Genomic DNA, 254,446 nt, shown 5'->3' on the forward strand with positions numbered 1-254,446 from the left:
CTGCCTACCCTGCCTGGGAGAGCCCCATCTCTGCGCCGGTGCTTCTCATCAGTAGGTCAGATTGGGAAGAGAAGGGGATTTTCCTGGGTTCAAATCCTAGCTCTGCAACTCACCGGTTGCATGACCTTGAACAAGACACTAGGGCTCTCCTACCTGCCCCTTATCTGTATCTCTTTTGTGTCCCTCCCCTATCTGTAAAATGTGGGTAAGGGCAGTTCTGACTCCTAGAGTGGTTGGGAGGATCAGAATGAATGCAAATAGCGCTTATTCACTCGCGCCACTCCTTCGCTCTCAACTCCTAACTGGAGTTATTAACTGTGAAAGGAGGATAATTGTTTACTGTGCGGGGCCTGCAAAGCAGGAACAAGCACGTAAGTGTCGGATGCTGGTCCCTTCTTCCCAATCTGGGTCACCAAGCCTGGGAGGAGACGAGAGGGGAGCCTCGGATGGGAGAGGGAAGAGCCGGAAGCAGCTGGCTCTTTGCGGGCCCTACTGCAGCCAGCGAGGATGGGGACGGGGCTGGAATTTCCTCCGGGGCTCGGTTTGCAGGGGAGACACCAGGCTGCGAAGTGCAGAGCCCAGGCTGACAGTGCATTGGATTAGGAAATGCGTAGTTTTGGCTCCTACCACGATGGGGCCCTGCTCCAGGCACTGACATCTTTTAGCACCAAGTGGGGCGGGTGCAGAGGGTCCTGCCATTGAGATATACAGGAAGGGTTCACTGAAGCTGGTTGCCGCAGGACCCCTGCTCCTGTGTGCCCATGGGGAAGGTTATCAGCCAGGCACATGTCTAGCCAGGCAACGTGGGTGACATTCTGCCCTTCCTGCCTTATTCGGGACCCACAGTTCCCTCACTCTATAGATGGGGAAACTGAGGTTCAGAAAGGTAAAGATCAGTAAGTGGCAGAGCTGAGAGCACAGGACCAGGACTCCCGGCCTCGGCTCCTGGCCTCCCCTTGGCGCTGGCCAGGCGGCTGGACCTCCACCAGCAGAGGGCAGCAGGGCCCACAGAGCGCTGGGAGGCCTGCCCCATTGCTCCGGGACACCATTCCCTCCAGCCGCCACCCCCTGCACCCCGCCCACCCCACCAACCTTGTAATGAAATACTGGGGTTCAGTGTGGCCAAGTAACTTGACCCCAGCCAGTCTGGTCACGCCCAGAAGAGAGTCATGCCGGCCCTGCCTGAGCCAGCTGCGGTTCTAAGGTCAGAGAGACGGGGCTGGAATCCCGGCCCTGCGCTTACCCGCTCTGCTCTCGGGATTACAGTCAAGTGCTCAGGCAGGCTGGACCGAGATCAAAGGAGATGTCATGCCCAGGGCAAAGCACTTCCCACAGCACACGTGAGAACCACGCAGGCCAGGCTAGCTAGATTTTTGTCTTTGCTACCTTACGGGAGGCACACGGGGACAGAGGGCCACCTCTCTTGCTCTCTTCAGAACTTGCAGCACGGTTCAGGGAGATGATCAAGGTACTTATGATTTCCTGCGCGTGGTGGCACGCGCCTATAGTCCCAGCTATTCCGGAGGTTGAAACAGGAGGATTGTTTGAGCCCAGGAGTTTGAGGTTGCTGTGAACTAGGCTGATGCCATGGCACTCTACCCAGGGCGACTGAGTGAGGTTCTGTCTCAAAAACATAAAAAAGAGCACTTAAGAGTGACCAGGACAATCCTGGAGGGCTGGCAGGAGCAGGGGAGGAGCTGCCGGACCTCCCTGCCGGAGAATCAGACGCCGCAGAGCCCCAGCCCGTGTGGGGCGCTGGCAGAGTTCCGCTGAGCTGTGGACACTCTGCTCCCCCTTCTGCCTCCAGCTGTGGCAAAGGGCTGTTGCCTCCACAGAGTCAAGAGGTGACAGCTCTCCGGACTCCCATCTGGCCCCGCCCCACCACTTCAGACCCTCCCCCCCCACTCTTTTCACCTCCCTACCCCAACTCCTCTCCCGGAATAAAAAAAGAAATGTCTTGATAAGGAATTCTTTGCACTATTGTCACTGGTCCTATCCCCTCGGTCCCTCTCCCTGCAAGCCCCACTCTCCTGACCTACATCCCATCCGCCCCTCCAGGCCCACAGCTCTGGAGGTCGAGGACAGTGATGCCCCAGGACCACCCCGCCCATGTCTCAGGAGGTCACAGCAGAAACCTGGAGCCCCCACTGCCCCAGAGTCCACCTCTCAGCGCACAGTCTCATGGCTTCTCTTTGCCCGGCTCCTTTTCCCCTCTCCCTCCTGCGTTCCCGCTTCCCCATCTCCTCCCAAATGAGCTCCAGTATTCCCCCTTTATCCACCATTTCAGTTACCCACAGTCAACCGGAGCCCAAAAATATTAGATGGAAAATTCCAGAGACAAACAGTTTGTAGGTTTTCAATTCTACACCATTCTGAGTAGTGTGACGAGACCTCTCACCACCCTCTCTGTCCTGCCTGACAGAGGAGAGTCGTTCCTTTGTCCAGTGTCTCCATGCAATAGACGCTGCGTCCTCAGTGACTCACAGCCAGCCTGGTGATCAGATGGGCTGTGGCACTGCTACAATCGCAGAGCTTGTAGCCAAGCTGGCAATTTGTGCCATAAAGTGCTTCCCTTAAATGGAAAGGTGAAAGTTCTCAACTTATAAGAAAGGCAGGGCCGGGCGCGGTGGCTCACGCCTGTAATCCTAGCACTCTGGGAGGCCAAGGCGGGTGGATTGCTAGAGGTCAGGAGTTGGAGACCAGCCTGAGCAAGAGCAAGACCTCGTCTCTCCCATAAATACAAAGAAATTAATTGGCCAACTAATATATATAGAAAAAATTAGCCAGGCATGGTGGCACATGCCTGTAGTCCCAGCTACACGGGAGGCTGAGGCAGTAGGATTGCTTGAGCCCAGGAGTTTGAGGTTGCTGTGAGCTAGGCTGACGCCACAGCACTCACTCTAGCCTGGGCAACAAAGTGAGACTCTGTCTCAAAAAAAAAAAAAAAAAAAAGAAAGAAAGAAAGGCGGGGTGTGGTGGCTCACTCAGTGCTTTAGGGCTTTGGGGCCAGCTTTGGGGGGCTAAGGCAGGAAGATCACTTGGGATCAAGGGCAGCAGAGTAAGACACTCGCCCCCCCCCATAAAATAAATTAGTTGGCTTTGCGGGGAGAGCCTGTAGTCCCAGCTACTTGGGAGGCTGAGGCGTGAGGATCACTCCAGCCCAGGAGTTCAAGGCTGCAGTGAGCTATGATGACGCCACTGCACGCCAGCCTGGGTGACAGAGCGGGACCTGTCTCAAATAAATAAATACATGAATGAAAAAGGAAAAAATAAAAGAAGATACCAGTAGGGAAGGAAGAGAGGGAGGGAAAAAGGGAGAAAAAGAGGAGCAAATGAACAATTTTGGAAATAACTTGATACATTTTTTTTTGAGACAGAGTCTTGCTTTGTTGCCCAGGCTAGAGTGAGTGCCGTGGCGTCAGCCTAGCTCACAGCAACCTCAAACTCCTGGGCTCAAGCAATCCTGCTGCCTCAGCCTTCCGAGTAGCTGGGACTACAGTCGTGCACCACCAGGCCTGGCTAATATTTTCTATATATATTAGTTGGCCAATTAATTTCTTTCTATTTATAGGAGAGATGCAGTCTCACTCTTGCTCCTGCTGGTCTCGAACTCCTGACCTCGAGCAATCCGCCTGCCTCGGCCTCCCAGAGTGCTAGGATTACAGGTGTGAGCCACCATGCCCAGCCAATAACTTGATTTTTATATTACAAGTCAATCAAAACACATTAATTTCCCTCTGTGCTCATCCTCCCCAAAACCCATAATCCCCTAATTGTGAGGAAAACTTCAGACAAATCCAACCGAGGGACTTTCTACAAACGGTCTGATCTGTTCTTCTCAGAACTGTTGAGGTCCTCAAAATCAAGGGAAGTCAGAGATACTGCCACAGCTCAGAGGAGCCTGAGGGGACATGGTGACTAAATGCCATCAATGTGTCTTGGATGAAATCCAGGTACAGAAAAGGACTTAGGTAAAAACTAAAGAAATCAGGATACATACAGTATGTTCTTTAATTAACAATAAAGTGTCAGCCAGGTGCGGTGACTCATGCCTGTAATCCCAGCACTCTAGGAGGCTGTAGGAGGCCGAGGAGGGAGGATCGCTCAAGGTCAGGAGTTTGAAACCAGCCTGAGCAAGAGTGAGACCTGTCTCTACTATAAATAGAAAGAAATTAATTGGCCAACTAAAAATATATATAGAAAAAATTAGCCAGGCATGGTGGCCCATGCCTGTAGTCACAGCTACTCAGGAGGCTGAGGCAGGAAGATGGCTTGAGCCCAGGAGTTTGAGGTTGCTGTGAGCTAGGCTGACGCCACGGCACTCTAGCCTGGGCAACACAGTGAGACTCTGTCTCAAATAAATAAATATTAAAAAAAAACCCAACCAATAAAGTGTCAATATTGGTTCCTTACTTGTTACAAATGTACCATATTAATATGAGTTGGGTTTTTTTTGGGGTTTTTTTTTTGGCCAGGCTAGAGTGCCCTGGCATCAGCCTAGCTCACAGTAACCTCAAATTCTTGGGCTCAAGCAATCCTCCTGCCTCAGCCTCCTGAGTAGCTGGGACTACAGGCATGCGCCACCAGGCCCAGCTAATTTTTTAATATATATGTATTTTTTAGTTGGCCAATTAATTTCTTTCTATTTTTAGTAGAGACAGGGTCTCGCTCTTGCTCAGGCTGGTTTTGAACTCCTGACCTTGAGCGATCCTCCCACCTGGGCCTCCCAGAGTGCTACAATTACAGGTGTGAACCACCACACCCGGCTAAAAGGTTATTTTTTAAAAAATTATGGCCAGGGGTGGTGGCTCACGCCTGTAATCCTAGCACTCTGGGAGGCTGAGGCAGGAGGATCGCCCGAGGTCAGGAGTTCAAAACCAGCCTGAGCAAGAGCGAGATCCTGTCTCTACTAAAAATAGAAAGAAATTAATTGGCCAACTAAAAATATGTAGAAAAAATTAGCTGGGCATGGTGGTGCAAGCCTGTAGTCCCAGCTACTCGGGAGGCTGAGACAGGAGGATCACTTGAGCCCAGAAGTTGGAGGTTGCTGTGAGCTAGGCTGATGCCAAGGCACTCTAGCCCGGGGAAACAGAGTGAGACTCTGTGTCAAATGAAAAAAAAAAAAATTAATCTAAGTAGTCACCAGAAATCTTCATAGTAGTAGTCAGGTGAAATCTTTTTTTTTTTTTTTTTTTTTTTTTTTTTTTTTTTTTTTGAGACAGAGTCTCGCTTTGTTGCCAGGGCTAGAGTGAGTGCCGTGGCGTCAGCCTAGCTCACAGCAACCTCAAACTCCTGGGCTCGAGTGATCCTTCTGCCTCAGCGGTAGCTGGGACTACAGGCATGCGCCACCATGCCCGGCTAATTTTATATATATATATCAGTTGGCCAATTAATTTCTTTCTATTTATAGTAGAGACGGGGTCTCGCTCAGGCTGGTTTTGAACTCCTGACCTTGAGCAATCCGCCCGCCTCGGCCTCCCAAGAGCTAGGATTACAGGCGTGAGCCACAGCGCCCGGCCAGTCAGGTGAAATCTTTAGAGTTGGTTGGACTTCCTAGGACTTTGTTTAGCCTTGTTTTTATGTTGTTTGTCTGGGCGGGCATAGATCCCCTAAAGGCCCTAATCTGTCAGAGCCTGAGCTGCAGCCTTGAGCACCTATTCCAGTCTGGCGCCCCCCCCCCCCCCCCCCCCCCCCCCCCCCCGCCGTGGCTGGGTGGGCCGCCTGCGGGCCTCAATGCCCTACCTCATCTCATCTACCCTAGCAGGTCCCACAGCCTCAATGGCAAGCCCTCTCTGCCTCTCAGTGCGCAGCGGTGTTCAGTAAACGCACGTGCCCTGATCTGTCCCCAATTCAGGCGAGACAGACAGGATGGGTACACAACCTGCTTGCGGAATTCTGGTGGACGCCAGCAGCAGCCCTGGTGAACCAGGGAGACCTCCTGAGGTTTAAACAAACGAATGGACAATAGAAACGTAAACAGCGCCTGAGGGATTTGCTCACTCATTTTCCTTCCTGGTTCCTGTTCTCCCCAATCCCCTTGCCTATCCCTTGGGATCTCTGGGCTGTGGGTAGAGCAGCTCCTAGGGCCCTCTCCAAGCTCACTGTCCCCTCTTCCCACCTCCAAATGGCTTTGTCAGCAGGAGAGATTACTGCAGGTATTAAAAGCCTGCCAGGGCGGGGCAGAGATGTCAGGGCCGGTGTAGTGGAGGCCCCTGGCAGCTGCCGGGGCGCGTGGCTCAGCTGTCCGCAGGCCAGCGGGGCCCTGCCCCTCCTCACGTTTCTGGCCAAAATTCTCTCCGTCCAGCTCACAGGACGCTGGTCTGTGGTCACCTGTGCATGCGGCTGGGCTCTGGGATGCCAGGGTCATGTGGGAGATCAGGGAAGGACTTCGGGCTGAGCCAGGTTGCGGGACGCTGGAGAATTTTTGCAGCTGGGCTGAGGGTGGAGCAGGGTGAGACTGGGGCGGGGTGGGCTGGACAGACCCGCAGACCCATCTAGATGGCGAATGCTCGAGCACACACTCGGGGCCCAGACCAGTCAGGGTCCAAAACCAAGGCCCCTCACGTGAGAAACAAGGGACGAGTGTGCATCTAGCCTGCCACTTGAACTGGGGCAGACACTGTCCTCTGTAGGGAGAGGGAAGTGCCCACACTGCAGGAGGGTCCTGCAGGTCCAGGGAGAATGGCGACAGTCCCCCCTCAAGAGCAACGAGGGAGATCGGTGGGTCTCACACAGGCAGTGCAGCCTTCCTGCCGCAGGGCCGCCCTCTGCCCCTTGCCCCTTGGCTGCAACCCCTGCAAACCCTGGCCCTTCCGGGTGTGATCTCCGAGGAGGTTAAAGAAAAGGTAACTCATTCCTGGCTGGCACTGTCTCTCAGAAGCGATCAGAACAAACTTGTCCCCTGCCCACCTCAGAACAAAGCTTGAGTGCTGCAGCCCAAAGTCATCCTGGAGCAGCTCCCGGGGAGAAGGGTGCTCTTCAGCCTGCACGGCTCCTCAGCACCCAGAGAGCCACAGCATCCTCACCCCAGACTCGGCCAAAGCCGGGAGGGCTCAGGACGGAGAGAAAAGACCACGATTTCCTCACTCTGCAAACCTAGTGCTCGTGACACCTGACACATGGTGACTTCCACCTTGGGCTCCTCAGCCATCTCACGTGGACGCGTCTCACCCCCAGCCAGCGGCTCTCCTGTCCCCCTCCTCTGCCCAGGGAGACTTCCTCCTCCCCGGTGCCCTGTGCTCTATCCGTGCCAGGCTGTCCCGAGTCCACCTTCCCGTGGGAGACCTTCAGCAGCCATCGGAGCCCCAACTCCTTTAGCAGATGTCACTTGCCATGTATGTTAACAGAGCAGGAACACGACCTCACATTTTTAAATAGCCCTCTGGGGAGGTGGCGAGTCCAGGCCTGGGAACCATGCTACTGGCACTGAAGCGCGCTAGAGCCTTAGGAACCTCCTAGTGTTTTTCCCCCAGCCTCTGAAGTGCGAGAATAATCACGCCTTCTTCACAGGAAGTCGAGGAAGTCAAGCCACAGGCTGGGCCCTTAATAAAAGGCATTAGTTTAGGCCAGCTCAGTGGCTCATGCCTATAATCCTAGCACTCTGGGAGGCCGAGGCAGGAGGATCCCTTGAGCTGCCGTGAGCTATGAATGCACTTCTGCACTCTAGCCTGGGCCACAGAGTGAGACTCTGTCTCAAGAAAAAAAAAGCCGCTGGTTTAAAGGGCACCTCTGGCTGTGGCTAGGGACCAGGTTGGCAGGGTGCAGGGAGGTAGAGAGGTACTACCTGCCAGGCCCTCTCATCACGTGCCTCCTTCCTTCTTTTTTTTTTGAGACAGAGTCTCACTGTGTTGCCCAGGCTAGAGTGAGTGCTGTGGCGTCAGCCTAGCTCACAGCAACCTCAAACTCCTGGGCTCAAGCAATCCTCCTGCCTCAGCCTCCCGAGTAGCTGGGACTACAGGCATGTGCCGTCATTCCCAGCTAATTTTTTGTATATATATTTTTAGTTGGTCAATTAATTTCTTTCTATTTTTAGTAGAGACAGGGTCTCGGTCAGGGTGGTTTGGAACTCCTGACCTCAAGCAATCCACCCGCCTCGGCCTCCCAGAGTGCTAGGATTACAGGCGTGAGCCACCATGCTCAGCCCCCTCCTTCCTTCTTGACTGTCCCTCAGATGCCTCTGGCTGCCTCCTGTCAGTCTGGCTCCTCCCGAGTGGGACGGTGGCACAGGAGGTTTTCTTTCCATCTGCCTTCCTATGCCACATCTGCAGGTTCAAACTCAAAAGTCATCATCCCTGGGAAGCCTTAGCGAAGGATGTCTCCCGGTCTGACATTCTCTCTGGACCGGCCATTCCTTCCCAGTGTCTGCCATGCCCTGTCCTAGTTCTCTCAGAAAACCTGTAGAACTCTCCGCTGCATTCTGTAGCCCTGGACGTGGTCCTCTGCCATGGGCCCTTGGCAGTCCCTATCTGTGTCTCTGCCCAGGGACTGCTCAGGCCATTGACTCTGCACACACAGAGGACAGTGACTGTGACAGGGAGCCGACAGGCTCTGGAAGCAGTCTGCAACCAGTGACAGACGGCAGCTGGCGGACAAAGGAAGACTTCGAGGCCTGTTGTACACTGTCTCCCAAGGTGTCCAGCCACACTGGGCTCCAGTGGCCTGCTGCAGTAGCTCTCGTGGCCACGTGCCCGCCGTGGGCTCTCTTTCCTTCCTTGTCTTACTTTCCCAGTCCTCTGTCAGTGTTTCCTGGAACCATTTCCCAAGTAAACTATTTGCACTTGAATCCTTGTCTGGGATTTGTTTCTGAGTGAATTCAAAGTCAGACATACTCACTTGCCTACGTAAGACCAGGGTCTACTGTGATTGTCTTTCTGCCCCCAGTACCTGGCATGCAATGCCTGGCACATGTGTAGACGGATGAACAAAGCTGCAGTGGTTCTGCAACAGTCTACAAAGTGCACATCTGCATAGCAGTCTGACAGCACTCTCACGCTTTAATTAACAGCAATGAACTCTTCGAGTTAGGCAGAGATCTTGGTTGCAAGCAATAGAAACTGACTCCAAAGAAGAGAAGAATTTAAGGGAAGCCATGTGCCTGTATGTGTGTATGTGCGCGCGTGTGTGTGTGTGTGTGTGTGTGTATGTGGGGGGTTGGAGGTGGCTCCCAGAATGGACTGGAGGACCAGGTTTGGGAGAGGCAGGGAGCCAGGGAGCTCTGTGGCCCCACTGCTAAGTGGCTTAGTGAGAAGAGGCTGCCGGCCAGTAGGAATGACCTCCATCTCCCCCACTTCCTAACGTCGTCTGCTCGGCTTCGGCATCCTGAAAGAGGAGGTGCGCGGGGCCACACCTCAGTCACACCAGCTGCACTAGGTGAGCAGAGGAGGAGCTGGCCCTTTCAGCTTCCACAGAGGGAAGATGGCTCTACTCCCTTCACCACCACCCCCCGGGGGCCTCTCCGGGGGAGACCAGGAACCTGCAGGAGCAACCCAGTTGGATGGGGTTGGAATGGGACCACCAAGCAATGCAAATATTTACCAGCCTCTCTTTATTCCTTTTCTTCCAATCGCGGGGTAAAGCTTAGACTCTCTGGGGTGCCACCACCTTCCTCGCCCCACACCCTCTGCCAAACACTGTTCTTTCTCTGACCCACGTGGACTCCTCACTCTTCCATCACTGGTCACTGTCACTCTAGTCTCTGCCCATCAGCACCTCCTCCCCGTAGGCGCCTGGCTTCCGGCAACTGCTGCCAGGTGCCCAGCGCTGGTGCAGACCCGCCTCGAGCATACTGCCCTTTCTAGAGCTTTCGTGGCTGTCAGTGACCAACCTATTCCCATCCTGGGCTCTAAACTTGTCACCAGCCCCTTCTCCACAGGCTCTCCTCTTCCTTCCTCTTCTTCCTCCAATTCCACCCCTACTGGCTGGAACCTTCCTAGCAGTGACTCAGTTTCCCCTTCCTCCCATAATTTTGCCCCCTTTCGAGTCTTTGCTCAGTTGCAAACACTTTATGTGCCTGCACTTCCTGCCACTGGCTACTATGCAGCGGCCACTCTCGAGTTTCCCTCCACAAGCATTTAGTGAGTGAGGAAACGACCATTTCCAAGGCTTGATTCCAAACACGGTGGCGGAAAGCAGCACACGGCCAGGCCCCGTCTGCAGGAAGCTCACTCCTCTGGACAGGGAACCAGACACACTCCCTGCAGACTCTGAAACACAAGCAAGAGTGCGGTAAATGCTACACTGGGTGGTGGGTCTGCAGGGCTGTGGGACTTCACAGGGGCAGCAGGGAAGGCCTGCCGTTTGGAGGCAGAGGCAGCAACGAGGAAGAGAGAGCATGGCCCAAGCCAGCTCGAAGGGGAGGATAGTGTGGGAGACCTCATTCCTCACTGGCAATTCCAGGGCATCAACAGTGACGTTGCTGGCTAGGTCGTGGGGGCGGGTTGGGGCCACAGTAGCATGGGAGTCGAGCCCACAGAGAAGATATCTGAAGTTGTGAGAACAGACAAGGACCTCAAGGGAGAGAAGAGCTGAGGGTCGAAGACTAGGCTTTGCAGAAAGGCAAGGGCAGCGTTGGGAGAAAGGGCAGATGCTGAGCCTGTTTATCTGTCATCGTGGGCCACCGAGGCCAGTTTTGGACTCTAAGCCCTCCTTCCTGTGTTAGGCACCTGTGGGCAATGCCTGGACCTGCCTGGTTCTCACTGACCTCTAGCATGATTACTGGTCACAGCTGACTTCCTGTGACCCCTCAGGCTGTTCCCCAAATCTACCCTCTTCTCCCTCCACTTCTGTGGGGTGCAATTCTATGCACAGAAAGTAGTAAGTTAAGAAGACTAGTAGGCTGGCTAGTCTTGGTGGCTAGCCACCTGTACAGGTGGCTCCGCCTGTAATCCTAGCACTCTGGGAGGCCGAGGTGGGAGGATTGCTCGAGGTCAGGAGTTCGAGATCAGCCTGAGCAAGAGCGAGACTCCGTCTCTACTATAAATAGAGAGAAATTAATTGGCCAACTACTATATATAGAAAAAATCAGCCGGGCATGGTGGCGCATGCCTGTAGTCCCAGCTACTCGGGAGGCTGAGCCAGTGGGATTGCTTGAGCCCAGGAGTTTGAGGTTGCTGTGAGCTAGGCTGACGCCATGGCACTCACTCTAGCCTGGGCAACAAAACGAGACTTTCTCAAAAAAAAAAAAAAAGCAAGACCCTGTCTTAAAAAAACAAAAACAAAAACAAAACAAAAAACACCAAAAAAATGAAAACCAAAACAAAATCCCAAAGCCAGAGATTGATTTTCTCACAATTCAGGAGGCCAGGAAGTCTAAGATCAAGGTGTTGGCGTGCAGTGAGGGCCTACTTGCTGTGTCCTCACATGGCAGAAGAAAGCAAGCTCGCTCCTCTTCTATAGTAACGTCAATCAGTTCATGAGCCCTCTGCCACTGGCTCCACCCCCTCTGTTTTCCTGGAGATTAAGTTTCTTTCTTTCTTTTTTTTTTTTTTTGAGACAGAGTCTCACTCTGTTGCCCAGGCTAGAGTGAGTGCCGTGGCGTCAGCCTAGCTCACAGCAACCTCAAACTCCTGGGCTCAAGCGATCCTCCTGCCTCAGCCTTCCCAGTAGCTGGGACTACAGGCATGCGCCACTATGTCCGGCTGATTTTTTCTATATATATTAGTTGGCCAATTAATTTCTTTCTATTTATAGTAGAGACGGGTCTCGCTCTTGGTCAGGCTGGTTTTGAACTCCTGACCTTGAGCAATCTGCCCACCTTGGCCTCCCAGAGTGCTAGGATTACAGGCGTGAGCCACCGCGCCCGGCCGAGATTAAGTTTCTAATACATGAATTTGGGGGGACACATTCAGACCATAGCAATTCCCAAGAATATTCCAGAGGTTTTCAAGGGTGTAAACTCCCTTAACATCCTGTGCCCACATCCTCAAAACGATCTCCTTGCACACGGCCCTGGCAACCTCTCCTCGGCTCAGAGGAAGACCTGTCCTCTCTCAGCCGAAGTTGACCCTCAGGGGCTTTGGCGGCTCCCGCAGGGAGCACCTCCTGCTCTAGCCCCACCCCTTATTCCAGTTTCTAGTTTCACTCCCCCTCTGGCTACTAACACCTTCTTGCAGGCCACACACAAACTATTTACTTTCCCATTACAATCCCACCCTGTCTTCCCTCTGTTCTTCTTTTCATAGCCAGGTTCCTTAAAAGAAGTGTCTACACTTGTCATCTTTTCTTCCTATTCATTCTCGGCTCACTGCATGCCGACACCCCTACCGCTCACCCCAACTTCCCCGACATTGCTGTTAAAGCCGCCAGTGATGTCATAATGGTTCCTTCCGGGTGGTCCTCCCACTCTGCCACCCCTTGACCCCTCTCTCCGAGACACTCTCCTCTACGCTGCTCTCATTGTGTCTCTCCTGCCGCTCTGGTCTTTCCTTCTCCGCTGCTTTCACAGGCTCCTCTCTCTCCGCTGGTCAGTACTTGGCACATCCATCCATTCTTCAAGCAGCTGTGGGGCACCGACAGTGGCTGGCCACATTCTCCTCTCCGCGGCCTGGGCCCTGGGACCCGGGCCTCCTCCTGCGCATGGTCCTCTTGAGACCTGGATCTGGCGTTGGCGGTTCCCGGACCGTCAGACCCAGCGCAGACTGCTCTCCTCCTTTCCGGTCCTCGCAAGGCCAGCAGCAGGGGTCTCAGAGTCCCTCAGACTCCGCATGTCAAATGTGGCCTTGTCCTCTTGGCCTGCCCACTGCCTCTGCTGTAGTTTCCCTTTGAGAGAATAGCAGAGCAGATGAGTCAGGACAGAAATGCAGTCAGCCGTGACCCCACCCCTTCCTCCCTGCGTACCTTTCTCTCCTCCCTCCTCTCCTTTCCAAACCCCTTTACCGCCTGAAGCCATGCCCTTAACTCTCTCATGCAGATGAACGGAGCACCTTAACTTTCTCCCCAGCATCCTGCTATCACATCAGAGTTCTCTCTGACACATGAAGCTGGCCTTGTCATTGCCCAGCTTCTGTGCTCACCACGGGTTGCTACTGCCTTGAGAGTACACTCAGCTTGCTGTAAGTCTTGTGTGACCTGGCCACTCTGACTTCATCTCACATTACTCTTTACCTTAGCCATGGTGCTCCAGCGACTCTGGCCTGCTGCTTTTTTTTTTTTTTTTTTTTTTTAAGAGACAGGATCTCACTCTGTCGCCCAGACTGGGGTGTGGTGGCACGACCATGGTTCACTGTAACCTCCAACTCCTGGGCTCAACCTCCTGAATAAGGACTACAGGAGCACAAGACCATGTTCGGATAATTTTTAAATTTTTTTGTAGAGATGGGATCTTCCTATGTTGCCCAGGCTGGTCTTGAACTCCAGGGTTCAAGTAATTCTCCTGCTTTCGCCTTCCAAAGTGCTGGGATTACAGTCCTGAGCCACTGTGCCTGGCTGCCTGCTGCTTTTAGAGTACACTAATGCCTGTTCCCACTGAGGGTCTTTGTTCTAGCTATTTCCTCTACCTGGAATGTTCCCTTTTGTCAAGCACTTTCAACTCCAATGCCACCTCCTCAATGGAGCTGCCTCTATTTTCTTCATAGAATTCATCTAGTAAGAGCTGGATGAGGTAGCTCATGCCTGTAATCCCAGCTGCTCAGAAGGCTGAAAAGGGAGGATCACTTAAGCCCAGGAGTTGGAGACCAACCTGGGCAATAGAATGCGACCCCATCCCTAAACAAATGACAAAAGTTGGCTGGGGCTGGTGGTATGCGCCTGTAGTCCCAGCTACTCGGGAGGCTGAGGCAGAGGATCACTTGAGCCAGGAGTTAAAGGCTGCAGTGAGCTATGATTGTGCCACTGCACTCCAGCCTGGGTGACAGAGTGAGACCTCATCTCTCAAAAAAAAAAATATTATCTAATCATTTGCTAAGATTTACCCAAGTACATACTGTAAGCTCAGTTCTATTTTATGAACTTGCTTGCTATATTCCAGAAGCTGTTCTAGCACTGGGAATATTAACTCATTGAGTTCCCTTAACAGCCACCTATGAGAAAGGATTCTTATCCCCATTTTATGAGGAAACCCTGATGGCATCACGGCTTGAGCAAGGTGACAAGTTCATTGTGTGGTGCAGCCGACTGGGAACACAGTGCATCTCCAGGGCTTCTGCTGGACCATTACACGGCGGTGCTCAGAGCAGGGATCTACTGTGGTCCCCGTGCTCCCAGCGCCCAGAGCAGCACCTGCTGCATAGCAGACGCTCCGTAAGTGTGTGCTCCCCGGGTGACCAAATGCCCATCCCCAACAAAAGAGAAAGCCCCATCCACTTGCTGAATATGGCAGGAGAGGTCCTCTAGGGTAGGATCCCTCCTCTCCTTTGCAGGCTTAGCTCTAGTCTGCCGGCGCCATCCACCACGCTGCATCAGAGCACACCAGAGGTGGGAAATGCCTTCCCACACTGTCTTCTTGGTAACCAGTAACTTTTTTTTTTTTTTTTTTGAGACAGTCTCACTTTGTTGCCCAGGCTAGAGGGAATGCCGTGGCGTCAGCCTAGCTCACAGTAACCTCAAACTCCTGGGCTCAAGCGATCCTCCTGCCTTAGCCTCCCAAAGTGCTAGAATAAAAGGCATGAGCCACTGTGCCTGGCCTTTTTGTTTTGTTTTGTTTTGTTTTTTTGAGACAGAGTCTCACTTTGTTGCCCAGGCTAGAGTGAGTGCCGTGGCGTCAGCCTAGCTCACAGCAACCTCAAACTCCTGGGCTCAAGCCATCCTCCTGTCTCAGCCTCCCGAGTAGCTGGGACTACAGGCATGCGCCACCATGCCCAGCTAATTTTTTCTATATGTATTAGTTGGCCAATTAATTTATTTCTATTTATAGTAGAGACAGGGTCTCACTCTTGCTCAGGCTGGTTTCGAACTCCTGACCTTGGGCAATCCACCCACCTCGGCCTCCCAGAGTGCTAGGATTGCAGGCGTGAGCCACTGAGCCCGTCCGGTAACCAGTAACTTTTAAGTTAGCTCAAGCACTGCCTCCTCCAAGAAGCCTTCCCTGACTGGACACCCCTCCCGCTACCAGCAGATGCAGGTGGGCCCCTCCCACCTTTGTGCCCTCACAGTGTCCCAAGTAGACTGTGTATATGTCCTGTACAGATCCATAGTGGTACTGAGTCCTGGTGTACACCTGATGTGCACAAATGGCTTATTATTAGACCCTCTCACTTTTTCAAAGGGTCTCAGTTTGGAGGCTGATTTTGTTGTTCCCCTGACTTATCCCCTGACAATGTGGCCTCATGTCACTCATGTTGTAGCCCCAGTGCCTCACACAGGCAGATGCTCCTTCTTGGAAAGGAATGAATAAATGAACATGTGATCTGATGGTGAGAAAATGCCATTGATCAGAGGTGTAGCAGAAAGTGCACTAGACCAGCTATCAGAAGACATGGTTTATGGTTCCAATTTCGTTACTAAACTAGCTACATGACCTTGGCCAAGCTGCTTAACATCTTTGGGCCTCAGATTGCCATTTTTTAAAATGAACAGGTTGGAGTAAATGACCTCTGACCTCCATGCCAGTTCTAAGATTCTGTGATTCAGAGTTAATATCCCCTTAATAGATGAGGACCCAGCAGACACTATATGGGAGAAGTTAGTGCAGCACCACGTACACACACTGGGAAGTCCTGGGAGATCACGCGTATTGCTACAGCTCCTGGAGCTGTGCAGGAACCATCTTCATTTTTCCCTTCTCCAGCTCTGTTACACTGTTTCTGTCTCTTTGGTTAATATGCTCAGTGGCTGGTCTTCTTCTGGATTCTCTCCAACTAAACTGCAAGCTCCTTGAGGGCAAAGCCCAAGTCGTATGTTTTAAATCTTGAGGACCCAGCAGGTAGTTAGAAATTGGCATATATTTTGTGGCTGATGATGATGGTCACACAGAGATCCAATGAAATGTGAGACAGTGGGTGGCACATTTAATCAGAAATAAACCAGGGAATGAACGGAAAGCGGTGAAAATTAAGGGCATTGTTCTGCTGTCGATAGCATCCAAATTATATCTCTGTGTTTTAAGGAGTAACTTAAGTGCATATAGAAAGAAATATGGTTCCTTCAAGAGGAATTAACATGGATTCAGAAAAAGGAAGCCACTGCAGATTCTATATTTATCTTCCAGCAAGTAAGAATTGTGAATTCCATTTGCCCATTTTGAATTTGTTGACAATGAAAATGCATAAGATATAGACTATATTACATGAGTAGTAAATATTAAAATAAAATAGATAATGCTAAGAAATATAGAAAATACCAACATTTACGCAAAGCATAAAGATTCACCCATGGAAGCATATGCATTAAAAACACAGGTGAATCTTGCAATTAGTTCCAGTAACAAAGGATTAAAGTGTAGATGCAAGGTCCTCCACGTTCCTTATACCAATCAAATTACACAGAAATAGAGAGTTAACTAAGGATATACAGCTCACCAAGAAGATAATTAGATCAACGGTAGAAGCAGATCTAGTAATTACGACCAAATCAAAACATGAACTCTAAGTTGTGGCAAATCAAGTATAATTGCAAAACATATAACATAGAAATCTCACCTTAAACTCAGTCAATTATTTTCTTGCAAGTCCCCCAGAGAGTGCAAAAATAGATTTAGCCAGAAAGAAAATGAAGACTAAATACATTTCAGAGTTTAAATACTTAGCAAGCATTTTGGAGAAAAAAAAGATAGTTATTTTAAAGTTATACCATTCATAATATAATGAATGATATCAATATAATTAAAGAGAAATTTTGAAAGATAATTAGAGATATGTAGTGTATAATATCACATCAAAAGCTGTGCTCTGGGCCAGGCGCGGTGGCTCACGCCTTTAATCCTAACACTCTGGGAGGCCGAGGCAGGCGGATTGCTCGAGGTCAGGAGTTCAAAACCAGCCTGAGCAAGAGCGAGACTCCGTCTCTACTATAAATAGAAATAAATTGGCCAATTAATATATATACAAAAAATTAGCCGAGCATGGTGGCGCATGCCTGTAGTCCCAGCTACTTGGGAGGCTGAGGCAGCAGGATTGCTTGAGCCCAGGAGTTTGAGGTTGCTGTGAGCTAGGCTGATGCCATGACATCCTGGGCCAGGCACATTGGCTCATGCCTGTAATCCTAGCACTCTAGGAGGCCAAGGAGGGAAGATCGCTTGAGCTAAGGAGTTCGAGACCGGCCTGAGCAAGAGTGAGACCCCATCTACACTAAAAATAGAAAAAAATTAGCCAAACAACTAAAAATAGAAAAAATTAGCCCAGCATGGTGGTGTGTGCCTGTAGTCCCAGCTACCAGGGAGGCTGAGGCAGGAGGACCACTTGAGCCCAGGAGTTTGAGGTTGCTGTGAGCTAGGCTGATGCTGTCTCTCCCAGGCAAGACAGTGAGACTCTGTCTCCAAAAAAACAAACAAACAAACAAACAAAAACGACATCCTGAATTGGAGACAGCAGACAGTGGAGAGAGATAAGTGGAGCAGAAAGACTAGATCACAAAAGAAGCTAGAATAAAAAGACAGTGAAGAACGTGGCCTAAGATTCGCACACTCACCTCCTGGCTTGGTTTGCAGTGGTAGGGGTGTTAGCTTCCATCACCTCTATTCCAGCTACCGTGACAGCTGTAGGAACAGTTCCCCTGGAATAATTGCTACTGCATCAACCCTCTCCTCTAGAATATACATACCTCTCCTACTCTACCAAAACCAAAACTTCTCTGCAACGAGTCAAAGCTCTCCAGCCTTCACACTCCTCCCTCCCTCAAAAGTGTCACCACTCTACTTTATTCACTGATTCAATAAACATAAATGAATGAGTGCCACTGTTGAATGAATGCCTGGCACCGTTCTACACATCAGGGATGCAGCAGTGAACAAAACTTCCTGTCCCACAGGGCTTACATCCAAGTGGAATTCTACATCCAGTTCTTATTGTCTACATCATTTTCCAACAATTCACTGTAATGACTGTTCTCTAAGTATGTTACATCTTCACAGTGTCTTCTCTATGATGTGAAATCTTCAATGGTAATAATCAAATCTTCTAATTTTTCAAATCTTCTTTCTCCATCCAAATACTTTTTTTTTTTTTTTTGAGACTGAGTCTCGTTTTGTTGCCCAGGCTAGAGTGAGTGCCGTGGTGTCAGCCTCGCTCACAGCAACTTCAATCTCCTGGGCTCAAACAATCCTGCTGCCTCAGTCTCCCGAGTAGCTGGGATTACCGGCATGCGCCACCATGCCCGGCTAATTTCCATCCACGTACTTAATTTAGCATTGAGCAAAAGGTACTCAGTAAGTACCCAAATTCTTCCTTTAGAAAAAAAGAAATCAGAGAATGTATTGTGCACTTAAAAATTTGTTTAAAGAGTAGATCTCATGTCAAGTATTCTTATTACAATAAATTTAAAAATAGAACCAGCAATCCTTTTAAATATGTCATCTTCCAACTTCCAAAGGATGTTTGTGCCCATTAGTCCATTGGAATCCACAACAATCCTAGCAGGAAACAGGGCAGGAATCATTCTCTCTGTTTTATTAGAGAGAGAACTAAGCTTTGGACAGATTAAGGCAGGGGTTCTCAAACTTTTAAAACAGGGGGCTAGTTCACTGTCCCTCAGACCGTTGGAGGGCTGGACTATAGTTTTAAAAAAACTGTGAAAAAATTCCTATGCACACTGCACATATCTTATTTTGAAGTAAAAAAACAAATGGCTCTCTGGGAGGCCGAGGCGGGCGGATTGCTCAAGGTCAGGAGTTCAAAACCAGCCTGAGCAAGAGTGAGACTCCGTCTCTACTATAAATAGAAATAAATTAATTGGCCAACTAATATATATAGAAAAACTTAGCCGGGCATGGTGGCGCATGCCTGTAGTCCCAGCTACTCGGGAGGCTGAGGCAGGAGGATCGCTTGAGCCCAGGAGTTTGAGGTTGCTGTGAGCTAGGCTGATGCCATGGCACTCACTCTAGCCTGGGCAATAAAGCAAGACTCTGTCTCAAAAAACAAAACAAACAAAAAAAACGGGCAAAAACACCTGCATGTGGCCCGCGGGCTATAGTTTGAGGATGCCTGGGTTAAGGAGTCTGGGTTAATAACACACAGCTGGCAAGTACCCTGCGCAAAGCAGCTGAAGGAATACCAGCTTTAGTAGGAGCTAACAAAAGGCAGTGAATGCCCTGGAGAAGATGAACAAAGATCAGATCCACTGGGAGGGGCTGGGAACAGGTCTAAGTGCTTAGGCAATTGGTGCTTCGGGACGAGGCTAGAGGACTTCACAACCATCAACAGCAACCTGAGCTGTGAGCAAGCACAAGATTGCAGACAGATTCCGAAACCCTAGAAACTGTCCCCTAGCAAGCACAGGTGTAACTGAGGGGTGGGGCATGGGGCTCTGCATCTTACAGCCCCATTCCCAGGCAGGGCAGAGTCCTACCCTTTTAGAAGTGAGAAGTGAGAATTGAGGGTGGCCTTGCCCCAAAGTGAAGCTAAGGCTGCTAAGGAGGGGTGGATCCCAGATGCTCCTGCAGCTGCCCCAACAGCCAAAATCAACCTGTGGCTCAGGAGAGATGGGAAAAGATGGCAGCAAGGAAGCATTGGGCCAGGAAAGGCTGTATCACATGGTCCCAAGGAAAGAGGCAACCACACTCCATGCAGTCGACAAGAATCTCATGTGATGTCCATGTTCAATGATAAAAGAATCTACAGGGCATTTATGGCTTTCTTTCTTTTTTCTTTTGAGACAGGGTCTTGCTCTGTCACCCAGGCTAGAGTGCAGTGGTGTCATCATAGCTCCCTGAAGCCTCAGACTCCTGGGCTCAAGCTATCCTCTTGCCTTAGCCTCCCAAAGTGCTAGAATTAAAGGGATGAGACACTGTGCCTGGCCTTGTTTTTTTCTTAATCAGATCAATTTATATTCTACTTCCAGACTTAAAAAGAAAACTTTCTATTACTTGAAGCTCATAATTACCCCACCCAACACTCAGTTTTTATTTCACCTAGGGTTGAAGCAGTATGTAATATTAATTTTGGAAGTTCCTTTGAGGGATACAAATGGGGCCTGGTCCTTGTCTTCAAGGAACTTATAGTCAAGGAGGCAGGGAGGGCTAGAGAGAGATGTTCTGGAAATGATTAAGTAACAAAACTAGAGAGCCTGTGATTAAGTGCACCAAATAGATGGTAAAGGGAAGTGGGCAGGCAGTTCAGTCAGATGATAACGGCCCAGGAGAGAGAAAATGAACACGGGAGGTAGGCAGAGCAAAGGAGAGAAGGATGGAAAGAAAGAGACCTCAGGAGGCAGATGATGAGAGAGAGGCGGCTGGGGGCAGGAAAGAGAGAAAAATGGACGGCAGAGACACCAGGGGCTGAGGACGTGAGGGAGACCAGGAGCTAGGAAAGGACAGAGAAGCTATGAATAAGTCAGTACTTAGCTTTATGTAAACGATTGCGAACCATGTGAAAGCTCTTTAATTTACTTAAACATGGAAGCATCTTTACTCAAAACTTTCCTTAAAACTAGAAGTCAGAAACATAGAAAATGTTCATAAATAGAGGCTATTATGTGCCAGACACTGAGCTTTAAGACATTATTCATTGCATCCTGAGAGTTTGATATTTTTCCCACTTTTAGACGAAAAAGTGAGGCTTTCATTAAGATCGAATGGCTAGTAGCCAGCAAAATAGCCCTTCAGTCCGGGATGCTGAAGCTTTTTAATCACTGGTTATGCTACCTCCTAGGGGGGTCTTCAAGACCAACTTCTCTATTTTGGCTTAGATCTACACTGTGTGGGACATCCTTACTTCCTCCTTAACATTTAAGGAGAAATTGGAAATAGTTTAACTTAGTTAACCAGATCACAGAGTTCTCTTCTCATGCCTTAAAGTCTCCTAAAAGAAGTGGGTGATCTGGATTTTGACTCACCATTTGTTGGGTCTTAGCTTTGCTCAGGAAGGCAGAGATTTGTTGATATCTTATTAAGGCATAGCTTATTTCAGGCAGGGACCCTCTTCTCAACAATTCTAGAAGGAATTTTTCTTTCCTTCTTCCCACATACCACTCTCCCCTTATCCCTGCAGCTGTAGTTGAAGTCATATAGTTCATAATTCTATTGGCCTTCTTGGGGAATCTCCCAAGTTCTATTCTCCTTGGACATGGCTCTTTCAGGGCAATGCAGTGAGCCTCACAGATCTGCCCTTGCCAATCAGAGCTACTCACAGTGATTGTGGGGGAATCACTAGCCATCTGCCTATTTCTTATCTCACCCTGCACATCTGCTTTGGAATATTAACAAAGCCTGCCTGGGGAGAAACCATTGTGTATATCTGTTTAAATGCCCCCTTCCTCCAAAGCAGACTAGTTAACAAATGGTTTTCAACTGGAAAAGAGCTGGCTGCAATCTGACAAACTTTGGTCTATTTGCAGTTCTGTTCAAAATGGGTACTACTATTATTGTTCTGGGGTTTTCTGGGTTTTTTTTTATTGTCCTAGGTTTTCCTCCCAGCATGCTAACCTGAGTTAAACTTGGAGGTAACTGTTTGCCAAAGGTGAGCATCTCAGTGCCTTGAGGGTTAATTACTTAAGGGGCTCTGGACCTTAAGAAAAATAGGGAGACCAAATTGAGTTACTGCTAGAGACCTCTCTCTCTCCTTGCCCCCAAGTATTCCTTGGGCTATAGGAACGAGTGGGAAGGAAATAAAGCTGTTTATTTTGCAAGCAGCAATGAGGCCAACCACTTACTTAATCTGACAGTGGCAAAAGTCTTTCTCTCCTTAGAAACAAAACAAGCTGCTAACTTTTTCTATACCTAGACAGAGAAAGATGCTTACGGGACCATATCTGGTTGCACCGATGTGAAAGACTGGTGCTTTTTAAATATATTTTATTATAGTCTGAAATATTTCAAAAAGCTTTAGATCTGATAGTTTTGGTGATTATCCTCTTTGTATCGGTGCTCCGTAAATTTAAGAAGTCTGAACAAAATTGTTATCAGAATAAACAATATTTTCCAGTGACCAGAATGCAATAGGATGATACCATACTGACAAACCTTTTCTGTTGTTTGACGTGTTTCAGTGGCAATTGCTGAGTGCTGTACCCTCTGTAGGAGCAATTATGCAAACTGTTTAACCTTTCTATACTTCAGTTGTCGGTCTTTAAAATGAATATAACTTTACCTGGCACTTCAGCTTGTCTCCTAAGGATGCTGTGAAACAAAGCAGAGAATGTCTGTAAAAACTCCCTAAGTTTGCATGTAGAAAAACCTTGTGTGGTAATAAATATCTTGCGTTTGTTTACGTAGCGCCTTTACCCTAGAGTTCAAACCTTGACGGAAATAGAAGGTATCATTATTTCAATTATCTTTCGCTAACGTCTTCCTAAAAGAGTTGAAAGCTGCTTATGCAGGTTACGTGATTCACTCCATGCCCTTCCTCTCTTCTTCATTCCCGCCTCCCAGGAATCAAGAGTTTGAAGAGTGGGAAACCAAGGCAGGCAGGGAGAAAAAGATTTGTCCGACACCATTCAGCAAGAGCGCAGTGAAGCCTATAGTGCCAACCCTGAGGTGTAACGCCCAAGCCACGGTCCTTTATGGGATTTATAATTTAAACGGGCCCCAAAGCAAGAGATTGGCTGGGGAAATGCCCGGATCGCGGTTGGGCTGCTCTCATGGCATTGCTCGGATACCTCTGGCCGGGCTCCGTCGACGTCCGGAGCCTGCCCGCTCGTCGGGCAGCTGTCGAGCCGCGGGAGCCCGTCCGTGGGCAGGGCAGGCGCAGCTCGGGCGGCCGCTGCCCCGTCGCTGACCCTCGCGCGAAGCTGCGCGCACCGAGAGGAGACATCTTCCCGGCCGGGCCTCCTGCGCCCGCCGCGGCCCAGGGCGGCGGGGTCGGTCCAGGGCCGGGGGCGCCCCGACTCGCGGGGGGCGGGGTCACATCCCACCCGGGCCGCCGGGGGCACCGGCGCTGCGGAAACCTGAGCGTGGCCGAGGAGCGGGGGCTTCCTGGGCCACCTCCCCGGGCGCCTCCGGCCCGCGGTGGGTGCGCCGGCCGCCGCCGCCCCCGGGCCGTCGCAGAGACCACTCCTGCGCCTGGTACCTGTGGACGCCCTTGTCAAGCGCCTGGAGCTCCCCGGGGGGAGCCGAGCCCAGGACAGACATGCTACTCTCGGTTCCTGCCCCTTCGGAGCAGCGAGGAGTGGGTGAGGCGGGGCCAGGCCGCTGCACCGAGGGGCCCCCCGAGCCGAGGGCGGATGGGCCCCGCGGTGGGGGCGCCGGGGCCTGCCCAGGGATGGCGGGCAGGTTGGCCTCGGCCCACTGGCCGGCGCGCGAGGGGAGGGCAGTTGGCGGGAATGCGACCCTTCCCCACGCCCTCTCCCCCTGGGCAGGCCTGAGCAGGGCGCCCAGGTCCGGCGGGCCCTGCCCAGCAGCCTGACCCCGGGAGACCCCGCTCTGAGGCGGGCAACGGCTGCCCTGGCCCAGGCCTCCCGGCCTTCAGGTTGTGTGACTGTGACGGGCCGCCTGGGACAGAGGGCGGTTGAAGGGGAAGGGGGCGCTTCTCCCCACTGCCGTGGGAGGGGGACTGTGCTTTGTGGGGGGTCGGGGGTCACCCCCCTCCCAGGAGAGGTGGGGGAGGGCGGCCGGCGCAGCTGGCCGCGAGGGGCGGGGTCACAGGCGAAGTGTGTCTGTGTGTGTATGCGTGTGTGTGAGCGAGGGTGTGCTGGGGGGAGGGCGCGCGCGGAGGAGGATCGGCGCCCTGCGCGCAGGCGCGAGGAGCCGGCCGGGCCCAAGCCCTGGAATAAGGCCGACGGGGAGCGGGGGCGGTAGGCCGGCGGGAGGGCGGGCAGGCTGACGCGCGGTGGGGAGGGGAGCCGCGTCGGCGTCTCGGGGCGCGGGCGATTCGAGGCCGACGCATCCGCGCGTGCGCGCGCTGGCGGTGTGTGCGCGTTAGAGGGGAGTGACGCGTGCGCGTTCACGTGCGCCCAGGAGAGCGGTAAGAAGCGAAGGCTGATTTGAAGGGGGGTGGGGAGTGGAGAGGCGAGCTGGAGGAGGGGGTGGGGAGGCGGCGCCTGCGCAGTGCGCCGCGGAGGAGCTGTGTGTATGTGAGAGTCTGACGGGTTCAAAATGGCGGCGGCTGCTTCAGCGGCTCCTCCTGTGTGAGGGAAACAACACCCCTCCCCGGCAGCGGCGGCGGCGGCGGCTGCGGCTCGCAGAGCACCTTCCCAGCGGCTGGGCCTGTCGCTGCTCTGTCTATCCTGGGCAGGGGGCGCTCCGGCAGGAGGGGCAACGCCAGGGGGCCCATCTCCCGGAATCCCTCCTCTGCGACTGGGGAGTAGCCGGGGGGCTCGTCCCGCAGAGCGGAGCCCGGGCTAAGGGGGAGACGCTAGGGGAGCCCGGGCCCCCATCCCGGCGCGCCGCGCCGCTCCCGCCCTCTCCGCCCCCCGGGGCCGGGGCCCGCGTTCCGGGGGGCCGGGGCGGTGCGGGGAGCATCGGGCCCGCCGGTCTCAGCTGATCGGCCGCCGCTCCCGAAGGCGGCCAGCGGCTGCTCGGCGAGGGCACGCGAGGAGGGCGCTCCCCGCGGCCCGGGCTGGCCCGGGGCTCGGGCTCGGGCTGGGGCTGCTGACCGCTGGCTCGGGGGAGGCGGGGGCGCCCTGGGCTCGGCGCCGAGGGTCGTGCTCCCCTCGCCTGACGCCTCCGACTCCCAGTCTCCAAAGCCAGAAGAGGAGGTTTGATTCAGCAACTGTTTCCTCTCTTTTCCGGGTCGCTCTGACCCTCTGTGGATGGGTTGGTCCACGGAAAAACCGAAGACGACGTTTGGGATTTAATTTTTCCTCTCAGCTTTTGGAATCTTTTACTTCTCACTTGGACAAGAACTCAAGAGCAAAATCTCCGGTGAGATTCCCCCTCCCCCCCTCATTTGGAAGTTTGGTTCACTGTGTTATCTAAAGACTTAATGTAAAGTTTCTATTTCTTGTTCCGATGGGGGAACCATTGAAACACCTTTCCCTGGGGGAGCCTGGCGAGATGCGCCGTTTTTCCTCTTCGGCCCTGGCTGCTCCAAGCCCGGGCTGTCCTCGTCCAGGGGGTGCAAACGCGGTTTCCCTCCCGACTTCGGGCCAGAGCTTCCTCCTGGAGGGCTCTGCCACGAACTGCTCTCACAAACTATGTCATCGGGTCCTCTGGTTCCCTCGTAGCAGTTTTGAAAGGATGCTGTTAACGTGGCTGTGATGTAGTTACAAAAAGGGGAGAATATCTGCGTTCCCAATGGAAGCCATTATCTATGAGAATATTTAGAAAAAACCTTTTCTTGGTGTTATGGATTGACCGCCGCGCCAACCGGTCTTTATTTAATTATGGAAAAGACGTATTTTACTTATATCCATAGATCGAATCGTTTATTTTATCACTTTATACGAAAAAAATCAGATGGAATTTTTGTCCCTGATTTGCAACTCTCAAATTTGTTTCAGAATTGTGCACATCTTGTGATGGGGTAGAGGGTAGGTTGGGAAATGAAAAGATCTGGGGAGTCTAGGAAAGGCGGCGATTGTGTTCGGCCTTAATGGAAGGATATGGGAAATTGTTTTGGAGTCTTTTCTTTAAATATTAATTTCTTGCCCTCTTTTTCTATAGGTAGTTTGCCTTTCTTTCCCTTAGTTTCTAATTACCGTTGAGAGAGAACTAATTTGGTTAGGATCTGGATTAGTACAGTGCCGCTTCACCTGGTCAGCTCTCTAGAGATAAAAGTCATAAAAGTCCTGGACGGTTTTTTTTTCTAATGCTGCCATGAAGGGGAGCCTTGGTAATTGTAATCCAGTGGAGAGAAACAAGTGGTGTGGTCCATCCACAAGGAACTGAAACCAACATCTCGTTTTGCTTAGGCCGCGGATAGTTGTGATGTGGTGATTAATGTTGAACATGACATGGATCCACTTGCCCAAGAGCAGAAGGGTCCCAAACTCATGAAGAGGAACCTGATTTCTCAAAGAGCTTTTATCACATATCTTAAATGCTTTTTTCTGTGAACAGAAAGTGTAAGTTTGAGAATGAGTTCTCATTTCTGCTTGTATCATTATTTAGTGTTGCAATCTGGTTCCTAAGGAGGAAGAGGAAGGCAGCCCTGGAGTGGTTTCTTTACAGTAATTTCAACAGAAGAGAGAGAGATGGAACCCGAAGAAGAAAGGATTCGTTACAGCCAGAGATTGGTTAGTATATTCTTTCTGTCTCTCTTCCCTCCCCCTACCCGAATTTTGAAGTAAAATAACTATTTTGTTTCCATTTGTGAACATACTGTGATTAAAACTTTTCAGGTGACTTCTGTGCACTAAAGGAGGTTTTTTGGGGGGGGAGGTATGTTAATATCTCATTTGGTTTATGGCCAAGCAGTTAGAGCCTTAATATTCATCCTGTTTGGAAATGGAGTTGTATGTAGCCTTTAGCTTTTATAGAAACAATTGTAAATCAAAGGATTTTGTAGATTATAATGTGACAAGGATTTTTAATTTTACAATACTGACATTGTAATCTACTTGATTAAATTAGATTAGAAAATAAATTTTCGGGGCAAAACTGAGGAAGGATAGTTTTACATAATTTTTTAAGATTATGTTCTGCCAGAATTTGTGACTTTGAGCTGGGAGTAGAACTATGAATTATTTTCTTCTGTTTTACAAATTAACACTTTGGTAGATTTGGAGGGTTGTTAGGGGGATTGATTGAGGAAAGGTAGGTAGAATACTGAATGCTGATAAAGTTCTGTATTTTGTATTTTGGGAGGAATGTATGAGATTTTGTTGAAAGAAATTTTAGTCATGATATGAAGGAATTAGCTTGTGTGTGCATATGAATACTTGCTCCCTTAAGCCTACTTTCCTATCAGGTTTTCCTTATTGGAGTTTAAGAATTTGATTTTTGTTTTCTTTAGTGCAAGAGAACTTTATTAATATTCTTACCATATATTAATTTCAAAAATTTGAATTTTTGTTTGTAGAATGGGGTATGAGGAAAGTCACAGAATTGTATGTAGTATGTGAAATTTGCTGAACTGAAAGACTTAAAAAGATTACTAAAGGAATTTATGGTGGTTTTATTTGGCTCTGTGTTTTAGACTGAGTGTGGAGGAAAAAAGAATGGTTCTTTAATCCATTTTTTGATGATCCCTATTCTTTTTCTTTTTGAGAAAAGACTCTTTTTTTTTTTTTTTTTTTTTTTAATGTGATTGCTGAAAAGGTTTGGTATATATTGGCAGGTGTATCCATCAGGCGTGTATTCTGGTGAGCCTTATTTCAGAGATTTGCCTTTTCCCAATTCATGTGTTGAGATAATAATTCTTTATGTCTAACTTTTAGAAATTAAGTGTACCGGTGGAATTTTGTATGTTTAAGATTTATTTTTGTTTTGACATTTCTTGAATCAAACTTTTGTTTGGGAACAGAAAAGGAGAGGACGCTGCAGAATTCCCTCCCCAGGTAGTTACTGCTATATGGAATTCATTTTTATCATGTCATGCTGTTAGGTAGATCTTGCAGTCCACTCTTTAAAGGAAGAGCCTTTAAGCTAGCAAAACTTTTGACATTTTTTAACAACGTAGAGGTATAATGGTTAGATCCAGGGACTCTGACTTTTGTACTGGTAAGATTTTTCTTTTTTTTTTTTAATTGTAAGGTGATTACTACCTGTTGCACACATTAACCATTTCCTTATCTAGGATATTTTTTCTTTTTGTTAATGTGCTAATGTAGCAGCATTGTGTAAGAGGTTACATCATATATTTTGGGGGATTTTTCTTTCTTTTTTTTTTGAGTCAGAGTCTTACTCTGTTGCCTGGACTAGAGTGCCGTGGCGTAAACCTAGCTCACAGCAACCTCAAACTCCTGGGCTCAAGCAATCCTGCCTCAGCTTCCCGAGTAGCTGGGACTACAGGCATGCGCCACCATGCCAGGCTAATTTTTTCTATACATTTTTAGTTGGCCAATTAATTTCTTTCTATTTATAGTAGAGATGGGGTCTCGCTCTTGCTCAGGCTGGTTTTGAACTCCTGACCTTGGGTGATCCACCTGGCTCGGCCTCCCAGAGTACTAGGATTACAGGCCTGAGCCACCGCGCCCGGCCTGGGGGATCTTTCTCACTTAGAATTTTGAGTAATAATTTTGAAGTTTATGGTGATGGTTGTCTGTTTTCCTTTCTAAGATTACATGACAAAATTAATCTCGAGACATAATTATATCTCAGTCACTTCTGTAACGTAACTTTTGATTTGAAAGCATGTTGGTAGATTATTTGAGTGGCAGTCTGCTTATCAAACTTTTACTGTCTCTGTCTTTGTGATGAGTGCTCATATTACAGAATCCTTATTAATTAAGTTAGGTCTTATTAGAGTAGTTTTAAGACTAACATAATGGCAGAGTGAGGAATTCCCATGGAAAGAAAATACTGAGAAGCATTTTTCCATTTTTCCTTGTCCTTAAAGTGTTATGTTCATTTTTATAGTATTTAACTAGTGTATGTATATGTGTGTATACATACATATGTGTACACAGACATACACACATATATATTTTAGCACTGTCTGTCTTTAAAGTATAGAACTTTTGTTTTGCAGTAATTGGCCATGAATCATAAAAGTTTGAAAGAGAGACAAAATGACAGGTTTATTAATTTGGCTTAATGTGACAATTTTGTGTGGTCCCATACAATATATATTTGTCGAATTGAATCAGTACGTTGCGTTATAGTGTTATTGACTGTTACATTCATGCTGTATTGGGGATAAAACCTATATGACCATCCCTTTGTGACATACCTTCAAAATAGCCTCTTGGGAGAAAAACCATAGTACCAGTATTAAAAGTCTGAGTCTAAAGTTATCTTGAGACCAGAATGAGTTTTTTGTATTTTGGACCCTTTACCTATCTTTAAAAAAAGTTGTATTCTTAGTAATAAGGACTTCATGACTTTTGTAATGTAGCTATTTTACACACACAGCTGAATTTGGTAAAGCACATTTTGATACATTTATGTCTTTTTGACAAGTCATTTTTTAAAAATCAGAAATATCTAGTTTAAAAAAATTCTTTTGTGAAACTTTTTTACCCATGTGGAAAAGAAATGTACCTTTGAAGATGGTATGTATGTGTAGATTTGGGGCATAAGCTCTACTTTCTGGATCTAGAATATTTAGTTTGAAGTGTTGGAGTTGAACAGCTAGAAAATGACAAGGGTGAGTAAACAATGTTTGGCTTTTCTTAGGCAAGACTTAAATTCTTTTTTTAATGAAAATATTAGTATTTTCATGTATAGATTTCTAGAACAAAGCCAGATCTCCAAGGCCAGTTTATTTATTTATATATTTTTTGAGACAGAGTCTCACTTTGTTGCCCAGGCTAGGGTGAGTGCCTTGGCTTCAGTCTAGCTCACAGCAACCTCAAACTCCTGGGCTCAAGCAATCCTGCTGCCTCAGCCTCCCAAGTAGCTGGGACTACAGGCATGTGCCACCATGCCCGGCTAATTTTTTCTATATATATATTAGTAGCCCCATTAATTTCTTTCTATTTATAGTAGAGACCGGGTCTCGCTCTTGCTCAGGCTGGTTTTGAACTCCTGACCTCGAGCAATCTGTCTGCCTTGGCCTCCCAGCGCCCGGCCTCCAAGGCCAGTTTATATACCTGAGGAGGTACTCAAGTGGGAAGGATAGAAGCTTCCTTTTGGTGATGGGGTGGGTATGTGGTTGTCTTGAGGTAAAGATGATTTCTGTATTTCTAATGAATTTAGATGTAGGGCCTTATTGAAAAACATTGGCAGATACTAAGGACAGAAATTTTTTTCTACATTTGGTTTCAAGAGCCAAAATGTTGCAGTAGTTTTAGGTTTTTATCACTATCCATATATATTTAAGTATTCATTTATTGGGAATGCTCAGCATAATATCTTACAGGTTTTTTTTTGTTTGTTTTTTTTTAAGAGACAAGCTCTTGCTCTATCACCCAGGCTGGAGTGTTATGATAATAGCTCACTGCAGCCTCCAACTCCTGGGCTCAAGCAATCTTCCTGCCTCAGCCTCCTGAGTAGCTGGGACTACACACGTGTGCTATCATGCCTGGCTAATTTTTCTATTTTTTGTATAGATGGGATATGGCTCTTGCTCAGGCTGGTCTCAAACTCCTGGCCTCAAGAGATCCTTCCACCGTGACACCTCCCAAAGTGCTATGATTACAGGCCACTAGACCTAGCTTAAGATTTCTACACTGTGTAGTGTGATGACTTTCAGTTTTGATTTGGAACTTTTTCCATATTGATTGGAAAAGATTACCTTTGTTACATATTTCAATATACTGGATTATAGTGTCTTCCTCCAAGCTGTATAGTATATTGCATATATAGTAGTTACCTTTAGTATGGGAAAAATTCACTAGCCCCTGCTACAAGCAATTGCAGAAACAAGTGAACCCTCAGATCAATGTAAAAGAGAGTGAAGACAATACACTTCAGAGTAAAAGGGGTTATATAACCTAAATATTTTTTTCTCTCAAATCTACCTAAGCCTGGTGGTGGTAACTGAAGGAGGAGATGTTGATTTACTTGCGAATTTCATTTGCTTGTCAATCTTGATAATGAGATTAAGAGATTTTCTAAAGGATATGATTATACTATCCTTCAATCCTGTTAATATGCCTTACATATAATTCTCTTTGAAACAGCTAAATCATTTGTCTTTTGCAAGGAACTAGAGGTACTGAAACCCTGGTAATATTCTCACCTTTTGGTTATCCTTGAAATTATCTCCCCAAATTCAGCAGCAATTACTAGATTATCCCTTTTATAAACATGTCCACTTGGAATGACTGCACTCGAAAGTCTGTCTGATCAGGAATGGACTAGAAAAAGTAGAATACTTATTTTAAACTTTTTTTTTAGCATGAAAGTATTATTGTTAACAACTAGAAAAAATTATAGGTGGTTTAAATTAACTTGTTGAATTAGTTTATTTATAATTATTTTGTGAGATTTAGCCTTCAGTCTGTGTTGATAGAGGAGTACACTATTCTGATTGTTGCAGCCTCCTTCCTAATGATGTAGGAAAAACTTATTCATTTTTGGGTGATTCAGAATGCATATAATGAGGATTTTTTTATTTTTATATTATTATTTTTTATTTTTTTTACTAATTTTTTATTCTTACATATCAGTCTTCCACAGTAAGCTGTATTTTGGGCACCTAGAATGAGGACTGTATTTAAGCCCTGTCACTTTCTTTTGTTTTATTTTGCTGAGTACTAATCACTGTTGTAGTTTGTGTGTAGCTCTCCACTAGAATGTAAGCTCCTTGAGAGTTTGGACTTTGTTGTATACTAGATGCTTCAAACAGCGCCTGACACATAGCAGGTGCTCAATAAGTATTTGTTGATATGGTTGAAAGCCCTGATACATACTTTTCTTTGCTGCCAGTTTTCTTGAATGCTAGGAATAGGCCACTAAAGTGGAAGAGAGTTTGGTATACAGGAATGAGCAAGACAATCTGGATATTGGCTCTTGCAGTGTAGATAAGAACCAGAAGGTCTAAGCTATAACAAATAACTTAGCACATATTACACATGAACACATTTATGGTATTTGGACCATTAGAACAAACAAGACAATGTCTAGTTGACTTTAAAAGTTTGGTCTGAATTTTATGTTATGTATTATAATATTATGTTATAACATATATAACAATATTATGTTATCAGATCTTGGCCATTAATTTAAGGTGATATATGTACAGTATAGCATTCAGAGGGACATACATTCTTTATGTCCTTTTATATTTTTCTTCTTGAGAGATGGCCATTCTTAATCAGGTTTCATTAATATTGTGTTTATCTCATTTTTGGAATAATGCTTTATTTTTGCATTGTTAAAATTCAATAAACATTTATTATGTGCCAGATACTAGGCTAGGTTTTTTCATACATATATTACCTTATTTAATCTTCAAAACAAGGTAGGTGGTGTAGTTTTAAACCTTAAGGTTTTTATTATAGAAATGGAGGGAGGCTCAGGGAGAGGTTATGACTTGCCCCAGGTCACAGAATTGGTTAAGGATGGAACCAGACCTTGAACTCAGGTGGCCTGATTCCAAACCCCATGTTTCTTCTCTCACACCATCCTCTCTCTCTTGTGTATTTCAAACAGAAAGTAAAAGGATACCCACTATTACTATAGTAAGTTGTAGACTGGGTACCTTCTCTTTTTTTGAGGCTACTTTAAAACTTACTTCCCTAACAGCTGTCTGCCTAACATCCTAAATGAGATAGTTACAAATATTTGATAGTTACTGTCTGATCACATTTTTAAAAAATTGGCACACTTTTTGTGATTGAATTTATTGTATTTGATCTATTAAAACAGTAGTATTATGCAGTTTATGTGTATATCAAGCCTTTTATTTATGCATGTCACTCATATCCTTGTTTTCTGTTTTAAATTTTAGGTTCTTGGGGGTTTTCTCTGTGAGTACTTGGTAAAAACTTAAACCCTAAAGATAAAAGGCAGCAAATAGTGACCAAACGAATTGTTTTGGCAAATACAGTGGTGAAGGCCTCCTTCAGGTAGGTAGAGAGGAGGAGGGAAGAGGGTGGCCTTTCAGTTGGTATAGACAGCATAAGCTTTATACTACTATAAGGCCTATTTTGTAGATATCTGATAGATTAGTAGGGCTAAAGTGGTTTGTTTTGGGAGGCACTATTGATAATGTTGTGAAGAAATTTTAAACAACTTTGAAAGCTAGGTATGGACAATAGAGAGCCATTAGAGGTTGTAGCTTGGTCTTTCCCATTCCCATTCCTTTTCCCTTTCCCTTTCCATTTCCATTTCCCTTCTTCTTCTTCTTCTTCTTTTTTTTTTTTTTTTTAAAGAAATGAGGGTCTTACTATGTTGCCTAGACTGTACTGGAACTCCTGGGTGAAGTGATCTCTTGCCTCAGTGTCCTGAGTAGCACGTGGGTTTTTGTTTGTTTGTTTGTTTGTTTGTTTGTTTTAATAGAACAGTGATTTGGTCAAAATGGTATTTTAGGAGTAATATTTCTGTCATTTTAGGTCAGGAGAATATCTAGAAGAGTATGGAAAATAGGTTACCTTTTGAGATGATGGGTACCCTGAACTCAAGGCAATGGTCCTTAAAGTATGGTTCCTTCATCAGTAGCATCAACATTATCTGGGTATCTGGAAACATGCCCCACCCCAAACTTACTGAATCAGAAACTCTGGGGTCATGGCCCAGCAATCTGTGTTTTAACAAATCAGGTGATTCTGATGCAGGAGAAAGTTTGAGAACCACAGCTCTGGAGTGCAGGTAGTAGAAATGCAAAGGAAGGAGATAGAAGCAAGACACATTGGCAGTGAAAAACTGACAGAACGTGGTGACTATGGGATAGCAGCATGTTATGATAGTAAACAGTGCTTTGTTAGTGCTTTTTTTTGTTTTTTGTTTTTTTTTTGAGACAGAGTCTCACTTTGTTGCCCAGGCTAGAGTGAGTGCCGTGGCGTCAGCCTAGCTCACAGCAACCTCAAACTCCTGGCTCAAGCAATCCTCCTGCCTCAGCCTCCCAAGTAGCTGGGACTACAGGCATTCGCCACCATGCCCGGCTAATTTTTTTTGTATATATTAGTTGGCCAATTAATTTCTTTCTATTTATAGTAGAGACGGGGTCTCGCTCTTGCTCAGGCTGGTTTCGAACTCCTGACCTCGAGCAATCCGCCCGCCTCGGCCTCCCAGAGAGCTAGGATTACAGGCGTGAGCCACCGGGCCCGGCCTTTGTTAGTGCTTTATTCTAGTATTGACTCTACTACTAACTGTAGTTCTTTGTTTTTGCTTTTATTTACTTATTTATTTATTTTTGAGACAGAGTCTCGCTTTGTTGCCCAGGCTAGGGTGAGTGCCATGGCGTCAGCCTAGCTCACAGCAACCTCAAACTCCTGGCCTCAAGTGATCCCACTGCCTCAGCCTCCTGAGTAGCTGGGACTACAGGCATGCGCCACCATACCCGGCTCATTTTTTCTATATATATTAGGTGGCCAATTAATTTGTTTTTATTTATAGTAGAGACGGGGTCTCACTCTTGCTCAGGCTGGTTTTGAACTCCTGACCTCAAGCAGTCCGCCCGCCTCAGCCTCCCAGAGTGCTAGGATCACAGGCGTGAGCCACGGCGCCCAGCCTGCTTTTATTTTTTTGAGACGAGGTCTCACTCTGTCTCCTGGGCTGGAGTGTGGTGGCCTCATCATAGCTCACTGCAACCTTAAACTCCTAGGCTCAGGTGATCCTCCTGCTTCAGCTTCCGGAGTAGCTGGGACTATAGGCGCATGTCACCACACCTGGCTAATTTTTCTATTTTTTGTAGAGATGGGGCCTCACTATTGCCCAGGCTGGTCTTGAACTCCTGGCTTCAGCTTATCCTCCCACCTTGACCTCCCACAATGCTAAGATTATAGGTGTGAACCACTGTGCATGGCCCACAGATTTTCTTATTATTTCTTTTAACATATTCTAAGATCGCTTTATTTTAGTAACCTAAGTAAGCATTCACTGTCTTGAGATCAATAATTAAGTTATAGCAAAAGATTTCCTTTTGATGTTCTCTTTGAAGGATAGGGAAATGAGATAAAAGCTGTGGTGCTAATGTGAGCAAATATTGAAATAATCTGAATTGCCCTGTAGCTGAATACCCCATGATCGTTCCTGAGAAATTACTTCATGAGCTGCTTGTGGCCCTCAGCCTTAATCTATCTCTTTATATTCCTGGATCATAGAGGTTAGGAACTTTTTATGTGTCAGGGCAGTAATCTGGCTAACCAATTCTTGTTTCTGACAGTGACTTCAAGAAAATGTATATTTATAAATGTAGTGATCATTTTACAGTACTTTTAGAGTTTCCAAAGTACTTCTCTGTCTCTTGTGTCCTTTTATCATCTTAGTCTTTTGATCATCACAGTTCTTAGGATTGCCAGAAATTGTGGATGATGCTATCATGTTGCACAATCCCAAAAATACCATTTATATATCTTAATCTATGTGAAAGATGCCCTTGGAGTTCTGAAGTACACAGCCTGCGTCACTGTACAAGGTGGACCTTTTTGGGGGGGAATAAGGTAACAAAAAGTTACATTGTATATTTGAAACGGGGGAAAAGCCCAATTAGATGGATAATAGCACTTTTTTTTTTTTTTTTAAAGGAGACAACATCTTGCTCTCAAGGCTGATTCTTGAATGTCTGGGTGCACATGATCCTCCTGCTTCAGCCTCCCAAAATGCTAGGATTACAGGCATGAGTCACTGTGCCTGGCCATTAGTATACATTAATTAAATGTATACTGTGTGCTTGGTACTGGCACCTTCCATATGTTACTAATTCTCAACAACTCTTGAGATAGGTTCTGTGATTCCTATTTTACAGGTTTGCAAATAGATGCATCGTGCAGTTAAGTAACTTGTCCCAGGTTATCCGCCTAAGAAGAGACAGAGTCAGGATTCAAAGTAGACAGACTGGTTCCAGAATGTACTAAGCTATATTGTTTGTTGCCTCTTTGCCTTTTTGGAGCACAGTTTGTAAATGTTTTGCTGATGAATTTAGCCCGTTTTCCAAGTTGTCTTTTCTTATTCAGGAGATTCACTTAAACAAATGTTTGTTAAGTGCTTACATTGTGCTAAGTATTTTACTTGGGTCTTATGTTTTTTTAGAACTTCCATATACAGTGGTTTTAGATAATATAGAGGGCTGTGAAGAAATTATGAAGATGATGAGATACTTGAAGGTTGGGGATCACTCCTTGAGATTGGTGATAAGTGAAAGGCTTCTTGAGAATATGGCATTTTGTACTGAGACCTGAGTGGTGAATAGTCAGTTCTTGTGACATTCAAAGGCTCAGAGGACCAGATCTGGGTCAAGAGAATTCTAGGTGGAGGGACCAGTTAATGCAAAACCCTAAGGTCGGAATGAGACAGTATTACTGAGCATTTAACCACGTGTCAGATACCATGCAAGGCTTTTGGGATATAGTAATGAATAAGGTAGGCATAGTCCTTCTGTCATAGAGCTTCCAGTCTGGTGGGAAAGTCAGGCATTAAACAAATGCTAGTAATGTTAATTTTAGTTACACAATGGGCTGCAAAATTAAATACAGGATGCAGTGAGAGTGTATAATAGGGTGACCTAATCTAGACTTCATTAGTGAGTAGAGATATCAGAAACACTTTTCCTGAGAAAGGCTTTAAAGCTGAGACCTGAAGGGTGAGTAGGAGGTAACTAGGCAAAGAGGAGGAGTGATTAGTGTATGTAAAACCCCCAAGGTTGGAAAGAATTTGATGTTCTTGAGAAACCTACCATACCAACCAACCAAAATACAAAAAAGGCCAGTGTAACTGGACAGACACAAGAGATGTCACTACATTTATGAATATATATTCTTTTTGTGGTGTCACTGTCAGAAATAAGAATTGGTTGAGTGGAAGAGTGACACAGTAGTTAGGGCTCAGGTCAAATAGGGTGTTATCCTGAAGACATTGGGAAGGCAGAAGCTCAGCAGAGGAGTAATATGTTTGGAGTAATATCAGTGGCTGTGGTGTAGAGAAAGGGTCAGGGCCGGGTGCGGTGGCTCATGCCTGTAATCCTAGCACTTTGAGAGGCCAAAGTGGGAGGATCGCTTGAGGCCAGGAGTTCATGATCAACCTGAGCAACATAGTGAGACCTTATCTACAAAAAAAAAGTTTAAAAAGGCTTGAGTGTACTGAGGACAGAAATTTCCATTGGATTTGGTGACACAGAGGTTATTGGTGCTCTAAAATGGGTTTTTCAGTGGCATTTGGGGCAGAAGACAATCTTCAAAATAAATGTGAGATTAAACAGGGACACTGAGTACAGAGATGTTTAAAGAAGTTTGGCTGTGAAGGGAGAAAAGGAGCAAGTTGTAGCTAAAGGTTAACAGTGTAGGTTCCAGAGAAGTCTCTCTTTGTGTTTGTTTTGTTTTATGATGGGAGAGACCACTTCATTTTTGGTAAGGGCATTATCAAGTATACTTCTCTCTGTTATCACCCATATTCAATCTGTGGCTAAGAGCTGATGAATTTTTTTTAATAGTTTTTTTTTTTTTTTTGAGACAGAGTCTCGCTTTGTTGCCCAGGCTAGAGTGAGTGCCATGGCGTCAGCCTAGCTCATAGCAACCTCAAACTCTTGGCTCAAGCAATCCTCCTGCCTCAGCCTCCCGAGTAGCTGGGACTACAGGCATTCGCCACCATGCCCGGCTAATTTTTTGTATATATATTAGTTGGCCAATTAATTTCTTTCTATTTTATAGTAGAGACGGGGTCTCGCTCTTGCTCAGGCTGGTTTCGAACTCCTGACCTCGAGCAATCCGCCCGCCTCGGCCTCCCAGAGAGCTAGGATTACAGGCGTGAGCCACCACGCCCGGCCTGTTTTTTTTTTTTTTTTGAGACAGAGTCTTGCTTTGTTGCTCAGGCTAGAGTGAGTGCTGTGGCACCAGCCTAGCTCACAGCAACCTCAAACTCCTGGGCTCAAGCAATCCTACTGCTTCAGCCTCCCGAGTAGCTGGGACTACAGGCATGTGCCACCATGCCTGGCTAATTTTTTCTATATATATTAGTTGGCTAATTAATTTCTTTCTATTTATAGTAGAGACGGGGTCTCGCTCTTGCTCAGACTGGTTTTGAACTCCTGACCTCGAGTAATCCGCCCACCTCCCAGAGTGCTAGGATTACAGGCATGAGCCATCGCTCTGGGCCCTTTTTTTTTTTTTTTTTTTAATAGTTTTTGAGACAGGGTCTCACTCTGTTGCGTAGGCTGGTGCAGTGGCGTCCTCATAGCTCAAACTCCTGGGTTCAGGTGATCATCCTGCCCTAGCATTTCAAATAGCTGAGACTACATCATGCCAGCTAACTTTTAAATTTTTTTGGAGACAGAGTTTTTCTATGTTCCTCAGGCTGGTCTCAAACTCCTGGTTGATACTCAAGTAATCCTCCCACCTCATCCCAAAGTGCTAGGATTATAGGTGTGAGCCACTGGACCAGGCTCTGATGGAGTTCTGATATCCTTGTAGTTCCCACAGCCACTCCTACTTCTGACCCTTAGTCTGGACTTTTGTAGTATCCTGCAAAATCCTAGATTTTCAACTTTTTTTTCTATTGTTTCTTATTTCATGCTTCCAAGGGTCTGATTATGTTGTTACCCTCTTCTGTAACTTTCCCACTCTTTAAAGTCACTGGTGATGTGGGATGCATACTGGACTTCAATTCATGAGACCTGTTTTTGAATTTCAGCATGTAAACTCTAATGTTGGGCAAGTTACTTAAACTTGATGAATTTTGCTTTTTCATCTGTGGAATAGCGAAAATAAAATTCAACTTTTGGAAATAGTTCATAAGTGCTTGGTTAACTTTAAAGGTTTGGCCGTTGTGGGTACCAACTGCTTAGTCTGGTATCAGGCCCTAATTGACTGCTACAGTCTTATTTTCTATTCTTGGCCTCTGTGTGTTCCAACAAAACCAAACTACCTGTTTGTTTTTTCCATATACATGTGATATCCTGTTTTCCAGTCCCTACCCTAGTTCCCATCCTGTAAAACTCATTTGCAATATTGTGTATTAAAGGAAACCTCTTTTCCTGAATCCTCATAATTTTTTCTTCCTGCCTGTCATGATATCTAACTGGATACAAGATGGAAAGTTTATGTCTAGAGAGTATGCTTCTTGAGGGCAGGGCATGGCTCTTCCATAGTGGATACATAGCACAGTAGATCATAGAGACTGATATTACTGATTGGTTAGCTTAATGCATGGTATCATGAAGACAAGTTAGAATATAATGAAATTAATTTATTCTTTGGTTAAGTGCTGATGGTAACACTATAATTATCAGAAGTGGGATGGTCAGAACAAAGAGAGGGGTGCCAGGAAACAAGAATTTGCCATACCTAATTGCCCTACTTGTTCTGGTTATTAGAGAAAGGAGGAACAGACTGTTTATGTCCCTTCAGACCATTCTGTTAATCTTTGTCTTATACTGTGCTCACCAGGCTACTTTCATAATTAATGTGGTTCCCCTGGTTCTGTGATTTTGTGAAATGGGTTGCCTGTATAACTGGCGTTGAGTATTCATAGTCAGTGCAAGGCACTGTGAAGAAGTTGACTGACAGTCCTTTTGTCTTGCTGAGCTGAGCACTGGTCTACCACAATCCCTCCTTTGAATTTTAAAGGAGACAAAAATGTCCAATTAACAGTAAACATAGTAATACAAACACTCTTCCTATGTGTGAAGGTTCTCCTGTTTCTGTAAAGGGCATTTGAACATGGTATGTGGAATAGTGAGGTATCATTCTTTATACCTTAGCTCAGACCCTTTTCTCAGGGAAGCACTCTGCCCAGGTCAGATTTTCCTATTATAAGTTCTCATAGTATAGGACATCTCTTATGCATAGCACTTACCAAAATTGCCATTTTATATGTCCTCGGATTATTATTTGATTGTTTCCTTATTAGGATATAAGCATTATAAAATACTGCTACTATGTCTTTTCTCACCATTTTATTTCCATACTTGGTATAGTGCCTGATCCATGGTTGGTGCTTAATGATTTTTTTTTTTTTTTTTTTGAGGCAGAGTCTCAGTCTGTCACCTGGGCTAGAGTGCCTTGATGTCAGCTAGCTCACCGTAACCTTAAACTACTGGGCTCAAGCGATTCTCCTGCCTCAGCCTCCTGAGTAGCCGAGATTACAGGCGCATGCCACCTTGTGCTTATTTTTCCATTTTTAGTAGAGACGGGGTCTCGCTTTTGCTCAGGCTGGTCTGGAACTCGTGAGCTCAAGCTCAAGCAGTCCTCCTGCCTTGGCCTCCCAGAGTGCTAGGATTACAGGTATGAGCCATCACACCTGGCCTTTAATGAATTTTTTTCTGTGAATGTGCATATCTAAAATGCTCTTTTTCCCATCCCATTCTTTCTTCTCGGTAAACCCCTAATTACCCTACAACGCCCCCAGATGTTAACCTTCTCTTGAATTCTCCTCAGTTATATTCCCAAGGCACTTTGTCTGTATTTTTGATGTGGGACGAGTCACTTTGTGTTGTAATTACAGTCATGGGTCACTTAACAACAAGGATATGTTCTGAGAAATGTGTTGTTAGGTGATTTTATCTTTGTGCAAACATCATAAGGTGTACTTACATAAACCTAAGTGGTAAGTGATATAGCCTGCTACATAGCTAGCCTATGTGGTGTAGCTTATTGCTCCTATGTTAGAAACCTGTACAGCATGTTACTGTACTGAAATACTATAGGCAATTGTAATACAATGGTAAATATTTGTATATCTATACATATCTAAATGTAGAAAAGACACAGTAAAAATATGGGTTTTTTTTTTTGTTTGTTTGTTTGTTTTGAGATAAGGTCTTGCTCTGTCACTCTGGGTAGAAGGCAATGATGTCATCATAGCTCACTGCAACCTCAAACTCCTGGACTCAAGTGATCCTCCTGCCTCACTCTTCTAAGTAACTGGGACTATAGGCATGTGCCACCATACCTTGCTAATTTTTTTCTAGTTTTGGTAGAGATGGATTCTCTTGCTCAGGCTGGCCTCAGACTCCTAGACTCAAACAGTCCTCCCGCTTCTGCCTCCCAGAGTGCTAGGATTACAGACATGAGCCACTGTGCCCTGCCAATATTATAATCTTATAGGAGCACTGTCGTATATGCAGTCGGTTGTTGACTCAAACTTTGTTAAGCAGCATGTGACTGCATTTGAGCATGAGTCTCTTTTTATATAGCTAGAGTAGACTTCTTTAAGGCACGGACCATGTCTTTTGATACTCAAAAAGTGTCTATTGAGTTGAACAAAAATGCGATTTGCACTTCCTTAAAAATATATAGAATATATATAACATAATTCCTGGATTCCAACAATGGAAAGAAACTTACATTGCTAATCAGTAAGCCTGGGTTAGTTGTCTAATTTCATTCACCTACAAGGTCCTTCCCAGTTCTAATCATTTAAAACAATTGTTTACAAAGTGTGGTCCCTAGAACACATTATCTGGGAACAAGTTAGAAATAGAATTTTTGGGTCATACTTCAAACTTACTGATTCAGAAATTCTGGGGATTGGGCACTCAGCAACTTGTGTTTCGACTAAGCCCTCCAGGTGATTCTGATAGATGGTAAAGTTTGAGAACCACAGGAATTATTTTAGCAGTTTGTCTGTTTTTCTGTTGAAAAAAAAGCTACCTTAATTTCAAACTTCATAGCTTAAACTTATTTAAAAAAATTTTCTTCATATGTGTTTCCTACCAGTTGAATTTGCTGACAGTTTTCTAAACTACTAATGATAGCTACATAGGCACAGTATCTTTGAATCAGAGGCAGTAAATTCTGAAGTGTCTGAAGACTGCTTAATGCTGCGTGAACAAAGCAAAATTATGTGTGTCTGTTTAGATTTATGTATCTAGCACACATAACATGCTTTTTCTCTCTATAAATGGAGACTTCTCCATGATGAGTGCTTAAGGGAAACTAAGGTAAAATACATGCCTTTGTTAGGCAGATTTGAAAGAGTGAAATGGAAAAATAAAAAGTAGAGGTTGCTTCTTTTTCCTCCAGCAGGTGTACATACTTATTTACCTCCTATACCCAGGAGCTTTCTAAGCAATAGATACTTGCCTCCACCTCGTTTACAGGTTGTATCTGTGGACTGAAAAGTGCTGATTACTACTGGTATTTACTTACTTCCTGTAGAGGGAGTTGCACACTTCACTGATGGAAACCATCATAATAGTCAACATATGTCAAATGTGAATTTTGTGCTTGGCACACTATGCTAAGTGCTTTATATATGGCCCACTTCCACCATTGTTGTTTTGGCTTAATACCTTGAGTTTAAATTTATTCTCTGTTGGTAGTGCATTTGGGAGTCCTGTGTATCTGTCCCTTGCTTCAACAGTGTTCGGATAGAATAAACCTGGGGACTCCCTTTTTCCCAGCAAAAAACAAAATAAAAAAAAAAAGAAAAAAAATAAAAAAAATTTCCTTTCTGTTAAATAAAGGGAACCTTTTGGAAATAGAGTTCCTAAAAAAGACCTCCTAAGAAGTAATGATGCTGTCTGGTTGAATACTTTTTCAAGATTTGGTAAACAATATTATATTTATTCTATTTGCCTCTTATACCTTTAATTATAACCAGTCTCTGCCTTTTTAAATTGAATAAGCCTATTATCTTTAGTCTTTTCTTACATGGAAGTTGCTTCTCTCTCTTTGTCTTTAATCTTTAATTATTATGATTACCTTTCTCTCCAAACCTTTTGTAGCTATTAACTATTTCTTACTATGGTTACCAAAACTACAAGAGGCTGGGCCCGTGGTGGCTCACGCCTGTAATCCTAGCACTCTGGGAGGCCGAGGCAGGTGGATTGCTCGAGGTCAGGAGCTCCAAACCAGCCTGAGCAAGACCCTGTCTCTACTAAAAATAGAAAGAAATTAATTGACCAACTAAAAATATATATGCAAAAAAATTAGCTGGGCATGGTGACGCATGCCTGTAGTCCCAGCTACTCGGGAGGCTGAGACAGGAGGATCTCTTGAGCCCAGGAGTTTGAGGTTGCTGTGAGCTAGGCTAATGCCACGGCACTCATTCTACCTGGACAACAAAGCAAGACTCTGTCTCAAAAAAAAAAAAAAAAAAAAAAAAAAAACAAACTACAAGAATTGTTACAGGTTCAGAAGCTTTGTTCTTTTGCTTATTTATTTATTTATTCAGCAGACACACTTGGGTATACCTGTTGAATGTTGGTGTTTAATGAATGTGCTGGGTATACAAAAGTGAATATCTTATACCCTATCCTCATTGACTGATAAGAAAAGCCATATAATCAAGTAAATCTGCTATACTGTGATAAATGAAATTTAGGAGGTGCAAAGTACAGAGGCAAGGAAAAGGAGGGAGTGATTGAGGCGTGCAGAAAGTTTTCACAGAGGAGGTAATTGCTGAGTTGGCTATTGGAACATTAATGATTGTCCAAGCAGGTTAGGGGATGGTGGTGGAGATTCTAAGCAGAGGAGATAGCATGTTCAAAGGCAAAGAAGTATGAAACAGCACCACAAGTTCAAAATAGTATTGCCAATAGTTCACTGTTACTGGAATGTAAGAAGAGGAGTGGATCTGAGATGTTAGGGGTATGAGTCATGTTAAGTTGTTTGTACCTGATATGATAGGTGATGGGGAGACATTACAGGAACTATAAACATGTGGGAGACTTGATCATATTTCTGCTTTAGAAATACTGCTCTTAGAGGATATTGGGGAGGATAGTCTAGGGATAATTGAAGATGTCAGGAAATAAGATAAGAATTTATTATAGGCCAGGCGAGGTGGCTCACGCCTGTAATCCTAGCACTCTGGGAGGCCGAGGCGCGCGGATTGCTCAAGGTCAGGAGTTCGAAACCAGCGTGAGCAAGAGAGAGACCCCGTCTCTACTATAAACAGAAAGAAATTAATTAGCCAACTAATATATATAGAAAAAATTAGCCAGGCATGGTAACGCATGCCTGTAGTCCCAGCTACTCGGGAGGCTGAGGCAGTAGGATTGCTTGAGCCCAGGAGTTTGAGGTTGCTGTGAGCTAGGCTGGTGCCACGGCACTCACTCTAGCCTGGGCAACAAAGCGAGACTCTGTCTCAAAATATATATATATATATAGACTTCTAAACCAGTTCTACCTAATAAAAAGTGATACAAATCTATGTTGATATCACACCACATTAACCCAGAATCTCTGGTTGGGTTCTTCATAAAGTAGACTGAATAAATAACTGAATTAAATATGCTACTAGAGACATAAATGTTAATATAAATAAATCAAAAGTGGCCAGGCCTAGTGGCTCACGCCTGTATTCCCAGCACCTTGAGACGCCAAGGTGGGGGGATCTCTTGAGACCAGGAGTTTCAGACCCACCTGGGCAACATAGTGAGATCCCATCTCTACAAAAAAATAAAAAACAAAAAAATTAGCTGGGTGTGGGGTCTGGTGCAGTGGCTCACACATGTAATCCTAGCACTCTTGGGAGGCTGAGGCAGGAGGATCACTTGAGCCCAGGAGTTTGAGGTTGCACTGAGCTATGATCACACCACTGTACTCTATCCTGGGTAAGACTCTGTCTAAAATATGTGAAGCACATTCATTAAACACCAACATTCAACAGGTATACCCAAGTGTGTCTGCTGAATAAATAAATAAATAAGAAAAAGAACAAAGCTTCTGAACCTGTAGCAATTCTTGTAGTTTGTTTGTTTTTTGGTTTTTTTTTTTTGAGACAGAGTCTTGCTTTGTTGTCCAGGCTAGAGTGAGTGTGTGTGTGTGTGTGTGTGTGTGTGTGTGTGTGTGTGTGTGTATAAAAATTACAAACTCTTTTTTAAGAGCACTATGTTGCCCAGGCTATATTCAAACTCCTCAGCTCAAGCAATCCTCCCACCTCAGCCTCTCAAGGAGCTGGGATTACAGGCTCTTGCCACCATGCCTGGCTATATTCTTAACTTTCTATAAAACCATAGTATTCTCTCTCATAAGTGGTACCACCAATCAACCAGGAATTCAAGTCAAGAATCCAGGAGTCATGCTCCTATCCAAGAACATATTATAGGGCCACCAAGTCCCATTAACTCTGTTCCAAAATGCCTTTTGATTCAGTCTCTCCTTCATCTCCATTCCTGGTACCAAGACTTTTAGTTCCATCTTTCCCTAAACTATTATACTTTCTTTTTTGAGACAGAGTCTCACTCTGTTGCCCAGGCTAGACTGCCATGGCGTCAGCCTAGCTCACAGCAACCTCAAACTCCTGGGCTCAAGCGATCCTTCTGCTTCAGCCTCCTGAGTAGCTGGGACTACAGGCATGCACCATCATGCCTGGCTAATTTTTTGTATTCTTGGTAAAGATGGGGTCTCGCTCTTGCTCAGGCTAGTCTCGAACTCCTGAGCTCAAACGATCTGCCCACCTTGGCCTCCCAGAGTGCTAGGATTACAGGCGTCAGCCACTGTGCCCAGCCTATTATAATAATTTTTTTTTTTTGAGACAGAGTCTTGCTTTGTTGCCCAGGCTAGAGTGAGTGCCGTGGCACCAGCCTAGCTCACAACAACCTCAAACTCCCGGGCTCAAGCAATCCTCCTGCCTCAGCCTCCCGAGTAGCTGGGACTACAGGCATGTGCCACCATGCCTGGCTAATTTTTTCTATACGTATTAGTTGGCTAATTAATTTCTTTCTGTTTATAGTAGAGACGGGGTCTCGCTCTTGCTCAGGCTGGTTTCGAACTCCTGACCTTGAGCAATCCGCCCGCCTTGGCCTCTCAGAGTGCTAGGATTACAGGCGTGAGCCACCTCGCCCGGCCATAGAAGCCATTATATTTTAATTACTTATATGGATTACTTAATTTTTTTCTGGGCCTCTTAACTCATGTTCGCTCAAGTCAAAGGTTAATAGTATACTACTTGTTCACTTAGCATTGTGAGCTCTTTCTCAGTTTATCCTCCTCTGTTTGGAATGTCAACTCCATGTTGTCTTGTATATTATTTATGAAAATATTAGGAACTGTCCCCAACATTGTGTTGTGGGAAACACAAACATCTGAATACATCTATTTACTTTTGTCCCTTATTTTTTAACCATTTCCTCATATGGTCTAAAATTCTTCCAGATTCTATATTTTATCTTATTTTTAATACATAGTATTAGTATATATTTGTGGGGTACATGTTACATTTGGTTGCATGCATAGAGTGTGTAATGATCAAGTCATGGTATTTGGGGTGTCCATCACCTTAAGTATGTATCTTTTCTGTGTGTTAGGAATATTTCAGATCCTCTCTTCTAGCAATTTGAAATATACAATACTTTTTTTTCCCACTTTGCTGGACCTTACACCATCAGCTACAATACATCATTGTTAACTATAGTCTCCCTACTCTGCTGTTGAATACTAGAATTCTTTCTGTCTAACTGTATGTTTGTATTCATTAACCAATCTCTCTTTATCTTCCCCACCTCCCTCCCAGACTCTGGAATTTATCATTCTACTCTCTACCTCCATGAGCATCACTTTTTAGCTCCCACTTAAGAGTGAGAACATGTGATATATGTCTTTCTGTGCCTGGCTTATTTCACTTAATGACCTCTAGTTCCATCCATTTTGCTGCAAATGACATGATTTCATTCTTTTTTATGGCCAAATAGTGTTCCATTGTGTATATATCCCACGTTTTCTTTATCCATTCATCCATTGATAGACACTTAGGTTGATTCCATATTTTTGCTGTTGTGAATAGTGCTCAAAAATATGAAGTGCTTTTCACAAATTAGCATGTCATCCTTTTGCAAGGGCCATGCTAATTTCTCTGTATTATTCCAATTTTATTATATGTGCTGCCAAAGTGAGCACCAGATTCTGTATGTTAAAAATTCTGGAGGGAGGCCGGGCGTGGTGGCTCACACCTGTAATCCTAGCACTCTGGGAGGCCGAGGTGGGCAGATTGCTCGAGGTCAGGAGTTGGAAACCAGCCTGAGCAAGAGCGAGACGCCGTCTCTACTAAAAATAGAAAGAAATTAATTGGTCATCTAATATATATAGAAAAAATTAGCCAGGCATGGTGGCGGGCGCATGCCTGTAGTCCCAGCTACTCGGGAGGCTGAAGCAGTAGGATTGCTTGAGCCCAGGAGATTGAGGTTGCTGTGAGCTAGGCTGATGCCACAGCACTCACTCTAGCCTGGGCAACAAAGTGAGACTCTGTCTCAAAAAAAAAGAAAAAGAAAATTCTGGAGGGAAGCTTGTTAAAAGTTTTTATAAATCTAAATAGATTATATCTCTTGAATTTCTCTTCTATGGAATCCATGTAACCATTGTAACAGCACATTCAGGAAAGCCTCTGTTCATATTTTTGCCATCCTAAGTCAAGTTGGAATTTTGAGGGACTCTCAGCAACCATGAGCCAAGAAACCTCACTGAGTAAAAGTAGAAAAGGAGTTTCAAGCACTGGTGTCAAGTGATTGGTGGTAGACATCATGGCTTCTCAGCCTGTCTTGTGTAAGAACAGCCTATTCTCTCATTTTTCATAGATTGAGAGATTCTTATCCCCTGGCTACATCATCTTAACTTGGGAAGAGACTTCATTTTAAGACCTATGTTAAAGCAGAGCTATTGGCTAAACTTTCTCAATCTTGTTCTGTTCTGATAATTATTTGAATGGCTTACGTGTGCCTGCCCATATTATTCAGGTTAATTGGTTTTTGCTAAAGCTCTAATGGGAATGGAATGGCAAGCTGACGCATGTCCATTTCAAGTGAAATCTGCGTGTTCATTTCACAAGCATGCGATAGGTCTTTGCCACAGGACTTTAAATTAGGAGCACTGGATTAGGAGTGAAACAGTTTCTATTCAGTTTCTGAATACAAGAAGTTCTTTTGGGTATAATCCTTTTTTATATGCTATTAAATTCCAAAAATATTTTATTGGCTAATTATACTATGGGATTACTTTGATATTAAAAATAGTCCTATTGTAGGCCGGGCGCGGTGGCTCACGCCTGTAATCCTAGCACTCTGGGAGGCCGAGGCAGGCTGATTGCTTGAGGTCAGGAGTTCGAAACCAGCCTGAGCAAGAGTGAGACCCTGTCTCTACTAAAAATAGAAAGAAATTAATTGGTCATCTAATATATATAGAAAAAATTAGCCAGGCATGGTGGCGGGCGCATGCCTGTAGTCCCAGCTACTCGGGAGGCTGAAGCAGTAGGATTGCTTGAGCCCAGGAGATTAATGTTGCTGTGAGCTAGGCTGATGCCACGGCACTCACTCTAGCCTGGACAACAAAGTGAGACTCTGTCTCAAAAAAAAAGAAAAAGAAAATTCTGGAGGGAAGCTTGTTAAAAGTTTTTATAAATCTAAATAGATTATATCTCTTGAATTTCTCTTCTTCGGGAGCCACTGCGCCCAACCTAATTTTTTTTTTTTTGAGATAGAGTCTCACCCTGTTGCTGGAGAGCCATGGCGTCAGCCTAGCTCACCACAACTTGGAATTCCTGGCCTCACGCAGTCCTCAGCTTCCTGAGTAGTTTGGACTACAGGCATGCACCACCATGCCTGGTTAATGTTTTCTATATATTTTTAGTTGTCCAGCTAATTTCTTTCTATTTTTTTTTTTTTAGTAGAGATGGGGTCTCGCTCTTGCTTAGGCTGGTCTCAAACTCCTGAGCTCAAACGATCCGCCCACCTTGGCCTCCCAGAGTGTTGAGATTACAGGGGTGAGCTACTGCGCCTGACTTTTTTTTTTTTTTTTAAAGAGAATGGGTTAAGGCAGGTGACCTCAAACTACGGCCCCGAGGGCCACATGCAGGTGTGTTTGCCCCTTTGTCTTTTTACTTCAAAATAAGATATGTGCAGTGTGCATAGGAATTTATTCATAGTTTTTTTTAAACTGTAGTCTGGCCCTCCAACTGTCTGAGGGACAATGAACTGGCCCCCTGTTTAAAAAGTTTGAGGACCCGTGGGTTAAGGGGTCTCATTCTGTCACCCAGGCTGGAGTGCAGTGATGTAATATAGCTCACTGTAGCCTGGAACTCCTGGGCTCAGGCGATCCTCCTGCCTCAGCCTTTGGAGTAGCTGGGACTATAGGTACATGTCACTATGTTCAGCTAATTTTATTCTTTTCTTTTTTTAGGGCATTAAAAATAAAAATGCAGGCCTGGCATGGTGGCTCACACCTGTAATCTTAGCACTCTGGGAGGTGGAGGTGGGAGGATAGCTCAAGGTCAGTAGTTCGAAACCAGCCTGAGCAAGATCAAGACCCTATCTCTACTAAAAATAGAACGAAATTAATTGGCTGACTAAAAATATATAGAAAAAATTAGCCGGGCATGGTGGCACATGCCTGTAGTCCCAGCTACTCAGGAGGCTGAGGCAGTAGGATTGCTTGAATCTAGGAGTTTGAGGTTGCTGTGAGCTAGGCTGATGCCACGGCACTCTAGTCTGGGCAACAGAGTGAGACTCTGTCTCGAAAAAAAAAAGCAGCGAATTCAGTTATATATTCGTTTTTATTATGTTTTCTATTATATATTCCTAGAAGTGTGGTAATTAAAATTATGAACATTTAAAAACCTGTGGCGAAATTTAAGCATATACAGAGTAAACAGTAGTGTAATGAACTCCCATATACCCATCACCAGCTTCAGCAGTCAACACGTGGATATCTTCTTTCATCTATATCTTCCACTCCCTTTCAGTTGTCTTGAGTTAAATCCCAGGTAGCTTTATCTATAAATATTTCAGTTATGTGTATCTGTTCATTTCGTGAGCATGTGAGAAGTTCTTGCCACAGAACTTTAAACTAGGAGCACTGGCTTAGGTGTGAAATAGTCTCTATTCAGTTTCTGAAAACTTAGTTTTTGTGAAGTGTAATGCACATACAGAAAAGAGCATAAAAATAAATTTATATAGTGTAATGAATAATTACAAATTAATACACCTGTGTAACTACTACTTTTAGTCAAGATTTGGAATTGCCACCACCACAAAAGCTTTCTTCCAATCACTAGTTTCTTTTTCTTACTCCATGAGGACTTCCAGCACCATAATTTAGTTTTGCTTGATTTTGAATTTTTATTTTATTTTATTTTTTTTATTTTTTTATTTTTTTTTTGAGACAGAGTCTTGCATTGTTGTCCAGGCTAGAGTGAGTGCCGTGGCGTCAGCCTAGCTCACAGCAACCTCAAACTCCTGGGCTCGAGCGATCCTTCTGCCTCAGCCTCCCGAGTAGCTGGGACTACAGGCATGCGCCACCATGCCTGGCTAATTTTTTATATATATATATCAGTTGGCCAATTAATTTCTTTCTATTTATAGTAGAGACAGGGTCTCGCTCTTGCTCAGGCTGGTTTTGAACTCCTGACCTTGAGCAATCCGCCCGCCTCGGCCTCCCAAGAGCTAGGATTACATGCGTGAGCCACCGCACCCGGCCTGATTTTGAATTTTTAAAAAATGGAAGAATGCAATGTATTATTTTTTGTCTGGCTTGTTTTATTCAACATTGTGAAGATTCATTCATGTTGATCTGTAATATAAAAACTTAGAAAGCAGCTGGGCACGGTGGCTCATGCCTGTAATCCTAGCACTCTGAGAGGCCGAGGCAGGTGGATTGCTCAAGGTAAGGAGTTCAAAACCAGCCTGAGCAAGAGCTAGACCCCGTCTCTACTATAAATAGAAAGAAATTAATTGGCCAACTACAAAAAAATACAAAAAATACAAAATACAAAAAATTAGCCGGGCATGGTGGCGCATGCCTGTAGTCCCAGCTGATCGGGGGGCTGAGGCAGCAGGATTGCTTGAGCCCAGGAGTTTGAGGTTGCTGTGAGCTAGGCTGATGATGCCACAGCACTCACTCTAGCCTGGGTGACAAAGCGAGACTCTATCTCAAAATAAAATAAAATAAAATAAAAACTTAGAAAGCATAGTCACATTACAATGATCTCAGTACAACATTGAAAAATTTATTAATATCTTCATTGCTCAAATTTCCCCAGTTGTCTTTTTTTCCCCAGTGGTTGGTCGGTTCGAATCAGGAGTCAAACAAGATCTATCCACATGTTGTGTATGGTTGATATATGTCTAAAGTCTCTCTTTTCTGGGCATGATGGCACACGTCTGTAGTCCTGGCTACTTGGGTGGCTGAGACAGGAGGATTCCTTGAGGCCGGGAGTTCCAGGCTGTGGTGGGCAATGATCCTGCCAGGGCAACATAGCGATACCTTGTCTTAAAAAAAAAAAAAGTCTCTCTTAACCTATAGATCACCTCTCCCTTTTTTCTTTTTCTTTCCTTGTAGAGAAAAATCTGGTCACTTGTCCTATAGAATTTCACAATTTCTGGATTTTACAGACTGTATACCCATGATGTTATTCTATGTAAAAATTGAGATATAAGTAACCTACAAGAAAATGCATAGACCTTAAGTGTTCAGTTTGGTGAGTTTGACAGTGTAATCATTCAAAACAAGATGTAGGTAGAGAATATTTCTATCCCCACAGAAAATTCCATTGTGCCCCTTTGCAATTGTATCTAACTTGTATCACCACAGACAGATTTGTCTGTTTGGTTTTCATGTATATGGAATTAAATCATGTGCTCTTTTTTTTTTTTTTTTTTTTTTTGAGACAGAATCTCACTCCCTTGCCTGGGCTAGAATGCCGTGGAGTCAGCCTAGCTCACAACAACCTCAAACTCCTGGGCTCAAGCAATCCTGCTGCCTCAGCCTCCTAGGTAGCTGGGATTACAGGCATGCACCTCTATGCCCTGCTAATTTTTTCTGTTATTTTTAGTTGGCCAGTTAATTTCGTTCTATTTTTAGTAGAGATGGGTCTCGCTCTTGCTCAGGTTAGTCTCGAACTCCTGAGCTCAAGCAGTCCTCCTACCTTGGTCTCCCAGAGTGCTAGGATTACAGGTGTGAGCTACCGCAGCCGGCTCATGTTCTCTTCTTTGAGGGGCTGCATTAATATGCTTTTGAGATTTTTTTCCAGGTATTTCTATAGTTTGTTCATTTTTATTGCTGAATATATTACATTGTGTATATATACACCACAGTGTATCTACTCCTTTTGATGGACATATAGGTGGTTTTCAGATTTTTGCTATTATGAATGAGGCTGTAATAAATATAAGTCTTGATATGGACATGTTTTTATTTGTCTTGAGAAAATACAAAGAAGTAAATGTTAGATTATACAGTAAATGTATGCATAACATTTTAAAATATTACCAAGGTATGTAACCATTTTACACTCCCACAGCAATGTATGAGATCTGCATTTGCTCTGTACCTTGCCAACATTTGGTCTTTGAAATTAGCCATTCTAGTTAGTGTAAAGTGTATCTTATGATTTTAATTTGTATTTCTCTGATGACTAATAATGTTGAGCCACTTTTCATGTGCCTACTGGTCATTTGTAGATCTTCTTTGATAAAGTGTGTGTTCAAGTGTTTTGCCTACCCCCTTTTTTTGCTTTGTTCATATGTTCATCTTTTAATTATTGATTTGTAGTTCTATTTATATTCTGGATACACTTTCTTTGTTAGACATATGTACTGCAAATACTTTTTCCCAGTCTCTGATTTGTTTCTTCATTTTCTTAGTGATATATTTGGGGGACCATAATTTCTTAATAATTTTTTTTTCTTTTATGGTTTGCACATGCTTTTTAAAATTTAATCCTTGAGATATCCCTTTGAGGAGGAATATGGTAGTTTCTCCATTTTTCCATCATGAAATTTGGTCTCACAGAGGTAAATGACTTACCCCAAAGTTATACAGCTAGTAAGTAGTAGAACAAAGACTGGAAACCAGATCTTACTTCAAGTTGAATTTCTTTCCATTACACCATATTCACCCATTCTCTTTTCTTTTTAACTGAAAATGATACCATACTCAGCTTTCTCCTTTTCTTCCTGTGCTGTGTTCTCTTACTTTTGGACCTTTGCATTTGTAGTTCCTTCTGAGTTGAACTCTATTTATTCCTTTAACTCTATTTATTCTTCAGATTTCAGCTTAGATGTTATATCCTCTCAGAAAATTTTCACGTCTCCCTCTATTCCTGCTATATAAGGTATTTCTTCTTCCCATTTCTTTAACATTTGATTTTTCTTCTGTAATACAAATAATACCCTGATTATCTTTCCACTTATTCTCTATAGATTCTGAGGGAAAGAACCATGGCAGTCTTACTTACCAGAGTATTGACAGTGTCTGGTACATTGTAGATGTTAAAAAAGTTAATGAGGCCGGGCGCTGTGGCTCACGCCTGTAATCCTAGCTCTTGGGAGGCCGAGGCGGGTGGATTGCTCAAGGTCAGGAGTTCAAAACCAGCCTGAGCAAGAGCGAGACCCCGTCTCTACTATAAATAGAAAGAAATTAATTGGCCAACTGATATATATATAAAAAATTAGCCGGGCATGGTGGCGCATGCCTGTAGTCCCAGCTACCCGGGAGGCTGAGGCAGAAGGATCACTGGAGCCCAGGAGTTTGAGGTTGCTGTGAGCTAGGCTGACGCCACGGCACTCACTCTAGCCTGGGCAACAAAGCGAGACTCTGTCTCAAAAAAAAAAAAAAAAAAAGTTAATGAATTCAATTGAATATAAGACTCTCCCTAGTTACTTGTGACAGATTTTTTTGTACTGTCAAACCCCATGGTGTATTTAATTTAGCATTTTTGTGTAGCATCGTAATGTTCCATTTATGATTTTTGAATTCCTAAAAGGATTATAATGTGTTTTAAAATGAGAGTTATAAAAATGTATTTTATATACCCTTTATATTTAGTAAGTATTAAAAATTATTGAATATTTGACTGGCTTCTAGGAAGTTTTCTTTACAATTGACAATGTTTTAAACTTCAAAGTTAAACTAATTTGTAAATTTAAAAGTTGTTATCTTTGACTTTGAAAGTAAGCATTGATTTCATCTTCCATCTCTAAAGAGTAGATAGTTTCTTAAAAAGTAACTTAAAACATTGACTGAAGTTAGCAACTGTCATATGGTAAGGTGGGTAGTACACACTTAAGTATTCAGGGGTAAAGGACAATGAAGGACAATTCACTTTCAGATGGTTTAGGGCTAAATGAGAAAAATAGATATACATGTGTATCTGCACATGCATATATCCGTATACATACATACAGGCAGTCCTCACTTTGCATGTTGTGGTGGGACTGTAAAAATGACTATGCAAGCTGAAACCATGCAAAGTGATCTTAATAATTAGTGGGGAAAATTGTGATCTGTAGCTTACAACATTTTTTGCCAAAACATTAAAAACTTTTTATAAGTATATAAGGAAATGAAAAAATAATAAAACTAATATTTGGTATACTATAGTTTAAAACATTAGAGTATTAAAGTGTATTTCTTTGTTAAAAACATATCAGACTAGTTTGGCCTCACGCGGTGGCTCACGCCTGTAATCCTAGCACTCTGGGAGGCCGAGGCGGGCGGATTGCTCGAGGTCAGGAGTTGGAAACCAGCAAGATCGAGAGCGAGACCCCCGTCTCTACTATAAATAGAAAGAAATTAATTGGCCAACTAATATATATAGAAAAAATTAGCCGGGCATGGTGGCGCATGCCTGTAGTCCCAGCTACCCTGGAGGCTGAGGCAGGAGGATTGCTTGAGCCCAGGAGATAGAGGTTGCTGTGAGCTAGGCTGATGCCACGGCACTCACTCTAGCCTGGACAACAAAGCGAGACTCTGTCTCAAAAAAAAAAAAAAAAAAAACCCAAAACATATCAGACTAGTTTGAACAGTGGTTGTCTACTTCTTTTATAACTTATAGAGCAAACATCTCTTAGATGCCTTGGCTTTCAACATTTTACCCTTTGCATTTTTATTTTTTTAAATATTTATTTATTTATTTTGAGACAGGATCTCACTCTGTCGCCCAGGCTAAAGTACAGTGGTGTCATGATAGTTTGCTGCAGCCTCAAACTCCCAGGCTCAAGTGATCCTCCTGTTCAGCCTCCCTAGGGTAGCTGGGACTGTAGGCACGCACTACCATGTCCAGCTAATTTTTTAATTGTTTTGTAGAAACAAGGTCTTACTATTTGCTAGGCTAATCTTGAACTCCTGGCTGCAAGCTATCCTTCTTCTTTGCCCTCCAAAAGTGCTAGGATTACAGGTCTGAGCCACCATACTGGACCCCTTTGCATTTTTTATGTCGTGAGGTATTTTTGAGATACTCTTTTTTTATTCGTAATTTTTTAAAGTATTATAACTTTTTTAGTTTTTTCTGTTTTTTACTGCAAAATCTTGGGCAGAATTGACATATTCCTTTAAGTTTTTTCATCGTGTTCCTCTGGGACATCTTTATCCTTGTCATCATAATTGCTTTCCTAATTTATGCTGATAAGTTAACTTTCACTAAATTCCTTTGGCTGCATGTAACTTTATTTACTTGCTGTCTGAATTTCACTTCTAGCATTATCACTTTTATTTTGCACTTCCATTTTCATCCATGTTGGCAGTTCCCTGTTTTGATTATCCATTTTTGTAAAATGTCACATGGGCTTATCATTGGGACACAAGCAGCACAACTGCAAGCTTTGCTGTTTGTGCATGGACTGAATAACATACCTGATGACCCATCACTGACAGACTTAGAAAGAAGTGATCTGATTGGTTATTGATTATAATACACATCTGTTATTTATATAGTGATTTTGTGAACTGAAGAGCTAGCAGCAAAGTTCATACTTCATGCAACTACTCAGTTCGTATACCATGGTAACTGTGTTGTTGGAGCTGATAATATACTGTGATAAATTCATGCATATTGGGACATATAAAACAAGCACTCTGGTTTAAGGAGAGTGTGTGAATGAAAGATGCATTTTGGGTATATTTTAATTTTATAGAACCTTAAGTAATTAGATTCAGGTTAAACATTTTGGCAAAAATACTACATAGATGATGTTGTATATTTATAGCATCATACCAGGTGTTTCATTCTTTTAAATTTTTTTTTTTTTTAGAGAAAGTCTTGGTCTGTCACCCAGGCTAGAGTACAGTGGTATGATTATAGCTCACTGCAGCCTCGAGTTCCTGGGCTCAAGCAGTCCTCCCACCTCAGCTTGGCAAGTATCTGTGACTACAGGCACACACTACCATGCCTAGCTAATTTATAAAAAAATTGTTGGCTGGGTGCGGTGGCTCACACCTGTAATCCTAGCACTCTGGGCGGCCGAGGCGGGCGGATTGCTCGAGGTTGGGAGTTCGAAACCATCCTGAGCGAGACCCCGTCTCTACTAAAAATAGAAAGAAATTAATTGACCAACTAAAAATATATATACAAAAAATTAGCTGGGCATGGTGGTGCATGCCTGTAGTCCCAGCTACTTGGGAGGCTGAGGCAGGAGGATCGCTTGAGCCCAGGAGTTTGAGGTTGCTGTGAGCTAGGCTGACGCCACGGCACTCACTCTAGCCAGGGCAACAAAAAGTGACACTCTGGCTCAAAAAAAAAAAAAAAAAAAAAATTGTTGGTGGGAATGGGGTCTTGCTATATTGCCAAGACTGGTTTTTTTTTGTTTTTTTTTTTTGAGACAGAGTCTTGCTTTGTTGCCCAGGCTAGAGGGCATCAGCCTAGCTCACAGCAACCTCAAACTCCTGGGCTCAAGCGATCCTCCTGCCTCAGCCTCCCGAGTAGCTGGGACAACAGGCATGCGCTAGCATGCCCAGCTAATTTTTTTTCTATATATATTAGTTGGCCAATTAATTTCTTTCTATTTATAGTAGAAACGGGGTCTCACTCTTGCTCAGGCTGGTTTCAAACTCCTTACCTCGGGCAATCCGCCCACTTCAGCCTCCCAGAGTGCTAGGATTATAAGCGTGAGCCACCACACCTGGCCAAGACTGGTCTTGAACTACTGGCCTCAAGTGATCCTCCCGCTTCAGCCTCCCAAAGTGCTGGGATTACATCATACCTGACCTGAGTTTTCTTTTTAAATTGGCATCAGTAAGCAGAATATAGTACTCAATTATAGAAACTTTCAAGAGAAGACAAAATTTGAGATTTATTTGACTGGTCTAGATGTAGTGGCAAAGATAAAAAATTATTATTATAAGATGGAACTAAGTGGATTGCGATCATAGGAATTCAGGAAGCAGGATTAAAAATGGCTTCTCTAGAAATGGGGGATCTTGAACTGATGAGGGAAGAGAGCCAGAGAAGTATTAATTTTTTAAAGGAAGGTGGAAAGGCATATTAGAGGACTTAGTTGTCTTGAAATCTCAGTGAATCTACTAAGACTCAGTGAGAAAATACCTTGATGATGTGAGGAGTAGGAGAGGGGGAAGAACTGGTTCAACATAGTGGAGAAGAATGACTAAAGTTATCTTTTAAGGTTTTGATATTCATTATAAAGTAAGTGATGAGGTTCATTTGTAAGAAAGGTGGTAGAACTGGGAATGGGATTTGGGAAAGGAACTTGAAATAGCAGGTGTGTAATAGGAACTGAGAAGCCACCCAGTACACAATGAGCATTATCAAAACTGGATGGAAAATACCCCCCCTCCCCTCCCCTCCCCTCCCCTCCCCTCCCCTCCCCTCCCCTCCCCTCCCCTCCCCTCCCCTCCCCTCCCCTCCCCTCCCCTCCCCTCCCCTTCTCCTTGCCTTTCTTCTTTTCTTTTTTCTTGCTGTAGAATACTCTTTAGTTTAATACTGATTAAAAACTATAGGCTGGGCACGCTGCCTCATGCCTGTACACCTAGCACTCTGGGAGGCCAAGGAGGGAGGATTGCTTGAGCTCAGGAGTTCAAGACCAGCCTGAGCGAGAGAGCAAGGCTGTGGCTCTACTAAAAATACACAGAAATTAGCTGGGTGCAGTGGCACACACCTGTAGTCCAAGCTACTGGGGAGGCTGAGGCAGGAGGATTGCTTGAGCCCAGGAGTTTGACGTTGCAGTGAGCTATGAATGATGCCTCTGGACTCTAGTTGGGGCATGACAGAGCGAGACCGTCTTCCCCCCAAAACAGAAATAAAACCATAATGCCATGTATTCTCCCTTTATTTTAGTGGGTTTTATCTACTTATTCCTTAAATGGAGGATAAAAATGTTTTATAAAAGTTTATCAAGGCCGGGCGCGGTGGCTCACGCTTGTAATCCTAGCACTCTGGGAGGCCGAGGTGGGTGGATTGCTCAAGGTCAGGAGTTCAAAACCAGCCTGAGCGAGACCCCATCTCTACTATAAAAATAGAAAGAAATCAATTGGCCAACTAATATATATATATATATATATATATATATATATAAATAAAATTAGCCGGGCATGGTGGCTCGTGCCTGTAGTCTCAGCAACTCGGGAGGCTGAGGCAGTAGGATTGCTTGAGCCCAGGAGTTTGAGGTTGCTATGAGCTAGGCTGACGCCACGGCACTCACTCTAGCCTAGGCAAGAAAGCGAGACTCTGTCTCAAAAAAAAAAAAAAAAAGTTTATCAAAAGTACAAAACTTTCTGATCTTATTTGGGATCATGTTAATATGTTTGAAACTCCCTCAGAACCTGGCTCAAGACTGACGTTAATTTGTAGTGTTAACAGTTAAGATTTCCTGAATCAGAAATAACCAGAAAAGCTATGCAAGATGGAAGTTGAAACAGAGCTAAGATTTATGAGAGTGTCTGCCATATAAGTCCAGAGTATGTAGTCAACTTCAAAACAAACACTGTTATTGACAGTTTGGTGTAAGAAAGTAGAAATAAGCCTTGTTTGTATTTCATCCAGGCTTAACCAGATCTTTTATACCATCCTGGGAAAGGTCAGGTTAAAAGATAGGCCTTTCACTGGATTTCAAGAGTCAGTGAACCTAGCTAAACCTTATTAAAGTAGGAAGGAATGAAAATTTCAAGGATCAAGGGCTTTTCCCCAGGGACTGTGTAGTTGCGTTACATTAGAGATTCTTGTAGCAAGACTTCTCTAGCTGATTTTCTGGTGGTAATGTAAATCAACTCAGTACATACATATCAATTGATTCTTTTTTTCTTTTCATTTTTTTTGAGGCAGAGTCTTGCTCTGTCACCCTGGCTAGAGTGTAGTGGCGTCATCATAGCACACTGCAACCTCAAACTCCTGGGCTCAAGTGATCCTCCTGCCTTAGCCTCCCAAGCAGCTGGGACTACAGGCATGGGTCACCATGCCTGGCTAAGTTTTTCTATTTTCGGTAGAGATGGGGTCTTGCTCTTGCTCAGGCTGGTCTTGAACTTCTCAGCTCAAAACATCCTGGAGGCTCAAACCATCCTCCCAACTTGGCCTTCTAGAGTGCTAGGATTATAGACATGAGCCATTGTGCCTGGTCTTAATTAATTCACTTAAAATTTTTACTAGATCACTTATTTTGGTATAAATATTTGTCACTATTGCTGTCCTTCAAGAAAATTGTGTTTTTTTGTATGGCATAAAACTCAAATCATAGGTAATAAATCATGTCTCCCCTCCCACATTAGAATAATCCACACCCTAAAGTACAGTTTAACTGAAATTGTACACCGTGTTTTGTCTTGAATTAACAGAAAGAACTGGGGTAGGAGCTGACATGGCTCAGCACTGCAAATATGCTTAAATCTCTTAAATTATTTATAGGTTTGGGATGTTATAACCATATTCAGCATTGTTAATAAACCAATCAAGAAATATCCCGAAATGTTTATTTTTACTTCCTTTACTGAAGCTGGCAGATAAATAAGCAGATATTTTTTCCCTGGAGCTCTTTAACAATGGCAAAAATTAAAAGGTCTTTTCTCTTTATTCATAAATTAACTGAATATTCCCCTCCTGAATAAACTGACTATTCCCTTAGTAGGGGTATAACCTGGTTTTGGTGGAGTCATTTTCAGGACTCCAACATTTGTGTGACCTTGATCAGGCCACTTCTTAACCTCTCTGAGTCTCAAGTTTATTCATTTCTAAATTGGGAGTGGTAATGCTATCTCCTGTTTTAGGGTTGAGTATTTATTGGGATAATGAATGTAGACTGCTTTGTAAACGATGAACTTTCAATAAATGGTATTTATTACAATTCTCAAAGCTTAAATTACTTTATATCATAAGCCAGTTGTACATCTTTCAGATCTGATTGATTTTTTCTTTTTTTTAATAATTTTTAAATTTAGAATGTATATATTTTTTTCATTTTAATGTGGACCCATGGTTTATAACGGATAGGAGATCTGATTGATTTTTAGTTATACAGGTAACAGATGCATTATTGTATAAATTAAAATATTATAGGCTGGGCGAGGTGGCTCACGCCTGTAATCCTAGCACTCTGGGAAGCCAAGGTGGGCGGATTGCTCGAGGTCAGGAGTTTGAAACCAGCCTGAGCAAGAGCGAGACCTCGTCTCTACTACAAATAGAAAGAAATTAATTGGCCAACTAATATATATAGAAAAAAAATTAGCCAGGCATGGTGGCGCATGCCTGTAGTCCCAGCTACTTGAGAGGCTAAGGCAGCAGGATTGCTTGAGCCCAGGAGTTTGAGGTTGCTGTGAGCTATGCTGACGCCACCGCACTCACTCTAGCCTGGGCAACAAAGTGAGATTCTGTCTCAAAAAAAAAAAAAAAAGTATAGATAAGGCTAAAGAGACACTTAGCCTCTCTAAACCTAATCCCTTCACCAGAAGTAACCGTATTATCGGTTTGTGTATCCTTCCATGTCTTTTTCTTTGTTTTTATACACACACATGCACATACACACACACACACGTGCATGCTCCCACACACGTATTTTCTACTTCATAGATTAAGAATAGAAAAGATAGTAATTTTGTAATTATAAATATTGTAATTACTAGGTATTAGAATCAGTATTTTATAGACTCGGTAACCAAAATAGCAAAATTCAACAGTTTGTTGTGTTGTGGCAGATCTTGCACCAAATCATAGAATTCTTTACAACCCTAGACAAGTTTAATCAAAGGGAAGAAACTAGAAGAAGTAAGAAACAGCTTTAACTGTTTAGATCAAAAATTCACATTTGCATTTCTGGCCAATAAATCAGAACCTATGAAATTCACTGCCTCTCAGTTTACCCTAAATTCTGCAACTGGGGGTCAAAGATACCATTTCTTAGTCTCACAAGTAGAAAATGTTTTCTTTTCTTAGAAACAGGAAAATTTTACCACCACCTTTTTGGGGCAAGGGAGGGGTTGAGGGAGGATAGTAGAGAAGAGTAATTAAACTGTTCTTCATATATCACTGATCCTCAAGTGTTTTTAAATTATTCTTCTAGTAAACTATGATATTTTGGGTTTTTGTTAGTATGTACATATTGGGAAATGGATCTCAAGTCACTTAGGGAAGGACATTGATCTCAAAATGACTTTAGTTCTCCTAAAGCCACTTGTTCAAGTAAGGGAATGTCAAGAGGAAAAGGCCATAATTATTTTGGGAGCAGGGATCTAAGAGTTGGAGAATATGAATTTGACATGATCTCTCTTCTCTGGGGAATTAGAGGTCAGAATTATAGGAGGGACAGTCAGTGGACAAAGGAAGATGCCAAGGTAAAATGGTGCTATTTCTAACCGTTTTGGAGGTGGAGGAGGGGCAGAAAGTAGAGTATAGCTTCTGCACTTCTTTCATCCTCATCTTGAGGCTGAACCTAGTGATGAAGGCCAAAGGACAAAATTCCCACACCCAACACGAGTGGAAGGAAATGTGTAGGTAGTAAAGCTCCTTTTCTTGCCCAGAATAGGGATGTGATGATCTCCTTTGCTTGGGAGTGTATTGTGGAGGATACCTGAAGCAGGGGTTGAGTTTAGGTTTGTTTTTTTTTTTTTGAGACAGGGTCTTTGTTTCCCAGGCTAGAGTGAGTACTATGGCATTATCATCATCATAGTTCACTGCAACCTCAAATTCCTGGGCTCAAGTGATCCTCCTGCCTCAGCCTTTAAAATAGCTGAGACTACAGGCACATGCCACCATGCCCAGCTAATTTTTTTTATGTTTTGTAGAGACAGGGTTGCTGTGATGCCCAGGCTAGTCTTGAACTCCTGGCTTCAAGTGATCCTCCCACCTTGGCCTCCCAAAGTGCTAGGATTACAAGTGTGAGCCATTGGTGCCCAACCTCTGAAGTTAATTTTACCTTTTTTTTTTTTTTTGAGACAGAGTCTCACTTTGTTGCCCAGGCTAGAGTGAGTGCCGTGGCATTAGCCTGGCTCACAGCAACCTCAATCTCCGGGGCTCAGCGATCCTACTGCCTCAGCCTCCCGAGTAGCTGGGCCTACAGGCATGCGCCACCATGCCCGGCTAATTTTTTGTATATATATTTTTAGTTGGTCAATTAATTTATTTCTATTTTTGGTAGAGACGGGGTCTCGCTCAGGCTGGTTTCGAGCTCCTGACCTTGAGCAATCCACCGTCCTCGGCCTCCCAAAGTGCTAGGATTACAGGCGTGAGCCACCACGCCCGGCAATTTTACCTTTTAAGAAATATGGCTACTAGAAAATTTAAAATTATGTATGTGGCTTACATTATATTTCTGTTGGACTCCACCAGCCTGGAACAATGTGTACCACAGATTAGTACTTCTTTTTTCTTGCTGTAGAATTTCATGTGGGTCATTCCATAGATGTTGAGTGATTTTTTTTTTCAGTTCAATAAGAATATTAAGTTATAATTTAACTTTTATTTATTTTTTTATTAATTTTTTTATGAATGATTGGGATAATTTAACTTTTATAGAATCAGATTTTCTTCTGCTAGGGAAAGAAAAACATTTTTAATTTTATAAGTCAGTAGGAATATAGGATTACAGTGCCAAACTTGATATGTTGTTTTCTAGGAATTCCTTTTGTGGTGCTCATGGTACCTCTTATACCTGTGTTCACAAGGAACTGGTCCTACCAGTCTTCCTACCTGATTATGCCAGTCCTTGCAAAAGTGATGCTTTTTTGTCCCAGAAAAGGATTGTAGAACCAGGCATATTCTTCAACTCAGTTCTTAGGTACCTTTATTCCCAAAGAATGAGGGAGATTAGATTTAATATGTCATCAAATTTTGTGTTCAGCTGGCTAGCACCAGTTTTCTGCACTCATGCAATATCATTTTCCCCAAACCCTTTTTATTTGAAATAAGTTCAAACACAGAAAAGTCGAAAGAGTAATATAATGAACATCTGTATATCTTGCATGTAGAGTCCCCAATTGTTAAAAAAAAAAATGCCACATTTAAAAATTTCTATCTTTTTTTGGGCCGAGCGCGGTGGCTCACGCCTGTAATCCTAGCACTCTGGGAGGCCGAGGTGGGCGGATTGCTCGAGGTCAGGAGTTCGAAACCAGCCTGAGCAAGAGGGAGAAGACCCCGTCTCTACTATAAATAGAAAGAAATTAATTGGCCAACTAATATATATATAGAAAAAACTAGCTGGGCATGGTAGTGCATGCCTGTAGTCCCAGCTACTCAGGAGGCTGAGGCAGCAGGATTGCTTGAGCCCAGGAGTATGAGGTTGCTGTGAGCTAGGCTGATGCCACAGCACTCACTCTAGCCTGGGCAAAAAAGCGAGACTCTGTCTCAAAAAAAAAAAAAAAATTTCTATCTTTTTGACTGAATTATTTGAAAGTAATTTATACACATCATAGCACTTTATCCTGAATAGTTCAGCATGCTTCTCCTAAGAATAAGGACATGAACTTACCATAGATATGTTGTCATGCTGAAGAAAATTACAATTCTATAATATCTACTATTAACAATTTTCAAAATATCCTAAATAAAATTTTATAGCTTTTCTCCCTGACTTCAAACCAGGTTTATATATTATATTTAACTGTTGACTCTTTAGTTATTGTTAATCTAGAATAGAGGTAAACTACAGTGCACTTACCACATCTGGCTAGTCATTTGTTTTTGTACAGCCCAAGAGATAAGAATGGTTTTTAGGTTTTGTTCCTGTGTTGTTTTTAAAAATTGAGGTAAAATTTGCATAACATAAAGCTAACTAGTAACCATTTTAAAGTTTACAATTCAGTAAAGTACTTTGCACTATGACCTCTATCTAATTCCAAGACATTTTAGGCACCCCAAAAGGAAACTCTGTACCTACTGTGTTTCCCTGAAAACGGGGACAGGGTCTTATATTTATTTTTCCTCAAGAAAACACCCTAGGGCTTGTTTTCAGGGGATGTGTTTTTTTTTTAAGTACGGTACAACAGTCTACATTTATTCAAATATAGTTAAGTCGTCTTCTTCTGGAACATCATCATAACTGTCCAAACCCCGAATTCCATCTTGAATTTCTTGCGACTCTTTCCTTTAGAACTATTGGCCCCAATCTCTCATGTGGAACACTAGAGCTCTCCTGGGACAGATGAAAAGGGCTGCTCCGTCTTTACCACTCTGCGTCAAAATGCATGGGTTGTGCAGATGCACCACGTAGCCACACCCATCACTAGGTCTTATTTTGGGGGTAGGGCTTACATTGAGCTAATGCTTAGAAATCCTGCTAGAGCTTATTTTACGGGTAGGTCTTATTTTTGGGGAAATACGGTATTAAGCAATCACTTCTATTCCCTGCTTCTTCCAGCCCCTGGTAACCACTAGTTGGCTTTTCATCTCTATGGATATACCTATTCTGGATGTTTCATATAAATGGAATTATTCGATACTGTCTAACGCTTTTGTGTCTGGCTTTTTTCACTTACCATGTTTTCAGGGTTCACCCATGTTGTTTCATACCAGTAGTTTGTTCCTTTTTATGGCTGAATAATATTCCATTGTATTGGATTATTTCTACCTTTTGGCTATTTTGAATAGTGCTCCTGTCAACATTTCTGTACAAGTATTTGTTGAATACTTGTTTTCAGTTCTTTGGTTTTTACATTTTTATATGGCTAAACAAATGATAAGGATAATTTTTTTTTTTTTTTTTTTGAGACAGAGTCTCACTTTGTTGCCCAGGCTAGAGTGAGTGCCATGGCGTCAGCCTAGCTCACAGCAACCTCAATCTCCGGGGCTCAGCGATCCTCCTGCCTCAGCCTCCCGAGTAGCTGGGACTACAGGCATGCGCCACCATGCCCGGCTAATTTTTTGTATATATATTTTTAGTTGGTCAATTAATTTATTTCTATTTTTGGTAGAGACGGGGTCTCGCTCAGGCTGGTTTCGAACTCCTGACCTTGAGCAATCTGCCCGCCTCGGCCTCCCAAAGGATAATATTTTATGACATGAATACTATATCAAAATTGAAATTTCAGTGTGCATAAAGTCATGTTCATTCATTTACATGTTGTGATAGAGATTGTATGGCCCACAAAGCTGAAAATATTTACTCTTTGACTCTTTTCAGTAAAAGTTTGCTGCCTCTGAACAGTCCCTCTTTTGTATGTGTATCATTGTGTGTGCCCATTGTGTTTGTAACAATGACTCTTTTTTAATAAGTAGTAAACTTTGTTTTTTAAAAAGCAGTTTTAGGTTTGTAGAAAAATTGAGCAGAAAGTACAGAGTTCCCACTCCTACCCCCCAGTTTCTCCTGTTAACATCTTGCATTAGTGTGGTACCTTAGTTACAGTTGATGAACCAATACAGTTTTGTAAAAGTATTAAAAGCTGCACAGGCACTTGTAGTCCCAGCTGCTTGGAAGGCAGAGGTGGGAGGATCGATCACTTGAGCCCAGGAGTTCAAGTCCAGCCTGGGAAACGTAGTGAGACCCCATCCATAAAACAATACATCATTATTAACTAAAGTCCATAGTTTACATTAGGGTTCACTGTTTGTGTTGTAGACGTCTATGAATTTTGACTAATGTAGCCACCATTACAGTATCATATAGAATATTTTCTTTCACTGCCATAAAAATCTATTGTGCTGTACCTTTTCATCCCTCTCCTCCCTCCCACACCTGTAACTACTAATCTTTTTACTGTCTGTAGTTTTACCTATTCTAAAATGCCATATAGTGGGAATCATATAGTATGTAGCCTTTTTTAGACTGGCTTCTTCCACTTGGCAATATGCATTGATGGTTGCTCTATGTCTCTTTGTGGCTAAATAGCTGATTTATTATTATTGCTGAGTAATATTCTATTGTGTGGATGAACCACAGTTCATTTATTTACCTACCGAAGTTTGGTAATCTTGGTTGCTTCCAAGTTTTGGCATTATGAATAAAGCCACTGTGAACATTTGTGTGCAGGTTTTTTTGTGGATATAAGTTTTTAACTCATTTAAGTAAATACCAGGGAGTACAATTACTGGATTTTATGGTGAGAGTATATTTAGTTTTATAAGAAACTGCCAGACTGTCTTCCAAAGTGCCTGTACCAGTTTGTTCTTTTAATTTTTAAAATTTTTTATATGTTTTTGAGACAAGGTCTCACTCTGTCGCCTGGGCTAGAGTGCAGTGGTGTCATCATAGCTCACTGCAACTTCAAACTCTTGGGCTCAAGTGATCCTCCTGTTTGAGCGTTTTTAGTAGCTGGGACTATAGGCATGTGCCACCATGCCCAGCTAATTTTTCTCATTTTTTTTTAGAGATGGGGTCTTGCTCTTGCTTAGGCCTGTTTCAAACTCCTGGTCTCAAGCAGTCCTCCCACCTTGGTCTCCCAAAGTGCTAGGATTACAGGCATGAGCCACTGTGCTCATCCTGTACTAGTTTTTATTCTCTCCAGCAAAGAATGAGAGTTCCTATTGCTTCACCTCCTTGTCAGCATTTGGTGTTGTCAGTATTTTGGATTTTGACCATTCTAATAGATGTTTAATGGTATCTCAGTATTTTATTTTATTTTATTTTGAGACAGAGTCTCACTTTGTTGCCCAGGCTAGAGCGAGTGCCGTGGCATCAGCCTAGCTCACAGCAACCTCGATCTCTTGGGCTCAAGCTATCCTACTGCCTCAGCCTCCCGAGTAGCTGGGACTACAGGCACAAGCCACCATGCCCGGCTAATTTTTTGTGTGTTTTTAGTTGGCCAATTAATTTCTTTCTATTTTTAGAAGAGACAGGGTCTCACTCTTCCTCAGACTGGTTTCAAACTCCTGACCTTGAGCGATCTTCCTGCCTCGGCCTCCCAGAGTGCTAGGATTACAGGTGTGAGGCACCATGCCCAACTGACAATTTTTTTTCATTAATTGTTTTCTTCTGTTATCTTTTAGAAGTTTTGTAGTTTTGTGATTTATATTTAGTCCTATTATCCATTTTGAGTTAATTTTTCTGAAAGGCATAAGGTCAGTGTTTAGAATTAGTTAGTTATTTTGCACATGGATGTTCAGTTGTTCCAGCACCATTTGTTGAAAAGACTATCCTTTCTACATTGAATTTTCTTTGGTCCTTTGTCAGAGATCAGTTGATGAATGCTTCCTAGGTGATTGAACACTTCAAACTGTATCATCAGGTCAGGAGATATACAAGTTTAGGTTGTCCCACTAGTAGTGATGATTAAGATTGATTAAAATGGTAACCTGTAGATTTTTCCACTGTAAAGGTACATTTTGCCATATGCAATTACTAAATAATGTGTGAAATGATATTTCGGCCACAGACATAAATATTTGAATATTTGTCAGGCACGTACTAGGAGTTGGGGAGATAGCAGTGAAAAGAAAGATTTCTATTGTCGTTGAACTTTCCTTTTTCCCTCCAAAGTTTGAAGATAATAGTGGGAATGGGTCTGTTCCTTCCAGACCCATTTGGGGAGCATTTGCAGTTTAGGGTATGTTGATATCAGAAAAATATGATCTGTGAAAAAGTATATGCCAATGAATACAGAGTTTCTATATGAGATGATAAAAAAGTTCTGGAGATAGTGATATTGATTGTATAGCAATATGAATGTACTTACTATACACTTGAGAATGGTTAAAATGGTAAATCTTATGTGTATGTTACCACACACATACACATGTATATGCCACTGTGAAGCATCACTGAATTTACCCCTGCCTCTCACTGCCTTTTCTTTAATAATTTTCATTAGGCTCCCTGTTAATCTGTTTGGACTAATTGGGAGAGAAACTCTTTCTGAAATAAAATTCTGTAGTTTGGTTCTGGTACCAAGGAAGAGACAGTGATGTTATATTTCAGCCATTACCATTAGTAGAGCTTGTCATTGTAGCCTCTCAGGGAGACCATTGTTGAGATCTCTGGGTGTCTTGGATTATGCTCAGACCATGGGTAGAACTTCAACTGCTAGTGAAAACAGGCTTTGCTGTTTCCATTTGTTGCAGTCTGCCAGGTGCAGGTCCACCTTTGCTAGGATAGGGAGCTATCTACAGCTTGAACCATTATCTGAATGCTCCTATGACCCAAGAAATCCTATAGGTTTGGGATGAGAGCAGTAACCTTAATGCCAACAGCAAAATGATTGTTGACCAGTTTGTTAGGAAGCCCTTCGTTTGGAAAGTTGACCTTATGATTAATAGCAAGAGCTAGGTGTGGTGGCATGTGCCTGTAATTCTTAGCTCCTTGGGAGGCTGAGGCAAGAGGATTGCTTGAGCCCAGGAGGTCAAGTCCTGCCTGGGCAACATAGGGAGACCCCACCTCTAGATAGATAGATAGATAGATAGATAGATAGATAGATAGATAGATAGATAGATAGATAAAAAGAGCTCTGTTTAGAGGGAAGGAAAGATCCATCATTTATAGCTGGTGGAGCTTGGATGACTGACTTTGCTTGCCTTCCCTTTTTGACTGTAGAGCAGGTGATGGTAGAAAAGACTTTAGTGATGGCTGTGATGACATCATGGTATCATAGTAAGATGAACTGTGACTTTCTTTAACCTATAGAAATTGTACCCAACTGAAACCTTTAATTGACTTCACGTAGAGAGTATCCAGTGTTTCAAAAATGCTGTTTTCTTTCTACAGATTATAGGTTGTGTGTGTATCGCCTTTGCTTAGGCTGTAGATTGGGAAAGTTAGTATGTTGTGGTACAGTGTTTTTTAGTTTTTGACTGACCTGCAGTAGGAAATACATTTTATATTGCTACCTAGAAGTCTTATACATATGGATGTTCGTCATAACTAACAAAAGTTTCAGGAAATGGTACTTGCCCATATTATGTTTTCTGATCTATTCTAATTTTATTTTAAAAATACATACTATTATGACCTAGTTGACTTTTATGACCCATGGGTTAAATAAGATTGGTCTGGAACAGTGGTTCTCAACATGTGGTCCAAGGATATACCCAAAGATTCTTTTATAGTTTTGTCTGTGAAGTCAAAACTATTTTCATAGTAATACTATTATTTGCCTTTTTCTCTCTCTTCCTCTAATAAGTGGAGACTTTCCAAAAGTATAGTGGAGCTTTCCAGGACTATATGATGTGTGATGATAATGCTGTCAACCTAATGGAATGTGTGTTTTTGTGTTTTCTAGAATTTCCTAAGGTAGTAGGTTTATTATATAAATATGTACTTTTTCAACAATTAACTCAGTTTTCAGTACTCATGTTGTGATTTTAGTAGCTATATTTGGTTGTACTTCCTTCTGTAACCTCACTATATAGTCCAGTATTCATTATTGTGAAATCCTGAAGTTTTCCTTGAGCCTCTATGAAAATACAAGAAGTATAGTTTGTTGTCTTGTTTTGCAATTATATATTTAATTTCCTAGTTTTAATTTGTGATCAGCAAAAACTGATACATATAACCCACATAAATAAAAGCTGTTTGAGATTCTCAGTAATTTTGAAGAGTATAAAGCCAAAGAGGAGTATAAGGCCTTAGGCCAAAAAGTTTGAGAGCTTCTCGTGTTGGGGTTAAGAATGTAGACTTTTTATTATAGCTAGACTTGAATTCGAGTCCCACTTTGGCTACTTGTTAAGTAATTCTGGCTTGGCCAGGCACGGTGACTTACGCCTGTAATCCTAGCACTGTGGGAGGCGCAGGCAGGTGGATTGCTCAAGGTCAGGAGTTCGGAAGCCAGCTCTGAGCAAGAGCAAGACCCCGTCTCTACTAAAAAAATAGAAAGAAATTAATTGGCCAACTAAAAATACATAGAAAAAATTAGCCGGGCATGGTGGCATATCCCTGTAGTCCCAGCTACTTGGGAGGCTGAGACAGAAGGATTGCTTGAGCTCAGGAGTTTGAGGTTGCTGTGAGCTAGGCTGATGCCACGGCACTCTAGTCTGGGCAGCAGAGTGAGACTCTGCCTCAAAAAAATAAAAAATAAAAAAAATAATAAAAAAGTAATTCTGGCTCAAGTTACTCAATGTTTTTGATTCTTTCTTCATAACTAAAATTGATGTTTTACAATCTTCATAAGGTTGTTGTAAGGATTAAATGGACTTGAAAATGCTTGGTGCATAGGAAGGATTCATGTTAGATAATAGAAGATGTAGTAACATCTTAGCCACATAGATATTTCGCCACAGCATTTCTTAGCAACTACTCAACTGTATAAAAGTAGATTATCTAAACCTTTTCTTAGTTCTTGTTTCCATTCTGCTCTTGGCTATGCCTCTAGACTTTTCTTAGTTAAGTGTGTTTTATTTTCCAAACAAATCATGAGCTTCTTGAAAATAGTAGCTCTTTTCTATTTCTTTTCTTTTGTGTTTTGGATGGTAGTCAACCTGTTGTAAGCACTCAAGACTTGTGCGTCCTAGGACAAAGGCTGTGGGACATATGGCTTAGAATCCCCATAAAGATGGTGGGAAAAGAGCTCTCTTGCCTATGTGAAATGCTAACATAGTTTCCATACTTTTTGCCAGAGTTTCTCTCATTACATCCCAACAATGCAAGAGAATCTTAGCAATAGATGCTACATAATTCAGATTAGGTTGATTCTTATTGTCTGTAAATGTATATAATGGTCACTTCTCCTGAAGCACCTTCTTCGGAGATTTACAGCAACACAGGCAAGCAGGTATAGATTTTTTTTTTAAGTCAGGAATTGAACTGTATTTTAAACTTTATATTTTTTTAGTCACTTCTCTTCTACAGTTTATCTTCAACCTTCTGCTCAAGTCTGACTGTTTGATGTTCAGAAACTTGTTCTTATATAAGTCCATTGCTACTCTGCTTTCTACCTCTGCACTTCCCCTATTCATGTTTGACCTTTCATTCAGTCTTTCTCAATCCTACAGATCACAAGAGTATAACCAACTCTACCACTTAGAGCAGAGGCTTCTTCTCAAGTAACACTTTATAGAGATGACCACTTCATATTAAATTGCTGGCAGAGTGGGAATGGAGAGGATACAGTTGTTGGATTTCATAAAATTTCATCCCTATGGGGAGATTCAGAGATGATAGAATCATGAAAGAGTTTTCCCCAGAAGATGTGGACTTAGAAAACTTACTAGAAGCCTACCACTTAGGATGATAAAGAAGGAGAAAATCCTATCTGATAGTTTAATGCCATTTGAGCAGAAGCATGTGAAGTATGACTTATTTCTAGCCACGTAGGCCAGCCCCTATTTTTGGGAAAGATAGTTGATTTCCCAGTAAAATATTGATTCATGTTCAAAACCATAATTGCTGGCCAAGTGGCTCACGCCTGTAATCCTAGCACTCTGGGAGGCCAAGACGGGGAAGATTGTTTGAGCTCAGAAGTTCGAGACCAGCCTGAGCAAGAGTGAGACTCGTCTCTACTAAAAAAATAGAAAGAAATTAGCTGGACAACTTAAAAAAAAGTATATATATACACACACACACACACACACACACATACACACACATATATATATATATAATTAGCCAGGCATGGTGGTACATTCCTGTAGTCCCAGCTACTCGGGAGGCTGAGGCAAGAGGATCACTTGAGCCCAGGAGTTTGAGGTTGCTGTGAGCTAGGCTGATGCCACGGCACTCTAGCCCAGGCAACAGAGTGAGACTCCATCTCAAAAAAAAAAAAGCCATAATTGCTAATACTTTTGAAACGTGTGCTGGCTGCTTTATATTTTTTATTTCATTTAATCCTCATACAACCCTGTTGCAGTGCTTCTATTATCATTATTAGTTAAGTAGCTCATATACAATGAGAAACTGAACAGAATTTGAACCCTGGAAACCTGGTCCATATCCTGCCAGTACTCTAGACAGCCTTCGCTTTTATGTATAAGGCCAAGTTTGCAAAGTACTTATACATATGTTCTCATTTAAATCTCACAACCATCCTGTGCATTAGGTGAAAATCTTGACATTTTCAAATGAGAAAATGGAAGGTTAGGGAATTTGAAGCTCAAAGTGATGGTACAAAGACCCAGATCCACTCCTTTTCTTTTGAGACAGAGTCTCACTCTGTTGCCCAGGTTAGAGTACAGTGGTGTCATCTTAGCTCACTGCAACCTCAGACTCTTGGACTCAAGTAATCCTCCTGCCTCAGCCTCCTGAGTAGCTGGGACTACAGGCACACACCACCTCACCTGGCTAATTTTCCTATTTTTTGACAGGGTCTCTTGCTCAGACTGGTCTTGAGCTCCTGACCTCAAGCAGTCTTCCCACCTCAGCCTCCCTGAATGCTAGGATTACAGGTGTGAGCCACTATGCCTGCCCCAGACCCACTTTTGACTCTAATCCCTTTATCTTCTCATTATTTAGTTTTGCTAAACAAAATAAACAGGTTGTAACTGAAAGTGAATTTTTGATTTCAGATATAAGAATTTTAGCTTGATTGAAAGTGATCTGGCAATGTTTTAGATATGTTACTTAAGTCCAGAGAAATTTAGCAAAGACATGATCATTAACTTTAATTTTTAGTTTCTCTGGTGGCTTGAGATAACTGTTTTATTAAGTATTGCTTTTGCTTTGGACTATTTAATGATGCGCCTCAGCTTATCACTCTTAGAGTAACATTCTTAGAAGCAAAGAAGTAGTTTTCTGTACTTTAACTTTAGTTGGCACAGATGGGGTGACTGTACACTTAGAAGGAAAGATGTTTTTCCAGGACTATAATGTAGTGGTGATAGTGGGAGGAGGAGTATATGTGTTTGTGGGGAGTAATTTAGAATACCAGCTCTTGGTTTCATGCCAGATCCTTCTAAAGCTTCTATTCCTGGATGCGAAATTTCATAAATCTCAAGTTTGGCAGTTTGAAAAAGAGGTCATACATTGATTAAGAGGTTGACCTTTATCTATGAATCAGAACATTAATTACAGCTGCAGAGAGAAGGATCATGGAGGAAAGCATCCTGATGAGAGCTATGTAGCAAACCTGGAAAGAGGTGCATTTATTTATATAATATCTTCTGGTTTCAAGTGACTGCTTGCTATCTCCATAAACTCATTTAAAGACTTGGGAGAAGCAGCGTGTGTGACACATTTCATGGTTTATATCATCTACCTAGCAAATGTCTGGAGTTAGTGATTTTCAGGACAAGCCGTCCTTTTAGGTTCATAATACCTTTCTTGGCTGGCAAAAAGAAAGGTCACTCTTATTTCCCCTTTAGATTCGAGATAAACCTCGAGGGACTTTCTCTTTTTCCATAAATTGTCCTTGTGTAACTAATACATTAGTCCTTACCTTCTAGGAACTAAATTGGCATGGCTTGTACCGTGTATCATACTAATGACTTACAGTTGCATCAGTTACAGAAGATGGTAAAAAAAAACTAGGCATAATTTTAAAAAATTAGCTGGGCATAGAGATGCATGCCTGTAGTCCCAGCTAGTCAGGGGCTGAGGCAGGAAGATCACTTGAATCCAGGAGTTCAGGGTTACAGTGTTTCTCTGGTGGCTTGAGATAACTGTTTTATTAAGTATTGCTTTTGCTTTGGACTTTTTTCTGTGTTCTTTGTATCTGTTACTATAGAAACACATAAGGCAGTAAACAGAAGTGTTCAGGGAGTATTTGTTTGTCAGTGAATGTTTCATTGACTAATGAAAGTAAAGTTAAGAAATTGGTTGACTTGAGGGAGAAACTAAATATTTCTGAGTTATCATTATGGTTTTCATTTTTGGTGGGTGGTATTTGTGTGTGTATGTGTGTGTGTGGTGCGTTAAAGATTATTTCTTAGAGACTAGGTCTTCTAAAATCTCCTTTTCTGCGCTAGGAGTTACATAATTAGAAAAAGCAAACATTTTATTTTTCTTTTGAATTATGATTTCATTTAGTTTGGACTAATTTTTAAATGTCAAACATTAAGGTGTTACGTCTTAGTATTGTTCTGGGACTACATAAAGGAAGTAAAGATTTGAAAGAGTGAGACAGAAGGTATAGTGAGGGCCGGGCGAGGTGGCTCACGCCTGTAATCCTAGCTCTCTGGGAGGCCGAGGCGGGTGGATTGCTCGAGGTCAGGAGTTCGAAACCAGCCTGAGCAAGAGCGAGACCCCGTCTCTACTATAAATAGAAAGAAATTAATTGGCCAACTAATATATATATAAAATTAGCCGGGCATGGTGGCACATGCCTGTAGTCCCAGCTACTCGGGAGGCTGAGGCAGCAGGATTGCTTGAGCCCAGGAGATTGAGGTTGCTGTGAGCTAGGCTGACGCCACGACACTCACTCGAGCCTGGGCAACAGAGCGAGACTCTGTCTCAAAAAAAAAAAAAAAGAAGGTATAGTGAGGAATTACACATTTTTGCTTCACAGAAAATATACCCCAAGGTGTGGCTTGGACATTGACAAATGCTTTTACTTGCTTAATTCTAGTTTCTCTGGTGATTTGATTGCTAGAACATTGCATGTTCGTAGAAAGTTTAATATTATGAGTTACTGTTTTTGTTAGTATCCAAGGAGAAGAGTATATGCATAGTCTAGTAAAAATCTTTAGAGAAACACAATGTCCTGTAGGTGTAACATCTACACTCAGATTAAGTCACTTCAAGATGATGTTGAGATGCCTTATGTTCATCTTGAATTTGAGGGAGTAATTTTTTCCTGTGCAGAATTGTGGTGATATCATGGTTAAATGTGCAGCAAGCACACTGAATAGTTGATTGTATCAAATGGTATGTAGAAAATCAGGCATTGGTGGTGGAAGAGCTCTAGCACTTTAACTCATTTCTTGGCCAATTGGTTTTGTAAAGGGTATATTTGTGGTAAGGGTAAGTATGTCCTGTCCTTTTAGAGAATTTTAGGATCATTTTTTTTATATAGTGGCTATTTGACACTAGTGCTGAGGGGAACTCTTGGGGGAAAGTTCACTTTGTTTTGTATATTCCTCTTGAGCATTCTGCCTTCATTCCTGTCTTTTAAAATTTTTATTTATTTAATTTATTTTTAGAGAGTCTTGCTCTGTCACCCAGGCTAGAGCACAGTGGCATGATCATAGCTCACTGTAACCCTGAACTCCTGGATTCAAGTGATCTTCCTGCCTCAGCCCCTGAGTAGCTGGGACTACAGGCATGCATCTCTATGCCCAGCTAATTTTTTAAAACTTTTTGTAGAGATGAGGTCTTGCCATATTGCTCAGGTTGGTCTCAAACTCCTGGGCTCAAAAGCAGTCTCCTGCCTCCTGCATGTGCCACTGCACCTGGCCTTTCTGTCTTTTTAAAAAAATTATTTAATTTTTTTCAGGACTTGCTGTATGTTTGTTTATTTTTAAATCAAACTTAGGTGGCCAGGCACGGTGGCTCACACTTTTAATCCTAGCTCTCTGGGAGGCTGAGGCGAGCGGATCATTTGAGCTCAGGAGTTCGAAACCAACCTGAGCAAGAGTGAGACCCCGTCTCTACTATAAATAGAAAGAAATTAATTGGCCAATTAATATATATAGAAAAAATTAGCCAGGCATGGTGGCACATGCTTGTAGTCCCAGCTACTCGGGAGGCTGAGGCAGGAGGATTGCTTGAGCCCAGGAGTTTGAGGTTGCTGTGAGCTAGGCTGGTGCCACGGCACTCACTCTAGCCTAGACAACAAAGCAAGACTCTGTCTCAAAAAAGAGAGAGAGAGAGAGAGAGAAAGAGAGAGAGAGAGAGAGAGAGAGAAACTTAGGTGTACATAAACTTCTTGCCAAATTCTCTAGGTGATGTGTTCCATTTATGGATTATACTACTTATTGGGATTACCATGATCTGCTAAGGTTTTTCATATATGGAAACTGTTTGCTGGGCACAGTGGCTCATCATGCCTGTAATCCCAGTACTTTGGGAGGCCAAGGTGGGAGGATCACTTGAGTCCGGGAGTTTGAGACCAGCCTGGGTAACATGATGAGACCCCCATCTCTACAAAAAAAAATTAATACAAAAACTGTTCTATATGTACTCTTGCTGTCTGCAGAAGTTGATCTAACTTGTTATAGAAGATATTTGAAGGCTGACCTGGGATTACCATGCTCGGTTAAAGCAGTTATGTTAAAGCTAAACGTGTTCTTTATCTCTGTGATCAGGGCTCTTATTTAGGGGCAAAAAGTTTTCATAAATCAAAAGGTAAAATTTGGCCCCAAGGTTTAATCACTGTAATGCAGTGATTTCCTACTGTTTTTCTGCTACCTTGGGGTATTCCCATTAAAATCCCTCATTGAGGTATAATGAAATTATTAAACTTTCTAAACAAAGTTTAATAAGCTTTATTTCAGAAAAGTAGTTTTTATGTATATCGTATTAATATGGAGATAATTGAGAGAAATCCAGTAGGTATAGGGAAACCCAAAAAATGTTTGAAGAGGTCGCTGCTACAGAGCAACACAGTCTGTCCATAGTCCTTGGGACTTGGTATATGTGCAGTAGAATTATACTGAATAAATAAACATTTTCTCTTACATTGCTTTTTATGTGGAGCCTTCCCGGATCCTTCTAAGTTAGTTGTTCTTCCTCCTGGGCTTCAGTAACAAATATCTCCTATCTTAATACATATCACATTGAATTGTAATATATAATTTATTTCCATGTCTGTCGCCCCCTACTGGCCAGTGATCTTCTTGAGCGGTAAGACTGTGCCTTTTTATCTTCGTGTACAAAGAGGCAGTGATGGGGAGAGATAGCGATAGAGATATACTATCCCTGTGTATTTGCCCCAAAGTGTGACCTTGCAATAATGTTGGATTTTCAAACACTTACATAAAAAGAAAATGGGAACAACAACATTTTAAAGTTCAATTGATTTGGGGGATATGTATGCATTCATATGTTGCGTGGGCAGTGGAGCGAGTGCCTGAGTTTGCTTCTTCCTTTAAATGTGCTTAAGTGCACATTAAGGCTATGAAGTAGGGATTTAGGATATGTTGCAAAGATGCAGATTTAATCCATATAGCTTTATATGATTTTACAAAAAGATGTCTGTAATTTTTTAAAGTAGTATCTCAATGTGTGAGACATGGAAGTCTAGTTGTTACTTGGCTTCTTATATCATCAGCAGCAAGATGCTCTGTAATTACAACTTTGCTCTCAAGCAGTGGAATAAGATAGATCAGAATTTTTAATTCCTTAAAGAAAATAGGAGATGAAGAAATTTTAATAAAAATATTGGCAATTTCATCTTTGTGGAAGTTGTATAATAAGTGTAACTCTGACTACAAATATATAGAATGAATACAAATTCTCATAGCAATCACATGATAAATGTACTGAGTCCAGAACACTTTGTAATATATTTCTGGTTAGAAATACTAATATTTTTATTTCAGCCAGAATAGCTGAATAACCAGTAAAATAATTTGTCAAGTAAAAGCTAGGATTAAGGCTGGGTGTGGTGGCTCACACCTGTAATCCTAGCACTCAGGGAGGCTGAGGCAGGAGGATTGCTTTGAGGCCAGGGGTTTGAGAGTATCCTGAGCAAGAGTAAGACCCCGTCTCTACAAAAAAATAGAAAAATCAGCTGGGCCTGGTGGTGTGCACCTGTAGTCCCAGCTACACGGAAGGCTGAGGCAGGAGAATCACTTGAGCCCAGGAGTTGGAGGTAACAATGAGTCGTGGATGATGCCATTGCACTCTGGCTGATGCCACTGCACTGTGGCCCAGGCGACAGAGCGAGACTCTGTCTCAAAAAAAAAAAAATCAGCTAGAATTAGACATTAGGAATGGTGGGATAGTAAATAAACAGTGGCATAGCTAAAAATATATTGTCTCTTAGCAAATATCAGAAACTTCCCACCCTGGGGAAGATCTTTTGCTAATCCTCTGTCTAATAAGCATGGTTTTCCAACTTACAGAAATTCTCCTTTGTGCTAGCTGGTCCCACCACTTCACCTTCTTTCTCTGTCAGAGCCATTTCAGCTGTCTGGGTCACCTTTGACAATTTCTTCCAGCTGTCTCAAGATACTGGCTCAAGATAATTGGTGTGACTCAAGTTTTCAAACAGATTTTAGTAGTATAGAGCTATGTTTAGGGCTATTGGCTCTAGAACCAAAATGCTTGAGTTCAAATCCTAGCCACACTAATTACTAGCTTTGTAACTTGGGCAGATAGCACTTCTATCCTTCATTTTCCTTGTTTGTAGAGAGGATAATAATACCTCATAGAGATGTTGGATTTATTATTATTATTATTATTTTGAGACAGAGTCTCACTTTGTTGCCCAGACTAGAGTGAGTGCCGTGGCGAGTAGCTGGGACTACAGGCATACGCCACCATGCCCGGCTAATTTTTTCTATATATATTAGTTGGCCAATTAATTTCTTTTTTCTTTTTTTTTTTTGAGACAGAGTCTCACTCTGTTGCCCAGGCTAGAGTGAGTGCCGTGGCATCAGCCTAGCTCACAGCAACCTCAAACTCTTGGGTTCAAGCGATCCTACTGCCTCAGCCTCCTGAGTAGCTGGGACTACAGGCATGCGCCACCATGCCCAGCTAATTTTTTCTATATATATTTTTAGTTGGTCAATTAATTTCTCTCTATTTTTGGTAGAGACGGGGTCTTGCTCAGGCTGGTTTTGAACTTCTGACCTTGAAGTTCAAGGCCAAGGACGCCTTGGCCTCCCAGAGTGTTAGGATTACAGGCCACCACGCCCTGCGATTTCTTTCTATTTATAATAGAGACGGGTCTCAATCTTGCTTAGGCTGGTTTTGAACGGGATGTTGGATTTAAATGTTAATTCATGCACCGTCCTCATTAGAACCTGGCACATGGTGACCATTTAAAAACATAGTTGCTGTTACTATTACTATTTTGCACTGGCATCCTAGTTCACCTTCAGAGTAGTAGCCCTTCAGGAGGTCATTAATAAAGAGCAACAGCCTTCTTCATACTTAAAACGTATTCTTTCTCTGTCTCCTTTGTGCCTGTTGGAATTGGGAATTGCCTAAACTCTCTAGAAGGAACTGCCTTAACATCTAGTTGATTGAGATTTGAGATACTTGGAGGTTTGTGTAACTTTTTTGGTGATGGAGGTTGGAGGTGGTAACCCTAGCAGGGTTATCTGCCAACCCTACCACCGGGTCTCCCTCAGAGTTCCTAGTCAGGACAGAGTAGGCTGAGTCTGAAATGAGATATTTTTTGAAGACAAGATAAACAGACCTGAGGGATAATGTAAATAAGAACAAGACTGAAAAGATCTGAGTTGGAATCAGATTGTAGAGGACTTTTAAAAGGGACCTTAAATTGTTTACTTCTGGGGGAAAGGTAGGATCTAGAGAAGTTAAATGATTTACTGAACAGCAAAGTGTAATAGTAGAATTGACAGGAGGTAAGCTATCCCTTTAGACACTTTTGCTTTTTTGTTGTTTTCTGCTGTTATCTAAAAAGGTTAACTTAGATCAGTTTTACTTTTCTATTTCTTCATTTTTAAAATATATGTCATTTGTGCTAATTCTCATAGGGTGATTATCTTAGGCAAGAAAAACTATTTGATATAAACTGATATAATTGTACAGTGGTTCTCAAAGGGTGGTTTTTGATATATTACATTATTAATTTTTAAAAATTATAGTTAAAAATATATAACATAAAATTTGCCATTTTAACCACTTTTCTTTTTTTAAAGAGATAGGGTCTCACTATGTTGCCAGGGCTGGAGTACAGTGGCTATTCACTGGCATACTACAGCCTCAAACTCCTGGGCTCAAGCAATCCTCCTGCCTCAGCCCCCTGAGCAGCTGGGACTATGGGCACACTGTCATGCCCAGCTCCCATTTTAAATACTTTTTAAAGTAGTGTACCATTCACAGTGTTGTGCAACCATCACCACTATGTATTTCCGAAACTTTTCATTACCCTAAATAAAAACTATAACCATAAAGCAGTAACTCCCTATTCCTCCTCCTCCCAGCAGCTGGTAATCTTTATTCTACTTTCTGTCTCTCTGAATTTGCCTATTCTAGGTATCTCATACAAGTGAAATCATAGGATATTTGTCCTTTTGTGTCTGGCTTATTTCATTTAGCATAATAGCTACATGGTTCATCTGTGTTGTGCCATGTGTCAGAACTTCACTTCTTTTTCATGCTGAATAATATTTCATTGTATGTATATATTGCATTTCTTTTTTGTTTGTTTGTTTGTTTGTTTGAGACAAGAGTCTCACTTTGTTGCCCAGGCTAGAGTGAGTGCCGTGGCATCAGCCTGGCTCTCAGCAACCTCAAACTCCTGGGCTTAAGCAGTCCTCCTGCCTCAGCCTCCCAAGTAGCTGGGACTACAGGCATGCACCACCATGCTCGGCTGATTTTTTCTATATATATGTTAGTTGGCCAATTAATTTCTTTCTATTTATAGTAGAGACGGGATCTCGCTCTTGCTCAGGCTGGTTTTGAACTCCTGACCTCGAACAATCCACCCGCCTTGGCCTCCCAGGGTGCTAGTATTACAGGCGTGAGCCATCGTGCCTGGCCTATATTGCATTTGTTTTTTTTTTTTTTTTTGAGACAGAGTCTCGCTTTGTTGCCCAGGCTAGAGTGAGTGCCGTGGCGTCCTAGCTCACAGCAACCTCAAACTCCTGGGCTCGAGTGATCCTTCTGCCTCAGCCTCCCGGGTAGCTGGGACTACAGGCATGCGCCACCATGCCCGGCTAATTTTTTATATATATATCAGTTGGCCAATTAATTTCTTTCTATTTATAGTAGAGACGGGGTCTCGCTCTTGCTCAGGCTGGTTTTGAACTCCTGACCTTGAGCAATCCGCCCGCCTGGGCCTCCCAAGAGCTAGGATTACAGGCGTGAGCCACAGCGCCCGGCCTGCATTTGTTAATCCATTCATCTGTTGATAGACATTTGTGTTGTTTCTGCCTTTGGGTTATTGTGAATGATGCAGTTAAGATCATTGGTGGAAAGTTACGTGTTTTAGAACCTGCTTTCACTTCTTTTGGGTATATACCTAGAAATGGAATTGTTGGATCATCATATGGTAATTCTATGTTTAATTTTTTGAGGAACCACCATGCTAGTTTCTATATAGGCTGCACTGAGGGTTCCAGTTTCTTTACTTCCTTGCTAATGCTCATTATTTTTTATAATAGCCATTCTCTTAATGGATGTGAAGTCATATCTCATTGTGGTTTTGATTTCCCTAATGATTAGTGATATTGAGTATCCTTTCATGTGCTTATTAGCTATTTGTATGTCATTATGGAGAAATGTCTATTCACTTTCTTTGCCCAGTTTTGAATTGGGTTGTTTTGTTGAGTTGTAACAGTTCTTTATATAATCTGGATATTAATCCTTGTCACATATAAGATTTATAAATATCTCCTCCCAATCTGTGGGTTGGCTTTTCACTGTCTTGATTAGGGTCCTTGGCACAAAAATTTTTAATTTTGAGGAAGTACAGTTTATCTGGGTTTTTCTTTTGTTGCCTGTGCTTTTGGTGTAATGTTCAAGAAATCTTCACCAGTGTCATGAAGATTTTCCCTGTTTTCTTCTAAGAAACAGTTTAGCTCTTATGTTTTATTATTTTGGCTCTTATGTCTTTGATCCATTTGAGTTTTTTTTTTAATAATATATGGTGTAAGTTAAGGATTTAACTTCATTGTTTTGCATGTGGTTATTTAGTTTTTCCAGCATCTTTTGTTAAAATGTGAATTACTTCAATAGATGGAGTAGAAATTCTCATAACTAACAAACTGCTTCTGCATTCCTGGCACATCATACTAGTAAATTAAATATTAATACCTGCCTTTTTTTTTTTTTTTTTTTTTTACATCACTTGCCCATATTCCCTTTCATGTCAACTAAAATGGCTATGGAAATTGCTTAGAAAAAGATTATGCTTTCTCAGAAAATATTCTTAAACCATGTGCCTGGCTGGGCACAGTGGCTCATATCTGTAATCCTAGTACTCTGGGAGGCCGAGACATTTTATTAAGACAGAATCTATGTGTTGTATAATTTACGCTTTTAAAGTGTATAATTCAGTGACTTTCAGTATATTCATAAAGTTGTGCAAACGTAAGTCACCACTATCTAATTCCAGAACACTTCATTACACCCAAAGAAACCCAGTACAGTTATTACTCATCTCCCTCCCAGCCCCTGACAACCACTAATCCACTTTCTGTCTCTATGGATTGACTTTTTTCTGGACGTTTCATATAAATGGAGTCATATATGTGGTCTTTTGTAATTGGCTTTTTTTTTACTTAGCATCATGTTTTCAGTTGTAGCATCTATTAGCAGTTGATTTCCTTTTATTGCTAAACAATATTATATGGATAAACAGCATTTTATTTATCCATTCATCAGATGGATCTTTGGTTTTTACCTTTTGGCTATTATGAATAATTTTGCTATGAATGTTTCTGTACAAGGTATTGTGTGGATATATGTTTTCATTCTCTTGGGGAGATACTTAGGAGTGGAATTGCTGGGTCGTATGGCAACTTAATGTTTAGCCATTTGAAAAACTGCCAGACTCTTTTTCAGAGGAGCTGCTGTGCTGTTTTACATTCTCACCAGCAGTGTATGAAGATTCCACTTTCTCCACATTCTCACCAGCGTTTATTATCTGACTAGTAGGTATGAAGTGGTAGCTCATTGTGTTGTGGTTTTTTTTCTCTTTTGCCCTTTCAGCCATTTATTTATTTTTACCTACAGTTTGTGTTCAATGCAAATCAATTCCATAACATGAGAAGTTACTATGAATCAAAGCATAAATACATAAACACAATATACAATCCAAAATAGATATATGGCATTCAGGTTTGAAGCAAAAGGGAGTGTTCATTCACACACACAGTAGCTTCAGATCTGTCTGATCTGGTTGTTCCCATATACGTTTTTAAAGATAGGGAAAAAAATGATTTTGGTCAGCAAGACTGCTGTGGCCACATCAGATACTGGAACATCTAACCATTAATGTGTGACCATATGAATTAAACAGTTCATGGAGGCCAGGCGCGGTGGCTCACGCTTGTAATCCTAGCACTCTGGGAGGCTGAGATGGGAGGATTGCTCAAGGTCAGGAGTTTGAGACCAGCCTGAGCAAGAGCGAGACCCCATCTCTACTAAAAATAGAAATAAATTAGCCAAACAACTAAAACTAGAAAAAAAAATTATCTGGGCATGGTGGCACATGCCTATAGTCCCAGCTACTCGGGAGGCTGAGGCAGGAGGATCGCTTGAACCCAAGAGTTTGAGGTTGCTGTGAGCTAGGCTGACGCCATGGCACTCTAGCCCGGGCATCAGAAGTGAGACTGTCTCAAAAAAAGAAAGAAAGAAAGGAAGGAAGGAAGGAAGGAAGGAAGGAAGGGAGGGAGGGAGGGAGGGAGGGAGGGAGGGAGGGAGGGAAAGGAAAGAGGGAGGGAGGGGAGGGGAGAGGAAGAGAAGAAAGGAAAGAAAGAATGAATGAATTCATGGAGTGTCTGTTTCTAAAAAGGTTTCTGTGTGTTGAGGCAGTGGCAAAAGATTTACTGCAGAATCAAGCCCACTTTTAGGCTTAGGGCACCAGGTTCTAACTATCTAAAAATACTGACTGCTAACAAAAATGGTCCAGATGTGGCTATTCTGACTCATAGTTGTGGTTGATTTTTTTCTAAAGTATTTACAGAAAGAGTATAAAAGTTTTTGTGAATTTAATGAAAAGTTAGCTTCCAGTCTTCACTTCCCAAATACTTGATTTACAGTTTTGGCTCTCTTACATTTTTACCTTTTTAATTAATTGCAAGATTTGTGATTTTTCCTTCAAAACAAATCATTTCAGCCAGGCGCTGGTGGCTCACGCCTATAATCCTAGCACTCTGGGAGGCCAAGGCAGGAGGATCGCTCAAGGTCAGGAGTTCAAGACCAGCCTGACCAAGAGTGAGACCCTGTCTTTACTAAAAATAGAAAGAAATTAGCTGGACAACTAAAAATATATAGGAAAAATTAGCTGGGCATGGTGGCGCATGACTGTACTCCAGCTACTTGGGAGGCTGAGGCAGTAGGATTGCTTGAGCCCAGGAATTTGAGGTTGCTGTGAGCTAGGCTGATGCCACGGCACTCTAGTCCAGGCAACAGAGCGAGACTCAGTCTTAAAAATAAACAACAACAAAAAACCATCATTTCTTAAATTGTAAAAAGTATTCAACATAATGCAGAAATAAAAAGCACTTTGAAATTAATCAAAGTCAGTGCAATTCTATCTACTCTTTGGAATCAGTTTAGCTAAATGAATCTGGTGCTCTTGTGGAATGGAAATAGGATCTAGGAAATGCCTACCACTTGACTCTATAAGAATATGCAAGAGTTGCTCATGACTTGGGGGATATTTTGATCCTTTATTGTCCTGGTACATGTCAGTTGCTACGGAAAAGCCCAAATGCAAAGCCTCAGAGGAAAAAGAGTTCGGTTTCCAAGAGAACAGTGATAGCTTAACAATGTAGAACTTCGTCTAGAGTGCATCCGCATTAAATTAGTACTGCTGAAACAATACATTGAGGATTTACAGTAATAGCTGGAAATTTCTTCTAATGTACACATAAATAGAATCATGGAAGTTTTTTATAGTACCTGTTTTTTTTTTTTTTTTTAAGAAACTCATGTTTATTTTCCATCAACCTTATTTCCATTTTTAAGAGTTTGTAGAAGAACTTTTAAGACCACTCAGTGGTTGTTCCCACCCATTCAGTGGCCTGAGCAGTGGGAGCTGCAGACCAGTCTTCCGTGGCAGGCTGGGCGCTCCAGTCTTCAGTGGGGAACTGCACAGAGGGCAGCTGCATGCCTTCAGACCAGTCTGCAGCCTCGGGCTGAGTAACAGTAAACTCAGGAGCTGGAGCTGTCCATTCACCCTGAAACTCCTCTTTGGTCACAGCTTTCTCGGCGGCAGCTTGCTCTTCCTTTTCAATCTCTTCAGGATCTCTGTAGAAGTAGAGATCAGGCATGACCTCCCACGGGTGTTCACGGGAGATGGTGCCACGCATGCGGAGAACTTCCCGGGCCAGCATCCACCACATCAGACCAACAGAGTGAGCCCCGTTGTTGTTGCGTGCGATGGCAATGTCCACGGAACACAGAGGAGAATCTGTGTTACACAGAGCAATGGTAGGCAGGTTAACATAAGACGCCTCTGTGAGAGGCTGTTGGTCAGCCCTGGGGTCAGTAACCACCAGAAGATGCGGCTCCCGGAACGCTGCCTGGATCTGGTTAGTGAAGGTTCCAGGAGTGAAGCGGCCAGCAATAGGAGTGGCTCCAGTGGCAGCAGCAAACTTCAGCACAGCTCGCTGGCCAGTATTCCTGGAGGATATGACACTGACATCAGCAGGGTTTTCAATGGCAACAATGGCACGAGCTGCCAACAGAAGCTTCTCCCAGGTCCTCTTCAGATTTATGATGTAGATGCCATCAGTTTTCCTTTTGTAGATGTACTGTTCCATTTGGAGGTCAAGGTGGGTTCCTGCAGCAGGGAATTTGAGGACATCCTCCTCCTTCATTTGCAGGACATCAAGGGCTCCGGACATCGTGAAAGTTTCCCTTTAAGTTACTACGGGAATCCAGAACAACGCCATATGGGCCCCTTCTGTGGGTAGCGGGAAAGCTATAGTACCTGTTTTTATGGCCTTATAGAACTAATGAACCAAATGAAAACTGAATCTCCATTCCATATCATATCTTTTATTTCAAGACAAGATAAAATCTATTCTTATTTTCAAGGTAGTTTTTAAGTGTCCATATTTCTTAAGCCACATTCAAGGAAATCATGTCTTGACTAATTTTGGATATTGCCTCTCTTTTTCTTATATATGAAACTCCAGCAATTTTAAAACTGGCATCCATCATCTAGTCAAACCTTTTACATGTTCTTTAAACCAGTCAATTTGGGATTCTCGACATTTTCTGTGTTAATTAAAGGAGATAAGAAATTAGTAGATTCAACAAAGAACTGTTTTTTCCTTGCCACATTGGAATTCTAGATGCCATTTGGGGAATATGGATATTTCTTGGCCTGAGTCTTTTAACAGTGGAGATGTAGAAGAGAGAACAAGACCATGAGGAGACTGGCTGTTGACTGTAGGGCACTGCCAACTGCCTTGATGGTGGCAGTAGCTGGGTTCGGGGCAGTGCAGGTACTCTGGGAGGAGTTACTTGAAAGTGTTACAACAGTTGTTTGATTTGAATAAATCTTCATGTGTAGGAACAGTGCCAAAAGCAGCAGCCCCAGCTCAAGCCTGGCCACCATCGCTCTGCCCATGTCTCTTCTGTGGGTGCGCACAGTGTGTCTCATGTGTCTCATGGGATGCTGCCTGAGTGGAGGACCGCTGGCTCCCCAGCAGGCGCAGCAAGGTTCATTGTGGTTTTGATTTGCATTTCCTTAATAACTAATGATGTTGAGCTAATAATGTTTTGTGTACTTGCCAGTTGTATATCTTTGAGAAATAGCTATTCAAATCCTTTGCCCATTTTTTCCATTTTCTTACCTTCATTGTGTAGTATGCCTTTTTTATTTTATTTATTTATTTATTCTTTTATCTCTTTTCTTACCAAAATTCTCTAAAGACACCTGTACTTATATGCCTATTTTTAAATTGTTTTTTCTTTTGCCTTTTTTATTATTTATTAAATTTTAAGAGTTCTTTAAATATTCTAGATACTAGATGCTTATTAGATATGTTGTTTGCAAATCCTATTCTGTAGGTTATCTTTTCACTTTCTTAATAGTGCTTTTTGAAGCATAAGAGATTTTAATTTTGAGGAAGTCCAGGGTTAATCTATTATGTTGTTATTACTTGTTCTCTTGGTGTCCTATCTAAGAAATCATTGCTTAATCCGAAGTCATGAATATTTACAGTGTGTTTCTTCTTAGAATTTTATAGTTTTAGATCCTACATGTAAACCTTTGAGCCATTTTAATTTTTTTTTCTTTTATTTCTTTTCTTTGTGTGTGTGTGTGTGTGTGTGTGTGTATCTTCATTCTCAAACAGTAGCACTTTACTTTTTTGGTATGTGGTGTGAGGTAGAGGTCATTCTTTTGGGTGTTGATATCCTGTTGTTCTTGTATCATTTCTTGAAAAGACTTTTCCCATTGAATTCCCTTGGCATGCTTGTTGACCATAAATGTAAGAGTTTATCTCTGGAATCTCAATTCTGTTCCATTGATCTATATGTCTGTCCTTATGCTAATACCACACAGTCTTGATTACTATAGCTTTTATAGTAAGTTTTCAAATCAGGAATTGTTGAGTTCAACTTTTTTGTTATTTTTAAAGATTGTTTTGGCTACTCTGGTTCTCATATTTCCATATGAATTTTAAGAACATCTTACTAATTTCTGCCAGAAAAAAGAAAGAGAGAGAGAGAAAGAAGGGAGGGAGGGAGGGAGGGAGGGGGAGAGAGAGAGAGACAGAGAGAGAGACAGAGAGAGAGACAGAGAGAGAGAGAGAGAAAGAAAGAAAGAAAGAAAGAAAGAAAGAAAGAAAGAAAGAAAGAAAGAAAGAAAGAAAGAAGGAAAGAAGGAAGGAAAGAAGGAAAGAAGGAAAGAAAGAAGGAAAGAAAGAAGGAAAGAAAGAAGGAAGGAAGAAAGGAAGCTGTGCATTTAATAGAGATGCATGTGCTATATGACTAGCAGCATAGTAGGTTTACACCAGTGCCACCACAAACTCATGAGTACAATCAGTCTCCGGGTTACAGAGGACCCAACTTTTAGGCATCCTGTACTTATGAGCGGGTTCCCAAGACTCCCCATATGGATGATTTATAATTAAATAATTGAATTAATAATTTAGGAACTAGTTTCTTTTGCATATGTAAACAAACCCATGTGTAGTAGGCCTGCAGTTCCTAACCACTGGGCACCAGTCTGTGGCTTGTTAGAACCTGTGCGGCACAGCAGGAGGAGAGTGGCAGGTGAGCCAGTGAAGCTTCATCTGTATTTACAGCCACCCCCCATTGCTCACATCACCACATAAGCTCCACCTCCTGTCAGATCAGTGATGGCATTAGACTCTCATAGGAGCCCAAACCCTACTATAAACTGCATATGCCAGGGATCTAGGTTGTGTGCTCCTTATGAGGATCTAATAATGCCTGAAGATCTGAGGTGGAGGCTAAGGTAGTGATGCTAGTGCTGGGGAGCAGTTGCAAATACAGATTATCATTTACTGCACAATAAATATAATGTGCTTGAAACCATCTCCCACGCCCCAGTCTGTGGAAAAATTGTCTTCCATGAAACTGGTCCCTGGTGCCAGAAAGGTTGGGGACCGCTGGCATAGGTGATTCATTGGTGCAGCATCTTTTCTGTAGCAGCTAGTCTCATTGTTTATATGGTCACTTATGCACAGGATCACTTTCGTGTTAACTTTTTAATTTGATTTCGTGAGTCTGTGTTTACCCCCATGACTCTTCCTCCAAAGGAAAAAGTCCACTGCTGGTCTAGATGAGCCTGCAATGAAGAGAAAGGTGATGACAATGGAAATGAAAGTAGAAATAATTAAGCATTCAGAGAAAGGCCAGACACCATCATTCATTGGGAAAAGCATTAGGCTTCCGTCACTGGACTATCGGGACAATTATAAAGGATAAAGTGAGAATAATGGAACACGTGAAAGGCTGTGCTCCAATGAAAGTATCAATTATTACTAAGCAGTAGCATAATACAATTATTGAAATGGAAACTTTATTGTTGATTTGGTTAGAAGAACAGAATAACTGAAACATTCCTATTAGGCTAGCATTGATGCAACATTAGGTGTTAACCTTTAATATTCTTTGAAATTTCTCCTATCTCCTATTTAAACTTTGTATAAGTTTGTTTTATGTTCTGTTTGTCTGAATTAAAAGAAAGAATCACAGTAGTTCCCACAAGTTATAATACAGTATTACACTGTATTATTATTACCACATATGAACCATTATAGTATTGTTGTTTTTATTATTGTTATCAATATGCGCTGTTCATCAGGGATCCGAGTTACATAAGAATCCAGTGTAAAGATGTTCTCAGGAATATATCTCAGCTGTAACCCAAGGACCGCCTGTAATGTGTTGCATTATGATGTTTGGATGGGCTACGGTGTCTCACTAGATGATAGGAATTTTTAGTTCCATTATAATCTCATGGGAACACCATTGTATTTACAGTTCATCGTTGATTGAAATGTCATTATGCAGTACATGATTATGTATTAAAAGGTAAATTTGAAGTGTAAACAGCATTTTTAAGTTAACAGCTTATGAGATAGAATTCGCATACCATGCCATTCACTCATTTAAGGTACACAAGTCAGTGGTTTTTAGTATATTCACATAGTTATACAATGACCACCACTATCTAATTCCAGAACATTTTCATTGCTCCTGGAAGAGACCTATACCATTAGCAGTTACTTCCCCTTCTTCTCTTTTCCTAGCTCCTGGCAGTTGCTAATTTACTTTCTGTTTCTAAAGATTTACCTATTCCAGACATTTCATTTAAGTGAAATCATACAATATATGGTCTTTTGTGTCTGGCTTTTTTTTTTTTTACTTGGCATAATGTTTTCAGGGTTTATCCACATTGTAGCTCACATCAGTATTTCATTCTTTTTGTGGCCAGATATTCCACTGTGTAGGTATACCATACTTTGTTAATCCATTTGTCAATTTGACATTTGGATTGTTTCTACTCTTTGATTATTGTAAATAATGCTAGTGTGTTCATCTGTGTACAAGTTTTTGTTTTGAAAACAAGATCATATGTTTTCATTCTTTTTGGCTATATACCTATGAGGAGAATTGCTAGATCATATGATAAATATGTTTGACTTTTTGAGGAACTTTCAAACTGTTTGCCAAAGTGGCCGTACCATTTTATGTTTCCTCCAGCAATGTATGAGGTTTCCAATTTCTCCACATTCGCACCAACACTTGTTGTTCATCTTTCTGATGATAGCTATCCTTGTGAATGTGAAGTGCTATCTCATTGTGGTTTTGATTTGTGTTTCCCTAGCAACTAATGATAATTAAGCATCTTTTAATTTGCTTATTGGCCTTTTGTAATATCTTCTTTGGAGAGACGTACTATCTTTAAAGCTAAATATTGATGATATGCTGTTTGAAATGCTGTTGTTTAGATTAGCTTTCTTCCTATATCTGAGATAAAAAGGTTTTTGATGCATTAATTCAAATCTTTTTATCTAGAGATTTTACAGCACTATTTTTTTTTCATAGCGATGGGATCTCACTCTGTTGCCCAGGCTGGAATGCAGTGGTGTAATCATAGCTCACCTCAGCCTCGAACTCTTGGGCTCAGACGATCCTCCTGTTTCAGCCTCCTAGTAGCTGGAACTACAGGCATGCACCACCACACCTGGCTAAAAAACTAATCTTAAGTGTAGCTCTCTCCTATAAAACAATTATATTTTATATCCTGGCTTGAAGTGTCTATAAAGATAGTTTGTCCCCACTATGATAAATAATGATGGACAAATAAAATATTTAGCAGATCCTATTTAAAAGTCATGTTTTCATTGTGATTTATATCTCTAGGTTCAAAGAACTAGCAAAGGAAAAATTTCACAGGTAGAGAACCCAGTGACTCATTGAAACTTTTTTATAATCTTTTTTTTTTTTTTTTTTTTTGAGACAAGGCCTCACTATATTGCCCAAGCTGGTCTTGAGCTCCTTGTCTCAAGTGGTCTTCCCAACTCAACCTCCTGAGTAGCTGGAACTACAGGCATGGACCACTCAGAGTGGAATTGGAATGTTCTTGACACAAAGAAATGTTAAAGGCCTGTGTTGATGGATATTCAAATTACCCAGATTTGATTAATTCACTTTGTATGCTTGTATCAAAACATCACATGTGCCCTATAAAAATATACAGCTAAATTCCATGAAACCAGTCCCTGAAAATTAAAAAAAAAAAAAAAAAAAAAAATATACAGCTATTATGTACCTATAATAATAATTTAAAAAGCCTCAGTAAAGTTTTGCTTACAGGTTTCTGTGGGGAAAAAGACCCAACTTTGTTGTATGCTGTGCATTATGAGAACATAAGCTGATCTTGAGTTGAAAGAAAGAAAAGATCTATAAGGCAAGGAAAATTGACACTTGACAGTTAGCAGCTGATTGAAAGTAGCACTTTGCACATTAGGAAAATCTATGACCACTTGTAGATAAGATAGGCATGAAAAAAATGCATGATTTCTTCCCTCTGTCTCTCCTCTCCCAGCGTGGGACCATGCGACGACGCTATGAAGATGATGGCATTTCTGATGATGAAATTGAAGGGAAAAGAACATTTGACTTGGAAGAGAAACTCCATACCAACAAATATAATGCCAATTTTGTTACTTTTATGGAAGGAAAAGGTCAGTATCATTTTGGTTCAGATCTGCAGACCCTTGATGTGTACGAAGTCATAGACTTAGAACTGTGGATTTAGCCTTTATGCAGATAAAATATTGCCTGTTGATGTTATTTAACTATTTTCTGTTGCTACACAGTGCAACTTGTACGTACTCCTCCGCCCATCCTCCTGCCCTATGAATCATTCTCTGCTGTATTAGAAATAATCTTTTATTAGGGCAGGAGTGTTAATGGAGTTTTTTCCTGTAGGCCTCTTCCTTTTTCTCCCATGTCTTGGTTTGAGTTTAATTAAAAGTAGTACAATAAAACTCTTTTATGCATATGCCTACCCAACCAAAACTGAAGGTGGGATTCCATGTGTACTATGCAGCTTTGATCCTTACAACCTGACAAGGATGTTGTTTGTGTATTGTAGTGGTCAAAATTAACTTTTTTGGCTAATAAGAGATAGGGTGATAATAATTTCTACTTAGAATTTATGAGATGTCTCATTAATAGTACTACCCCCATGTTTAAGTTCTGAATTTCCTGAATTACACCATTTATACCTGTTTTATGGTCCTTTTATTTTTTTCCAACTATACCTCTTGTCTTTCTAATAATTGTTTTCCTATGGTGACAGATTTTAATGTAGAGTATATCCAGCGGGGTGGCTTGAGAGACCCTCTGATTTTCAAGAATTCCGATGGACTTGGAATAAAGTAAGTGTTTTCAGCCTGGCTGGATATGGTTCCAAAATGGCCATGTTACACCCAGGACTATAGACAATGGCAATATTGATAACCCAAAGCAGTAGATAATTGAAAATAATTTCCCATTTAGTTTAAAAAGTGTTATTTTTTTTATTTTGTTACACAAATGATTTCTGTTACAGGTAAATGAGAAAATATGGGTGAGCTAAAAAGAAAACAAATTTAAATCTCCTAAAACCTACCACTCTTAGATAAACCATTAACAGTTTGTTATATATTCTTTTTTCCTGTGTGTCTATATAAATACATAATCATTTATGTTTAAAAATAATTGTAAACCTAAATGTGAAGATTAATGTGTCTTATTGCGGAGTTCTCAGTACTTTAAGAAAAACTCACACTTAAGAGAAAAGTTCTCAGCCAGGCGCGGTGGCTCACGCCTGTAATCCTAGCACTCTGGGAGGCCAAGGTGGGAGGATCACTCGAGGTCAGGATTTTGAAACCAGCCTGAGCAAGAGCGAGACCCTGTCTCTACTACAAATAGAAAGACATTAATTGGCCAACTAAAAACATATAGAAAAATTAGCCGGGCACGGTGGCGCATGCGTGTACTTCCAGCTACGTAGGAGGCTGAGTCGGAAGGATCACTTGATCCCAGGAGTTTGAGGTTGCTGTGAGCTAGGCTGACGACACGACACTCTAGCAGGGACAACAGAGTAAGACTCTGTCTCAAAAAAAAAGGATAAAAGAGAAAAGTTCTCTCTACTTATACTTATTGGTATTTGTTTCTTAGGATGCCAGATCCAGACTTCACTGTGAATGATGTCAAAATGTGTGTAGGTAAGTATCAAGCTTTTGTCCTTTTTCTTTGAGGCAAAGATTTAAGACTCAGGAACATTGAAATATATATTTGATTAGAAACTATTTCATTAGCAACTGAGAATTTTTTCAAAGGGAATTACAGAAGTTGCCTTATTTAATACTAATTAAACATAGAACATTTGCATCTCTACCTTTTTCATACCTACTGTTTTTATCAGTGTACATACTTCCCTCCAAGGCATGCCTGTTTTGCCAGACAACCTACCAGGAAACTGAAAATTTTTATCTCTGAGTCAAGAATGAAGCGTCAGTGATATCTGTGATTCTCTCCATTTTCCTAAAAGCAGTAGAGACATTTCCAGGAAATTCTCACCAATGGTACATTTGATAACTTGTCTAAGACTTAAAACTTTGTAAGCTGAGAAGTAGATACATTAAAATTTCTCTTCATCAATGACTAGTTAAACTGAGTGTTGTAATCTGACATATATTTTATTATATTCAAAATAGAGGAAAAAGAAAGCAAATTAGAGCATGTAATTAAAGAAGAAAACTTTCAGGGATCAGTAAAGGTTCAGTTTAGTTTTCTATAGACAGTTGGTTTTTCTTATGGCCCTATAACACCCTTGGATCCCTAGGAGTTCCAGGGATGGTTACTCCGCTGTACACAATAAGGCAGTAAAGTGGAATAAAGTCTTTTTGGAATGTTTCCAACAAGACATGAAACAAAAATAATTTTTTGACTCTTTCCTCCTAATAGTAGAACTTCTAATATGTTCTGTCCTCTCTATTGAAGCTCCAGTGCCATTCCTTGCTTTGGAAATTAAGTATTGCAGTACTGTCTCTTATTAACTCTTCTGTTTATCCAAAAGGTGAAAGCCACAGATAGCACATGTTGAGGAAAGTTCTCTAATGCCTGTATTATTCATCCCCTTACTGTTTCTATGTTAGATTCTGGCCATCTGCCTGTCACCATGTATTTCCTAACCTAGCACAGTCCCTGAAGTATAGTAGGTGCTCAGTAAATCTGTTGAATAATTAAAATGCTCTCCTCTTCACAAGGCAGAACTTTCTCAGGGGGTCTCAGAAAACCGGCTTGAATCAGTCCATCATTTGACCTCTTTCTTAATGGACCTCCAGGGCAGTAATTCCCTGGATCCATAAGGTAATAGACCATCATAGTTTCTCTGTTAGTAAGACATTGGTTTGTGGTCCACAAATGACCGGCGCCAGAACCATATGTAATACTTGTTAAAAATGTAGACGCCTAGAGTATTCTGGGAAGATGGCCCAGGAACCTATCTCCCTACCTAGACAATAATTGGACTGGCAGAATCTGACATAACTATTTTGGAACTCTGGAGTCTGTTGAAGGCTTGCAACTTCCAGGGAAAGGCTTGGACAGTAAAATACAGTTAATTTCAATCAATTTCAGGTCTTAGCACCATAGCAGCTACCCATTTCCTGCTGCTAATCAGGCCCCATAGTAAGCAGCTATGCATGTATCTCCCAGAACAAGCTGCATAAAGCTTATTGAAGTCAGGGAGTCAGAAAAGGACCCTGTTCTCCAAATATTGGGAATCTGTACTGGGGTCATTGATTGTTGCTTTTGATCACAGAGGTACAGAGACAAAGAGGCAGGCAGTCTCCCAATTGTTGCAATTCCACTCTCTCCAGCTGAAATGACTTCCAGGAGATTTAAAGAGCTATTGCACTTATATTACCCTCCCCCTTTCATTTTTCTCTCTTTCCTTTTGGGTGGCAGACATTAAAGACCAGGGCATTCAAAAACAACACATATGGGGAAATTAGGGAAGTGACTGTGCATGCCCAGGGACAGGTGCAAGCTCAGAAAAGACCTGAGAAAATGTTTTAAGTTTACACTTCAGGTTGATCCTTGGCACAGCAACAGCCTACAGCAATCAAAAAACAAAATCAGGCTCACGCCTGTAATTCTAGCACTCTGGGAAGCTGAGGCGGGTGGATTGCTCTAGGTCAGGGGTTTGAAACCAGCCTGAGCAAGAGCGAGACCCCATCTCTACTATAAATAGAAAGAAATTCATTGGACAACTAAAAATATATAGAAAAAATTAGCCAGGCATGGTGGCATATTCCTGTAGTCCCAGCTACTCGGGAGGCTGAGGCAGGAGGATCACTTGAGCCCAGGAGTTTGAGGTTGCTGTGAGCTAGGCTGATGCCCCGGCACTCACTCTAGCCTGGGTGACAAAGTGAGACTCTGTCTCAAAAAAAAAAAAAAAAAATTCAACGAAACACAGCAAACCTTGGGGAAGAGAGAGAATCTGATTTAAGAGTTACTATATTATTAAATTCAAATGTCCAGTTTTCAACAACAAAAAATCATAAGAAATATGAAGAAACAAGAAATTATGGCCCATTCAAAGGATAAAATAAATCAACAGAAACTGTCCTTGAAAAACCTGATTGTGAGGCCGAGTGCAGTGGCTCACGCCTGTTATCCTAGCACTCTGGGTGGCCAAGGCAGGAGGATCACTCAAGCTCAGGAATTTGAAGCCAGCCTGAGCAAGAGCAAGACCCTATCTCTCCTAAAAATAGAAATTAATTGGCCAATTAAAAAATATATATATAGAAAAAATTAGCCGGGCATGGTGGCACATGCCTGTAGTCCCAGCTACTTGGGAGGCTGAGACATAAGGATTGCATGAGCCCAGGAGTTTGAGGTTGCTGTGAGCTAGGCTGATGCCATGGCACTCTAGCCTAGCCTGGGCAATACAGTGAGACTCTGTCTCAAAAAAAAAAAAAAAAAAAGCCTGATTGTGGATTTACTAGACAAAGATTTCAAAACAGCTGTCCTACAGATACTCAAGGAACTAAAGAATATACGGAGAAAGTCAAGAAAACAGTGTATGTTCAAAAGGAAAATGTCAGTAAAAGAGATAGAAAACCTTAAAAGAAACCAAAAAGAAATTCTGGAGGTGAAAAGTACAACTGAAAAATTGACCAGAGGGATTCTACGGCAGATTTGAGCAAGTGGAAGAAAGAATCAGTGAATTTGAACTTCCTATTAGACATTGGAAATTTTCAAGTCTGAGGAACAGAATGACAAAAGATTAAAGAAAAGTGAACAGAGCCTGCTATGATTTGAATGTTGTCCCTTCCAAAACTCATGTTGAAATTTAAGTGCCATTGTAACAGTATTAAGAGGTGGGACCTTTAAGAAGTGATCAGCCTATGAGGGCTCCACCCTTATGGGATTGGTGCTGTTATAAAAGGGTGAGTTTAGCACCCTCTTGTCCTTTCTCATTCTCTCACCTTCTGCCATGTGATAATGCAGCAGTAAGGATCTTCTCAGATACTAGCACCTTGATATAAGACTTCCCAGCTTCCAGAACTGTGAAGCAATAAATATCTGTTCATTATTAATTACCCATTCTCAGGTATTCTGTTACAGCAACATGAAATGGATTAAGACAGAGCCTAACAGGACATGTGGGATACCATCAAGCAGACCAACATAAACATTATGGAAGTACCAGAAGGAGAATAGAGAGGATATTTGATCAAATAATGGCTGAAAATTTCCCAAATTTGATGCAAGACATGAATATAAACATCCAGATAGCTTAATGAACTCAAAGAGTAAGTAAGCTCAAAAAGTAAGATGAACTCAAAGAGACCTTCACCAAGACACATATAATCAAACTTTCAAAAGCCAAATTCTTGAAAGCATCAAAAAGAAGTGACTTATCACATAAAGGGATCCTCAACAAGATTATGAGCAGATTTCTCATCAGAAACTTGGGAGGCCAGGGAGCAGTGGGCCAATATATTCAAAATGCTAAAATTAAAAAAAAAACAAAAAAACTGTCAATCAAGAATCTTATGTCTGAGAAAACTGTCATTCAAAAGAGAGGGATAAATTAAGACAGTCCCAGATAGACACTAAGGGAGTTTATTACCACTAGACCTGCTCTATAAGAAATGCTCAAGGGAATTCTGCAAATTGAAATGAAAAGACACTAGACAGTAACATAAAGCGATGTAGATCTCAATAAAGATAAATATATGGGCAATTATAAAAGCTAATATCATTATAACAATGGTTTGTAGTTCCTCTTTGTTTTCTACATGATTTAAGAGATATAACATTTTTAAAAAAATAATAATTAGCTTAAAAACACTAGTATTATGGGAACTTTGGGTGTGATGCCACAGTCTATTTTCTACATAATTTAATAGACTGTAATATATTTAAGTGAATTATTAGTTTATGTTTAGGGGCACATGGTATATAAGGATGCGATTTTGTGATATCAACAACCAAAAGGGGTAGAAACAGTTGTAAAGGACCACATTTTTGGTGTAACATATCGATGTCAAACTGGTATTAATTCAAAATAGAGTATTTAATTTTAGGATATTAGATGTAATCCCCATGATAACCAAAAAGAAAATAGATATATACACAGGGATTTGACAAAGGAATTTATATGTTTCACTATCAAAAATTACCTATCTAAATGCAAAAAAAGATGGTAATTCAGGAAACCAAGAGACAAAAAAGCTAAAAGCCATATAGAAATCAAATAGCAAAATGACAGAAATATGTCCCTCCTTACTCATAATTACTTTAAGCATAAATGGATTAAACTCTCCAATCAAAAGACAAATATTGGCAGAATGGATAAGAACAATATGATCCAACTATATGCTGTGTACAAGAAACTCACTAAAGATCCAAAAATATAATGGATTGAAAATGAGAGGATTGCTCAAGGTCAGGACTTTGAAACTAGCCTGAGCAAGAGCGAGTCCCTGTCTCTACTAAAAATAGAAAGAAATTAATTGGCCAACTAAAAATATATAGAAAAAAAAGTTAACCGGGCATGGTGGCGCATGCCTGTAGTCCCAGCTACCTGGGAGGGTGAGGCAGAAGCATTGCTTGAGCCCAGGGGTTTGAGGTTGCCGTGAGCTAGGCTGACGCCATGGTGCTGTAGCCCGGGCAACAGAGTGAGACTCTGTCTCAAAAAAAAAAAAAAAAAGAAAAGAAAATGAAAGGATGGAAAAAGATATTCCATGCAAATAATAACCAAAAGAGGAAGGGTGGCTGTACTAATATTAGACAACATAGACTTTAAATCAAAAATGATTACAAGAGACAAAGACAGATATTAATAAAAGGCTCAATACTGCAAGAAGATGTAACAGTTAAACATTTATGCACCTAATGACAGACCATCAAAATTACATGAAACAAAAACTGACAGAAGTGAAGGGAGAAGTAGACAGTGCTATATGATAACAGTTGGAGACTTTAATTACCTCCCTCTCAATAATGAATAGAACATGAGGCAGGAGGTACCCCAAGGGGTCTTAAAAAAATAATTAATAGAACAACCTAACAGAAGATAAGGAAGCAGAGGACTTAACACAATAAACCAACTAGATCTCACAGACATATACAGATTACTGTACCCAATAATAACAACAACAACATGCACATTCTTCTCAAGTATACATGAGACATTTTCCAGGATAGATCATATGTTAGGCCATAAATTAAATCTCAGTAAATTAAAAAAAAAAAAAAACAGACATCAGAGTATTTTTTCCAGTCATGATGGGATGAAATTAGAAATCAATAACAGTCTGGGCGTGGTGGCTCACAACTATAATCCTAGCACTGTGGGAGGCCAAGGTGGAAGCATCGCTGAAGGTGAGGAGTTCAAGACCAGCCTGAGCAAGAGTGAGGCCTCTCCCCCCCCCCCCCCCCCGCCGTCTCTACTAAAAATAGAAATTAGCCAGACAACTAAAAATATGTAGAAAAAAATTAGCCGGGCGTGGTGGTGCACACCTGTAGTCCCAGCTACTCAGGAGACTGAGGCAGAAGGATCACTTGAGCCCAGGAGTTTGAGGTTGCTGTGAGCTAGGCTGACGCCATGGCACTGTAGCCCAGGCAACACAGCAGTGAGACTTTGTCTCAAAAAAAAAAAAAAAAGGAAAAGAAATCAATAACTGAAGTAAAACTGGAAAGTTCACAAAATTATAGAAATTAATAACACACTTTAATGAACCAAAGAAGAAATTACGTGGTAAATGAGAAAATACTTAGGGATGAATGAACCACAAAACACTATACCAAAACTAATCAGAAGCAAAGCAGTACCGAGTGGAAAATTTTTAGCTATAAATGGTTACATTATAAAACAAGAAATTGCCAAGCACAGCAGCACATGCCTTTAGTCCCAGCTACCCAGGAGGCTGAGGGGTGGTTCACTTGAACTTAGTAGTTCAAGGCCAGCCTAGGTAACATAGTGAGACCCCACCTCTAAAATAATAAAAACAATAAAAAAATTTCAAATCAACAATCGATTTTCCTTATGAACTTTATAACTTTAAGGAAATAGAGAAAGAACAAATAATCTTAAGCTAACAGAAGGAAGGAAATAGTGAAGATTAGAGCAGAGACAAATGAAATAGAGAATGGAAAAACAATAGAGAAAATCAAAGAAACCAAAAGTTGATTCTTTGAGAAGATCAACAAAATTGACAAACCTTTATCAACATGGACTAAGGAAAAAAGTTCAAATTACTAAAATCAGAAATGAAAGTAAGGATATTACTACTGATTCTATGGAAATAAGAATTATGAGAGTACTATGAACACTTGTTCTCCAATAAATCAACCTAGATGAAATGGACACATTTCTAGAAACACAAAGCTTATCAAGATGAAATCACTAAGAAATGGAAAATTTGAATAGGACTGTGCTGTAACTAGTAAGGAGATTGTAACTAGTTCAAAAATATCCCTAAAAAGAAAAGCTTGGGCCTGATAACTTGAATTTTACCAAACATTTAAAGAAAAATTAACACCAGTCCTTCTCCAACTTTTCCAAAGAATTAAAGAGGGAACCCTTCTAAACTCATTCTATGAGGCCAGCATTACCCTAATGGCAAAACCAGACAAAGACAGTACAAGAAAAGAAACCTACAGGCCACTATTTATTATGAATATTAATGTAAAAATCATCAACAAAATACTAGCAAACCAAATTCAGCTTATTAAAAAGATTATACAAAGGCCCGGCGCGGTGGCTCACACCTGTAATCCTAGCACTTTGGGAGGCCGAGATGGGCGTATTGCTCAAGGTCAGGAGTTCGAAACCAGCCTGAGCAAGACCCCGTCTCTACCAAAAATAGAAAGAAATTAATTGGCCAACTAAAAATATATATATACAAAAAATTAGCCGGGCATGGTGGCGCATGCCTGTAGTCCCAGCTACTTGGGAGGCTGAGGCAGTAGGATTGCTGAGCCCAGGAGTTTGAGGTTGCTGTGAGCCAGGCTGATGCCACGGCACTCACTCTAGCTTGGGCAACAAAGTGAGACTCTGTCTAAAAAAAAAAAAAAAAGATTATACAGCATAACCAAGTGGGATTTATTCCTGAAATGCAAAGATGGTTTAACATATGAAAATCTATCAATATAATGCACATTAATAGAATCAAGGGAGGGGATCACATGGTCATCTCAATTGATGCAGAAAAAACATTTGACCTTTTCATGATAAAAACACTCAAACAGAACATAGAAGGAAGCTACCTCAACATAATAAAAGTTAAATAGGAGAAATCCACAGCAAATATCATACTTAATCATGCTCCTCTAAGATCAGAAACAAGGTGAAGATACCTGCTCCTACTAATATTTTTAAAAATCTAATTGCTCAGGCTGGCCTCACACTCTGGGCTCAAGCAGTCCTGCTTCAGCCTCTGGAGTTGCTGGGACTACAACGCATGCACCACCATGCCGGGCTTGATAATATGATCTGACGTATAGAAACCCTAAGGAGTCCATCAAAAACCTGCTAGAAATAATAAATGGATTGAGCAAAGTAGCAAGATACAAAATTAGCAGGCAGAAATCAGTTGCATTTCTATACCCTAAATGAGCAATCTGAGAAGGAAATTATAAAATGTTCAGCTGTCAAGAAACTATAGAATATTTAGGAATTAACCAAAGGAAGTAAAAGACTTGTGTAACGAAAACTATAAAACATTGCTGAAAGAAATTAAAGAAGGCATTAATAAATAGAAACCCTATGTTTATGGATGGGAAGACAGTCATTATTAAGGTGTCAGTACTACCAAAAGCGATCTACAGATTCAGTGCGATCCCTATCAAAACCTCCATTTTTTTTTTTTTAAAGAAATAGAGAAACCCATCATAAAATTCATATGGAATCTCAAGGGACCCTGAACAACCAAAATATTCTTGAAAAAGAACAGCAAAACTGGAGGACTCACACTTCCTAATTTCAAAACTTACTACAAAGCTACAATAATCAAAATAATGTGGTGATAGCATAAAGATAGACATGTAGACCAATAAAATATAATAGAACCCAGAAGTAAACCTTTGCATATGTAGTTAAATGATTTTGGACACAAGTACCAAGACGATTCATTGGGGGAAGGACAGTCTTTTCAACAAATGTTACTGGGAAAACTAGATATATCTAGTTTTGCATATATCTAAATGCAAAAGAATGAATAAAGTTGGACCCTTACCTAACATGATATACAAAATTTAACTCAAAATGGATCTACAACCTAAAACTGTAAATTCCTATGAGGAAACAGACGGAAAAGGCTTCATGACATTGAGTTTTGCAGTGATTTCTAGTATATTATGCCCAAGGCACAGGCAACAAAAGCAAAACAGATAAATTAGGCTTCTTGAAAATTAAAAAAAAATTGTGCTTTGAAAGATATTAACAATAAAAAGTCAACTCAGAATGGGAGAAAATATTTGTAAATCATATATTTAATAGGGATTAATATCCGGAATATATAGAGAACTAAAAACAACAACAAGCAACAAAGCACCAGCCTGTTTCAAAAATGGGCAAAGAACTGGGTATGGTGGCTCTCACCCTGTAATCCCAGCTACTCTGGAGGCTAAGGTGGGAGGATTGCTTGAGCCCAGGAGTTTTGGATGAGTCTAGGAAACATAGCAAGACCCTGTCTAAAACCAAAATGGGCAAATAACTTCAATAGACATTTCTTCAAAGAAGATATACAGATGGCCAGTAAGCACATGAAAAGGTATACATCATAACTAATCATTAGGGAAATGCACATCAAAACTGTAACACAATGAAACACCACCTCACATCTGTTAGGATGGCTACTATCAAAAAAACAGAAAATTAGGCCAGACACAGTGACTCACACCTGTAATCTCAACACTGTGGGAGGCTGAGGCAGGAGGATCACTTGAGCTCAGGAATTTGAGATCATAGCAAGACCTTGTGTCTGCCAAAAAAAAATAGCAGGCAAGGTGGCACATGCCCAGGAGCTCAAGTGTCCAGTGAGCTATGATTGTGCCACTGCATCCCACCCTATCTTGGGCAACAGAGTGAGACTCTGTCTCTCTTAAAAAAAAGAGAGAAAATTAGTAAGTGTCAATGAGGATTTGGAGAAGTGGAAACCCTTATGCCTTATTCACTGTTGTGAATGCATTTAATAACACTGAACTGTAACTGTATACCTAAAAATGGTTAAGATAGTAGATTTTATATTTTGTATATTTTACCAAAGTTTTAAACATTTGGGAAAAAGACAGTAGACTTGTGGATATAATAAGATTTTTGAAGTATGCCAATATATAAGGTCTTATTCAGTCACCACTCTTCCTTTAGATTTCTTCCCACTTCTGTACCACTTTTTCATTTCTTCAGGATTCTGTTTACTGCTAATAGTCTTCTTTGGAAGCCCTTTGTTACCGTATATTTTGTAAATAGACCCAAGGATGGTCACAAGATATCTTTGCTGTAATTTAAAATCGCTGCTATAAAACAGCGATTATATCTAACCTAATAGACCTATCAGATATTTCAACTGGTAACTAACTTTATGTCCAGGTTTTTTTGAAGTTAGTTATTTTTTGTTTCTTGGATAGCTGATGATTGTCAAATCGCAATGAACAAACTATTAATTATAATAATCCATTATTAGTACATGTACTTTTGCTAATCCAATTCTTGTTTCAACCTAAAGTAGATTGTTACTTCTTCAATGTCAGTTTATATTGCAGAAAGAAGGAAACCATTTTATCATGTAAACTTCATGCAATAGGATATGTTAGTTGAGAGTATGGACTTGAGCACAACTATCTGGAATCAAATCCTGGCTCCACGAATTACTAGCTGTGTAACCTTGGAAAAGTTACTTAAATGTGAAGTGGTTAGAGCAATGTCTGGCATGTACAATTGAACCTTGAACAATGCAGATGCAGGGGTTAGGGGTGCTGATTCCCTGTTCAGTAAAAATCCACATGTAACTTTTGACTCCCCAAAAACATAACTACTACGAATATACTGTTGACCAAAAGCCTTACCAATAATATAAACAGTCTGCTTAACACATATTTTGTATGCTATATGTATTATATAATGTTTTCTTACAATAAAGTAAGCTAGAGAGAAGAAAACATTAAGAAAATCATAAGAAAGAAAATATGTTTACTGTTTATTAAGTGGAAGTGGATCATCATAAAAGTCTTCATCCTTGTCATCTTCACATTGGGTGAGTTAGGGTGGAAGGGGTGGGATTAGTCTTGCACTCTCAGGGGTGGCAGAGGTGGAAGAAAATCCACATATAAGTGAACCCATGTCGTTCAGACCTGTGTTGTTCAAGGGTACTGAGCTCTCAGTAAATACAATGACCATGTACTTTCAGTGCTCTGGTACATAGAGTACAGGCATACTTCATTTTATTGTGCTTTGCGGATATTTATTTTTTTTACAAATTGAAAGTTTTTTACAACCCTGTGTTGAGCAAATCTGTTTGCACCGTTTTTCCAGCAGCATGTGCTCACTTAATGTCTTTGTCACATTTTGGTAATTCTTGCAATATTTCAGACTCTTTCATTATATCTGTTATGGTGATTAGTGATCTTCAATGTTACTATTGTAATTATTTTGGGATGCCATGAACTGTATCTGTCTAAGAGTGAACATAATTGATAAATGTTGTGTGTGTTCTGACTGCTCCACCAAATGGCCTTTTCCATTTCTGTACCTCTCCTTGGGCCTCCCTATAGCCTGAGACACAATAATATTGAAAGTAGGCCAATTAGTAACCCTAAAATGCTCTCTTAAGTGCTCAGGTGAAAGGAAGAGTCACACATCTCTCACTTTAAATCAAAAGCTAGAAATGATTACGTTTAATGCAGAAGGCATGTCAGAAGCTGAGACAGACTAAAAGCTGGGCCTCTTGTGGTGGTTTAGCCACGTTGTGAATGTAAAGGAAAAGTTCTTGAAGGAAATTAAAGGTGCTACTCCAGTGAACACAGGAATGATAAGAAAGTGAAATAGGCTTAGTTGATTCTAACCTTCTATGGATGTCTTTGAGGGCATCTGAGACTTCAGTGGAGGAAGTAACCATAGGTGTGGTAAAAATAGCAAGAGAACTAGAGTTAGATAGTGAAGATGTGACTGAATTGCTACAATTTCATGTTAAAACAGATAACAAGTTGCTTCTTATGGATGAGCAAACAAAGTGTTCTCTTGAGGTGAAATCTACTCCTGGTGAAGATGTTGTGAACATTGTTAAAATGACAACAAAGCATTTGGGCTATGGACTATTATATAAACTGAGTTGATAAAGTAGCAGCAGGGTTTGAGGAGATTGACTCCAATTTTGAAAGAAGTTCTATGGGTCAAACAGCTGTCAAACATGCTACAGAGAAATCTTTCATGAAAGGAATAATCAGTGTGGTGGACTTTGTCTTATTTTAAGAAATTGTCACAGCCACCCCAACCTTTAGCAACCGCCACTCTGCCATCAACATCGAGGAAAGACCCTTTCCAGTAGCAAAAAGATTATAACTTACTGAAGGGTCCGATGATCGTTAGCATTTTTAATACTATTTTTTAATTCTGGTATGTCCATTTTTTAGATATAATGCTATTGTACTCATAATAGACTACAGTATAGTGCAAACATAATTTTTATATGCACTAGGAAACCAAAAAATTAATGTAATTTTATTGCAATGTTTGCTTTGTTGCTGTGTTCTGGAACTAAACCCATAATATTTCTGAGGCACACCTGTACTGAGTGTTCTGGTAGCATTAGAAGAATGGTGCTTTGAAGTTGGACATGGTGGTTCATGCCTGTGACCCCAGCACTTTGGGAGGCTGAGGTGGGAGAATTGCTTGAGCTTAGGAGTTCAAGACCACCCTGAGCAACTTAGCAAGACCCCATCTCTACAAAAATTTAAAAATTAGCCATGCATGGTGGTATCTGCCTCTAGTTCCTCCTAATCTAGGAGGATTGCTTGAGCCCATGAGTTTGAGTTTGCAGTGAGCTATGATTCATGTGCCACAGCTCTCCAGCCTGGGCGACAGAGCAATAGCAAGACCCTGTCTCTTTCTTTAAAAAAAAAAAAGAGGAATAGAACTTTGCTTTGTTCTACATTCTTGAAGGAAACTGTTCATTTTCATTTTTAGTTTTTAAAATTGTGGTTAAATACAGATGATATATAATTTACCATATTAAAAGTATTTAATTCAGTGGCATTATGTGTATTTACAGTAACCAACCATCACCAACAATTCTAGAACTATCCGGTTCATCATCCCAACAGAAACTCCATACCCATTAAGCAGTCATCGCCTTTCCCTCCTCCCCTTATACCCTGCAACAACTCATCTACTTTCTGTCTGTGAATTTGTCTAATGTGCATATTTCATATAAATAGAATTATATAATATGTAGCCTTTTGTGTATAGCTTCTTCCGTATAGCATGTTTTCAAGATTCACCCCTTATAGCGTGTATTACTATAGAACTTCATTCCTGTTTATGGCTGAATAATATTTCATTGTATGGATAGACCACATTTTATTTATCTGTTCATCTAATGATATACTTGGAGCTATTCCTGCCTTTGGCTGTTGTGAACAGTGCTATTGTGAATATTCATGTACAAGCTTTTGTTTGAACACCTGTTCTAGATACATACCTAGGAGTGGAATTGCTGAGGCATGTGGTTATTCTGTTTAATCTATTGAGGAACTGCCAACCTGATTTTCATAGTATGTGCACCATTTTACATTCCCACCAGTAATGTATGAGGGTCCCAGTTTCTCTGCATCATTGTCAACCCTTGTATTTTCCAATTTTTAAATAATGGCCATCCTAGTGAGTATGAAGTGGTATCTCATGGCAATTTTGAATTGGCATTCACTTTTTCTTCCAGAATATGAAAAATGTGTTCAGTCCATTGCCCTGTATCATCAATTATATTTTTATGTATATTCTGACCTGTCTACTTCACTGTGGAAATATTCTCTCTTATCTCTTTACTAGACTGTAAACTTCTTGAAGGCAAGGGATCAGGTTCTAATACTACCTGTTATATGCAACAAGGCCAGGTGTAAAGTAGGTGTTCATTAGTCGTACAAGTCAGACAATATTGGCAGCTTTTTTATTCTCTCTCTCCCATCCTTGACCTCCATTTTCTGAATCTTTTAGCTTATGCTGTTGCCTCTGCTTGAAAATGTCCCTGTTGATTCTTTTCAGAATTCTATTTATTCTTCCCCCTCTTTTCCTAAAGTCTTTTCTGATTGGCCTAATAAAAATATAATATTCTCCTTTTGTTTCTGCTATTAAATTGAGCACCAGCTTTTGCTGAACATTTTACTTCATTGACTTTAAATCGTCCCAGTGGCCCACAAAGTAATAATAACCCTCAAGAAGATATTAAGGTTAAGAGAATTTACATAACCTGCCCAAGTAGTATTGGAGCTAAGATTTAAACTTAGGTCTCTTTGGCTCCAAAGCTGTTGTCCTGTCTTCCTCCTGTTTTATGGTAACTGTTGTGGCATTCTGCATTTTGTTGTAGTTGTTAATAGTTGGTTGAGAATCTGTTATAAATATTTGCGTCCATCATGGTGTCTTTATCATTCTGTAAATATTTGTGGAATGAATGAAAGGAGGCTTTTATACTAGAAATAATTATGGACAGGTTTGGGAAATAATCCTATGGATCAAGGAATAATTTACTTGATAATAACTAGCTAAATAACCTAGGTAAATAACCCTATGGATCAAGAATGGGTTGGTTAAATTCACATTCAATCTATTACCCACTAACTAGTGAATCTTTTATTTAAATTATGGCATAGATTAGTTCAATCTTCAAACCTGCATCAAATCAGTATAGCTCAGTGGATTAGAGCATTGACTCTAGAATTGGGCTTCCTGGGTTCTTATCCTGCTTTGTCTTGCAAATTACCTAACACATATTTTCTCATGTATGAAATTGAGATTAGTACTTAGCATTTACAATTGTTAAGATTAAGTGAGATGTCAAATAAAAGATTCAACAACTGACAGTGTAGTAAATAGGCCACAGGTTGGCCAATGGGAAGTTGTGAGAAACGAAAGAAGAAAAAGAAAAATTTAAAATAAAGGTCATAGGGAGTGATTTAATTTTTCACATTTCCTGTTGTCTTTCCCATTTTGTGTGATTTGATTATCAATGTTGAGTGAGAACTTTCTCCTTGTCTATTACTAGAAAGAAGAAAGGGGAATTTGTTTCTTTCCTCTGTGTTTATATTCTTAATATATTTAAGGATTTAGTGGCTCACCAGAGATGATCAATGCATCTTTCATGGCAGGGAGTCGTCGCATGGTGGATGTCATGGATGTGAACACACAGAAAGGCATTGAAATGACCATGGCTCAGTGGACACGCTACTATGAGACCCCAGAGGAGGAGCGAGAGAAGCTCTATAATGTCATCAGCCTAGAATTTAGCCACACCAGGCTGGAGAACATGGTGCAGAGGCCCTCCACGGTTAGTCTAATCATTTTCTCCATATTGTCATTGTCACCAAAAGAGTTACTTTTATACTGGGAGAATTTATAAATTTCTGCACATATCAAGATTAAGCTGAAGGTGAACAAGACTATTTGATAAGAATAATTTGTATTTCTAGAAGACTCTGCATTTTCCAAAATCATTTCATTTTATATAGGGCAGTATCCCTCTGATTTGTATAAAAAAATAATTTTAAGGACATTGACCTTTGCCTGTGATGGCGAGGAGTCTTAAAATTTATTCTTTACAAGATAATTGTTGGTGGGAAGTTTGCTTAAGAAATTTCTATCCTCTAGATTTACACTTATCAGAAGCTTAGGAGAAAACTAGTTTAGAGCCAGGTGAGCATTTTGTGTGATGATTGCTTGAGTAGGATCTAGTGGGTGACTGTTAGTAGTAAGAGTTTGGTGATCCATCTAAGGCAAAATTCAATTTAATTTGCTTTTGATCTTAAGCTTTCCAGAAGGCAGATTTTAATTTAACCAATCTTTTGTCTATAGGATGTTGGGAACACCTACTTCCCTAAGGCAGCTTGGTTTCATTTTTGGAACATACCAGGTCATTTTGGGGTTATTTCTATTCATTTTATTCCTGACTCAGAACTTGTTTAAGTAAACTGTTCCATCTACTACGGTAGAGGTTGGAATGTTTTAGTCATTTTATTAAAGTCAAGTCCTTAGCGTTTTATCTAGTTGTCTTTGAAATTATCGTAATTATATTCTTTGACTTTCAGAGTTAAAATATAGTAATTGCTTTTAACATCTTTACCTAATAAATGTGTATACCTTCAACCTACTACTAAATTGCATTATCACCAATATATTGTTAGACGAATGGGGAAATATTCTCAATATTTTGTTATTGTCTAAAGAGACAGTGTAATTTCTTGTCATTACTTTTTGTTATTGGAATGCTACAACTAAAAGCAGAATTTCTCATTAAGAAAAACTTTTTTGGGGCCGGGCATGGTGACTCACGCCTGTAGTTCTAGCTCTCTGGGAGGCCGAGGCGGGTGGATTGCTCAAGTTCAGGAGTTCGAAACCAGCCTGAGCAAGAGTGAGACCACCCGTCTCTACTAAAAATAGAAAGAAATTAATTGGCCAACTAAAAATATATAGAAAAAATTAGCCGGGCATGGTTGCACATGCCTGTAGTCCCAGCTACTCGGGAAACTGAGGCAGAAGGATTGCTTGAGCCCAGGAGCCTGAGGTTGCTGTGAGCTAGGCTGATGCCACGGCACTCTAGCCCGGGCATCACAGTGAGACTCTGTCTCAAAAAAAAAAAAGAAAAACTTTTTCTCTCCCTAGAATGAAAAGAATCCTTATGTTATCGTTTTTTGTTCATGTGGAAGTACAAGAAAACAAGGCAGTAAGCATTTTGCCTTCTTATTAGCCAAACAAAGTTTGCTTAGTAAATAGAGAATTCAGTTAGAAAGAGACATAGGAATTACAATAACATTGTTTATAAGTGTATTTCTTTAATATTAATATTTAATATTTTCATTTAAAATTTAAAATAATACAATTATAGCTATAAATATAAATATAAAACTTGACCTGGATCATACTTATCCATTAAGATTTAGAAATGTATGACCATTCACACATGAAACCCTTCTTTTGTAGCATCCTGAACTTACTCATTTTGTCAGCCTTAATGATAAAAATGGTATATCATTTTATAGAAATTAGAGAAATGCTACATGCTACACTGTTAAATGGAGGAGTAGAACCTATGAGAGGGCTCGGAAATAGAAAATTATCAGGGGGGAAAGGCCACAATGCACTGGTATCTTTTAGGTACTTAAAACATGCCCAGAGCCGGGCACAGTGGCTCACGCCTGTAATCCTAGCACTCTGGGAGGCCGAGGCGGGCGGATTGCTCGAGGTCAGGAGTTCGAGACCAGCCTGAGCAAGAACGAGACCCCGTCTCTACTATAAATAGAAAGAAATTAATTAGCCAACTAATATATATAGAAAAAAATAGCCGGGCATGGTGGCGCATGCCTGTAGTCCCAGCTACTTGGGAGGCTGAGGCAGGAGGATCCCTTGAGCCCAGGAGTTTGAGGTTGCTGTGAGCTAGGCTAACGCCATGGCACTCACTATAGCCTGGGCAACAAGCAAGACTCTGTCTCAAAAAAAAAAAAAAAAAAACATGCCCAGAAAAATTTAGTGAACTATTACCAAGGTTACTTCCTAAGACCAAGTGAGCTTTTTGTGACCTTGCTTCATAAACAATAACATGCTTATTCTACTGGCATTTTTCTCCCTAGTATATCCCTTCATTTATCTTAATATTTTCCAATATGTCTCAGTAGTGCTCTTTAAAAAACAACTTTATTGAGGTAAAATTGACAATAAAGTACATACTCATTTTAAGTGTACATTTCAGTGCGTTTTGAAAGACGTGTTTACTCATGTAAGTACCACTGCAATCAAGATACAGAACATATCATATTAATATTTCTTAAACCTAAAGCTACATAATCTCTTGCTCCTTATGATCTTTACTAAGTACTATGCTAGGTGCTACAGATACAGTGGAAAATAACATCATTCCTGTCCTCAAAATGCTTAGAGACTTATAGGGAAGAAACATAAAAAATAGGCATTTATTGGCTGGGCGCAGTGGCTCATGCCTGTAATCCTAGCACTCTGCGAGGTCAAGGCGAGAGGATCACTCAAGGTCAGGAGTTCGAAACCAGCCTGAGCAAGAGCAAGACCCAGTCTCTACTAAAAATAAAAAGATATTAATTGGCCAACTAAAATATATATATAGAAAAAATTCGCTGGGCACGGTGGTACATGCCTGTAGTCCCAGCTACCTGGGAGGCTGAGGCAGAAGGATCACATGAGCCCAGGAGTTTGAGGTTGCTGTGAGCTAGGCTGACGCCATGGCACTCTAGCCCAGGCAACAGAGTGAGACTCTGTCTCTAAAAAAAAAAAAAATGGCACTGGTACACATTTGTTTGGTAATGGGGAAATTAGTTCATGGTAGGCCATGAATTGTTTTTGCACAATATACGAATAGATTAGATCCATGATACTAGACATCTTGCCAGTTTGGCCCTGGTTTTAGTGCAGAACAGATCATAACTGGTGTTAATCCTTACTGGAGACTTGCTCCCATATGGATCAGAGTATTTAGCAAAGGGCTTATACAGGAGCCAAAAATTACCCTAAGAAGAAAAGTATAAGCATGTTACCACAAATTCTCTCTGTAGTCAGAAGTTACCTGATTATGCCAAAGAAAGGGAGGCAAGAATGACTGACTTTGTTGGTGTAGGTGAGAAATTCTGGCCAGAGAAATTCTGCTTTCTATGAATGAACACTTGGTAAAAAATAATCTTACATTCCCAACCCTTCTTCTCCCTGTCCAGACATGGGCACTTATAGTATATTAAGCAAGTACTTTATTCCTTATTCTGTTAAAGGCATTCCAAAAGACCACACAGGGAGATGGGAGATGTTGACCACTACTTTAACAAACAGAAAGTAGGGGGGCCGGCGGGCAGCAAAAAAAAAAGGAGAAAGAAACAAAGTAGATTTTGTTTGAAGGAAAGAAAGGCATCTGGGGCTCATTCAGTGTTTTAGACCTAGGGAATGCTTGGTTAAAATTGTTGGCCCCCTGAGCAGAAATTCTTTGAGATGGTGTAGCAAGTTAACCTTAATAGTTGCTCCTTATTTTGCTCATTTCTTCCATGTCATTGATGATCCTTTCTAAATACTTTCCCACAGTTAACATCTGGGTGTCCACTGTACAACTGCCTTATATAATGCACAGATTGTATGTATTTGTCTACCTGCACACTATAAGGAAAATAAATGATCAAATATATAAATGTTGTTATACAGCTTACCAGATACATGTTTTTTACAACTATAAGTTAGTTATGACATCAGCACTGTGCTGAGTTCATATTGATTTGCTCTCACACTTTACCTACCTAGAGTTGTTTCTTTATCTACCTGGAGTTCAGTGGTTGGGTGGAGACACTTGAAGATACAGGACATGCTGTGGTTTAGTGTAAAATGTTAAAATAGTTTCATACTGCATTCACTTATTTTTTTCAGCAAGTATTATTTAAAACATATTCCTAAACTTTGATAACATTATTTCAGAAATTTTAACATGTATTTACATTTAATCTGTACAACATACCTTTGAGGTAATTATCTTAGTTTTATAGATGAGTTCCAGGGCCTTGCATAATCTTTCAAAACTGAACTTATTAACATTAGTGTCACTAAAGTTGGTATTCAGCCCTCCACTGCTAAAGTTGACTGGCTTTAAAAAAAAAAAAAACAAAAAAACCATGACAGAGGCCGGACGTGATGGCTCACGCCTGTAATCCCAGCACTCTGGGAGGCCAAGGCTGGTGGATCCTTTGAGCTCAGGAGTTCAGAACCAGCCTGAGCAAGAGCAAAACCCTGTCTCTACTAAAAATAGAAAGAAATTCATTGGCCAACTAAAAATATATATATATATAAAAAAAAATCAGCCAGACATGGTGGCACATGCCTATAGTCCCAGCTACTGGGGAGGCTAAGGCTCAGACTCCTTGCTTGAGCCAGGGAGTTTGAGGTTGCTGTGAGCTAAGCTGATGCCATGGCACTCTAGCCTGGGCAGCAGTATGAGACTCTGTCTCAAAATAAATAAATATTGGACTGAAGGTTTCACCAGAAAAAAAAAAAAAAAAAAAGAAAAATAAATAAATAATGAATGAATGAGACAGACATGAAGTTTCTGATTCCTAACCTAGTAGTTTCTATAATACATAACCTATGTAAGACTACAAATCCATATTGGATTTATTTCTTTTTTTGTTTTTGTTTGTTTGTTTAACTTTTGGCATCTTAGCTGCTTTAACAGTGGTATTTCTTTTGGTGAGTTTACAGCTACCTTTCAGACAGCACCTTTTATTAGACCAAAAAATACAGTAAATTATGCCAATTGACATAGAAGAGTATTTGTTTGGACACGACTATATCATTTAATGACCCCACTTTTGCTGATTATCATTATGGTGATGGAACCATTAGTCTTTATTCTTATTTAATAATTATTTCTAGAATGTTTGCCTAGTGACCCTAAGATTCACCAACAGATTGTTTTAATTTGCTTATAATTAAATTGTGGTCTTTTAATGTGTATTTCACAGAATTCTATTTTTCTTAACTTTAAAATTCTCTTTAACCCCAACCCTTCCTTTGGAGCCTAAATGTTTCCTCCATTTTAAAGGTGGATTTCATTGACTGGGTAGACAACATGTGGCCAAGGCACTTGAAGGAAAGTCAGACTGAATCAACAAATGCCATCTTGGAGATGCAGTACCCTAAAGTGCAGAAGTAAGTGACGTCCCCTTGGATTTTCCTCAGTGTGCTATTAGAAGACCAAAGTGATAGCAAGGAATGGTTCCTCTCTTACAAGCTTTGTTTTGTGTGCTAAATGATCAAAAAGTTGAATTATTTAAAGAGTAGACTTTACAATTCCAAAAGGAAGAGTGTGTGTAAACATAGCATATAATCACATGACTAAAGGAAAAGAAAACCTATCACTTCTGATAATGTGATGACTTGAAATTGAATTCCTTTCACCTATCAGGAATTGATTAGGTGGAAAGTTGAAGGAATACCCAAGGGGTGAGTGTAGCATTTTGGTGGGACAGGTCCTCTTTTTTTCATCAGTACACTAATGCTGCTGCTTCTTTTGGGTCAGGTACTGTCTAATGAGTGTTCGAGGCTGCTATACTGACTTCCATGTGGACTTTGGTGGTACCTCTGTTTGGTATCACATCCATCAAGGGGGAAAGGTACGGTCATAGTTGTGAGAGGGGGTTGGAATCTGAAGCTGGTTATATGACTTTTCTTTGGTTCATGTATATTTAATATACACTGGAAACGAATCTGTTAGGAAGACGTCCCCATTCATATCTGGAAAGAAATGTAGCTTAACCTGACCTTCTTGGCTAGTGTTCGGTAGGAATTAGTATTCATCCAGTCCACTGTCATTACACCAATATTGGCATAGTATTTAGTAATCTCAACAGTCCTATTTCTAGATTCCCAAAACAGAATTCTCCAAATGAAGCCAAGAAAGTGATTTTAGGAGGACAAGATAATTCCTGTACTTGGAAATGTAGTAACATGTTTGAAAGGAACATAAAATTTAGGTAGATTCATGATGAAATCAGCAAATTAAGATCCAAATCAACTTCTTCTGTTATGAAGGCATTGGTTTAAAATGTGAACAAAGGAAGCCTTGGGTCCTTTTTGAGGATATAAATATGTTTTGGAGGACTGTCCTCATTCATAAAGAATTATATTCCAGCTTGTCAGAATATTTTTGAATGCTACATAAGAATGGCAATCTAGAAGTAATACCAGAGGTGTATAGTATTATACTCTATTATTACCCTTTTTCCCTTTATTAGAGTGTATGCATTTATGAGTGAAAAGTAGAACTAGAATGAAAACAGATAATATTTTGTAAAATGTGAAGTCTTCTTACTCTAGAATGACTGTACCTCCAAATCCAGAAAGTCACGTTGTTTACTTTAGATATGTTTAAGTCCTATTGGTCTTAATTACTACCTTGGGAACAAAGCAACCCAGACCAGTCTTTTGAAGATACTGTACCCAACTGACTGCGTTTTAGGACTCTAGAGGTCAGTCAGGGGTGTATAAAGGACTACCTAGGTGTAATGAACCAAATGCCCTTCTTCTCTCTGAGTCCCACATGGGTTCTGGGTTCTGCAGTCAAACCCCAGGGAGGCCCCAATGCTGTGTGATCAAGTAGAGGACAAGAAAGATCTACTTCCTTGGGACTTTTAGAGTTTCTCAAATAGTCAAGTTCTTTAGGCTGGGAGAATTGCTAGTCTGTCTTCTACCTGGAGGTCTTAATTTTGTACCTGTTTATCAGTTGAGGGAGATGACTGGGTCATGTCAATGGCTGTTAACAGACTCAAGTTTTTTAACTCACAGGTCTTCTGGCTCATCCCCCCTACAGCCCACAACCTGGAGCTGTACGAGAATTGGCTGCTGTCAGGGAAACAGGGAGACATCTTTCTGGGTGACCGGGTGTCAGATTGCCAGCGCATTGAGCTCAAGCAGGGCTATACCTTCGTCATTCCCTCAGGTAAGTGAAATGGGGAAAAGTGGGTTGTTTAGCCACTTTTCTTTTCTTAAAAAGAGATTAATGGATTACCACCAAGAGTGGTTATGATGTTAGGTGGAGAAAAAACAGTGGTATCTTTTCCTGTCATTAGGGAATATTTTTAAAAGAAGTGATTTTTTTTTCCAATAAAGGTGTATCTGAATTGCCAGCAAAAGCTTTTCAGGCCGGGCGCGGTGGCTCACGCCTGTAATCCTAGCTCTCTGGGAGGCCGAGGCGGGCGGATTGCTCGAGGTCAGGAGTTCGAAACCAGCCTGAGCAAGAGCAAGACCCCGTCTCTACTATAAATAGAAAGAAATTAATTGGCCAACTAACATATATACAAAAAATTAGCCGGGCATGGTGGCGAATGCCTGTAGTCCCAGCTACTTGGGAGGCTGAGGCAGGAGGATTGCTTGAGCCAGGAGTTTGAGGTTGCTGTGAGCTAGGCTGACGCCATGGCACTCACTCTAGCCTGGGCAACAAAGCGAGACTCTGTCTCAAAAAAAAAAAAAAAGCTTTTCAGATCTACACATTTGGGCCCCACATTAGCTTTAGTAATTCAGAATGTCTATAGATAGGACCTGTTCTGCATGTGATATACAACCTACAGAGATGAAGAGCTACCTTCTCTTCTAGGGAATGGCTGTGAAGGCTAGAGCACTGAATCAGGAATATTTTTGATAAAGTCATTAGTTCTAAAATAAGTGCTTATGGAAGAGCATATGGCTGGGCACAATGGCTCATGCCTGTCATCCCAACATTTTGGGAGGCCAAGATGAGAGGATCACTTGAGTCCAGGAGTTTGACACTAGCCTGAGCAGCATAATGAGACCCTGGCTCTAAAAATAAACAAAATTAGCTGGGCATGGTGGCACATGCTGTAATCCTAGCTACTCAGGAGGCTGAGGCAGGAGGATCACTTGAGCCGAGGAGTTAGCGAGCTATGATGACACCACTGTGCGAGCTATGGTGACACCACTGTGCTCTAGATGGGACACAGAGACCCTGTCTTTTAAAAAAAAACAAAAAAAAAACCCACAGATTTTGGAGTCACAGACTTGTGTTAGAATTCTTATGATACATTTACCTGTTAGATACCACTTTGGTCAAATATTTAAATCAGTGTCTCATTTTGTTGTGAGGAGTAAATGAGAATACATGTAAACTATCTTGTGCAGAGCCTGGTTCATAGTTGATGCTCCAGTAAATGGTAGCATTTATTAAGTTTATTATATGCTTGGGCTGGGCGCGGTGGCTCACACCTGTAATCCTAGCACTCTGGGAGGCCGAGGTGGGCGGATTGCTCGAGGTCAGGAGTTCAAAACCAGCCTGAGCAAGAGCGAGACCCTGTCTCTACTATAAATAGAAAGAAATTAATTGGCCAACTAATATATATACAAAAAACTAGCCGGACATGGTGGCGCATGCCTGTAGTCCCAGCTACTCGGGAGGCTGAGGCAGGAGGATTCCTTGAGCCCAGGAGTTTGAGGTTGCTGTGAGCAAGGCTGATGCCATGGCACTCACTCTAGCCTGGGCAACAAAGCGAGACTGTCTCAAAAAAAAAAAGTTTATTATATGCTAAACACTTTACATGTATCTCTCATTTAATGCTCACCAACAATGATATGAGGTATAATTTATCTTGGTTTTATAAAGGAAATTGAGGCTGTGAGAGATTAAGTGATTTGACCAACCACTAAGTAGTAGAATCAGAGTAAAGAACATAATCTAGGGTCTTATACTGAGAGAGCCTTGTTTGTAATGTGTGCTTTCAGCCACTGCCCTCCATTCCCTTTCTTCTAGGCTGGATTCATGCTGTGTATACTCCTACAGACACGTTAGTGTTTGGAGGCAATTTTTTGCATAGCTTCAACATCCCCATGCAATTAAAAATATACAACATTGAAGATAGGACACGGGTAAGTAATTTTATGTAACAGTTGAATTTGAAGAGGTTTACTCCAATTAAGACAGATGTAAGAGATTCATTGATAGTTTGTCAAAACTTCAGTTTTTCTTTAGGTTAACATACAGTGTTGACATTTTTGGAACACAGAGAAGTATAAAATTTTTCTTTTTTATTAAAAGGATTTACATGCTTGGTTTTGGCAACTCTAATTCTTTAAGGTTCTTGGTATCTTGGATTTTTATAGTGCCGAAGATGGACATCTGGTAATTTCTTGAGCCACATTTTTCATTTTTGTTCTTATAGGATAATTTGGTATAATGGAGTTTATCAACTCAGGTTAACAACTTTAAATTCGTGTGTCTTTTTTTACTCTGATTACTGTGATTATGGTCAATGAACCATTATGGTGCCTATTTTGAAACATTTATTTTTGTTTAGGAGCTACATGTCACCTGATATACAAAATTGATATTGTCGGAGTTACAGGAATTGCCCATTAATCGAATTAAGAGAAGAAACAATGCTTTTTCAATATATTTTATAACAGTGAATTTCTGCTTTTCTGTTAAGAGTAATGTAATGAAACTATACAAAAAATAATAGTTTATTAAGTTTGAAGTTATAATAAAGGGTATATCTGCAAAAATAGGTAAAATGATTCAAATGAGAAAAACATATATAATTTTACAGTAAAATATTCTTGTTTAATTTATCCTGGGAGGTAACCCTACCCACCTGTTATAAAATTTAGTCTGGGCCAGGAGCAGTAGCTCACGCCTGTAATCCTAGCACTCTGGGAGGCTAAGGCGGGTGGATCATTTGAGCTCAGGAGTTCGAGACCAGTCTGAGCAAGAGCGAAACCTCATCTCTACTAAAAATAGAAAGAAATTAGCTGGACAACTAAAAATATATAGAAAAAATTAGCCAGGCATGGTGGCACATGCCTGTAGTCCCAGCTACTTGGGAGGCTGAGGCAGAGGGATCGCTTGAGCCTGAGATCACTTGAGCCCAGGAGTTTGAAGTTGCTGTGAGCTAGGCTGATGCCATGGCACTCTATCCTGGGCAACAGAGTGAGACTCTGTCTCAATCAATGTGTGTGTGTGTGTGTGTAATAAAATTCAGTCTGAAAATTAGTTTTTGAATACATTCCTGTTTTGTAGCTAAAGATACCTAGGACTTAATTGGTTCAGTTTCACAGAAGGAAGAAGGAAATATATATTCAGTAACATAAGTAAAATAAGCACCTTATCTCAGAAAGTTTCCTGCAAACTCTTAGACTGATAAAAAGTGATCGTGATATACCTAATTCCTAGACTTTATTTATTAGAAAATGTCAAATTTCAGGCCAGATGCAGTGGCTCACGCCTGTAATCCTAACACTCTAGGAGGCCGAGGCAGGAGGATTGCTTGAGGTCAGGAGTTTGAGACCAGTCTGAACAAGAGCGAGACCCCGCCATCTCTACTAAAAATAGAAAAAATTAGCTGGGCATGGTGATGCACACCCATATTCCCAGCTACTTGGAAGGCTGAGGCAGGAGGATCACTTGAGACCAGGAATTTGAGGTTGCCGTAAGCTAGGTTTATACCATGGCACTCTAGCCCCGGCAACAAAGAGAGACTGTCTCCAAAAAAAAAGAAAAAGAGGGAGAGATAAGAAAATGTCAAATTTCAGTATCTAACCGTATTTTTCTATTTTTTTGTGTGTGTGACTTAATTCTTTCTTTCCAAATAAGGAATTTTTCTGTGTTGCTATAAAATTTCATTGGGTCCCCTACATATGTGCACATAGCAATTTTTTTATTGCTTTCCATAACCAGCCTTTTATGGGCCAATACCAACCTTCTATCCATTTACTATGTTACTAATCTCTATAAACTTATAAAGTTTTATTTAAAAGAGAATGTATAAAGAATGCTTTGCAAAAAGAAATATAAAGCGTGTTGTAAACAAGGCAATGTTTTGGTTACTTTTCCCATACCAGTATAGAAATTTACTATTTGAACTTAAGTGTTGGTAATTATTCTGATAGTGCTTAAAGGCTCAGTAATTTTGTAATGGGGATTTATTAAAAAACTTTCAAAAAAACTTGTAACCAAGTCTTAGAAATTGATATGCTCTGTGCTTTTTGGCAGCACAGGGAAAAATGTAATGAGGGCAGGTTAGGTGTGTGATATCTTGGCTGTTGTTAATACAGTCTCATGAGTTATAAGTAAAAACTCAAAATTTTAATGCCATTATTTTATTTTATATTTTCATCCCTTTTTTATTTCCTTCTTTCCTACCTTCTTGTTTATTTATTTATTTATTTGTATTTTTTTTAGATGTGAGGTCTTGCTCTGTCACTCAGACTGGAGTGAGTGCAGTGGCCCGATCATAGCTCACTGTAACCTCGAACTACTGGGCCCAAGCAATCCTCCTGCCTCAGCCTCCAGAGTAGCCAGGACTACAGTCATCGGCCACCATGACCAGCTAATTTATTTATTTATTTATTTATTTTGGTACAGGTGGAGTCTCGTTATGTTGACCAGGCTGGTCTTGAACTCCTGGGCTCAAACAATCCTCCCACTTGGTCCCCCAAAATGCTGGGCTTGCAGGCATGTGCCACTGCACCGGCCTTACTTGACTTTTACATAAGGGAGTAACCCTTCTAGTTGTTAAAGCTGTAGCCACATAAGAGACCCAGATTCAGGGTCTGGCTGCTCTACATTGGAAAAATAATTGGGGTAGACCATGAAAAATATGCCTCTCTAGCCTCACAATGAGGAAGTGATCTTATTCCTTAATGATGCCCTATGACCTTGTGAAAGCTTTTGAAAAGGGGCTCTTACACAATTCTCCTTGATTGAGGAAAACTACCTAATGCAGTGCTTTGAAAAGGGGTAGATGAGGTCATCTCTTCAGGATGGGAACATTGTCAGGAGTTGCATGTTCAAAATGATCTTGATTTTGGAAAAGACATAGCACCCCCCCCCCAAAAAAAAAAAGGAAAAAAAAACATGATCTTGAAAGTATTGTTTGGCTTTTTTTTTTTTTTTTTTTGAGACAGAGTCTCACTCTGTTGCCTAGGCTAGAGTGCCGTGGCATCAGCCGAGTTCACAGCAACCTCAAACTCCTGGGCTCAAGCAATTCTCCTGCCCCAGCCTCCCTAGTACTTAGGACTACAAGCATGCACCACCATGCCTAGCTAATTTTTTCTACATATTTTTAGCTAATTTCTTTCTTTTTTTTTTCTTTTTTCAATAGAGACGGGGTCTCGATCTTGCTCGGGTTGGTCTCGAATTCCTGAGCTCAAACGATCCTCCCGCCTCTGCCTCCCAGAGTGCTAGGATTACAGGCGTGAGCCACCACTCCTGGCCTTGGCTTATTCTTTTGAAAGATGGCCTCTGTAAAAGAAGGGGGCAAAATATATTTAGGATAGTCTCCATTATTGATTTTTATAACTGATTAATCCATGCTTATTTTCCTTGAGTATGGCAGATCTAAAGAATATGTCTTTTTATTATTATCCAGCTGAAAAAATAATAAAAGTGCTCTTTGTGGGAGAATAGAAAGAAAACTAATACCACTTTTGGAAGAGAATGGAAAGAAAACTAAAGACAGTGGTTGATTAGGCCATATGGAACATTAATCTGATTTGTGGACATACCATCTTGGCAAATTACAAAGTATGAGAGAGGCAAGCTGAGAGCTGATGGTGGGGAAAGTACCCAGTCTTGTGTCCTAAGCTAGACACAGCTTGAGAATGAGTCTCTAATCATACTTTAATATAATGTAATGACCTAATGTGAACATATAATTTCATCTCATGTCCTGTTTTTCCATTAGATTCTTTGTTCCATGGCCTTCTGATTCAGAGTAAAGCTATAGTATAGCAAGAGTGCTTGGCATGGCATGCCTTTGTATCCCAAGAACCCTAAAATAATGTCCTCAAGTACTTTGTGTCTTTCTGTAACATTTTACTCTTTATCCCAAAACCCAAAATTTCTTTTTGGTGCTTTTCCACTCATTGGTGGTTCTAAATGGTCTTTTCAAGTACCTATTGTCTTTAGCAGTTGTTTCCTAAGACCAACATTTTCTAAATTGACAGATCAACTTAAGTTCTTGCTTCATATGCCAACCTGGGTTTTCAGATATACTGGTGAGAGTTCTTCCTCGGTTAATAACTGTAATAATTCAGGGGTTTTTTTGTACTCTTTTTCCTTGAAAATTGTCATCACTTTACTTTTCTCTTATTATATTTCTGTGTAGGTTCCAAATAAGTTTCGATATCCATTCTACTATGAGATGTGTTGGTATGTGTTGGAGCGCTATGTGTACTGCATAACCAACCGCTCCCACTTAACGAAGGAATTTCAGAAAGAATCCCTCAGCATGGGTAAGTTTTCTGCCTGTATGAACTTTTGTGTGTGTGTGTTTGTTTTGAGACAGAGTCTTTCGCTGTCACCCAGGGCTAGAGTCACCCTCAGTCCTAAGGGGTGCTTTGTGTGCTTTCACATATTGGGTGAGCATTTATTTTCAAATGAGAATAGAAACTATGGGTAAAGTTATGCAGTAAAAGGAAAATGCTAAAGCACAAATTATCTTACATGAAGATCCAATAGACATGTGTGATTTGAGGATATTACAGTGTTGGCTCCTTACCAGTTTAAAACATGAAACAGTCTAAAAAGTAGTGGTGAAATCACAACAGTAGGGGGATCATAGCTCATTGCAACCTCAAACTAACTCCTGGGCTTAAGTGATCATCCCATCTCAGCTTTCTGAGTAGCTGGAACTACAAGCACATGCCACCATGCCTGGCTAATTTTTCTATTTTTTGTAGAGACTGGGTCTTGCTATGTTGCCCAGGCTGGTGTTGAACTCCTGGGCTCAAGCAGTCCTCCTGCCTTGGCCTCCTAAAGTGCTAGGATTATAGGCATGAGACACCACGCCTGGCCCCTATGAACTTTCAAGACTACCCCTTAGGACTGAGGGTGAGGACAGGAATATTCAGTATGCTAGGTTTGTTTTTTTGTTGTTGTTGTTAACTTCTTTTTTCTTTTTTTTTTTTTTTAAGTTGTTCACTGATATATGCTTTTGCTCACTTAGTTATTAATATATTTTCGGTTTTTTTACTTATCTATTTATAAGTACCAAATTCACTCATTGGAATTGAATACTAATTACCCACCTAGATGTGAATTACTGGCTAAATGAAATACTTTGGGTCTGATCTCTGTCTGAGTTGCTAGTACTTAGCTTCTCATGAAAGATGATCAGTTGTCTGATATGTTTTGTTGTATAAAGTATGGTTGGTCTTCAGCACAATAAAAACTAAGAATATATGATCAAAATAAACTATTATATTCCAAGCACTATACTAAGCAGTTTACGTACATTGAATTCTTATCATTACCTTTGTGGTAGGTATTATTATCCTCATTTTACAAATGGGGACGTTAAGGTTCAAGGAGATTTAAAAATGTGTCCATAATCTTACAGTTAATAAGTGGCAAAGCCACATCTTGAACAGGGTTGGTCACACTCTACAGTCTATGCTCTTAACCTGTGTGCTTAATGTTTACCCAACATCTATCAAGAGAAATGTTTCATTAGATGACAGAGTAGTTTCAGTATACATTTTTAGACTGTTCCATGTTTTAAACTGGCAAGGAGCCAACATTGTAATATCCCGGTATCGTACATATCTATCGAATTTTCAAGCAAGATACTTTGTGCTTTAACATTGTCCTTTTACTGCATAAATTTATCCATAGTTTATATTCTCATTTGAAAACGAATGCTCACCCAATATGTGAAAGCAAGATACAGAATTGTATATGCAGCATGATCCCAATCTTATTTAAAAATACATCTAATCAAGTCACACCTGCAGATGGCACACACCTGGAGTCTCAGTCACTTGGGAGGCTGAGGTGGGAGGACCTCATGAGCCTAGGAGTTGGAGACCAGCCTAGACAACATGGCGAGATCTTGTCTCAAAAAACCCCACAAATATCTCGTCAAAGTCACACATATGCATAGAAAAAGATGGAAAGAAATACATTGCAGTGTTTAGTGTTTATCCCAGGGTAGAGGGATAGGAATGACTTATTTATTTCTTTGCACCTTCTTACATTTTCTAAATTATTGATAGTAAATATATATTACTTTCATAATAATAAAAAAGACCAGGCCGGGCGTGGTGGCTCACACCCATAATCCTAACACTCTGGGAGGCCAAGGTGGTGGATCTCTTAAGGTTAGGAGTTCGAAATCAGCCTGAGCAAGAGCGACCCTGTCTCTACTAAAAATAGAAAGAAATTAATTGGCCAACTAATATATATACAAAAAATTAGCCAGGCATGGTGGCACATGCCTGTAGTCCCAGCTATTCAGGAGGCTGAGGGAGAAGGATTGCTTGAGCCCAGGAGTTTGAGGTTGCTGTGACCTAGGCTGACCCCATGGCACTCTAGCCCAAGCAACAGAGTGAGACTCTGTCTCAAAAAAAAAAAAAAAAAAATCTTCCTTTTCAAAATAGTCACTTTGTTTTGTTTTTTATGTTGCTAGGATTTCCATTCCAAAGCTTAATTTTATGATCAAAATTTAGGACAAAACTACTTTTAAATCTATGTGCTTTATACTGTCTATTCTTTTAAAAGATAATGAAATCATAATCCCAAAATCAAGCTTAAATTTGAAACTGATTTACAGCCACTTTCATAAGTAACTGGTTTCTATTTAAAAGAGTCCTTCCCAAACTTTTAAAAATCCAATTGACCATTACCTCAGTTGTCGTACTAAGTCAGGATCCTATTTCTGCCTTTACCTGTGATTTTCAACACCGGACAAATGAGTTGGAATAAGGAGAGAGCATTATTTAAATGTGATAATTTTGTCATTTATAACCTCAAGGCCCCTACCATGATGACAATTTATCTTGTTGATCACATGGCCAAGTACCATGTTCTTACTGCAGTTTTTCTTCCTATTGGTAGATTTGGAATTAAATGGGTTGGAGTCTGGAAATGGGGATGAAGAAGGAGTGGATCGAGAACCCCGACGCTTGAGCAGCAGGCGTTCTGTCCTCACTAGCCCTGTAGCAAATGGAGTCAACCTGGATTATGATGGACTGGGCAAAACCTGCCGAAGTCTTCCAAGTCTGAAGAAAACTTTGTCTGGGGACTCATCCTCTGACTCTAGCCGGAGCTCCCACAATGGCCAGGTGTGGGATCCCCAGTGTAGCCCTCGAAAGGACAGGCAAGTGCATCTGACCCATTTTGAGCTTGAAGGCCTTCGCTGCCTTGTAGATAAGTTGGAGTCTCTGCCACTGCACAAGAAATGTGTCCCCACAGGGATAGAAGATGAAGATGCTCTCATTGCTGACGTAAAGGTAAGGTTTTGTTATGTTGCTTGACAGCTATTAATCTGGCTAGGGCAATTGGTTCCTGGATTCAAAAGGAGAAAGTACAGGAATTTTGAGTAATTTCTGGTTTGACCAGAGAGGAGTTAATATGTACATGTGTTTGTTAGTGCTGCTCAATGTTTCAATTCCTAGAATGAGGTTAAGTCCCTGTTTGGAAAATACTAACATTTTATGTGTTCATTGAGGACTTAAATTTAGCCCTAAAAGCCTAGATTTCTGACTGACCCCAAAAGTAAAGGAGAATCCCAAAAAGTGTTTGTTACTTTAAACTTAGGTTGCTCTCAGATAAAGAGCCTATTGCAGGCCGGGCGAGGTGGCTCACGTCTGTAATCCTAGCACTCTGGGAGGCCGAGGCGTGCAGATTGCTCGAGGTCAGGAGTTCGAAACCAGCCTGAGCAAGAGTGAGATCCCGTCTCTACTATAAATAGAAAGAAATTAATTGGCCAACTAATATATATATAGAAAAAATTAGCCGGGCATGGTGGCTCATGCCTGTAGTCCCAGCAACTTGGGAGGCTGAGGCAGGAGGATTGCTTGAGCCCAGGAGTTTGAGGTTACTGTAAGCTAGGCTGATGATGCCACGGCACTCACTCTAGCCTGGGCAACAAAGTGAGACTCTGTCTAAAAAAAAAAAAGCCTATTGCAGGACAAAAGTGGCTGAAAGCAGGCTGGTTTATATTGAGTAGCTTTAGCATCTGTAGTTTCAAATTTATGTAGTATTAAGACTTAAATACATTGGGACAGCTTCTGAGAAAAGTGTTAATGGCTTTATCAAGTTTCTTCATATTGTATATATTGTTTTCTTTTTCAAGAGGTCTCTAACATTAGTATTCTTCAAAGCCTACCCCATCCCTCATGTATTAGCCTCAAAGAAATGAGCTTATTTTTGAGGAATCCAAATTTGAACCCTCTAAACTAGAGGGAATTCTTTTAACCACTTCGAGGGGAGACGGCGCTCACCGGCCACAAAACCTTGCCCACAGCCGGCACTCGTAGTCCGCACAGTAGTTTGTGCTGTGCATTAACAATGAATCCGTTTTGCTCTTGTGTGATGAGGAAAACTTTAAAGCACTGAAAGCTTGTTTTACTTTACAGGCAGCTTTACTTATAATGTAAATCAGAATAGGTAACATATACATATATTTTTTATTATGTTATTTTTAAATGTTCACAATTTTATTTTGATAAGTGAAAAATTAGAAAGGCATATCACGGCTGTTGGCTAAAGTCGATGCTCAGCTGTGCGCCTTCATATCATGGCTGTCGACTAAAGTCCGTTCATCTGTGGCTATCAACTATAGTTGATGCTTGTACCGAAGTGGTTAAGTCTTTCCTCATAAATAACCATTAAGGTGAACACCAAAAAGTGTAAAGCTGGGAATAACAATTTTCTTTTAAACTCAGTGTTTGGAAGTATGTCTTGGGTGCAGGACATGGTTTGTGTATTAGAAAGTTAGTCCACAATTTGTAGTAAGCGTTTTTTAAAAAATCTGTCACATAGATTATTTTAAGAACTTTTAGGGAATAATTTTGGGGCTTCAATGATGGTAGGCTAAATGTTTTGTAATAGGTCTTTCCTGTCCCTGATTACTGATCCAGGTTTTCCGTGGTCACCATATAGCCAGCTGAGGTGCTCCACAGCTTCTGCCAGCCATCTCAGAAAAGAATTCCAGAGACTGGGATGGGACCACATCTTTTTTTTTTTTTCTTTTTATAATTGACATTTTAATTATATCTTACATTGTTTATGCATCAGTGAAAAGACAATAAATAACAAAGGCTAACAGGGTGGTAACTTGGTGAGATTGGTCCTCTTCAGTAGTGATAGAAGCTGGACAGTTGGTATTAGAGTTTGTTTTTGAAAGATTTGCTATAGAAGAGGCAGGTGGTATAATTGTGGCTTGTATTTAGGGGAGGAAATGACAAAATTTCAGTCTTATTTCTGTAATGATTAATGTGAAACAAGTCAAATATAGCCATATTTTTCCACACTTACAAACTAGATCCCAGACTCATTTCATAACCGTGAATGAGCAAAGGACATTTAAATTTTTCTTTTCCATTGTGGTAGTACTTACTTAATCGTATAATCCTATCAGTTTGATTGAGTGTAACATCCTTTTACAGAATTCTCTTTTTATGTAGTTATTCCATCATTGAAGCATGTGGGAAACTTTAAGTTGTGACTTTTGAGACTTGTTTAATTTGTATAACTGTTGTTAACACTAAGAAGATAGGTTTCTAAGATTGTATCTCATAATAATTCTCTTGGCCTGGGTATTTATATTTGTGATTCATGAAAAAGAAAAACATCTTTGCAGCCCTAGGATATGTCTATAGTTAGATTTGACTCCATTGAACCCTTGTAGAAAGCCATATTATAATCTAGTATAATCAATTGTACAAGGTCAAGTGTGGTAGAAATATATAAGTAAAACCATTGGAGTAGTTCAAAGCTAAATAAGGAGATTTGAGGAGACAGAGTGATACAGTGGTATACCAGGGAAAAATGTATTAATAGAAAGATTTAGGTCAGTTATTAAGCAAAAAGTATGAAGAGGAATGAGTTAAGAGACAACCAAAGAGGCCTGGTGCGGTGGCTCATGCCTGTAATCCTAGCACTCTGGGAGGCCAAGGCGGGTGGATCGTTTGAGCTCAGGAGTTCAAGACCAGCCTGAACAAGAGCGAGACCCCGTCTCTACCAAAAATAGAAAAAATTAGCCAGGCATGGTGGTGCATGCCTGTAGTCCCAGCTACTCGGGAGGCTGAGGCAGGAGGATCGCTTGAGCCCAGGAGTTTGAGGTTGCTATGAGCTAGGCTGACGCCACGGCACTCTAGCCCGGGCAACAGAGTAAGATCTGTCTCAAAAAAATTAAAAAATAACAAAAGACAACTAAAGAGACCTTCTAGCATTATGAAAGTGTCCGGAGAGAGCTTCCTTGTGTTTATCAGGGATTGCTGGAAACTATGGCTGCCACTGGGTAAAATACAGTGGGAGAGGCCAGAGCATGAAGAATGAGTGGCCAGAGGGGTATCTGCATAGGCTGACAGTTTTTGCATTCTCCCTCTGGAGACTAGTCCACGTCTTCTCATTTACCTAAAACCATAGTCAAAATGCAGCCAGCATCAGAAGGCGACAGATTTAGCTCCCAGCTCTGCAGGTAGTTTCACTGAAGAGCAAATTAGATTAATTATTCCTATATTTGACCAGTTATATTTAATCCAGAGTTCAGATATAACGAGCTTAGAGCTTGAATACCTTTAGAATCTGAGCACTCAAAAGAAAGAAGCACTAGATTGGGTAGATGCTGAATCACTGCATAGCTAAGGGCTCTGCAGTGCTAGATAACTTGGTGCTTGTAGCACTGATGGCTACACTGCAGTAGGGAACAAAGCACAAAAAGTTTACCCTTCCTGCAGAGAGAGGAGTTGTTTCCTATTGTGACCTATCTGGATTTCAGACATAACTTGTAGAAGAGATGAGAAGAAAAGTGAGATGAGATATTCATAATTACATATTCCCTGGGGAAAAACCTCATTTAGTATAGTGTTAAAAGGGTTTTAAAGATCTAAAAGGTTAAGTTCTACAATATTGAAGAAAGAATTATAAATATAGAGTTGGAAGGAGATTAAATGAAAAATGAGGCATTAAAAAGTGTTGACTTATTGGTAAAGTTAATCAGTGTGTATAAAGCTCTGTTTGGGAAGGGTATAGGTAACCTTGACTCCTGAGAATGTACTATAGAATGGGGTTTGCTCCTGCTGTGAAATATTCTCACATTTCTCAAATTGAAAAGTATCCTTGATATATATTGAATAAAAGGCAAGACATGGAACAGAATGTGTAGTACAATTCCATTAATGTTAGAAAAAATCTGTGTGTGTTTGTGCATTGCAGGGTACCTGGAAGGGGGTACCCCAAGCTGCTGATGGTAGGGCACAGCAGGGTAATGGAAGGCAGCTGGAAGAATTTGAATTTTTAACCAGACTCCATTGTTTTATTTGTGTTTATTTTGGTGATAAAGGACTTCTTAACATATATATAAGCTTTTAATATAGCAATGTATCTGGCTGCCCAGCTCACTTAATGAAACAAATGCAGTGTCGTTGAATATTTTTCTACTTTTCTATTTTCTCTGAAGCTTTTTTTTTTTTTTTTGAGACAGAGTCTCGCTTTGTTGCCCAGGCTAAAGTGAGTGCCATGGCGTCAGTCTGGCTCACAGCAACCTCAAACTCCTGGGCTCAAGCAATCCTGCTGCCTCAGCCTCCTGAGTAGCTGGGACTAACAGGCACACGCCACCATGCCTGGCTAATTTTTTGTATATATATTAGTTGGCCAATTAATTTCTTTTTTTTTTTTTTTTTTTTTTTTTGAGACAGAGTCTCACTTTGTTGCCTAGGCTAGAGTGAGTGCAGTGGCGTCAGCCTAGCTCACAGCAACCTCAGACTCCTGGGCTCAAGCGATCCTTCTGTCTCAGCCTCCCAAGTAGCTGGGACTACAGGCATGCGCCACCATGCCCGGCTAATTTTTTCTATATATATTAGTTGGCCAATTAGTTTCTTTCTATTTATAGTAGAGACGGGGTCTCGCTCTTGCTCAGGCTGGTTTTGAACTCCCGACCTCGAGCAATCCGCCCGCCTCGGCCTCCCAGAGAGCTAGGATTACAGGCGTGAGCCACCACGCCCGGCCTAATTAATTTCTTTATAGTAGAGACGGGGTCTCGCTCTTGCTCAGGCGGGTTTCGAACTCCTGACCTCAAGCAATCCTCCCACCTTGGCCTCCCAGAGTGCTAGGATGAAACATTTTGATAAGCCTGCCAATCATAATATTCTGTGACTTTTGGGCAAGTTACTAAATTTATGAAAGCCTGTTTTCTCCTGTATTAAATATCTCTGTGATTTGGGAATGATAGTGAAAGGTGAAAAAAAGAAGAAAAAATAAATAAGAAAGAGAATGAATTTTTTCTATAATTAAAAATATATATATCTCCACGGGATTATAAAAATACTAGTAAAATACTTAATAAGCAAGAAAAAAAATTAGATGTTACAAATCTATGAAATTCCTTTATTCCACTGCTATGAAAAATGCCTGCCTACTTTGCCAAGCACCAGACGGTGCTGGGAAAACCATGCGGACATGCTATGATCACAGCCCTCAGGACCTTATATTCTAGGGCTGGAGCAGACATCTAAGTAAGCTAAGAAATAAGTGCAGTCAAGGTTTACAGGTGCTTGTCATGACACAGGGCATAGAACAAACACTGAGGGAGGGTGGCAGAGTCTATCCTGTGAGAGGGGGGGTACCAGTCTTCTTAATTTATCAGCTAATAAACTTTCTTGGTATAGAATACAAGTGTATTGGTACAACATTAAAAGGTTTCAGTTTATAAATTGGAAAATTGTTCTTTGTGGTACAATAGGCTACTGCTGCTCTTATCTAAGATTTTAACATTTTATTTTGTAACTGTGATTTAGAAATTTACATTAGGCTCCATCCCAGGAGTAAGATAGGACTGAAGCAAATAACTCCAGAAATACTAATCAGGGATTTTCTTCATCTGACATTTTGGGGGTGATTCTGACACCAAGAGAACTGGTAGAAGACCTAATAATAATTACCTCTTATTCCATTAAACTAGTTTTTTTTTTTAAAGCAACCTATACAAATAAAACTTCACTTACAAGTTTTACTAACAATATATTTGTAATAATTCATACATTCATAATAAAAAGTTTTAAATCTAATTCAGTTATGAGGAATCTAAGGTTAAGTTAAAATATATATAATTCTTTAAAATATTTTCGGGCCGGGCGTGGTGGCTCATGCCTATAATCCTAGCACTTTGGGAGGCCGAGGCGGGCTGATTGCTCAAGGTCAGGAGTTCGAAGCCAGCCTGAGCGAGACCCTGTCTCTACCAAAAATAGAAATAAATTAATTGACCAACTAAAAATATATATACAAAAAATTAGCCGGGCATGGTGGCGCATGCCTGTAGTCCCAGCTACTCGGGAGGCTGAGGCAGTAGGATCGCTGAGCCCCGGAGATTGAGGTTGCTGTGAGCCAGGCTGACGCCACGGCACTCACTCTTCTAGCCTGGGCAACAAAGTGAGACTCTGTCTCAAAAAAATAAAATAAAATATTTTCATCATATTCCTGTATTGTATAATATGGTCTTATCTTTGTCGCCTGTATTCTTTTATTCTGCATCAATGTAGGGGGGAAATTAGGGTTTGTTTAATTTGTGATTTGGAAACTTACTAGGAGTGATTTTCTTAGCGCCCTATCTGGCTTTTGTCCTTCCCTGGTGGCCTCTAGAATTTGTATTCTCTACAACTTGAACTTGTATTTGTTTTGGAGTAACATGTTTCTATTAAGTATTTGTTCTTGGCTGGGTGTGATGGCTCAAGCCTGTAATCCTAGCGCTCTGGAAGGCCGAGGTGGGAGGATCGCTCAAGGTCAGGAATTCGAGACCAGACTAAGCAAGAGCAAGACCCCGTCTCTACTAAAAATAGAAAGAAATTAATTGGCCAACTAAAAATATATAGAAAAAATTAGCCGGGCATGGTGGCGCATGCCTGTAGTCCCAGCTACTCGGGAGGCTGAGGCGGGAGGATTGCTTGAGTCCAGAAGTTTGAGGTTGCTGTGAGCTAAGCTGATGCCATGGCACTCTAGCCCAAGCAAGAGAAGTGAGACCCTGTCTCAAGAAAAAAAAAAAGTATTTGTTCTTCACTATCCTTCTAGGTTAGATAGCACTGAAGATAAAAATAAGCATTTTCCAAAGAAGATCTCTCATTAGCTAGATCACTGTTAAGGAAAGCTTTTCAAACAAAATAAGCTGATTGCACTAGGTCTTTGAGTCTTAATGTGCAAGGGAGAGGTTTAGGATTAGGATAAACATATAAGCATTTTCAGGAAGAGCTCAACCAAGAGCAGTGAAGTCCCTCCTTCCCTTGGTCAACTACTGTAAAAATTAACATATGCAGCACTTGGCAGTAAAGTGCCCAGAAAGTGCCCAGACCCCAGAAAGCTTGTTAGGCCACAAATCTCTACAAGAAACTCACTGAAACAACTATCCTGGACATAAGTAAGAATGCATCCAGTGGTAAGAGCTAGATGTTTATGTCAAAGCAGCATCTGCAGAAAGACAAGATATATTTGTGAGGATCTAAAAATTATATAAATTCAGACCCAAACTGCTGGTTAGGCTTCTGTTCCTACCGAGTTTCTCCCATGCTGACGTTTGGTACCCTGTAGTTTGGTACACTGTAGATCACTGGAATCCCGGCCAATACTGCACCTTCCCTTTCTCCTGTAGCCAGAAGAGAGTTTGTGTTCAGTCAGAGCTTTACCCTGGCCAGGATTGGTGCATAGAGGTGTGAGCAACGTGTGTCAATCAAGTGGTTGTAAAAAAAAAAAATGGCAGTGAGGTGTCTGACAGGATGCAGAACTGGCTGCTCCATCTGGGGAATGTCAAGAATGAGGCAGGCAAAACAGACTTGAGTGGAAATGGAAATCTGGGAGTATTGGTACCCTGAGGGTGGTGTCATCTGATGGCCCTGGTTTCCTGCACCTTGTTTAGAGGTAGGACCGTAAAATGTGTGGACCTGAGGTTGGACCTCAGCTGTTTGAGTTGGTCAAGCTCAAACTGCTCAGGGATTGCTGCATAGACATTTCTAGTACTGTACTGTGGTGGAATTCCTTGTTGGAACCAGAGGCAGGCAACTGTTTTAGACGTAGCTAATATGAGATGGCCGTATTTTATTGAATATCTCAGTATTGACTGGAATTTGCCATTTCTGAAGGTTTTTCTGGAACACTCAGGCTGGTTCTGCATGGTGGGCTGGGAGCGTCAGTGAGGGAGATGAAGCAGGCAGTGTGCTGGGCGAGAGATGGTAGCTCAGGAGTTCAGCTCCGGTGCGTGCTTCTGCTAAAAAGGCTGGACGTTGGGCGATGCCCTGTGTTTGCCAAGAGGGGAGCAAGAAATATGTGTGTGCAGCCTGGGAGAGAGCTCTGGTTGTAACAATAAGAGGTGACCCTGAGGGGAAGGGTGTGGACTGAGACAAGGACAAATGTGGGCCAAGGTGCCTAAGTGTAGTCTGCAGAATGAGTTAAAGCCTTCCCTTTTGCTGGCGCCTTCAGAAGTCTGCCACCGGAGCCCTCTGGGGGCTGGCCCTGGCTTCTCCTATTGCAGTGGTGATGGGAGGGAGACGGGGCGGGGGCTGTGGCTGAGCTCCCCTCCCCGGCAGGGCCTCTTCCAATGGCGAAGAAGAGAGCAGTTGCCGAACACACCCCCTCCCAGCTCTGCAGCAGAACGGCTGGGCCGTCTGCCTGGCTGGCTCACTCGAGCTCTGCTCCCCCTCCTGCCATCTTCCGTTGCAAAGCATTTCTGGGAGCTGCATGTGGGTGACGCAGCAGCATTGTTCGCAGGCACAGGAAGCCGCGGCTGAGCTGAAGGGCTTGAGAAGGAGCCCAGAGCGCTGCACGCTGCTCCCTCTGGGAAGCCTGAAGGGTTAGAGCTGGACTGTCCTGCCTTATGTGCTCTGGGAGATTTCAGAATTTTCAAGTAAATCAGGATTTTCTTAGAGGCAGAAAAGCTAACTCCTTCAGGACAACTTCCAATACAGAAAACAAAACAAAGACGCTGGGGAAACTTCACCCAAGAGCCTCGGCAGCTCCAGAGCGACGAAAAACGAAAGGTCAGGCCGTCGGTTGGCAAACCCTTTCTGGTTTGGAGTGTGTGTAACTGTAGGGACTTTTGTCTCAGCAAAGAGGCAGAAGAACTGCCTGCCGGGTGAGTCCAGGACAATGCTTACATTACTTCGTGTTGCTTGAGCCGTCATTGCACTTGTTCCCTCACCTGGTGGGATGTGCTTTTGAATTGGGTTGCTTGGCTTTTCGGAATCCTTTCCCCCTCTGCCCAGGCGCCCTCTGTTTTTTTCCCTTCCTGTGATCTGTAGGGTGTGGGCCTGTGTTTGAATGTTCTCCCGAATGCCTGGAGCCTAGATAGGCGTCAGCCTTTCCCACACTCCACCCCCGCTCCCCCATCCCAAACCCCCTCTGGTGAAGGGTGGTGGCTTCTTTATATGGTTTCTTGTAGGGCCTCAGCTGGAGTCTGCCTTTTTTGATAAAAGCAAAGCGTGCTTGGTTGAATGGCCCCAGCAAAATAAGGCTTGGAAGGAAATCTGCATTTCCCTCCACACCCACACATACCCCAGTAACTGAGTCGTGTTATGTGTGAACAGCTGCCCCCACACATGCACCTCCACACAGTTTTTCTGCCTACCATTCCCTGTCCCCGCCACAAAAAATCTTGCAGGTAGAATTAGACGGCTTTTGGTGAATAGTTAAGTTCCTCTTCTACTCTTAAACAATCGCAGGTCTTACTGTGCAGTCTGTTTTGCTGAAAGTGGAAAGTCCCTGTTTGTGGACAGCTCAGTTCTCTTCGGCAGAGGAAATGGGCAGAGTCCTACTCCTCGGCAGTGCGAAGTGGGGGAGGGGAGCCGTGCACTCCCTAGCACACATTTTGAATGGACTTGAATTTTTCACCCCAGGGAGATTAGGAGCCCATACCAGAGCTTTGTCCCACGTGGCACCACACCCCGCCTCTTCACCCCTACGCAGTATGGTGCTAACAGGAGGCTCCAGAAAAGGATGCCATAGCAACTTGAAGTAAATAAAACGTCTGCAAATGAAATTGAAATTAGTTTGGGGGATGGTGAAAGGCATCTGGAGACTTGGCAAGAAGGGATCTCCATAGAGGAGCTTCTTAGGTATGAGTTAAAGGGTCTTTCCAAGTCCCAACTCTGGGCATTTGGAGCATGAAAATACTTAAAAATCCTGTCTGCGGGCACAGAACACACAGGGTTATGAGAACAGTCACTAAAGGTGGCCCAGCCTTGCTACCCTTTTCAGAATCAAAGTTTAGTTTTTGTGAAAAAGTTACTATCCTGTACATACCTAAGGCAACTAGAAAGGGAATGGTGTAATTTGGCCCCCAGATTTGAGTTCTTTTGCTGTTGATGTTGCTTTAGGGTTCGTGAGGTCAGAAGAAGGGATTTCATATGCTAGAAGAAGGTTTGGGCTTCAGAAATTTCTGTCTAAAACATAAAAGGTTTGTTTTAGAATAACAGCCAGTATGATTCACTTAAGTGGCAGTTTCTTACTGTAGCATTGTTCCTAAGTCATTCAGACTTGATTGGTTAAAGCCACGAGAACTATTGCTCCTAAGATCGTTTCTGCCCCATTTATAGGAATAAAGTCAAAAAGAGGACTGTACGTGTATGTGTGTATGTGACAGAATGAGAGAAACAGAGATTTGAGACCGGGGTTTCTGTAATCAACCTTAGAAAAACAGAGTCCTGAGTTGAATCAGGAGATTAAGGCTTTGCTGTTGATCTCATTAATTCCATATTAGCCAGTCATTTTTAGTCTTACTGTCATATAGACAACTGTATAAGTAACACTTGTCACTCCAATAGCTAGTGGCTTCTGTGTGTTAGTACAGTGAGTATACAAGTAAGGGGTTGGGAGCAAAGGTAAGTTCAAACTTGATAGTACTGCAGCAGTTTAAGTTTGAGTTTTCTCTTTCATTTTTGATTTGCTTATTTTGCAGTGAGTCTGTATGAAGGGAAAATAGAGATAGTTGCCAGCCTGCTTCCCTGGGTGCTTCAGGGAAGGAACTAAAGCTGAGTCTAGATGCTGTTGAGAGTAGTTGGTTCTTTGTTCACTGTGCCCTGCTTTTTCTTTCTCTCCTCTTCTACCCTCAGATTTTGCTGGAAGAGCTTGCCAACAGTGATCCCAAGTTAGCCCTCACTGGAGTCCCCATAGTACAGTGGCCAAAAAGGGATAAGGTAAGAAACTATTCTGCTTGATCTTCAGGCTGCTCAAGCTTTTTGCTAGTTGGTCATTACTATTCCAGGAAGAAAAAGAACTCGAGGCAGATGGCTTCTGGCGCATTGATACAAACTGACAGAAAATCATTACTCAGTTCTGTTTTGACTCTTAGGTCAGGGTAATTGGCTATCTTTGGAGGTGACTCTCTTAAAAGAACTATCAAACTGGGAGGCCTCCCTCTAGAATCAGATGCCAGGTTGCCCATTTGTTCACCAACATGGATCAGCTCCTATCCTTCTGACCCAGTGACTCAGTTATCTTCACAGATATGATTTAAAACTAGTTAAAATAAGTACATATATATCTAAAAGACCAGAATTTTTCTTTGTCATGGTGAGATCATACTCTCAAGATTCCTCTTTATTTGGACTTTTCAGTCTGTAATTAGAAAGAGAAGAATGGAATTACCATCAGCTAATACATTTTCAGTTATGAATTTCTATTTCATTTCCCATTTAGGTCATATATAATATTTTTCCATACTGTCCTCTGTCAAGGTTACGTATTAAATAAATGATAGCATTGTGATCCTGGCCATGAGTTTGGCAAATAAATTAGGCCCCTCTTTGTTCCAAAGCTGAAACTTGCAAAGCCATCACATCCTTAGAGTGTTTAGGCAGAAGATAAAGGTATGGAGCTAAATGATATCTTTAAAGAACCACCTTTGCCTTCCTAGGGGGAGGAGTCCCATTTGGCCTCTGCATGGCCACAGGGGACAGCCTCAAAACAATTCAGTCATTTCTGGCTATTGAGTATTTTGTGTCAAAAAAGTGTTTAAGACATGGTGGGAAATTGAAGTAGAAGACATGATGCTTGTCCTTGAAAACATCACTTGCAGGGTACATACCAATGCTAAAATGACAAACATATAACTGAGAGATTTATTCCACACTTAAATATTGGAGTGTTTGCTGTGTACCAGGTCGTATGCTTGGATTTGGCGTACTAAAGAAATGAACAGGCCGGGCGCTGTGGCTCACGCCTGTAATCCTAGCACTCTGGGAGGCTGAGGCGGGCGGATTGCTCGAGGTCAGGAGTTCGAAACCAGCCTGAGCAAGAGCGAGACCCTGTCTCTACTATAAATAGAAAGAAATTAATTAGCCAACTAATATATATGCAAAAAATTAGCTGGGCATGGTGGCGCATGCCTGTAGTCCCAGCTACTCGGGAGGCTGAGGCAGCAGGATTGCCTGAGCCCAGGAGTTGGAGGTTGCTGTGAGCTAGGCTGACACCACGGCACTCACTCTAGCCTGGGCAACAAAGCAAGACTCTGTCTCAAAAAAAAAAAGAAATGGACAAAACCAGTTTCACCCTTGAGTAGTTGACTGTCTTGTTTAGAGTATATTCTGAGTAGTCAGGGTAAGGAAATATTGGAGGGCCCCAGGGGTGACGTCAGCACATGGCACTTACACAGAAAGCTTCGGAGAGGGGTGAATATGACAGCTCTGCAAAATGAAAGGGATGTGGCTGAATTAGTAGGCCAAAGGTCTAGGACGGGGGGCTGGCAAGTTTTTCTGTAAAGGTCAAGATAGTAAATATTTTAGGTTTTGTACACCATACAGTCATAGCTTCTCAATTCTACCATTGTAGCATGAAAGCAGCCATAGACAATACATAAACAAATAAGTTTATACCAATAAAAATTATTTATAAAAACAAGCAATGGGCAGATTTGCCCACAGGCCATAGTTTGCTATGCCCTGGGCTAGGTACCCTACCATGTAATCTTCTACCCTCTTCAGTCGTAAGTAACCTGATATGTTTGACCTCACTGCTTTCTCTTTCCAGCTTAAATTCCCCACCCGGCCAAAGGTGCGGGTTCCTACCATCCCCATCACAAAGCCTCACACTATGAAACCAGCTCCACGGTTAACACCTGTGAGGCCAGCTGCTGCCTCCCCCATTGTGTCAGGAGCCAGGCGGAGACGAGTGAGATGTCGGAAATGCAAAGCCTGTGTGCAAGGAGAGTGTGGTGTTTGCCACTACTGCAGGGACATGAAGAAGTTTGGAGGGCCTGGACGCATGAAGCAGTCCTGTGTCCTCCGACAGTGCTTGGCAGTGAGTAATCTGCTTGGGTAAAGATTTGGGGGAAGACTTGTGGTGTCAGAGACTGAAATATGCATAGTGTAGAGTTAAAGAGAGTTCAGAGTTGGAAATAAAAAATTATGCCCTCTTTTTAGGTTTCTTCATTTTGTCCCTTTTCTCCCTGGGTAAAGAAGGAAGGTGTCTAATACTAAAAATGGTCTAATTTGGTCTTTTGGCCTTACTTGCCTAATTTTCAAACAATAGAGCAGCATTTGAGGGGCAAATCACTACCCTCTTTCCCCTCTTTAAGTAGATTAGAAAGGACCTGTGAGGCCAAGGACAGGCCAACTGAAAACAACTGGTCTCTGTTGGTCTCGAGTGCTGAGGTAGTTGAGTCATCAGTCGTCTTCTACCAAAACCCTCTCTCTTTTCCACCCTGCCTTGATGGCTCCCTAAATGTTTACTAGAGAACTACAAGAACCAAAACTCCCATCTTCAGTTTAGGGAAAGTTGAAGTGATAAGGATCTAAGTCTGCCGTCTTGGTTTTTCTATTTTTGTCCTCTTGTAGCCCAGACTGCCTCACTCAGTCACATGTTCCCTCTGTGGAGAGGTGGATCAGAATGAGGAGACACAGGACTTTGAGAAGAAACTCATGGAATGCTGTATCTGCAATGAGATTGTTCATCCTGGCTGCCTTCAGGTGAGGAAAGGCCTAAGAGGTCCCTTAAGTCTCAGCTGATAGTATCTAAAAGATACTGAGTGGAGCAACAGGAGAGTAGGACACCTGTCACAGGAGGCTGCCAGCATCCCTACTGTGGGCCATTAGCTCCATGGTCATGTAGTAGAATGGTCTAACATCAGCCCTTGATTCAAATATCTACAATGTGTCAGGCACTGTGCTAGACTGAAGATAGAACAATACACAAAATAGACCTGGTTCCTGCCCTCGTGGAGTTTACAGTCTGACCTCTGGACAGTGTGTCTGGAGTCCCCAGGCCATCATAGAACTGCATGGTGTGTTTTGGGGAGCCTGAAGCCTTTAGCCATCTCTGCTACATACTTCAGTGTATCTCTGGGTATTGGTTCTGAGGGATGGTGAGGGTAATAATATCAGCTACCATTTATTGAGTGCTCATCTGTGTCAGGCTCAGTGCAGACCCCAGGAGTTCAAAAACAGTAATAAGGAAGTTTAGACCTCAGTCTCAGAGATTTGAGTTAACTGGCCCAGTATGAGCCCTGTGTTGCTAAAACTCCCCAGGTGATCCTAATGTGCAGCCTGGTGGAGAACTGTTACACATGCATTCTCTGTTTACATTTTAAATAGAGAACCCTGTGAAGTTGGATCTTCTATATTTCTTCATATTTCTTTAAAGTGCATGAGTGCTGGTACTTTCCTGGCCTTTCCAGAAAGTCTCAACTATATTATGACTGTCACCTGGCTAACAATGATTATATACACTGTCAATTATGAGAAAATTCAGAAAGATTAAAATGTGAAAAGTAGGGCCGGGCATGGTGGCTCACGCCTGTAATCCTAGCTCTCTGGGAGGCCGAGGCGGGCGGATTGCTCGAGGTCAGGAGTTCGAAACCAGCCTGAGCAAGAGCGAGACCCTGTCTCTACTATAAATAGAAAGAAATTAATTGGCCAACTAATATATATAGAAAAAATTAGCCGGGCATGGTGGCGCATGCCTGTAGTCCCAGCTACTTGGGAGGCTGAGACAGAAGGATTGCTTGAGTCCAGGAGTTTGAGGTTGCTGTGAGCTAGGCTAATGCCACGGCACTCACTCTAGCCTAGGCAACAAAGCAAGACTCTGTCTCAAAAAAAAAAAAAAAGTGAAAAGTAGGCATCTTAGAATTTTATAAAATACAGTATTAACTCCATGGTGACAATGGTTAATACAAAGCATTTACTGTATACCAGGCACTTTTCTAAATACTTCCCATACTACATAATTAATTTAATTCTCACCACAACCCTATAAGGTGGATATTGTTGTATCCCTGACAGTTGTATCATATATATCCCTACTTGACAGTTGAGAACACTGAATCACAGAGACTAGAGCATTAGTCTCTACACTCAAGTTCTCAGAACTATAGCCCACCTTGGCATGAGACTACCAGGAGAGTATGTGTCAGGAAAAGAGACCACAGATTGACCCTGACTCTTGGAAGTCTCATCATAGAGCCTAACGCAAGTAACCAAGAGTGAGGGTGGCCAGTTTCCCAGTGGCTAGGAGTGGGTATTAGTGCCATTTGGGGTAAATAAGTCTTTCTCCCCTAAGGACCAATGTGTTTAGAAATGGGTAACTCTTCCCAGATGTGTTACAGAAGGCTTAAGAGACAGACTTTTTTTCCCCAACATCTCTATCTGTCTATAGATGGATGGAGAGGGATTGCTTAACGAGGAATTGCCAAATTGCTGGGAATGTCCAAAGTGCTACCAAGAAGACAGCTCGGAGAAAGCCCAGGTAAAGGAACCTTATCCAGATTTGCACTGTGACCAGAAAGGAACGATCAAGTTTAGGAGATTGCTATACATTCACAGTTTCTCTGACCTGGGAGGTTATTTTTGTTTTCTTTGTTCAGTATCTTTTTTCCTTTGGTAAATTATTAGTATTTTTGTTGTTAGTGTTTGTAGAGTGTTTTTTTGTTTGTTTGCATTACTAAATATTGTTCCACCTGGGATCTGCAAACTCCTGAGGTCCTTTTATATTCTGGGGCCCTAGAAAGAGGAACCACAGCTGGGCTGTTTGAGGAGGGAAATCAGGTGAGCAGGGTCTCTCCTGAGGAATGTACCTAGAGGGAGGCAGTGGCCTGCGGCAGACAGTAAGTACAGCGGTGTGCTGGAGTTTCCAGTCAAACAGGTTCACATGTTTGTCATGTTCACCTTGCAGAAAGCCCTGCCCTGCCCACCTCATGTGCCCAAATGTGTCATACAGAGGCAGCCCCTCCCCTAGAGGGGACCAGTGCCATGACCTTGGCCCAGAGGAGCTGAGGTTCCTGGTCCATTGGTCACTAGTAATGTCAAAGGGCCAGGAGGACTCTGGTTACTCAGCCTGGCAAAGCAAGGCAAGGCCTGCTGAGGGCACATACAGGATGCAGTAGCTGGCCTAGTGTTGGTCCTTCAGGGCAGTGGCACAGAAGTGGGGAAGGGGGCAGAAGGGAATTTTATTATCTTCTTTTTATTTTCTCCCACTTGACACGGAGGTGGTTGAATTTTTCAATCTGTCTTTGAGGGCAAGGATCTCTGGGGTTTACTAGTGCCAAGGTTATCCCAAGTTCTTGCATTAGTACCTTTTACATTTGTGGATTTTATGTATGTATGTGACAGTCTTGCTCTGTCATCCTGGGTAGAGTGCAGTGGTGTCAGCTCACTGCAGCCTCCAACTCCTGGGCTCAAGTGATCCTCTGGCCTTAGCTTTCCAAATAGCTGGGTGGGACTATAGGCATGCACCATGACACCATGTTAATTTTTCTATTTTTGGTAGAGACAGTGTCTCGCTCTTGCTCAGGCTGGTCTCAAACTCCTGAGCTCAAGCAATCCTCCCACCTCAGCCTCCCAGAGTGCTAGGATTATAGGCATGAGCCACCACACCTGGCCTACATTTGTCTTCACTAGTGGTATTGAGTGTTTGTATCTCTGTTGTAGCAGGTGAGTTGGCAGATGCTGTGCTTTAATACTGTCTTCTAATACATTGTAAAAGCGAGCACCCAAAGGATGGTCATTCTCTTCCAACCATGGTTTTCAAATAATGTAAGTTGAAAAAGAGACCAGGATTGTTGCCTAGGAACATAAATTGTTTCCTTAAAGAAAACCCTGAATTACTGATATGGTTCCTAGTGTGTAACATATTGACTTTGTCACGGGATAGCCAAGTTAGGCTCCAGGAAAGGACAGGTGTCTAGAAAAAGCACAAGTGCCACAGGATGAGATTGTGAACTCTTGTGGAATTTCTCACCATAATCCTGAGCAGATCCTACTGTAGCAGCCCATGTCTCATGAAGGTTCTTGTTCTCTGCGTTCTCACTCACGTGGGGCATCGAGTGGAAGAAGCAACCTGCTAGAGCCAAGCTTAGACCACTGGTAGAGCTAGAAGTCAGTGGTGTTTACTGCTGTCAGACTAGCCATCCTAGTTCAAATAGTTTATATGGGCTTTTTCTTCCACCTACCACTAAAATAAGACACATCTCTTGGGTAAAAAAGGGAAATTAGAAATAGGATTAAAAATTGTCAGATTACATAGGGGTAGAGTTGTGGCCTCTTTGAAGGGTATTTTTACCCAGGGAATTATAATCCAGAAATAGGGACAAGATGAATAAGGTGGGGTATGGATTCAGGCAGCCCAAATCTGGATCTCACTCCTCTGTACTTGAACACAAACCTTTTTGTCACAGGGATTTCCCAAGGGACCCATTTTTGTTCTGTAATCCATGTTCTGTGGCACAGGCATGAGCTCGGTTGCTGATCTTTGCAGTCCGGATTGCAGACCCGATGGGATGACCCCCTCTAGCATCAGTGACCTGTCTTCTCTCTGGTCCCCTGGGTGCAACAGTGAGTTCACCTGTCAGTTTAGAGGGTTTGGAAGAAAGGAAGCACTGATGTTGCTTTTTTGGGCCTGCTTTGCAGAAGCGGAAAATGGAAGAGAGCGACGAAGAAGCTGTGCAAGCCAAAGTCCTGCGGCCCCTGCGGAGCTGCGATGAGCCCCTCACGCCCCCGCCTCACTCACCCACTTCCATGCTGCAGCTCATCCACGACCCGGTTTCTCCCCGGGGTATGGTGACTCGGTCATCCCCTGGGGCTGGCCCCAGCGACCACCACAGTGCCAGCCGCGATGAGCGCTTCAAACGGCGGCAGTTGCTGCGGCTGCAGGCCACAGAGCGCACCATGGTACGGGAAAAGGAGAACAATCCCAGCGGCAAAAAGGAGCTGTCTGAAGTTGAGAAAGCCAAGATCCGGGGATCGTACCTCACTGTCACGCTACAGAGGCCCACCAAAGAGCTCCACGGGACATCCATTGTGCCCAAGCTGCAGGCCATCACGGCCTCCTCTGCCAACCTTCGCCATTCCCCCCGTGTGCTAGTGCAGCACTGCCCAGCCCGAACCCCCCAGCGTGGGGATGAGGAGGGACTGGGGGGAGAGGAGGAAGAGGAGGAGGAGGAGGAGGAGGAAGATGACAGTGCAGAGGAGGGGGGTGCAGCCAGGCTGAATGGCCGGGGCAGTTGGGCTCAGGATGGAGACGAAAGCTGGATGCAGCGGGAGGTCTGGATGTCTGTCTTCCGCTACCTCAGCCGCAGAGAACTTTGTGAATGTATGCGAGTGTGCAAGACGTGGTATAAATGGTGAGCAGGGATACAGGGGGTCAGGAGCCAGGGGCATGGGAGCAGGTGGCAGGTTTTCAAAACGAGAACAGCATGCACCTTACCGTCTGAAGGCTTGCGGGGTCCTATGAGGAGTGAATTGACCCAGTCTGTTTCTCATGACTGGATTGTTTAAAGATGTGGCCAGTTGTGCCTGCAGATGTCATTATGGAAATTTGGCTTTGTCTCCTCTCCCTGCTCTGTACGTTCCCATCTCTCTCTGCTGGGGGGAGGGAAACTGATTTGGGGTATGTATTTGTACAGTTTGTACTAAAACTTAAGAGTCTTAAGGGCTGACAATTTCCCCCCAAGTCAGCTGAGCTCTTCATGTGTTGGTTGAGAGCCTGTGATGTTACAGTCATTCTTCTGATGCTAATGACATAGATAACTACACTTAAGCTCCTGCCTCAGTTACCTCTCCATTCAGTGAGAGAAGCGGGCATCCTTTGCAAAATGAATTTGATGGTGCTTACCTTTTTCTGCAGTTTTCTCATCCCCCCAACCTGGATCAGAATTCTGTTCTCCAGCAAACAGGGTCCAGTTTTGAAGCTTACTCAACGAGACCTAGCGTTTCTTCTCAAGTTGAACAGACACTTAGGAAAAAATTCCCTAGTGATGGTGAAGAAAGAGCTTCCCAGCTAGCATTATTGGCTTTTCCTTAAGCTCTAGAATATATACTCTAGGATATATCCTTTATATCTGGGACACACCCTATTACAGTAGTTCTCAAAGTAGGGTATCCTGACCAGTGGCAGCCCCTGGGAACTAGTTAAAAATGCAGATTCTCGGCCGGGCGCAGTGGCTCATGCCTGTAATCCTAGCACTCTGGGAGGCTGAGGTGGGAGGATGGCTCAAGGTCAGGAGTTGGGGACCAGCCTGAGCAAGAGCTAGACCCTGCCTCTACTAAAAATAGAAAGAAATTAGCTGGACAACTAAAAATATATAGAAAAAATCAGCCAGGCATGGTGGTGCATGCCTGTAGTCCTAGCTACTCAGGAGTCTGAGGCAAGAGGATTAGGAGAATTGCTTGAGCCCAGGAGTTTGAGGTTGCTGTGAGCTAGGCTGACGCCACAGCACTCCAGCCCGAGCAACAGAGTGAGACTTTGTATCAAAAAAAAAAAAAAAAAAATGCATATTGTCTTATTATGGCACCAGTTCTTGGGGAAAAAATGAAAAGCAGATTCTCAGGGTCCATCCCAGGACTCCTGAATCAGAACCTCGTGGATGGGTGCAGCAGTCTGCTTTAACAATCCCTCCCCCAGGGGGTTCTGATGTGTGCTCTGTCGTCAGCTGCTTGCTTTTGCCATGGAAGTTTCGTGTACCATTGGTAAAATTTTTTCAATTTTTAAATAAAGGCCCTATTCCTTGCAAACATGAGTTTATTTCCCAAATCTGAATTCATGTGTGATTGGCCCAAATTTAATATTTCTCTTTTTAGGCCTGGTGGGCCTGCCTGGCTCTTACCCCTAGGTTTCTAGGCCAAGGTACATCAGACTTCCATTATGTGCTATTTCCCCTTCCCCTGCCAGCCAGACTCAAGCCTGGCTAGGGGGCAGAGGTTGTAAAATATTAATCGGAAGCCTGCATAGTACAGTGCTGTTTGTGGCCTGTGGATTTATAGACTGCAGTGGAAAATCAGGTCTGTCCCTTTCGGTTCTGGTCTAGACTAGCTAGAAAATGTCAAGATAGTGCAGAGGCAGAAACTTGAGGGTGGGAGAGGACTCTCCAAGCCTGATAAAGAGCCTCTTTCGGCCTGATACAGCAATGGCCTTAAGACAAATTGAATTGTGGTGTGCTCAGTAGCACCATGCATCTCAGGTGGCTGCAAGTGACTCAAGGGAAAGAATGGAGCAAGCCTGGTAGTTTCAGGCAGTAAGAAGTCAAGAAAATTTTAAATGCTCCCTTATATATATACTTCAGCAGGAGCCATGCCATTTTAATGCAGATGTAGGGGTTATAGTATATTGTTTGCTCTGTGTCCCTAATAGCTAACTGTATTGTGTTTTCAAACCCTCCAGAGTAAATCAGGGTGAACTGGTCAAGTTATACACTACTTGGCATATAGGTTTGCAAAGTATCTAGTGGCTGTAGAGATCAAGGCAATTTTTTGCCTATTCTCTAAGGCAAAAAATGATAGGGTGTGATCCTTGTACACTTATATAAGAATCTATGTAGGTGCTGTGCTTTTCCCAGAAGCCTCCAGCAGCCTGAGATAGGAGCTCCACTGACAGGGTATCAAGTTAATGAAAGCTAGTTCTTTTCCCTTCTGTCACAGGTGCTGCGACAAGAGACTTTGGACAAAAATTGACTTGAGTAGGTGTAAGGCCATTGTACCCCAAGCTCTCAGTGGCATCATCAAGAGGCAACCAGTTAGCCTCGACCTCAGTTGGACCAACATCTCCAAAAAGCAACTGACATGGCTCGTTAATAGGCTGCCAGGTAGGTGAACAGCCTTGCTGCTGTCCTTCCAGGGGCCTAGAAGGAGCAGGCAAAGCAAGTGCATTGTTGGTAGTACTTTTTAGAATCACTTTAGGGCAGCAGTCTCCATTGTTGCTTTCTGCTTAGCAAGAGATGTACCCAGGGCCACCTTAACTGCCAGTCTCCAAGGCGTCACTTTGGACTGGCAGGCCAAACAGTGTGCTGGACAACAAAGAGACTGGGATCAGGTGTTGCTGCCAGCCCTGCAGGTCTCCTTAGCATAGCCACTGAAGAGGAAACTTAAGTCAGGTATTTCCTTAGTTGGCCCCTTGTAAGCCCTTGTCCCCTTCAGCATTTTGAGTTCTTGGAAAGACAGCAAGCCAATCTTCTGTTGCTCTGGTAGGAACTAAGCAGTCAATTTAACACCAAAGCTAGAAGATGTGACATAGGATATCATGGAAATCTTTGAGCTGGATTACTGGATTAGGACATAGTCCTTCCCTCCCATTAGACTGGAAATCCATTCACCTCACAGCCAGTAGTAGTGGTTCTGAATGTGCTGGTAAACAGTATGTTAGTGCCTGTCTTGTTCCATCTATTGCAGGACTGAAAGACCTCCTCTTGGCGGGCTGTTCCTGGTCTGCAGTCTCTGCCCTCAGCACCTCCAGCTGCCCCCTTCTCAGGACCCTTGATCTTCGGTGGGCAGTAGGAATCAAGGACCCTCAAATTCGAGACTTGCTGACTCCACCAGCTGATAAACCGGGTATGCTCTAGACCTGACTTCTCTGTGCTCGTCCTGGGGTAGCTTTGTCTTTGACAGACCTTGTCCTCAGAAGCTAAGGTAGTCTCAGAAATGATGCTGTGGAACAACAGAAGAATACAAAATGAGAACAGAATGATGGACTGTGTCCAGTTACAGGTTTACTATTGACACATAGATAACTCCCTACAAACAAAGGAGTAAGTCCATTTTGTGTGTCAGTGGAGTTCGGGGCCCAGAGAGTATAAGACTGAGGAAAGCTGGGATGGCTTCATGATTGAGGTGGAACATCAAAAGCCGATTGCATGATGGCCTAGAAGAGTGTGAGGGTGCGGGAAGGGGAGGAGCGTTTCGCACATAGCCTTTTGCTGTGTATGTGAGGCGTAATCTGGCAGCTTCAGAAGAAAGAAAACTTGTCTGGTTTCCTAGAAACTGCCCCCACGCACACTGCTCACTCCCTGGAGGCAGGGCTGGGTGTGGGCAGCTCTGTTTAACCCCTTCAAGGAGGCCTGGCCAGCAAGTAGCTGATGCTGCCTGGAGCTTTGGAGCTGGATTAGAGAATTAGAGTTTCGATGTTGTCTCTTTTCTTGCCTGTGCAGGTCAGGACAATCGCAGCAAGCTCCGGAACATGACTGACTTCCGGCTGGCAGGCCTTGACATCACGGATGCCACACTTCGCCTCATCATTCGCCACATGCCCCTTCTGTCTCGACTCGACCTCAGTCACTGCAGCCACCTTACAGATCAGTCCTCCAACCTACTCACCGCTGTCGGGTCTTCCACACGTTACTCCCTCACAGAGCTTAACATGGCAGGTATGCTGTGCTGTCTTCCATAATAAACAGAGTCCCACTCTATTGTCCAGGCTGGAGTGCAGTGATGCAATCATAGCTCACTGCAGCCTGAAACTCCTGGGCTCAAGTGATCCTCCTGCCTCAGCTAGCCAGGTAGTTAGGACTTCACATGCACACCTGATTTTTTGTGGAGACAGTCTTGTTGTTGCCCAAGCTGGTCTCAAACTCCTGACCTCAAGCAGTCCTCCTGCCTTGGCCTCTCAAAGTCTTGGGGTTGCAGGCTTGAGCCACTGCACACAGCCTCTGTCCCTTTTTTTTAACAGACGGGTGTGAGGCCTGCAGTGGTTAAGTCAGGTGCTTACTTGTACAGCCACCATCCACCTGCAGTTTGATCACCTTGCAGCGCTTGTGCTTGTGTCACGTGGCAATGGACATGAGACAGCAGGGGCCCTTTAGAGGCCACATTGCTGATGGCACTTCTGGTCTCTGAGCCAGGTAGTTATGGGACAAAGAGGGCTTTTGTTCAGCATTTTGAGGGAAAGAGTGCTGGGGGAATTGAATGGCAGAGGAAGGTTTCTCTGGCTGTGGGTATGTGAGTATTGTTCTTGTGGCCACTCTACCGACAGGTTGCAATAAATTGACAGACCAGACCCTGATCTACCTACGGCGCATCGCCAACGTCACCTTGATTGACCTTCGAGGATGCAAGCAGATCACTCGAAAAGCCTGCGAGCACTTCATCTCAGACTTGTCCATCAACAGCCTCTACTGCCTGTCTGATGAGAAGCTGATACAGAAGATCAGCTAAGACACACCTAGGCCAGACTGAACAGGAAACCGATCTTCCCCTGACTCCCCATCGAGGAGAACCTCTCTCCCCGACCCTGCACGGGCTCTGAGGCCAGCGTCACACTCCCTCTGCCCTCCTGTCCCTTGAGCCCTTCCTCTACAGGTGGGGCAGAGAGGGTGGTGGACACCAGGCTTATCTGCCTGCTCCTGTCCCTCCTGAGAAAAAGGGAGTAGCAAATTGATTCGAGGGGAAAGCACAGGCTGTGCTGTCGAGGTGCCTGCTTGCTTGCTCACCTGTTAAGAGGCTGGGCTCTCAGTTTGGGGTGTTCGTGCAACTTTCATCTGCACCGGGCCCTGGGCCCCTCATCCCCACCCATGGTCCCCAGCAGTGCCTGGTTCTGAGCAACTCCCAGGGAAGAAAGCAGCCCTGTATCCACGGCCAGGTTCTCCTTGTGGTGTCCAGTGCGTGTCTCTCCTCCATCACACTCTCCCGGCTTATGCAGGAGGGGCTGGCAGCCCCAGGAATTCCAGACCCGTGCAGATCACACTGGTGCTTTTGAGGTGTCCCCAGCCTCACGTTCGTGTCTGTGCTCTCCCTCCTGTCCTCTCCCCTTAGCTTGATTCTGTCCAGCGTTCATGCTCATTCACATAATGACGTTTCCCACCGAACCCTACCCCAGACTTCCCTGCTAGTCTCTTTGAGGTCCTTATTGCACTTATTGGGGTTGAAGCTCTTCAGAGGAGCTGGAACTGTCTACCCCAGGGACACACCCATTCCATTGCTACCCAGACGGATTCTGAGACAGGCACCATCTCCTTGTTTCCCCTTTCTCTTTTGCCTCCCCTGACTGCCCTTTTCCACATGTCCTCATTCCTGCCTGAATAGGGCTTTCCCAGGATGCATGTCCTCAGAGGGAGCAGCCTGTCTCCCCCCAACTCGGGGGAGCAGAGGACTGGGCCAAGTCTCCACCTGCCTCCGGGCCAGGCTCCTACAGACCTCTGGTTTAGGGTAGCCCCCCAGAGCCCAGGCCTGTGTACAGCCCCAGCAGCTCATTGATCTGGCACCTTTGGGGGGGAGGGGGTCCTGCTTAGAAGCCAGTCACCTGCCCTCTGCCTGCAGCCATGGAAGGGGGTGTGCATGTGCCTCTGTGTGTGTGGCTGAGTGTGTTCCGCGTGTGTGAGGAGGGAGGTTGGGAGGGAGCATGGTGTCTCCGCTCCACCACCCTTTGTCGAACCCCATCAGCTGCCCCCTTTTACTTTGCATTGAACGGCCTGTCCAAAGATCCTCTCTCTAGGGCAGCAGAGAGCTTTTTGCACTTTAAAAAAAAAAAAAGGAAAGAAAGAAAGGTCGGAATTTCTTTTGGGTCAATATTTAAGTGTGTGAGGAGACGCTCAGTAGCAGCAGCCTGTGGCAAGAGCTTATTCATGATAGATGCAAATTTGCACTCTGCTCCCCATCTATAAGGATACTGATAGCACAACCTTGCCCCCGCCTTCTTGTCCTCCAACCCCATCCCTTCCTGGCCCCTTTCCTGTAGCCCAGTCTTAGGCTTTCCTCCTCCTGAAGCCCTGTGGGGCAAAGGGACAGAACCCAGGCACCAGGGGTCTGAAGTGTGAGCCACCCAGAGGAGAGACGCCAACTGCACCCTTGCCACTTCCAAAGCAATAGAGGCAGAGGGGTCCCCTCTTTGCCACCTAGCCCAGCTTTGACCCTGGCATTAACTGGCCGCCTTAGAGGAAGTTGGGTCCTGGTAGCGGGTGGCATTTTGTCTGTTTCTTCCAATCTGCTGATCTCTTGGCTGCACCTTACAAACAGCAGTCTGCTCCCACGACCCTCTGCCCCTCCCTGGTCTACAGGCCCAGTGATGTGGGGTTGAAACTTTGAGGAAGTGCCAGTGACTCATTCCAGAGTGCCTCAGTTGGGGGACTTCTCTGTAAAGAACCCTGGGTATTGAGCAAAAACCTTATTAATATTATTGTTAATGACCTATAATTGGAAGCTTCCTGCCTTTTTTTTGGTTGCTCCTGTGGAAAATACTGAAAAGATTACTTCGTTTTGTTTTGTTGTCTTTTTATAAAAGGGGAGGTGGAGAGACCCCTTCAGAGCAGGGATTGTGCCGGGAGAGTGCCTCTGACTTTGGGACATTTCATCCACAGAAATTTCCAAGCTGATGGTTTGTTTTGGGTTTTGGTTTTTATGTTTGTTTGTTTTTCGGCTTGGAAAAACAAGCATTTTTACCGTGCACGTAAATTGGTCAGCAGAAAAGGGAGCCCAGGAGTGGCAGCGGATGGACAGTGCCCTTGCTGGGTCTTACTTTTCTTTGGGACTACGAGGGGAATGGTTTTAGAGGTAAGGGTCGGTCCATGTGGAGGAAAGAAGTGTCTCCGTTGGGGAACAGAGTAACCTGGGGAGTCTATCACATTTCCTACAATCTGCTCTTAGATACGGCCTTGCCAGGAGAGCCTGCCCTCCTCAGACTGCAGGACCAGACCCCTGCCTCCATCTTTCCAAGCACCGGGGCGAAAAACCACAAAGGAAAGGAAGAAAATTTATATATATATAATATAAAATCACTTGGTGATTAAAAAAATAACTGCTCCATAAATAAAACTCCTAAAGTCACTATGTTTAAAGGTTTTGGTTGTGTTTTTTGTTTTTCCGAGAAATATTGTAAATATATATTTTTTGTTGCTGATTTAGAGTCAGTCTCCAATGTTGTGCTAAAAAATTTAAATTAAATGTAAGCATTAAGGGGATAAGCTATCTCAGTTGACACATTGGGGTTATTTTGGGCCAGGGAAGGAGGGAAGCTTATTGGACTTTATTTTCTAAAAGTTCTCCATTATTGGTTTTAGAAAGAGCAAGGACATCTTTCCTCTGACATGTGGGAGTGGGAGATATTTGTGTAATAAAATTTTTAAAAGACAAAGTAGCCTCCAGTGGGAAATATTTTGATTTCCGTTTGAGTTTTTTTGGCGGGAGGGTCTTTTTTTGATAAAAAGACTTTAAACACAAAAACTAAGCTTTTTGTGCCTTAGGATGTGTGTGTGTGTGTGTGTGTGTGTGTGTGTGTGTGTGTGTGTGTGCAAATGAGAGGCCAAGGCCAAGGACTGCCTGCTCCCCCCTCTGAGCAGAGGCTGTAGAACTGTGGAATGTCTATACTACTTGGATTTCCTTAGCTTTTTTAACATTAAAAAGCAGCACTTGCTTCTAGAAATACAACATTTGCTTCATCAAGATGAACTTTTTAATGGATGTAAAAAATGTAAGTGTAAGATTATCTGATCTCTCCTCTCCAAAAAGGCAGTGCTGGGAGCAGCCCTGCAGAGGTGTCCCAGTCAGTGTGCGCTGCTGAGAACAGGCCTGGGGGTTTCTGAGTTTCCGTCCCTGCTGCTGCCAGGCCATTAGCCAAGGCCAGCCTCCACCCACTAAAGCTGCAGCAAAGTCGCCACTCGGGGTCTGGGCCAGACCGGCTCTGACACATGTGTCCCACCTCATCCCACCGCTTGTCCTCACTTGGTATGTTGAGTATGAGCTTCCAGCCTTTAAACGTGTGCCAGGTGCTGCCAGAGAACTGGCACATTTCAAGAGGGCTGAGGTCCTGTCTGGAAGGTCCTAAACAGGCTTTCCTCACTATCTGTAGAGGAACTGAGGGGTCCCAGCCCAGCCTGCTCCCTGAACTGATAGTTATAGACCATCTCCAGTTCTGCTGCTTGGCCTAGAAACAGAGCCTTGGACAATGGACTAATTTCATGTTGCTTTCCTGAGGGTGGATATGGATGCAACCACGTTTGGATGTCACCAGAGAAGTAAGAGTGTCAATTTTACTTCCTAAATATCTCAGAAACCCATCTGCCTCTTAGTAACCTCGTCCCTGCCACCCTAGTGGAAGCAGAACCATTGTCTACAACCTCAACCAAAGCAACAGCCCCAAGTGGCCTCCCAGCCTCTGGTCCAACCCCTTGTCCTCCATGTTGGCAGCCAGAATGGTTCTGTTAAAAGATAGGTGTGACAACTACCCTCCCCTGCTTAAAAACCCTTCAGTCTGTTCAGCTCAGGATAAAGTCAGTGTGGCCCACGAAGGCTGCCAGGCCCTCGGGCTTCGTCACTCACCATTTGCTCCCCTACTCCATACATTTTTCTCTTCTTGTGTCAATACTATAAGCCTTTTTTTTTCCTTTTTTTTTTTTTGCCTATTTCCTTCATTCAGCTATGAATTAATCCTCTGTGTATGACATACACAAAAATTTTCAGCAACCCTCTGGAGCCATGTCTAAACTCAGCAAACCAGAGCTGAGCACAGTGGCTCACAGCCTGTAATCCCAGCACTTTTGGGAAGCTGAGGTGGGAGGATCACTAGAATGCAGGAGTTCAAGGCCAGCCTGAGCAACACAGCGAGACTCTCATCTCTACAAAAATTTGAAAAAAATTAGCCGGACATGGTGGTATGCACCTGTAGTCCCAGCTACTCAGGACGCTTGAGCCCAGGAATTCAAGGTTGCAGTGAACTATGGTGATGCTACTGTACCACAGCCTTGGCAACAGAGCAAAACCGTGTCTCTGGAATAAAATAAGCTCAGTAAACTCATACCGCTGCTGCCTTTTGTAAAATGGTTGGCACATAGGTGCTTCTAAGAGGGCCTCAAACTGGACATCTCTGGTTCCTAGGCTTGCTGTGTTTAGGCTATGCCATCCTCACCGCAAGCGTTAAAGCCTATCCTTCAAGCACCTCTCCCAGAAGCCTTTTCTGTTTGTCCCCCAATCAGGAGTTAACCTGGACATTCTGTGTGCCTTTCATAGGCAGTAACATCGTGATCACAGCTGACCTCTAATGGGCCTTACTGAGTGTTGGCCACTGTTCTAAGCACTTGACACGTAGTAACTCATGTACTCCCAACCACCTTACTTTTTCCCCACTTTAAAGCTGAGCAACTGAGTTATACACATAGAACAATTTGCGCAGTGACGTGGCTAGTGAAACCCTGAGACAAGCTGCAGAGTTGGCCTACCCAGCCTGTATGCACGCGAGCGCATCTCACACTCGAACCCCTGCCCCACCCCCGTGAGGCAGGTGTCTTTATTTTGTTTTGTTTTGTTTTTTAGGCAGGTGTCTTCATAGATGACAAAGCCAAGACTCAAGAGAGGTGAAGTGCCAGTCCTCGGCTCAGTGGCAGAGCAGGGACGCTGGAGCCTCTGCCCCAGCTCTCTCGTGCCCTCCTGAGCGTCCTCCCCCATGCCATTTCCAGCTCTTGGAAGTTGGAGCTAGCCTTAGGTAGCTCTACCCCCATCCGTCCCAGAAGTGAGGGATGAGGAGATTTGCTAAATGTGGTGAATGGCCATGCAGTCACATAGGAACCTGCACACTCCAAAGGGCCCCAGCTTGCTTTTAGGCTCTGCTGTCACCATCCTGAACTTTTTTTTTTTCTGAGACAGGTCTCACTCTGTCACCCAGGCAGTGGCATCGTCCATAGCTCACTGCAACCTCCAACTCCAGGGCTCAGGAGATCCTCCTGCCTCAGCCTCCTGAGTCGCTGGGACTTCAGGTGTGTGCCACCACATCTGGCTAATTTTTAAATTTTTTGTAGAGACAGGGTCTTGTTATGTTGCTCAGGCTGGTCTTGAACTCCTGGCTTGAAGCAATCCTTTGTCCTCAGCCTCCCAAAGTGCTACGATTACAGGCATGAGCCACCATGCCCAGACCGAACTTCGTAATTTTTTAAGGGGCCTTGTGTTTTTTGCACCAGGCCCTGCAAATGATGGAGCTAGCTGGTCCTGGTGGAAAGGGCAATCCAGGCTCCCCCCAGGCCAGCTCTGCGCCAGGTATGGTTTGGGTGACCAGCAGCAGAGCAGGCAGGCACCTGCTGGCTGGGGAGACCAGTCCTCCCAACCTCTTTCCAGGCCACATCTCCAAGCCTAGGGCTGGCAGGAAACCTCAGCACTGACACCCACACGTGGGCAGAACACAGTGAGAGCAGGCACCAGAGGCCGGGGAGCACCTGGCTTTACCCTCTGCCCAATGCTATCACCCCATCTCCTGCCAGCCCCACTCCGAGGCACAGGGGGCAAGGAGTTCCAGCTGCCACCTCCTCAAAGTGTGCCATGAGAAAGCTAGCACAGCAGACAGAGGGACGTGGAGAGAAACACACTGTGAAAGACCCAGAAGAGGAAGGCCAGGCACGGTGGCTCACGCCTGTAATCCTAGCACTCTGGGAGGCTGAGGCGGGCGGATTGCTTGAGGTCAGGAGTTTGAAACCAGCCTGAGCAAGAGTGAGACCCCGTCTCTACTATAAATAGAAAGAAATTAATTGGCCAACTAATATATATAGAAAATATTAGCAGGGCATGGTGGCGCATGCCTGTAGTCCCAGCTACTCAGGAGGCTAAGGCAGGAGGATTGCTTGAGCCCAGGAGTTTGAGGTTGCTGTGAGCTAGGCTGACGCCACAGCACTCACTCTAGCCTGGGCAACAGGGCAACAAAGTGAGACTCTGTCTCAAAAAAAAAAAAAAAAAAAGACCCAGAAGAGGAATGACAAAGAGGTAGAGAGGGAAGAGAAATGAGAGCAACAAGACCTCAGAACACACCTAAGTAGAGACACAGCAAGGACCAAGATACTGCAGAGTGACAGTGACCACTTGGTAGGCCCAACACCACACACCTTATCTCAGTTAATCCTCAAAACAATCCAGGGAGGCCACGCTGGGGGCGTCCTTTGTACAGATGAAAAAGGCAAGGTTCAGAGAAGTTAAGTAATTTCCCTGGGGCACCCAGCCAGGTTAGTCGGAGATGGCCCTGGGATCGACTCCACATATGGCAAGTACCAGCGGCCGCAGTGCGAGCCCGGTGAGGGCTACGAGACTGAATCGGACACTCGCTGGCCGGTTTGGAGCATCTAGGCACAAAGATGCCAGCAGGGACCACCACAGGATCTGGGGCCAATCTGAGCGGCAGGCGCTGGGGCGCATGCGCGCTGGGCACAATTTGGGTGGGCGGGCACTGGGCCGGGAGGAGACCAGCAGCGGCTGGGGGGTGGGGAGGAACCTGCTGAGGGCAAAGCCTCAAAGGAGAGAGAAGAGACTGGGGCCAGTGGCAGTTCAGGGACCGTGTGACCTTCTGGAAGGTTCCAGGTAGAGGCCCTGCTCCCGGGAAGCGGTACTGGAGGAGCCAGGGGTCTTGAAGCCCTGCAAGGATGGTGGGCTGGTACCTGTGGGCTAATGGCCCACGGTCATCCTTGCTCTGTGCTGGAAGGAGCCGAGGACCCACGTCCTGGTGATATGGAAGCCCACCCGGATAACCAGGGCCCTGTTCTCAGCATCTCTGCATTTGCTGCTCTACATACCTAGAAACCTCTTTTCTCTGCCCCTAACACAACCACTGCTCTCCCATCCTTAGCTCTGGCAAAAAACGCTCTTGCTGGGTTTTCCCTGACTTCAGCTGAGGAGGCTCCTGGAATAACTTGTCACCTGTCTCATAGGGATGTTCCCAACATTGCATGAGATCAGCTGGGCTCCAGGAACCGTGGCCTGCACCTGAGACCCCAGTGGATGCCAGTGGTTATTTCCGCGGATAGTCTGCCCACAAGCTCAGTCTTCCTGTGCCGGCGGCTCCCCAAGGCCAAGCGCAAGTGCCTGGTCTGTAGCAGGAGCTCAGCAAATACTGTCTAGTGGATAAGTAAATGCATGAGGTGAACTCCCAGAGGCCCAGCCAGGGCCTGGCACTGTCTGGACACCTGACCTCAGGGAGGTGGCGGTCTGTGCTGGGCAGGAATTGAGCCAGGTCAATGGGGCACACACTTACTGAGGTCAGGGAAGGCCCCGAGCTCACCCTCCCGTGCCAGCACTTACTCCCAACCTCCCTGTCACCCGTGCACGCAGGCTCTGTTCAAGGTTTTCCCAGCCCTTCCCGCCCATCCCCTGACCTCACCTCTCCTGGGTGCCCTGCGTTAGAGCTCTTGCCAGCTTCATCAGACATACGTGTTTGGGGGTTTTCTTTGCCACCAGATGGGCCAACACTGAGTCATGTTTCTTTTTGCCCCCCTAACTGTGTGCCAAACATGATGTTGGGGGTGAGGGGTGCAGCAGGGACCACGACAAACAGGGACCCCAAGGGAGAGCCCTCAAGCTGTCAGCCCATGGGGTGGCAGGATGAGCAGGAGCTGCCACTCTGGAAGGGGGAAGGGCAAGGGAACTGTAAAGTCAGGACCCCAGGGGTGGAAATGGACTCAGCCTGTGCGAGTGGCAGCAGGAAGGCCAGAGAGGCCAAGGACTCAGGAAGAGGAAGGGAGGAAGTTGTCAAGAGGTGGGCAGGGCCAGGCCCCAGGAAGAGGGTGGGTTTATCCTAAGTGCAAGGACAGTCATTGGAAGGGTAAAAGCTCTGGCAGCCAGCGGGGCAGGGAGCCCTGAGAGGAGGCTGGGGCAGCGCAGGGTTCAGCAGGGCACAGCGGAAGGAGTCAGGGTATACTCAGGGGACAGACACACCAAGTAGTGCTGGATGACAGCAGGCACTTCTTAAAGCTTGTTCACCTAACCGGCTTTGGGCAGAGGGGGTTGAGGACCTAGAGTCGCCCTCTAGGTCCTTCACTCTCAGGAAGGAGGGGGCGGGACAGGTGAGGAGAGAGAGGAGTCAAGGATGACTCCCAGGCTTCTGGAAGAAGGAGGATCCATGACTGAGATGGGGAGGCGGGAGAGAAGCAGGTTGGACAGGCACAGGGCGGTGGGAGCAAGCTCGTGTGGGGCGTGCTAAGTTTGCAGCATGTGTTAGTCAACCCGTGCAGATGCCACGCACTGGTGTGCCTGCGGGTCTGCCGGCTCCCCTTTCCACTCCTAGTGTCCTGGCGACAGGCGGGAGCATTCTGGGCACGGGACAGAGGTTTGTTGAGAGAAGCGATGACTGAAGCTGGCCTGAGAAGGCGCGTTTCCTCTCTGCATGACAACTGCCACCAGAGGGCAGCACCACCCCGAAAACCAGCCTCCCCAGGCCAGGGACGCGCCCCCTCTCCTGAACTTGGGGCTTCCTGAAGCGGCTTTCCTGGGCTCAGAAATCAATGAGGAGGCCGGGTGCGGTGGCTCAACGCCTGTAATCCTAGCCCTCTGGGAGGCCGAGGCGGGAAGATCGCTCAAGGCCAGGAGTTTGAAACCAGCTTGAGCAAGATTGAGACCCTGTCTCTACTAAAAATAGAAAGAAATTAGCTGGACAACTAAAAAATATATACATACATATATATATATATATATATATATATATATATATATATATATATATATATATATATATATATACCAGCCGGGCATGGTGGCGCATGCCTGTAGTTCCAGCTACTGGGGAGGCTGAGGCAGGAGGATCGCTTGAGCCCAGGAGTTTAAGGTTGCTGTGAGCTAGGCTGACGCCACGGCACTGTAGCAACAGAGTGAGACTTCGTCTCAAAAAAAAAAAAAAAATCAATGATGGGAGACCAGCTCCCTCCAAGGCCCCCAGCTTCAGGCCTGGCGGGGGCTGCCACCTCCTGGAGCAGGATGGCTGGCATTTCAGAGCCCACCTACAGACTCTGGTCTGACAAGTTAATCAGGCAGAATTTGGGGCTGTTCCGGTAGACCCAGGCCAGCACATGGCTGTCCTCCCAATCGCAGAGGGAGGGCGGCGGGAGAGCAGGTTAGAGGCCTCCTGTTGTAGCATCTGGCCCTGTTCTGCCCTTACTCCAGGTTCTAGTCATTCACTCATTCATTCATTCACCCAACACTGATGTCTTTCTGAGTCTGGTCTCCCGGCGGCGGGCACTGGAGGCAAGAGATGCCAGTCACAGTGGGAGGCAGCACGTGCCTTTTTTCCGTGCATCAGCATTTCCCACATCAGGATGCATTTTCCAATTGGTGCAAACATGTAACACGGCTTCACTCCCCACTGTCAAGACTGGCAATGCTGCATCTTGCAGTGGATGCTGTGTTCACAGCAGGGAAACAGGGCCCAGTAGGTGGTAAGTGTAAGATCTGAGATGTGCACAGTCTGAGTCAGGGAGCCAGGGAAGGCCACCTGGAGGAGGGGAGTCTTAAAGGATAACAGGAGTTAGCCAGGGAAAGGCACCCAGAAGAGCATCTAGGAAAGGCAGAGGGGAGGCTGGCTGGCTGGGTTGGTAGGGGGACTCCAGGTGCAGGGGACGGTGGCAAAACAAACCCGAGAGGGGAGCAGGGCCCAGTCATCCAACACCTTGACTTGCAGGTTAAGGAGTTTGATCACCCAGGTTAAGGTTAAGGAGTCTGCTTTGGGGAGAGGACCTGGAGCCCCCCTCTAGGTCCTTCACTTTCAGTAGCCCCGAAGCTTCTTGGAGCTAAGCAGGCAGTAACTCCATCAGACCTAGATTTGGGAACGGTGTCTCTGGTCAGAGCCTGCATCAGGGCAGTGGCCATGGGGACCCTGAGAAGCAGGCAGGTTCAAGAAGATTCTCACTTAGAAACATAAGATGATGATGAAATTAAAAAAAAAAAATGAAAAAATAGAGAAAAATGTAAAAAAAAATAATAAATAATAATAAAAAAAGAAGATTGGAGGCCAGACAGGATGGTATGATGACAAATTAGATGAGGGAAGGGGCAGAAGAAGAGGCAGGAGTCAAGGAACAGAAAACTGGGGTTCTGACTTGGGTATGTGGGTGTGTGGGGGTGTCACCCACTGAGAAAGGGACCTCACCATCTCTGATGAGCTCTTCTTCCAGGCTGATCCAAGAAGTGCACAGAGATGGGGTTCCCTGCTTTGTAAAAGGGGTCTGGTTGCTGGGCCACCAACTGTTGTGAGAATTGAGCTCCACGTGCCAGGGCTGGGAGGAGGGTCCCAGAGAGGGGCGAGCTGAGATAGGAACACTGTCTTGAAACACATGGCTTTCCCCTTAGCAGAGTGGCTTTCCCTTGCCAGGAAGCACTGAAAGCTCTGTGCTGGGAGGTTTGACCCCACATTGTGGAGTTGTCATGAATGAGCCTCTGGGTGGGATGGGGTGCAGGGAAGGAAGCTGAGCCTAGTGTGCTGGCCAAGGACCCAGGTCTACAAGCTGGTCAGTAGGGTGGGGTTGGGTGCAGGGTCCTTGATCCTGAAGTGTGGGGACAGGATTGGGTCTGGAGCAGGAGGGGAGGGGTTTGGGGCTGGAGTAAGCCTGGAGTCTCACTGCAGTTGTCACGTTCTGGTCCTGAGACTGTTTCCAAAGTTCCAGGTGTTGGGTCTAGGATGCTGGTCTGGAGTTGGTGGTTCAAGTCTAGATCTGGGCCCTGACCCCAAGTTTAGGGTTCAGGGTCATGGCAGTGATCTGGGTCTGGGGTCAGAGTCCAGGCTGGGGTTAGTCACCGGGATTGGATGGAGGTAATGGTCCCAAATATGGATCTGGGGTCTGGGGTCAAGACTGTAACCCAGGTCTGGGGTTTGTGACTGTCTGGGTATGGAGCTGGGGACCCAGGGCTGTGATCTGAGGTCACAGTCGGGGTCTGAGGTAGGAGTCCCAGATCGTGTTCTGAAGTCTGAATCTGCGTCTCGGTTAGGGTCCAGCATCCTTGTGATCCCCGTCTGGGGTCGGAGCCGCGGTCTGCTCGCGGGGTGTGGGATCCAGAGGTGCGATCCGAGGCCGTGGCCAAGGGCTGGGTCGCCTTCGGGCCGGGGTCGGGGTCCAGGATCGAAGGCGGAGGTCACGGCCAGGGGCTGAGGTCGTGGTTCCGGGTCCGGTCTGGGGTCTCGGGGCGCCGGCCCGGGGTCAGGCTCGGCCCCGGCCCGCGCGGCCTCCAGGGGGCGCCGCCGCCCGGCCGCCCGGCCCTCGCGGGCTCGCTGGCGCTGTGCGCGGCAGGCGGGGCCGGAGGCGGCGGCGGCGGCTCCCGGGCGCGGGCGGCGGCGGCCCGACTGCAGTCCCGGCGGGAGCGGAGCGCGAGCCGCGGCCGGGCCCGAGCCGGCGCCATGGGGCGGCGCCGCCAGTGAGCGCGGCGAGCGGAGCCGCGGGCGCCGAGCGGGCCAGGCGGGCGGCGCCCAGGCCGAGCGGGCCGCGCCGGGCCGGCCGACCGAGAGCGGGAGCCGCGGAGCGGCCGCGGCGGGAGCAGGCAGCGCCGCCGCCAAGATGGCGGACCTGGAGGCGGTGCTGGCCGACGTGAGCTACCTGATGGCCATGGAGAAGAGCAAGGCCACGCCGGCCGCGCGCGCCAGCAAGAAGATCCTGCTGCCCGAGCCCAGGTGAGGGGCGCCGCCGCGCGCCCGACCCCGCCGGCCGCCCGCCGGCTCCTCCCGCAGCCGCGCCCGAGACCTCGGCCCCACACTCGACCCCGCAGCCCCGGACCGCGCGGGGCTGGCCCCGCGACGCCCGGCGGCCCCGCAGCCCCGACCGGCCCGGCCCGCCGGGCGCCCGCGGGTCCAGAGCCCCGAGCCCCAGGCCCCGCGCGCCTGGACCGAGCGCCGCCGGCCCCCGAGCCGCTCCGCCGCTTCCTGCATCACGCCCGGCCGGCGCCCCGGCTGTCAGCGCCCGGCTCCTGCCTTCTCCCGCGGCCGCCCGGCGCGCCCCTTCCTCCTCCGAGCAGCTCGGCGCCGTGGGTCCCTCCGCTCTGCGCGCCACCATTTACCCTGCCTGACCGTCTCAGCCATCCCTCGGCTGCCCCCGCTCCCAGCACCCCGCTATCCGCCCGGCTTCCCACTGCCCCCGCCCGACTCCCCTGCCGTCCGCACACTAGTGCGGGTCCGAGGGGGGCTCTTCCCCACTCCTCCGGTGGGGTCCCTGTCCTGGAGCTGGGTCGGAGAGTGCTTTCGGGATGGTGCCCATGAGGACCCTGGTGTGGTGCACGCACCATCTCCCCCAGCACACCTGCCGCCGCTGGACCACGCTGCCACCTCTCTGTATGACAACTGATGTCATCACACCTGATATCGAAATTTAAACTGTTCGGGCTGTAGGTGCAGAAGCGTACAGGGCGTGGATGGGAGCTGTGGCTTGGAGCATTTAATGGCTGAGAGTGTTTTCCCACTGTTTGTGCCTCATAGCAGCGCACGGGGTGAGCCCCTGTGGTTTTGTCCCCATGGAGCAGGTGGGGAAGCTGAAGCCCCAGAAGTGAGTGGCCTGCCCAGTGTCACACAGGTAATCCCAGGTGGCACCTGGCCACCAGATCCGGGCTTCTGACTTCTGCTTCTGCATTTTGTCCACTACTCTGGGCTGAGCCAGGGCCTGGCAGATGTGCCCACCACAATTCTTTGTGTCGTGTGGCAAAACCGGTGCCAGCAACTCCTCATGCCTGCTGGTGCCCCCGTGGGCTGGGGACTGGGCCTGTCCTTTCTGCCATGGTCTTACCAGGTGACTTTGGGCAAGTCTCTTCCACTTCTGGACCTCAGTTTTCTCATCTGTGAAATGTGGCTAGTGTGAAGTAAGGGCTGTGACTCTGTGGTGTGCCCAGCCTTCGGGGCGGGCTGCAGGGCTGCCGTGCCCGTGGCTCTCACTGGCCCCCTCCTCTGTGGGCTGCTCACCGGGTTTCAGATCGACTGAACCCCAGGCCTGGGAGAGGGAAAATCGGTCTGCGTTTTGAAAAGGTCGTTAGGGCCCTTTTTTTTGCTAAGACATTTGCAATCAGATTTCTCAAAACAGGAACCAGACCGACTGTCAGCTGGGGTTGTCCAAGGAGCAGTGACAGTTAGAACAAAAGTGAGTTCAGAAATGACAAAGCCACCCCGGAGGAAATGGGGGAGTCAACCTCTCGGGTTCAAAACGGCTCTCCTTGGTGGCCACAACCTCGAGACCCTCCTGCAGGTTGGAGTTCTGCAAAGTGTGAGGCGGGGCCTTTTCTGGAACTCTCTGTGTCTGGGTAACCTCCCCAGAATGCATTGCTTCTGATGGGGCCCCACCTCGGGTTGGCTCTGCAGGTGTTAGAACCCTGAGGAACAAGCTGTTCTTCTTTTCCTGTCCCCTTACCATGTGCAGTGGTGATGGTGGCGATAGGAGCAATGATGGCAGTGGTAATAACTTATTGTTTATTTTGACATCGGTCAGCTCAGTTCCGCAAAACCCAACCTGTGAAGTTGGCAAGGCCATGCTTTGCACGTAGTAGTTGCTTAAGAAATATCAGGGCTGTGTGGTGTATCATCTAGTCCTGAATGGAGACAAGGCACGCTGTGAGATTTGGGGGAACAGCAAGAGACTGAGAGCCAGGCATCACAGTTTCTGCATGGGGTCACCATCGGCAGCGTGACATTGGGCAGGCTGCTCACACCTGGGAAACGGACCGGAGGCTCTAGCACTGCCCGTCGGCGTCCAGCCCTCCCACGCGACAGGGCTCGCCGCCTTTGCTTTACACTTTGCAAATGCAGTGGGTCTGAGGCCTCCTGCCCTTGAAGGTGATCCAGGCCGTATCTCACGTTTGCATGGAACGCCCCAGTTTGCAACGTGCTTTTTACTCCGTTTTATCCAAGTGCAGGCAGCAGGCCCAGCAGGTGGTGTTCTCCCCATTTAACAGCTGAAGCCGCTGAGGCTCAGGGAGGGGAAAGGACTTGCCCTGGCCACAGGTCCGGCTGGAAGTGGGCCTCAGCTTTCTGGGCCCCCAGTGCTCTCCCCTGCTGTGCTTCATCTCTGCCCACCCCTGAGCACCTGTTCTCAAGCCCCTGTCTGCAGTCTGTGGCCTGGGCTGCTGACACCCCTGTCTGCAGACCGGCAGGGCAGGCCCCAGTGCTGTCGGCTGTCTCAGTTCACAGTGCAAAGCTGTGCACAGAGCGGCAGCTCCATGCCAGGCGGCCCGAGGATACAGGGTCCGGGAGCGAGGCCGTGGTTTGTCCCCATGACCAGGTGCTATTGAGAGTTGTCACCACCGTGGGATGGTCCGTCTTGGCAGCCTCCCCAGCCACGGGGGCAGCCGTGGATTGGGGCTTGGCTGGGAGCTGGGGCTGGCATCTCAGCTCTGACTTCCCAGGGCTGGGGAATGGGAACAGTGGGCACAGTGCCACTTTCAGTTGGCACAGGGGCCTCCCCTTCTGTCACCCTATAGACTCCAAGGAAACAGACCCATTTCCTGACCTTCTCAGAGAAAGAAGCAGCGTTGTGTACCTGGGAGACAGGACAACTAGCTTCTCTTTCCCCTGCAAGACCAGCTCACCTGGGACCCAGGCAGGTCCCTTATCCTGGCTGGGCCTGCCTCAGTTTCCACATCAATAAAATGGGGTGGCTGCTCTTTGCTCTGGCGTCTGAGGTCTGGGCCGGCCCTGAAGGGGCTGCTGTCTCCCTTTCCCCATGGCAGGAGCAGCAGCCTGTAATTATCGTCATTTGCTTAATGTGACCGCTGAGGCCTCATGTAATTAATCTCTGGGCTCCTGGCTGAGGAGCCCTGCCCAGGCGGTCCCTGGAGGTGCCCCTGCCCTCCCCTGTGACAGTGGCAGTCTGGTGGCAGCCCAGTGGCAGATTGTGGGAGCTGGGTGCCTCTTGCAGCCTCCCATTTTCTTGGCTATTTCCTGGTCCCTCCCCCACCGCGAGTTTCCTCCTTCCGGCCCCTTTCTGGCTTCCCCGCTCCCCAGACCCTGCCCCTGTTCCTCTGCTGCCGCTTCGTTCCTGTTAACTCTTCGCAGCCGGGACTTCCTGCCCTGCGTCTGTAGGGAACGTCCCCCCCTCCTCCGCGTCTCCAGCCTTCCGCTCCCCATCCTGCCCCTGAAAACAAGATTATCTTTTCGGCAGGCACTCCCTCTGGGCCACTGAAGCCGCTGCTGCTCCCCAGCAGTGGGTCTCTGGGATGTCTTTTCCCATCTGTTTTCCTTTCCAGAGCATGAGGTTTCGCATATTTGCCATTAAGCCTCCCGCCTGCCGTTCCCGGGTAAACGGATTTGAAGGGAGCCTGAGCGCTGCAGCTTGGGATCCGTGCAGGGGAATCTGGGCGCTGGCAGCCTGGAACGCTGTGTCCTATTAATGCACGGCCAGGCCCCAGTAGTAAGTTCCCAGTGACGTCAGGTGCAGACGTGCTCGCTGCCTCTTCCCGGCCCAGGTGGGCTGGCGGGGGGCTGAGCTCGGCTGTGGGTGCTGGCTGCCGCAGGCGTGTGGCTGCTGCTTCCGGGACACCGAGCTCCTGTTTGGGAGGAACAGCAGGACCAAGAGCATGGGACAGTCTTTGAGGCGCACACGGCCTGCCTCCGTCACACCTGCCCTTTCTTCCTGGGCCCCTTCCCCACTGGCTCTGGACCCGTCGCTCCCTCCGCCAGACAGAGTTACCTCCAAGTTATTCCTAACCTGCCTCAAATGAGATACCAAAAATGAGGTGCTTGGCTGCAGCTTTTTTTCCTTTTAAGACAATAACGTCCTTTTCTGTTTTGCTGCTTACTACAGAGAGACGTGTCTACGCTGGCAGAAGTGAGTCTTCTGGCATTAACGTGTTGGCGGCTCTGTCCTCTGACGCCAGAAGCCAGCCTGGGTCTGGGCAGGGGAGTTCTGGAAGCTTGTTCTTGGTGCAGCTGAGGCGAGGGCAGGGTATGGTCTCAGTGTCGGCATCAAACTGCAGGTGTGGGTGCTCGTGTCCTACTCGTGAAGAGGCTGTCACGTTTGACAAGGGCCCGGAGGGTGTCTTACGGAGCATCCCGGCAAGGAAGCCTGGGCCACTGCCGAATCGGGGGCACCCGAGTGCACAGGGCGCTGTCCTTCCCGCCCCCTGCTCAGGGCTTGCCCCACCCACTCTGCCAGTTGGGGCTGGTTTTCCCCGTTTTCTTCGTGGCCCGTCCTTGAGCTCTGAGGACGTTTTCAGCCCCAGGGAGGGTCATTGAGAAATATTAATAAGAAGCCCCAGGGGACTTCCTCCTACCGCTGCCACCTCGGTGCCAGGTTTCCTGGAAATGCCACAGGAGCACCTCAGCTGCAGCCACAGGCCCTTGCTCCCCTGGCTCCCTAACTGCCGTCTCCCGGAGCGAGGGGCCTCCCAGCGTGGCTGCACCAGACCTCTGGGCTGGCCAGTGGCCTCCGCGCCAGCTCGTACTGTCTTGGGACGTCGAGGCTTAGGCATCACTGTCACATGGGGGGGCACAGGGACTAAGGCTGCAGAGCCTGGCAGGGGGTGGCAAGGGCAGCCAGGGCACGTGCTGGGCACAGTCAGGGTCCTCGGAGACCCTGCAGCCTGCTTTTCCCCAGGGACTAGGGGAGGCCGGAGGGCGCTGGGCTGGGAGGCGTTTTTCAGGGAGGGTTTGGACGTTTTCTTTGCGTCTAACTCACTGTGGGCCTCTGGGCCAGCTGCCCAGTCAGCTTCCCCTAGCCTGGTTTCCTTGCCATCACCACTGGTGTGAGCGTGTTTGCCTCTGACCCCTGCGGTCCCCTCCCTTCCTCGGGGCTGCTGCCTCTGGCCCTGAGCGGGAGCCACCAGGAGGGCCCAGACCACCACGCCACAAGAGCGTGGGACTTTGCTTTTCTCCTGAACCGAGGGGTATCGGAAGGTACCAGAAGTTCTCCCCCTCAGCACTCACCCCCTCCCTGTCTACCGTCCTTGCCACCCAGCCGGTGCTCAGCTGCGCTGCTCAGAAAGGAAGTGAGGCTGGGCTGCCCGAGCAGCTGGTGCCGGAGCGGAGCCGGGCTGCTCCCTCCCACCGCCAGGCACCCCACGCCTCTGTGCCAAGGTGCCCTTGACGCCCTGGCCAGGCAGGTATCCGGCTCTACCCCCTGGGGCCGCAGGTGGAGCAGTCTGAGGCCGTCTGCAAGGGCAGTGGCAGCCACCTGCCTGGGTCAGCCATCGGGCCCAGCCCTGGCCACAGGCCCCGCCCTCCAAGGACACAGCAAGTGTGGAACACAGGCCCGAACAAGGCCAGTTCCCATGTGATCCCCTCCTAGAAGGAGCAGCGCAGACCGTCAGCGAGCTTGGGGCACTCCCGAGGGCCGGGAGGTGGGCGCGGGTTGACTGCCCCGCGTTTTAGGAGAGCTCCTCTTCTGCTGTGTCCTCTCAGGCTTCTTAGTTATTTTTTATCTATTAATCAAAGGGATGAGCCTAATTAAACCAGCACTTCGAAATAGTCGCATGTAAAATGTTCGTGATACAGATAATTGAATACAGTAACGGGGGAAAACAGTGTGGAGATTTGATTTGCTCATTGAACTGAGCTTGTTCATTCTTGTAACCAGTTCCTGCCCAAAGTGATGATGGAGTTTTTATTCTACTTTTTCATAGACCCACGTACAGGTGACCTTGTTTATGACACAGTCCACCACTAACATCCCATCTTTCAATTTTCTTTCTTGTTTATTTGTTTGGAGACAGTCTTGCTTTGTTGCCCAGGCATGAGGGCTATGGCGTCCTCATAGCTCACAGCAACCTATAACTCCTGGGCTCAAGCAATCCTCCTGCCTCAGCCTCCCGAGGAGTAGCTGGGACTACAGGTGTGCGCCGACACCTGGCTAAAATTTTTCTATTTTTTGTAGAGATGGGGTCTCACTCTTGCTCAGACTGGTCTCGAACTCCTGGCTTCAAGCAAAGCAGTCCTCCCACTTTGGCCTCCCAGAGTGCTAAGGTCACAGGCGTGAGGCACCCACCTAGCCAGTTTTCTTGTTGTTGTGTTTTCCTTCCAGTCCCGGGCCTGATGGTGAACGAATGCGCCATCTGTAAAGTTGCAGACGGTCCGAGCTTTTCTGCCGTCAGCTGTGGTTTCTTCAAACTTCTCTCCCAGGGTACGAGGAAACCGTGTTGTTCTCAGAGTGCCCTCTGTGTTTATGGTGAGCTTTTTGGCGTGTAAGAGATGCGGCAGTCTGGTTTGGACGTTGCTCCCGTCGTGTGCAGAGCCATTCCCACTCCTGGTCCCTTCACGTATTCGGCGAGGCCCTTGCTGTCCACCGGCCACTGTCTTCCTTCCAGCTGCCAAGCGAGGGCCGGGGCCACGGCGGGCCGCGGCGGGTGCGTCGTGGGAGCAGACCAGGATCCCGTGTGGGGAGCATGCCGTGCCTGCTCAGGGTGTTAAACGGCCATCATGGTGGCAGCAATTCAGCGTTTTATTGACATCCTCAGTTTATAAATGGGGAGACTAGATATTTAAAGTCAGTGACTTGGCCTGACCTCCCAGGGGAGGAGATGGGCAGAGCCATCTGGGACCCAGCCGGGGCGCCCAGCCCGCTGCCAGGGCAGAGGAGGCTCGGAGGCTCTTCCCCAAGGGGATTGGGAGCCGTGGGTCCCTTTGTCTGGGCCTGCTCAGGCCATTTGGTTCTCTTGACAACCTAGAGTGGGTCTTGGGAGCCACGTGCCCCTGGCTAGCAGGGTTGTTGACCTGGGTGGAGGCAGGGCCGCTGCTCTGGGCTCCTTGCCACTCCAGACTCTGCCAGGATCAGGGAGTGGGTGTTGGACAGGAAGGTGACCCAGCCCAGGAGGCTGCCCCTGCCTCCCGTGCCCGCCCGTGCTTGTCACCCTGGCCAGAGCTTCCTCTAGTGACACGTATTTCTAACCTGCCAGCTCCCTCGGCCACCAGCCCCATGGGAATAGACAGGAAACCCTAAAAATTGCCACTTTGGGGGCCTTCCCTTCAAGGACTCTGCTCAGGCCTGGCCTCGAGTTTGGGCTTTTTTTTGGGGGGGGGGTTGTTTATTTTATTTAAAAAACATTTTTTTCTTTTAAAGGAAGAAAGTGAACTGTTGTGGGCTGGGAAAAATGCTGTGGCCATGCCCAGGCGTGGCTTAGGAGAGGAGGGCCAGCCTTGGGGCCCAGGGTCTCGCCTCCGGCCCTTGCCTGGGCCTGGACAACCGCAGAGCCGGGGAAGGGGAAGGCTCTACCCAGCAGGTTCCTGGCTGTCACAGGCAGGGTCTCTTGGTGAGCGCACTGCCCCGTGGGAGACCTGCCATGCCGGGTTATCGCTGCTCTGGGTTGTGTGGCAGGAAGTGGCAGTGGCTGCACCCTGGCTGCCAGGTGGCCGTTCCCTCTGCCAAGCTGGCACCAGCTTTGCCGGTTCCCACGCAGCAAGCTCAGGAGGGCTTACCAGGGAGGCCGCAAGGCCCCCATTCCCAGGGCTGTGCCCAGCTCTCGGTGGGGTCCCCCTGCCAGCTGGAGCTGCCTTGCCTGTCCTCTGCACCTACCTGTCCACCCTGCCCACGGGGCCAGCACCCGACATGTCCATCTGACCCCCGCTGCCTTGGGAGATTGGTGTTTTGTGATTTCGTTTTCCCTCTTTATTGCTTTTTCTCATCCCCCCTGTGGATCAAAATGTCCTGAAACATGAGAATCGGGTGCAGAGGTGGAGCACCCAGAGCTCAGCCACGGGCGGTGAAGGCGCCGCCTTCCGAGCCCCACTCTCGGGCGAGATCCAGGGACCTGGCCTTGCCCGGCCTCCTGGCCCTGTGCCCTGAGGGCCTCCCCGGAGCTCGGCCTCCGTCTGCAGGCCCCGAGGGCAGCAACTGCGTCTTTCTCGGTTTAACAGATTTTTACCAAGCTCCAGCTGCGTGTGAAGCACCACGTGACACTTGGTTTCTGTCCGCTGTCTCCCATGTCCCTGTGAGTCCCAGGAGCCGGGAAACAGTTGATGGAGATGAGCCAGCGTGTGGCCCCCAGAAGGGGAGGGTGTGCCAGCGTGGTTGAGGGGCTGTCCAGGCCTGGGAGCCCCTGCCGGTTCCAGGAGGGTGTCCTTGCTTTCCCGGAGGGAGGGGGCCACCTTGGAAGTGGCTGCACAGGGGCCCCGGGCCTGGGCTCTCCTTTTCCCAGCTGAGCAGGGTCTGTGCCCAAGGAGTCACAGGATGTGAACACAGGGGGTCACCAAGGCCTATCCTTGTCATCAGCACTGTGCTTCCTGTTGGAGACGGCTTCAGGAGGAGGTCACAGCATCTCCCGGCCTCTGAAGGTGGGGAGCGGGCGAGGGGGACACGGCTCCGACATCGTGCGAGTGACAGCCCCACGTGCTCTTGTGCTGGCTCGAGTGGCCCTTCCCGAAGGGCTCAGGGGCAAGCGAAACCACGGGAGGGCCGGGCCTGGGTTCCACTGCAGCCCTGGAGGACGGTGCTGCGCAGCACAGGCATGAGCCCCGGGCCCTGCCGGCCCTGCCCGGAGCCCGAGCTCCTCAGATCTCCCTCGCTGTGCCGCCTTCTTCCAGACCCCGGCCCAGCCCTCGCAGGGCTGTCCTTGTAAGCGCTGTCCTGGTACCGGCCAGCCCGAGCCTCCTGCCACCCACTGTCTCCCCCTCCTTCCGGGCCAAGTGTGGCTGTCTGCCTGGGCTTCCTCCCGTTGTGCCTGCAGCAGGGCCCATGTGCCCGCCCTGGACTGAGCCCGCTCCCCCTCCCTGGCTGCGAAGCCCCCTGGCGTGCGAGGCCCTGCCCCCCTGTGCGTCCTGCTCCCTGCCCCCGCTCTCCTGCTCCTCTCTGGGCAAGCTATGCCCTGCCTGCTCCCACGCCCCCCACCTGTCCTGGCTTCACCACCTGCCGACATCCTGTTTGCACTTGGGGGACCCAGTGAAGGCCTGCCTTCCCCACACGGCCTCTCCGCCACCCCGAGGCCACCCCACTCGAGTCCTGCCCCAACCTCGGGGCCCAGTGAGGCTTGTGCACTTGCCGTGTCCTGCGACAGCCTCAGGGCCGCACCCCAGGCCTCGTGTGTACACGTTTGGGGTTCTGGTGACAGTAGCCAGCCCCGGGCTGGGCTCCCAGGGATAGTGCCAGGGCTGTGCGGAGCCCAGAGCGCCCAGACGTGCGGGTCCGAGTGCTCACCAGTCTCTTCGCGGCCCACTGGCGGCCACAGGCACCGAGGGCTGTGTGAGCGTGACATGGGCCCGGAGCCTGGGCCAGCGGGGCCAGGTGTGGCAGGGCTGGGCTGGAGGTGGCCCAGGAGGGGGAGTAGGGGACAGCAAGGTGGTGTCTGAGGCATGGCATGTGGCCTGGAAGGGCTCTCTCAGTGTTGGGGGTGGGACAAACAGGGTAGGAGGTGTCGGGCTGGGTTTGGGGGTTCACAATGGCCGGCCCCTCCCTTACAGCCCTGCCAAGCAGCCCAGGGCAGGGGTCTTGTTTTTTATCCAAGTATGAGGGACACGCAAACTCAGGCATGGCTTTTTTTTTTAATTGAGATACAATTTATATAACATAAAATTCGTCATTTTAAAGTGCGCGTTTCAGTGGTTTTCAGCACGTTCATCGTGTCGTGCAGCCCTCACCCCTGTCTCATTCCGAGCATCTCCCAGTACCCACTGGCAGTCACTCCCTGTCCCTCCCCCCAGGCCCTGGCAACACAGATCTGCTCGGTCCCTGGGGATGTGCTTGTTCCGGACGTGTCTTATAAATGGGATCGCGCGTGTGGCCTGTGTCTGGCTGCTGTCACTCCACGCCATGTACCCGAGGTCCACCCTTGTGGTGGCCAGTGTCAGTGCTTCGCTCCTTTTTCTGGCCAACAACATGCCACTGTGCGGACGGGCCATGTTTTGTGAGTCTGTTCGTCCGCTCGTGGACCGGGCCTGGCTTTTGCGACTTGGCCAAGTCCCCATAGCCAGCGCGCAGTAGCCCGGGACCGAACTTCCACAGGCAGCGGGCTTCTGGGCGGGAGGCCCTGCGGGTCTGACTGCTGTGGGGATGAGTGCGTGGGCCCCACGGCGGCCTGCTTCCTGGAGGGAGCAGTGTCGCCCCCAGCAGGGCCCTCGACTCATAGCGGGACCTTGGCTGCAGCCCACCGGGCAGGGCTGCTCACCGCATGTCCCTGTCGCTCACACAGCATCCGCAGTGTCATGCAGAAGTACCTGGAGGACCGAGGCGAGGTGACCTTCGAGAAGATCTTCTCCCAGAAGCTGGGTGAGTACAGCAGCCGCTCTGCCCGCCCCAGGCTGACCTCTTGCCCCACCCTAGCCGGCGGGCAGTGACCCCGCTCCCGGGAGGGTCGCCTCCTGTCCACTCCAGCAAAGCCCCAGGTGGCCCCAGGGGGTGCTCCAGGTTGGGCCGTGTGACCTCTCGTGCCTCCAGCCCCTGGCTGTCAGCCTAGAGGGCCCCGTGGCGGAGGTGGGGGCCCCCGCAGTCGTCCAGGGCCGCCAGGGAAGTTCCTCCTTTGGGGTTTTTGTTTTTGAGAGTTGCAGCTTCCCCTTGGCGAGGCCACAGCTGCTCTGGGCCGTTGGTAGGACTGGCAGGAAGAGGCAGGGCCCTTCCTGTGGCGCCTGCCGAGCTGTGGTTGGCCCGCCCCCGCCCCATGGGTCCTCTTTGTGAGTGACCTGCTCCGTGCTGGCCCCTCATTCTTCCTCCTGCTGCTGCTGGTGCCTGGTGTCTTAGCAGCACCCTGCAGGCCTGGCCTGGGGGGCAGGCTCCGGCCACTGGCCACAGCTCCGACTTGCCCTTCCAAGAGCAGGCTCTCAGCTCCGACCTGGGTGTGGCCTGGCCCAAGGGAGTGATGCATCAGGAAGCACACCACCCTTTGGGTCTCAGGCCTGTGCTGTGTGACCTTGGGCGAGTTTCTTCACTTCTCTGGACCCAGTGGTGTCCTCATCTGGGAAATGGGACTCATGAGCCTCACTGCCCCAGACTGTCAGGGTCAGAAGAGGCGGTGCTGGGGAGAGCACTCTGCCTGCCGTGAGCCCTGTTTACAAGTCACCAAACAGGCCAACCTCACCAAAAGTGATGGCTGCACACTGACAGAGTGCCCAGGCAGTGCCCCTAGAGTCGTGGGAAGCCACCCAGCACAAGCCCAGTCACCCATGGCGGACTAGAGGCCTGAGCAGGGCTTAGCTCTCCTTTGTCCTCCGGCAGCTGCTCCGGCCCCCACTCCCTGGGAGGGGCGAGGGCGTCCTGTCCAGGGTCTCCTGGCAGCCCTTCCCCCAGCCTGTCCTACCTCTCTCAGGCTCCTGTGGACCGTCCCAACCTCTTTCCTGGGACTTGCCACCCAGCAAAGGAGCCTTCCGTTCTGCTCATGCCTCTGCTGCCTACCACACCTCTGCCAGGCCTCCTTGAGCCTCAGTTTCCCCAACAGGACCCACCCTCCCTACCTGTTTGTCAGGGCTGCTGTGAGCAAGAGCTAGACAGTGGGGGAGGGACATGGTCCAGAAGAGGGGCACAGCCCCCTCGGGCCCTCCTTGCCCTCCATGGCCACCCTCCTCCCCTGCACTGTAGCTTGACCTGGTCCAGGTGGCTGGAGCATCCGAAGGGCCCTCAGGCATGACTTTGTCGCTTGTGCACAGCCCCCGTTTGGGTGGTGCGGGCCTCACGGAGCAGGTGCAGGGCCTTGGACTGCACTGAGGGGATGCCCAGGCGCCAAGCCAGGGCTCTCCGATGCCAGAGCCAGCCCCCTTCTCTGCCTCTCCATGTGCCTGTCACTTTCCAGCCTCTGTCTAATTTGGGAAGTGAGTAGAAACACAGGGGCCCTGACCTGAACTCCAAGAAATCTCCAGACGGGCAACAGCCTCGGTGCCCACCATGCCCAACTCCTGCCTGGGAGAGAGATCGCGTTTTTGCACACGATGGTAGGAAGACCCGAGAGGAGGTGTGGCTCAGTGTGACCCAGCTCGGTTACTTTCAGGGTACCTGCTCTTCCGAGACTTCTGCCTGAACCACCTGGAGGAGGCTAAGCCCTTGGTGGAGTTCTACGAGGAGGTGCGGTGGGCCCTCGCTGGCGCTGGGTGGTCGGCAGGGCCCCCGGGGGGCCGGCCCTGCTCTGCCTGGAGAGAGGGGAGGGGCTGGGGCGGTCTTTGTGGAACCCATAAGATGCCTGGCCCTGGCCCGTGCCCTGCTGGGCCGCAGACCACCCGTGCGACTCCTGTCCTCCAGATCAAGAAGTACGAGAAGCTGGAGACAGAGGACGAGCGCGCCGCGCGCAGCCGGGAGATCTTCGACTCGTACATCATGAAGGAGCTGCTGGCTTGCTCACACGTGAGTGTCCCTGGCCAGCTCGGCCTCGGGCTCGGCCGGACCCATGTGCAGGCCCAGAGTCACCTGGGCGTCGGGAGTGGAAGAAAGGACCCTGTGGAGAATTCACAGCCACCTTTGTCTTCCCAGCCCTTCTCAAAGAGTGCCACCGAGCACGTCCAAGGCCACCTAGTGAAGAAGCAGGTGCCCCCGGATCTCTTCCAGGTGTGTGCCGTGCTCGTTCCCTGCTGCTTCCTGGCTCCCGCCCAGGCAGGGCCTCCCCTGACAGCCCCAGGTGGAGGAGCCTGACCAGCTAGGGGTGGGGCCTGGGCAGCCGCGGTCCTGCGGGGCTCAGTCACCAACTTCCGGCTTCCTCCCTTAGCCATACATCGAAGAGATTTGTCAGAACCTCCGAGGGGATGTGTTCCACAAATTCATCGAGAGGTGAGTGCGGGGGCTGGTGTGCGGGAGGAAGAGGAGGAAAGGCCGTCCTGAGAAAAGGCCTGGGTGGTGTGGAGGATGGAAGCCAAGCAGGGGCCTGGGCACTTCAGTGGCCCCATGGCAGGGCCTCCTGAGAGGTCAGACAGGCTTCTGCTCACCCTGGGCACCACCATGCTCAGCCCCAGGCAGCTCAGACCTGTCCCGGGCAATATTTCGGGGAGCCAGAGACCACCTATGCACGCTACCCGCCATGGCCCACATAGCTAGAATCGGCCAGGTGGGTGGGAGTTCTAGGCAGATTTTAGCTAAATATAAGGAGCAGCTTTTTTAGGGTCACAGCTGCCCAGCCATGGAGTGAGCTCTGCATCACAAGAGGTATGCAAGCACAGACAGGGTGGGCACTCATCCAGAATGTGGTAGCAGGAAGTCTGAGTTAGACTGGAAGACCTGCTCCCCAAGCTGCTCTGATCCCGACAGGAGCCCACCGTTAGGTGGCTGCGACCACATTGAGCACCTGAGCACAGGCCGCCAGCCCTGAGGATGGGCAGGCCCAGCACCTGTGGTTCCCACAAGATCCCAGAAGAGGAGACTGGGGCTTGGGGTGTTTCCACATTGGACGGGAGCCCGGGGAATGGCAGCAGCGTGGGGCAGGCTCACGCCAGCATCCTTCTGCCCACTTTCTGAGTCTCTCTGAGCCTGGGTTCTTCTCTTACAGCGATAAGTTCACACGATTTTGCCAGTGGAAGAACGTGGAGCTCAACATCCACGTGAGTGGGTCCAGGTGGGATGTGGAGGGCCGTGCTCCCAGCTGCTCCTCTCCGGGAAGCCAGGCCCGTGGCTTGGCAGGGGTGGGGAGGTCAGGGGCGTCTGCCTTTCAGCTCCCGGGGTGGTGGCTGTGGGGATCAGTGCCGGGACCCCAGCGGCAAGGGTGGCCAGGACATGGGTGTGGGGGATGCTGGCACAGGGCCAGGCCCTGCAGCCGGGTACCTCTGCCCCGGGGCTGGGCCAGGCAGCCTGCAGTGACCCCAGCTGTCGCCCTCCCCGTAGCTGACCATGAACGACTTCAGCGTGCACCGCATCATCGGGCGCGGGGGCTTTGGTGAGGTCTACGGGTGCCGGAAAGCCGACACGGGCAAGATGTGAGCACCTTGCTCGGCTGGAGTCTGGGGGATGCCTGGAGGGGGGACAGGGCTCTGGGTGGGGGGCGGGAGGGGCATTTACGGGGGGCGGTCCGTGCTCCTGGTGAGGGGCCCTGCCAGGCCAGTCTCTGCACAGGGCCCCGCACTATTCCCTCTGTGCCGTGGTGTCCCTCCCTCCGCCTGCTCGGGCCGTGACCCTCCTGCACGCTCCCAGAGCCCCTGACGTGCCAGACTTCCTCCTGCCCTCTCTCCCTGTTTTGTGTCACGTGCTTGTCCTATGTCCTGTCTTCCCCACCAAGAGCCCCCAGGGCAGCCCAGGCTCCCTTCCGCATGGGGGCGCTGACCACCCCTTACCCCACAGGTATGCCATGAAGTGTCTGGACAAGAAGCGCATCAAGATGAAGCAGGGCGAGACCCTGGCCCTGAACGAGCGCATCATGCTGTCCCTCGTCAGCACCGGGGTGAGCCGGGCCTGCGGGCTGCCTCCAGGCCAGCGTTGGCCCCGGGACCTCGGGCAGCCTCCGCTGACCACCCCTCCCCTCCTAGGACTGTCCCTTCATCGTTTGCATGTCGTACGCTTTCCACACGCCGGACAAGCTGAGCTTCATCCTGGACCTCATGAACGGTGAGTGCAGGCTGGGCCCAGGGGACAAGGGCCAGGGCTGGGGCCGGGCAGGAAGCTGAGCGCCACCCCATGGCTGCCTCCCTTAGGCGGGGACCTGCACTACCACCTGTCCCAGCACGGGGTCTTCTCTGAGGCCGACATGCGCTTCTACGCGGCGGAGATCATCCTGGGCCTGGAACACATGCACAGCCGCTTCGTCGTGTACCGGGACTTGAAGGTGACGCTGGCGCGGACGCTTGCCCTGCCCTGCTGCCCCTGTCCTCCTGTCCTCCTGCCCTGAGCTACTTTCTGGGTTCAGTTGTGACTGGGGAAAGGAGACCCCGCCTGGGCCCTCTCCCCGGACACCCACGATCCTCTCAAGCGAGGACAGTGACGCGGGCGCCATGCCTGGGCGGCAGCTCACTGCGCTTCCTCCACAGCCAGCCAACATCCTGCTGGACGAGCACGGCCACGTGCGGATCTCAGACCTGGGCCTGGCCTGCGACTTCTCCAAGAAGAAGCCCCATGCCAGCGTGTGAGTGCCCCGCGCCGCTCCCCTCCCCTGCCCTCCGCGGCCCGAGCTCATGGCCTCCTTGCTCCCACAGGGGCACCCACGGGTACATGGCCCCTGAGGTCCTGCAGAAAGGCGTGGCCTACGACAGCAGCGCCGACTGGTTCTCCCTGGGCTGCATGCTCTTCAAGTTGCTGCGGGGGTGAGTGGCTGGCCCGCGTGGGCAGCTGGGACGGGCCCGAGAGCAGCTCTTTTCCAATCCAAGTAGGGGGCTGGGGGAGGGGAGCCCACAGCCGCCTGGGTGTCTGGGGTGGCACCATCCCTGGCTCTGGACAAGGCTCATTTATCTGCCTGCCTCAGTTTCTCCACTCCCGTCCTTTGACCTGGGTCTTCGGCCCCTCTTCCCCAGGCACAGCCCCTTCCGGCAGCACAAGACCAAAGACAAGCACGAGATCGACCGAATGACCTTGACGATGGTGAGTGCAGGGTCTCAGCGCGGGACCACGGTGGGGCTGGGCCTCCGGTGTGCCAGGCTCATGACTCTTGGTTCTCACCAGCCAGCAGAGACCTCCGGCCACTGAGCCCCTCTGGTCTCTGTGAGGCAGACCTCCTGCCCCGCACCGCGGGTCTGGCCCTGCCTGTGCTGTCGGAGTGCACAGCCGCTGGGCTGTCGTCCCTCCCTCCGCTAGGGGCCCGACACCCCCACCCCTAGCTGTGATGGGGTCAAGGGCTTTTCCCCAGCCCCTGCCGACATCCCGCTCCTCTCTCGAGGCCGTGGAGCTGCCCGACTCCTTCTCCCCTGAACTCCGCTCCCTGCTGGAGGGGCTGCTGCAGAGGGACGTCAACCGGAGACTGGGCTGCCTGGGCCGCGGGTGAGTGCCCCGGCTGCTCGGCATACTGGGTGTCCCAGTCTCTGCCGTGTCCTGTCACCTGGACGCCCCCGTGGGTCCCTGCCTCCTTTGAAGAGCTCACAAGATGGGGCATGGCCACCCTGTCTTTGGGTGCAGGGCTGCCTGCGGGTGGGGCTGCTGGGCCTGGCTGGCGCCCTCGTAACAAAGATGACAGTGATGATAGCAGCTTTGTATGTTCATTCAACCTTTACTAAGTGCTGGGCACAGCGCTGCCAGGTTTGCCAATGTTAAAACTCCCCACGCCCTGTGATGTAGGAACTGCTGTGCTCCCATTCAGACATGAGGAAACAGGCTCGGGTTTAAGGAACTTGCCTAAGGTCACAGAGCTACAGAGTGGCTGAACCAGGAGTTAAGCCTGGGCAGCTTGGCTCCATGCCCAGGCTGAGCCCCCGACACGGGGTGGTGTGGAGCCCTGGTGACAGGCATCTCCCCGCAGGGCTCAGGAGGTGAAGGAGAGCCCCTTCTTCCGCTCCCTGGACTGGCAAATGGTCTTCTTGCAGAAGGTGATAGCCTGTGGCAGGGGCTGGGGGGCACCCTGCAGCGCCTGCCCCATGCTAAGGCCCAATGACCCCTGTTCTGCTGCAGTACCCTCCCCCGCTGATCCCCCCACGAGGGGAGGTGAACGCAGCCGACGCCTTCGACATTGGCTCCTTCGATGAGGAGGACACAAAAGGAATCAAGGTACTGGGGCTTGCCTGGCCTCTCACCTGAGCCCTGATCCTGGCTGGGGGGACCTTGTCCCTCGAGGCCCCTGCGAGCCTCCGTGCCAGCCCTGCCAACCTGTGGGCCTCAGCTCCTCTGCCCCACACTTCCCCGGGGGTGGCAGGTGGACCAGACCATCCCTGCCCCTCCCTGGGTCTGGGCAGGCCTGTGGCTGATGGATGTCCTGGCACCTTCTGTCCATCCATGTGTCCCTGCCCTGTCTACCTGCTGAAGTTACTGGACAGTGACCAGGAGCTCTACCGCAACTTCCCCCTCACCATCTCGGAGCGGTGGCAGCAGGAGGTGGCAGAGACTGTCTTTGACACCATCAACGCTGAGACAGACCGGCTGGAGGCCCGCAAGAAAGCCAAGAACAAGCAGCTGGGCCACGAGGAAGGTGAGGGTGGCCGGCCCCTGCCCACTTTGGAAGTGAGGAACCGGCCCAGGCTTAAGGCACTGACCTTCTGGCCAAGGTCACAGCCAGAGAGCAGCCAAAGCAGGGACTTAAACCCAGGCTGGGCCAGGCTGAGCCCTCTCTCATCTCTTGCACCAGACTACGCGCTGGGGAAGGACTGTATCATGCACGGCTACATGTCTAAGATGGGCAACCCCTTCCTGACCCAGTGGCAGCGGCGGTACTTCTACCTGTTCCCCAACCGGCTCGAGTGGCGGGGCGAGGGCGAGGCCCCGGTAAGAACTGGGGCTGCGGTCGGGGAGCCGGGCGCCCCATGGCCGGCCTGGCCCTTACCACGGCCCGTTCCCTCCGGCCCTGCAGCAGAGCCTGCTGACCATGGAGGAGATCCAGTCCGTGGAGGAGACGCAAATCAAGGAGCGCAAGTGCCTCCTTCTCAAGATCCGAGGCGGCAAGCAGTTCGTCCTGCAGTGCGACGTGAGTGGGGGCCCCCAGGGGGTGGGGGGTGCGGTGGGGGGCACGGCCTGGGCCAAGTGTGGCTGACCCCACCTGGCTCCGTAGAGCGACCCCGAGCTGGTGCAGTGGAAGAAGGAGCTGCGCGACGCCTACCGCGAGGCCCAGCAGCTGGTGCAGCGGGTGCCCAAGATGAAGAACAAGCCGCGATCGCCCGTCGTGGAGCTGAGCAAGGTGCCGCTGGTCCAGCGCGGCAGCGCCAACGGCCTCTGACGCCCGCCCGCCTTTTATAAACCTTTAATTTATTTTGTCGAATTTTTATTATTTGTTTTCCCGCAAAGCGGAAAAGGTTTTATTTTGTAATTATTGTGATTTCCTGTGGCCCCAGCCTGGCCCAGCCCCCAGGGAGGGGCCTGCTTGCCTTGGCTCCTGCTGCCACCAACCCAGCCACTGTCCAGCGCCCTCTGTCCCGACCCAGGGCTGCCTGCTCCCAGTATCTTCCCATGGGGGGAGCAGCAGCCCCCAGCAGCCCTCCCGCCCTCCCCTGGGGGACAGTGCCACACCAGGTTGTGCCACCTCAGGCTCTGAGCTGTGCTCTGTGCCCACGGGCACTGCGGGGGCCTAGTGTCCCCCACCCCAGGGGAGGGCACAGCACAGGGATACTACTTGAATTTGCCCACCGAAGCCCCTCTTGCAACAGAGGGACAGAGCCCTGCACTGTCCTGCCCTCTGGCCACTGGCGAGAGGAGAGGGCCTGTTGTCCCCCGGGCCCCCGGCCTCCCACAGTGACTTGGGCTCCTGTACCGTTGTTCGGGAGAAGCCCCTGTGTCACTGGCTGTCTCCATTCCCACCTTCCCTGGACACTGTGGGGCTCGGCCTGGAGGGCGGCATTGGCAGTGGGTGCTGCTGCCCTCCCTAAGCCCCCCTCACCCCCCGCCCCAAGCGCCCGGGCTCAGGGACCACAGAAAGGCAGCTGTGGATTGGGCCACACTGGCCTAGCCTGGCCCCAGGGTCCCCTGTTGCTGGGCCGGGTGAGACCTCATCTGCCCAGGACCACAGGGCGCCGGCGGCGGGTGGGCAGCACAACGCGAGGGGGCCAGCCCTCCCCGCCCCAGGCCCGTCAGTGTGCCCCCAGGCTGTCTTGTCCCACAGACCATGTCCTGTCAGTGCCACCACCCCAGGGCGCCACTCGCCCGCCGCATGCCCCCTCGTGCCAGTCGCGCTGCCGTGTGTGGTGTCGCGCCCCCCCTTCCCCGGGGCTGGGTCAGTACACCCTCCCCTTCCGTCTACTCACTCCTTGGGGCGTTTCTTTGCCGATTTTTGAATGTGATTTTAAAGAGTGAAAAATGAGACTATGCGTTTTTATAAAAAATGGTGCCTGACGTCTTGGCCGTCTCAGACTCTTTTTGTGCTTAGTGACCACTTTGCAGCCTCAGCTGGGGCCTAAGGGGAGGCAGGCAGCTGGGGCCTAAGGGGAAGGTCTTATGGCAGGTGGCCTCCCTGGCCACTGCAGCCAGCCAAGGCCAGCCTGCCCAGGGCAGTGTGGGGGCTCCCGCCCCTCCCCACTGGTCCTGCTCCCCACTGGGTGGCTGTACAGTGCTGTCCCCCTTCTCCAGAGAGGAGGGGGTGTCTTTTGCCCTTTCCCCAGGTAAGCAGGAGGAGGTGTCAGCAGCTCTGTGCTTGGCGTCACGTTTGGATGGACTGGGACCATCTGGGCCTCACTGAGCACCCCCTGCGTGCCAGGCACTGGGCTGAGCTGCCCCTCCCCAGGGACAGTCACAGTGAGGCCCCTCTGCCCTCTGGGTCACATTGCATCCTCTGGGCCTTTGGCCCTCTCTGACCTTGGCCTCTTCTCTGGCCTCACTGTGCAGCCCCCGGTAGGGGTCCCTGAAGCATGAGGGGTTGCCCAACACCAGGCCTCTCATCTACCCAGAGACTTCTGGTCAACTTCCCTTTCCCTGCAGGCCCTCGTGGCAGGCTGGGGGCAGCAGCTTCTGTCCAGGGAAGAGGCATCCTAAAGATGGGGGTGGTGGGGGAAGGGACGAACTGAGGCCAGATGGGAAGAACATGGCCCAGCAGGGACCTGGAATGAGCAACATGGGCGTCTAAGATGGAACACGGGGGGTCCGTGGTACCGGTCACAGAGCCAGGACAGCTGGGAGCTGAGCTAGGCTTGGGGGAGGAGAGTGAGTGGCTGGATATGGCTTCAGACACTGATGGGACAGCACGGAGCACCTGGGCATAGAGATGTTCTGGAGGAAGCCGAGATGCAGGCCTGCGTCAGGGTGACAATGGGAACACAGGCTCTTGACCAGGGACGGGGAGAGGGGCCCTGGCCTAGAGTTAGGGAGGCACTGTCATGGAATTAAGGGCCCGTGGGGAGGCACGTTCGAGACTGCAGAGGTCAGGAGAGGCTGGGCCCAAGAAAGTCCTGTCGGGTTTGGGCTTTAAAAGGGCGTGGGGGAGGGACAGCCTCTTGGAGAAAGGTGGAAGCCAGAGAGGGCTGCACAGCCCATCTTAGAGCTCTGGACATTTGGAAGCCTTTGGGCTGCTGTCAACCTCAGGACATCACGGAGGACACTACAGGGTACAGTGTCAGCAATCCCAGATGGCACAGGAGCCGCCTGACAGCAATGAGAAGGTGGGGCGAGAATGGCAATCAGGCCCCCTCTCCCAGAGACTCCCTGGGGCAGGGGGTGACCCTGAGGCCCTAAAGCTATATGGCCCTTCTAGACCCAGCTATGGAGTCATTTTACAAGTAGGTTCACAGACCAGAGGGTCAGCCATGGCCAACAAAACCAGGATCAGAGACCTCAGGCTAGGCCTCCAGTAACCAAAGGCCGGAACCAAGCTGACTGAGGCCTGCGCCCTAGTTCCGGTGTGGGTGGCGGCCCGCCTGGATTTCACAACTCTCCTTCCTCTCTTGACACTAGTAGCAAAGTGCATCCTCCGCAAAAGGGGCCCGTGCGGTGGGCAAAGGCAGCTCGGAGGGTCCTCCATCGGGAAAGCGCTGGGGCTGCCCGGGGCAGTGCCCCTCGCTCCTCAGTACTCCCGCCCTGACTCCAGCGCCCCGGGGACCGCCTGTCCGCATCGCTGGGCCCCAGACTCCGGCCCAGGTCCCCAGGGAAGCGGACAGCATTGGAGGCATGTGCGGGGTGCTCATCTCCGAACTGGGCGCTCGGAGCTCCGCGCGGCGGTGATGGCAGGGGAGCCGGGACCTCGCACCTCTCCCGCACTCACAGACCGGAACGCGGCACGCGCGAGGGGCTCCCAAGGGACACGCGGGGAACCCGGCGGCACATGACCGCGACCCGCTGCGCGCGCACGACTCACGGGCCCAGTCCCCGCCCCGCGCCGAGCCGCCCCGCCCCCGGGCCCCTCCCTCCCTTCCGGACCCGCGGGGAGGGGTCTGCGCCGGGCCTGGGGCGCCCCCTGCAGGCCGCGGCGGAGCTGGCCCCAGGCCCCGCCCTCCGGCCCGCCCCCCGCAGACCCTCGTCCGGCCGAGGCGGGCGGAGACCCGGGCGCGGGCTTGTCTCCGGGCGCGCGTGGTGGCCCCGGCGTCTGGGCAGCGCGCCCCGCCCGCGCCCCGCGCGCGCGTGCCGGCTGCGGTTGCCATGGCTGCGGGAGGCGAGGGGGCGCGCGGCCCGACGCCCCGCCCCGGCCCGGCGCAGCCCCGCCCCGCCCCCCGCCCGGCCGCCTGCGCCGCCGCCGCCGCCGAGCCGCTCCTGCCGGGGCCGCGGGGGCTGCGGTGGGCGCTGCCGGGGCGCGGCTCGCAGGGGAGGCGAGGGGGCCGCGCCAGGCCCGAAGCCAAGGCGGGGCCGGGATGCGGCGCTGAGGCCCAGCATGGCCGGCCCGGGCCCCACCTTCCCGCTGCACCGGCTCGTCTGGGCGAACCGGCACCGCGAACTGGAGGCCGCGCTGCACAGCCGCCAGGTGAGGCCCGGCTGGGGCACCCGGCCGCTCCCCCGACCCTCACACCCAAGCTGTGGTCTCCACCCTGGAGGCCGCCCTTCCCAGCTCGGCTCCGCGAGCGCATCCCGGCCCCTCCCCAGCCCGGTGGAAGCCCGGGTCACCTGCCCTTCGCGCCTGAGCCCCTGGCCTCGCCTCTCAGCGTTGGGCCTTACTCTGCTCGCCTGCCCTCCTCACCCTGCATCGAGCCCCCGAACTCGCGCCCGCATCACCCCTGAACCAGACTGAGAACGAGAGCCCTGGTCCTGGACGGGTCCCCAGGCTCGCCCAAACTCTTGACACGCTGCACCTGCACCAGCACCTATGCCTTACTAGGCCATGCGACCCGGGACCCTCCTCTCACTCCTTCCCTCCCCTGCCAGGACACGCAGGCCGTTCTCTGCCATCTCCCTGGCCTGTCTGCCATCATTATTTCCCACATGACTCCCAGTCCTGTTCAGCCCCATAGCCTCCTGGGCTTCTGCTCTCCTGCCCTTTGCTGAGTGTCCCACCTCCCCCAGCACGACATTGAACAGGAGGACCCTCGGGGGCGGACCCCGTTGGAGCTGGCCGTGTCCCTGGGAAACCTGGAGTCCGTGAGAGTCCTCCTTCGACACAATGCCAACGTGGCCAAAGAGAGCCGCCAGGGCTGGGCAGGTACTTCGGAGAGCAGAGGGGTCCCCCCTGAGGCTGGCAGCAAGGTTGGAGGGTGGGAGTGACCAGCCAGGCCTAGGGCCATCAGGAGGGCTCCCCTCAGCAGCCTGGTGTCCCCAGTCCTGCAGGAGGCAGTCAGCACTGGAGACCCCGAGATGGTGCAGCTGGTGCTCCAGTATCGGGACTACCAGAGAGCCATGCAGAGGCTGGCTGGCATTCCGGAATTGCTCAACAAACTCCGCCAGGTACATCAGGGCACAAAGACGTGGACAGTAAGGGGGGTCAGGTACCATGGCAGGGGACCACCTTGGTCACCTGTGCCAGGCCTGGCCTTGGAGGGGCAGCCAGTCTGTGCAGTGTGTTCTCCTGCCACACTGCAGGAGAGGAGTTCAGGCCCAAATGGATGAGACTGGGCCCTCTGGAAGAGAAGCCTTTGCCAGCATCGAGGGGCCCTGGTGCCAGAAATCACTAAAGAGCTTTAGCTTTGGGCCTCCTGGAGAATGCAGATGTCCTGGAGAGGGGACTTCAGGTCTGTTTGGTGGATATGGCCTGAGTCCCTGGAATGCCTGGTACTGTGCACCCTTCTGGAAGCACACAGCGGGGCCAGGCTTGCAGAGCATACAACTTCATGCCCCTTCTTACCTCAGGGGCAGGCTCAGATGGGGCCAGTGTTCCCCTTTCATAGATGAGGACTCTGAGGGGCAAAAGCTCCCCCAGACCCCCCAATGGGCTCATGGCCAGGTTGAGACTGGCCCCCAGGCCTCCACATGCCTATAGCCTCATTGCGGATGGACCGTTTTAGGGCCCCACTTGGCCCACCCTCTCCCGGGCAGGGGTGGCTGGTGTCACTGGGCCTAGGCAGTGCATTAAGACTTGCTGAAGGGCTGGGCTCCCAGAGAGTGACTGTGGACGAGGATCTCCCAGGCCTGCCGGCCCCTAGCACCAGGAGGGTCCTGATGGCCAGCTCTGGTCTCTCTCAGGCCCCCGATTTCTACGTGGAGATGAAGTGGGAGTTCACCAGCTGGGGTGAGTGGGGACCACTCAGCTCCCAGGGGCTTGGGGTGGGGCCTTTAGATAAGACCCCCCCCAATGACCTTGGTGCACCCTGCAGTGCCCCTTGTGTCCAAGATGTGCCCGAGCGATGTGTACCGCGTGTGGAAGCAGGGAGAGAGCCTGCGCGTGGACACCAGTCTCCTGGGCTTTGAGCACATGACCTGGCAGCGCGGCCGGAGGAGCTTCATCTTCAGGGGTCAGGGTGAGCTCTGGGGGCAGCGCTGCGGTCCTCGGACTCTCCAGTGGCTTGCGGGGGTGAGGCCATCCTTTCTCTCCCCTTTCCAGATGTGGAACCTGAGGTTGGGATGGAGAGGATCCAGGGGCTGAGGTGGACCCACCACCTGAGCAGCAGGTGGCAGAGGGTGGCGTGATGGCGCTCTCTATGCTGTGGGTGGGGGCTGGCTCTGATTGGTGCCCCCTCCTGTGTTCCCCTGCTGGCCGGCAGAGGCAGGAGCCCTGGTGATGGAAGTGGACCACGACCGGCAGGTGGTGCACACGGAGACGCTGGCGCTCGCTCTGCACGAGCCCGAAGCGCTGCTGGCTGCCATGCGGCCCAGCGAGGAACACGTGGCCAGCCGCCTCACCTCTCCGATCGTCTCCACCCACCTGGACACTCGCAACGTGGCCTTCGAGAGGTGAGTATGGGGCACCGTGGTGGGGCGGGAGAGGGAGCAAGCGCCACCGTCGATGAGAGCAAGGCTGTCCTTGAGGCTCCCGCCACAGCCGCAGGGAGGCTGAGCACCTGCTCGGACTGCTGGCTGCTGGTCGTGCCACTCTGTGCCCGTCTGACTGGCAGCTATCTTCCTGGGGAGGGGACTAGTTCAAGATGTCCCCAGTTTCTCCACTTCTGACCTCATGTTTTTCCATAAGACAAGGATTTAGGCTGTGCTTCCGGACCGCTGTGTGTACTCACACTGGCTGCTCCTTAGCAAGGCTGTGTTTAGGGCAGAGCCCTTTGTGGACAACTTAGGCACCTGACCCTTCTGGCAAGAGTGTTATTTCTCTGACAGTATATGCCGCCAGTTGCAGTAACAGATTTTGGGGGGAAATTTTTTTTTTTAAGAGACAGTGTCTCACTCCATCACCTAGGCTGGAGTACAGTGGTGTGATCATAGCTCACTACAGGGTCGAACACCTGGGCTCAAGCAATCTTCCTGCCTCAGCCTCCTGAGTAGCTGGGGTAACAGGCACATGCCACCACGCCTGGCTAAGTTTTAAATTTTTTGTAGAGATGGGTCTCACTATCTTGCCCAGGCTGGTCTCAAACTCCTGGCCTCAAGTGATCCTCCCACCTCGGCCTCCCAAAATGCTAGGATTACAGGTGTGAGCCACGGTACAGTCAGAAACACTTTTTTAAAAAACAGATTTATTGAGATGTGATTTTATACACCATATGTATCACTCATTCAAAGTGTACAATTCAATGGCTTTTAGTATGCAGATTTGTGACCACCACAGTCAATTTTAGAACATTTTCATCACCTCACAAAGAAACCCCCCATCCTTTAGCTGTCAAGCCCCCACAAGCCCCCATCTGCTGCCCAAGCCCAAAGCAACCACTGATCTACTTTCTTTCTCTAGATTTCCCTGTTCTGGACTTTTATAAGAATGGAATTTTATGACGTGCCCTTTTGTATCTGGCTTCTTTCACTTACTATGGTGTTTGCAAGGTTCATCCATCTTTAGCATATAACTACTTCATTCCTTTTTATGGCCTAATCCATTGTATGAATAGACCATATTTTGTTGATTCATATGTGTTTATTCATTTGTCCATTGATAGACACGTCAGTTGTTTCCATCATTTGGCTGTTATGAATAATACTGCTATAAATATTTATATACAAGTTTTTGTATGGACATATGTTTTCATTTCTCCTGGGCGTATACCTAGGTTTAATGGAATACCCAGTATTTAATTGCTTGAGGAACTTGCCAGACTGTTTACCAAAGGGGCGGTGCCATTTTACATTCCCACTAGTGGTGTATGAGAGTTCTAGTTCCTCCACATCTTCATCAACACTTGTTCATTTATTCATTCCTTCATTTTGGATTATAGCCATCCTAGTGGATGTGAAGTGGTATCTTGTGTTGTTTTGGCTTCTTTGTTTTAATTTTTTTTTTTTAAAGACAGGGTCTCACTCTGTTGCCCAGGCTGGAGTGCAGTGGCGCTGTTATAGCTCACTGCAGCCTCGAACCCTGGCTCAAGCGATCCTCCTGCTTCAGCCTCCTGAGTAGCTGGGACTACATGCCCATGCCACCATGCCTGGCTAATTTTTTAAATTTTTTGTAGAGGAAAAAACCTAGGAGTTTCGTTGTGTTGTCCAGGTTGGTCTCAAACTCCTGGCCTCAAGCTATCCTCTTGCCTCAGCCTCGTGGATCATTGTGGCATTGATTTGCCTTTCTCTAATGCCTAATAATTTCAAGCATCTTTCCATATACTTATTGGTCATTTGTATATCTTCTCTGGAGAAATATCTTTTCAGATCTTTTGCCCATTTTAAAAATTGGTTTGTCTTTTTATTATTGAATTGTAAGAGTTCTTTATATATTCTAGATTTAAGTCCCTTATCAAATATATGATTTGCAAATATTTTCTTCATTTCTGTGGGCTGTCTTTTCACTTTCTTGATGGTGTCCTTGGAAAAACAGACGTTTTTAATTTTGACGATGTACCGTTTACCTATTTTTCTTTTGTTGCTCCTTATTTTGGTGTCATATCTAATAATATATTGCCAAGTAAAACGTCATGAAGATTTTTCCCTATGTTTTCTTCTAAAAGTTTTATAGTTTTAGCTTTTACATTTAGGTCTTTGAACCATTTGAGTTAATTTTTGTGTATGATAGAGGGTAAGGGTACAAGTTCATTCCTTTGCATGTTACTGTCCAGTTGTCTTAGCCCCATTTGTTGAAAAGACTGTGCCTTTCCCATTAAATGGTCTTGGCACCCTTGTCAAAAATCAGTTGACCATAGAGATTTGGATTATTTTCTGGACTCTCAATTCTATTCCATTGGTCTATATGTCTGTTCCTTATACCAGTACTGTCTTGACCACTGTTACTTTGTAGTAAGTTTTGAAATAGGAAAATGTGAGTCTTCCTACTCTGTTCTTCTTTTTCAGAATTATTTTAGGTATTTTGGGTCCCTTAAATTTTATACGACTTCCAGATTCAATTTGTCCATTCCTACAAAGAAGTCAGATGGGATTCTGGATTGGGATTGCACTGAATCTGTAAATCAGTTTAGGGAGTACTGCCCAAACATTGGAAGACAATGTTAAATCTTCTAATCCATGAATATGGGATGTTTTTTCACTTACTTAGCTCTTCTTTCATTTCTTTCAACAATGTTATATAGTTTTCAGAGGATAAGTTTTATACTACTTTTATTAAATTTATTCCTAAGTATTTTACTCTTACTGATGCTATTATGAATCAGATTGTCTTCTTAATTTCATTTTTTAGATTTTTCATTGCAAATGTATAAAAATATAACTTATTTTTATATATTGATCACGTGTCCTACAACATTGCTGAACTCATTTTTTAGTTTGAATAGATTGTTAGTCAATTCCTTAGTAATTTTACACATATAAATAAAGATAACTTTACTTCTTCTTTTCCAATCTAGATGTCTTTTATTTCTTCTTCTTGCCTAATTGCTCTAGCTAGAACTTCCAGTATAAAGTTGAATAGAAGTGGTGAGAGTGGATATCCTTGTCTTGTTCCTGATCTTAGAGGGAAAGCATTCAATCTCACCATTATGTGTGGTGTTAGTTGTGGGGCTTTGGTAGATACCCTTTATCAGGTTGCAGAAATTCTAGTTTTTGTTTTTTTTTTGAGACAGAGTCTCACTTTGTTACCCAGGCTAGAGTGAGTGCCGTGGCATCAGCCTAGCTCACAGCAACCTCAATCTCCTGGGCTCAAGCAATCCTCCTGCCTCAGCCTCCCAAGTAGCTGGGACTACAGGCATGCGCCACCATGCCCAGCTAATTTTTTATATATATATTAGTTGGCCAATTAATTTCTTTCTCTTTATAGTAGAGACGGGGTCTCGCTCTTGCTCAGGCTGGTTTTGAACTCCTGACCTTGAGCAATCCGCCCACCTCAGCCTCCCAGAGAGCTAGGATTACAGGCGTGAGCCACCGCGCCCGGCTAGAAATTCTAGTTTATTAAGTGTTTTTATCATGAAAGGGTGTTGGGTTTTGTCATATGCTTTATCTGTGTCTATTGATATGATTTTTAAAGAATTCTATTGATATTATGATTATATTAATTGATTTTTGGTATTGACCCAACCTTGCATTCCAGGGATAAATTCCACTTGGTCATGGTATATAATTCTTTTCATATGTTACTGGATTCAGTTGGTTAGTATTTTGTTGAGGATTTTGTATTCATATTCATGAGAGATGTTGGTCTTTAGTTTTCTCTTCTTCTGGTGTCTTTGTCTGGTTTGGTATCTGAGTGATGCCTCATAGAATGAGCTGGGAAGAGAGGATGTTGGTACTTTAAGACAGGAGTCTACCAACCTCCTCATTTCTCAGAAAATTAATAAACTTCTCTTCTTCTCAAAACAAACAAAAATAAAAGAATGAGTTGGGAAGTGTAATCTCTTATTCTATTTTTTGGATGGGTTTGTGAATTATTATTAATAGTATTTTTTTTGAGACAGAGTCTCGTTTTGTTGCCCAGGCTAGAGTGCCATGGCATCAGCCTAGCTCACAGCAACCTCCAACTCCTGGGCTCAAGCAATCCTTCTGCCTCAGCCTTCCGAGTAGCTGGGACTACAGCCATGTGCCACCATGCCCGGCTAATTTTTTCTATATATTTTTAGTTGGCCAATTAATTTCTTTCTATTTATAGCAGAGACAGGGTCTCGCTCTTGCTCAGGCTGGTTTTGAACTCCTGACCTTGAGCGATCTGCCCGCCTCGGCCTCCAACAGTGCTAGGATTACAGGCGTGAGCCACTACTTCCAGCCTACTATTAATAGTATTAATTCTTTAGGCTGGGCACGGTGGCTCACACCTGTAATCCTAGCACTCTGGGAGGCCGAGGCGGGTGGATCACTCAAGGTCGGGAGTTCAAAACCAGCCTGAGCAAGACCGAGACCTCGTCTCTGCTATAAATAGAAATTAATTGGCCAATTAATATATATAGGAAAAATTAGCCAGACATGGTGGTGCATGCATGTAGTCCCAGCTACTCAGGAGGTTGAGGCAGAAGGATTGCTTGAGCCCAGGAGTTTGAGGTTGCTGTGAACTAGGCTGACACCATGGCACTCACTTTAGCCTGGGCAACAAAACGAGACTCTGTCTCAGAAAAAAAAAAGGAAATAGTATTAATTCTTTGAATGATTGGTAGGATTCAGTGGTGAAGCCATTTGGGCCTAGGTCTTTTTTTGTGGATAGTTTTTTGGTTTGGGGGGATTTTTGTTTGTTTGTTTGTCCGGTTTTTTTTTTTTTTTTAGATGTAGGGTCTCAGTCTGTCACCCAGGCTGGAGTGCAGTGGCCTGATCATAGTTCACTGCAGCCTCAAACTCCTGGGCTCAAACTATCCTTACTGCCTCAGACTCCTGAGTAGCTAGGACTACAGGTATGTGCTACCATGTCCAGCTAATTTTTCTACTTTTTTGTAGTTATTATGTTGCCCAGGCTGGTCTCAAACTCTTGGCCTCAAGTGATCATCCTGCCTCAGCCTCCCAAAGTGCTGGAATTACAAGCGTGAGCCACTGCACCCAGCCTTTTTTTTTTTAACCAATCAATCTCTTCACTTATTATAAATCTATTCAGATTATCTGTTTCTCCTTAAGTTAGTTTTGGTAGGTTGTGCCTCACTAGGAATTTGTCCATTTTATCCAAACTATCAAATTTGTTGAAGTATAGTTATTCATCATATTCCTTTATAATCCTTTTTATTTCTATGCGGTTAGAAGTAACACTCCCCCCACTTTGATTTATGACTCCTCTAATTTGAGTCTTCTCTCTTTTTTTTTCCTTGGTCAAACTAGTTAAAGATTTGTCAATTTTGCTGATGTTTTCAAAGAACCAGCTTTGGGTTTCATTGTTTTTCTCTTCTCTAAATTCATTAACTTTCACTCTAGTATTTATTATTTCTTTCTTTCTGCTTGTTGTGGATTTAGTTTGCTCTTTTTCCAGTGTTTTAACATGAAAGTGAGGTTATTGATATGCGATCTTTTCTCTATTTACTTATTTTTTCTTTTTTTCACACCTTTTTATGATCCCTCATCTTGTTTCTTAACACAGGCATTTACACCTATATTATGTTTACACTTCTAAACATGTCTTTAGCTGTGTAAGTTTTGATATGTCATGTCTTCATTTTTATTCATCTCAAAACATTTTATGATTTCCCTTTTAATGTATTCTTAGAGCCATTGGTTATTTAGGAATATGTTGTTTACTTTCTTCATATTTGTGAGTTTCAAAAATGTTTTTTGTTATTGATTTCTAATTTTATTCCATGGTAGTTGGAAAATATACTTTTCGTGACTTCTATCATTTATTTCAATTTATCAAGGTTTCTTTTATGGCCTAGCATGTGGTCTGTCCATAAGAATGTTCTGTGTCCACTTGAGAAGAATGTGTGTTCTGGCCAGGCGCAGCGGCTCACGCCTGTAATCCTAGCACTCTGGGAGGCTGAGGCAGGCGGATTGCTGCGGTCAGGAGTTTGAAACCAGCTTGAACAAGAGCGAGACCCTGTCTCTGCTATAAATAGAAAGAAACTAATTGGCCAACTAATATATATAGAAAAAAGTAGCCGGGCATGGTGGCGCATGCCTGCAGTCCCAGCTACTCGGGAGGCTGAGGCAGAAGGATCGCTTGAGCCCAGGAGTTTGAGGTTGCTGTGAGCTAGGCTGATGCCATGGCACTCACTCTAGCCTGGGCAACAAAAAGCCTGTCTCAAAAAAAAAATAAATGTGTGTTCTGTTGTTGGGCGGAGTGTTCTAGGGCTGTCTATAAAGTCTAGTTAGCTTATAATGCTGTTCATAACTTCTGTTTCTTTGTTAATCTCCATCTCTTTCAACTATTATTATTGAATCAGGCATACTTTTAAACTTCTGATGGAAAATTTCAAACACATATGAAAGAGAGATAATGTACTTACTCATCTCCAGCTTTAAAACTTATCAACATTTTACCAATCTTAGTGAATCTATCCTTCCTCACTTTTTTTCTTTTATTTTTCCTGGCGTATTTTAAAGTACATCCCAGATCTCATATTATTTCAACAGCAAATGCTTCTGCACATGACTCTAAAAGATCAGGATGTTTTTTAACCCAGCTCCACCACTGTTATCACACCTAACAAAATCGACAGTAATTCCTCAGTAGCTTCTAGTCCCCAGTCCTGTTCAGATGTCCCCAGCTGTCCAGGCACCCTCTTCAAGGCCCCTTCATGTTCCACAGTGGGAAGGGCCCCCAGGAGCCAGGCAGCCAGGGCAGGCTGATCGGAGGGGGAGGCTTTGGCCAGGGCGGGGGTGGGGTGCAGGTCCTCACGAGCTCCTGTTTGGTCTGTTTCAGGAACAAATGTGGTATCTGGGGATGGCGGTCTGAGAAGATGGAAACTGTTAGCGGCTACGAGGCCAAGGCAGGAGAGGCTAGTGGTGGGGGGCTGGGGGCAGGAGATGAGGCCCAGGAACTCAGCTCCTTCTGCACATCCACCCCAGAGTTTGGAGGGAGAGACGAGTAGCCCTTGGGCCCTGGAAACCCTGAGCAATGGGGGGAATCGATGGCCCAAGTACCCTGCTGAGTATATGGGGACCACCCACAGCACGGCCCCACCCAGGGAACCCGGATCAAATGAGGAGCATTTTGCCCTGGGCCCTGTGGCTATCTCCTTACTGGTGACTCCCTGGGGTTCAGACCCTGCCACCTCCTCCATCGTGGGGAGCAAGATCTCGTCTGTCTCTGGGGACAGGAGGACTTGGGTCCTGTGCTGGTAAGGCTGAGCGTGGGAACAGGCTCTGAGCCCCCAGCTCCCCATGTCCCCCCACACCCCCAGGTATACAGTGCCACCAACGTGGAGCTGGTGACACGCACGCGCACGGAGCACCTCTCTGATCAGGACAAGTCGAGGAGCAAAGGTAAACCCAGGTGCGCCTGCCTGCTGCCCGGTCATACTATGTGGTGGGGTCGCCCTCGTCTGGGGTCAGGGGCTAGAGATTCCCTGGACAAGCTGGGAGGGCTCACCGTTCTCATCTGTCCCCTCTCCCACCTACGGGAGCTTCCCTGGGCAGAGGGCCAGTGGAGCGGTCTGGGGCAGCAGGGCATGGCCCCACGTGCCCTCATGGGCTCCACCCTCCTCCCAGGCGGGAAGACGCCACTGCAGTCCTTCCTGGGGATGGCCCAGCAGCACTCCTCCCACGGCGGGGTGAGCCGGGGCCAGCCTGGGGGGCGGGGTGAGCCTGGGGGCAGGGTGAGCCTGGGGGGCGGGGTGAGCCTGGGGCCAGCCTAGGGGGCGGGGTGAGCGGGGGGGGGGGGGGGGGGGGGGGCGGGGTGAGCTGGGGCCAGCCTGGGGGCGGGGTGAGCCTGGGGGGGCGGGGTGAACTGGGGCCAGCCTGGGGGCGGGGTGCCGTCTGGTCCGGAGTGCTAAGTCTGGTCCTGGGGGCGCCCAGGCCCCTGTGCAGCAGGCAGCCAGCCCCAACAACCCCACAGCCATCTCCTCTGACGAATACTTTGACCCCAACTTCAGCCTGGAGTCGAGGAACATTGGCCGCCCCATTGAGATGTCCAGCAAAGTACAGAGGTGAGGGGGCTGGCTGGGGACTTGCCTCAGGGACGGGGACCCCGCCTGGACCCCCTGGGCCCTGGTCGACTCCTGTCACACACAACGTAGTGAGGGACCTGCTCACTCAGCTGGCTGCTCCTTGGACTCCACCCCCTGAGGCAGGAGCCACATCTGTCTCATCCGTGGTCCAAGGCACCCGGCAGGGGCTTGGCCCACAGAACTGGCCCCAAGTCTCTGATGCATGAATGAGTGGGTGGCCCCACCCACATGCGGTTTTCTATTGAATTTCATGAACACCTGCTGGGGTGTTCATAGGGCCCATGGGACAGGCCCACAGCACCGCTGCCTCCTGCTGTGTGGCCCGAAGACACGCCTTCCCCCAAGGTCTGGTTTCCTCCTCTGTGAAACAAGAACAGTCCCACTTGCCCGCCTGCCTCACGAGGCCCTGACGAGCCATCGTGAGCCGTAACAGCACACAGAGGCCTGCGACAGGCCAGGCGCCCCAGGGCTACCCCATGTGGATTCTCTCAGCCACCCAGTGGTGGGGCTGGGATTCGGACCCTAGCAGGCCCTGGGTTGTGCTGGACAGGAAAGTGCAGCAACACGTGGGGTGGTGACCAGCTCTGGGCTGAGGAGGAGGACGGGTCTGTGGCCCAGGCTCGAAGAGAAGCCCACAGCCTGGCCCCTGCCCTCCTCATCCAGACCGGATGTGCAGACACAAAACCATAACAAGCCCCAGTCTGGGCCCAGGGTCCAGGGACAGCTTGGGCCATAGGGACAGGACACCAGCTCCTGGGGGAGGCAGGCAGGGGCTGCTGAGCAGAGGAGGGTGCCCCCGGCAGGTGGGAGGGCAAGCAGAGAGCCAGAGAGAGCAGGCCTGGGTGAGAGGGCCGCCCGCAGTTCCTTGGCCCACGCCCTGTGGTTGGCCGGCAGGTTCAAGGCAACACTGTGGCTGAGTGAGCAGCACCCGCTGTCGCTGGGTGACCAGGTGATGCCCATTATTGACCTGATGGCCATCAGCAATGCCCATTTTGCCAAGCTGCGTGACTTCATCACACTGCGCCTCCCACCCGGCTTCCCTGTCAAGATTGGTGAGAGGAGGGGCCAGGGCATGGAGAACTTGGGGCACGGTGGCCTCCCCTTAGCACGGGCCCCCAGGCAGGGGGCAGACACAGCACTGCAGGGGTGCAGCTGCAGGGGTCTCCGTCTGGGCAGTTCAGGCTTGGCTGTCTCCTCTGTCCTCGCAGAGATTCCCCTTTTCCACGTGCTCAATGCCCGCATCACCTTCAGCAACCTGTGTGGCTGTGACGAGCCCCTGAGCTCCGTGCGGGTGCCGGCCCCCAGCGCTGCCGTCCCAGCTCCAGGTACCCCTTCGGGAGGCAGAGGGAGGCCGCGTGGCTGTCTGGTTGCGGAGATCGGGTTGAGCGTGGCCCCTTTGCCATCTGCCTAGGGAGCCCTTTCCCGTGTGAGGTGGACCCCATGGTGTTTGAGGTGCCCGAGGGGTACAGCGTGCTGGGCGCAGAGCGCAGCGAGCCCCTTCGAGATGAGGACGATGACCTGCTGCAGTTTGCCATCCAGCAGAGCCTGCTCGAGGCAGGCACAGAGGCAGAGCAGGTGGGAATTGTGCAGGGGTAGGCCCTGGCCCCTGCAGCCACTGGGCAAAGGTGACGGCTTGGCACTCTGGCTATTGTAGGTGACTGTCTGGGAAGCCCTGACCAACACCCGGCCTGGTGCCCACCCTCCTCCCCAAGCCATGGTTTACGAGGAGCAGCTTCAGCTGGAGCGGTGAGGCCCTTGAAGGACCTACTGGGTCCCTGTCACAGCTGTACCCTGCCTTGAGCACCCAGCCAGCCCTGGCTGGAGGGGGAGTTGGGTAGCATGGAGGTGCTGGGCCCAGGACCCCATGCCCACTTTAAGGCCACCTCCATCAGTAGTGCTGGCTGCCACCAAAAGTGGCATGAGGGACCAGGGACAGGGCCCTGCCTCATATCTTCTCTCTACCACCCTGTCTTTGTCCTCCAAAGCCACATCCCCAGCCCCTTGGCTTCTGCCCCCAGCCTTGGCGCTCACCGGTCTGCTCTCCCCCCTTGTGCCTTGCCTGCAAGGGCCCTCCAGGAAAGCCTGCGGCTGTCCACGGAGCCTGGGGGCCTGGGAGCCCCTCATGGGACACCCCCAGCCCCCGCCCCCCCAAGCTTTGAGGAGCAGCTTCGCCTGGCCTTGGAGTTGTCCTCACGGGAGCAGGAGGAGCAGGAGCGGAGGGGGCAGCAGGAGGAGGAAGACTTACAGCGGATCCTGCGGCTGTCACTCACAGAACACTGAGCCGCCTGGCCCCCGGGAGGGCTGTCCAGGGCTGCTCCCTCCACCCGCTTTTGTAATTTATTTATTTATAAACTGTCTGCTGCTGAGCTGGGGCCTGGAGCCCCTCATGTGGGCTTGCAGTGGAGACAAGATGGAAATAAAGACACGGTCAGCAGCAGGCTTGCTCTGCTCAATGGGCTGGAGCCGAGGCACACTTTCCAGTGGGGCACTAAGGGGAGACTCTGTGGGCAACGGCCTCAGACCCAGGTGTGGATCCTAGCTGTGCCCCCTGAGCCTCTGTGAGCCTCAGTTTCTTCAGCTGTGAAAGGAGGAGACCACCCCTATCCCCAGGGTGGTTGGGAGGGTGAAAGGAGCCAACTCAAGTCAGGTGCCCTCACCTGAGCACATGCTCCATGAACATCAAGGGCTGCTCCCTGAGCCTTGTCCCACCTACTGGAGACCCAGGTTCATCCATCCTGCCACTCCACCTGGCCTTCCTGGAACCTGGCCCATGCTCCTGTTGGGGAGGGGAAAATGCCCAGCCTCCGACCCTACACACAGCCAGCTGGGAAGGACCCCTACCCGCTGTGGCCCCTGCCCTGACTCCAGCATGTTCTATCAGATTAACTTTGGGCAGGTCACTTCCCTCCTGTGCAGCTGTGAATCAGGCTCAGCCCTGCCCTGCTCACTCCTAAGGGGTACCTGAGAATCCCTGGTGAGCTTCCCTGGTTATTTCTAAATCCCGGCCCGATTTTCCCTGAAGCTCTGTGTGTCTCCCAGTGGCTCAAGCAGACGGTGGAAGCACGAGGCCAACCAGCAAGGAGTAATAAGTTTGGGGTGAGGGCCCCCTGGCTTAAGATCCACTGTGGTTGATACTCTCTAAGACTTGTGTCCCCAGCCCCTGCCTCCCTCCGGCAGAGGGCCCACCTCTGCCGAGCAACAGAACAGCCCCAACAGCTCAGGTGATCTACCTGGGCGGGGCGGGGAAGAAGGGGCCGGCCGGAAGGGCCAGCCCAGGAATGAGTGCGGCGGGCGGCTAGGGTGTCTGGGCTCAGCACCTGCGCCCCGCCCCCGGCCTCGCCCCCAGCGCTTGCGGGGCGGGGCGGGCCGAACCACGGAGTCCCGAGGGGCGGGGCCATCCGCTGCGTGCCGGCTCCACCGGCCCCGCTGGGCGGGTGCCTGGCCCTTTAAGGGCCGCCCCCGAGGAGGTGCCAGGCCCTGGTAGCTCCGCTCTCCTTCCTGGTCCTGCGGGGCCGGACTGTCCGTGGGGCTGTGGCAGGGGGCCGTGCCTGTGCCCGCCCAAGTGTCCCCGGCCTGGCCCCATGGCCCTGGTCACAGTGAGCCGCTCGCCCCCGGCCAGCGGCCACTCCACGCCTGTGGGGCCCACGGTGAGTCTGGCTTTGCTGTGGTCCTGCCCACGCATCTGGCTGCCGGCTGGGCCTGGGGGAGCACGCCCTGCCCGCCGGCAGATTCCCCTCAAGCCTGGGTAGTGCGAAGGGGGACCTCAAGTCTTGGGGGGAGGGGGTTGGGGGGATTTTGAGGTTCTCAGGAACTCGGACCAAGTCAAGATCTGGAGCCCTGCGAGCCAGCCCAAGTCTGTGGAGGCCCAAATCTGGGCTGACCCTTCCGCCACCCTCAGCACCCTCCCAGCACCCCCACACCTGGGCTTGGGCTGGGCTCCCCCAGTGACTCCCGGTGGGGAGCAGTGTGAAGAGGATTCGCATCTGACACCTTTTCTGGCCCCTTTCCCCCGACAGTGGGCAAGGTGATCCCCAGGGCCCTCACCCCAGCAGCCCTGAGAGAGGAGAGGAGAGTCCCTGCTCTCACTCTCCCTGGGGGCTGCTTTCTCAGCAGGAGCGGGCGGTGAAGCGGAGAAATCGACTCCAGCGCCGGTGAGCACCTTCCTCCCCAACAGACACTCCAGCCACTGCCGGTCTGGTTTTTCGAACTCCTGACCTCGGGCAATGTGCCCGCCTCGGCCTCCCAGAGAGCTAGGATTACAGGCGTGAGCCACCACGCTAGGCCTTCCACTGGCGTTCTGAACTCCAGGTGTCAAGGACAGAAGGCTGCCTACTGATTCTGTGGGTGAAGCTCCGGGTGGGCCCTGCTGCTGGGTTCAGCTTGTGGCAGCAGGGCTGGCCTGACTGCTTTTGCTTTTTACCTCCCCCCAGTCACTTGGGGCTTCTTCACCCACTTCCCTGGACCCTAGCTCAGGCCAGTGGTCACAAGCCAAAGGGCAGGATGGGATGACAGGGCCTGAGGACACCTGGGTCCCTAACCAAGTTTACAGCATCTCCTGAATTAGACAGGTGGGAAGGGAAAGGGAGCGCAGCCCCATCCCCCTCAGACAAGAATAGAGGGGCTGGGGCTGGGGGTGCCAAGCTACTTCCCAGAGTGCTGGAAGCATCGCCAGAGAACTGGTTAGAAATGCAGTCTCAGGCCTCCACTCCAGACCTACTGACTCGGGGGATGGGGCTCAACAGTCCATTTCAACAGGCCCTCCAGGTGACACTGCTAAGGTTTGAGAACCTGCACCCTAAGGGGTGCGAGGGACATAACGATTTCCCCACTGCCCTGCCAGGCAGAGCTTTGCGGTGCTCCGTGGGGCTGTCCTGGGACTGCAAGGCGGAGGGGACGATGGTGGTGCAGCTGAGGCCAGCCCAGAGCCAGCAGAGGAACCCCTGGGTGAGGAGCAGCCCCATGGGGACCAGACAGACTACGGGCAAGAGCCCCAGAGTCCCCAGAAGCAGGAGCAGAGGCAGCACCTGCATCTCATGGTGGAGTTGCTGAGGCCGCAGGACGACATCCTCCTGGTGAGGGGTCCCATCCAGAGCTCACCAAGAAGGGAGTGGCCTCTGAGAGGGTGGGGGAGAGGGTGGAATGGAGCCAGCATGTGTGTCTGTTTGGGCACCAATGAATGGTGTGAGGGAAGGCACCCTGGGAGTGTAGGGGTCACCCAAACCCCGAGGACCGTGAAGTTTGAGGTAGAGATATTTCGACAGGGCCAGGTCATGTCTGCAGGTCTCCGGAGGGCTGAGAGAGAACAGGGAAGGTTTGTTCTGTGTGAGTCAGTAAAGCCCAATCAGGTCCAAGGGTTGGGAATTACATGGAGGCAGGTTTCTGTTAAACCGGCAGGACTTTTCTGATAATGTGAGTTGTCCCTAAGTGGACCAGAGCACAGGGAGGGCTTGCTGATCACCCACTGGGGGCCCAGGCAGAGGGAATGAGGACTCCAGCATCCACATAGGATGGGAGTACAGGTGGGAGCCCGAGGACTGCTTCCCAAATGCCATGGAGAGAACTGACTGTGGCCAGAGAGGAAGAACAAGATGAAGCGAGTCTTCCGTAAAGCTGAATTTAGAACAGAAGCACCGAACTCCGTTGTAATATTATGTCCTTAATATTTCTTTGGTGATAAACATTTGAGTGAAATGATGGTAATAGCAAGTGATAGTTTTTACTTTCTTTCTTTTTTTTTTCTGAAACAGAGTCTCACTCTGTTGCCCTGGTTAGAATGCCGTGGCATCAGCCTTGCTCACAGCAGCCCCAAATTCCTGGGCTCAAGCGATCCTCTGCCTCAGCCTCCCAAGTAGCTGGGACTACAGGCATGCGTCACCATACCCGGCTAATTTTTTCTATATGTTTCTAGTTGGCCAAATAATTTCTTCCTATTTTTAGTAGGAACAGGGTCTCGCTCTTGCTCAGGCTGGTCTCAAACTCCTGACCTTGAGCGATTCTCCTGCCTCGGCCTCCCAGAGTGCTGGGATTACAGGGTAAGCCACCACGCCTGGCCAAGTGATAAGAGTTTTTAAAAGACCCTCCTTCCTAGGCAAAAACAAAAAATAGGCAACCTATGTCAGTCCCATGCCCCTCTTTTAAGAAAGATCTTTTTGAACATTTTGTTGGACCATGAATCCTAAAGTTGGGAAGCATGGGTGTGTACCACTGATCCTGGATCTGGAAAGAGGGGGTGGGAAGGGAGGGAGCAGGGGCAGGGCTGTGCTGGGCCTGGGGTGTCCAGGTGGAGTTGGGGAAAGCAAGGTCCTTGGGCCACTGTGACTCTGGGCACATCTTCCCCAGGCAGCCCAGTTGGAGGCAGCTCGGCCACCCCGGCTCCGCTACCTGCTGGTAGTTTCCACACGAGAGCACCCGGGCCAGGATGAGACCGTCCTCCTGGGGGTGGACTTCCCTGACAGCAGGTGGGAACAGGGAGAAGAAGGGAGGGAGCAAGGAATTGAGGTGCTGGGGGACAATGGCTTTCCTTTTGTCCCCTGCCAGCTCCCCCAGCTGTACCCTGGGCCTGGTCTTGCCCCTCTGGAGTGATACCCAGGTGTACTTAGATGGAGATGGGTAAGAAATGGCAACTGGAGAAGGGAGGGAGAAGGAGGGGCCAGGTGGGTGGAATGCCAAGTGTGACAGATGTGACTCAGGGGCCAGGCACTAGGGACACAATTCTAGGCTGGGAGTCTGGGGCCTGGGGCCTGCTCTCAGCTGCACCTCAGATTTGCTGTGTGGTCCTGGGCAAGTCACCTAACTTCTCTGGGCCTGGACCTCCCACATTTGGCAATCGGGCAGGCTGCCTGTCCCAGAGCCTGGAGTGTGGTTCCACCCAACCTGGTCTCCTGCAGGGGATTCAGCGTGACATCTGGTGGGCAGAGCCGAATTTTCAAGCCCATCTCCATCCAAACCATGTGGTAAGAGCTCGCTGGGAGTCTCCTCTGGAGGTGGGTGCAGGGCCTGGGCAAGGGCAGCAGGGAAGACAGGATGACCAGCCTCTCCTCCTGTCCCAGGGCCACGCTCCAAGTGTTGCACCAGGCATGTGAGGCAGCTCTAGGCAGTGGCCTTGTACCCAGTGGGAGTGCGCTCACCTGGGCCAGCTACTACCAGGACAGACTGAACTCTGACCAGAGCTGCCTCAATGAGTGGACGGCCATGGCTGACCTGGAGTCTCTGCGGCCTCCCAGCACTGAACCTGGGCGGTCAGTGAAGGGAGGGGAGAGCCTGGGGGCAGGGGGAGGGCAGGAAAAGGCAGAGGGGTGCCGTGGCAGAGAGGAAAGGGCCCCTTGACTGAGGGATGTGCTCCCAGGCCCTCGGAACAGGAGCAGATGGAGCAGGCGATCCGGGCCGAGCTGTGGGAAGTGCTGGACACCAGCGACCTGGAGAGCGTCACTTCCAAAGAGGTGGGCCTGGTGCTGAGGGGCCGGGGCCCCTCCTCCAGGCCTGAGCCATTCCCCACGCCTTGGCCTCGGCCCCAGTCTGTGTAGATGGGACAGGGAGCCATCCTAAGGGGCCCAGCGGGAAGGTGGGAGGTTAGGAACCTGGGGAGCCCCATGAGCCTCTCCTCCCCTTGGGCTCTGCCCACAGATCCGCCAGGCCCTGGAGCTGCGCCTGGGGTGTCCCCTCCAGCAGTACCGAGACTTCATCGACAACCAGATGCTGCTGCTCATGGCGCAGCAAGACCGCGCCTCCCGCATCTTCCCGCACCTCTACCTGGTGAGCTGCAGGCCGAGCAGGGGGCTGTGTGGACGTTACAGCTGGGGGGAGAGGCTGAGTGGGGGGCCAAGAGGCAGGGAGGGAGGGAGAACGGTGCTTCCCTCTCCACAGGGCTCAGAGTGGAACGCGGCCAACCTGGAGGAGCTGCAGAGAAACAGGTAGCAGTGAGGGCCCCTGGGTCGCCCCTGGGGATGTCACCCTTGCGTGGGCTCTCAGGCCAGGCCAGGCCAGTAACCCTGCTGCCCCACTGGCCAGGCCTCTGCCCACTCTTCCGCCCGCCCACCCAAGTGTGGAAACGGTCTGACCATGGCGTGAGGAGCAGCATCAGGGCCCACTGCTGGGACTGCCTTTTCCAAGCAGAGAAAGGCTCTCTCCACCTAGTCCTGTCTTGGGAGAAGGAACTGCTCTTCTCCCAGTGAGGACCTGACTTCCTGCTGTGATAGGTTCCTGTCATTTGCACACCATGGGCTTCTGGGAGACCTGCCATAGTCAGTCCCTGTCACCCCAATGCTGCAGATCCACCCACTTTCACCTTAGTACAAAAACCGTTCTCTAACTAGTTTCTGAGAGTAATGGAAGGGTCCTGCTGCAGTTGCCCTCAGCTCTCTGGGTGAGGTGGGAAACTCAAGCCTAGCAAGGTAGAGAGGTGTACTCAAGGTCACAGTCATCTGACAGCTGGGTCAGTTCTCTTCCCACCATAACTGCTGCCTCCACCTGACTGGAAACTAAGCACCAAACAGAGAGGCCCAGGGGCTGCCGGGCCCGAAGGCCAATGGGCATGCTGCCCCTGCCCACATCAGCCTGGCCTTGGGCCTTCTGGGACAGGGTCAGCCACATCTTGAACATGGCCCGGGAGATTGACAACTTCTACCCAGAGCGCTTCACCTACCACAATGTGCGCCTCTGGGATGAGGAATCAGCCCAGCTGCTGCCCCACTGGAAGGAGACTCACCGCTTCATCGAAGCTGCCAGGTCAGGCTCCGCCCGGCTCCTGCTGCCCGCCCAGTCCTGCGGGCACCCTGGCCCCACCCCCCGACTTGGCTCTGCTGCCCACTCTGCCGTCAGCTCTGTGACCCTCCCAGCCCACAGTGTCTGTACTTCCTGTCCCCCTGCTCTTGGTCATAAGCCCCTCACTTATGTGAGGGAGGGGTGGGGAGCTGAGCACGTCCCGCCTCCACAGGGCGCAGGGCACCCGGGTGCTAGTCCACTGCAAGATGGGCGTCAGCCGCTCGGCTGCCACAGTGCTGGCCTACGCCATGAAGCAGTACGGCTGGAGCCTGGAGCAGGCACTGCACCACGTGCAGGAGCTGCGGCCCATCGCCCGCCCCAACCCTGGCTTCCTGCGCCAGCTGCAGACCTACCAGGGCATCCTGACTGCCAGGTACGGAGCGTGGAGGAAGCAGGAGGGGGAAGGGTGTGTGTATGCTGTGGGCAGCTGCTGGGTCACTCAAAGCTGACTCAGGGCCACCTCCTCACAGCCGCCAGAGCCACATCTGGGAGCAGAAAGTGGGTAGGGTCTCCCCAGAGGAGCCCCTGACCCCCGAAGTCTCTACACATTCCCCACCTCTTCCGCCAGAACCGGGGGGCGGTGGGGAGGTGAAGGCCGTGGGCTTGGAGAAGAGCCAGGCAGCCCCGAAAGAAGAGTCTGGGCCAAGGCCCCGCATCAACCTCCGAGGGGTCATGAGGTCCATCAGTCTCCTGGAGCCCTCCCCGGAGCTGGAGAGTGTCTCAGAGGCTGGTGACCTGCCAGAGGTGAGGCTGGGGCTGGGGGAGGTTTGTATGCTGTGGCAGGGAGAGTAAGGAGGGAGGAGGGGGAGAGGCCAGGACTGGCGCTTGGCTTTAGGCCCTGAGTAAAGGGATACCTGGGTTCGGTCTGAGCCCCCATGCGAGGTCTCCTGAGAGGTCAGGCCCCTGGGGGTGTGGTCCATGCCTCTTCCACAGTCTGCTCGATATCTCTCAGCAAAGGGAGCACCTTACCAGGCTGGGAGCTCCACAGCCTACTGGCAAGGGTTTCTGCCGTCGGTGGGGTAGGTGAGATGATCTCTGAGCCCCTCCCTGACCTGAGGAGCAGCAGGCAAAGGATGCGGGGCTGGGGTGGGTCTCAGCACTCACACTGCCCAAGTGCTGACTGAGTAAGTGAGCACCCTCCGCGCTAAGTGCTGCAGGCCACAAGTCTAAGGCCCGAAGCTGGCCCCTGCCTTAAGAAGCCAGACTCCAGGCCAAAGGTGGGACATTTGAAGCAGCTTCCTGGGGCAGCATTGGGTGTGGAAGGACAGGGAGGCGTGGAGGGTTGATGGATGGCTATGGGTGTTGACAAGGCAGAGGGGTCCTCATGCAGCAGCTGGACACGTGCGTGCGCACAGCCCAGTTCAGGGGCTGGCACCAGGTGTTTCCGCTGTGGCTCACTGGGCAGGCCACACAAAGGCAGAGGGGGAGAAGGAGCAGGGGGCCAGAGGGGCCCAGGCCTGCAGCAAGTGGCAGGTGCAGGAGAACTGAAGAGGGCTTCTGGGGGGCAGAGGGAAGCCAGGCAGGTAGGGGTCAAGGAGCAGGGGCAGTGGAACTGGAGCACCGTCTTCCCTTCCCAGGCAGTGTGGCCTGCGAGAGCTGAGTTTTCCTGTGTGCATTCCACACTCTGCACCTGCCCTTTTCCTGGCTCTGCCCTGGAAGACTCCTGCACAGCTCTTCTTCCTTTTACGTTCGCCCATGCAGGTTTTCTCTTCCCGGGAGTCTTCAGATGAAGAGCCTCCGCAGCCCTTCCCTCAGCTCTCAAGGGCCAAGAGAGGCCAGCAGCTTTGCCAGGGGACTTGGCCTGCCCTGAAGTCCCGCCAGTCTGTGGTTGCCCTCCAGAGCGCCGCCCTGGTGGCCAGCCGGACCCGAGCCTTCCAGCAGCTGGGGCAGGAGCAGGGGCAGGGGCAAGGAGAAGCTGGTGTTCCCTCCACACCCAGGCTCCGGAAGGTGGTGAGGCAGGTCAGCGTGGATGACAGCAGAGAGGGGGGCGAGGCCTGAGCTCTCACACACTCATGTCCCCCTAGACACTAAATGCAGGATCCACAGCTCCTCGGAGGAACACCCTCACCCCTGTCGCCCATACACACTGCTCCTAGCTCTTCCCCAGGAAGCCCCCACACCTGTCACTACAGCTTCACCTCCTACAGCCTTAAGTCTCAGACCCACGTCCACCTGTCCAAGGGCTCAAGACTTTATAATTGGGATGTGGTAGAGACTGAAGGTGCCTTTGGGGGCGCTAGCACCCTACTTCCGTTTTCAACTCTTTCCCTAAGATACTCACCTGTAGCCACGGAATAAAAACAGCTGCCCAGTGGGGAAAGGCTCTCGCCTCCTCGCAACTCCTCACTTCACTCCTGGAGCCAGCCAGGCCAGAGGCGGACGGGACCTCAGTCCCCAGCCCTGGGTGGCCTGAGGAGGCTGGCAGGCCACCTCCTGCACCCACCTCACAACTGGCCAGAGTCTTCTGCCACTACCCAGCGCTTCCACAACACTGCACTGGGTTACGGCCAAAGAGAATCGTCTTTCTGTACTTCGTGGCCTCTGGCCGGTTTTTCATAGTCTTAATAGTATCTGGCTTTGTACTGAGAAATAAAAAACATTTTCTTATCATTTTCAATTTTATGATAAAGCCATCTGTTTTTCCATCAGATCTTTCTCTGTTTATGTGAGGAGTTTGGTCTTTCCTCATTCCTGACATTTTCTTCACAATTCCCAAGTGTCTCTGACAGACCTGTTTGGGGGAGTGGACTTTTTGGGGGTAGGGTGGGAGGAAGAATGGGGAAGACCAGGGGAGGCCAGTGCTATCTCCTTCATCTCCTAGGGCTGGGCCTGGGTAAACGGCAGCTGCCCACACCCCCTCAGGAGGGGCGGGCAGAGAAGCAAGTCCACACCAGGCAGTAGGCGGGTGGCTCTGCTGGGACAGCTGAAGGGAGTTGCCCAAGAGGAAGTGAAAACTGCTGCCCTAGATAAGACCAAGCCTGTTCCAGAAGCTAAGACTCCTTTTAGACACTTGGTGCTAGTTCTTGAGCATATCTTTGGTCCTAAGAATCCTGCTATAATGCAAGAGAGCCCAAGTTTCCAAGCCAGCCTTCGCTGCCTGGGAAGAAGTACCCTTAACCCTTCCTTTCCTGCCCAGGGGTTCCTTCTGCTCAGCTTTGGTGTTCAAGAAGAGTTAGTGGTTCCATCATTGTCACTGCTATCCCCTCTTCCCAAAGTCATTCTCTCTGCCCTATGACACACTACACTGCTTTGAGGGAAGAGGTGGTACCCAACTCCTTCCCTCAAAGCAGGCCTCAGAGGTAGGAGCCAGCACCAGGCATCCTCATTTGAGATTTCATGCCCAGTTGTAAGAATGAATCTCAGACAGACCCTAGTGGGACTCCCAAGCACTGCTCTAACCCTAAAGTGCTGAGGGGCAGGAGACTTGGGTTCTAGCCATGACTTCACCACTTATAAGTTACTTCAGGTGGGGCGTGGTGGCTCACGCCTGTAATCCTAGCACTCTGGGAGGCCGAGGCGGGAGGATTGCTCGAGGTCAGGAGTTCAAAACCAGCCTGAGCAAGAGTGAGACCCCGTCTCTACTATAAATAGAAAGAAATTAATTGGCCAACTAATATATATAGAAAAAAATTAGCCAGGCATGGTGGCGCATGCCTGTAGTCCCAGCTACTTGGGAGGCTGAGGCAGGAGGATCGCTTGAGCCCAGGAGTTTGAGGTTGCTGTGAGCTAGGCTGACACCAGGGCACTCACTCTAGCCTGGGCAACAAAGTAAGACTCTCTCTCTCTCAAAAAAAAAAAGTTACTTCACCTTGAATCTCTTTTTGTAAAACAAAAGCATCAGACCAGGAAATCCTTAACTATCCCTCCTCACTTTGATATATCTTTTAACAATACATGTCATCTATACATTGCTGGAATTCAGCCTCTACATATTTTCCACAAGAGGAATTATTTGCACCTATCTGGCATGCCTAGGGTCACAAGGTGGGTGGGATATAGGGAATCTAGTTCTGATTCCTTATCCACCCTGAGCAAACACTGAGGGCTGCACCCCAGGCTGCACTCCTGCAGCCAACCAGGAGTCTCACCTAGACTGTCCTTTCAGTAGTCCTAGGCTAGGGCTGGGAGTGACAGTGTCAGGAGGGAAGCCAAGGCCAAGTCCTGCCTTGCCCTCCTGCAGCCCATGCAGCTTGAAAGGCAGGGTCCGATCATGAACTCAGAATTTAAGGCCAACTAGAATTCAGGAGGACTCTGAGGTTAGAATTCAGCAAGCAGGGAAACAAAGACTGGAGAGGAAACTATAGTGGCTCACGCCTATAATCCTAGCACTTTAGGAGGCTGAGGCTGGAGGATCACTTGAGGCCAGAAGTTCAAGACCAACCTGAGCAACATTGTGAGGCCTCATCTTTACAAAAATAAAATAGAAAAATTAGCCAGGTATGGTGGGTGGTACACACCTGTAGTCCCAGCTACTCGAGAGGCTGAGGCAGGAGGATCGCTTGAGCCTAGGAGTCTGAGATTGCACTCCAACCTGGGCAACAGTGAGACCTTGTCTCTAAAAAAGTAAAGATTTGTCTCATTTAAAAAATAACGACAGGCCAGGCGCAGTGGGTCATGCCTATAATCCTAGCACTCTGGGAGGCCAAAGTGGAAGGATCACTCAAGGTCAGGAGTTCCAAACCAGTCTGTGCAAGAGTGAGACCCCATCTCTATAAAAAATAGAAAGAAATTAATCAGACAACTAAAAATATATAGAAAAAATGAGCCGGGCATGGTGGCGCATGCCTGTAGTCCCAGCTACTTGGGAGGCTGAGGCAGAAGGACTGCTTTAGCCCAGGAGTCTGAGGTTGCTATGAGTTAGGCTGATACCATGGCACTCTAGCCTGGGCAAGAGAGTGAGACTCTGTCTCAAAAAGTAAATAACAACATATTTTTCAATGATAGGCTGTCATGACAAATAAATAAATGAATAAAAACCACACACATTCCATTTTATGGAAACCACCATTTATTTAAGGGGTCATTTATTAATGAACTTTTAAGTTGTTTATGGGTTTTTTTTGTTGTTTTGTTTTTTTGAGACAGAGTCTCGCTTTGTTGCCCAGGCTAGAGTGAGTGCCGTTGCATTATATTTTTTTCCCCTGATTCCAAGTAATGCCTCATTAAGTACCCTTGTATATATTTTCTTGTGCAAACATGACCACTAAATCTGTACAACATATTTCTATAATTGCTGAAGGAAAGGCTATGTGCATTTTTTTAATTTCAGCATATTATGGGCGTATAAATGTTAAGGTTACGTATATTGCCCATGCCCCCCTTCCTGTGCATTTTTAATTTTGACAGGCATCACCTAATTTCTTTCCAAGAAGTTGCACCAATTTACAGTGAATGGGAATGCCTATCTTCTTAAAGTGCCATCCAGCCTATGTTAACACCTTGCAACACTCCCAGAGGAAAGGGCAGGCATTAGTTATCTCAGAGAAGTAACTAATGAGTCTCTAACAGAACCTGAATCAGATCCTAGGTTTCTAGATTCTCAGTCCAGAAGCCTAACTCGGGAGTGGAGAAGGTAGTTCCTGGGCAAACTCATTGATTTCACAGTTCTGCCCAAGGCGAGCCCTGGGTCCAGAAGTGCTAGGAACTCCCTGGCAGGGAGGGTCAGGATGACCCCTGCTCCTGGAGTTCCCATTCAACTCCCACGCGATACAGCAGCCTCTTAGCAACGGGAGCGGTCGCCCTGCCCAGACTTGGAACACCAGCTGCGTCGAGGAGCCTGAGTTTCTGGCACAGCCTGTCCATTCTGGGCCGGCTCCCACCGTCAGAACGTTCTCCCACTGTTCTCCTACCCAAGGCTGGGGGGGGAGCGGAACTCGGGCGCCGCCGCTCTCTACCCTAATCAAGGCAGCCCCTCGTTAGGCTAAGTTTTCAAACGGCAAAGTCAAACGTGCTGAAGAGACCGGACTCCGCCCCTTTACCATGCATCCCAGACACCTCAGAGCCTCAGCTGTCCAGAGAAGCTACCTTTCAGCCCTCCGCAGGCTCTCCTACGCGAGCAGCGCGGGGGCCGGGAAACTCGGCTTGCCTAAATCGACTGCGACGTTCGGGCGCCATCTTGCGTCTGTTCCCCTGGCCTCCAGGAACAACATGAAAACCACATTTCCCAGCGTGCCTCGCGCTTCTGCGCAGGCGCAAAGAGCTTCCTCTCGTTTCCATGGGAACCTCGACCCCCAGAGTCCCGGACCGTTGGCTCAGTGGAGCAAGAAAGTGTTGCTTCTTCCTGAGGTGCGCTGGAGCTGGGACAGGGTCTGCAAACGGTTGAGAGGGCAAAGTAGGGGGTTTTAGGGGAGGAAGCCAGGCCGGCCTTGCCTCCTGGGACCAGCGTTTCCAAATTCTCCGGGGCGTCCGGGCGTCCGCGTGCTCCTGAGGCCTCGGCGTTCTGAGGCGAAGGGGCTGAGGGAGGCCCGGGTCCGCAAGGCCAGCGTCCGGCTGTGGCCCGCGCAGCTCCGCTCGGCCTGCCAGGGGCCTGCGCACCGCCCACCGGTACACCTGGGACGTGGGCCAGGCGCTGGCAGCCTCTGGGACGGTTGGTGCCACGGGTGAACGTGGTGGTAGAGCGTCTGGCAGGACAACGAGCGCACCCAGGGCTGGATCTGTCTCTGGCTCTGCCTCTAATGGATTTGGGACCCAGGGTGGCTTCCAGCCCCTGTGGGGTGCAGCTCTCCCTTCTGTAAAATGAGGCTTGGACAGGAATTCTAGTGGCTTTGCAATTCTGTTGCACAGCAGCCCCCGGGTCTGTGTGACCTGGAGCAGCGGTCCCCAACCTTTTTGGCACCAGGGAGCGGTTTCATGGAAGACAATTTTTCCACGGATGGGGCAGGGCAAGGGGAGTGGAGGGAGGCGGAGCTCATGGGGAGGGAGGCGGAGGGATGCGAACAATGGGGAGCAGCTGTGAATACACTGGCCTGCCCGCCGCTCACCTCTTGCTGTGCGCCCCCTCCAAGTTTCACGGAGGACAATTTTTCCACGGACGGGGGTGGGGCGGGCAAGGGGCAGTGGAGCTCTGCGGCCCTGTCCCTAATAGGCTATGGACTGGTACTGGTCCGTGGGGATTGGGGACCGCAGACCCAGAGGACAAGTTCCTTTATGTCTCTGAGCCTGAGTTTCCTTCTCTGTAAAATAAGGTTGAAGCATATGCTCCCTAAGGTCTCTTCTAGCGCTGTGGTATTTTACGTACAGCTGGGTTCATTGCCCCTTATTGCACACCAAGTGAAAGAAGAAAAGGAGCTGGGATGGTTTGAGCAAGAATCTCAGCTTGGGGTCTAGAGTCAGAGAAACTTGAGTTTGTGACTTTGGGCAAAGTTATTACATTTCTCGAGCCTCAGTTTCCTCATTTGCAAAATTAAGGATAGTACCACCTCAGGTTTTTGAGGATTAAATGAGATAATGCATGTAAGTTTTTAGCCCAGGGCCTGCACATAGTAAGTGCCACCAAGTTCCAGCTTTCATTTCTGATAATTTTTTAAATATTCCTTAGCCTTTTCCTAATTTCTGAAGTCACTGCCTTTATTTCTGGGTAAATCCATTCTCCAAAGCAGGATGGTTTTATAGGCTGATTTTGATGGTGAAGCCAGTCTTCTTACCCAAGGTTGTATACTCACAGCCAGTGTCTCACCTCCCTTTAGCTGTAGTGTGGATTATATCATTATTGCACAGCATCTACAAGGCTCAGCACCACATGATAGGAAAGATACTCTCCCTTCCTTGAGATTCACAGGATGTGAGCACCTATACGTTATGATGCAGAAACAGCTAGATATTGAACAATAATATATTTACATAAGATTGGATGGACATATGATTATAAAGAATACCCAAGAATTCTATGCTGCTTGCATTGAGTTCAAGCTTTGTGTTAACTGGGAACGTCCTAACAAGGAGTTTTAAGTTAGTGATAAAAATGTATTTGTTATTTTTTTTAAAAAATCTGGGCACTCTCAGTAGTTTCACAAACAAGTCTTCATCCAAAAGCATCTTTATGTGGAAGCTGTATTCCATGAGCATTTTTTGAGCACCTATTATGTACATGGAACTGTGTGGGGTGCTATGAGGGATATGAAGATGTATAAGACAAACTTTGCCCTCAGGAAACATAGAGTCTAGTAGAGAAGATCAATTATGCATATAAAACACATGTAATTTAAGTAGAAAGTGATGTGTCAGAAGAGAGGTCCAGGCCGGGCGCTGTGGCTCACGCCTGTAATCCTAGCTCTTGGGAGGCCGAGGCGGGCGGATTGCTCAAGGTCAGGAGTTCAAAACCAGCCTGAGCAAGAGCGAGACCCCGTCTCTACTATAAATAGAAAGAAATTAATTGGCCAACTGATATATATATAAAAAAAAAAAATTAGCCGGGCATGGTGGCGCATGCCTGTAGTCCCAGCTACTCGGGAGGCTGAGGCAGGAGGATCGCTTGAGCCCAGGAGTTTGAGGTTGCTGTGAGCTAGGCTGATGCCACGGCACTCACTCTAGCCTGGTCAACAAAGTGAGACTCTGTCTCAAAAAAAAAGAAGAGAGGTCCAGGTAACTGTGCTATGAAGATTCAGAGGCAGGAGAGACCACTACTGAGTCACCATATAATGCGAGAAGCAAGGAGAAGACACCATTTGAACCTCCTAAAGCATGTGGGAAATGTGGCTATGCCAAGAAGTAGGGAAAAGATGTTCTGGACACCCTTTCCACAGCCTTGAGATACGTGAAGAAGAAGTGTCTGTAGCCCTGATTAGATGCTGAGCTCCTAGATGACAGGGACTGGGTTTTGGTCAGTGTTTTCCTTCCCTACTTGGCACCTGGTTGGCCAATATTAGTGAATATTAGTGGAAATACTAGTGAACGAATAGGAGCTATGAGCTTCCTACAAAGAGTAACTGAGCTGTGATCTCTGTATTACCCTGAGATCCTTTTATTAGACTTGGATGCCCTCTTACAGCCACTCTTCTAGGGAAAGAATGTGAATAGGCAGATAATTGTGGTACAAGAGCCATATTGTTGGCATATTTTACACGGTACCAGCCAACTGAGAGTGCCCAATGAACAAGATCTCATAAATGGACAGGAGGGTTTGCAAGCCTCTTTTCCTGGAACTGAGAGGAAAAACCATGAGGGGAGGAAACAGAAGCATAGGATCCGGAGGTAAGTTTGAGGACCAGTAATGGATATTCTTTTGGCTCTTATGTTCATTCTTGGCTCTTTTTTTTCTATGGCCCACCCCTCCCCAGGGACATTGTTTTTCACCTGTGACCCACCTGGGAGTGGGAAACTATGTCTACCATACCAATAGGTTGCCAAGGCATGCATCCACTGCAAAGGACTGAAGCTGGCTTTGGCAGCACCATCTTCAGGCTGACTTCTGGGGCCCTGCCCTTCTCCAGTCCTTCCCAGTGCCAAATCTGTGCCAGGTGCTAGCTCTGAAGTAGACCCTGAGACAGGAGTCTGATGACCCATGGAGGGGAGAATCACCTCAGGACCTGGGATGGAGGTGTCTCTCTTGAAGAGGGCACAAGAGAAGGTTGAAAGGAGAATGGCTTGAGGACAGGGAAAATCCTTCTAAGTCCTATGTAACCCATCAAGGGTCTAGATTCCTCCTGGAATCCTCTGTTGCTCAGAGAGTGCAGTCATCCTCAGAACAAGGAAGCTGGGGAGAGGTTAAACAAGTGTAATCAAAGAGGTTTTGGGCACAACTGACTGCCTTTTTTGTCCCTAGATATGGGACAGTACAGGACTTCTGGGAGCCACAAACACCCCTTTTCCTGGAGATGCAACCCAGGGTGACCTATTACACCATCCTGGAAGCTTATGCTTTTATGCCAGAGCCCTGCTTTTCCTCTTCGTCCTGCTCCCCAAGTTGGCTCCCACTCTATGGCTGCAGGTAAGTAAGTGCCTGTGGGGTGCATCAGGAATCTTTGTCGCTGAGTGCTGTGTAAAGCCTTCGTAACTACAGGCCTGGTACTTGAGAGGAGGTTATAACAGCTCAGTGCCTAACATATAGGCCTATGTCAGCCTACTTCAGGGGCATTATGGTCCTTTACAAAGCACTGTCACTTATTTGTGATCTCACTTTATCTTAACAGCTGGAAGGTCTTGTATTACAACTTTGATTTTCCATGTTAGGGGTCTGAGTTCTTAGGTTGTAGGTCAAAGACCTAAGTGATGGCACTGAAACCAGTGATCTTTCCACTGCATCTGTTATCACCGAAGGGATGCCATCGGCCTACTGGTGAAGCCATGGTCCTAGACTAACCTGAAAGTCAACCAAGACTCTCCTTCTTTCCCATTCAGCTAGGATTTCCTGCCCATTTTCCTGTTTTCCATCCCAGCCTAGCTTCTCCATGTTGGACACATGGTTGATCAGTCTCTTACTGTCATGTCCTCACTAGATGCTGGCTGTTTTCATGGTAGCAGGTCCCATGAGAGAGATAGTACTCTTCCCCTTGATTCTGCCAGGGTTGCCTTCTCTCAGGTAGGTACCCTGGACAACTGGGATACTAGGGTATTCTGTATCTGGGCTAGAGAACCAGGAATAGGAAAGCTGCTCCCCCACTGGATGAGGAGGGAAGTTAGCAAAAGTTTGCCTGGTAGGATTGGCCTGGGTAGTAATACCACACCCCACCCCATTGGCACCCCTGGTAGCATCTCAGTGAGCCTCAGAGGTAATGGTGGGGAGGTGAGTATGGCAGGGAAAGAAACAAGGTGCAAACCCAGGCTAAGGCAGGGTCCTACATGCTGGCCCAACTCAAGCTAGAGACACTTATGGGGGTGGTGGATGGGTTTGGGTGAATGAAGATGCTCCTAGAGGCTAGGGTGGGGAGAGGGACTGGTTATATGCATCCTACATAATTTATCTTCTTATGGCCTTAGAAGGCTTGCAACTGCGCAGGTTTGCTCAAAACAGCAGCTGCCTGTCTCTGCAGGCAGCACACACTGCTGTGCAGCTCATCTCTTGGTTTGGCAGACTGACTCCCATCTTACGAAGCTCCTCAAAAGACCTTTTCCACACCTTCCACCCTCACCAGTGGCTCAGCAAGATGTCTCCTCCAGTTCTGTTCTCAGTCCGAAGGTCTCATCATTCCAAATATTCCTATGCTAGGCTCTGTCTCCTCAGAATGTCCTTACTCCTCCCAACTTAAAGCTCTTATTTTCAACATAGAAATGGGAAATTGGGAGGGAGGCTGAGTTAGGGATACAGTAAGTGCTTTTATGACAACAGATGGAATTATTTTGGGGTCAGTGGGATGCCTGAGCTGGTAAGCAGTGATCTCCCTACCCAAGTACTTCTGAGTATCCCGTGTAGTGGGTGGAACTGGCCTAGAGCCAGGCCTACATGCTGTTGTTGCAGCAAGATCTGCAGGTGGTCCCCACTGGCCCACCCCACCATTCTGCTCCAGCATCACCTTCCACCTCAGCTGTGTTCATTCATCTCTTCCCTCTTTCCTTCCTCCCCTCCCTCTAGGCAGTGCCAGCAATGGCCACTAAGCACAAAGACAAATACCCTTGCCTGGCCCAACCATTCTTGAGCTTCCTAAGAGTGCCCGCCTGACCTGCATGCTGCAGGACTTGTGCTCCTTGGCAGATACCTCTCATTCCTCTCCTCTTAAAAAGAAAAAAAGGACTCAGATAAGAGAGTAAGTTAGGGCAAGAAGACTTGGAACTATGTGGATGCTAGATGTAAAGGAACTAAGTTGAAGGATTGCTACTAGAGAAGAACTGAAGGCACCAGGAGCCTGGGGGAGCTGTAAGAGCCTGTTGGTCCCCGGGAATGGGTTATAGGGCCAGGTGAGGCTGGTCTGATGGAGAAACTGTCCTTGGAAGGAGAATTCTGTTTCTGGTTGGACTCCTGTGTGAGTCTGCAGGACTGTGAAGAATCCATTTGACCAGAAGGCTAGTTTAAAATTAAACTCATTCTAGAGTGTCGTGGTATCAGCCTAGCTCACAGCAACCTCAAATTCCTGGGCTCAAGCGATCCTCCTGCCTCAGCCTCCTAAGGAGCTGGGACTAAAGGCATGTGCCATGCCTGGCTAATATTTTTTCTATATATATTTTTTAGTTGTCCAGCTAATTTCTTCCTATTTTTAGTGGAGATGGGTTATTGCTCTTGGTCAGGCTGGTCTCAAATTCCTGAGCTCAAACGATCCACCTGCCTCGGCCTCCCCTGTGCTAGGATTACAGGTGTGAGCCACCGTGCCCGGCCTCATTCTTTTTTCATACATTTCATTTCTGAGTCTTGAGCTCCAAACCAGCCCCTCCTACTGACTTTTCCATTTCCTCTATTCTCCTACACCCTATTACTGCTAGTCTCCTACGCCCAGACATAAACTGCAGGGTGATAACTCTGACTTTCCACACTTAATCAATTATTAAATTCTGAAAGTCCTTCACAAAACAGTTGCCTTTTGTTCTCACTTCCTCCACCTAGCGAAAGTGCCTGTTCCCATGCCTCAACTACTATAATCGCTTTCCAGCTAGTCCTGTCCTTCAGTCTGTCCAGAGCATCATGATTTATCTTTCAGAAGTAATCCATCACTTCATATATGATACTTTTACATTCAGTGCCTTCAGTAATGCTCTCCATTGCCTACCAAGTGCAGTACGACTCTGTTCTTTGGCTCAGGGCCTTTCCCAACCTGGCACCAACCTACCTTTATCTCCCAGAACATCCTAGTATGTACCTTTCACTCTGATCAAACTAGACTACTGACTATCCCTTGAAAACACTTTGCCCACCTCTTCACCTTTGCTCATGCTATTCTTTCTATCTGGGAGTGCCCCCTCTCCATTTAAAAATTATTTATTGAGCACTTTCTTTTTATTTTGAAAAATTTCAGACCTACAGAGAAATTGAAACAATAGTACAATAAATACCCTTATATCATACATCTAGATTCCACCAGTTGTTATTGCCATATTTCTTTCTTTTCTCTCTCTTATTTTCTGGACCCATTGAAAATAAGTTGCAGCCATTATTATACTTCACCCCTAAATATTTTTGTTTGTAGATCCTAAAAATAAGGACATTATCCTATCTAACCACAATATCCTTTTTTTAAAAAATTGATAAAATATACATAACATAAAATTTACTATTTTAATCATTTTAACATGTATAATTGTGGCATTAAATACATTCACAATGTTGTGCAACCATCACCACTACCCATTTTCAGAACTTTTTCATCATCACAAACAGAAACTCTGTACCCATTAAACTATAACTCCCCATTCCCCTCTGATAACCTTTATTCTACTTTCTATCTCTGTGAATTTGCCTCTTCTGGTTACCTCATATAAGTTGAAACATACATTATTTGTCCTTTTGTGTGTGGCTTATTTCACTTAGCATAATGTTTTCAGGGTTCATCCATGTTGTAGCATGTATCAGAATTTCATTCCTTTTTAAGGCTGAATAGTATTTCCTTCTATAGATATCCTACATTTTGTTTATCCATGTATCTATTGATAGATATTTGGATTGTTTTAACCTTTGGCTGTTGTGAATAATGCTGCCATGAACATTGGTTTACAAGTATCTGTTTGAGTCACTGCTTTCAATTCCTAAGAATGGAATTGCTGGGTTATATGGTAATTCTATGTTTAACTTTCTTAGGAACTGCCAAACTGTTTTCCATAATGACCAAGAAATAATAATGCAATGTTATTATCTAGACTACAGACCATAATTACATTTCTCTGAATATCCCTAGATTTTCCATTACAGCTATAAAAAAAATTTGATTCAGGATCAAATCTGGGATCACTGATTGCATTTGGTTGTCATGTTTCTTGATTCTTCTTGCCTTTTTGGATCTCATGACGCTGGCATTTTTGAAGAATCCAATCTAGTTGTCTTGTAGAATATCCCTCAGTTTGGGTCTGTTTGAATGTTTCCTTACAATTAGATTCACTTTAAGCCTTTTTGGAATAATACTACATAATACTACAAGAATACTATATAAGAATAATATATAACATGTTCCCCCTGTTTGTTGCATTATTTTAGTCATATAATGTTGCTTTATTCATTTGTTGGTAACACTGAGTTTATTTACTTGTTTAAAATAGTACCTGCAGCCGGGCGTGGTGGCTCACGCCTGTAATCCTAGGAAATTACTCTGGGAGGCGGAGGCGGGTGGATTGCTCAAGGTCAGGCGTTCGAAACCAGCCTGAGCAAGAGTGAGACCCGTCTCTACTATAAATAGAAAGAAATTAATTGGCCAACTAATATATATAGAAAAGATTAGCCAGGCATGGTGGCACATGCCTGTAGTCCTAGCTACTCAGGAGGCTGAGGCAGAAAGATTGCTTGAGCCCAGGAGTTTGAGGTTGCTGTGAGCTAGGCTGATGCCACGGCACTCACTGTAGCTTGGGCAACAAAGTAAGACTCTGTCTCAAAAAAAAAAAAAAAATAGTACCTGCAAGATCTCTTCATTGTCAAGGAACTCTTTTTTTTTTTTTTTTTTTTTTTTGAGACAGAGTCTCACTTTGTTGCACAGGCTAGAGTGAGTGCCGTGGCGTCAGCCTAGCTCACAGCAACCTCAAACTCCTGGGCTCAAGCAATCCTTCTGCCTCAGCCTCCCGAGTAGCTGGGACTACAGGCATGCGCCACCATGCCCGGCTAATTTTATATATATATATTAGTTGGCCAATTAATTTCTTTCTATTTATAGTAGAGACGGGGTCTTGCTCTTGCTCAGGCTGGTTTCGAACTCCTGACCTCGAGCAATCTGCCCGCCTCGGCCTCCCAGAGTGCTAGGATTACAGGCTTGAGCCACCGCGCCCGGCCTGTCAAGGAACTCTTTTCCCTTTATAATCATAACTAATCTGTTGGGTGGTAAGTTGAGACCATGTGAATGTCCTGTTCCCCATAATTCAGTCAACCAATGGTCTTAGCATCAAGTGATAATCTTTGCCTGAATTATTTATTTCATTGTTCTTTATTTTAATTATTTATTTGTTGAGACAGAGTCTGGCTATATTGCCCAGGATAGAATACAGTGGCTATTCCCTGGTGTGATCATAGCACACTACAGCCTTGAACTCCCGGGCTCAAGCAATCCTCCCGCCTCATGCTCCTGAGTAGCTGGGACTACAGGCACACACCACTGTGCCCAGCTGTTTTTTAAATTCCTTCTATATTTATTATGCATTTGATATAATAAGTTATTATTCTTCATTAAGGAAGAATTTTTCACCATCCCCATTTCAAGTGTCACAATACATTCATTTATCCTTTTTTTATTCAGTATGTTATTGTAATAGAAGTCATTGCATGGCTGGGCGTGGTGGCTCACTCCTGTAATCCTAGCACTCTGGGAGGCCTAGGCGGGAGGATTGCTCAAGGTCAGGAGTTCAAAACCAGCCTGAGCGAGACCCCGTCTCTACTAAAAATAGAAAGAAATTAATTGACCAACTAAAAATATATATACAAAAAATCAGCCAGGCATGGTGGTGCATGCCTGTAGTCCCAGCTACTTGGGAGGCTGAGGCAGGAAGGAAGATCACTTGTGCCCAGGAGACTGAGGTTGCCGTGAGCTAGGCTGATGCCACGGCACTCACTCTAGCCTGGACAACAAAGTGAGACTCTGTCTCAAAAAACAAAAACAAAAAAAAAGAAGTCATTGCAATCGTTATATTTTTGGTGCTCAAATTTTCCCATATTTGCCCAATGAGAGCTCCTTCAAGCTGGATATACCTTGTATTTTCCCTATCCCAAACCTGGAATCAGCCATTTTCCCAAAGATCTCTAGTTTCTTTAGGAAGGGAGAGATACTTAGAAACTAAGATCTAGGTTCTAGGTGTAATCATTGCTGTTAGGTTTTATTGTTTCTAGGCCTTTTCAACAGAGAGTGAAAAACATCTTTTTTTATTTTTTATTTATTTATTTATTTTTTTTTTTTGAGACAGAGTCTCGCTTTGTTGCCCAGGCTAGAGTGAGTGCCGTGGCGTCAGCCTAGCTCACAGCAACCTCAAACTCCTGGGCTCGAGTGATCCTTCTGCCTCAGCCTCCCGGGTAGCTGGGACTACAGGCATGCGCCACCATGCCCGGCTAATTTTTTATATATATATCAGTTGGCCAATTAATTTCTTTCTATTTATAGTAGAGACGGGGTCTCGCTCTTGCTCAGGCTGGTTTTGAACTCCTGACCTTGAGCAATCCGCCCGCCTCAACATCTTTTTTTTTTTTAAATCACTGAGTTTTACGATGTCTGCTTCTGATTATGTCAGCGTCTTCCCATGCTAAACAACTATAAAACTGGGTTAAATATATAGGGCAACTATTATTGGGCTTTCAGCAATAAGCAGGACTGTGATTACTAAGAGAAGGAAAATACTTGAGGTGAGCCCCACGTTAACCCTGGCCCATGAACCTCTCCCTGGACAATTTGATGACCACAAAACAGATGGAGCCCATGCAGAGCACAACAGTTCTTCTGAGCTGGTAAGGCAGAGCTCACAGTTGAGGGTTGCTGAAGCAGGGCAGGTGTACTGGAAAGGTGGGAGCTTTGCAGATGCCCAGAGGTTCATATGTGGGTTTTCTATGAATCCTTGGTGGACAGTTGGGCTGTACGTATGCACGGTGAGACTTTATGAGACCTGGCAGAGAGTTGCTGCTGCTGTGGGGTTGGAAGTTATACAGAGATACTAAATGTCACATGGTGCTGGGAGCATTTGAATTCTGGTCTAGCCAGAATGGAAACAGTTCATTAATATCCTGGACATTGAGCTGAGATACCAGAAAGGCCATGCCTTAGGAAAAAAGATCATGACCTAGAACAGAAACAGGTGGACTATAGCCTGCCCAGATCTTGCCAACCATGAGCCAAATATAGCCACATGTATTTATTTACATATTGTCTGTGGCTGATATTAATTACACTATAGTGGCAGAGCTGAGTAGTTGTGAGAAAGACCATATGGCTTGAAAAACTGAAAATATTTACTATCTGGCTTTTCACAAAGGTCAGCTCTTTCCTAACCTCTTCCACAGAATAAGCATTACTCTAAACCTGCCCTAATAAAGCCTAAAACCAAGTCTCAAAAACATCAAGGAGAATTGCTGGAAATAAATTACCTACCAGAACAAAACTCAACATTCTTTTTTTTTTTGAGACAGAGTCTCGCTTTGTTGCCCAGGCTAGAATGAGTGCCGTGGCATCAGCCTAGCTCACAGCAACCTCAAACTCCAAGCAATCCTGCTGCCTTAGCCTCCCGAGTAGCTGGGACTACAGGCATGTGCCACCATGCCCAGCTAATTTTTTCTATATATATTAATTAGCCAATTAATTTCTTTCTATTTATAGTAGAGGTGGGGTCTCACTCTTGCTCAGGCTGGTTTTGAACTCCTGACCTTGAACAATCTGCCTGCATTGGCCTCCCGGAGTGAGCCACTGCGCCCAGCCCAAAACTCAACATTCTTTAAAAGAAAGTGTTATTATCCAGGCAAGTCCAGCATGTAATAAAAAACTACTAGTCATTCAAAGAAGGAAGAAAATGTAATCCATAATTAAGGAAAAAAACAGTCTTTAGAAACATACCCTAAGGTGACCCAGATATTGAAATTAGTGGACAAGATCTTTAAAGCAACTACTATAAATATAATTATGTCTCAGTGTATTGACTTTTATTGGAAAATTAAAAAGTAAAAATTTAAAATTTATAATTTTATAAAAAAATTAAACAAAAAAAATATGATTAAAGGCTTAAAAATATGGTGGCCTTAATGGGGAATCTCAGCAGAGAAATTGAAACTTTAAAAAGAACCAGAGAGAAATTCTAGAATTGAAAAGGGTAATATCTGAAATGCAAAATCCATTGGATGGACTTAACAGAAGGTTGAAGAAGCTTTGGCAGAAGAAATGGCCATGAACTTAAAAGTCAGGTACAGAGAAATGATCTCAATTGAAAATCAAAGACAAAAATGTTGAATAGAAATTATTGGAGTCTCAGTGATCTGTGGGACAATATCAAACAGTCCAGTGGGTGTCTGGAGTACCAGAAGGAGAGGAGAACGAGAATGGGACAGACAAAACTATCTGAATAGATGATGGTCAAGAAAATTGGAAATTTGATGAGAAATATTCACTTGCAGATTCAAGAAGTTTAGCAAACCCCAGACAGGATGAACACAAATAAAATCATACCTAGACTAGACACATCATAGTCAAATTGCTGAAAACCAAAGGTAAAGAAAATATCTGGAAAACAGGCAGAGAAAAAGACATATAACATAAAGGGGAACAATGATATGAAAAATGGAGGACAAATGACAATGGAATCACACCTTTAAAGTGCTGACAGAAAAAGAATTTCGATCTAGAATTCTATATCCAATGAAAATATTCTTCAAAATGAGGGATAAATAAAGTCATTTTCAGAAAAATTAAAGATGAGAGAATTTGTTACTAGCAGAACTGTATTATGAGAAATACTAAAGGAAATTATTCGGGCAGAAAGGAAATTTGGAAACTTGTGTCTATGGGAAGGAATGAAGAGCTACAGAAATGATTATATTTGGGTTAATAGAAAAGAGAATAGCTCGAGGGGGGAGGCAAGGGCAATATACGTAACCTTAACATTTGTACCCCCATAATATGCTGAAATTAAAAAAAAATAGAAAAGAGAATAATTTTTTTCTTCTCTTAACTATGAAAGACATATGACTATTTATAGCAAAAGTACTGGCCGGGGGCTGTGGCTCACGCCTGTAATCCTAATACTCTGGGAGACCGAGGTGCAAGGGGATCGCTCCAGGTCAGGAATTCAAAACCAGCCTAAGCAAGAACAAGACCACGTCTCTACTAAAAATAGAAAGAAATTAATTGGCCAACTGAAAATATATAGAAAAAATTAGCCAGGCATGGTGGCGTATGCCTGTAGTCCCAGCTACTCGGGAGGCTGAGGCAGAAGGATCGCTTAAGCCCAGAAGTTTGAGGTTGCTGTGAGCTAGGCTGATGCCATGGCACTCTAGCCCAGGCAACAGAGTGAGACTCTATCTCATAAATAAATAAATAGCAAAAGTACTATTATTGTAAGATACATGTAAAATACATGATAATATTACAAGGTGTGAGGGAATAAATAAAATTATGTGGCTGTAGGTTCCTGTATTTGTGGAGTGTCAAGTGCACTTAGACTGTGATAAATTGGTGATGCTTATTGTAATTTCTAGAGCAACCATTAAAAATAATAAAAGGGGAAATATAGCTAAAAAGTAAATAGAGGAAATAATTTGTTGCCAGCAGACCTGTACTATGATAATATTAATTATACATATTCAATATATAATTATATAATGAATATCAAATTATATGTAAACATATTACTTATAGTCAATTCCTCAAAAATAAGACAGGAAAAGAGGAACGAAGAATTTTAAAAAGACATGGGGACAAATAGAAAACAAATAGCAAGATGATAGACTTTGTTATGGGCTGAAATGTGTCCCCCTCCAAAATATGTTGAAGTCCTAACCCCTACTGCCTCAGAATACAACTGTATTTGGAGATAAGAGTCTTTACAGAGGTTTTAAGTTAAAATGAGGTCATTAGAGTATACCCTAATACAATATGATGAGTGGTGTCCTCAAAAGAGAAAATTTGGACACAAGACAGTACAGAGGAAAGACGATGTGGCCATCTACAAGCCAAGGAGAGAGGCCTAGAACAGCTCTTTTCCTCATGGCCCTCAAAAGTAATCAACTCTGCCAACAACTTGATCTCAGATTTCTAGTCTCCAGAACTGTGAGAAAATAAATTTCTGTTATTTAAGCCACTCAATCTGAGGTACTTTGTTATGGCAACCTGTCTCGGTCTTTTTTGTGCTGCAATAACAGAATACCTGAGACTGGGTAATTTATAAAGAACAGAAATTTATTCTCTCACAGTTCTGGAAGCTGGGAAGTCCAAGATCAATGTGCCAGCATCTGGTGTGAGCCACCTTTTTGCATCCTCACATGGCAGAAGATGGAAGGGTCAGAGAAAGTGAACTTTGTGTCTTTACATGGCAGAAGAGCAGAAGGGCAAGAGAGTGAGCCCATTCCCACTAACCCTTTTTGTAGTGGCATTAATCCACTAGGCTTTGCCTTCATTATCTAAACACTTCCCAAAAGACCCCACTTTCCAACATTGTTACATGGGGATTAAACTTCCAACACATGAATTTTGGGGGACATATTCAGAACATAGTAAAACTCCAGCAAATTAATGCAGACTTAAACCTAACTGTATTAATAACTCCATTAAATATAAACATTCTAAGTAAAAGAGATTATCAGACAAGATAAAAAAATGAAGACCCAGCTATATAATATCTAAAGGTGTGTGTTATACAGTTAACCCTTGAATAACACTAGTTTGAACTGCAGAGATCCACTTCTATGCAGCTTCTTTTCAATAAATACAGGGGAAAATTTTTTGGAGATTTGCAGCAATTCAAAAAAACTCACAGATGAACCACATTGCCTAAAAACATCAAAAAAATTGAGGAAAAGTTATGTCATGACACATAAACTATATGTAGATACTAGTCTGTTTTATCATTTATTATCATAAAATATACATAAATTTATTATAAAAAGTTAAAATTTGTCCAGGCACAGTGGCTCAATCCTGTAATCCTAGCACTCAAGGAGGCCAAGGTGGGAAGATTGCTTAAGATCAGTAGTTTGAGACCAGCCTGAGCAAGAGCAAGCCTCCATCTCTACAAAAAATAGAAAAAATTATCCAGCGGTGGTGGCATGCATCTGTAGTCCCAGTTACTCAGGAGGCTGAGGCAGGAGGATTGCTGGAGCCTAGGAATTTGAGCTTGCAGTGAGCTATGATGACACCACTGCATTCCAGCCCAAGCAACAGAGTGAGACCTTGTCTCAAAAAGAAAGTTATAATTTATCAAAACTTATACACAAGCACACACATACTGTACATGGCACCATTCACAGTTGAGAGAAATGTAAACAAAATATTAAATCATAACTACATAAAATTAACTTCAGTAATACTATACTAAGTAACAATTTGATTGCTATCTCCTATTGCTAGTGCAGTGAGCTCAAGTGTTGTGAGAAGCCTCCTGTGACATTAATTATTTCCACAAGAGCAGTTTGTCTCTCTAGTAAATTGCATATCACAGTAAAAAAGTGATCTCTCACAGTTCTCATGTATTTTTTTTTTGAGACAGAGTCTCACTTTGTTGCCCAGGCTACAGTGAGTGCCGTGGCATCAGCCTAGTTTACAGCAACGTCAAACTCCTGGGCTAAAGCAATCCTACTGCCTCAGCCTCCCAAGTAGCTGGGACTACAGGCATGCGCCACTATGCCCGGGAAATGTTTTTTCTACATATATTAGTTGGCCAATTAATTTCTTTCTATTTATAGTAGAGACAGGGTCTCGCTCTTGCTCAGGCTGGTTTCGAAATGCTGACCTTGAGCAATTAGCCCGCCTTGGCCTCCCAGAGTGCTAGGATTACAGGCATGAGGCATTGTGCCCGGCCTCATGTATTTTTCATTGTGTTTAGTACAATACTATAAACCAAGTTTTTTAAGATAATACCATGGGACCCATATGAAGTGCCACTAAGTGATGCTGGAAGCACTCCTAAGAAGCAGAGAAAAGTCATGGCATTACAAGAAAAAGTTGAATTGCTTGATATGTGCTATAGAGTGAGATCTGCAGCTGTGGTTGCTCAGCATTTCAAGATAAATGAATCCAGTAAAAGGATTATTGTAAAAAAAGAAAAGGAATTTCATGAAGCCGTCATTATAGCTACACCAGCAGGTGCAAAAACCTTGCACTTCTTATAAAATACCTTTTTAAATGCATTTTTCAGCACAAGGTATATTATCAAAATCTCCATGCTACTACTGATTTAGCTTTAGGAAAAACATATAACCTAATTGGCAAAGTTAGTCCTTAACAATCCACTCCCAAATGGATTTTTCAGATACACATAAATATATACCCCTAATTAATGTTCTTATTTCTGAATTATAGTACAAATAAGCCATTGTCATACAGATGAAATAAGGTATATGCTTTCTCTATACTTTGGGGAACCTCTTTCTCCATCCTCTTGTGGGATTCCCACAAGTTCCTAGAAACACACTGCAGAAAGATGCAGTGGGTAACTGTCTTAGCAACAGACCAATGACAAGGTAGGAAGTTGAAGATCTGAATATGAATCTGGAACAGCATTGAAGCTATCCACGTGTGCATTTCCTCTCAATGTCACCCCCAAGGGTATGAACACCTCAGTCTAAGTCACTTCCCAATGTGCTCCTCACTAACAATGGTCAGTTTTCCCTTACTCTCTTAAAGATCTTCACCCATTTTTAGGATGCCAACTTAAAGTTGGCCAGGTTGAATTAACCCAACACCAGATGCCTCCCCTCCCTTTTTGCACATAGCTATGCAAATTGGGAAGGCCAAAGATAAGACTGCAAGAGTTAAAGTTTAAATTTCACAAGTAAGCTTTCTTTTTGGAAAACACTATGTGGCAGTTCACACCTGAACACTTGGTATAACACACACAAACCCCCACCCTGTCTGGCACAGATATACTCAACATGTTATATTAAGTGTAATTTCCATTTTGTTTTTTTCCAAAGGATAGTTTTTCTTCAGTCCTCAAGGACTCAACTCCTTACATGGGCTTTGGTGGAATTTGTGAGGCAGCATCTGCAGATCTAAATTGGGGTGGGGGTGTTCGGTCCTTGGGGGCTTCCCGAGAATGATTCCTGACTACCTTGTGTAATGGCGTAACTCACACAGAGATGCAGCTTCGCATATGGCTTGGGAAGCACATAGGCATCAAAGACTTGCTTCAGAATGTCCCTGACACCTGTGGCCTCCACTATGTTCCAAATGATGAACTTCTTTTTTTTATTTATTTTTTATTTTTTTAAATTTCATTTTTTTTTGTTTTCTTTTTTGTTTGTTTGTTTGTTATTTTTCTTTACTGCTAAAGGTTAATCTGCTTCACCGGGAGTGAACTTCTTTATAGCTTTGTCTTTAGGCACTCAGCAGGCGCAGTTTGTGCAGCAAATAGGCTGCACATGGCCATGGCCCTTTTTGGCACGACCATTGTTCCTTCTTTCCTTTGTCATTTTGGAAGTGAGGACTCAAAAGAGGCAAAATACCTTTTTATCTCATATTGAAAATGCAACTTTTATGTGGGTATAGGATTACTGTAAGAAGGGCAAACCTAATATGTTTTGAGAAAAAGTGAAGTCATTATATGACAACTTAAAGCAAAAGAAAGGTGAAGGATCTAAAGCTGGAGAATTTAATGCCATCAAAAGAAGGTTTGATAATTTTAGAAAGAGGTTAGGCTTTAAAAATGTCAAGATAACAGGAGAAGCAGCTTGCGTCCAGCAGATGAGATTCCAGATGTCATTAAGAAAATCATTGAGTATGTTGAAATCCTAAACTGCAAGGCGGAAAAAAAAAAGAAAAAAATATATTTAAAAAAAAGAAGAAGAAGAAAATCATTGAGGAGAAAGGATATCTGCCTGAACATGTTTTTAATGCAGACAAAAGTACCCTATTCTGGAAAACAATGCCACAAAGGATATTTATTAGAAGAAAGAGAAATGAGCACTAGGATTTGTGGCAGGAAGGTATAAGCTGCTAACCCTCCTGTTTTGTGCAAATACAGTTAGGTTTATGATCAGGACCACCCTTATCTATAAAGCTGCTAACTTCTGAGCCTTGAAGGAAAAAGATAAACACCAGCTGCCAGTCTTTTAGTTGTATGACAAGAAGCCCTGGACAATGAGAACCCTTTTTATGGATTGATTCAATTGATGCTTTCTCCTTGAAGTCAGGAAGTACTTTGCTAGTAAAGGACTGCCTTTTAAAGTTCTTTTGGTATTGGACAATGCTCTTGGCCACCTAGAACCCCATGAGTTTAACACCAAAGGTGTTGAAGTGGTCTACTTGCCCCCAAACGCAGCATCTCTAATTCAGTCTCATAAGGACCTTTGAGGCTCATTATACATAATACTCTATGGAAAGGATTGTCAACACTATGGAAGAGAACTCCAGTAGAGAGAACATCATGAAACACTGGAAGGATTACACTATTGAAGATTCCATCATTGTGATATTAACAGAAAAAGCTGTGAAGGCCATGAAGCCCAAAACAATAAATTCTTGCTGGAGAAAACTATGTCCAGATGTTATGCATGACATCATAGGACTTACAACTGAGCCAATCAAGTATATCATGAAAGAGATTGTGGATATGGCAAAAAATATTGGGAGTGAAGTGTTTCAAGATATGGATCTTAGAGAAATTCAAGGGCTAATAGACATCACACCAGAGGAATTAACAGAAGACAACTTGAATCCTATTATTTTGGGAGGCTGAAATGGCAGGATCATTTAAGGCCCACAGTTTGAAACCAGCCTGAGCAATGTAGTAAGACTATGTCTCTACAAAAATAGGAAAATTTGTCAGGTGTGCTGGTGGGCACCTGTAGTTCAGCTACTCAGGAAGGTGAAGCAGGACAATCGCTTGAGCCCAGGAGTTTGAGGTTGCAGTGAGCTATGGTAACACTACTGCACTCTAGCCCAGGTAACAGAGTGAAACCCTGTGTCAAAACAAAACAAACAAACAAAAAAGATGACGACTTGATGGAGATAAGTGATTCCAAACCAGTGCCTGCCCAGGCTGGAGGGCAGTGGTGCAATCATAGCTCACTGTAGCTTTGAACTCCTGGGCTTAAGTAATCCTCCTGCCTCAGTCTCCTGAGTTGCTGGAATTACAGGCATAAACCACCGTGCTTGGCTGAAGATTGCTTTTAACTTCTTTGATAACATGCACCCTTCTGTGATACAGGCATGGAAACCAAAGAAAACAGTGGAAGAAGGATCGGTACTGTATAGAAACATTTTTAGATAAATGAAAAAGCAAAAATGTCAGACAAGTTACAATGTATTTCTGTAAGGTTACACCAAGTGTATCTGCCTCTCCTGTCTCCCTTCTACCTTCCCCATGTATTTTGTATTTCACCTCTGCCACTCCTAGACAGCAAGACCAACTACTACTCTTCCTTCTCCTCCTCAGCCTACTCATCATGAATATGATGAAGATGATGACCTGCTTCCATTTAATGAATAGTAAATATATTTTTTCTTCCTTATGATTTTCCTAATAACGTTTTCTTTTCTCTCTTTTACTTTATTATAAGAATATAGTATATAATACATACAACATACAAAATATGTGTTAATCAACTTTTATTGTTAAAGCTTCTAGTCAACTGTAGGCTATTAGTAGTTAAGTTGGAGGGGAGTCAAAAGTTATACACAGATTTTTGACTGTGCAGGGGCATTGGCACTCCTAAGCCCTGTGTTATTCAAGGGTCAACTGTACTTTTGATATACGGACACAGATAAAAAGTAAAAGGTTGAAAAAAGACGTGCTATGCAAATAGAAATCACTAGAAAGCTAGTGTGGCTATATTAATATCAAACAAAGTAAACTTCAAAACAAAGAGAATTAGCAGAGATAAAGAGAAATTTAGAAAACGGTCAGTTGTGCAGAAAGATGTAATCCTAATAATGGTTAATATTAGAGCTGGGAAAACTGACACAACCAAAGAGAGAAACGGACAAATGCACAATTGTCAGAGATGTGAAAACGCCTCTGTTGGTAATTGATAGAACAACTAGACAAAAAGCAGTAATATATAAAAAAAATCTATACCGGGCGCGGTGGCTCACGCCTGTAATCCTAGCACTCTGGGAGGCCGAGGTGGGTAGATTGTTCAAGGTCAGGAGTTCAAAACCAGCCTGAGCAAGAGCGAGACCCCATCTCTACTATAAATAGAAAGAAATCAATTGGCCAACTAATATATATAGAAAAAATTAGCTGGGCATGGTGGAACATGCCTGTAGTCCCAGCTACTCGGGAGGCTGAGGCAGTAGGATTGCTTGAGCCCAGGAGTTTGAGTTTGCTGTGAGGCTGACACCACGGCACTCATTCTAGGCTGGGCAACAAAGTGAGACTCTGTCTCAAAAAAAAAAAAATCTGAACAATACTATAAACCAACTTGATAGAATTGACATTAAAGAAACTCCACCCAGTAATTGCATAATGTACATTTTTTTCAAGCACACAATGAACATTAGACGAGCTGGATTATATCCTGAGCCATAAAATAAGTCTCGATAAATTTTAAAATATTTAAATCTCTCAGAGTAAACTCTATGATAACAATGAAATTAAATTAGAAACAAATAATATAGCTAGAAAAATCCCCAAATATTTCAAAATTAAAGAATATATATACATATATATTTTTGAGACAGAGTCTTTCTCTGTTCCCCAGGCTAGAGTGCCATGACGTCAACCCAGCTCACAGCAACCTCACACTACTGGGCTCAAGGGATCCTCCTGCCTTAGCCTCCCGAGTAGCTGGGACTACAGGCATGCGCCACTATATCTGGCTGATTTTTTCTATATATTTTTAGTTGTCCATCTAATTTCTTTCTATTTTTAGTAGAGATGGGGTCTTGCTCTTGCTCAGGCTGGTCTCGAGCCAGCCTGACCTCAAACGATCCTTCCACCTTGGCCTCTCTGAGTGCTATGAAATTAAAGAATATATTTCTATATAACTTATGAGTCAAAGAAGAAAACACAAATGAAATGAGAAACTATTTCAAACAGAACGGCTGGGCACGGTGGCTCATGCCTGTAATCCTAGCACTCTGGGAGGCCAAGGCCGGCAGATCGTTTGAGCTCAGGAGTTTGAGACTAGCCTGAGCATGAGCGAGACGCTGTCACTAGTAAAAAAAAAAAAAAAAAAAAAAAAAAAAAAAGAAAGAAATTAATTGGCCAACTAAAAATATATAGAAAAAATTAGCTGGGCATGGTGGCACACCATGGTAGCTGTAGTCCCAGCTACTTGGGAGGCTGAGGCAAGAGGATCGCTTGAGCCCAGGAGTTTTTTTGGGTTTTTTTTGTTTTTTTTGAGACAGAGTCTTACTTTGTTGCCCAGGCTAGAGTGAGTGCCGTGGTATCAGCCTAGCTCACAGCAACCTCAATCTCCTGGGCTCAAGCAATCCTACTGCCTCAGCCTCCCAAGTAGCTGGGACTACAGGCATGCGCCACCATGCCCGGATAATTTTCTCTATATATATTAGCTGGCCAATTAATTTCTTTCTATTTATAGTAGAGACGGGGTCTTGCTCTTGCTCAGGCTGGTTTCGAACTCTTGACCTTGAGCAATCCGCCCACCTCGGCCTCCCAGAGAGCTAGGATTACAGGCATGAGCCTCATGCTGGCTGAGCCCAGGTTTTGAGGTTGCTGTGAGCAAGGCTGACACGAGGGCACTCTAGGGCACTCTAGCCGAGGCAACAAGAGTGAGACTCTGTCTCCAAAACAAACAAACAAACAAACAAACAAACAAACAAACAAACAGAAGGATAATGAAAGCACAGCATATCAAAATGTGTGTGGTGCAGCTAAAGAAGTGCTTAGAAGAAATTTTATAACTTTAAATGCCTATATTAGTAAAAGAGAATGATTTAAAATTGTAATTCTGTTTCTACCTTAAGAAGATAGAAAAAATTTGGCAGTTTCTCCAAAAGTTAAACAGAATTACCATTTGACCCAGCAATTCTACTTCTAAGTATATACCAAGGAGAATTAAAAACAGGTTCATACAAAACTTGTACATGAATGTTCATAACAATATTAGCCAAAAAAGTGGAAAGAATCCAACTGTCCATCAACAGATGAATGGATAAACAAAATGTGGTATATCTACATGGTATTATTCAGCCATCAAGAGAAATGAAGTAGTTATATGCTACAAGATGGCTGAACATTGAAAACCTTATGCTAAGTAAAAGAAGCCAGACACAAAAGGCCACATATTGTATGATTCCATATATGTGACATGTTCAGAATAGGCAAATCCATAGAGACAGAAAGTAGATTAGTGGTTGCCAGGGAGAGTTGGGACTGGCTGCCAGTAGGTACAGGGTTTCTTTCTGGAGTGATGGAAATGTTATGAAATTAGATAATCGTAATGGTTGCACAATATGATGTATATACTAAAAAACACTGAATTGTATTTAAAATGGTAAATTTTATGTCATATGGGTTATATCTCAAAAAGAAAACATAAGCCAGACACAGTGCCATGCACCTATAATCCCAGCCACTCAGCAGGCTGAGGTGGGAGGATTTCTTGAGCCTAGGAGTTGAGCTTGGGTAATAGAGTAAAATATCCTGTCTCAAAAAAAAAAAAAAGAAAAGACATTTTAAGAAAAATCTATGTACCTTATGAAAATAGATACAAAATCCTCAACAAAATATTAGCACATGAAACCCAACAACAGAAAAAAAATGACCAACCCAGTAATAAAAATTAGTTTAGGCTGGACGTGATGGCTCATGCCTGTAATCCTAGCACTCTGGGAGGCCAAGGCAGGAGGATTGCTTGAGCTCAGGAGTTTGAGACCAGCCTGAGCAAGAGTGAGACCCCGTCTCTACTATAAATAGAAAGAAATTAGCCAAACAACTAAAAATAGAAAAAATTAGCTGGGCACAGTGGCATGTGCCTGTAGTCCCAGCTACCAAGGAGGCTTACGCAGGAGGATTGCTTGAGTCCAAGAGTCTGAGGTTGCTGTAAGCTAGGCTGATGCCATGGCACTCAAGCCCAGGCAAGAAAGTGAGACTCTGCCTCAAAAATAAATAAAATAAAATAAAATAAAATAATTAGTTTACTGTTCAAAATCACTAAGATGTGATAAATGATATGAACAGAATAAAAGGGAAAACCAGTTGATTATCTCATAGGTGAAGAAAAAGCATTTGATGATACTCCACTCTCATTTGTATAAGAAAAACTCTCAGGAAATACAAAGAGAAGGTAATGTTCTTAATTTGATAAAGGAACACTTATGAAATAACAGCTAGTATTACACTAAATCATGATATGTTGAAAGCTTTTACCCAAAGATAGGGAAAAGGAAAAACTATCTGTTCTTAGCACTTCCATTCAACATTATACTGGAAGTATTTGAGGCAGGACAAATAAATAAAAGGCATACAGATTAGAAAGGAAAAAGTAAAATTCTTTATTTATAGGTAGCATGATTATTTACATAGAAAATGCTAGGAATCTTTTTAAAGTCTACTAGAATAAATAAATAAGTGTATTTAGCAAGGTAACAGGATACAAGGTCAATATACAAAAACCAATTGTATTTCTATATTCTATCAACAAACAATAGGAAAATGAAACTTAAAAAAATCCATTTACAATAGCATAAAAAAATTTGGAACAAATTTAACCAAAGACAGGCAAGACATCTATACTTAAAACTAAAAAGCATTCTGAGAAAATTAAAGAAAATAAAGAAGACAGAGTGCATTCAGAAATATACCATGTTAATGGTTTGGAAGAATCAACGTTGTTAAGATATGTCCGTTTTCCCCAAATTGATCTATAGATCAATGAATGTAATTACAATAAAAATTCAAGCAGGTTTGTTGTTGTTGTTGTTGTTGTTGTTGAAATTAGCAAGCAGATTCTGAAATTTATAGGAAATACAAAGATCTAGAAGAGAAAAAAATTTTTTTAAAAAGAAAGTTGGAGGACTATTTTAAAGGTTTATTACAAAGCTGCACTAATCAAGGCAGTGTGATACTGAGATAAGGATGGACAAGTATACCAATGGGACCAGAATAAAGACTTTGGCCAATTGATTTTTTTTGCTGCCTTCCCCTAACAACTGATTTTTGATGAAGGTGCCCAGGTAATTTAGTGGATAAAAGAAGTCTTTGAACAAATAGGATTGGAATTGGATATCCATATTTAAAAAGAAAATATTTTTGAATCTTGAATCCTAGCTCTATTAATGAAATAGAAAATATACAAAAAAAAGTAGAGAAAATTAGCAAAGCCAAAAGTTGGCTTTTTGAAAAAAATTAATAAAATTGGTAAACCCCTAGCAAGACTGATGAAGGAAAAAAAAGAGGAAAGATACAAATTACCAATTATCAAGATTGAAAGAGTGAAACTTAATTCAAAATAGATCTTAGATGTAAATGTTAAAGCTAAAACAATAAAATACTTTGGGGTAGGTAAGTATTTCTTAGGACATTAAAAAGCAGTAACCATGAAAGAAAAAAATGATAAACTAGATTTCATCAAAATTCATTAAACAAAACTTTGTTTCTTTTTTTTTTTGTCACCAAAATGACTTTTATTTATATTTGCTACATAAACATACCATGACATTTGGTAATTTGTCCAGACATGAAAGAAGGTTTATGAAATCAGTAAATACATTTTGAAAAGGTTGGCTCTGTTAAAAATAATTAAGCAAGTTAAAGATAGTTCTGATCAGCAAAATCTAATACTATTCCCTCAGCACTTTATAAATAGAATTTTCTTCTATTTGTATGCATTTCCCAGGACTTATGGACCCATTCATACTCTCCATACTTAGAATCAAAGGTTCCTTTCTGAAGAGATCTTAATTTTAAAGTAAAACGTGGTTCAAGTTCCTGAATTCCTACTTTCTTTTCACTCTTGAATAGGTATCTCTGAAATCTAAAGAAGGTATAATTTTGCTGATTATGGAATGTGGCAACCTGCCTTCCAATAAATTTAGGATTATGAGGAAAGAGAGATGCAGCCATACATCCAACTGAGTGACCCAGCCATGTTGTAAAATTATTCAGCATTACTTCAGGTATGTGTTCTGTGGGATCTTTACCTCTTCTCTTAATTTCTTTATGAAGACGAACACTGCTCATTTTAAAATGAGTGGTTGGACCATTTGGCAAGTGACTCAAAATAAGTCCATTGGGAGTTTTATGATTTTCATTAACAAAAATCTGTGAGATCTGCGAAATCTCTTGAGATACACTGTGGAATAATTTTTTTCAGAGCCAGTCCTCTTCCGTAATAAACATGTGAGTTTGGTGTAACTGTGGAGAGCTGTTCACAGAGTCTTACTGTTCTCCCATGAGGCCTATCTGATGTTGTGATGAGAATCTTGGGAGAAGTCTGCCTGTTGAAGTAAGAAGCAAATTCATCTGTAGCTTCATCATAAGCAACCTCTTCATCATTAGGGTCTACTTTGGCTTCATCATACACTCGATGGCTATCAATGGTCTTGGGTATAGGCTTTGGTGGAGCCTTATCACCAAGAGCCTCTCTCTCATTTTTAAGTTTTTTCTTAGCTGCCAACTTTTCCTTCCGCTGCTGCTGTTTCCATCTCGTGAACATTAAGTGTCGCCACTGTTTGTTCTTAATCTCTGGAATGCTAAACCCTGGAGGAAAGGTAGCCATTTTCGGGGGTTGGACCCCGCTTTCTGTTGCCTCATGCTCAGCCACTGGAGCCTCCTGAAGTTCTCCAGTAGCGGCTTTCCATTTCAGGCTTTTCTTCCCGTGTCCGCCACTCTTCTCCCCGGACTTCGCCATGGTGTTGGCTCCTTTGATCTGTCAACTTTGTTTCTTTAAGAGACACTATTAAGGCTATGTGTGGTGGCTCACCTCTATAATCCTAGCACTCTGGGAGGCTGAGGTGGGAGGATTGCTTGAGGCCAGGAGTTGCTGAGACCAGCCTGAGTAAGAGCAAGACCCCATCTCTACAAAAAATAGAAAAATTAGCTGGGTGTGGTAGTGTGTGCCTGTAGCCCTAGCTATTCAGGAGGCTGAGGCAGGAGAATCACTTGAGGTCAGGAGTTTGAGATTGCAGTACGCTATGATGACGCCACTGCACTCTAGCCCAGGTGACAGAGCAAGACTCTGTCTCAAAAAAAAAAAAAAGAAAAGAAAAGAAAGGCACTATTAAGAAAAAGCCATCCTAAAATTCATATGGAACTACAAAAGACCCTAAATAGCCAAAGCAATCTTGAGCAAAAAGAACAAAGCTGGAGGCATCATACTACCTGACTTCAAAATACACTACAACCTACAGTTCAATACAGTAACATGCTGAACAGGTTTGTAGCCTAGGAGCAATAGGCTATGTACATAGCCTTAAAAAAAATACTACAAAGCCATTGTAATCAAAAAAACATGATACTGGCATAACAACAAACACACAGACCAATGGAACAGAATAGAGAACTCAGAAATCCACACATTTATAGCCAACTGATTTTCAACAAACGTGCCAAGAACACACATGGGGGAAAAGACAGTCTCTTCAGAAAGTGATGCTGGAAAAATTGAATATCCACATGCAGAAGAATGAAACTACATCGTATCTCTCACCTTATATAAAAGTCAACTCAAAATGAATTAAAGACTTAAATGTAACACCTCAAACTATAAAACTACTAGGAGAAAACACAGGGGAAATACTTCATGATATTGGTCTGGGCAAGAATTTTTTTGATAGGACCTTAAAAGCACAGGCTACAAAAGCAAAATAGACAAATGGTATTACATCAAACTAAAAAGCTTCTGCACAGTAAAGAAAACAAGAGTGAAGAGACAACCTACAGAATGGGAGAAAACATTTGCAAATTATACATCCAATAAGGAGTTAATATCCATAATATATAAGGAACTCAATTCAATAGCGAAAAACCAAATACAGCAATTCCTCACTTAACATTGTCTGTAGGTTCTTGGAAACTGCAACTTTAAGTGAAACCAGTTTTTTTTCTCATCAACCTTATAACAAAATAACATTGAAAGAAAGGATGTTATTCAAGGAATTGCTGTAAGCCTTTTCACTTAAAAGTCACAGTTTCTAAGAACCTGTCAACGACATTAAGCGATGACTTCCTGTAATCTGATTTTGAAAATGGGCAAAAGACCTAAACGGACATTTCTCAAAAGAAGACATACACTCACGCCTGTGATCCTAGCATTATAGAAGGCAAAGGCGGGTGGATTGCTCCAGGTCAGGAGTTTGAAACCAGCCTGAGCAAGAGCGAGACCCCGTCTCTACTATAAATAGAAAGAAATCAATTGGTCAACTAATATATATAGAAAAAATTAGCCGGGCATGGTGGCGCATGCATGTAGTCCCAGCTACTCAGGAGGCTGAGGCAGGAGGATCGCTTGAGCCCAGGAGTTTGAGGTTTCTGTGAGCTAGGCTGATGCCGAAGCACTCACTCTAGCCTGGGCAACAAAGTGAGACTCTGTCTCTAAAAAAAAAAAAGAAGAAGAAGAAGAAGAAAAAGAAGAAGACATACAAATATCCAGCAGGTATATGACAAAATGCTCAACATCACTAATCATCAGGGAAATGCAAATCAAACCACAGTGAGATATTACTTCACCTCACTTAGAATGGCTGTTATCAAAAAGACAAAAAAATCACAAATGCTGGCTAGGAGTCAGAGAAGAAGGAACGCTTATACCCTGTTGGTGTGAATGTAGATTAGTATAGCCGTTGTGGAAAACGGTATGGCGATTCCTCAAAAAATTAAAAATAGAACTACCATATGACCCAGCAATTCCACTACTGGGAATATAGCCAAAGAAACTGAAATCATTATGTCAAAAAGATATTAGCACTCCCATGTTTATTGTAGCACTATTCACAGAAGCCAAGAGGTGGAATAAACCTAAGTATTCATCAGTGGATGAATGGATAAAGAAAATGTGATATGGGCTGGGCGCGGTGGCTCACGCCTGTAATCCTAGCACTCTGGGAGGCCAAGGCGGGCGGATTGCTCGAGGTCAGGAGTTCAAAACCAGCCTGAGCAAGAGCGAGATCCGTCTCTACTATAAATAGAAAGAAATTAATTGGCCAACTAATATATATAGAAAAAATTAGCCGGGCATGGTGGCGTATGCCTATAGTCCCAGCTACTCGGGAGGCTGAGGCAGGAGGATTGCTTGAGCCTAGGAGTTTGAGGTTGTTGTGAGCTAGGCTGACACCACGCCACTCACTCTAGCCTGGGCAACAAAGTGAGACTCTGTCTCAAAAAAAAAAAAAGAAAAGAAAAGAAAATGTGATATGTATACACAATAGAATAATATTCAGCTATAAAAAGAAGTGAAATCCTGACATTTGGAAGAACCTGAAAGACATAATGTTAAGTGAAATAAGCTAGGCACAGAAAGACAAATACTGCATAATCTCCCTTATATGTAGAATCTAGGAAAATTGATCTCATAGAAGTAGAGAGTATCCAACTGCACTACTTCTATAAAAAAAAAAAAAAAAAAGAAGTAGAGAGTAGAATGGTGGTCACCAGAGGTTGGGAAAATGGGGAGAGGTCAGTCAATGGGTAATATGTTACCATTAGATAGGAAGAGTAAGTCCTGGTATTCTATTACATAGTAGAGTGACTATTGTTAATAATAATGTATTGTCTATTTCAAGATAGCTAGAAAAGAGGTTCTTGAGAGTTACTACCACAAAGAAATAATATAAGTTTGAGGTGATGGACATTCTAACTATTCTTATTTGATCATTATACAATGAACACATGTACTGAAACATCACACTGTATCCCATAAACATGTACAGTAATATGTCAATTATAAACAAAATACACAAAGACACTATTAAGAAAAATAAAAAGGCAAGCCCGGAGAAAGTACAGTCATGTGTAGCTTAATGATGGGATATGTACTGAGATATTTGTCATTAGGTGATTTCATTGTTGTGTGAACATCATAGAGTATACTTACACAGACTTAGGTGGTATAGCCTACTGCACACCTAGGTTATATGATAGAGCCTATTGCTTCTAGGCTACAAACGTGTACGCTATGTTTCTGTACTGAGTACTGTAGAAAATTGCACCACAATGGGAAGTATTTGTATATCTAAACATAGAAAAGGCACATTAAAAGGTATAGTAAAACCACCATCATATATGTGGTCAGCTGTTGATTAAACCATCATTATAGAGTACATGACTATATTCACAGTACACATATTTGACAGAAGTCATGTATCCAGAATATATGAAGAACTCATCACTAAATAATAAGGGAAAAAAAACCCAATTAAAAATGGGCAGAGCTGGGCATGGTAGTGCATGCCTGTAGTTCAGGCTACTCAGGAGGCTGAGGAAGGAGGATCATTTGAGCCAAGGAGTTCAACTACAGCCTGGGCAACATAGTGAGATCCTGTTTCTTTAAAAAAGTGGGCAAAAGATTTGAAAAGATACTTCATCAAAGAAAATACATGAATGGCAAATAAGCCCATGAAAAGATGGTCAATGTTAGGAAAATGCAAACTAAAACATATTGAGATACTACTTCACATAAGAATGACTGAAATTTATGTTGGTAAGGATATGGGGCTACTAAAACTTTCATACTATGCTGATGGGAGTGTAATATGGTGGAACCACTTTGGAAAACAGATCAGTGTTTATTCTAAAGTTAAATATACGTATACTATATAACCCAGCAATCCTATTCCTTGGCATTTACTCAAGAGAAATGAAAACCTACCCACGCAAAGATTCATACATGAATTTTCATAACAGCTTGATTCATCAGAGTCCAAAACTAGAAACAACCTAAATTTCCATCATCTGATAAATTGATAAATACATTTTAGTATATTCATACAATGGAATATTACTCAGCAACAAATGTGAATGAACTACTGATACACAACAACATGGATGAATTTCACAGACATTATATTGAGAGAAATAAGCCAGATATATACTGTATGGTGGCATTTATATGAAGTTCTAGAACAGGAAAAAAATCTTTGATTACAGAAATAAAATTGCTTGGGACGGGAGAAGGGAAATTGGGTGAAAAGTAAAGTAAGGGTACTTTCTGGGCTGATGGAAATGTTCTGGGTCTTAATGGGATTGGTGGCTACATTGGTATATATGTTTATCAAAACTATACACTTAAAATCTGTAATTTTGCTATATAATTTATCAACTGTATCTCAAGAACGTTGATTTATAAAAAATTTGCATACTGATATCTCCAATTCAAATTCAACACTTGAGGATTCTTTCTCACCTTTCCTGATTCCATAATTTACATTTTTTCATAGTGCAATCTCTGGTATCTATGTGTTTATTCATTTTTTCTATGCTTAATACAAAACTAGCAAAACAGTTTTAGGATTACTACACCAATACCATTATCAATAACAAACCTAAGTAAAGTTCAAGGTGGGTTTTTTTGTTTTTTAGTTTTTTTTTTTTTTTTTTTTTGAGACAGGGTCTGACTCTGTCACCAGGCTAGAGTACAGTGGTGTCATCATAGCTCACTGCAACCTTCAACTCCCAGACTCAGGTGATCCTCCTGGCTCAGCCTCCTGAGTTGCTAGGACTACAGGCGCATACCATCATACCCAGCTAACTTTTAAATTTTTTGTAGAGATAGGGTCTCGCTATGTTGTGCAGGCTGGTCTTGAGCTGTTGGCCTCAAGCAATCCTCCCACCTCAGTGTGAGTCACTATGCCTGGCCTATTTTTTTATATATATATAGCTACACAGTATTCTACTGGGTGAGTTTATTTAGTCTGCTGTGGACAGGAACTTAGGTTGTTTCCAATATTCTGCTATTACAAATAATGCCACAGTGATTAAGCTTGTGCATATGTTGTTTTAAGTTTCCAGAAGTGAATCTTCAGGATAAATTCCTAAAAGTGGCATTGTTGGGTCAAGGATAAATGCTATGTGTTCTTATCAGTACTACCAAATTCCCTGTCATGTGGGTTGTGCCATTTTGCGCTCCCACCTGTTTCCCCCAATTTCCCGTAAGCCTTTGCCAGCAAAGTATACTGAGTTTTTTAGTTTTTGACAATCTTAGAGTTAAAATTGAGTATCTTTTCATATATTTAAGGGAGGACTGAAAACTCATTAAGGGGTGGGATCCAAGCTATATATTCTACATACTACTCACACTAACTGGTGCCCTATATGCACTTTTTTTTCTTGAGACAGTCTCACTCTGTCACTTTGGGTAGAGTGCAGTGGCTCATTGTAGCTCACTGCAACCTCAAACTCCTGGGTTCAAGCGATCCTCTTGTCTCAGCCTCCAGATTAGCTGGGACTACAGGCACATGCCATAATGCCCGGCTAATTTTTCTATTTTTAGTAGAGACTGGGGTATCACTCTTGCTCATGCTGATCTCGAACTTGTGAACTCAAGCAATCCTCCCACCTCAGCCTCCCAGAGTGCTAGGATTACAGGCATGAGCTACTGCACCCAGCTCATATGCACTTTTTTTTTTTTTTTTTTTTTTTGAGACAGAGTCTCGCTTTGTTGCCCAGGCTAGAGTGAGTGCCGTGGCGTCAGCCTAGCTCACAGCAACCTCAAACTCCTGGGCTCGAGTGATCCTTCTGCCTCAGCCTCCCGAGTAGCTGGGACTACAGGCATGCGCCACCATGCCCGGCTAATTTTATATATATATATCAGTTGGCCAATTAATTTCTTTCTATTTATAGTAGAGACGGGGTCTCGCTCTTGCTCAGGCTGGTTTTGAACTCCTGACCTTGAGCAATCCGCCCGCCTCGGCCTCCCAAGAGCTAGGATTACAGGCGTGAGCCACAGCACCCGGCCTCATATGCACTTTTTAAATGAATCATTAAATGAAGTGGTTGGATTTATACTGGACTCATCCTGTTTGTACTCCTTCAAAACCTGTTGTCTTGACAAGTTGCCCATTGCCCCAGTGTGAGTAGCAAAAAAGGAAGTAGGCCTTCTAGAAGGAGCATGTCCTGGACCTTTCCTCTGCCAGGACTCTACCATAGAGATGTGTAGAACCTTCTGTCTCAGTGAAATGTAGTAAAAAGTGGAGCATCTTGAGTCTAGGGATAGCCACAAAACCGTAGCATTATGTAGTGTAATAGTGGAATTATTTCCTTTTTTTTTTTTTTTGGGTGCTCGATAAGTGGCACAGTGAATGTTTATCAAATTGAATCCACCATTATTTTTAATAGTTGTTAAACATATCAACATAGACATGGTAATACTTTATTCTTATTGATTGATTGAATAGATACTATAGTTAAATAATTCAAAATTCAAAAGTATTATTCAATGAAAAATGTCCTCTTGTTCCTAATTTCCATGCCACCAGATTACCTCCCTCTCAAAGTATCAATTTCTTGGGTGTCCTTTCAGAAGTACTATATGCATAATACAAATAAATACACATATTTTTACCCAAATTGTAGCATATTATATACACTTGTATAAATCCTTTCTACCCCTGCTTAACTATCTATTTTAGAAATCATCCTCTAATCTATACCAATGCACAAAGAGTTTCTTGGAACTTTTTCACAGTATCATATCCAATGTGTGCTATAACTTACTTTACCAGTCCCTTATTGATAGACTTTTAGGCTGTTTTATAGTCTTTGCAGTTACAAAGAGTTTTATAATAAATGACCTTATATATGTTATTTTACACATACAAGTGCATCTGTAGGATAAATGTCTGGATATGGACTGAAAGGGATATGTGCATTTGTAATTTTGATGAAGAATGCCAGTTGGCATCCTTGGAGTTGTATGAGTGTATGCTCCAGCGTGCTGGAGTGCGACTGCAATAGCAGGTAGGATCTTGGCCAGCCCTCCTGAGAGCATGTAGAGACATGGGCTGGGTGGCCCATTGCAATGATGATTATCTCTACTCTGCACCTCAGAGGACCTTAGATGAGCACTCAGTGAGTTGCCAGCTTTGATGCCTTCCATACTGAGAAGGCCCTAGGAAAAGATGACTCCTGCCATCAAGGCTACACAACCCCCATGGAGAAGTGACTTAGGTAGAGCCTGGCTTTCACCGAAGTATAGGTAGGGCCAGCCTTCACAGCTCCCACACAAGTGATTCTCACAGGCTGGATGGGACCAACAGGCCAAAAAATAGGTGTGAGTGAAATGGGAAGGTTCTGCCGGCTTTGAGTGCTTATTACTATATAGCTGACCCTATGATAAGTATTCACCAACAAGGATAAAATACTCCTCAGCAGTGGGGACAGTGAAATGTATTGTAGCAATGTGGCATGCTGTCCTAAAATATAAACAGATTACCATGGAGAGCAGAGGAAGAATCCTTAACTCTTCTTGGGGAAGGCTGCACAGGGAGAGAAACATTACGCAGTCAGGGCTAGGGCTCGCAAGAGTAGGAACCATCAGCACCCTAGGTGATGTGAAGGAGGCATCTAGCCCAAGGGAGGTTTCTAGGAAATGCCTTTTCCTTCAAGAGAGAAAGGACCAAAGTCAGGCTCAAGAAGGACCCAGGACCCAACACATGGTCCACTATCACTTGTCCACCTTGTGAAATCCCTCCTCATCCTTAAATACTCAGCTAAAGGACTGTCCTCAGGAGGCCTCTGAGTTCCCACAGGCCAAGCTCGCATCTGTCTTGCAGCATCGCTGGAAGTTCACTTGCACATCTTTTTTCTCTCACCGTACTACAGTCAGTTCTTGGAGCTTAGGGACTAGGGTTCTAATTGTTTGCATTTGCCATGACTAGCACAAAGTTGCTTTTTAGTTTAGGACTCAGGTGGATAAACTGGAAACCCACTTTCATAGAAAAGTAGGAATCATTTTGAGACTCCCTTAAGTCTTAAAGGTGGTGGTAGTGGTAACCCAAATCTACCTCAAGCTGGCACTGTTGTAGCTTTCTTTTGCTTCTAGATGAATTCAGAAACTTGTTCCTTTCCCTTGTTTACTTTAGTTTCTTGGTAAATTAGCTCCTTAAACCTTGAAGTTACTAGTGAGTTTGTCTGAGGGTGGATAAATGTTGCCACACCTGAGTCAATAAAGAATGAATCAGGTGGCCCTCATGGATGGGTGTGGTACTGGTAGTTACTACGACAGCTGGAGATACCAGAGAGAACTACAAAATGGGATAGAGGGAAGCAGGAGTGTAGGGGTGGAATTAGGGGAAGCCGTCCTGCCCTCTTTACATTCCTCCTGACAGTATCTTCTTTGACCTCTCTGCAGCATCGCACCGTTGACTTCTGTGACACTTCTCTACCTTGGTTCACCTGTCAGCCTGACCACTCTTCCCTCTGGTTTACTGGATCTTCTTCCACCTTCTTCTAGAATTTTCCCAAGTGCCATCCTTGATCTTCTCTTTGCACCCTTTTCTGTCTCTCTTTACTCTCTCACAGAACTCATCCATGCTTGTGGGTTCATGGGAGCTCTATGCAGATGATTGCCCTCTGTTCCCTGAATACCACCCTCTCCCCTGACCTCTCTGCTGGGCTCAACTCTGTGTTTCCTTTGCCTACCAGATGTTTCCATGTGGGTGTCCTGTCATCATCTCAAGCTAAACATGTACAAAATTGAGCCCGTTTCCCACTTCCCAGTTTCCATTTTCTGCTCATGGCATCTGCATTCTCTCACTCACCCAAGCTCAAAACCTGAGTCATATTTGACACCTTTTCTCCATCCTTCCCTTCCCAAATGTAAGTTTTGCCAACTTCCTTGCAACATCTCTTGTAGTTCTTTGTCCTTTCTAGTCTGTCTGCTAATCCAGGGTCTCAGCACACATGTCTTGAATATTTAATAGCTTTCTACTTGGTCTTGCCTGTAGTTTCTTCCCCCTGTTTCATACCTGGCCAGACAGATTTTCCAGGATAATTACTTTTATCCTGTTTCTCTCCTATTCAGAAACCTTCAGGTACTCTCATCACCACAGATGAAGTCCAAACTCCTTAGCCTCAGGCTCAAGAGCCTTTTTTTTGGCCCCAGCCTGTCTCACTGTCATTATTCCACATGATTAAGAGTGTAGGCTCTGGAGCCTGTCTCTGGGATCAAACATCCCTGACAAATGCTGTGTGACCCTGGGCAACTACTTAACCTCTCTGTGCCAGAGTTTTCTTCTTAAAATCCTTTTATAAAAAGTTTTATCATGCTTCTAAGGTTTCTGTGGGGATAAAATGCACTTATACTAGCAAGCCCTCAAACTCTAGTTTTTTTTGTTTTTGTTTTTGTTTTTTTGAGACAGAGTCTCGCTTGTTGCCCAGGCTAGAGTGAGTGCCGTGGCGTCAGCCTAGCTCACAGCAACCTCAAACTCCTGGGCTCAAGCAATCCTGCTGCCTCAGCCTCCCGAGTAGCTGGGACTACAGGCATGCGCCACCATGCCCGGCTAATTTTATATATATATTAGTTGGCCAATTAATTTCTTTCTATTTATAGTAGAGACGGGGTCTCGCTCTTGCTCAGGCTGGTTTTGAACTCCTGACCTCGAGCAATCCGCCCGCCTCAGCCTCCCAGAGTGCTAGGATTACAGGCGTGAGCCACCGCGCCTGGCTTCTAGTTTTTTATTGTACTGGTTTTCACAGAGGTGTGCACAGTGCACACCTAGCCCCATTACACACATGTCGGTCCTCTCCTTATTGCCTGTGCTCAGCCCATTCATTCAGTCAAGAATGCTGTCCTCTGCCTGCTAACTCTTACTTTTCAAGGGCTGGTTACCTCTCATTTCCTTCTATAGATGCTTATTCAGTATTTCTGAAGCACTGCTCAAACTGAGCGAGGTGGTAGTAGGTATGTCAGGAGTATATGAAGCCAGCCACACAGGGCACATCTTCCTGGAGGGTTCATTTTACTTGATAAATAATTTCATCTATTTTTATGTTAAAGCAACTACTCCAGACATATCAGGGAAGTAGAATGCAAAATTGGCAGAATAAACTACAAATAATATTCAGAGTGGAGCTGTCTAGGACCATCCTCCAGCCCCAAAGAGGAATCCATTCATCCTGCAGTAGAAAGGTCTGAGAAGCAGGGACATCTGAGTACAAGGGGCTAGGTGCAGATGAGGTAAGGCAGGGGTAATACCAGTGCAGCAGGAGGTGACAGTCCCTGTGTTCAAGGCCCCTGGAGAAGGGTCCCTGTAACCTGTGGTACTCTCTCCTTCCTGAGAACTCAGATAACTCAATGTCTATACCACTCCTAAGTTGTCTCAGGGTAGCACTTGTATTACACAGTTTTTTAACTTTCGACATATGTAGTCTTCATCTCTTCAACAGCCCTTATCCTGCAACATCTGGAGTGCAGGTGTGGAGTGATTGAGTGGGAAAACAGACCTAGCTATGAATTCAGGCCCTGGTGCTTACTGATTGAGCAAGGCACTTTTCCTCTCGGCCTTGGTTTCCTTATCTGTAAAACATGGGTAATACTTACCTAATGAGATTGTTCTGAGGATTCAACTAGATAACATGTGTGCAGTGTTTAGCACAACAGATGGCACGGATGTGTGGCACAGAGAGGCACTTAGTAAACATCAGCTCCCTCCCAGCAGTGCTGGGCTCTCAGTAAACATATGATTCTCAAATGTTCCCATCCCCAAATGTATCCTCCTACCTGCATCTACTCCCATATCCTCCGCCTCTCTGCCTGTCACAGTGGGTGCTCCTCCTGAAGGCCACCTCCTCCTGTGTGCTGGTTCCCAACCCTCCTTGCCTTCACAAAGATCTCACTCATGCAACGGCCTCCTCTTCTACAGCATCAGTTTCCCTCCCTATCAGATCTCTCTCTTCACTGAGCAATTATGCTCAAGTATCACTCTATCTAAAACAAAAGACAAAACAACAAATAAAAAAACCCTTCCTGATCCCTCATCCCTTCTAGCTACCACTCCATTTCTCTGCTCCCTTACAGTAAAAATCCCTGAAAGAACTGGCACACTCCCTGTCTCCCCTTCGACTGCCTCTCCAGGCAGGCTCTTACCTCCTTCACTCCACAGAACTGCTCGTGTCAAGGCCTCAATGTCCTCCGCATTGCCAAATCCAGTGGGCAGTTCTCAGGCCTCTCTGGAGCATCTGAGACCTTGAGACTCCTCTGCCCAGCCTCCCAAACCCTCCACTCTCCTGACTTCTCTCCAGTCTCACCAGCCACTCCTCTGTCTCCTTTGCTGTGTGCCCCCTTCCCCTGGCCTCTAAATGTAGGAGGCTCCAGGGCTGTCCTCAGACCACTTCTCGTCTCTCTCTACACTCACTCAGGTAATCTCATCTACTCTCATGGCTTTCAGTGCCATCTAGAAGATTCCCAAATATATATCTCAAGTCTAGACTTCCCCAGAATCCCAGACTTCCATGCCCACTGTCCACACCCCATGCCCAGTTGGATGTGTCACAGACACTTCAACATGTTTAAAACAGAACCCCCTTTTTTTTTTCTTCGAGACAGTCTCACTCTGTTGCCTGGGCTAGGGTATCATGGCATCAGCCTAGCTCACAGCAACTTCAAACTCCTGGGCTCAAGCGATCCTCCTGCCTCAGCCTCCTGGGTAGCTGGGACTATAGGCACGCGCAACTGTGCCAGGCTAATTTTTTCCATTTTTTAGTTGTTTGACTAATTTCTTTCTATTTATAGTAGAGACGGGGTCTCGCTCTTGCTCAGGCTGGTCTCGAACTCCTGAGCTCAAGCAATCCTCCCACCTCAGCCTCCCAGAGTGCTAGAATTACAGGCGTGAGCCACTGCACCTGGCCTAAAACAGAACTCTTGATTCCCCAGCCCAGCCTTCCTACAGTCTTTCCCATCTTAGTAATGGGAACTCTGACCTGGCAGTCACTCAAGCCACAACCTTAGGAGTTATCCTTAGCTCCTCTCTCTTAAATCCCACAGTCAACTGATCAGTAGCAAGTCCTGTCAGTCAGTTCTTCCCTCAAAATACAGAGCATCTGGCCACTTCTTACCAGCTCCATCACCCCACCCTGGTCCCTATCTCCATCACTTCTCACAAGGCCAACTCCAATAGCTTCCCGAGTGGTTTTGCTACCTCTTGTCTTCCTCCAGCTCCACAATCTGTTCTCCACCAACAGCCAAATGAATATTTTCAAAACATAAGTTTGATTATGTCATGTATTGGCGTAAAGCCTTCCAGTATCTTCCCCTCTCACTGAGAATAAAACCTAGATTTCTTATCATGGCCTGCAAGGCCCTATGGGACCTGCCTGCTACCTAACTGGCCTCATTTCCCCCTGTCCTCCCCCTCTCTTCCTTGACCAGCCACACTGGCCTCCATGCTGTTCCTTGAAGAGCCTGGAAACACTGCTGTCTTGGAGAGCTGCTACTTATTGTTCCTTCTGCCTGGAACACTCACATGGGTGCAAGCCTTGCTCTCTTACTCCCTTCAGATCTCTGCTCAAATGCCACCTTAGCAGAGGGCCTTCCCTGACCCCTTTAGACTCTAACACTAATTTTGCTTACCATTGACCACCACCTGACATAATATACATGCTTGTTTTTGTCCATCTCTTGACTGTTGATAACACCCCAAGAGGACCTTTTGTACCTGACACATACTAGGTGTAGGGGGCATGGTATAGACTGGAAGAGCTCCTAGTCTCTGCACTACCACTTACCTGCTGTGTGCTTTTGGGCAACCTTAACCTTTCTTAGCTTCATTTTCCCTCTCTGTAAAACCTACCTAGAAGGTTTTTTAGGAGGATTAGAGATAATACACTTAAAGTACCTCAGATACGGTCAGTGCTCAGTAAGATTGGGGCCTACAAAGTCCACAGAGCTGCTGTCTAGGCCTGTTTCCAAGGAGTTAGTCCTGCTGTGTCTGTCTGCCCTTGGGGTGGAGGGCTGATGTCACAAATGAAGGCAACACTATATAAGGGGTTACTGATTCCATTCTCCAAGTCATACCCTGACCCAGGGTCCCCTAAGCATTGTTTCTGGCTCCAGCCAGTTCCCTACCAAAGCCCCTCAGATTATGGCTATGTCCGAGCAGGTCCTGCAAATTGAGAACCATCCCAGGCCTGCTTTGGGACCAGGTAGCCCCCATTATAGGAAGCAGAGGTGCTTGCTGGGAATGCATGAGCCATAGGCTCCAGGGGCCCTTCTCTGGCTAAGCACCCATGTCTGTGAGGTGAGCAGCAGTAAGCAGGCAGGTGGCAGGCAGGTGGCAGGCTGCTGCTCAGCAACAGGTCAGTGAAGGTTAGTAAAGAGCGATTCCCTTGTTGACCACGAGGGGGCACCAGAAGTCGCTCAGCTCCTAAGAGGACTCTGGGTCTGTGTCTTAGGGGATCTGCCTTTCCTCCCTCTCAGGCCTGGGGCTTCCTTGTAGGAAAAGAGGAGTTGTGGTGCTGGCTCTCTCCCACCTACTAACTTGCTGGGAACTGCCAGCCAAAGCAGGACCACAGTAAGGAAGTGGAGGTCAGGATTCCAGGCTCAATATTCTTTATTGATAAGCTTTAGTGAAACCCCTGCCCTGTGAGCTCAGCCAGTCCTGTCCTGGATCCCCAGCTGTAGGTGGATGCATCTTTGCCTCTTAAATCATCTGCCTACTCAATCTATGCCTAATTTGCCACACCATAGGTCAGGGAGGCAAGTGGCAGGCATCAGAAGGGTCATGGCCAGGTCCTTGTCCCCTGAGACCATTCTTCATCCAGGAGGTGCTCAGCTTCACCTGTGTCGGCTCTCAGAGGGGCTACAGGAGCCTGTTGGTCAGATGGAGAAGCTTAGCCACAGAGACCTCCAGATTCAGCTGCCAAAGGCTTCTCCACAGCAGAGCTGAGCTGAGCGGCAATAGCTGGCTCTCACTTCTGTCCTGAGGTCCTCAGGTGGCTAGCAGCAGTGCCAAGGGCAGGAGGTCCTAGGTGGTACCTCACAGGGGATAGAGATGCCAGAGGCTGTGGAAGATGGGATGGGAGGTGGGGATACCCCACAGAGAGACAAGGAGAGGAAGAGGGAGAGAGAGTCAGTTGAATCTCTTGATCTGATCCCACCAGCCCCAGTCCTTAGCCATACCTGTAGTCCTTGGCAAACCCCTCAGTCCTAAATAGATAGTCCCTGGGTGCTGAGTGCACCTTCCCCTACCATGAGCTCACAGAGATGAGAATTATTAAAGCAGCCTGTCCTCCTGAGCCAGGCACCTTGCAGAACCTTCTTCTCTGCTCACCAAGGACCCCCAAGTCTGCATCTATTTCTCCCTCAGGTCAGGGCAACCCTGCCCAGGTCAGAAGGGCAGTGATGCCTGGAGAAGGCCCTGGCTCCCCTGAAAGCCCTTCTGGCCTGTCTCTGACCTGCACTGGAAGCGGGGGTCTCCAGGGTGGGTCTTCAGCACCTGATGCACCTCTGGAGGAGGCTCCAAGCCCATCTGCTCTGCCCGATGCCAGCGTTGCAGCCGTGTGATCCCTGCAAGAGTGGGAAGAAGACTCTGGGGCCTCATGGAGGAGGGGGAAGAGGCCAGGCTAGAAAATGTATGTGTGGGGGGAGGGGTGATATTGGAGCCTCCACGCCCCCCAGTCACAGGAGACAGTGCCTGAGAGTCAGGCAGGTGTTTGGGTGTCGCTTCAGAGACGTGTGGGTGACAGGACTGGTTCAGAGATGTGCTCTATGGAACCTGAGTGGGGTTCTCACCTGTGCAGGGCCCATATTGCCAGGCCAGGTCAAACTGCCTCAACAGCTCCAGCTCTGCTTCATCCTTGTTGGGGGACTGGGGCTCGTCTCCTGCAATGACACGCTGCTCCTCAAGCCTGCCCAGGACTTTGCCCTGCGAGACTGGTCTCAGCCCTCTGGCCCTCGCCTCACAGCTGTGCCACTGTTCCCCAGACCTCCTCACACCCCTTGCCTCTGCCCTCCAGCGGCCGTGTGTTGAGAGTAGAGGACATACTACGCTTCCCTACACCCTCGGCCTCTCAGCTCCCCCGTGTCCACTCCTCCTGCCTCCCCCACACCTCAGAGACCTAGCTCGGGTGCCAGCTCCCCTTTGCAGTGCCCAGCGGGCCCCTCCCTCCTCTTCACGACTTGGTAGGCGTCAGTGATGAGCCGCTTCCGGCCCATGGCGGCCACCCAGGCAGGCAGAGAAGGAGGCGACTGCGGGGAAGAGAGGCACCAGCAGGCGCGAGAGAGACAGCTGCTGAGAGAGAGAGTCAGAGAGAGAGAGATGGGGCCAGCGACGACGGGCAGACGAGATGACCCAGACAAGCAAAGAGAGGAAGTCGCCGGGTTCCAGGGAATGACGCCTCTCTCCCACCCCCACAAACACGCAAACATGAAAGACTTAAGCCAATGGCAGGCTGCCTCTGTTGGGCGGGGCCCTGGCTCTAGCCAATGGCAGGCAACACAGGGTGAGGGGGCGGGGCAGCTGCTGCAGCTGTGTTCTAGGGGAGGCGGGGTCAGACTGGGGTGGGGGACCTGTCACGGTGCCCCCAACTTCACTACCTCTTCCTGCCCCCCATTGGTCTGCAATGGGTCCCGAGGGACTTGCAGAGCGTTATCCTCAGCCTCTCACTTCCCGTTTTCCCTTCCTAGGCAAATGTTCTTTTCAGCTTCGCTAATCCCCGTGGCCAGTTTATAACTCCCCAGAGCCCAGCTGGAGCCTTCACTCGGCCCCTTGGCCCAGCCAGTGTTGTGGGGGCAGGTCTGGAGGTTTAAAGAGAGTTTGGGCGAATCCAGCCCCCTTCCCTGCTCCCACCCCACCCCCACTGGCCCCAGGAGACCGGGCTGGAGAAGCCCTTGGGTTCTGAAAGTGCCTTTCTCACAGTCTGTGCCCAAAGACACTGTCCACTCTTAGTCTAGGTAAGCGTTTGCCTTTTTGACTCTCCTGGGGTCCTGTATCCTGCTCCTGTCCACCCTACTAGTCAGGAAGATTCCATTCTGAGCAGGCCAGAGCAGGGGTCTTAGTTCCCCCTTGCAATGTGTTTGTATCCCCAGTTCTTCATTGGCAAAATCTTCCCCATCTCTCATAATGTGAGTATGAGCAGAAAATACTAACAACAAACCTAACACTCATATTGCACTCACCATGTGCCAAGTACTGTTCTAAACACTTTCCTGCATATTACTCAATTAAAATAGATGTAATAGGGTTTTTGAAAGTAGGAAGTGTAGATAAATTATCATCACTGCTGAGGGTCAAAGGCATGGTGGGGCCCCACATCCCTCCTTGCTCCCCAGGCTTACGGGGCAGGTGCGTGCACATTGTCAGTGAGAGGCTGGAATTCCTAACAAACAGAAGAGGGAAGGGTGGGTCTGAGATTGATGAGGACCACAGGGGTGATTAGCATTGGAAGCCCTCCTGGAGGAGGTGGGCTGCTGTAAACAGTGTCTCTCAGTTCTCCACCCATGACCTTTGTCCCTTGGGCTCCTGTCATCGCTGACTCACCCCTACTGCCGCCTCCCCCTCACCAACTTCCTGGCAGCAGGCAAAAGTTCTGGCCAGTGGGAGTCTGGGAACCAGCACAGGAAGCAGCCCAGCTCTAATCACCCTCTAGAGATCCCATCCGGTTCTTCCTTCCAGGGGTACCAGGAGGGTGGGGCAGAGACGCCAGGGCTCAGCCTCTGCCTGCCTCCTTCCCCACTGCTCTGGGATCTGGTGCTTTGCATTAGGAAGAGGGCTGGACGCCTGGTACACATGGAGCAAGGGAGGAGAACTGCTCTGGAGAGTAGATCACCAAAGGGGAGAAGTAAGCCATGTCTTCAGGGGCCACCTCCTGCCTGGCTGTCCAGTCAGCTTCCATGAGGAGGGGCTGAGTGGGAGACGGAGCTCATGGGGCACTGCATAGAGCTGGAGGGCCCTTCCCTGTTGGGCTGGACTGTTCTAGTGCCCCCATCTGCCTTGTGGGCTAAGTGGGGCCCACATTCAGGGAGACAGGGGCCCTGCTGAGTTGGACACAGAAACAGACAGGCCCTCTCCACCAGGGCTGGGAAGGGCTTAGGTGTTGAATCCAGTTAGGCACCAAGCTCTCTGTGGAGGGATGGTGCCCAGGCTCTGTGGGATTAACTACCCCCTCCCCAGAGGGTCTCCACAAGAGACTCCTGGGCTGTTCCCAGATGTATGTGGCACCTACCCCCTGAGTCCACAAATCCCGGAGGGAGTAGGGAGCCATGGGTGGGGCAGACCCCTCCTCATTCCTGGGCCCTCCCACCCCTGAAAGCTGATAGCCGTGAGGCCCTGCCACCGCCCAGGGAGCGTGAAATGGGGTGTGCCGCTGAGCGGCCACAGCAGCTCCTACTGCTGCCTGGGCCTATTCCCTGCTCTCCTTTGGTAACCTCCGGAACCCTGACCTGCTCTGTGGATGGCTGTCTGAGCCATCCCTGCCAGCCTCCCCCAGCTCTGCCTGGCTCAAGCCCTCGTCTATGCAGCCTGGAAGATGTCTCCCTTGGGCTTCAGCTCACACCTGGCCCAAGGAAAAGAATCAGAGGGGTCAGCTCAAGTGTAGGCACCCTAGGCCTGGCTTTCTGGCTTGGAGTTGAGGGTACTCACCACAGGCAGCATTGCCTCCTCTCTTGGTCAGATAGCAGAGGGATTGAGCCCTAAGGGAGCAGTTGGCACTCAGGGATTTGGAACCATTCCTGTCCAACTGGCATCCTTCCCTGACTCAGCATCTGGATCCCTAAGGTGTGCTGGCATCTAAGCTGGACCTTGGCCTGCCCATGGGTCTTTTCCTTCTTTGCTCTCCAACCCCATCTATCTCCTATCACCTTCTTGTCTAGAACTCCTTCCCTTACTCAGGCAGCCTCTTGGGCCCATCCCCTAAACTGCTGTCACAGTTCAGGCTTCAGGATGGAGGGCAGGCCAGACCAGAGGTCTGAGTTGGTGGCTAAGTTCTCTCTCCTTGGGGGAATGTCCTGAGACCCAGCCATAGGTTCCTTATGTCAGCCTTGATACCCAGAGGCTGGTGATGTGACTTGTAGGAGCGACCTTTGCACTCAAGGCCCTCGCTTTAGGGGCAAGGCCAATGTCCTGGGGAGCCCAGGAGAGAAAAGAACTAGAACTAGCTGAGGACCACTGCTCACTGCTCCAAGGGGAAGGGGGACTAGGCCTGGCTTAGCTCAGACAATGTGGCAGGACAGGGGGCCTCAGCACTGCTCAAGCACCCTGAGAGCCTCCTCCCTCCCCCAGCTCACAACAGGCCTTGTGGGGAGAGCCAGGTAGAGCTGGGAAGGTGGAGGCAGGTGGCGGGAAGGGAGCAGCTGCCTGGGACCCAGTGGGCTATGGGGCATCTCCACTTCCCCATCCCTCTCCCCAGCAGCCCCCTTCCTCATGCCCCACCACCCACTCTGCAGAGATCCTGGACAGCCAGACTAACAGCCCCTGGCCCCCAACACACTCACACCCACTGGGCCCCATTCCTCACCCTGGGGCCAGTATTCTTTTAGGCAGCCACTCCTAGTGCCTCACTGCCCTCCTAGTATCCTTCCTCTCCCTGTCCAGGTTCTCCCACCTAGTGGGCTTAAGGAATGGGAGCCTGGGGGCGGATAAGGGGGAAGAAAACAGTCTCTGGGTTTTTCTGCCATTGCTGTCTCTTCTTCCCTGCCCTCACCACCTCCACACCTCTGGTCTACACCTCCCCTTTCACCTTGGCCATCCTGGCTCTGGACAAGTTATGGGGAGATTTGAAAGGGGCCCTTTTGGCCATTCCTCACCTTGGCCACCAGGTGTCAGACTTTGTCCAGCTGGGAGGACGGTCCTAGTTAACCATTTCCACCCCATCAGCCAAGCCTTGGACATGAGAGCAATTTGGGAGGAGCCTAGAGGTGACCTCTGACCCAGCAGGGCTGAGAGACCCTGAAGGCTGAGACTGGGGGAAAAGGGACTGGAACTTTGGCTCTAAAGCTTTATCACTGCCCCCACCCCCACCCCACTGACAAGGGCTTTGTCCCCTGCTGGGAAATTCAGGAACCAGGCTGAGTCAGGAAGCTCAAGAATTGAGGGAACAAAGGCAGGGACAGTTGTAGCTCCAGAGAAGAAGGGGGAGCTGAGGGAGTCCCCTGTCAGAGCCAGAGTGTCAGAGCACTCAGCCAGGCCTGAATCACTAGCCCTTGCCCTCTAGGTTAAGGGGAACAGAGGGCTTCCCTTTGCTAGTCCCCATTTGGGGCGGCTCTGGCTGTGATGTGTGTATGTGGGGTGAGTGCTCAAATGGGTCTCTTTACATGCTGAGGAGACCCCTATGTCCTGGGTCAGTCTTTGCAGAAGGGGGAAGCTGGCAAGGTCTGACTATTTTACCCCTGCCATCAAAGCCTCCTCTATACCCACCCCTACCCTCTCAGAAGTTGCCGCCTGCCTCAGTCGACAGTTTCTCACTTTGTGCTCATTCTCCCAGACACAAGCACCCAAGATGGCATGAGCTTTCTAATTCACACATGCTCTCTGGAGCTGACAGGGAGGAGGGCCTTCTCTCCTTCCCTCTCACCTACTCTCCATAGCCTTGTGAGGACATAAGGACTTCTAGAGATAATGTGCCCCCACCCCCTTGACACTGCAGGGCCTAAATTCTTATGTTGCCTCTGCATCCCTGAGCCTCTGACTCTACAGCCACACTTGAGAGGTGGAAGCTAGATAACCAGCAACATGCATCTTTGCCTGAAGCAGCTGTGGATAGAGAGCCAGTGTCAAACTCACTCACAGAAAATACTGATGATCTGTCATTCACCAGGAGTTCCCTGTCCCACAGTGCTGGCATTTTTACAGGAGGCCCTGTGGCACACAGTGCCAAAACCCGAAGGAGGGTTTCACACTCCTGTCACCATCATTAGGAGCTATTTGAGAGAGGGTTCAAGAACTCAAATTCTGGGCCAGGCATGGATTACATGCCTGTAATCCTAGCACTCTGGGACGCTGAGGCGGGAGGATTGCTGTAGGTCAGGAGTTCGAGACAAGCCTGAGCAAGAGTGAGACCCCCGTCTCTACTAAAAAACAGAAAGAAATTATCTGGACAACTAAAAGTTTATAGAAAAAAATTAGCTGGGCATGGTGGCACATGACTGTAGTCCCAGCTACTCGGGAGGCTGAGGCAGAAGGATTGCTTGAGCCCAGGAATTTGAGGTTGCTGTGAGCTAGACTGATGCCACAGCACTCTTCCCAGGGCCACAGAGTGAGACTCTGTCTCAAAAAACAAAACAACAACAAAAACCCCCTCAAATTCTGAAATTCCCTCTCTGACCATGCTGTCATCTGTTTCTACCCCTCCAATTCCCCCACAGGAACTTTCTGCATCCTCAGAGTGAGTGAACTCTAGCGGTCCCCATTTGGGGTGCTTCTCCAGGTCCATTTCCCAACTCTGACCATCCTGCCCACGCTGCGTGGCTCAGTGCTCTCAGCCACTCAACAATAGTTTCTAGCAGCCTAGACTCCCTTCCCTGCCTTGCCAGTCCTCAGCCTTGGAAAATGCCCTCTCTTCACTCTGTTCCCACCTCTGGCCATCTCTGGCATGCTAAGGAATTTCACAATCCATGCTGAATGGGCCCACAACAAAGGTGTGTCTGCGGATATCACCTAATTCCATAGGCTCTCCCTTTTTTTGTTGTTTTGTTTTTGCAGATCCACCCCCCTCAGCCCCCACAGCAACCCTTCTGATTTTCCTCTGGTTGTCTCCTTATTCCATTCTCCAAACTTCTCCATTTTTCCCCAACCACCACCTCCTCCCTCAGCAATAACATGTTTAGATCTCTTCTATTTAGAAACAACAGGCTGGACAAGGTGGCTCATGCCTGTAATCCCAGTACTTTGCGAGGCTGAGGCAGGAGGATCCCTTGAGCAAGAGTGAAACCTCATCTCTACAAAAAATAAAAAAGTTAGCTGGGCATGGTGGTACACGCCTGTAGTCCCAGCTACTCAGGAGACTGAGGTAGGAGGATCGCTTGAATCCAGGAGTCTGAGGCTGCAGGGAGCTATGATGATGCCACTGTACTCCAACCTAGGCAACAGAGTGAAACCATGTCTCAAAAAAAATAAAAATGGCCGGGCGTGGTGGCTCACGCCTGTAATCCTAGCACTCTGGGAGGCCGAGGCGGGTGGATTGCTCGAGGTCAGGAGTTCAAAACCAGCCTGAGCAAGAGCGAGACCCCGTCTCTACTATAAATAGAAAAAAATTAATTGGCCAACTAATATATATAGAAAAAATTAGCCGGGCATGGTGGCGCATGCCTGTAGTCCCAGCTACTCAGGAGGCTGAAGCAGGAGGATTGCTTGAGCCCAGGAGTTTGAGGTTGCTGTGAGCTAGGCTGACGCCATGGCACTCACTCCAGCCTGGGCAACAAAGCGAGACTCTGTCTCAAAAAAAAATAAAAAATAAAAAATAAATAAAAATAAAAAAAACAACAATAAAAAACCTTCCTTGATCCTGGTAACCCCTCTGAATAGTTCCTTTACTAGCAACTCTGAGGGACTTTATTTACCCTTCTTACTTTCTTCCTACCACATTCTTTAATCTCACAATTTGGTATCTGCTTCTCACCTGCTCTTTCAGAGGTCACCTGTGACTTCCTGGTTGCCAAACCAATGGGTTTTCTCTGCATTCTTCTCTCAGTTCCTCTGAGGCATCTGAGACTCTTGATCAGCCCCCTCCTTCAAATTCTGTTCTCTTAACTTCTCAAATGCTGTTGTCTCGACACTCTTTAAATCCTCTTAAATCAAATTATTGAGGACTTTACTCTGCCAGGCATTATGCTAAAATGCTGTAGGGATGAATAAATCCTAGAGCCTCCCCTTGAGAAGCCATCTGCTTGAAAAGAAGAGAAACATTTAGCTAACCCTTATCCTGCCCCATCTCCATCTGTCCAAATTCTGCCCATCCTTCCAGAATGATGTCAAATCCCACCTCATGCATTTATTCAAAGGGTAACTATTGAGCACTTGCTGTATGCTACACACTGGAAATACAGTGATGGCTTCAACCACCATTTCCTTCCCAAAGGACGTACAGCCTAGAGAGCCTTCACCCAATTGGATGTGGTTTCTCCTTCCTAGACTTCCATAGTATTTTGCCTGGATCTCTCTTTTTTTTTTTTCTGCTCTTAATAGAATTCTGCCTTGTATTCTAGCATTTATGAGGAGGGGTTCCTATTCTCTTTTCTAAATTGTTTTGTTCAACACACTAATTGAGCACCTTCTTCCCCCCCCCCCCGCCCCCCGCACCTAATTGAGCACCTTCTTTAGGCTGGAGTCTGAGTTGGGTGCTGGGATAGAGAGAAGAGAAAGACTCAGAATCTTCTCCCCAAAAGCTCAGTGTATGGGGTTGCTTCCGCTCTGTGCAGACAGGACCTACACCTCACTTACCTGTGTTCCTCAGGGCCCTTTGCTTAGTGCTTTGCACATCACAGGCCACACTCATTTTGCCTATGTATGGTGACAGCCTGGATACCCTCTCCTTTCTATCTTGTTAGGCAGAGGGCAGGGCCTGTGAGTGCCCCTGGCCACGCCTGGGCAAATGTCTCCACCTGAAGAGCCTGGACCCCTCAGGGTGGGGCACGTTTCCCTTCAACTTGGGCCAGATGACTCAGGGACATTCAGAAGAGGCTGGTTCGCCCCACCCACAAGCAAGTCCAACAGCTCCTGCACCTACACTCTGACCTCTCCCTTTTCTAGTGGCTTTTGCACTTACTGGTACCTCCTAGTCTACATCACACGTGTATGCTTTGGGCCCTTTTTGTTTCAGGTAAACTAATCTTTTCTTCCCAGGTTGATTGCAAGCTCAATAAGGACAGGACCCACATTAGGTTTTAGGCTTCTTTTAGCTTTCTTTCACCAGTGACAG

The 254,446-nt window shown here is 46.0% G+C and overlaps 6 protein-coding genes, 1 long non-coding RNA gene, 1 other non-coding gene and 1 pseudogene across 18 annotated transcripts; 5 read left to right on the forward strand and 4 right to left on the reverse strand.

Annotated features, from left to right (window-relative positions):
* Positions 1-24,069: 24,069 nt before the first annotated feature.
* KDM2A (lysine demethylase 2A) lies at positions 24,070-149,558 on the forward strand. 6 transcript variants are annotated; one of them, XM_012757555.3, is made up of 21 exons: positions 24,070-24,883; positions 26,093-26,196; positions 90,883-91,021; positions 91,642-91,720; positions 92,505-92,551; positions 107,205-107,383; positions 112,649-112,755; positions 113,126-113,219; positions 114,391-114,544; positions 116,366-116,481; positions 120,720-120,846; positions 123,449-123,843; positions 134,647-134,730; positions 136,562-136,831; positions 137,368-137,499; positions 139,184-139,273; positions 141,433-142,145; positions 144,439-144,602; positions 145,186-145,344; positions 145,941-146,156; positions 146,762-147,317. In XM_012757555.3, the coding sequence occupies exons 2-21, from the start codon at positions 26,155-26,157 to the stop codon at positions 146,941-146,943; spliced, it is 3,489 nt and encodes a 1,162-aa protein (XP_012613009.1). In that variant the 5' UTR covers positions 24,070-24,883; positions 26,093-26,154; the 3' UTR covers positions 146,944-147,317. The 6 variants fall into 6 exon arrangements, with proteins under 6 accessions (XP_012613009.1, XP_012613010.1, XP_012613008.1 ...); XM_012757556.3 differs by having other exon boundaries at positions 26,096-26,196; XM_012757554.3 differs by having other exon boundaries at positions 24,071-24,883; positions 26,072-26,196; positions 146,762-149,558.
* Positions 46,341-46,446, reverse strand: LOC142870739 (U6 spliceosomal RNA). Its single transcript, XR_012919084.1, has one exon. It is a non-coding gene; the product is annotated as a U6 spliceosomal RNA (small nuclear RNA).
* Positions 84,329-85,207, reverse strand: LOC105867479 (small ribosomal subunit protein uS2-like). Its single transcript, XM_076001669.1, has one exon. The coding sequence runs from the start codon at positions 85,190-85,192 to the stop codon at positions 84,329-84,331; it is 864 nt and encodes a 287-aa protein (XP_075857784.1). The 5' UTR covers positions 85,193-85,207.
* A 9,236-nt stretch (positions 149,559-158,794) lies between the features above and the next one.
* On the forward strand, positions 158,795-178,196 carry GRK2 (G protein-coupled receptor kinase 2). Its single transcript, XM_076001670.1, has 21 exons — positions 158,795-159,115; positions 169,531-169,607; positions 171,316-171,389; positions 171,564-171,665; positions 171,792-171,866; positions 172,024-172,085; positions 172,798-172,849; positions 173,130-173,221; positions 173,583-173,682; positions 173,768-173,846; positions 173,933-174,063; positions 174,266-174,360; positions 174,431-174,538; positions 174,746-174,812; positions 175,108-175,208; positions 175,684-175,750; positions 175,833-175,928; positions 176,184-176,346; positions 176,503-176,639; positions 176,725-176,838; positions 176,923-178,196. Exons 1-21 carry the CDS (start codon positions 159,003-159,005, stop codon positions 177,085-177,087), a joined length of 2,070 nt encoding a protein of 689 aa, XP_075857785.1. The 5' UTR covers positions 158,795-159,002; the 3' UTR covers positions 177,088-178,196.
* Positions 178,197-180,500: 2,304 nt separating this feature from the next.
* Positions 180,501-193,694, forward strand: ANKRD13D (ankyrin repeat domain 13D). Of its 2 annotated transcripts, none has more exons than XM_012757713.3 (15): positions 180,501-180,747; positions 181,284-181,419; positions 181,537-181,661; positions 182,397-182,442; positions 182,528-182,671; positions 182,915-183,104; positions 190,015-190,081; positions 190,496-190,577; positions 190,803-190,864; positions 191,109-191,239; positions 192,155-192,312; positions 192,469-192,585; positions 192,672-192,835; positions 192,915-193,006; positions 193,327-193,694. In XM_012757713.3, exons 1-15 carry the CDS (start codon positions 180,658-180,660, stop codon positions 193,538-193,540), a joined length of 1,818 nt encoding a protein of 605 aa, XP_012613167.1. In that variant the 5' UTR covers positions 180,501-180,657; the 3' UTR covers positions 193,541-193,694. The 2 variants fall into 2 exon arrangements, with proteins under 2 accessions (XP_012613167.1, XP_012613168.1); XM_012757714.3 differs by having other exon boundaries at positions 191,121-191,239.
* A 1,004-nt stretch (positions 193,695-194,698) lies between these two features.
* Positions 194,699-202,436, forward strand: SSH3 (slingshot protein phosphatase 3). 4 transcript variants are annotated; one of them, XM_076001672.1, is made up of 14 exons: positions 194,699-194,907; positions 195,371-195,411; positions 196,101-196,332; positions 197,600-197,718; positions 197,798-197,869; positions 198,148-198,213; positions 198,292-198,498; positions 198,606-198,699; positions 198,884-199,012; positions 199,124-199,170; positions 199,838-199,984; positions 200,193-200,393; positions 200,589-200,764; positions 201,722-201,857. In XM_076001672.1, the coding sequence occupies exons 1-13, from the start codon at positions 194,842-194,844 to the stop codon at positions 200,752-200,754; spliced, it is 1,587 nt and encodes a 528-aa protein (XP_075857787.1). In that variant the 5' UTR covers positions 194,699-194,841; the 3' UTR covers positions 200,755-200,764; positions 201,722-201,857. The 4 variants fall into 4 exon arrangements, with proteins under 4 accessions (XP_075857787.1, XP_075857786.1, XP_012612982.2 ...); XM_076001671.1 differs by having other exon boundaries at positions 194,701-194,907; positions 200,491-200,764; positions 201,722-202,436; XM_012757528.3 differs by having other exon boundaries at positions 194,702-194,907; positions 198,310-198,498; positions 200,491-200,764; positions 201,722-202,436.
* A 3,789-nt stretch (positions 202,437-206,225) lies between these two features.
* On the forward strand, positions 206,226-213,098 carry LOC105867470 (uncharacterized). The gene is made up of 3 exons (XR_012918896.1): positions 206,226-206,305; positions 209,781-209,945; positions 211,527-213,098. It is a non-coding gene; the product is annotated as an uncharacterized LOC105867470 (long non-coding RNA).
* Positions 213,099-230,427: 17,329 nt separating this feature from the next.
* Positions 230,428-231,574, reverse strand: LOC105867467 (ribosome production factor 1 pseudogene; annotated as a pseudogene).
* Positions 231,575-245,127: 13,553 nt separating this feature from the next.
* On the reverse strand, positions 245,128-246,942 carry POLD4 (DNA polymerase delta 4, accessory subunit). Of its 2 annotated transcripts, none has more exons than XM_012757539.3 (4): positions 246,653-246,942; positions 246,327-246,416; positions 246,031-246,101; positions 245,128-245,596 (listed from the first exon to the last, which is right to left on the reverse strand). In XM_012757539.3, the coding sequence occupies exons 1-4, from the start codon at positions 246,747-246,749 to the stop codon at positions 245,504-245,506; spliced, it is 351 nt and encodes a 116-aa protein (XP_012612993.1). In that variant the 5' UTR covers positions 246,750-246,942; the 3' UTR covers positions 245,128-245,503. The 2 variants fall into 2 exon arrangements, with proteins under 2 accessions (XP_012612993.1, XP_012612992.1); XM_012757538.3 differs by having other exon boundaries at positions 245,990-246,101.
* Between the last annotated feature and the right edge of the window lie 7,504 nt (positions 246,943-254,446).

Source organism: Microcebus murinus, chromosome 4 (assembly GCF_040939455.1).
Source record: "Microcebus murinus isolate Inina chromosome 4, M.murinus_Inina_mat1.0, whole genome shotgun sequence".
Classification (NCBI taxonomy): Eukaryota; Metazoa; Chordata; class Mammalia; order Primates; family Cheirogaleidae; genus Microcebus; species Microcebus murinus.

Excerpts from the sequence above, each read along its gene's own strand:
- LOC105867479 (XM_076001669.1), bottom strand. The coding sequence starts at position 85,192 with ATGTCCGGAGCCCTTGATGTCCTGCAAATGAAGGAGGAGGATGTCCTC.
- KDM2A (XM_076001666.1), top strand. The coding sequence starts at position 90,838 with ATGAAAAAAATGCATGATTTCTTCCCTCTGTCTCTCCTCTCCCAGCGT. Across the intron at positions 134,731-136,561 it reads AGTGGCCAAAAAGGGATAAG|CTTAAATTCCCCACCCGGCC; the intron begins GTAAGAAACTAT and ends TTCTCTTTCCAG. Across the intron at positions 142,146-144,438 it reads TGCAAGACGTGGTATAAATG|GTGCTGCGACAAGAGACTTT; the intron begins GTGAGCAGGGAT and ends CTTCTGTCACAG.
- GRK2 (XM_076001670.1), top strand. The coding sequence starts at position 159,003 with ATGGCGGACCTGGAGGCGGTGCTGGCCGACGTGAGCTACCTGATGGCC. Across the intron at positions 173,847-173,932 it reads CATCCTGGACCTCATGAACG|GCGGGGACCTGCACTACCAC; the intron begins GTGAGTGCAGGC and ends TGCCTCCCTTAG. Across the intron at positions 175,929-176,183 it reads AGGACACAAAAGGAATCAAG|TTACTGGACAGTGACCAGGA; the intron begins GTACTGGGGCTT and ends TACCTGCTGAAG.
- ANKRD13D (XM_012757713.3), top strand. The coding sequence starts at position 180,658 with ATGGCCGGCCCGGGCCCCACCTTCCCGCTGCACCGGCTCGTCTGGGCG. Across the intron at positions 181,662-182,396 it reads TGCTCAACAAACTCCGCCAG|GCCCCCGATTTCTACGTGGA; the intron begins GTACATCAGGGC and ends GGTCTCTCTCAG. Across the intron at positions 193,007-193,326 it reads GAGCAGCTTCAGCTGGAGCG|GGCCCTCCAGGAAAGCCTGC; the intron begins GTGAGGCCCTTG and ends CTTGCCTGCAAG.
- SSH3 (XM_076001671.1), top strand. The coding sequence starts at position 194,842 with ATGGCCCTGGTCACAGTGAGCCGCTCGCCCCCGGCCAGCGGCCACTCC. Across the intron at positions 199,013-199,123 it reads TCTTCCCGCACCTCTACCTG|GGCTCAGAGTGGAACGCGGC; the intron begins GTGAGCTGCAGG and ends CCCTCTCCACAG. Across the intron at positions 199,985-200,192 it reads CGCTTCATCGAAGCTGCCAG|GGCGCAGGGCACCCGGGTGC; the intron begins GTCAGGCTCCGC and ends CCGCCTCCACAG.
- POLD4 (XM_012757539.3), bottom strand. The coding sequence starts at position 246,749 with ATGGGCCGGAAGCGGCTCATCACTGACGCCTACCAAGTCGTGAAGAGG. Across the intron at positions 246,417-246,652 it reads GGAGCTGGCACCCGAGCTAG|GAGACGAGCCCCAGTCCCCC; the intron begins GTCTCTGAGGTG and ends GTGTCATTGCAG. Across the intron at positions 246,102-246,326 it reads GCAATATGGGCCCTGCACAG|GGATCACACGGCTGCAACGC; the intron begins GTGAGAACCCCA and ends CCACTCTTGCAG.